Source organism: Astyanax mexicanus, chromosome 20, assembly GCF_023375975.1.
Source record: "Astyanax mexicanus isolate ESR-SI-001 chromosome 20, AstMex3_surface, whole genome shotgun sequence".
NCBI classification, from domain to species: domain Eukaryota; kingdom Metazoa; phylum Chordata; class Actinopteri; order Characiformes; family Acestrorhamphidae; genus Astyanax; species Astyanax mexicanus.
This window is the reverse complement of record NC_064427.1, coordinates 29,662,683-29,909,092: the sequence shown is the minus strand read 5'-3', so window position 1 is coordinate 29,909,092 and position 246,410 is coordinate 29,662,683. Positions and strand designations below refer to the sequence as shown.

The 246,410-nt window shown below is 37.9% G+C and overlaps 7 protein-coding genes across 13 annotated transcripts; 4 read left to right on the top strand and 3 right to left on the bottom strand.

Moving 5' to 3' along the window:
* Nucleotides 1-2,597: 2,597 nt before the first annotated feature.
* On the bottom strand, nucleotides 2,598-31,671 carry slc43a2b (solute carrier family 43 member 2b). The gene is made up of 14 exons (XM_007252468.4): nucleotides 31,552-31,671; nucleotides 30,320-30,546; nucleotides 15,871-16,168; nucleotides 15,162-15,217; nucleotides 14,831-14,907; nucleotides 11,679-11,771; nucleotides 11,198-11,331; nucleotides 10,580-10,776; nucleotides 10,323-10,466; nucleotides 8,737-8,869; nucleotides 7,638-7,770; nucleotides 6,401-6,474; nucleotides 6,115-6,238; nucleotides 2,598-4,725 (listed from the first exon to the last, which is right to left on the bottom strand). The coding sequence occupies exons 2-14, from the start codon at nucleotides 30,477-30,479 to the stop codon at nucleotides 4,564-4,566; spliced, it is 1,785 nt and encodes a 594-aa protein (XP_007252530.1). The 5' UTR covers nucleotides 30,480-30,546; nucleotides 31,552-31,671; the 3' UTR covers nucleotides 2,598-4,563.
* Nucleotides 31,672-38,565: 6,894 nt separating this feature from the next.
* Nucleotides 38,566-63,946, bottom strand: hephl1b (hephaestin-like 1b). The gene is made up of 19 exons (XM_022681318.2): nucleotides 63,732-63,946; nucleotides 62,064-62,308; nucleotides 58,819-59,031; nucleotides 57,827-58,030; nucleotides 55,888-56,142; nucleotides 55,504-55,675; nucleotides 52,910-53,049; nucleotides 52,424-52,555; nucleotides 50,491-50,696; nucleotides 50,209-50,353; nucleotides 48,532-48,744; nucleotides 47,187-47,394; nucleotides 43,987-44,126; nucleotides 43,594-43,722; nucleotides 42,768-42,874; nucleotides 42,430-42,649; nucleotides 40,605-40,744; nucleotides 39,407-39,569; nucleotides 38,566-39,296 (listed from the first exon to the last, which is right to left on the bottom strand). The coding sequence occupies exons 1-19, from the start codon at nucleotides 63,902-63,904 to the stop codon at nucleotides 39,220-39,222; spliced, it is 3,282 nt and encodes a 1,093-aa protein (XP_022537039.2). The 5' UTR covers nucleotides 63,905-63,946; the 3' UTR covers nucleotides 38,566-39,219.
* A 4,154-nt stretch (nucleotides 63,947-68,100) lies between these two features.
* paxbp1 (PAX3 and PAX7 binding protein 1) lies at nucleotides 68,101-80,394 on the top strand. Its single transcript, XM_007252466.4, has 18 exons — nucleotides 68,101-68,551; nucleotides 69,538-69,663; nucleotides 69,884-70,063; nucleotides 70,170-70,388; nucleotides 70,775-70,878; nucleotides 71,135-71,352; nucleotides 71,904-72,093; nucleotides 73,502-73,625; nucleotides 74,869-74,971; nucleotides 75,059-75,174; nucleotides 75,325-75,524; nucleotides 75,774-75,921; nucleotides 76,416-76,537; nucleotides 77,027-77,103; nucleotides 77,231-77,297; nucleotides 77,430-77,576; nucleotides 77,686-77,840; nucleotides 79,563-80,394. Exons 1-18 carry the CDS (start codon nucleotides 68,251-68,253, stop codon nucleotides 79,678-79,680), a joined length of 2,715 nt encoding a protein of 904 aa, XP_007252528.3. The 5' UTR covers nucleotides 68,101-68,250; the 3' UTR covers nucleotides 79,681-80,394.
* Nucleotides 80,395-81,671: 1,277 nt separating this feature from the next.
* slc7a1a (solute carrier family 7 member 1a) lies at nucleotides 81,672-113,917 on the top strand. Of its 5 annotated transcripts, XR_007427436.1 has the most exons (13): nucleotides 81,672-82,579; nucleotides 92,753-93,204; nucleotides 93,362-93,520; nucleotides 94,866-95,037; nucleotides 95,324-95,457; nucleotides 97,998-98,220; nucleotides 100,376-100,515; nucleotides 105,751-105,853; nucleotides 107,864-108,069; nucleotides 108,321-108,472; nucleotides 108,919-109,027; nucleotides 109,432-111,144; nucleotides 111,552-113,917. XR_007427436.1 is itself a non-coding variant. In XM_007252464.3 (12 exons), the coding sequence occupies exons 2-12, from the start codon at nucleotides 92,835-92,837 to the stop codon at nucleotides 109,620-109,622; spliced, it is 1,959 nt and encodes a 652-aa protein (XP_007252526.1). In that variant the 5' UTR covers nucleotides 81,672-82,579; nucleotides 92,753-92,834; the 3' UTR covers nucleotides 109,623-113,917. The 5 variants fall into 5 exon arrangements, 4 of the variants coding, with proteins under 4 accessions (XP_007252526.1, XP_007252527.1, XP_022537038.1 ...); XM_007252464.3 differs by having other exon boundaries at nucleotides 109,432-113,917; XM_007252465.3 differs by lacking the exon at nucleotides 100,376-100,515 and adding an exon at nucleotides 100,878-101,014 and having other exon boundaries at nucleotides 81,674-82,579; nucleotides 109,432-113,917.
* Nucleotides 113,918-115,670: 1,753 nt separating this feature from the next.
* mtus2a (microtubule associated tumor suppressor candidate 2a) lies at nucleotides 115,671-221,316 on the top strand. 2 transcript variants are annotated; one of them, XM_007252460.3, is made up of 15 exons: nucleotides 115,671-115,802; nucleotides 154,628-156,658; nucleotides 158,118-158,439; nucleotides 167,374-167,592; nucleotides 193,168-193,326; nucleotides 200,585-200,683; nucleotides 205,404-205,693; nucleotides 210,890-210,956; nucleotides 211,623-211,837; nucleotides 212,065-212,170; nucleotides 212,277-212,350; nucleotides 212,437-212,535; nucleotides 212,658-212,777; nucleotides 213,007-213,104; nucleotides 213,823-221,316. In XM_007252460.3, the coding sequence occupies exons 2-15, from the start codon at nucleotides 154,874-154,876 to the stop codon at nucleotides 214,169-214,171; spliced, it is 4,002 nt and encodes a 1,333-aa protein (XP_007252522.3). In that variant the 5' UTR covers nucleotides 115,671-115,802; nucleotides 154,628-154,873; the 3' UTR covers nucleotides 214,172-221,316. The 2 variants fall into 2 exon arrangements, with proteins under 2 accessions (XP_007252522.3, XP_015462160.3); XM_015606674.3 differs by having other exon boundaries at nucleotides 213,004-213,104.
* An 8,195-nt stretch (nucleotides 221,317-229,511) lies between these two features.
* LOC103043328 (solute carrier family 46 member 3) lies at nucleotides 229,512-233,936 on the top strand. 2 transcript variants are annotated; one of them, XM_049469017.1, is made up of 7 exons: nucleotides 229,512-229,734; nucleotides 230,138-230,336; nucleotides 230,946-231,605; nucleotides 232,417-232,663; nucleotides 233,041-233,124; nucleotides 233,247-233,403; nucleotides 233,526-233,936. In XM_049469017.1, exons 2-7 carry the CDS (start codon nucleotides 230,151-230,153, stop codon nucleotides 233,620-233,622), a joined length of 1,431 nt encoding a protein of 476 aa, XP_049324974.1. In that variant the 5' UTR covers nucleotides 229,512-229,734; nucleotides 230,138-230,150; the 3' UTR covers nucleotides 233,623-233,936. The 2 variants fall into 2 exon arrangements, with proteins under 2 accessions (XP_049324974.1, XP_049324973.1); XM_049469016.1 differs by having other exon boundaries at nucleotides 230,133-230,336.
* Nucleotides 233,910-244,912, bottom strand: stoml3b (stomatin (EPB72)-like 3b). The gene is made up of 7 exons (XM_007252463.4): nucleotides 244,799-244,912; nucleotides 239,294-239,397; nucleotides 238,410-238,482; nucleotides 237,939-238,021; nucleotides 237,362-237,565; nucleotides 235,571-235,705; nucleotides 233,910-234,593 (listed from the first exon to the last, which is right to left on the bottom strand). The coding sequence occupies exons 1-7, from the start codon at nucleotides 244,851-244,853 to the stop codon at nucleotides 234,405-234,407; spliced, it is 843 nt and encodes a 280-aa protein (XP_007252525.1). The 5' UTR covers nucleotides 244,854-244,912; the 3' UTR covers nucleotides 233,910-234,404.
* Between the last annotated feature and the right edge of the window lie 1,498 nt (nucleotides 244,913-246,410).

The window sequence follows — 246,410 nt, the reverse complement described above, 5'->3', positions numbered from 1 at the left end:
TGTAACATAAAATTGATGTGCGTAAGACTGTAAAACTATGAATATAAACTTGTTTTCTTTGCATTATTTAAGGTCTGAAAGCTCTGCATCTTTTTTGTTATTTCTCATTTTTAATATATATAAAATAATTATATATAGTTTATAGAATAAAACAACAATGTTAATTTTACTCAAACATATACCTATAAATAGCAAAATCAGAGAAACTGATTCAGAAACTGAAGTGGTCTCTTAATTTTTTACAATTTTTTCAGAGCTGTATGATAAATGTCTGTAGAATAAACAGGGCAGGGAGTGCGTTGGTGCACTGCTGCCTCCGCTCTACTCAGTACTGTAGTTTTATGAAACCCCGCCCCCTGCTCTAGAACTGGCTTGGTGATATTACCTCACACATAGAGAAGCGCAGGGATTGGTGGTCCGCTCGTGACTAGGCGCTACTGCTGATTGCTAGCCTGAGGGGGGCGGGTCTGTCGCAATAATACTATAATAATAATCCACTCTGATGATGGTCAGATGGGATGTTTTCAGAAATGGGGCCGTCCGAGAGGTGGCCCTCCCGTGACGTCACCGCCATCAGCCGTCTCTTGGTGGCTGTGAGCGGTTTCCGGACGAGCTGAGCTCGGAGTACCAGGCTCAGGGGTTACACATCTCCACCAGCAATAATCTACCAGAAATTATGTAACACTAAAGCAAAGCTGCGCTCTATTTATAGCACATCTGTAGCCTGCAGCGTCCAGCATCCTCTTATTGCTGCAGTTAGTTACTCAGTCATCTCTCGCTGAACCCTGGAAAACTGACCCTTTTGCCAAGAGCGCGAGAAAATCAGCGTTTCTCTGTGTGGCCTTTTCTTCTGTGGCTCTGCTGAGCTTGCAGTTAACTAACTATCCCATCCCATCACTGAAAAAGCTGAGAGAACTTAGGAAAAGCTTAAAGATGCAGATTTGCATATTTGGGTTATCAGTCATCGCATTAAAACCACCTCCTTTGTGCAGCCCAATGTTATCTGGGACTGAGATGTTAGAGATGTTAACAGTCCTGTACATAACAAGGTTGAACCTTTCATCCATGTATTGCATCAACAAGCCTCCCACACCAATGATCCATTGATGACAGTCATCAGTTTACCAATCAGAGCTCTTTCCTGGAGAACTTTTGGTAGCTCCTGACCTCTGCAAACTGGAATCACCCTAAAAGACCTGCCTGATGGTTTGGGGATGTTCTGACCCAGTTGTCTAGCCATCGTAATTAGACTGAGTTAGAGTGAGTGCTGACTTCACATATAGGTCTGGATCATGCCACATCCCAAAATATTCAGATGATCCAGCAAATGAGTAAAAGGAGCAAAAGACATGGAGTACAGAGATCTTATTGCTGCTTTTACAGCCTGGAGTAAGATGAATTGTCTCATCTTCAATACATCGAAGACCAAGGAGATCATTGTGGACTACTGTATACTGAAAACTCTCCACCATCCTGTTGTGATTGATGGGAATAGAATTGAGATCATTCAGTCTTATAAATATCTTGATAATAAACTGGAATGGCCAGTGCACACATATATGATGTATAAAAAAGGACAGAGCAGACTCCTAATTTCTCAAGAGACTTAAATCTTTGCAAATCTCTTTAAATCTCTGCATATTTTTTATAATTCTGTTGTAGCGCTTAAGGGCTGTGTTCTTTAGGGTTGGTTATTGGGAAAACAGCATTACTGTGAGAGACTGTAACAGGCTTAATAAACTGATCGGACTGTGTGCGTCAGTGCTGGGTGAGAGAGTGGACAATGTGGGGAAGATGGTGGAGAAAAGAATAAGGTGTCTGATGCAGTCCATCATAAACAACTGCAGACATCCTCTGCATGAGACTTTGGCAGCTCACAGAAGCAGCTGAAGTAGCAGGATCCTCTCACTGCAGTGTGGAACTGACAGGTCCAAAAGATCCTTTATTCCTGCTGCTAAAAGACTGTATAACATTGGCTATTGACAGTGTACTTTGTTATTACTATTTGTTTTACTGTTAGTATTTGTCTTGTGTTCTGTAATAATGACTGGCTGCATCTTGTTAGAATTTTTAGAATTGTATCATCAAGAGGAAGATGAATGATCACAGCCATCAAACCAAGCTGAACTGCTTGAATTTTTACACCAGGAGTGGCATAAAGTTATCCAAAACAGTGTGTAAGACTGGTGGAGGAGAACATGCCAAATGTGATTAAAAAACAGGGTTATTCCACCAAATATAGATTTCTGAACTCTTAAAACTTTATGAATATAAAGTACTTGTTCCTGCTTCATGCCATTTGATAGGTGCTATTGTCTTTAATGTAAATATCAATGGTATTTACTGATGATCTCTCAGTGCCTTTTATTTTACAGCTAATTGGTCTAGAGTATATAGCACATGGATCGATCTCCCTTAAGGTCTGTTCAATATCCTCCACTGTTCTAAATCTGTTTAGAGTGTTTAGAGTTGTGAGTTTGAGATTGAGATAGTCATATGCAAAATATTTTCCTCTAGGTAATTGTCATTAACTGTAATCCTTCTGTAAGCATTCTGGATATCTGATATACAAATACTCACATAACATAAAGCAAAAATGAGGAACATCACATTTATTCATATTTTCTCACATTTCTCAGTAGTAATAATGCCTACCAGAACAAAACTGCAATACCTAGAACGCAGAACCAACCAGCCAATGGTTATCAAATAACAGCCAGTTATATAAAGTGTGATTCCTCACATATAGGATATGTTGTCCAAATTAAGAAACAATACAAATAAATACAACATATTTTAAACCAACTATTAGTCACAGGAATCCTTAACTGCATATCACAGTATCCACCCTAAAACCATAAAAATAACATTATGTTTTACAAAAGGCAAAGGCACTTTGATGACATGAGTGATATGCACAGAAAATGGCTTTAGTATGCGGTCTTAAAAAAAAAAAAAAAGAAGCAGAGGATCGGGAACAGTGTTGTAAAAGTGCTGGAATTCCCATGAAATGTGGGCCAAAGAGATACAAACTTCACAACCTTTAGGTAAAGCCACCTTTAGGGCAACGTGTACATTTCTCTGCTTTAGGAACATAAACAAATCTACCTTTACACACCTGTGCACAACACAAAAGTCATGGCACAGCAGTATGCAAATTGTTCAGTAAGTTTTACCTCATGGAATGACTTGGGAATGCCCACATTTGTTTAACGTGTGAGGTGGTATCTGGTTAGCGAGGTTACATACTGGCCAGTGTGGTCATGTCAACGAGTCTCATGACTTTTGGCATATCAGTCACTGTGCAAACATTTTAAAATTATTGAATGTTACTATTCGTTATTTTAAGATCACATATGAAGACATTACTATTGAAGGACTTTATGCAAGACTCAACATATGAATAAACCTAAAATAAATTATGTGCACCATAATAATATTTATTTTATATATATATTTAAACAGTACATAAAGAACACTCCAGAGACTTTGTGATCATGGCATCTTTGCATGACCATATGCTGTATGCACAGTTCTGTATTTCTCTCTTTTACCCCTAGGGGGAGACAAATGCCACGAATTGCGTGCCTAAAACATGAGGCTTAAGGCTCTTGGCCTCGGGTTGGTTGGAGCTTTTACTTCTTGGCTAATGTTGCTGAAATACCATTATTATTGTTATTGCTTAATATGGCTAGCAGCACTAAAGGCACTGATGTAAGCTACTGATGTAGCTTAGCTTAATGCCTGCAATGTTTGCATGCTTAGAAACGTGTGCAAATACAAAACTCTTACCATAGTTAAAAATGATGGTAATAAGTTTAAAAAACACGACCCGTTTGGGTGACATCACATCATTACACAGGGCTGCGGCACTTTAAAAGGTAATGGAATAGAAAGGCACTGATTGGCTGAGATCCCATCCCATCACATCTGGAACCCAAGAGAGCACAACTGGCCATGCTCTCTCTTGGTGGGTAGATGAAGACAGCGGGTGACTTCACATGAATCAAAGGAGGCATGCGCTTGTCTTTACAATCCTGGTGTTGGGGAAACCAGTGCAAATGATAAGGGGGAGGGGGGGGGGGGGTTCTAGTGAGTGGTGAGTGTTTTAATTGGCTCAGATAAACTGGGAAGAAATTTGTGTAAGAAGGCTCTAAAAAGAAAGAGCCAGGCAGCTCAACCATGCTGAACGCTGGAGGCAAATACGTGCTTCTCAGGCACATTCGGAACAGTGAATTGTAAATATCACAGGAAATAGACACACACACAGCTACACAAACTAATTCCCTAATTCCACTTCTTTCTTATTTTAAACTGAGGTTTGAGGTTCTGTTAATTTTTCCATTTTTGCCCTTCTCTTCTGTCCACATTGATGGCATGGCAGTTGTCAGTTTCCATGACAACGTTATCAGTCTGTTGAGTCTCTCAGAGATTGGAAAAAACTCAAACATCTTTGTATGTGTGTGTTATATCGTGTGTGTTTATAAGTCATTTAAATAATGGCAGTTTCTTTCATCCGTTCTCGTGTCTTTTGTTGTCTTCCCGGATCCGTGTGGCCTGGATCTACACAAAAGCCTCGGGTTTGTCGCTGCCGTTGATTTTGATGTAGATCTTGGCGTCGTTTTCTTTCTGCTTCCTCCTCTTGTGGAGGGTTCTGCGGAAGCACAGCAGATAGAGAGGCAGCAGGAAGCCCAGCATGCTCATGACTAGCAGGCCCACGTCCACCTGAGGCACAGAGAGAGAGAGAGAGAGAGAGAGAGAGAGAAAGAGAGAGAGAAAGAGGGAGAGAGGCATTATTTAAAACCACCGCTGTATTTCCAACATGGTGCGAAAAGTTATTTTCATTTCTGGTGTGTGGTAAAACTATTGGGACCAACTGTCTCTACTGTCTCTAAGAGAAGGCTTTTTACTTCATGTTGTCACTGATTGCAATCAATTCCTCACAGAAATGCTCCAAGAGAGTTAGTCAGGTCAGGATGGATCCAAAAGTATTGGAGTATAAGTACTGGAGCACCATTCCAGAAAATACAGTTCCACTGCTGTTACAGTGAATTATGTTCACATTGTTACGCTCCAGAGAATCCCATTCTATTGGCAGTACTTCTTTACAGGGACTAGACAAGCTTTGTTTGCACATTTGTTGGCATTTGTGCATCTGTGTCAGCAATTAGTGCAACTTATAGCTGATAAATGCATTAATAAGAAGTGGGATATTGTATTGTATTATCCATGTTTGCAACTGTAATCTTTTTAGGTGTCCAATATTTGAGATATTAAAAGAACAATCAGTAATAAATGGGAGCAAATGTGTGAAATAGCTACAGGAGTCCAATTTGTAAATACTGAATAGAGTTTATGGACTCTGGCAAGCGAAGGTTTTAAGTCTTACAAGTCTGAAGCTGATCAGTGAATGTATTTAGTATAATACTATATGTTTCTATGTCCACATTTCCCCTCTCATTATTATGCTAGTGGTGGTGAAAAATTACCCAGCTGTGGTTAGTGAACCTTACTGAAGCTCAGTGATTAGCTGTTCAGCAGAAAAATAGCTAGCTCGTCTGTTACCATGGCTGCAACACACTGTTTTTGCGTGCTGTTGTGTCCTGTACCCGACAACCCAGGGTGTGGAGTGGGGAGACAGATTTGAAGGCTACAACCCACACAGATTCCCATAATGTACTGCACAGTTCTGCCATTGCTTTAACTCTGCATGTTTCCTTAATATTTGATGATACATCCTGGTCATGTTGAGTTACTACAGAATATATAATTAATTATGATGAAGTAAACCCTAATGTTTCTTTAATATTTGTAGTAATATGAGATAACTCTTTCTAACTTACTACTTGTTTTGAATTATTTTATTCATTAAAAGGGTTAAACTTATTTATTACATTTTTTTTGCATTTGTCAAGACATAATGCTTTAAACAGGCATGCATATATGTCAATAAGTTAGTAATAACAAATCATTTTATATATATTTATATAATATTCTTGGAAGGAGACTTTACAGTTATGCAGACTATATTTAGGATGGTTCCACTAGCTAGAGTCTGGTTTTCTGCAGTGTATATATGTTTGTGTATATTTGTGCGTATGTATAAGCTCATACCCAGAGTGGATCTCCCTGCAGTGGCCCCATCATGGCCATGAAGAGGGGTTGTTGGAGCAGGGCAAAGAGGGCACTAACCAGAGACTGCATCCCTGTCAGGCTCCCGAACTGGCCTGATGGATATCTGAGAAAAAAAAAAACACATACTGTTACCACCGGGTAATTTTTGCATTTCCATTCAATTCTAATAGAATAGAACACTCAGTGTTTCCAGATTCTTGTCACATACAACATACAATCTTCAGACTCCAGGAATAGCAAGAAAAGAAAACAGCAATGGACTTACACAGCAGCGTACAGTCCTCCAACAGCTGAGTGGATGAAACCTCGGACCATGGTGTGCAGAACAAAGGAGAGCAGCTGAGGAGAGGAGAATAGTTCGATTCAGATTCAAATGCCGCCAGATTTATTACTTACTATAAATTTACAGTATACCTCAATATAATAATCACAGGCACGTCACATCATGTTTATTTTTTTTACATGTCACTATTACTGAATTAAATTCAATTGCTTATATCTAAATATATTAAGATGGCTTATCAGTATTACTGGGTTTCATTATGAGACCAATATTAGCAGGAAAAGCTGGATTAGATACTAAAGCAGCACACACAGACACACTCAAACTGTGGTATCATGTTGTTAGGTGTGTGTTAATTCCTGTGCTGTAGCAGCAGTGTTCAGGCATGATGGTCTATTTTTAGATGCTCATCCTAAGGCAAGTGTTTTAAATTTTAAATGTAAAACAGCTCATTTTAAAGATTCAGCATTTTTTTTTAATTAGCTCAGGTATTCGCTGATACTTTTCAAAATCTGTATCAGAAAAGAAACCAATGTATTAGTATAAAGCAACAAAATAAGAGAGAGCACTTAAAAATAATGAGTTTTAAGTCTTTGATTTTAACAAACTGAAAACCTCTGGAATATAATCAAGAGGAAGATGGATGATCACAAGTGATAATACCAAGCTGAACTGCTTGAATTGTTGCACTTTGAGCGGCATAACGTTATCCAAAAGCAGTGTGTAAGAATGGTGGAGGAGAACACGCCAAGGTGCACAAAATCTGTGATTAAAAACCAGGGTTATTCCACCAAATATTGATTTCTGAACTCTTAATTTGGTCTCTTTATTTTTCCCAGAGCTGTATATATATACTTTTTCTTTTGCACACATTTACACACACAAAAAAAAACAAACGGAAAAATTAACTGACATACATTTATATGCAGTTACATGCAGAATCTTGTATATTTGTTATGTAATGTAAGTGATTTATTGTGCTCTAACACCAAGTGTGGTGGCTTTTATTCTGTTCATACGAATATCAAAATTGCATCATATCGACCTAAATTAAGAAATATATCGCAATATATATATATTTTTGCCATATCGTCCAGCCCTACTGCAAACATTCCTCAATGTATGATGTACTGAGGACCTTAACCTAAAACCAGGTTAATGCTGTCGAGTGTAACATGTGTTCACTGTAATAAAGTGCTTCACTCCTAAAGTTTCTCACCTGCAGCTCGAGGATTGGGATGAGGCAGGTGATTCCAAATCCAACAAGCATGAGGTTGGTGAGGAAGAAGGCTCGTGTAGCATTGGTAATCTTCTGGATCTGTCTGTCTCTTCGCTTGGGCTGGGGCTGGTCTCTGAGAGGAGCAGAGAGATGATGGTCAGTACAGAGAGAAATGGGTCTGTTAGCTCTAGATTCTGCACCATCTTTACACAGCAAACAACCCTGCAGTGTTCGGAGTTAATCGAGGTCATTGCATAACAGTGACATCACTTCCCAAAAGTCTAGCTATAAATCAGTGAGATCAATCAATGCACACAATGTGACATGTTGTTTGTCTGTGTAAAGTGGAGCAAAGTGTAAAGTGGTTAGGATAGGTTCTCATTTAGCTTTATTAATATATATTTTGTTACCATAACATATCAATATATCATACAGTAAACAGACATAGCTCAATTGTTTTTGGATTATCTTTTTGTTTTTAGCAACAAAAGCCCATTAACATGAATGAGCTGGTATGTCAACTTCTTAAAAATGGGGATATTTAAATGTTTTTATTATTCAAGTCAAATCTAATAATATTTTTAACAATTAAAAAAATAAAAAAAAAATTAAAAGTGAGTATTTGCATTATTATGCTACTATATTATATCAGTGGAATAAAATGTTTTTAAATAGGGATGTGCCAAATATTCTGAAACAAAAAAATGTATAATAGCCGAAAATGGCAATTGAAAGCACTTTTAGTGTTAAGCGAAAACACAGAATATTTTTACAGAACAATGACATATTTGTAGATTCAGCAATTATGAAACAAATGGCAAAATGACTGAAAACTTGTAAAAAAAAAATATATGTTTGATTTTTTTAGTATTTGGTATATATATATATATTTTTCAAATGTTTTATTTAGTTTGTCTTCAGTTTCTGCAAAAAAAACATAATTTTGGTGCACCCCTAGTCTTAAAATACCAAAAACATAATTTAGTGCAATCATTTCTGTAACAATATATCTCTCTCAAATAAAATCTGCTGTTGTTACATTATTAGTGCATGATGGCAATGTATCGGTATATATTCACAATGCACTGCAGAGACTCACTTGATGGCATCTTTTTCATCTGAATCTCCATCATCACATTCCTTCAGCTTCCAGTCCATGATCTGACCAATAACTGGAGTGGTCAGCAGACAGAGCAGCTGCATCACACCAAAAATAGAGGAGTACAGGCTCACTGCAAGAGAGAGAGGCGTGTAGAGATTGGATAGAGAGAGAGATGATTAACACTGGCTGTAATGAATAATCAGAGGTTAGTCAGTAACTACTGTGGTTAATAACTACAGCTGAGTCTAGTCTAATGACTGGGAGCTGGGGGTCAGAGAGAGAGAGAGAGTGGAGTGAGTATGTTTTGCTTCAGGAGTGACCTGCACAGGTCAAGGTTAAATGCTGGGTCAGCAAACAGCTGAAATCATAAACTCTGCTACTTTAAAAAAAAAAAAAAAAAGCTACCCTACAGCATTGTTCTACACATCTACTTTCTTACCAAACTCCATTCTCTCAACTGCAAAACAACAGTCAGATGAGCATGAGGGAAAAGAAATCAGAAAATCCACTGAAACAACTTAACTTCTCACTGGCTTCTCTCTTTTTTCCTAAATAACACATTTGTATTGTCTATAAAAACTGAACATAGGTCAAAAAAGGCCTTTAGCTGTGGGATTTCCACCCATTAAGCAAAAAGATTTGTATGCTTGCTAGAATGAGTAGAAAAATGTCTAAATGTTGCTAAAATTACATTTTCTTTCTAAAATTTTAACACCATATCAAGTTATAAAAGATCCAACGCATTCAGTTGTATGATAAATTATTTTAATAGCATTCATTTTTAGTTGCTTGACACACATCAATTTATCAACGTGTACACAATGATGGCCTGTCTTTTTGCTTACCATAGTAGTTTCTACACTACACAATACTTATTATACTACCCTATACTCCTCTATACAACTTACTGTATTCTACCTATACTCTTTATAATAGGACATACTATACTACCTTATCCTCTGCAATGCTTCCCTCCCTAATCATCCTTATACTACTCAATACTACGCTATACTTATTACTACCCTATAAAACCCTAAACCACCTTATCCTTCCTGATACTTTTCTCCCTAATTATCATTGTATTACACAGTACTATGCTATACTTATTAGTAGCCTATACTACCATACACTACTTTATAATCCCCAATACTTCCCTCCCTAAACATCAATTATACTACTCAATGCTACACTATACTTATTACTATGCTATAATACCCTACACTACCTTATAATCCTAAATACTTTTCACCTTAATCATTAATATACTACCAAATACTACACTATACTTATTCCTACCCTATATTAAATGTAGAACACAATTGTTATTTTCTTATTTTTTGGCTTGGGTTTCAGGTTACTGGCCTGCGGATGATCCAATCACAATTCTCTAAACATACAGCTTTTGAACGATGCTTTCAACATTCCGAAAACTCTGAACTGCCTTTCCAAAACTGTCTGGTGAATGTTTCCTCCCATTTGCGTTTTTCACTGTAGCTTATGTCATCTAAAGTTTCCTATTTTCACATTTCTCACAAATTTCACTAAACTTTTACTTTCTCTAATTATGACAAATAAACACACACCTGTATTAAGATCTCCGCCACTCATGGACTCCAAGATGCTGTTCATCGCTCCCATGTAGAAGATGAGTCGCAGCTGAGTTATGCACATAGTGACCAGACTGAGCAGGAACAGAGGACTGAAGATGCTCTGAGAGAAGGACTGAGCTGCAGACAAGAACAACATGATTTAGGTCGATATTTTGAAAATGCCAACCTGGTGGCCCAAAGCTTTTCCACTAACTTTCTGTTAACTGTTTAAAAAAAATGTGCTCTCTTACATTCTCCTTTTTCCTTGCACTTCACCTCCAGGTCCATGGTGGAGAGGCAGAGATTGTGGCCCTCGCTGGTGGCCAGCTCCTTCTGCTTGAGAGAGTTGCCTGCGCTTAGTCGTTTACCCACTGTCGTCACCTGCTGATAGAACTGTTTACCGGTGATCTTGTGGTCGAAGCCCAGCCAGCTGAACTTGATCTTCACTCTGGAGAAGAAAAGACCAGGAGACTTAAACCCTGAACACAGACACAGCCTGGTGTTTACTTTCGTAATTATCAGTTTTATAGGCCCTAAAATTGAAAAACTCTGAGGGACTCAAAGTCATAAGGCACGATGGACAGTTATTAAATACTCCAGAATAATTTCATAGAGAATAACAATACCTAAAAATGATATAATAATAATAATAATAATAATAATAATAATAATAATACAAGTGTTCTGTGGGTAAGGAACCTTTTACAACAGGTTTTCCATAGTGGAGAAGAGCAGTTTAACAGCCAAACAATCATCAAAAGTTTTAATTATTTACTTTAATTTAATTAAAGTAACCTCTGGATAAGCCTGTTTTTAGGATGCAAGTGTGCATTGATGCATTTATCCACTCTAAGGTAAAACAGACATACGTGTAGTCCATGTCCTCAGGTCCAGGGAAGGCCTCCGAGGGCCAGTTGAGGAAGCAGTTGAGGAAAACGAGGCCAGCGCACGCAGCCCAGATGACGAGGATGGCAATAAAGGTCACTCCCAAGTCATAGATCACCTGAACAGAGACAAAACCAAAAGCATAATGAAAAATTCTTGCTTAGGTTTCATTTCTCACTTCTCTTTTTCTCCTTCAGTCATTTCTGCTTTTGTGTGGCCTTAATGAAGAAGTAGAAAACATGTGACTTGGAAGTTTTACGCAGTTATGGTTAAAAAATTACATAACTATTCATACTTGCTATTTTGTTTTTTTTGTTGGACCCATATCTCTGTTGTAAAAAGTGCTATATAAATAAAACTAAATTGAACTGAATAGAACTGTGACTTCTTATAATGCATTATGATGCACTGTAGTTTTATTTTAAGTCATTTTCACTTACTATCCATACTTTAAACCAAACACACCTTAACTCCAGGGAAAGTGACGGCGGAAGACGCGTAGGAGCCGATCATGAGAGAAATGAAGGTGGCGCGCAGGTCTCCAAACATGTTAGGCAGCTGAAGAGACAGAAAACAGAAAATCCATTAACATCCATCCAGTGAAACCCATAGCTCTGTATCTGTTGTCACAAATCATCTCAGAGAAGTAACACAGTGTGAGGACCACAGTGGATATAATGGCTACAAGCTGATCTCAGACCAGCGATACCAGAGTTGTGTGAACAGCAGTGCCCAGTGGAGCGGGAAACACTGAGCAATTAGGAGCTGAGAGCAAAACAACAGAAGCTTTTTTTTGGACCGGGTTGGAACTGAAGACCATAAAGCAGACAAACAGCCCTGAGTGAGCAAATGAGGCATAGAGGACAACATAGCAACACAGCAGGGCTGATAAACAACTGTTCAGACCATCTTACCAATTGTACACAGACACACACTTGTTTTTGGACATTTTGGAAACATATGAATTATACATACTATGGTCAAAACATTATGAATGCCTTCTAGCTACACTGAGCATATAGAAACTCTTAATAGTTAAGTAACATAATTACAGACTGTAGTCTGTTTTTTCTGCAGATTACAGTAAAATAATAGAGATCTTTATTATCCTATTTACACAATGTTATTTAATGGTCAGGACCACCACAGATTAGAACACAGGTATTTTTGGGTGGTGGTGGTGTGTTAATCCCTATCTGGACAGGATTAGTTTCTCAAGGGGTCCTGGGGTAATTTTCTTTTTTATAGGGGGTTCTCTGTGATTTTACTTCTGTCCAGAACGACCATGTATGTGTTTTCGCCGTCTGAGAAAATTAAGGGATGAATTACCTACTGGTCCTAAGGTAAAAAAGCTATTTGTCCAATGCTACACACTGTAATTTTACTTTGAGCACGCATTTCCACTGAGCTCCACTTAAACACAACAGCGAGTGGAAATGGAGGAGCTACTGATCACGTGACCAAGAAAGCCTAAAAACTCACTGGTCCTCCTGTTTTTTTTATTGCAGTCCGGATGCACGAGTTTTATCACTGAGTAAAAGTCTGAAATATTTTCCACAGACGTCCCCCTGAGGAATTAATCCCCTCCAGAGAGGGCGTAGGTGTGAGTTGTCACTTTACATCTGCACATTGTAGATGTAAAGTCAGAGTTCCTGCACAGTTTTTCCCTCATTACTGCCCACAGGACGCTGCCCACAGGACCATGTAGGCTGAGTGTTTCTGAATAGTGGACAATTTTTCAGTCTAGCAGTGACACTGAGGTGTTTAAAAACTCCAGCAGCACTGCAGTATCTGATCCACTCATACCACCAGCACAACAGACACTAACACCTCATACACCACCATGTCAATTTATTTACTGCAGTGCTAAGAATCAAAGACCCCCCCACCACCACCACCACCACCACCACACAAATAATAGCTGTTCTGTGGTGTTCTTGGGGGGTTCAGTGAGAGGACCACTGAAGACAGGGGTTAAAGAGGATTATGAAGTATGTAAAATCCTGTTTATTTAGATAATATGCATTTTTCACCAAAAGACATACAGTATATTAGGATATACTTGCACACAACTTCTTGCTCATGAGCTGTTCAGCCAGATAACTCCTGCTCTCTCACTCTATCACTCTGTCTTCTCTCTCTCTAGCTGAAGAAGCCTGCTGTCTTCACTTATTCCTCCACTCAGGGTTGTAGTGAACTGTGTTGAAATGCATGGTAAGGCTACTTAACTCGGTGAAGTGTCTGCTGGCACATGCCTTATGCCTTATCAAACTTTCTCATAATGTGCTTCTGCAGCATGATGTACAAATATTCTGGGCTAAAAGTCTTAGACGTCACATTTATAGGAATAAAATGAACACTGTCTGCTAAACCATTAAGGTTGCACAACCCCTGAGGCCATGACGCTGATGACCTAGAGCCATTGTTGCCGGGTCAGCGACTACCTAGCACCCTGTCAGGAGTTAATGCACACAGCTCACGCCTAAGCAAAACCCACTGAAGAGGAACCACAGAGAGAACTAAGAGATGGAGATGGGCCTAATCATTAACTGACTGTACACTGTGTGCTAATGGAGCAGAATCAGAGAGGATAGATTGGGCGAATGAGAAGGTTAGATGAATTAAAGCAAGAGGAACAAAAGATAGAAAATGCATGAAAGAGAACAAGAGATTGATTGGGGATTCACCAAAATTAAAATGCATTTACCTCAAGGGTTCTATTTTAATCATAAAATTACCTCAGTAATGCTATCCTTATCATAAATTTACCTCAGTAGTGCTATCCTAATCATGAATTTACCTCAGTAATGGTATCCTTACCATGAATTTACCTCAGTAATGCTATTCTAATCATGAATTTACCTTAGTAATGTTATTCTAATTATGAATTTACCTCAGTAGTGTTATCCTATTCACAAATTTACCTTAGTAATGTTATTCTAATTATGAATTTGCCTCAGTAGTGCTGTCCTAATCATGATTTTACTTCAGTAATGGTATTCTAATCATTAATTTACCTCAGTAGTGCTATTCTAATCATGAATTATCAGTGAGGTATCAGTAGTGTTATCCTTATCATGAATTTACTAAATGTTCAGTACATCCCTAAAAACAAAGAATGTGAGAAATGGGAAGAGAGACAGAGAGAAAGGAAGTGAGAGAGAGATAGCAAGAGAGAGAAAAAGGTAAAAAGAAAGAGAAATGATGTGTGTTGCTTGCGATTTTGTTCCGCTACACGGTGGAGATAAACAAGGTCAGAACAATAAAAAGAACAGATGAACTCTCTCATCCTTTCATCCCTCCATTCATCAACTCCCCCTCCTCTCTCTTGCTCTCTCACTTTTTTCTCTATCATCAGAGCCTCTTCTGTATGGGAAGAGTTGTAATGGACAGAGAGACGAGTCTGGGCACTGAGCCAAGCAGCCAGAGAGAGGAGACAGCGAGCGCGACAGCAGGAGAGAGAGAGAGAGAGAGAGATAGAGGGACAGGGACAGAGAGAAAGAGAGACAAACAAACAAAGTGGGGACTAGAGGGAGGTCACAAAAAAAATCTAACCTCAGTAAAGAGCAGCACTGTATTAAAAAAAGACCAACCGACAGTTATAAACACACACTTACCGTAAGGGATGTGAAGGTCATACACATTCCTCCAAAGCCATTAAAGATCAAAGCAACAAAGATGAGGACAGAAAGTTCTGGAAATCACACACAAAGCCTTTATCACATATTGCACATATATCCTGAAAAAAATTCTAATAGCATAATTGCAATCTGATGATGTGCATTGGAACATGCCCGCAAAAGGCAGTAATGCAGGGCGTGGCAGAAATAGTCACTGACTAATCGACTAATCAACTAAATAAATAAAAAACATACTTGAATTAGCTTTTTTTAAGGTTTACAATAAGAACTCAATCTACTAAAAGCTGCAAATTAGCAGTGGTCTTACCATTGGGGTTGCTGGCTCCATAGGCGATAAGCAGGCACGACAGGCCAAAACAGGCACTGAAATCAGAACAGTAAGAAATTTAAGATTAGAAACATAATATTAAATTTACAGTGCAAATCAATAAGAAAGTATATGCTCGGATAGATCTATCTGCAAAACCTTTTCCGTATGTGACGACTGAAAAATGGTTTGTTACATTTACAGAAATGTACAGTAATTTACATCACTCACACCAATTAAACTTTTTGCTACATTATTTTGCTGTATACCTGCCCGTCTACCTGTACTCTAGACATGCAACAACAAATGCAGCAAGTTTGTGTATGTGGACAGACTGTTAGACAGACATAAACATACATAAACACACTGTTGTCAAAGCCAAAATGGAGTGAACACCGTTTCTTGTAGCCAGGAAAGTGATGCTGTTGAGCAGGCAGTTACAGGTTTTGTCATGCACATGATGCATACGATTTTAATCGACAGTATTCCTGCTATGATCTCCTAAGATCTCTCTGTGGCTATTTTTGCTTTAAAAAATGTGTGTGTTTTGGGGAGTGGCTTTAGTAGTAGGGCTATATAGGTAGACAGTGTGTTTTTTTTCCGATTGGTATTTAAAATCACATACTAAGGCTTTAATATTGGTCTCTTATATTTCATCAGCCAAACCCCACACTAGTCAGGATCTACACTGATTTGTAGCAGAACTCACCTGCCAGTCAGACGGAGTTTGCGTGGGCCATATTTGTCCATGACGATTCCCAGGGGCAGCGCAATGGCGCTCAAGAAGCAGGAGCCGATGGTGAAGGCCAAGTTCAGTATCTCATCCTGTTCTTTACAGATCAGCCAGCCGTTCATACGGATAACCTGTTCCACCGACTTCAGAGGAACCACTTCCACTCCATCATCATGAGACACCTGCGGATACTGGTCTTCATACTGGTAATCTTCATCCCCTCCTGCTGATGAAGCCACAGGCGGCAGGGAGACGTTGAAGGCGGAGCTGTTACCTGGGGAAGCAAAGAATTTTAAATAGACGTTAATGTCAGGTTCAGAAAGTTAATTTCAACACCGTAATTTTTATTAATAAGTGTAATCTATTTTAAATCAGTGGAATCCACTTATTTTATTTATTGGGCACCGTAATGAGGATTATGGCAAGGATTACAGGCAGGAAGAGGCAGAGAGGGTGGCCCGGTGGGGAATAAGGATTACGGCAAGAATGGCGCTTAGAGTGGCCTCTGTTGTTTTATTGGATTAACACACTGATGCTTATTTACCGGTAGTTTTAATGCCCTGACAGGTAGAGGCTGTCAACAGTTTTAGGTACCACACTATAAGGCCCACCAGATTATAAGGCACACTATCAATAAACGTCTATTTTCTGGTCTATTTTCATACATAAAGTGCACCAGATTATAAGGCGCATTATGCAACACTAGTACGGAACAGGGGTATTGCTATGTTTCACTTCTAATTTAGCAGGTAATGCTAATGCTAATGCTGTTCCAGCAGTGCTAGCCGGGGTTAGCAGCAGGCTACAGGCCGAAAATACCCAACTCTAAATGGCTAGCAGTTAGCGGCTAATGCTAATACTGCTTCAGCCTGTGCTGGAGATCTAAACTGAAACTCCTGAATAACACTGTACTTCAGCAGAGTGGCTTTACTTAGGGTGACCAGATTTTGGTTTCTGAAAAGGAGAATATTTTTCTTTTTCTTTTTTTTTGGGGGGGGGGGGGGGTCGGTTTTATTGAATTCATGTCTAATATGTATTTTCTGAATTTCTCTGATATAACAGCTCAATTCTAATTCTTCAGGTTAAAGGTGCTTTAACAGCTATAACATGTATTTGTATCAGGCTACAAACAGGGCTGCTTTATTAATTCATGCAACGCAACTATGTCTTAAAAGAATTTGACACTGTTTTACTCTTATTCAGTGTGGACATTACTTTTGCTAATATTACTTGTATATTTTTTACACTTACTTTTTAAGTTAACTGATCATTTATCAGTTTTAAAATCTGTTATTTCACTTGTTTTAGTGCTTTTTAAAACATGTTGATCCACAGCGTAGAGGCTACAAAACTCAAACTATGCAGCCTTTCAACACAGCTTTAACCTAAATATCTCAAATAAAATGATGTAGCCTAAAATACACACTTGCTGCTCATCCAACACTTCTCAGTCTTGACCGTTTGCTATTTTCATCAGCCATTGTTCATCATTCTCATGTAATAGAGCTAACGTTACCTCCATCACCTTAAAGTCCCTGTGTAATCCTAACTTTACTAACGTTACTACCTGTTTATGTGCTACACATTCCTGCTCAGTCTGTCCCTCGTTTCCTCTGTCAAAAGCCTGCTCTACCGGTCTGCTGCTGCTGCTGTCAACTGCGCTTAACACTGAACGTACCACGCGGAGAAAAGGTGTAGAACCGGCGGACACACATGTGCTTTAAACACTCGGAGGGGTAGACTGGCAAGCACACGCTTTCTTCTTCACACACACACACACACAATGCAAAGTAGATAGATTTGAGGAGAAGGGCGTGACTAATTTGCGATACAGAGAAACCTGGAATGGAGTGGAATGGAACAGTGTGGCAATTCTAATCACAATGGACATTTTTTTAGGTCTCAAAAGTAGGACATGTCCGGGAAAAAGAGGACGTCTGGTCACCCTAGCTTTACTGCTACTTACAACCTGACTGGTAAAATTCATACATAAGGAGAACTGGATTAAAAGATGCACTGATAATTTTTGGGAAAGTTAAAATTAAATTATAGTGTAAAAAAATATGGTATTTAAGTACACTATGAAAAAACTTTTTTTTTAAGTAAATAATCCTCAATGTTTCTAGGACTTCCACAAGCAACACGCTTTATTAAACATAATAAAGCAGTAATTAACCAAACCAAACAAAGATTTAAGTAAAACACTCCCAAGTAACCCTGGGCTTCCTTAAGGAGTGGCTTGGTTCATGTTTATACACTGTATGTACAGTGTATGTATGAGTGTGAACACATCTAGGACACGTTTTTGCACAGAACCACTTTCAACTCTATACATATCCCTCAGATCTTTATAAATGTAGAAGATCTAAATATATCTACTCAAGATTTTAACATTCGCAATCAAAAGTTCTGCAACTACAAGCACAGCGGAAAAGATTTGGCTCAGAGTGCACAGGATGTATGAAAACAGGATGTTATCACCATCCGCTGGTGATTTCTGCTGACCAACACAAGCCGAGAATGCTGAGCTAATGGTACAGAACTCATGAGAGAGGCCTGAGAAGTCATGTGAGTGGAACTCTGGATAGCCTGAGGTGACATAAGCTTCAGGTCTTTATAGCTGGAGGGGCTGATCTATCACTCTGCTGCTAAACGTGATCTATCGCTCTGCTGCTAAACGTGCTAGCATACTTCAAAGTGTGCAAATCCACATTAAACTGGCAAGCATGCATGGACACGGTTATTGTTCCAAGAACTGAACTGCATACTAAGAACTGATAAGCGTACTAAAAAGGGCTGATAAACTCCTTAACCTTGACCGCAAAACAACAAAGTACAATGATGAGCTAGTGAAGCTAGCAGCTAGGAAATGCTAATCATTTCGGTGCATAAAGGGCAATGGGGCAAGCCAAAGCACCCATGACCTCTTAATACCTTAGATGGCACTGCATAAAGAACCACAATTTAGGAATAGCTGAAAGAACCACAATTGCAAAGGACTTCTTTGGTTAACCTTTGTTAAGCAGGGTAATACAGAGTTACATTCACAAATGACACCTAAGGCTTCTGTTTTGCACTGTAAAGTTAGATGTTAACCATGTCCAGAAGTGGCGTTGACTTCTTGACTGGGCATGGAGGAATCTGGGATGGACCACCACACAGTGTAAAGTCTGGAAACGTGTAGACTGGTGAGTAGAATCAGTATTCCAGGCCTTTTTTTTTTTTTTATGAAAATGGACACAGTAAGCTACCAACCAACGGCAAAAAGGACTATTCAGACTTCAAGGGATGTCCATGCACTTTTCAACAAGACAATGTAAAATCACATGCTGCATACACTACCAAAGCGTTCTGGCTTTTCCATACTGTCCCAATTATTTCAGATTATAGCTTGTGGTTGACAGAAAAGGCTATCACATTGACTGCAATATGCTTACCAAACACAAATTAAGCCATGTTTCTCATTTCTCATTCTCTAAAGTGTAACCGGCTTATTTCAGTTTGCTGTCACTCACAGTCACTGTACAGGATTTACGGTGTGACCTTGTGCCGGCAGTAAAATGCAGCACGGGGTGGGGAGTCCTCGTGATGTGCTCTCAGTACAGTGCTCAGATAAGGCTGTGATAGAGCGGAGAAAAGCAACAATTTGCTGTTCTTTTATTGCACTCTGCTGGAACAAAGTTTATTGTGGCACTTTGGGCCTGTTGCATAATCGATCTGGATGGGACTGGAACTCCCCTGCTGCTTTCCTGCACTAGCAGGCCACACAAAGAGCCAACACATTTCTTTGGCATTAGCGAGTGTTAGCCGCTTGCTAACACCACACTGTACACCGATTATCACTGCTAGGCAACAGCATTACCTCAGATTTGGTTTTTGATCTAAAACAGAGGTATAGGATGGTTAGTATCTATCTTAGAACCAGTTCTGAAAGATCAGGCTTTTTAAAGCCTACTTGTGCCTATAAAAAAGAGGAACGTAAACTACACTGTCTAATATAAGTCTGTTAGTGACTTTTTATTGATATAATGTGATCCTTAAGAAAAGATTACGGCCAATTAGAGACCTATTACTTTGGTTACCACACAATGGTAATAGTATGTAGTGGACGGTACTTACAACTACCAAAAAGGTTACATGGAAGCACTTAACGTATCAAATGTATCTACTATTTGTCCAGAAAATAAATCCACTTCTATAGGTAAAAGCGGTTAATATATGTGTGTTGTCTTTGGAAGGGCTTAATTTATGAACCAGCAACAGGGTCAAGGTCAAAGTACACTAACCTTCGACTTAATAAAAATGAAGGAAAGGTGCCAAAACTTTAAATGACTATCCTACCAAGATAATAGATAATGATTTGATTTTTTTTACATTTAAAAGTAACATTTGAATGCAGAACACAGGCACTACTGTAAAGTATTTGGTACCATCTTGGTATAGCATATTTGGTGGCAACCCAAAAGGTTCTATTTTAGGGTCTACAAAGATAATGTTAGTTATGAACACACTGCAGTTAGGAGGGTGAAAAAGAGATTTTAAGACATTGGGATTCTGCTGCAGACACACTGGTTTCCAGTCTATTGTACAGGTTCCTTACCCATTTAAGGAAATTAAGCACATTCTCAAATATCTTTCACAAATGGCTATTCAGGGGTTAGATTTTGCAACTGGACTTCATGGACGACTAGAATATCCATATTTCTGATTCAACCAAAATTACCTCCTTTACTGAACCAAAGGTGGACCAAAAAACCCTTTAAGAGTGCACTTAGAAATAGATGCTGGTAGAAGCTAAAAAGTTGTTTGTTCTTTTACCAAGTAGAAAGGTAGAACTGTAATCATCTTTATGTTATGGGTGTTCTAGACAAAGATTAGAGCAAAGGGCCAAGTGTGGCTGCAGGTTTCTAATCCAGCCAAGCAGAAGCATGTGTGATCAGCTGTTTTTGAAGATTCACCAACTGAATAAAGCAGTGAAATCAGCTGTAATGCTGGTTGTTTAGAATAAAAACGTGCAGCCACACTGATGCTTTGCAGATACGATTGAACACCACTGTATTAGAGCAATCCTTTATGATTCAAAATGATTCAAAAGCAGAGCTATCCAACATAAAACATGCAAACAGTTCCTCAGTTTCCCTTCACTGTAAATCCTGTGGTTAAAGCTGAGGTTTACAAATATGAACTGGCACAGTGAGCAACTGTATTAACTTCTTTAAGGAGATTAAAGCACATGTTGACTGTGAAGCCAGAAATGGAAGCCAGGCCCTCTTGCCCATTCACACCATGGTCCCAACCACATGCTACCACCCATTTGCAAACCGATGCTCTAAGTGTGTGAGTACGTTTGAGCGCACGTGTAGACATAAAGGTGTCAAATATTCACAGAGGAGTGGCGGGAGTGCCTCTTTTGCTAAATCATGCACATGTCACCCACCCAAAGAGGGGCTTCCTGTCATCTTGTGGAATTCTCTGACGCTCTTAACACTGGGCCGCAAAGCTTCTCCCAGGTGACTGAGCTGCACATTGTGGGCCGAGTCCATCTGTAAACAGGACATCACATCCTGTCCTGACCTCCTGTCTGATCTGTAATTCTGCACTGGCTCCGGTTCAGGCCTCATAAAGCTTTCACAGCTAGTCATGATCTACAATCAAAGCTGCATCGTTTGTTAGAAATGATCCCTTATGCTCGCTTACAACAAGCTGCATTGTGCTATATTGTGTATATACGTTTATGTAGGCCTACATACTGTATGCTCCATAGGACTGTAACACTAGAGTAGCAATGTTTCAAATGGAGCAAACCAAAGTGCAAGCTTTCAGCATTACATTGATGTCAATAATAAAACTTCTGACGAGCATTAATAAAATGGTCATTAGGAAAGAGGCTTTAAAAGCTCATTGTTTAAGCCACTTTTAACGATGTAAAACAGTTAACACAAAGAAATGACCTCAATTCACACCTCAATTCAACTATTCATTGTTTATTTCTGCTTCAAATATTCTCAAAATTCTCAATTAGTAATTTCTTGTTTCCAACCACTATTTAGACCTAGCTAGGTCAGCCAATCCCTTTAAACATCACTGTACAGTTCAACACTCTTGGAGGAGAACACTATCTGCCAATCCTGTTCCACCAGTTAAAAGAAGCCCTTACTGGTTAGCATCTCGCCAGTTGATGGGGGAGAGGGTGGGCCATGCAAGGGTGCCTGTGGCATTTCTGGTCAAACTTGTGATCTAAAGGTCTCATTTTATAGTTTATATTTGTATTATTTTTTAAGTGGTCTCTGGTACGAATTAATTGCTTGGGTTTCAAGCTGTTTTAGTTTGGTGGAGGAGTAAATATACATGACATGCAAATGTATCTTTTTGATTGACTAACAGCACTGTGACGCTCTCTCTATGGCTCTGCAGTAGGCAGTTGCAAGCCAATGTGGGCGAGGCCATTAATCCTAATTAACTGATTAACGTCAGTCTGGGGACTTTTCCGGATTCCCTCATTTTTCTGTCTATTCTCTTTTATTTTTTAATGTAGGCTATGGAGTAGAAGATGCAGCATGCATTCACAACTCAGAGTGACCTATTGTATTTCAAAAACAGCAGGTACTAAACGTTCGTTAGGGAATTGACACCTTTAATGATAAAGCAACAGCTTGTGAAATTGTATGTCACTAATATAAATAGGTCAATTTAGGGTTTCTACACCTTATTAAAGTGCTTAAAAATACATTACTTTACATATTTTTACAGTTAAGTGGCTTTGCAACTGTTAACAAATTACATGGCTTAAACTGATTAAAATTATTGCTTAGAATGATTTGCAGTTCTTAACCCCTTCCACCTCCAAACTGTGGTAAAATCACTGTAATGCGTAGTTTATTAGAGTTTATTAGCTCAAAGCTTTTCTCTCAACTGTCATCAATTCATCCAGCGTTCTGCTAATAAAGCCATAAACTAAGAAAACCTTCACTTTCCTGTTACACAGCATCATCTAGGAATTTGGTCAAGAAGGACTACTTATTGTTTTACGGCTTGATTGGATTATACAAGCTTCAGACTGCTACACATTTAACAACTCCAAGATAGTGTGTTTGTATGTTTGACCTAAGGTACAAGATGGGTTTAGGAATGTAGTCTGGTGTGTATTTTGATGTATTTTGCAAGTTTTCGTCAAGTTTCTGCAGACTTGTTATTGTAAGCAGTAATAAGATAAGCTGTGTACAGCATAAGCACAGGCAGCACAGATGTGCCAACACATGTTTGAGCTCTGATTACAAAAAGCTTAGCAGAGAAATGCCACCACTATCAGCAGACACGCCCAGAAAGATAGCAGCCAGACATTCTCAGCAAAAACGCAAGGTGAAGTGGATGGAAAAGCATGCAGTAGCCTACGCCGGAACAGAGAGAATGTTGTTAATAAGCAACTGCAGAATATTACATGTTATTTCAAACTGATTTTCATAGAAAGCTAAATATCAACCAGCTCTATTCGCATAACCCTCTTATAACTTCCACTTAAGCATTTTGTGAGAAAAGTGATATCTACAGCTCTGGAAACAACAAGAGACCACTTAGGAGTTTCTTTGATTTTACCAAACTGAAATCCTCTGGAATATAATCAAGAGGAAGATAGATTTTCACCAGGAGTGGCATTAAGTTATCCAAAAGCAGTGTGTAAGACTGGTGGAGTAGAACATGCCAAGATGCAAGAAAACTGTGTTTAAAAACCAGGGTTATTCCACCAAGTATTAATTTCTGAACTCTTAAAACTTTATGAATATGAACTTGTTTTCTTTGCATTATTTGAAGTCTGAAAGCTCTGCGTCTTTTTTATTATTTCAGCCATTTTTTATTTTCTGCAAATAAATGCTCTAAATGACAATATTTTAATTTGGAATTTATGACAAATGTTGTCTGTAGATTATAGAATAAAACAACAATGTTCATTTTACTCATTATTACCTGTAAATAGCAAAATCAGATAAACTGATTGAAGGTCTCTTCATTTTTTTTCAGAGCTGTATATATAGTTTTTTTTTAGTCCCACTTCAGCCATTCATGCATCAACAGAGAAGCCGTACATCAACACGCACCACTGTTTGCACACCATCTACCTTATTAAATACATTCATCAGAAACATTCTGGTCTCTGGTAAATCAGTTCAGTGTGAGTAAGAATGCAATTGGGAGCAGGACCTGGAGGAGATCAAGTTAGAGCTGAAGCTGCTGCCCTTTTCATTTACTGCCAGTGCAGTGTGGTTGCCAGATCTGATAAATTCAGGAACGGACAGTGATTGAGGCCATCTCAGGAAAGCTCTCTAAAGCAGGGCAAAGGCTGCTCTGATCATTTGATCATTTCTGCTGAGGAAGCTGTACATCATCCTGCAACTTCACCACCTCAGGAGACCTTTCATCAAACGGCCATAAAATGCTGCTCGCTGCGACTGAGCGCGATGGGACATCTCGGCCTATTAGACCACGTGGATCTATAAAGCGTGACGACCAGCAACTCCCGAACTCAGTCTGCTGTGTCGTTGTTCTGATTGATTAGGACATCACATTCTTCTGATTAGTAACCTTAACTCGATGTCTGCCTTATCTTAGAGTGATTAGAGCTGATAGATGCGTCACATTCTAATGATGGGTCATTAATGCCTGCAATCCTCATGGCTTCAGAAGGAACTTCTACTTCATTTTCCTGCTGCTCTGCTAATATGCTAACTAGGGATTTTAGACCCTTTATTTTTTTAAGATAATTTCTTTATGTCATATCTGTAGTGTACAAGCAGTTACTATAGTAAATGTTAAGATGTTTTGCAGTTTAAGTGAAAATCCATTACATATAAAACTCAATGGAAAGCTGCTGAATTTTGCCAATAGTATATTTTCATCAAATAATTAGTAAATTCTCCAGTTAAAAAGCTGGAATTTCTGAAGATGAAACTCATTTTCAGTGGGATTTTAAGTATTTTAAAGAGTATAGCACTGTGGGTGGAGCTTTACAGGCTTGCCTTTGTAACTGAGAATTTACTAATTAATTTGATTATAACGTACTACTGACAAAATTCAGCAACTTCCCATTGTTTTTTACAGGTATTTTTCACAGTTTCAACTTTCTTCATTAATTTAAAAATGGTTTTAATTAATTAAAAAAATGCGTTTTAAGACTGTAATGGTTGCACTCTGGAGCGATCCAATCAGATACTTAGTACTGGTATTAGAGATGGGACCGATCCGATACAATATCTGTATCGGGGCCGATATTGACGTAATCCGACAAATCGGATATTGGGCGGGCGCTGCCGATCCACTTACCGATCCATATTCCAGTCCAAAGCTTGAGCTGAACAATAAACCCGCCATAACGTTAACACAAAACGCATCCCTGATCAGGATTCCAGTTTAAAGCTCACCTTCCGTCGTTTTTTCTTTCATTTTAAAATGTCTAGTTGTGGTCTCTAGTATGAATGAATGACATGTGAGCCGTTTTTGTAAAAAAAAAAGTGCTCAGGCGTCTCTGTATAGCTCTTTTTTTAATGGACTGTTTTAGGGGTGTGTCCAAAATGACCGGATTCCAGCTTTGCTCATGAATATTCATACATGCAAACAGCATGCAAATATCTCTCATCTGATTGGCTAGGAGCACTGCGACGCCCCTCCGCCGCTCTGCCGTTCACTGCCTCCCACCTCCTAACTGATGAGCGGTGATGTTGTGTCGCTTCAGCTCCGCCTCTGGGAGTTTCTCGAGCCAAGGTGGGCTGGTCTGTGAGTTTCTGCCTACGTAGGCAGAAAGATAATTCAAAATTCACCCGTTTTTCGGAGGGGGGGAGGGGGGATTTCTTTGCTTAGCTCCTGCAGACAATGGGGGCTGCAAAACAGTTTAATGTGCAGGTGTACACATTCAACTCGGAGAGACCTACTGTATTCCACAAAAAACAAGAAAAATCGGATTTTCGCGGAAGGTGAGCTTTAACAGTTTACCCTGAACCCCCAGCAGCTTCAGTCTGCGGCTGACTGAGTAACTTTAGCTGTTTATCTACAAAAAAAGTCCATTATCTGGAGAGTTTTCACTTTGGAAACGCTGTACAGCAGAACGGTACACGTAAAGTCAGCGTCTGAGAGGTAAACAGATTAACACCAGCAGTCTGTTAGCCTAGCTAGCACTGAACTGACAGCAGCTGCATTCCGGTGTTGTGAAGGTATTATAACTACAGACTGGAGTTAACTACATTCATAATCCACATATCCTATAAAACCACAGCATCTACAAACACTAACCAGCACAAACACACCCATCTGTTATTAAAAAACAGTCATTAATTTAGTTCGGAAATACAGTTAGCGTTGCCACTTAGCCGTTAGCCATCTCCATTAAGATCTGCAGTTTGTTAGCCTAGCTAGCAAAATCATTCCGGCATTGTGAATGTAATAAATAACTATCTTAAATGAACTACAGCCATAATCCACATCTAATATCAAACCACAGATCCTACCAACCCTAACCAGCACTAAGAAATCAATCTGTTATTAAAAAACAGTGATTAATTTAGCTCGGAAATACAGTTAGCATCGCCAGTTAGCCGTTAGCTATTGCAGCTAATCCTCTATGCTACCTGTCAAAATAAAAGTCTCCTGCACAACCGTTGCAAAAAATGCCCTGAATTTAATGTTTAACGTATTTAATATTTTACTTTTTTTATATTTAATAAAAATTCAAACATTTTATTTGAAAGGAAACTATTGTGTAATTGCATATGAAGTGTGTCAAATAAATGACTTTTGAATGCACTTACATTAAATGCACCTGTGGATACTCTTAAAAGGGCTGTGTGGTCTGTTTCAGCCTCATTATTTAACCTTAATAATAGTTTACATTACATTACATTACAGGGCATTTAGCTGACGCTCTTATCCAGAGCGACTTACAATTATTTTTATTACTATTACAGAGTTGGGCCAATGTAGTGTTAGGAGTCTTGCCCAAGGACTCTTATTGGTGTAGCACAGCATAGTCACCCAGACCTGGAATTGAACCCCAGTCTCCCACATGGTAGCTCACTGGCAGGTGGTGGTGTTATCCACTGCACCACACCAAACACCAATAGTACTATTAATAAACTAAAAGTATCGGTATTTGTATCGGTATCGGCAATCTTAAATCAGTTTTATATCGGTATCGGATCGGAGCTGAAAAAAGTGTATCGTCCCATCACTAACTGGTATTGATCTGACCCGATATAAGCTCAGAAAAGCTCAGTTACCACTGCAGCTAACCCACTCGCACTAAGCTGAGGGCAGCTTTTAGCATTGCAGCTAGTCTGCTACTCTAGTCTTTCTAACTCAAATAGGTTCAAATAGCAAGACTTACCCTCTCTGTGTCTCAAAGTGCCTAAACATAACAGATTACAAAATAACAGGCCAAATATCAGAAGATTTTAGGCTAACGTTTGCTTTAAGTCATACTGTACTTTATTGGTATGTTTGCTTGGATGTGTATGTATACAAATATACACAGTTTTGTAATTGTGTTTTCTTTGCAAAGCAAGACAAAAAAATCTGTTTAGGTATTCTATTTATACAGTGCTAAAAATCATTGGTTTAGTTTTTTGCCATTCTGCCTTTAGCCAAATGTTTAATTTTGGTCAGTTTTGGGCAAAACAGTAAATTTTAGCACATCCCTAGTAAAGGCTTCACATTTAAACCAAAGTCTACATGCCAGTACTCTAGACTTCATAGAAAAAATGCATAAAGGCAAAATTTTAATAGCTTACTGTAGTTTAGCTTATACTCAAGATTGCAGTGTCGTTAACAGTATGAGACAAGAAAAATTGGTATCATGCCACCCTAATTATATTGTTGCCCAATGACTACTGTTCTAAATCAGATTACAGAACACAGTCTAAAGTTATTGTCTACATTACCAGTCTGTGCACTGCAGATGGCAGAGGCAGACCAAGATTAGGTTACACGTCATTGTAGAACATCTTTGAAGGTGTTGGGCACCCTTTGCTACGAAGCTACCAGCTGAGATCACAAACTGACCAGGTCTTTGTTGCGACAGCCAGACCAGTCCCAGCCAATAAGCCTCCTACTGTTTCTATTCACGAGCAGCTCCTTTTCTCCCTCTGCTGTCTTGCTTTGTGCCCAAAAAAAACCCAACCTTTGTGATTTATCAGCTCCTAGTCTTTCAGTGATTCAAATTCTAATTCCCCAGGACAAAAGAAATGACCTGGAACAGGGTGTGCTCAGGTACAGACAGCCCAAAAACATGGCCTGTTTAGAACCTGTTGAGTAACTTGATCAATACTGAAGTCAATTCATCAATAGTGACAAAATCAATAAGGCTGAGAATGCGAGATATGTCTTGTGTCTTGTAAAAAAAGTAAAGAAGAAAAAACACTGTCTATACTAGAGCTGTATGTTAAATCGTATTTTACTGTTATCATGATAAAAGTAGAGTTTTTGTGCTAAATACGTCAAAATTAGTCTGTGAAAAATGATTGTTGCCACATGGGTGGGTGTGTCATATCGTATTATAACCTAAAATATTATGAACTTCTTAAACGATTTAAAAAATGACGATAATGGTGATAACAGCCTTTGAATGCAGTCTATTTTGTATTTTACTGTGAAGCTTTGCTTATAGTATGTCATTATTTAGATTTTGTGTTACATTTAGTAAAAAAATTACTGTTAGGTTACTGTCATTTACAAAAAAAAAAAAGAGTGGTCCAGGCTAAGCGCTGCCACTATGATCAGGAGATTGCCGGTTTGAATCCTGTTGATGCAGACTGCCATCGGCTACAGGAGCCATGAAAGAGCACAAATGGCCTTGCTCTTTCTAAGTGGGTAGATGGTGGGTAAATAAATAAAATTATATGTATAATAAAAGTTTGCATATGTTTAAAACGGTTATACTATAGGCTATAAAACTTCAAAAACTTGAAAAAGCTTTTTAATTAAAATAATTCACACTGATATCTGTATACCCAACAGTTTTATCACACATCGTATTTGTTGTCAATATCGTGCACCCCTAGCCTATACACATAGGCATACTAGCCACATCACTGTTACAATTGCCTGTACACAATTTATACCACATTAGGCCTCTCAATTTATGGCTGATCCTGGTCAGGTCATTGAATCCCTGTGGAACAACATCTCATCTTCCCAGCTCTTTAGAGGACTCTACATGTAAGGATGCTGATTAAGAGGTGATTTAATGCAGTCTGGAGTGTAGTCTGGTGAGGCTCCACAGGGTGGAACTCATTCTTCCTCCTTGGTGAAGGAGAGTATAAAGGGCTTTTACTGGGGCTTTGCTAAGCAGCTCAATTACAGCTGATAAAAGCCTCTGGAACTGTCGCAGCACAATGCATTCTCAGTTTTATTTGTTGCAAGGCAACAGTTTTTATTATTGGTTTATATTGATTTTTTACTGTATAGGATTATTAAAACATTTTAACAAATAGATTTTTGGTCAAAATATAATAAAATGTTATAACAAAAATCTTAACCTGTGGTCAGAATAGGCCTGTCACAATATTACAATTAATATAATGCACAAACATTACTCTCAAACATTTCTACTGACTTCTACTGAATATTTTCCATTGTGTTTACTTAAGAAGCAAGAAGACACTTGAAGAAGACACTAATTGGAGAGGATACATAATAAAAGCAATGTTTTTAAGCTGACATACCAACCCATTCACTTTAATTGGATCTTCTTACTTTTCAGGAAAACACAATGGGTATTATAAAGGTCAGCAAAAATTATTAAGGGTTCTGTCCATATATTATATGAATAATATTATTGTGACAGGCCTAATTATGTCCAAGCCTTATTATACAAGTTGTGTGGGTCCTCTTTTTGAGTAACATGGCATTTTGCATGGAATGCATGCAACCCTAGTATATGTGTATGTATTTATATATATATATATATATATATATATATATATATATATATATATATAATGCATATGTATGTATATGTTTATACTTATACAATACAATAAGGGTCACATTTAACAGTACTTATGACAGTAATAAACATTGTTAAATGGTTCAACTAATTATTAACTGACACTAGTTTTTTTGACAATAGACATGTTTAAACACTACTAAAATTAAATGCTTAAGAATGTTGAAAATAATAATGAATAATTATTGAGACATTAGTTTAAACATGTTTAATTAATTATTAGTTATTCGAGTAAATTAATGTACTCTTATTTTAAAGTGGTACTTAACCATGTGTGTTACTGGCTGTATTACATCCTGTTTCAGAGTCCTGTCTTTATCTCAACACCTATCACTGATCATTGAGATACTATATCTACACCATTTAATCAGGCTGCATTTTAAAGTAAAGTTTTACTGGAGCGTCCTAAATTAATGATTGAAGTACTGGGTTTCTTACCATGGTCTGTGCAGAGGTAGGAGTAAAAGCCCTCAGATTTGAGCATGATGAGCAGGGAGCCCCAGCCCAGCAGCACAGCAGAGAACAGCAGGTTCTCAATGATGGCTGTCACCGCCATCCACCAGCGGCGGGCAAAGGCTGTGGCCAAGGTCGGAGCCATGGCTGTGCTGAGCAGGAGAGAGGACTATGAGAGGACAGGTGATCACACACGGACTGAGATGGTCTTCCTGTGGAGAAGAAGAGAGACACAAAGAAAGAGTGGGAGAAAAAAAAGGGAGTCAAATGAAGATGAGCGACACAAAAAATTATGAACATGCATTTTATGGGCCTTAATGAAGTTTTCCCATGTGTGGTGAATCAATAGTGACGAAGACATGAGGTCAAATGGCACAGTTTAGCTATACAAGATTTACAGAAGAGAAAAAAATGAGTTTTAGCTGTAAAACAAAAAATAAATCTTTAGTATTCTTATTTTATTCCATTAATGCTGAAAGCTGAAAAAGTGTCCTAATCACCCTTAATTCACACCTATGTGTATTTAATATCTTAAAGTAGTTTAGAATGTAAGCCAAGCAGTTTATACACTGCAAAATCCATTGGCAAAAACTAGACAAATTATATGTAAATATAGACATATATGCTTAAGGTATTCTAACAAAATCTGCCAATGGGGTAAGCAATTTTTTCTCAGTAAGACTTCTTAAAAATGATCACATAGTTGCAAAAACAAGACTTTAATTAAGCAAAATCAATGAATATTGGCTTAGATTTGGACAGATGAATCATAATAGCTTGGCTAGTAACTTTTTGTGCTTATTTTGACTTCAAATAACTTAAAATAGGGTGAATTCTAAGTAAGGTTGATTAAGACCTATTAATCCTAAAATAAGCTAAATAATCTTATATTTATAAGACAAACTTTATCATTTACTTAAAAATGATCATTTCACTTGCTAAAATTTTGTTTTTGCAGTGTAGTAAAGATATGAGCAGTCTTTAAAAAAGTACATTCACCAAACATATAAAAAAACGTACAAAACGTCTACATAAAATACAAAATCCAGAGGAAAACAGTATTCTAAAAGTATTTAAGCTAGGGTAGCTAACAGTCTGTCATTAATAATGCAATAATGCAATTACTAAAACACAGCATACAATAAACACACTGTAGAACACAAGCTACGTATGCTTGTACAATGTACAGTATTTTACAAAAAAACCTTTGTACATACCTGTGAGAAACGCAGTGCTCGAGCGTGTGTAGGATGTTACAGTGAAGTTAAACTCTCTCACACACTCACACACACCGTCCTTCTCCGCGTCTCTCTCTCTCTCTCCCGTCACTCAGTAAGAACTTCCAGTTGGCCGATTGCCTGATTTATAGGCGCCCCAGTCTGAAAAACACTGCAAGATTTTTATTGGCTACCTGTGGAGCGCCGGGCAACCAATCAGCTCGAGGAATGGAAATACCGCAGGTAAAGAAGGTCAGCTAAAATCGTTTCATTTGTAAAACAAAATTTATTTAAAATATCATAGAATCTTAGAAATATTAATAATAATAATAATAATAATAATAATAATAATAATAATAATAATAATAATAATAATAATACATTATTATTAATTATATATATATATATATTTTTGGCAATTTGTTCAATGAATTACAAGAAAGCATAACCAATCACCCTTAATTCACCCCTATGTGTATATAGTAGCTTAAAGCAGCTTAGAATGTAAGCCAAAGAGTACATAGTAAAGCTGTGAAGTCTTAACATTTTTTTAAATAAATTCACCAAATTACAAAATACTTTTAAACTAAGATAATTTGTTTTTCATTTATATAATATAAACAAATAATAATTAAATATATAATAATATTTTAAATAATAGAAAAATATATATGTTTACAGTATCTGTTCAACTTAAATATATATATATATATAACATAACGTAATAACATAACTTAAAATAAAAAAAACATTTATATGATTAAATATTATATACATATACATATTTAATACATAATATATGATACAATTACATAATGTAATTACATTTAATTGTAAAATGTAATATGTAAAACATAATAATAATAATAATAATACAGTATTATTATGAATCTTATAAACATTACATTCTTATTTTTATTTATTTCATATTGTGATGTAATAAAAATCACGTTTTTTTTACAATCGTTTAGACAGGATTAGACAGTGTTCAGTGTTTAGTGTCTTATGTGATGCGAATTCAACATCTTATTAAGAGTAATTTTACTGCTCACAGACACCCAGATAACATACTGTAACATACAGTATCTGCACTGCAAAAACTCCAAACCCACAGATAAACAAATCAAACAAGCTAAACTCCCCTTTGTCCCTATCAGGAGACTCAGAGGAAGTGCGGAGGGCTGTTACTGTGTTGAGTGTACTGGAATCTTTGTTTGGTTCTTCACCCTGTGTAAAGCTCTTTCCTGTAAAGCGGTTTCTGAGCTGTTGTTTTTGACCTTCTCTCAGCGAATAGCAACACTTACTCTGCTGTTGCCCAACAGCAGCAGCTTTATCCGGTGAGCTGCTGTAAAAGCAGCTTTTAGTCATCGACCAGCCTAAAAATCAGCGATGATGAGTCGCTCTTTAGATCACACTGCTCCTCTCAGCAACAGCAGCAGCAGCCGCAGTCCTGTCCTCCTGCTCCACTGTTTACTCTTCACTTCACAGACTACTTCAATCACTGTGAGGAAGTCTGGCCCAGAAATGACAAGCCTTAGCAGGATAGCCAGCTCCTGAACTGCATATCTCCGGTTTTATTTGATTTTGGTCAGTCTGATCATGTGGGTCAACCAGCATGGCCAGGCTTTGTCAGGTTTATCATGCTTCTAGACCAGCTAAGTCATCTAACTTTAATTAAAAACAAACAAACACTATGCTGGTGAAGAGCATGTATCCCATATTTATTAGCATTTCTTAACTTAAAGCTTTCCGACCCTGCATCCATTGCAATGGACATGCTACACAAATTCAGACCTGTTGTTCATCAAAATAGACATTTATTTGCCAATCAAACTTAACACCGCCCACTGCATTGACAGAAATTAAATTTGCACACTGAAGTAAAGCATAGTAGCATCCCAGGTAATGTGTCAGAGTAAACACCTTTTCCCATCGTGTTAGGAATTTTTTACTGCTTAGAAATAATTTCTGAAAATATATAAACGTATATATTAAAAAAGATATATGAAGCTATATGAAATAAAAATATCAGTGTTAAGCAAATGACTGCTCTGCAATGAACAGGCAAAATACAAATATTTTAATTGATTGTTTTTTATCTATTTGTTATTTGATGTATTCATCTTCTGAATCCTGTTTTTGAGCACATTACAGGCAGAAATAGCATTTATATCTATTTTTTCATCAGAAAAAAACATAAAGAACATAAATCAGGTCTGAAAGGGTTAATCATGTGTACTCTCTGCAGTTTTGAGATCCAGTCTGTTACTGATCAATGTCCCCCAATAAAGATGCATATAAAATAATACACACCTCTACCTTATAATTGTGTTTTTTGGCGCCATAAGGCAGACTATAGTACACTGCCTGGCCAAAAAAGTCTTCATCTGGATGTAAGTAAGTAAATGATGTGGGGTTGATGCTGCAGTTGGTCTGCAGGTCTGGGTTTAGCAACAGTATGTGCTGAAAGAATGAGGTCAGCTGACTACCTGAATATACTGAATATAGACCAGGTTATTCCATCAAGGGATTTTTTCTTCCCTGATGACATATTCCAAGATGACAATGGCAGGATTCATGTTGCAATTGGAATTGTGAAGGAGTGATTCAGGGAGCATGAGATCATCATTTTCACACATGGATTGTTCACCACAGAGTCCAGACCTTAACCTCATTGAGAATCTTTGGGATGTGCTGGAGAAGACTTGTGAGTGCAGTGGTCAGACTCAACCATCATCAATGCTGCAAGATCTTGGTGAAAAATGAATGCAACACTGGATTGAAATAAATCTTGTGACATTACAGAAGCTCATCAAAACAAAGCTAAAGACGGCCCAATGAAATATTAGAGCATGTGACCTTTTCTTTTGATGGCGAGTGTATTTAAAATAAATAAGCTAAATTTAAAAACCAAGCCATGTTTTATTTATCATAAATTTAGAAGTTCCAAAGGCAGCAAATACCAGGAGTGACCCAAGCCTGAGTGTATCTCGGGATAAATTTGAAATCTGTCATCATCACAGAAACAGCAGCAGGAAGGGAAAGTGGCACCAAATGTGCAGACATCTATTATTTTCTTCATGAACTCCGTGAGAAGGTGCAGTTCATAGGAGGACGTGCTTGTAGCTCACTGGCTAATTTGGGCTTTACTGACTGGCCCACCTTAAAGACATAATCCTCTACTGAGCAGAATGTGCTGGAATTCATACGTGTAGAAGTACATAGGCAAGTCAATTATAATTTTTTGCCAACTCAAAGAGCACATGAACAAGTGCCTGCCGGACAAAAACAATCGTTATATAAGAGCCAGTTGGCTTACCAGCTACTTGTTTTGACACAAAACTATTTTTTGTGGCTTGGGGTTCCAACCTGTGACTTATTATGGGTTCATATTTTTGCAAAGAATTTTTAAAGTGTGCAAAAACCGTTCATTTTAAATGAGAGTATAATACATGTGCCAAACACAAGCCTAGAGCTACCAAAATAGGACTAAGTACTCTGTTATAGACTATTGTGAGCCCAAATGAAAGGTTTAAATTAATAGGTTTAAACAATGATTTGATGAGCTAATCATTAAGATATTTTACATCTAGGGCCTTGCTTATACAGCATTCATACACAAGAACACAGTCTGAAAAGTTATATTATAAATATTAATGTAAAAATGCAAGATTCTTAAAATATGAATTCATCATTAAAGTGTAACCTGATCTATGAATAAGAACTGGGCAACAATCATAAATATCAATATATTCAAAACTGTCTCATACAGGATATAAAAAAAGATTATAATATCATAATGTCAAACCTGCTACACAAGTTACCATCTCTGTTTGATTTAATTCCTAGAAAAAGAAAGTACATGAGGGAATTCTCTGATTTTATAGGTATATGTTTAAGTTTTATTTTATAAAATCCAAATAAAAATGTTGTCATTTAAAGCATTTATTTGCAGAAAATGAAAAATGTCTGAAATAAAAAAAAAGATGCAGGACTGTCAGACCTCAAATAATGCAAAGAAAACAAGTTCATATTCATAAAGTTCATAGAGTTTAGAAATCTATATTTAGTGGAATAACCCTGGTTTTTAATTACAGTTTTCATGCATCTTGGCATGTTCTCCTCCACCAGTCTTACACACTGCTTTTGGATAACTTTATGCCTTTACTCCTGGTGATGGCCTTTGATCATCCATCTTCCTCTTGATTATATTCCAGAGGTTTTCAATTTGGTAAAATCAAAGAAACTCATCATTTTTAAGTGATCTTTAGAGCTGTATTAGATAATAGAGATTTACAGTTAGATATTTATTACTTTAAATATTCGGTTTAATATACAGTAGTTACTATGATTCTTACAGTCACCCACTGCTAAAACATCATTGTCTGATTATTCCCATGTATGGAGGTCTAAAGCATTTTGTAAACAAGTACTGTACACTGATAAATTTAGGGCATTTTCACACTTCACACCAGTTTTCACACTTGGTGGGATTAATTTGGACAGGTGTGAATACAGTAATTGCCCTCACATGTAGACCAAAACATCTACTGGGTGTACTGTGCAGGTCTGAGCTCCTGTAGCCAGTTTAACCTGGTAAACGGCACATTATTATATACCCTAGTTCAAAACATGGGACATTCTTACTGTACTGTAGAGAACCCTGTTGAGAACTATTGGCAATAGAATAGGTATTAGGTTGAATAGGATATAAAGCCCCTTAGAATTAAGATGTGGAACTGTGTTCTTTGGAATTATGGTTTTCCTTCATCCAGCACTTCTGGGATGAGTTGTGGAATTAAGGATGAGGTGGAGTGGTAATCATCCAACATTTTCACCTTACCAGTGCTGAATGCACTGATCTCAATTCTAAATCCTAAGTGGACTACAAAAGTGATTACTATGTTATGAGCTATGATACTTGTGAAAGGGTGTGTGAGTGAAACTGAATACAACAAATGTTATTTTCTCAGGATTGTTAATCATCTCTTTGTTAGGTTGTTGTCAATGCCCTTTGGTGTGTTAATGTCATTACTATAGAACCCCCTTTCCTACTTTCCACTGATAACATCACCATTGTTACCCTACCCTCACCCCATTCCCTCTTCATCTTCTTTCACACTTGTCCCACCCCCTCATCCCACGGTACATAAAACCCTGACCGTGTAGTAGGCATTTTCAGGACTGAACTGATTGCTGACTCCAACTGATAAACGGTTGATTAACAAAGCAGTGCCCATATATGATCTTCTGTCTGCATATTAAAAAGTTGTGAAAGAACTAAAGATCTCACACCTGCGTAGCAGTGCCACCATGTGGAGGATTATAGCTCATCTACTATACGCTACTCTACAGGTCTGGAAAAAAATACATTTCTTTGATTTTATCAAATTAAAAACCTCTGGAATATAATTAAGAGGAAGATGGATGATCACAAGCCATCAAACCAAGCGGAACTGCTTGACTTTTTGCACCAGGAGTGGCATAAAGTTATCCAAAAGCAGTGTGCAAGACTGGTGGAGGAGAACATGCCAAGATGCATTTTTTTCCATCTACTCTTCATATAGAATAAGTTTGCAGTTCTTTAATTACAGACTGTGGTTTTAAATTTTCTCTGCATACTTTATTGTACTCCTTTCAACCTGTTCTTCAATGGCCAGGACCCCACACATAGGACCACCACAGAGCAGGCGTTTTTTGGTTGGTGGATCATTCTCATCACAGCAGTGACACTGACACGATGACAGCGTGTTGTTCTGTTACAAGTCTATCAGACACAGCACTGCTGCTGTAGTTTTTAAACACCTCAGCAGATCGTTCTCAGATTCTGTCTCTGATTTTACATCTTCAAGGTGGACCAGCAATTGAATGCCTTTATTATTCACTATTTATTTATACAGCTCTGGAAAAAATTCAGAGACCACTTCAGTTTCTGAATCTTTCTCTCTGGTTCTGCTATTTATAGGTATATGTTTGAGTAAAATGAAAATTGTTATTTTATTCTATAAACTACAGACAACATTTCTCCCAAATTACAAATAAAAAAATGTCATTTAGAGCATTTATTTGCAGAAAATGAGAAATGGCTAAAATAACAAAAAAGATGCAAAGCTTTCAGACCTCAAATAATGCAAAGAAAACAAGTTCATATTCATAACCTTTTAAGAGTTCAGAAATCAATATTTGGTGGAATAACTCTGGTTTTTAAGCACAGTTTTCATGCACCGTGGCCTGTGCTCCTCCACCAGTCTTACACACTGCTTTTGGATAACTTTATGCCACTCCTGGTGCAAAAATTCAAGCAGTTCAGCTTGGTTTGATGGCTTGTGGTCATCCATCTTCCTCTTGATTATATTCCAGAGGTTTTCAATTTGGCAAAATAATAATAATAAAAAAAGTTAAGTGGTTTCTTATTTTTTCAGAGATGTATATAGATATGCATAGATGCATTCAGGTTCTTCAAGCTCCACCCATTGCTGACACAGATGTGCAAATGCATGTCCATTGCACACACAGCTTGTCTAGTAGTCCCTGTACACTCTAAAAAACAGAGGTACGAAACGAGTACTTTTTTGTACTCAAAGGTACACTCTTCACAATTGTACCCTCAAAGGTATAATATTGGTCTTTACAGGGTCAGATTTGTTCCCTCTGAAGTACAAAGTAATTTCTAACAGCAATAAGTACAGATTTGTACCATTTAACCAGCCAAAAGGTACAGTATTCAGTATTCTGTATCACTGTACTAATAAACTATATACATATATTTTAATTGAACATTTTTTATTTGAAAGCCAGACAATTTTGGATCATCAAGTTTTTGAGTCATATTTAGTTGATGATAATGTTTATAATTTTTATAATCTTTACTGGCACAAAAAGCATGGGTACAAAAAAGGACTTTCACTGAAAGGTACTTTTTTGTACCTCAATATAAGGTACAGCCCCAGCGACAAGCTTTGTACCCTTTTAAGTACAAATCTGTACTTACTTTTCTTAGTGTGTAGAGAACTATTGCCAATAGAATAGGTATTAGGGTGAATAGGGTATAAAGACCCTTAGAATTAAGCTGTGGAACTGTGTTCTTCGAAATGATGGTGTTTCTCCATCCAGCACTTTTAGGATGAGTTGTGGAATTAAGGATGCGGTGGAGTGGTAAACATCCAACATTCTCACCTTACCAACGCTGAATGCAATCAATGCAATCACTGAATGCAATCAAATCTTCACAGCAATGCACATAAATCTAGTGCAATGTTTAGCCTTAAATACAATAGAAACATTAATTCAAACAAAATCAGGATGAACTCTTTTTAATATTCTTGATTAAAAAAAAAAACGCTGAATAAAAAGGTATGCCAATAAATTTATCCATTCTGTTTTGATAGATACATTAAAGAACTTAATTAACCCTAAAGGAAATCCTTAGAAAAAAGACTGCATTGAAACACTTGAAACAAGTGCAAAACTATTAATCAGATCTTTAACACGTGACTAAAGACTCGCACTGAAAACATAGTATAAAATGCTATCTAAAAACTCTATAAAACATACCCAACATTAATATTTAAATGTACTCTGCATTATTTTACATCTTATGCAATTAAAACACAGCTACTAATAAAAAAAGAAAATAGTGAACTCTAAAGCTTCATTCTTCATCCCATATCATAGTAGTCCAACAGTGGATATAAAAGCCAGGATCCACGTGATGCTGCTCAGGTGCTGACCCACACTAATGCCACCTACAACACACATTCATAGTTATAAGACACGTATGTAATCTCTGTAAAAAAAATAAAAATAAATTGCTTTTATTTGAGAGAGCTAGACAGTTGTAGAGCAGTCATCTCACCTGCACGCGGCTGGATGGTATAGGTGGTCTCCATGCCTGCTTCGATGTGGTCTGCAACGTGACAATGTAACAGCCACGTCCCCTCACTGTCTGCCAGCATCTCCACCGTCTGAAACGAGCTCGGGAACAGGTCGAACACATCTGCTCGATGGCTCAGGTCTGTCTGCTCCAAATATGAGAAGAAAAAAAACAAAGAGGACATGTTTACAGTCTGTATAACTTGGATTCACAGTGTGATCCTACATGGTAAATAATAAAAATATATATTTTCCTTAAATTATATATTAAATTGGAATAAAGAATGCTTTTCAATTATAGGAAAATATAAATTAATTGAAGAAGGAATTAAAACTGGCAGTACAATTTGTGTAATATTACACATTTTCTTTTACAGTAGACATCTTTTTTTTTACGGATTTGGGTATCTAAATATTTTTATGGAATATCCAATTATTACATTTGTTTGTGGTGGACTGGATTAAATGGAAGTCAATGTAACAAAAGTTAAAAAAGTCATTTTAAATTATTTTTTATTTGTCTGTTCATTTTTTTTACATTAGGACATTTGTCATTTTAGCAAACAAAAGTAAATTGCATTTCTGTTTCTGTTGCTAGTTGAGTGTCTACACACTTCTAACACTTGTTTGCTTTTGTGTTTTTTTATTTAGTTAATAGTTTGTGTTTTGTTTAAACCCTACCCACTAGACAGCAGTGCTGCAAAATGATTTAGTTCAGAATACACAAAGTATGATACTGTATAATGTCATGTATTGTAATAAAAGATGCATTATGATGTGATTTTTTATTTATTAGAGAAATCTTAAAAACACCATAAAATACATAAAATCTGTTTTTTTTTTCACTGTTTACGCAAACAGAATAAAGGGTTGTGACCGAGAACAACACTGCTATCTAGTGGTCAGTGTTTAAATACAACACAAAATTAACCACTGTCTAACACCAATCTTTACATATGAACTAATAATTCAAATCCATACTTGGTTCTTGTCAGTACACAACCGTTAAAGCTACTCTAAGCTTGTAGCTCCAGAATGAAACTAAAGAAGCACATTTTTAGTGAAAGTTATTTTGAAACAGAATAATCCGGTTTAAAAAATACATGTGTTTAAGTGAGGTGTACTACAGGTGTGTTCAATTTCATTGAAAAAAATTTATTAGTGTTGTGTTGCAATTTCACCTTGTAAATAAAGGTCTGGCCATGCAGGTGGACAGTGTGCATATCCACCTCACTGCCCATCCCCAGCAGATACCAGTTCACCCGCTCCCCTTTCTGCATCTCCAGTCCATTAAGATTGCCATATAGCTTGCCATTGATTGCTTAAAGGAGCAGAAAATGAAAACATAAATATTTTTATAGGCTATATAAATAATTAGTAATTATATTTATGTTGTTATATATAAATTATATACTTTTTATAGAACTGAAATCACATACTTGTCACACACAAATCACACATAGGCATCAGAAGAAAGGAGGAAATACCTCCAAATGGTAAATAAAAATAGAGGTAAAATAAAATAAGGTAAAATGAAAACAAGTGGATTTCCTAGAACAGGTGCAAAAACTAAAACTAAGTCGCCAAGAATGGTGGGACACAAAAACAGGTGCAAAACGAAAACGGGTGCAAAATGAAAACGTGTGCAAAATGAAACGTGTGTGAAACAAAAACGGGTGTAAAATGAAAACGGCTGTGAAACGAAAACGGGTGCGAAATAAAAAACGGGTGGAAAATGAAAACAGGTGTGAACCGAAAACGGGTGTGATATAAAAACGGGTGGAAAATGAAAACAGGTGTGAAACGAAAACGGGTGCGAAATGAAAACGGGTGTGAAACGAAGACGGGTGCGAAATGAAAACGGGTGTGAAACGAAAACAGGTGCAATTACAAAAACAGGTACAAATCGAAGATGGGTGGACTCGCCAAAACAACCAAACCTTATGGTAAAACTACTGTGAACAATAGTCTCCATACTACTGATTCTGTATGTTTGTTATCACTGGGATTTTAATCTGTATTACTGGTCTGCTGCTGGACTGGAAATTCACTTAAACATAATCAAACATGGCCATCTACTTTTTGAAGTGCAGAATAAGGTGGAGATATACTTCAAATATCTACTAAATCTTTGTTTTGGGCATTCAGGGATTTATAAACCTCTTTGGTAAGAATGTATAATTGCACAGATCATGTAAAGAGTACTTTTAATGCAGGTTAATGTAAATAATTTTTTTTGTGTAAATTGTTTTCTTCATCTTTTTTGTTCATTTATGAACTACTGTTAAATGTAGAAAACAACTATATCCAACAACCTACCACACCATCCTGTTTGTAGAATGAATATATTAGACACTACAGGGAACGTCATGCCAGGACAGTGATAGCATGCTGCTTCTGCCAAGACTACCTTCTCTCCATAATGGTATAAGCTGGACTGAGGATGGACTAAATCCTACTTGAAAATGACAGAAATGCAATTACTCAGAAAGCAACAGTCCAGCCAAAAATACAATGTACATATTTAATCCATCAAGACATGCGTGTTGTTCGAAGTTTGTTTCAAGCTAAAGAGATGGCATAATAATGCACTACACACATTTAAAGCATTACACCCTTGCCTCGAAAGCTTCAAATTGACTTTCTTATCAGGCTTCTTACAAGTCTGCAGCACAGTGTGTGGTAATGATTGTGACTGGTGGTGTCTTGCTTGTCAGTGTGAGCAGACAAATGCAAAAGTCTTTGAACATGAAGTCACTAGAATTTTTTTTTTTCCACGTTGAAAGTAAAACAGTGTGTCACAGGGTCAAAAATCATAAAAGCAAGTCTATAACTAAGGTTAGTGCAGTTGTGTAGGCAGTTGGCACAATGCTAAACTGGTGCTATAAGCTTCCATTCTCTTTTACTACATAATATGTAATAGAGAAATTGTGAATTTTGTGTTTTTGGTTGAACTACTCCTGTAAACTTTAAAAGCCGTAATAAATCCAAGCTGTAGAATCTCACCGTGCATTTTGTTGCTCTCCTGAAAGTCTCCGTCTCTAATTAAAGGTTTTGCGCCTGTGTAGTAGGTTTTAATATTTTCTTCCAGATACCACGACTTATTCTCATCAAAGATAAAGAAGAGGAGAGCGAACTCCCGATCCACATCCAGCCTCTGTCTGTCTGGACCCAGTGTTCCTTTCCTGCAGATCACTAGTGGCCCAATTAGCCCACTAATTGTGTCCTGTAACACAATATACACATTTAATGTGGCACAATAGCAGCAGAAGCACGGTTTGCCATTTTCTAGCCAAACCTTTAAGAGAGAGACTGCAAGAAATCAATTGGTGTTGAGAGATCACCTTAATGAAGTCTACAGAAGAGTAATATGCAAACGAGATGCAGTTTGGGTCAGAGATGCCCGGGCCAGACCTCTCTGGAACGATCCACTGGTGCCTGGTGATGTTCCCTGTGATTGAAGGATATATATTTTTAATAAATTATGTAATAAACTGTTAATGTATGAGTTTGTATGCTGGATTGGGCCATCATTGTCTAGGCCACTCAACACACTCCACACGTGCTAAATGTCAAGGGACATGGGACTAGTATGGGACTAGTGTCCTATGACTTTTGCCATGTGCTACGGAAAATAAAAAACACTGCACTGACCTTTGGGCTTTGGAAAAAAATAAGAGAATAAGAGACCACTTAAAAATTATAAGTTACTTTGAATGATCACAAGCCATCAAACCAAGCTGAACTGCTTAATTTTTTGCACCAGGAGTGGCATAAAGTTATCCAAAAGCAGTGTGAAAGACTGTTGGAGGAGAACACGCCAAGATGCATTAAAACTGTGATTAAAAACCCAGGTTATTGCACCAAATATTGATTTCTAAACTTCTATAACTTTATGAGTATGAACTTGTTTTCTTTGCATTATTTGAGCTCTGAAAGCTCTGCATCTTTTTTGTTATTTTAGCCATTTCTCATTTTCTGCTAAATAAACGTTCGAAATGTTGTAATATTTTTATTTAGAATTTGGGAGAAATGTTATCTGTAGTTGATGGATGAATGGCTGGATGGATAAATACTTTACTGAGTATTTTATTGAGTACTTTATTACTTTATAGTATGAAACAACAAAATGTTCATTTTTAGGTCAGCTGATTAGTGTAAGTTTCTTACCAGGTGGGACAGGCTGTGAATGTAGGGGAGAGGTTTTTACTCCATGAGGCTGTATAGAGTATGGCCGACTCGCTTTATTCATAAATGTTATCTCCAGAACATCCCCAACTTCTGCCCTGATTATTGGCCCTTAAAAACACAAACACATTTACATACATTTAATAGATTACATTTAAATATAAAATATTATATAAACTGTATAGATCTAAATATAGTCAAGTCAAGTCAAGTCAAGTAGTTTTATTGTCAATACTGCATATGTACAGGACATACAGAGAATTGAAATTACGTTACTCTCCTTCTCAATTTTACAGCAAGTACAGATAATATATATAATAAAGGAGAATGGGAGACACTATGTGTAAAGAATATATGAAAAAAAAAAGACATTACCCAATATTTCCAGATATTTCTCTGCAGGCTCTCGCTGTTTCCTGGTCTGGAAGGTGGAATCAGTGTACTCCCTGTAAATCACTTTCTTATATTTGGAGCCGAGTCTGTTATCACCCGTCCCCACAAATATACTTCCTGGACTGAGAAACAGAGAGCATCCTTTACAAACACAAGGAAGATACTTCAATAATGACAAACAAATATTTGTTCTTTAAAATAAAATAATTCAGTAATATACTGTAAACACAAAGCAACACTACATCAAGTCTGACTATTAAAATTTTAAGCCTGAATAGTTATTTAGACATCAGACGAACAGTGATTTTAAGGTGTGCTGTTTTTGTCACTAAGTTTCCATATATGTAAATCCAAAAAGAATTCAAGAACATTAAAAGTATCCTCAAATGCAGTTGTAAAAAAAAAAAAAAACATAAAAAAAAAACATTATGATGAAACTGGCTCTCATCAGGACCATCCCAGGAAAGGAAAAGCAAGAGTTACTTTTGTTGCACAGGATAAGTTCATCAGAGTTACCAGCCTCAGAAACCACAAGTTAACAGCAAACCGGATAAGAGTAACCTAAATGCTTCACAGAGTATTTTGGTTTGTTTAACACTTTTGAGTTACTACATGATGACTACTAGGGGTGTGACGAGACATTAATATCACGAGACGAGACGAGACACGATATTGGGTTCACGAGAACGAGACGAGAGGAGATTTAAAAATAAAATTTTAAAGAAAACGTCAAAAATGTTTTAGTTTTATTTGACAAAATCATGTAAAGCAAACTTAACAGACTGGTTTATCTCACACATTGATTCTATAAGAAATAGAAATAAGAATAAAAAAGAAAAATAAAACTTTTCTAGGTCTTATATAGTGCAAACAATAAGTGCAAACCACAACCAGTCATATTAAGCCTAGGGTTTGTGTTTTTTTCTCCTAAATCTCTTGTAATGTAACTATGCATAACCATAACCAGTCATATTAAGACTATGCTTGAAGTGCAAACAGAGACAGAACATTTTTTTAATACAGTACAGAGCTAAGGGGTTAGTACAACTGCCTATGTCACGTGTAGGATTTACTTACAGTATTTACATATGGTTTGTGTCTTGTTGGTCACTCTGTTACCGTTTATTGTTTCCACTGGAGCCAAAATGCAGCCATAAGTACAACTTAAAAGTAGCAGAAGCAGCTTCTATACAAATGCCCGAATTTTCCTCTTCTGCTGAGAGCTGCTCTCACTGCTCAGCCATCATACTCTATCGACGTCGCTACTGGGTTGCCAGATCCCTCTTAAAAAGTCCACACTTAACTGTTTTTTTTGCCCCGCGAGTAGGGCTGGGGCGACGCGTCGACATAATCGACGTCATCGATTACGAAAATACATCGATTTGCATAACGTGCGTCGGCGCGTCGTAAACATGGCGGCGCCTGGGGAGAGCATTAGAGGTTAGATCGGTCCCAAAAATTCCGACTGGCTATTTTCGGGCTGTTTGAATGAGCGAAATATGATCAGAATTATGTTAAATTACACTGTAACATAGAGGCATAGAACTATTATTTAATTAAAATGATTTTTAAGAACAGCTAAACACAGTGCTGCAGGTCAAACGCGGAGGAGTTCACGTGCGAGAGAGAGAGACACAGAGAGAGAGAGATTTGCTTGTTCTGGTGAGAGCTACTCACAGGTGAAGGTTCTCTTTGATCTCCTCGTGCTCATATTCTAGTCCCATTCATAATTCTGCAGCTCCCTCAGTGTTTTCTGTCGTATTTTGCGGCTAGCGCGAGCGCTTACAACTGACACCGCGGACCGCGAGGTGCCGCCGCGCTTGTGCCGAATCCGACTCTCTGCTGAATCTGACTCCCGCTTCGCGGACAGAATCGGCACAACACCCCCTCTGTAGAACTGCGGTAGTGAAAACAGCGCTTATAAATAAATTAGTTTAGTTTCACTTTCAGTTTTCGTTATTTTGGTTTTTTTTTAAAATAAAAATATAATCTCGGACTATTTTCTGGAGCCCGGGTCGGATTTCCGGTCGGGCCTCGGGTCATGTCGGGTTCGGACCAGAGAATCTAAGCTCTAGAGAGCATGGACTCCGGAGAGCAATCTCCAGCTACAAAAAAACGCCAGCGGGCATTTAAAGTTTGGGAGCATTTCACGCAAAAGGGCAACAATGTGGTCCTCTGCCATATGTGCAAAAGGAGCACTTGAAGCGCAAACATCCAGGAGCACTATGTCCACAGGGTCACACAGTAAGTTACCGTTTACATCAGGGTCTCCGCGGGTGTCTTTAAAAAGACTTAAGACTGTCTACCAAAGGTTTTAAACCTGCCACAGGCAGAAATTATAAATTTTTGGTTTATATTTGTGCATGGCATTTCGCAGTTTCCAGAAACAGTAGCATTATTCATAAGTTCAGGTGTTTAGCTAAGCTAGCTGCCTTAAGTTATTTTAGCTAGCGCCGTCGGCGCTGCGGTGTTACACCGTTTTCTGTCACCGTCGGAATTTTGTGACCAGTGCTCACGGTTATGAGCGTTCATTGGCAAAACGGAAGCATTCTATACCTACACCTTACTCTCAGCCCTAAACTTAACCGTTTTGGCCAGTCGGGGTAAACATTAGAAACGAACACGTTTCGAATCGGCCAGTGCTCACGGTCTGCTGAGAACTACTTGCCAGTGGTCACAAAATCTAGCGGTCACAGAAAACAGTGCAACACACGGTTGTGGTGTATGGGAGCTTATCCATTTTTAGCGTTATAGATCTAAACAACGTGTTGTACATGTAAGTGATTATAAGTGTGGGGTTTGGTTTAGTAGGCTTGTGTTGTTGTTGTTGTTATTATATATAAATATAGTAATTTATCGTTTGCTTTAAAACGTAAAATAATAATTATTTAAATATGTTTCTCAATAAATAGATTAGTCGACTAATCGAAAAAATAATCGTTAGAATAATCGTTTAAAAAATAATCGTTAGGGACAGCCCTACCCGCGAGACAGGTTTAAGCCTGACGAGAAATATCGTCCGCTTTAAGAGATCTCGTCACACCCCTAATGACTACATGTGTTCCCTCCTAGTCTGTTTAATTTTTTTTATGAGTTTTTTTTACAATGTAGAAAAAATATGGTTTAGGGTTTAGTGGCTATACAGCTATATTGTCTGTCCAGTTAATCTCTGCTCTGCTAACCTGTCCTGTTCAGTGGTGTTGAAGTTCTGAAGCTCCCAGGTGCGCTGAGGTGAGTAATCCCACTCCTGTTCCTCTGCAGCGATGAAATAGTGCACTGTAGGAACAGCGGCTGGAGCAGACACGCTCTCCTTACAGCTCCTCACACTGTACTGCAGCCTCATCCCTCCTGTGTAGTGTTCACTCACCCGACAGCTCACCTCAAACTGCCCTGCACATTCAAATTTACCAGTTCAGGTTTGTTACAAATATACCAAAACGATATAGACCGTTTCAGATGAACATTCATGAGCGTAGGAAGTGACGTAGCTGTTCCTAGGACACTTCCGTTTGCGGTAAACAGTGTTCAAAACAGTGGATGTAATTTAATTGAAACCTTCCCTAACACACTCTCCCACAGCCACAAGAACTGCTGCAACATGACTGCAAACTTCACCTAATCTGAGAGTCACAAACATTGAAAATCAGGTCATTACGAGCTTTTTCAAATTGTTCTTTAAACAAGTAAACTATGGAGGACCAAAAATGAAATATATAAGTATAAATAAATAAATGCACATGTAAGTGTAGAAATAAATAAATATATAAATAAATAAATGAATGAATAAATAAAGGGTTGAAATAAATATATTAATAAATGCACATATAAATGAATAAATATGTAAATAAATAAATACATGTATAAATAATTGTATAGGTAAATAAATACATTAATAATTAAATTTCTCATTCATACATTTATTTATTCCTTTATATGTGCATTTATTTATTTCAACATTAATTAATTTATTCATTTATTTATTTCAACATTTATTTATTTATTCATTCATGTATTTTAACATTTCTACATCTATTTATTGATTTATTTACCTATACAATTATTTATACATGTATTTATTTATTTATATATTTATTTATTTCAACATTTATATATTTATTCATTTATTTATTTATAAAGGAACAGACATGCGCAGTAGCTTTGCTATTGTTTTCTCTCATTGAAATGGTCTAAAGCATTACAATGCATAATTCATTGTGCCAAACAGCCACTCTAAAAATAACATATCTTTAACACTGTTAATTATACAAACTTTAAGCTTCTTAAAATAATAATACCAAATCACTGATTTGTATTGATCACTGGGGTATTTACTGCATTCAGTAAATATGAAACACTTAAAAAGTTCTAAAGAAAAAACTTTAAAAAAAAAAATTTTAGTTGTAGATTATATTCTATATGCATTGTTTATTTGTTATGGTTTTAATTTTTGCCCAATTAATACATTTGAATCTTTGTTTTAATCTCTGTTTTAGCTAAAACTGCTAAAATAATCTCATTAAGACTGACCGGTTGTGTCTGGCTGCATGAACACACTCAGAGAGGTGTGTGGGAACAGGGTGAGTGTGTCCCGTGTGGTGCCCTCTCTGTTGAAGGTGTTGCCCTGGAAGTGAACTGCATGCACGTCGACCTCTGTGCCGAGCCCCAGCAGGTGCCATCTGATCCGGTCACCCTCACACATCTCCAGCCCCGGTAGGTTCCCGTACACGTAGCCATTCACCGCTGCACCACACATACACACATAGGCCAAATTAAAATTATTTCAGCATAAAAATATTTATTATATATTAAAAATAATTAAATAAAATAAAGCATCATTGGATTATAAAAATATATAACTCTACATCAAAATTAAAAAATATATCTTGAAAAAACCTATGATCATAATTAGATTTCTGCAGTTATTTGATTTTTCAAGAGGTAATGTAAACAGCATAATCTGAATAAGAAATATGACAGTGAGAATTTGAGTTGATCTCAGTAATCAGATTTCTCAGTGCATGTATACACTTACTTTTATATCTTTTGGATTCCCCAATCTGTGCATGCATGCAAATGTAATCGAATAGGACAGAGACTCATTTAGCTTACCTCCATCTTTGCAACAATATAACTATAATGATTTAGAAAGGGCAGCATTAAGTAATGACAAAATCTGATTTTTAAGTACATATAAACAAGTCCACTGTCTAACCAATAGACTGTGTATAGCTGGACAGATCGTCGTCTCTGAAAAGTGACGCCACTACAGGTCGGGCGCCCCCTGCTGTTTGGTTTCAGAAAGCTGTGTAACCCCACCCATCCCCATAGGTTTTAATGGAAAAACAGACAACTTTCAATCACATTTTTTCTAATATACTGTAATTCTACCTCCTTTATTTAAATGCAGCATCTAGTGTAGCCTCTGCTTATATTGTCAAATTTTTATATCCCCACAGAGTTTTTTTTTAAAATGTTATTCAGCTCTATTTAAAAAGGTGTGGTTGTAAAAGGGCTGGTTATGGGCGGGACCAATAACAGCTCCGCTCTGCAGTCTGTGACCTCAAGGCAGCCCTCAGGGGCGGGGTTATTTAAATGAGTAGGCTGTCTCTCCACAGTCTTTCTCCCTGCTCTGGTCTCTACTGCGCAGAATCAGGTATCAGGATCGGCAACATGGCGGAAGATTTTGGCTTTATTTTCATTGAATGAATGGGAACGGCGACACGACGTCCATCTTTTTTACAGTCTTTGGTCTAACCCAAAAGAAACTTAACATCTATGGGCCCTATATTACACCCTGCGCAAGGTCGCGATGATGCTCAATGCTATCTTACACCCCACCAACAGTCTGTACGTCTATTTTCACATCTTGCAACTGTGTCATTAAAATAGCAAAGTTGCTTGTGAATTTATTAATGACGATAAGTGTGGTGGTCTGACGAAATGAAGGGGAAAAAAAGGAAAAAGCAATCTGCCAAAATCAGAGCTCACCTGTTTCAAGCTGCACAAGGCATACTTTTTTTCTCTCAGTACGATAGCAAAGATACACTGACACACACTAAATCAGGCTGGACAGTGCGTGATTGACAGCTCACCTAAAGATCACAAAAAATCGGGCCCCATATCTTTCCGTTGCAATTAAAACTTGTGCTTAGTGCATTAATTTATAAGATGATTGTGAGATGAGTTAGAAAACAAGCACATTACCATGCATCTTATTGCTCTCCATAAAGGCTTCATCCTCTTGGTTGGACTCATTCGTTCCATATGTCTGTATGTTCTTCTCCAGATACCAGCTCAGGTTTTCATCCAATATAGAGAAAAGCAGGAAAAACTCGTGGTCCACATCTCTCTTAGGATATGAGGAAATAATTAAAGGATTATTTTCTAGCACCAGTCAGTAATCAAATACATTACATCTCTCTCCACATCTAAACAATTACACAAAAATAAGTAAATAAATAAATAAACACTTGGATATTTACATACCTGGGTGTTGTTGGGGCTCAGAGCTCCTCTTTTACACACCAGCAGGGGGCCGATGAGGCCAGAGTTAGTATCTCTGATAGAGTCACTGGAGGAGAAGTACAGGTAGGAGATACAGGGCGGGTCACTCTCAGACGGCCCCTCCATCACCTGCCACCTGTAGGTGAAGGATTTTCCTGGCTGCACGTGAGAGCCGTTCTTCTCTGTGCCTGAGACACAAATATAATAAATCTTTTTAGATTTAAACTTACCCAAACTGCATCACATTTAAAAAAAAACTATATGGGCAATTGCTCATTGATTGATATATTCATACAGCTATATTTTTGCAAAGATAGAAGTAAGCCATTCGCATGAATGCACAGACAAACCGAAAAGAAATAAGAGTAAGAGCACTGTAAAAAACTAAATCTTAGCAAGTGAAATTTTCTAAATTTAAGACAATAAATCTTATTTTTTTTTCTCTGATAAGACTTTTTGTCTTACTAAGCATTGTAAGTGTTAGATTATTTTGCTTATTTTAGGGATAATTATCTTAATCATTCTTACTTAGAATTTGTACCTTATTTTAAGTAATTTGAACTCAAAATAAGCACAATCAAGCAGCAATCAAGTTATTCTGATTCTTGTGTCCAAAAACAACTTTTTTTGCTTGATTTAGATGTTACTTCACTCATTTTAAGACTTTGCCATTGCTTTTTATAAGAAATCTTACTAAGAATATTTTGCTTACCCCATTGGCAGATTTTTTTTGCTTAATATACATATATTTGTCTTAATTTGCATATATTTTTTCTCGTTTTTGCCAATGGATTTTTTGCAGTGAGTATACAGGCACTGATGATTGCCTTCAGCAACAAGAGCTTTAGGTAGGTAAGAATGTCATTGCCAACTTCCTAGCTCATCCTGAAATTATTGGATTAATTCCAGAGAACACAGTTCCACCGCTTCACAGATTAATTATGTGGGGCTTTTACCTCTTTATAACTAATACTAAAGCTAATAATCAAGAGGAAGATAAATGATCACAAGCCATCAAACCAAGCTGAACTGCAGAACAAAAGCAGTGTATATGACTGGTGGAGGAGAATATGCAAAAAAGCATGAAAACTGTGATTAAAAAACAGGGTTATTCTACCAAATATTGATTTCTGAACTCTTAAAACTTTATAAATATGAACTTGTTTTCTTCTTTTTTGCCATTTCTCCTGCAAATAAATTAATGTTCTAAATTACAATATTTGTATTGGAACTTGGGATAAATAAATAGAGAACATTTTTTTTATTGTAACTACATGTAAGTAACAGATGCAACAAAGTAGATTGAAAAAATGCAGTATTCCTTTAATTAAAGTAAGAATTCATATCAGCTTTACTAAGCCAAGGCTACTACTGTTACTGTAATGCATGCTGTTCACTTGCATTATCCTCATTTATCCCCAGACCATTTCTGAATACTTATATCAAATTAAAAACTGAATCAGATCAATTCAGTGAGCAGCTCATTCATGTGTTTTTTTTATTTATTGTGGCAATATAACTGTAAATGTTTTAAAGGTTAAATTCCTGATCTACCATACAGTAAATGACAGAACAACTATTTTATAACTTGTTATACCATGTCATAACTTGTTATATGGAACATGTAACATTTTTAGAGCATTTGAAATGTTAAATTAGTTGGAACAGAGCTGTAGAAGCCAAAGATACACGTTCAAAAGAGGTAGTATAATCTCCAGCACTAACCCAGCGCTTTGTATTATTTTGTAAATAAATAAGTTAAATGAATAAACACAGATTCTCAAACTGACTTTGTGACTTAAAATGACAAAGTGTTGTAAAGAAACTTTCCAAATATTTTTAAAGGGTTTCTGACACATGTCACCATGGGGTCTTTTTTTTAGCAAGTTCACTCTTAAACCTAGTGACCTCTTACCGTTCTCATACTGGGCTCCCTCAAATTCTTTCATGTACTGGAGGCCGTGGGGCTGGATGCTATAACTCCTGTCAGCATTGTTTAGAAAAGTGACCAGCAGAATATCCCCGACCTCAGCACGAAGTACAGGACCTAAGGAAGAACAGAAGCAAAAAGGAAAGTGGTGCTCATGGTCTTCATCAACAGGATGCGTTTAATACAAATATCATGTCGCAATCTGTCTTGTCATGTTCTAAATAGTATATTTTAAAAAAACTATAACATCTTATTGAATTGAAAAACATTTCCTGCTTTGAATGGGAATACACGTCATTAGCTCTCACACAACAGCATCCTGGAGAACATGGATGTCCGTTCTTTAATTTTGGCAACTGCTCAACCCTCGCCCTAATGTTTTAATTTATATGCATATGGATATATTTATATGCTGAAAGGTTGCTAATCTAACATACGTTACGTTTATGTAGTCTATATGGATTTCGTTACCCAGAATGCCGAGGTGTGTGTCTCTTCCGGTGTTTGGCACTGGATTGGTGAATGTGTGATCGCTGTAAGCTCTGAATACCACCTTCATATACTCCCCACCGAGACGACCACCACCCGTCCCGAAAAATACCTCTGAGGGGCTGCAAACAAGAACACATTGTGCAGCATTGAAAGAGACAATAACCTACATTTATTGATAGATATATACTGTATTTTATGGACTATAAGCTAGGTGAGTAAAGCGCTTCCATTTACTTACAGTAGGCTTAGATTTACAGTATTTTAGCGCGATTAGCAGCAGTGCGATTAGCAGCAGCGCTAGCCGTGATTAGCAGCACTTAGCACTAGTAATTGCTGGCCTGACAGCGTTCCAGGCACTCAGTGCTAGCAGTTCGTCCCATGTAGCTTGTTTTAACATGGTAAACTATGGAGTCAAAAAAGGGTCATAAAGATTTTGAGTTTGTAAAACAGAAGTCACAAATGTACTGAAACTTGTAACTGCGTTTAAACAACTGCATGCACGAAAATCCAAATCCACAAATTAACTGGAATGTGCAAACTTGAAACAGAAAGTAATATTAATAATAATTCAAATGTACGAATGTGAAAAAATGTTTTAATTATATATAAATATATATTTTTTAATTTGTAAATCCAATCTCTTGAATGTGTGAATCAGTACTGCTCAAATGGCTTAAGCTGGGTCAGACCAAAAATCACATGGAATTTGTGAGGTTGTAAATGTGACAGTAGGTGTTTTTCACTGTGGAGCTAAAAATCCTCTCATTCATCTTCTCTGCTGTGTGTGCGAAGCTCTAGCTGCAGTTGCAAATTTTGACCCTGTTTTGACGCCTGATTGATTGACCAATAGGAAAGCTTTATCCGGACCAATCAGATTACGGGGTTTGTTTAACCAATCAGAACAATGGGTGGGTCTCTGCAGGTCGGAGTACTGGGCGTGTCGAAAGGTGTGGGCATGTCGAAAGTGTGGCTGCCATTTTGGAGTCGGCCACCATGCGCCCCCCAGTGGATCAATTTACACTGAGGAAGGAGTTTAATAAAACAATAATATTCATAACTCTACCAATTTTTTACCCGATTTACACATTACAAATACGTGCTTTCATGCTGAAATACTTTATATTATGTTCTAATAATATGAATTAATTTTATATGTATGTACATAGATGCACACACTCACACACACACACACATATATATATATATTTATATATATTAATAAATTAATTAATTTATGTACTAATTAATATGCTATACAATATGTCTGTCTTTGATAAAGAGCATAATGTAAAGTATTTCAGCATGAAAGCACATATTTGTAATCTGTGACAGCGTCCTGTATCATTACTACATCTCTGCTGTTTGTAACAAAACAAACCGTGTGTAAATCGGGTAAAAATTGGTAGAGTTATGAATATTATCGGTTTATTAAACTCCTTCCTCAGTGTAAATTAATCCACTGGGGGCGCATGGTGGCCGACTCCAAAATGGCGGCCACGCGGAACGTCAGCTCCAATAGACCAATAGACGACCACCTTTCCACACGCCCAGTACTCTGAGCTGCAGAGACCCACCCATTGTTCTGATTGGTTAAACAAACCACGTAATCTGATTGGTCCGGATAAAGCTTTCCTATTGGTTCATCAATCAGGCGTCAAAACAGGGTCAAAATTCGCAACTGCAGCTAGAGCTTCGCACACACAGCAGAGAAGATGAATGAGAGGATTTTTAGCTCCACAGTGAAAAACACCTACTGTCACATTTACAACCTCACAAATTCCATGTGATTTTTGGTCTGACCCAGCTTAAGCCATTTGAGCAGTACTGATTCACACATTCAACAGATTGGATTTACAAATAAAAAATATATATATTTATATATAGTTAAAACATTTTTTCACATTCGTACATTTGAATTATTATTAATATTACTTTCTGTTTCAAGCTTGCACATTCCAGTTAATTTGTGGATTTGGATTTTCGTGCATGCAGTTGTTTAAACGCATTTACAAGTTTCAGTACATTTGTGACTTCTGTTTTACAAACTCAAAATCTTTATGACCCTTTTTTGACTCCATAGTAAACACTCAGGCTTCAGTCTGATATACGTACCTCCGAACTAGCGGCTAATGCTAATAACACTGTACTTCTGCAAAATGGCTTTAGTGCTCCATACAACCTGACTGGTAGAATTCTTACACAAGGTGCACCGAATTATATGGCGCACTGTCGATTTCTGGGAAAATAAAATAATTTTAGGTGTGCCTTATCGTTTGAAAAACATGCTAATTGTTGTTTAGCAAAGCATTTGTGTGGAAAACTGTCTACATATAAAAATATACCTCTCTCACTCACTTACTCATGTTTGTCAGGCTGACAATTTAAATCCTAAGCTTGGCCTTGTTTTGTGTCTCATTAGCAGCTACTTTTCCATTTATAAGCTATCTGTAGCAAATGCTTTAAAGGTGCTATATATGATTACAGGGTGGGTGGATAGATAGAACATATTGATCCCACAGGAAATTTAGGTTAATCTTAACTGGTAGTCACTGTGTTGCAGTCTGGTTACATACCTTTGTCTATCAGTCAGTGAAACATTGGTCAGAGTGTCCGTTCCTGTTGGGGCATACTTCCACTTAACCGTCTCAGCAGCTATGAAATACTCCCTCACTGTTCCGTTCAGAGACGCCATGGAGTCTCCCTGCAGTCCACAGGGTGAAACACGAAACAGTGCCTGCATGCCATCTGCACACCATTACCGTATTACTACATACAAACCATCAATGTGATGATTAACTCAGATTTTATAACAGTGTTCATATAGTATTTAATCTTTTAACCATTACAACATTGGTATATAGTATGATATACTTTATTACAGTGTAATACATTATTTTATCCACATATTCAGTATCTATACATCCATACAAAAAATCTCTCATTTCTCAAGGGCCTACCTTGTATATGGGTGTTGACCTGGCAGTTGAGAAGCCATGTTCCTGCGGTATAGGGGGTCATTTCTGTAGTGAGAAAAGTGGCAGGAAACAGGCTGACGGTGTCGACGCGGTGACCGTGCATGAGCAGCGTGTGGCCGTGGAAAAATGCTGAGTGGACGTCCACCTCGTTTCCCATGCCCACGAGATGCCAAGCCACGGTTCTGTTCTGGCACAACTTAATTCCAGGGAGGGTTCCATATACATATCCATTGATCGCTGATAAGACAAGATGAAAGAAAGTGCAATCATACTATACTAAATGTCCAACAGCCTGTTGACACTATTCTTACTACTGAAATGGGCATAAAGCCTATGTGTACCCTACACCACAGCCTGATGCGTACGTCTTCACAAAGGTAACTACTACTGTATGTGCATGGTAATCTGAAAGTGGGTTGTGTTCAGGTAAATTTCTGGTGTATTGCTATCTTGGCGGCAAAAAACACAGGTGCACCACTGACTGATTAGAACTCTGAAAACAGTCATCCGTCAAATGTTCATTGCTATCTTGGCCACACAGGTGCGCTGCCAGTTTCCTCTGCTGAGAAGCGCAGAAGAGCTATGCTGTTAGAATAGCAATCTACCAAAGTCAGAGCACACCTGGCGCAGCAACTTGGTTCTGATATATAAGCTCACAGATGCCTCGTCATGAGCAACATCACTCTTTGGAGTGATATGAGGAGAGAGTGCCATCTACCCACCCAGAGAGAGCAGGGCCAATTGTGCTCTCTCAGGGCTCCGCTAGCTGATGGCAAGCTACATAAACAGGATTCGAACCAGCGATCTCCTAATCATAATGGCAGCACCTTAGTCCGCTGGATCCACTCGGACCCTAACCCATGATTAATTAAGAGAATTAGTACATGCCTTATGCATATTTCAAACTGCAAGGTTCACCTATAGATTGCTAAAATAGTGCCCATTGTCTCATCTTCTATATTTTTAAAAAATCATTCTATTGCCCAGCCCAAACACAGACACATGGACGCAGAAGTATCGTATAAACCCCCACTTTACGCTGCACCTACTGCTGGCACAGGTGTTCAAATGCAAACAGAGCTTTTATTGTACTTTCTCTACAAAAAAGCAAGGCCAACTGAATGTGGCGCTCTAGACCAGTTGCTCTTGTGCATAAGGTCACCACTCCCAAAGCCAAGTCCCCTTGTATTGGGCTGTGGAGCAGCCGAACTGCAAACCCTAGAATACAGTGGCCTCACTTGTGTTTCTATTCCTATTGTCCCTGAACGCAACCCAATCCTCACAGCAAGGGACCTCCTCATAGTGGAAGGCCTTCTAAAAGCAGTAAGGACAGTAAGGGCAGAGTAGCAGAAGGGATTTTCCTTTTTAATACTAATAATATTATACATTGGATAAGCAGGTGTCCACAAACACACTTTAAAGCGTATTAAAAAACAAGCCACGTGTGTAATACATCCAAAAGTAAGGGGACAGGAACTACCTTTGTGTCCCATGGAGTCCAAAGAATGCTGCGGTGACCTGCGGGATATGCATGTGGGGTCTCCTGCATTAAATGTAAATGTGATACTTCTGCCAGAGTATTGTGTAACTCTTTGCATGTACAACTAGGCCCACTAGGTAGGAATGGAATGAGCCGTCCATCCATCTAGCACCCACTGTTTAACCTTGTTCGGACTTGTGTATTACCACACAACCTATACAAATGTGGGTCTTCCCAAGCCATTTCCTGAGGTAAAACTTCATCATCAATTCAGTTACTGCTATCCCATGACTTTTGGCACGTAAGCATCTGCACAGTATATGATAAAATAAAGCATTACCACACACTCATGGTTTACATAATAGTGTTGTAATGTACTGTATGTGTGGTTAATAACCACAATATTCTGTACTTGGATTCAAATAACCAGTAAACACCTACCATTCATTTTGTTAGAATGCTGGAAGTCTGGATCCTCTGCGTCCACGCCAGCAGGGTCAGAGCAGAAAGTGTGGATGTTCTCCTCTAAGTACCAGCTGAGATTCTCATCCACCACACTAAACATTAGGAGGAAGTCCTGATCCACATCTGTTCTTTGTACTTGAGAGTAGTTATTCCCTGCTCCAGAAACAGACTTTAGGCTTCCTAAGAGAAAGAGAAAATCATGGAATTCAGAGAGGAAAAAGGATATACTTTTGGTAATTAAGAACAGAGAAGGACCAATAAAATCAATATGGTTAAAAAAGATACAAAAGTTGTCCAAAAGAGAATAAGAAATAACTTATTTCTCCCAAAGGAAAAAAATAGTTATTCACTGAAAAAGGGCTCATATGTTATTTAAAAAGCTGTTGAACTGAACTCAACCTGAGGGAACCTTTGGAAATTAGCACATTATACATTATTTCACATCATTTTATTATTTACAAGGTTTTGTTATTTGGAATTGTGTAAAAATTGTGTTCTGATTTTACCACGAAAAGTCGTCTTAGATGTTTTATACAGATTAATATTTCAAACTTTGAAAGTAAATAAAAACACTATTGTTTATTTTATTGCCCCAAACAAACAAACATAAAATATTACAGTGTATTTAGTTTTTAGTAAGGATGTTAAAGGGTTCAAATTAAAGTGGCAAAATAATTAATTGGGGCTATACCACAGAAGAACATTACTTGACCCCAAAACCTTTTTTGATAATTTAACAAATAGGATAATTCAGGACAAAAATACAATCTCTTAAGACGTCCCCCTGAGAACCTAATCCCATCCGAATAGGGCTTATAATTCTGTTTTGAGCCATAAGATTTTCCATTTTCCATTTTTTAGTTCATACACTGGAAGGTTTAAAGTGAAGCTCTCTTTAGAGTGGTTTCTTTTGAACCCTATTATTACTATTACTTATATTAGTTTATCAGAGATGGATACATTCACACCTTTCTTGCAGGTCAGCAGGGCTCCGATGAGTCCAGAGGAGATGTCTTTAGAGGCAAGTACGTGTGAGTGATAAGCCCAAGTCAGGCAGTTGGAATCCCCCTCAGTGGGGGCGTATTCTGGTTTCACCGTCCATTTATAGGTGTGTGTACCATTCGGTGGAACACCATCATCCAGCTTCAGTGCTCCAGAGGTTTTATCTGGATACAAAGCACCTACAACACAGAACATACAGTCTACACTAGCACCATATATTACTCCATATGTGATACAGTGTCATTATCAGTACACTTACTTTTGGAAGAAACAGTGAATGACCGGATGCTTCATTACTATTGCCCAAAACATATTGGCAAGATTGCACATGAACTAATAGTTGGTTTTAGGTTTTTCCTAAGGCTTTTAAGACTAGAGATCTTCCTGCTTTGTTAAATAAACAAAGGATCTAGTTCTCACGGAAATGACCGTGGTGCACAGTTATTGGTTAAACACTTTTTATTTCTACAGTAATTAAAACCCCTTTCATCAACCTTATCTGGTGGTTTACTTTACTGCTAACAATGTCAAGCATCCTTAAAATGTCCCTCTGCCAATGCCAACGGTTCTCACATTAGCACCAACAACACCTCTACTTACAGTCAGAGGACTTCCTCCATATTAAGTATCAGACCAATCCAGACAACACCACTGACAAAGACACAATAAAAGATAAAAAGAAACTGGCTAAAACTGTCTGGTCTTGATCCTTTTAGATTAAAAGGTAACAAAGGAAAACAAAAAAACTAGGGCATCAAATTTCTAGAGAATCAAGTGGAAAATTAGGCATCACAAGCCTCGTAGCCCTGGCACGGATTTTCAACCCCCCCGTTCCTGAAGTACCCGTAATTCTGCTTTGTCTTCTTTCCAAAACACACCTGATTCAGCTATTTAACAAGCAACTAAAATTTGTCTTAAGTTGTATATACACTATATGTCCATTTATTTGGGTCGCAAAATACAATAAAATCCTTACATCAATGCTCTAAAAACTAGTGGCCTAGACAGTAGATACATTTACACTACTATCTGTTACTCAGGGTTATAAACTTCATTTAATCATAGTATCTTTTTTTTTAGCTTTTTTTTTTTAGCATCTGGCCTTCCAGGACTATAGCCTGTATTTTAACTATTTTAACGAGCCCCAAACCATGTACAGAATGTTTATGGCTAAGTCACTAATTCAGATGCTAGAAAACTGGAATAAATGGCTTTGTTACATAAGATGATCACAAGCCAATAAACCAAGCTGAACTGCTTGAATTTTTTCACCAGTAGTGGCATAAAATTATCCAAAAGCAGTGTCTAAGACTGGTGGAGGAGAAAATGCCAAGATGCATGTAACTGTGATTAAAAACCAGGATTATTTCACCAAATATTGATTTCTGAACCCTTAAAACTTTATGAATATAAACTTGATTTCTTTGTATTATTTGAGGTCTGAAAGCTCTGCATCTTTTTTGTTATTTCAGCCATTGCTCAGTCATTTTCTGCAAATAAATGCTCTAAATGGCAATGTTTTTATTTGGAATTTGAGAAAAATGTCCGTAGTTTATAGAATAAAACAACAATGTTCATTTTACTCAAACATATACATAGAAATAACAAAATCAGAAAAAAACTGATTCAGAAATTGAAGTGGTCTCTTAATTTTTTCTAGAGCTGTATATTGTTTATTACAGATTAGAATGACTGGGGAAACTTTTCTGGACCGTGTTCATAGTAAATGGATATTTTTAAAATTTGTCCCCTTCATTTTCTGTTTAAAGCAGTGTTTCCCATCATGTTCCCTACAACCAACAATGCTGAAATCCTGAATCCCTTTGCTCGTTTGTAAATGCATAAAATAAAGAGGTGAACACTACATATTTATAACACCTAATAATTACACCTTTTTAAAACCTATAATTAACTGTGCTTAGCCCTGGATCTTTACACACCCAGACAATGCCTCTGGTTGTGGATTATGGTAATTGTATGCACATTGTCAAGAAACATGATGTGTGACTAGTTTGCAAGCTTGTGTTCACTAACATACACACATTCTACTAATGCAACTGGTGTTCAATAGTGTTGTGAAACCGGTAGAAATTTTCTGTTTGTTTTACTTGTAAATTATTCACAGTTTGCTCATTAAATTATGAAGGTTTCAAGAATGAGACCCACTGAATACACAGCTTGTCTTGTCCCTGTAGATACATAATGCCACTAAAATGGACTCTCTGGAGCCAATACCTGTAAATAAACCTACTGGAACCATGACTATTTGGGTTATAAAGCCCCCCATCATAGAGCTGTGGAGCAGTGGATCTGTGGTCTGGAAGAAGATGCAAAGGAGTTTTTTAGAGATACTGAGGCCGTTTAATGTGATTTCTCAGTCCAAGGTTTTTTTCTGATATGGTGGTAATTTGTAATTCATAGGCGTAGATAGATGATTTGCGCCCGGTTTGTATTCACTAGCATACAAAAAAATTATACTAATGCATCTGGTGTTCATGCAATGTTGTGGAAAATTTCTGGTAAGGTCCGCTTTACTCATAATTTATTCACAGTTTACTCATGATATTACAAAGGTTTCAAGAACAAAGTCCATTGAATAAGAATGAGCAGGTATTCCAATAATCTTGTCCATATGTGTGTAGGATTCAAAGCGGGACATTTGTTTGTAGATGTACCAACATAATTTCTAAAAATTACATGTAATATTAGAGGGTAAAATACAACAATATTTTATACTAACCCACTATTCTAGGCTTCATAACGCAGGTTCACCTGGCTGTGATTGTTACATTTGATGGCCTCTTTTACAATCAACACAACATTATTATAGCTTATTATTGCCAGTTGTGTTGAATTTACCTACTATATTTTTTCTTCAGGATCAATAATGTGTCTCTATTATGTTATTCTATTACAAGCCCAGTGCTACACTGGTAATTAGGCAAGGCAAGGAACACTAGCTATTCATTTCTAAACTTACCTATTCATCTCAAAACACTGTGCCAAATACTGGGATACTCATTATGATTAAGGAGAGTCAGCATCTACTGAATGAGTGCTTTACTTCATTCATTTCTGTCTAGTCTTTTTAGATAATAGTTGTCGGTACACTGTGTGACTTAAAGTAAGTCAAATACTGTTTTGACAAAACACAGACCATGCTGTAGGTCTTTAACACATCATGAGCAAAGAGGATTATGTGGATATTTACCCTCTGAGTTCTTCTCATAGAAGACACCATGAGGGTGCATGGAATAGCTTCTGAATGCAAAGTTCTTCATATGGATCTCCATAACGTCTCCAACCTCAGCCCTGAGCACAGGCCCCAGATAGCCCAGCCAGACAGGTTTAGGGACTTCCTGGGTGTAGGACCCATCTGTGTACTGCCTGAACACAGCTTTTTTATATATGTGGCCAATCCGATGGGGCCCTTGCTGCAGGAACAGGGATGCACGCCTACAAGACAAGACAAAATACAAAGTTTCTATCAATTTATGCTTGTTAGGAAGATGAAATATAAAAATCCTTACCTGGAATGACTTTACAATACGCAACTGTATAGAAAGCTGTGTGGGCCCAAGCTCAAAGCAAAAAGAGCTAAATTAAGAAACCTTGGCAGGAACCAAGACTCAAACAAGAAACCCATCCTGCAGTGGATGACACAACAATAGCAACTTAAAAAGTAAATTTCCTGAAGGAAGCACAGAATGGTTGAACAGCTAAAGTGGATTCCACTTCCAGGCAATGGCAAGACTGTTGCTACATGGTTGTTAATATGACTAATAAATAATATTCATAATATGACTAAAATAAATTTCTTAAAGCAACAGTCTGTAGGTTTTGGGGATTTTGGGTGCTAGCGACCTCTCTGGTAAGAATGTGAAATTGCACAGAGCATGTAAAAAAAGTCCTGTTAATGCAGTTTAATGTAAATAAATGGCTGTGTAAAATTATGTGGTTTTTAGTATACAGTGCTGTTAATGTTTTTTATTCATACAATTTTGTTATTTTTTAAAATAGAAATATCACTGCTTTTAATGTTAAAAAAGAATCGTAGTGACTGCTGCTGTAATGTCGGTCGATACAATATAATTTTGATATCAATATAAACAACACAAAACCCACAAATACTGCCAAGAACGCTCAGAATGCATATTTACATTACATTACATTTGGCAGACATTACATTACATTTTATGCACAGCGACTTAAAATAATGATGTACATTTAGCAATAGAGGGTGTAGATGTTTAACGTAAAAAAATAAATAAACATTTTTAGTTTTTAGACAAGGTCTAAAGGAGGCCAAATGGGAACAGGGGAATAGAAGAGGAAAGGAGGGTAAGAAGGAAATGAGGTTAGAAGTTGTAAGTTTGTTACGAAAGTAACTATTTGAAGAGTTCTGTCTTCAGTTCTTTTTTTCTTTTTTATTTAGCAAGGTTAAATTTTCACACTCACACAGGCTGACTTCCAGTGTATGGATGGTTTATTAGTATGCCTATTTATTTATTTATTTATTTTTTTTAGATATTTTTAGGCATAAAAAATAGGCAATAATAATAAAGTATGTCTGTACTACTAGACAATATTTTGTTATAATGTGATATAATGTAAAAAAAAATCTTATTAGTATGAAAATCTTACAAATGTAACGATTTTATTCCTTTATATGACATTCAATTTTATAATTACTAGACTATGTTTATGTAATTTAAAGGAATTGCCTGACTGTAAATTGTCTACAGGACTTTATAAGAACAGAACTGAGTGGTAAAACTCTTGTCATGTCTGTGTTTAATTTTTCTGAGGTATTTTTGCTGAACTGCAGTATGTTATTCTCAGTATTTGGAGTGTTAAAGGGGTTGGGGGTGGAACTCACTGGTCCGATGCTGCAGGGCTGCCGCTGACCCGGTTCACTCCCCCCGGGCAGTAATCCCACTCCTCCTCCCGGGCGGCGATGTAGAAAGTTCGGGTGATTCCTGAACTCTGCCCGATAACCGAGCACAGACCCAGCAGACCCAAAATCCAGCAGCAGCTCCCACAGACATCCATTCTCTCTCTGTAACGGTGCAGACTGTGTGTGTGCGTGTGTGTGTGTGTGCGTGTGTGTGCGTGCGTGCGTGCGTGTGTGTGTTTAGCCACTCCCCGCTGGCAGCAGGCCGCTGTGAGAGTGGAGCTTTTGTTAATTGGCGCTACAGATGCTCACACCTGCCTGGCAATACATTATATTAAATTATAAAAAAAATCTATCTATCTATCTATCTATCTATCTATCTATCTATCTATCTATCTATCTATCTATCTATCTATCTATCTATCTATCTATCTATCTATCGTGTCACTATCAAGCCTTTCTCACTAAGCCCATCACCCAGTGCTGGGTGATTTTTGTGAATGGTCCTGTGCCACTAAGAGAAACAATGCTGATAGAGCAGAGGGGAAATCCACCACAAACGTGCTAGGCCCCACAACACAGGAGCTCCAGTTCTGCCCAAGGCCTTCAAATCACCTGATGTCCATGCAGGCCCATTGCAGGCTTTTTTTGTTGTATTGCTCTTTCATTGCAACTTTTATTGCATTATACATTACAGTAAGTGATCTGTGCACAATTGCTGTGATTTTAAAAATAAGCATCCAATATATATACATAACTGTCTCTTGTCCAGAATAATAATGAATGTAATTTATAAAAGTACATAAAAGTTGTATATTCTGGAATGTTACATAATGGAACTGGAATGAAGCAAAAAGATTTTGAGTGAAGTGCATTAACTGCTCATCCATTATGTGATGCTGTTTGTTTTGAGAAATGCCCACACTGTTGTGCAAATATTAATTCTGAAATGAGAAATGCATCAAAGTGACTGAGAAAAAGTATTATATGGCAGCACCAGTATATTATGTCTCCAGTAGAGGGCACTGTTAGAATAATTGATCTATCTATCTATCTATCTATCTATCTATCTATCTATCTATCTATCTATCTATCTATCTATCTATCTATCTATCTATCTATCTATCTATCTATCTATCTATCTACAGTGAGTCCAAGAAGTATTTGATCCCTTGCTGATTTTCTTTGTTTGCCCACTAATAAAGACACTATCCTTCTGCACTTTTAATGGTAGATATATTCTAACATGGAGAGACAGAATATCAAGACAAAAATCCAGAATATAATTTTAAAGAATATATTTTAATTAATTTGTATTTCAATGAGGAAAATAAGTATTTGATCCCTCTTGCCAAACACACTCAATACTTAGTGGCAAAGCCTTTGTTTGCAAGCACAGCGGTGAGACGTTTGTTGTAGTTAACCACAAGTTTAGCACACACACCAGGGGGAATTTTGGCCCACTCTTCTTTGCAGATCCTCTCTAAATCATGAAGGTTGGTGGGCTGTCGCTTGGCAACTCTGACCTTCAGCTCCCTCCATAGATTTTCGATCGGATTGAGGTCTGGCGACTGGCTGGGCCACTCTATGACCTTAATGTGATTTTTCTTGAGCCAATCCTTTGTTGCCTTTGCTGTATGTTTAGGGTCGTTATCATGTTGGAAGACCCAACCACGGCCCATTTTCAAATCCCTGGCAGAGGGGAGGAGGTTGTCCCTCAGGATTGTGCGGTACATGGCTCCATCCATCTTCCCAGTGATGCGGTGAAGTAGCCCTGTACCCTTGGCAGAGAAACACCCCCAAAACATTATGCTTCCACCTCCATGCTTGATGGTGGGCACAGTGTTCTTGGGGTCATAGGCAGCATTTTTCTTCCTCCACACATGGCGGGTGGAGTTGAGGCCAAAAAGTTCAATTTTGGTCTCGTCTGACCACAAAACCTTCTCCCAATAACTTGGTTCATCTTTCAAATGATCATTGGCATACTTGAGGCGCGCCTCCACATGTGCTCTCTTCAGCAGGGGTACCTTTCGGGCACTGCAATATGTGAATCCATTGTTGCGCAAAGTGGTGCCAATTGTTTCCTTGCAAACTGTGGTCCCAGCTGCCTTCAGGTCATTTGCTAACTCCTGCCGAGTGGTTGCAGGACGATTTCTGACCGTTCTCAGCATCATTGCCACCCCACGAGGCGAAATCTTCTTTGGAGCACCGGGCCGAGGTCTGTTGATTGTCATGTTATACTCTTTAAACTTTCTGATAATTGCACCAATAGTTGTTACTTTCACATCCAACACCTTACTAATCTTTTTGTAGCCCATTCCAGCTTTGTGAAGGTCAACAATTCTGACTCTGAGGTCCTGTGACAGCTCTTTGGTTTTACCCATGTTGGAGACTTGAAATCTGTGTGATCTGTCTGATTCTGTGGACAGGTGTTTTTCACACAAGTGATTAGTGAGAACAGGTGGCTTCAGGTCAGGTAACAAGTTGATTGGGAGTGTCTAACTGGTCTGTAAAAGCCAGAACTGCTAATGAATACTAAGGGATCAAATACTTATTTTCACATGAAATACAAATCAATTAATATATATTCCTTAGATTTATTTTCTGGATTTTCTTTTTAATATTCTGTCTCTCCATGTAAGAATACATCTACCATTAAAAGTATAGAATGATCATGTCTTTATTAGTGGGCCAACGAAGAAAATCAGCAAGGGATCAAATACTTCTTGGACTCACTGTATCTATCTATCTATATATACATATACATACATATATATATATATATATATATATATATATATATATATATATATATATATATATATAGAGAGAGAGAGAGAGAGAGAGAGAGAGAAAGAGATCTAGAGTTAGATATTCTTAGCACTTTTACCTATCAAAATGTTCAAAATGTGTTACTGTGCCTGGTATTTTACTTTGTTGAAACCAAATAGTTATTTCTGTGCCAAGAGGTCCTGGGGTCTTAGAAAACTAAAAGGCAGAGAAATAGAAAATAAATAGGGAAAAGACATTTGAAGGCCCTTAAATTCACATTTAAAAACAAAGTTTATTCAGATAGCAATTTACAAAGACATAAAAAATGAATAAATAAAAGTTTCCAAGCCTCTTTTGAGCAAACAAATACAAAAAAGTCCCTGGGTCTTAAGAATTTGACTTGTTTCACTGGATAAAATGGCATATTTGTCACCGTCATATAAAAACTTTAAAATGCAAGTCATTTTGTCCAATTTCACATGGACATCAGACTATCCATTACATGTTATTACACATTGTGTTTTTTGTCCATATTGTTTACTCCTAGTTTGCTTGCATATGTTCCTGTGGATGACTTTCAGGTCGTAATTTGGTACTTTTTTTAGTTGTTGGTGGTACGCTTTTCAGCGTTTCAATGCTTTATGGAAATTGTTACAGCGTTTTTTTTTTTGTTTTTTTTTTCCAACAAACCACACTGTATTCTATTTTAATATATTTATTTGCTTACTTATTCTTAATAAAAAAATTACAAGGAATATATATGTCCAGTAGAATGAGTTGTACAAGTGGGTCATAGATAAAAAATATGTACAATGTGCATAAAAATTATGAGTTTCTTTGATTTTACCAAATTGAAAACCTCTGTAATATAATCAAGATAAAGATAGGTGATTGCAAGCAATTAAACCAAGCTGAACTGCTTGAATTTTTGCACTAGGTGTGGCATAATGTTATTCAAAAGCAGTGTGTAAGACTGGTGGAGGAGAACATGCCAAGATGCATGAAAACTGTGATTAAAAAACAGGGTTATTTCACTAAATATTGATTTCTGAACCCCAAAAACTTTATGAATTTTCTTTGCATTATTTTGCATTAAAGCTCTGCATATTTTTCGTTATTTCTACCATTTCTCATTTTCTGCATATAAATGCTCTAAATAACAATATTTTTATTTGGAATCTGGGGGGAAATGTTGTCTGTAGTTTATAGAATAAAACAATGTTAATTTTACTCAAACATATACCTATAAATAGCAAAATCAGATAAACTGATTCAGAGACTAAAGAGGTGTATATTCGGCTGGGTTGATATTGATATAAACTGATATATAAGCGTTATGCAGGTAGACCACTCCTGCGTGTTTTGGGTGCTTCGTTGCTCTAAATCTGAGTCTGATTCAAATTATCTGTTCGTTATCAAAAGTCAAAAAAGGAATTTAGTTTTAGTTATTTAATTTGATAAATTCAAAGGGACTTAAATTCATGCATTATCGGGTTAAAATAGCGTTTTTATTGTGTGTGTGTGGGGGTGTTTGAAAGCTCTCCGCCAGAAGAAGGCAGCACTGAACCAGCTTCTCCACAGGTCATCCCGGAGCCGCCGGCGAGAAAGCGGCGCTAACTCGTCGGGAAGATGGTGCGAGTGCGGCGGAGCTGCAGCCAGTGTTTTGGCGCCTCAAAAAATAACCCTCATTAGCTCGCCTGCGCCTGTACGGTGCGCTGGTGATCGGGTCGCGATGTTTAAGAAGGCGAGGAGGTGCAATTTTAGGCGGAGGAACGACTCCGAAGATGAGGAGAAAGACGAGCTCCAGCCCCAGAGCGCTGAGCAGCAGCAGCAGCAGCAGCACCAGCCGCCGGCGCCGTGCGGGCCCGGAGCGGGGGGCGACTCTGGCACAGCCAGCGCCGACAGCAACGCGGTCAACAACCACGGAAACGGCTTTCAGTCCAGCGCTTTAAAGGCGGCCAGAGAGAAGAAAAGGAAGAAAGAGGGAAAGGAGGAGCCCAAAGCCAGCCTGCTCAGCTTTAACGACGAAGAAGGTAGCTAGATAGTTAGCTAGCTAACACGTTAGCCAGCAAGCTACAATGCGAGCTTAACAGCTAGCTAGGTTAGCTAACTGTGTCTAGCTGTCCAACTGAGCTAAGCCAGGTAGCTAGCTAGCTTAGCTAACTGTGGCTATAGCCAGCTAACGTTAACACAGAGCACATGTAACGTTAGCTACATGCTGCTAGCTTCTGTCATTTTCTAAATCAAAAAGAGTAGCTAAGCTAACTTTGGTAACTTGAGCTTTCCTGTATAACATTTGAGATTTCGCATTGGTTAACTCAGCCATGCCTCTGTTTCCTCTCTAACATTTAGTAGCTATTTAAGCTAGTTAGCATTAGCTTATTTAGTGTTAGTTCATGTACGATAACAGACTATTAAAATATTTTATTTTGGGGAGTTATAGCTCTAGTTTGACTAATTTGATATGAAGTAACTGAAATAGTAATAGTTAAAACGTTTTTTTGAATGCATTTGTATTTGCGTACGTTAGCTAGCCAGTTAGTTAACTAGCTATCCTAACTAGGTTAGAATAAAGTAAGCCCCTCAAAAATCACAGTTAGTTAACTAAGGTACCTAAATACTACAGGTAAAAGCAGTAACCATTTATGCCTACATTTTAACATTTTAGCGAACTAGCTTACCAAATCCAAGCTGCCTTGAGGAAAGTGAGGGGTGTGTCAACAGTTTGAGTTTTGAATTGTTTTTCAATGCGTTATGGAAATTGTTACAGCGTTACTGTTAAAGTAAGTAGCAAGCAAACGCTGTATGACCGTAATGCCGTAGCTATATATCTTATCATTTTATAAGATCTATATAATGTTTATTTGCGTCTTTCCAAAAAATAAACAGTATGACGCGTGTAAACAGTCGTCATTTAAACATAACATGTTTAAATAATAGCGATGCACCAATGTGGGAATTCTGTGCTGAAGCCAGTATTCGATATAATACTTTTGTATTATTCTCTTTTTTTTCCCAGAGGAAACTGAAGTTTTCAGAGTCAAGAAGTCCAACCACAGCAAGAAGATTGTTAAGCAACTCAAGAAGGAATACAGAGAGGAGAAAATAGTCCATGTGGTGCAGGACGTCACCACGCGTCTTGATGGTGTGTTACGTAGTCTTGGTTCTGTCATACAGAAAAATCATGTAGAAATCATGTAGTATGATCTTGTTTAACATATGTTTTTGTAATTAAATCGTGCACAGATGGAAAACACATCATGCACAAATCTATTTATAGAAAAAAAATCTTTTGAGTTTTGAGTATATTAATATTTGTAGCTAATATATTTTCTGTGTCTGTAATTTGGTTGTGTTTGTTGTAGGTGCATCTGGTCCAGCAATAGTCAAAGATGAGCCAGTGGACAGCAGAGGCAGCAGTGAGCAGGGTGAAGGTGAGATGGAGGTGGACAGTAATGATGAACCAGAAGATGAGAGTGAAGCAAAGCCCGGTGGTGGAGGAGCTTTCTCCGAGACCCTGTCTGCTCTCAGCTCCCTCAGACCAGGTCTGATTTTCTGATGTTTTTTTATGAGAAAGAGAAATGTCAGAACACGTTCTATGTTCAGTTTGTTAGTTTTAGTGTTAATGTGAAACTTCTGCTCTTTCTTCAGGTGAGATCCCAGATGCAGCCTTCATTCACGCTGCACGTAAACGGCGGCAGATGGCTCGTGAGCTTGGAGGAGATGCCCCATTGGTGGAGGCAGAGGTAGCAAATAAACGCCTGGTTCATGAAGATGAGCAGGGTGGCAGTGATGACGAAGATGAGAAGAGGATAGTTTTCAGTGGCGTCAAGCAGAAGAGCCAGCGGCAGAAAATAGCAGAGGAGATTGGTGAGTGTGAAATATCAATTGGTGTGTTTTTAATGTGTTCTTGTCATGTAAATAGATCAGATGCCATACTTGAATATTGAGTGGGAGGGAGATGCATTAAAAGCTGTCAGCTTTCATCTGATGGCATTGAGTGATCACGCTTTGGCCAAATGTGTAATTATTATTGTTTAGTAGCTACTGCATACTGCATTCACTCTAAATATGAAATGACCATAAACCTTTTGATATAAAACCATAAACCTTTTGACTGTAATTTCTAAAAAAAAGGTAGACAGGGGTATTGTCTACTAGATCTAACGCAGGTTAAAATATAGATTTGAAGTGTGATTTAGTGTGTTGTGAAGATTCTGTGCTGAAATGTATTGATGATGCCTGTGATTGTGCAGGTATTGAGGGCAGTGATGATGAGGCTCTGGACACTGAAGGTAATGATGAAGAAGTTAGTCGCTGGGAGCAGGAGCAAATTAGGAAGGGCATTAGCATCCCACAGGTGAGCCCTCCAATCTTTGCACTCTTTCAGCCCGTTCAGCAGCTTAAGGGATCTCCTTGAGTGCAGAAGAATGCAAAACAATCAGTCCTTCAGGACAAGTCTTTATTGTTGTGTGCCTTTTTGTTATACATTGTATGTTTGTGTCTCTGTTTAGATGTAATGATTTAATGCCAAAAAGTACAATAATAAATAGCTAAATGCAGCACATCCATCTGTACAGTTTAACCCCAATTTATTTTCAAAAAACGTTTTCTAGGTCCAAACCAGCCAACCTGAAGACGCAAACATGTACTACCAAGCTGGATATGAGGGCCAGCCATATGGAGTGTCCTACAACATGCCTTATGGATATGCTGCAGTTGGGGCAGACAGCAGCAAGCCTGTGAAAGCTGAGGGTCCAGTGCCCTACCCTATACCTAGCAGCAGCCTTACCCCTATCACTACAGCTCTGGTAAAGAAACGTCTCACAGACAGGTAGGCTCTGAGCGTCTCTTTGCTCTCCGCTTCTCACGCCCACTGTATTATAACCCAGCCAAGTTCGACACCCACGCTGAGTGTTGCACTGCCAGATCCCTCTTTATCTGTCTCTCTCTGATGCAGTAAACACTGATGCCTTTTAAGCCCAGTGTTTAAATGCATTTTTGACTCCACGGTCATGGCCTGAGTATGATTTGCCAATGCCGTTTGCACTAAACAGGTGCAGTCTGGATTTCTCTGATGGGATAATGGTTAATTCTGGGATTGCCCATTTTAATTGGAATGTTTGGAGCATTCCTTGCTTCAGGCATTATTCAGTCTCATTAGGATGAGAGCTGCTCATTGCAGGCCTACTTTATTTGTACCAGAGGTGCCCAGTCCTGCTCCTGGAGTTCCCACTGCCCTGCAGCGCTTAGTTCCAACATATATCTGTGCCTGATATACATTATCTGAGCGTGAGCCAGTAGAAGGAGCTGCAGATGCAGGCGGGCATGTCTCTTGCTTTGCTCTGGGAGTGGGAGCTGATGTATGTCTCCTGTGTATGCCAGGCTGAGCTCTATGCGCCAGGGCCGCGATGCCAGTGCCCGGCGCTACGAGCAAATCCAGGAGGAGCTGCAGGCCTCCAACAGCAGCATCCTGCAGCTGGAGGACTCCTCGCAGCACACCGCAGAGCAGTACAAATTCCTGCAAGAAATGCGAGGGTATGTCCGAGACTTGCTTGAGTGTTTCAGTGAAAAGGTAAGAAAAAATGAAACTATCGTTCTTTTTAAAAGCCTGTGTTAAGCTAGCTTCTGGTGTGATGTTTGCAATATGATGAGTTGTTGTAATCCGTTTTGTGTATCTGATCTGCTTTGTTTTTATAATGGAAGATTATTTTGGGTAATTTTTGTTGTAATTCACAATATACTACCGTAGTCATTTTAATGGTGGAAAACAACCGCTTTAAGTAACATCTGCTCAATTAACATTTTAACCGGGTTTTAAAATAGGGGTTGTCACTTGGCTAATGTTTTAATTGCTCAGGTTCTGACCCAGCATCAGCACTTTGTAAAATGGGTAAACGGCAGTTGTAGTTTTCGCATAAGTTCAGGACTGTGAGCAGAAAGCTATAATTGTGTCCTCAGCAGGACTTACAGAAGCAGAACATCTTTTAACAGCATGTCTTTAATTCCAGCAGCATGACAATGTTATGGTGTTTCTGTGCCTTTGCTGGGGCATAGCAATCATAAACAAAGTTTTAACATGCTGATGGACCGGCCCCTGTTCAAATTTGGCATTGAAATGTCCCTTATCAGAGGGTTATCCCATATGCACCTTATAAACACATCTTGAGTTACTCAAAAACACATGGTAGTAGCATTTCTTGGCTAATGTGCCAAAAAGACTATTCCTAATTAAAGGAGACTCTTTATGTAGCTTAGAAATTCAGGTGGCATTTGGAGCAATTTTTAGGATGCAAATGATATCTGATATCTTTACCTTTCTACCCTCAATTTTCTGTGCATGTAGAATGTAAAGATAGAAAAGAACAGCACTGGTAATACTCAAAAACTCAGTGTCTTTGATGTGTTTTAATTTTCATAAGGGAAGGAAAAGCATGCGTCGTCAATAAACAGATTTTACCCTACTGTAGTCTAATATGCTACTGTCTGGCCCACACTACAAGATAATTGGGCTAATATTGGGCCCAACTCACTTCCTTGTATTTTGAAGTAGATGCACTTGAAACCCTTAACAGTGATGCATATTAAGGTCTAGCTTATTCTAGTTCTTTAGTTTTAGGTTTAAATGATCTGTAGAAAAAACTGATATGGTCAGATTCTGAATGCGTTTTAATTTTTACGGAATGCATCGAACTTGCACGATGCAGGGTAAATGTGCCATGTCATCATGAGGATTATCCGTTTGGCGTGATTGGATTGGGTTGATTCTTTGTTAATGCCAAGTGTAAGCAAAGTCAAAGCCAAATTAAAAAGCCAGTTTGGCTGGGCTGATTTACTGATTGATGAGTTGGCTGAGGTATTGCCCTTCTGTGCCTCAGCAAAAGGCACAGAGGCCCAGAGCCACTCGTGCTCGCTCTCTTTCTCTCTCGCTCTCCCACCACTCAACTAGGAACTGCTGTCACAGAACCCATCATATCTTTCAGGTGCCTGCTGTTCTGGAGCTGGAAGCTGCCATGCACCAGTTACTAAGGCAACGGGCGGCACGGCGTGTCCAGAGAAGACAGGATGATATTAAAGATGAATCGGCGGAGTTTTCAAGCCTTTCAAGTCAGTCCATCTTGAAGGTTTTTATTATTTATTTGAATGGCCTCATTATTTTTATTTCTCCTAAATGATAGAGCCCACACTGTTAGTTACAGCCCTGATTGTCTCGATGTGCTGGTGCTGTTCTTTTTCTGGCACAACCAGACATGCACATCTTTTAACATTTCTAGATATATTTTATGTCATTTGCCATTTATTGTCTAAAAATGGGCAGAGTTACTTTCTAGCCCTTGACTTGCGTGTGGGCATTTGTTTGTTTTTGTGTGTGTATGAATGTGGAAGAGGTTGTGATCTCTGTTCTTAAATGAAAATGTATTCAGTCCTTGTGTGAATTGGCTGATCCAGTGTCATACTGTCACATCTGAAGCGTTGCTAAGGTGCGACGTCAGTAAGTATGAGTCAGGCAGTGGGATGAAGTCTTTAAATACCTGTTACATAAGGAGGTGAACACAGGACCGGTACACACTTCACACACTTCTGCAGAATTGTTTTATTTTGCAGTACATTCATTGTAATTTATCCTTACAAGTTCACATTATTTACAGTATTTTATGACTAGCTGTTTTAGGGCGTTTTCACACTAGGCTTTTTTTCGGGGTGCGCTTTCTCCACAGGTTTTGTACTTGTTAAACTGTGCAAGCTGCTTTTGAGGCAACAAGCGGTCCAGAGTACTGATCCCTTGTCGTCCTGAAATTGGTGCTCCAAGGTTGGCTTCAATCAGATTTAGTTAATTTTGTAACATAATTCTTCCATCACATTACTTTCCTTTACTTCACTTACCAAACCGTTAGCGAACAGTTGCTTGCACGGTGGAATGTCTTGCACCGCAAAAGCACCCACCAGCCAAATCGTTTAAGAAACCACACACCGAAATGTAATGTATAGGATTGCTCAATCGATCTGTGGTTTGGAAAAAGTTAGTGTGTTAAAATCAGTGATAATGAGTTTCTCTCCTAAACAAGCCCACAATTTGTTCTGGTTGCTGACTCATTTGTTCAGGACAAGTGTGGAAACGCCCTTAGTCTAAATTGCCACCAATAGTACAAGCTGTAACTATATTTTTGCTAAAAAAAGGTATGATAGTGGGTGTCAATACTATTTCAATAGTAGTTTAGATGTGTTGATGCTCTTCAGAATTAGTTTGCATATTGGTGTATTATTATTCAGAAGTGCTAAGGATTTGTTAAGATTTAGGGCTGGAGAGTTTTTCAGTCTGGGAGGTTGATCTGGATCCTTTCTGTTGTAGATAAAGCTGTTATGGCCCCTAATCTGGACCCTTTCGGTCGAGACCGTGCGGCATACCAGGAACTTGGCAAGCAGAGGAGGGTAGCAGAACGTGAGGCCAGGAGGTATGGAAACTTGCTTCTGTTTATTAGTTGCAGTTCACACTAACTGGAAGTTGAGGATCTAATTGTGTATCTGTGTGGTTTGAGCAGAACACGCCGCAGACAGGCTCGAGAACAGAGTGGGAAAAGAGCTGAACACAAAGAGGGACTGTCCAGTGATGATGAGGAGACCTCCACTGACATTAACAGCTTTAACCTGGAGAGAGGTAACCATTCAGATCAAAGTAATATAGATATTGTGTTGTTAGAAACACATTTATAACAGAAGTAAATATCAAGAATTTATATAATCTAAAATGGTAGTTGATGTCTAAGAAGATTAAACAGGTGATACTGGTATTTTCTCTCTTTTATAGATCGCGTTCTGAAAGAATCAAAGAAGGTGTTTGAGGACGTTGTAGAAGACTTTCATTCTTTGGATTGCATCAAAAGTCGATTCGAGGTGTGGAGGAAGCTTTACTTTACATGCTACAGAGACGCTTACATTGGCCTGTGTCTTCCCAAACTTTTTAACCCCCTGATCCGGCTGCAGCTCATCCCGTGGTCTCCTCTGGAGGTATGCCTAGCCTTCTGACTCTAGCAATTTTCTTGGTCCAGTTTATCAAAAGCATTTCAATTTTAAGATTAACTTAATGGTGCTTAATGCTTGCTGGAGAATTTAAGATTTTTTGTGCTAAAATGTTTTCCAAAAATAATTAATGTGATGGCAGATTTTGTGTAGGTTGTCTGCAAGTGGCCTGCATACCTGCGTTCGCGGTTTGTGATTTGGATTAGAGGTGGTAATTGTAGTCTCCTCTGTCTCTAGGATGAATGTCCAAACTTTGAGTACATGCTGTGGTTTGAGTCTTTGCTGTTCTACGGCTGTGAGGAGCTGACCAACACACGTGAAGAGGACATTGACATTGGCCTTCTGCCTGCCATTGTTGAGCGGGTGGTCCTCCCCAAGCTTGCAGGTGAGCCAGCTTTGAGTAATGAAAGTGGCATCGGATTAAATGCTGAAAAATTGTTTCATATCTGTGGCAATAGCTTGTGCAGTCTGAACAGTTCACTGAGTCAATGATTCCAGTCTACGAGCTGTCAGACACCCCATTATAACCATCACTGTGGCTGGGCTTACAGCTTTTGAGTGAGGATTTACAGGGGCTTTCTTCTCTGAGCTTGTTATTTGCAGTGGACGGAGATGGTTATAGAACTGGAACCAACAGTTTAAAAATGCCAGACTGCATTCATTCATTTAACAATTTTAATTACCTCTTTTCTTTTTATTAAAAAAAATTAATGCATAAACATGCATGTCCCTGATTTCTTAAGGTTAAAAAGAGGTTAAGAACCTTGTGGAGTGAGTACATTGGCATAAGTCCCAGGCATAAATATTGTGTAGCATGAGCAGTTGGCATAAGCAACAAAGCTGTTCCACAGTGTTGTTTACTTTACTGTTTCTCCTCAGTGCTGGCGGAGCAGGTGTGGGATCCGCTGTCACGTCGTGAGACCTCCCGGCTAGTGGCCTTTATGATGCGGTTGATAAAAGGCTACCCCACAGTACTGCACGGAGAGAACCGCAACACGCAGGTTAGAGCAGTAAATACTGTCCGAAATGACTTGACTAATTAATTGTTTATTAAATTAACATAAATCACAGCTAGAATAAACTCCCAGCTTCTCAGTATTTTTATTTTGGCACTGTGAAGTTAATAGAGCCGCACAATACATGAAGTCAAATGTAAACTTTCATATATATATATATATATATATATATATATGTATATATGTATATATATATATATATGTATATATGTATATATGTATATATATATATATATGTATTAATTCTGATAAGGGCATTTAGTTTGAATAAAAATATGTTCCTATCAAAGTACATATTAAGGTGTCACTATTATGAATCAGTTTACTAATTTAACAGGTCATGGTTTTGGATACAATGTTGGAGCATGTCTTATTAGATAAAAGTTTAGATTCATTTAATGTTTAGGGTGTTAATTATGGTAGTAATGTAATAATGTTATATCTCAGATAATAAGCTGAAGTCTGTTTGTCCAGGAGCTGCTGAGGACTGTTGTCATGCGGATAAGACGCTCTCTAGATGAAGACATCTTCATGCCTCTGTTTCCTAAAAAGTATGATACTTTTGTTGCTGTATTACATACAAAGATATTGTAGTCAACTAAAGTACACTTTTAAGTCTTTTCTGACTAAATTTATGATTTTTCTTTGCTATTTTCTGTACAATGTATTTCTCTCCAGTGTTTTAGAAAACAAGAACTCCGGTCCATACTTATTTTCCCAGAGACAGTTCTGGACCTGTGTGAAGGTAAAGTACAACCAGCCTTTTAGACCTTTGTCTTTGTTATATGCTTTTGTGGGGTTTTCTGTTCTGTTTCATCTTTTATGTACTACATTTATGGAAATGTATGTCTCTCTCTCACTTTATCATTGTCTGCAGCTGCTTGGGAACATCCTACAGTGGGATGGCATCCTGTCTCAGAGTACTCTGAAGGAGCTTGCTGTTGACAGCACACTAAATCGCTACATTCTTTCAGCGCTGCAGATGGCAGACTTTGGGGAAGACAGCGTGGAGAAATGCCGTAGGGTGAGAATATTTTGCTTTTACACGCATCTAACACCTTCACCATCATTAGTAGAACTGCTCCTTGTCAGTGCAGACTTTACAAATGTTTTTTGGTTAATGCTGCCCCCAGGTGGTGGAGTATTTCCCTGTGCATTGGTTCAGCACTCTAAAGGGCCAGCAGACTCTGCCTCAGATGGAGAACCTATGTCGGTATATGAAGCACCTGGCCACCTCGCTGTACCGATCCAGCCTAACAGCCTCTGATGTGGACAAGAGGAATGTCCGGTGTGTTGATTTTGGCTTATTATTCAATTAGATTTTTTTGTCTGAGATCTGATTTGCTTTACATTCATAAATAGCAGTGAGCTGTGTTGGTATACAGACCAGCCAACATGTCTGAATTTTGCCTAATGGTTTGCATTTGTAAGATTCCATGTTCTAAAGTAAGCTTTTTGTTTGATCTCCCATAGATCTGCATATAAGCGGAATGCTTAGCTAGGGGTGGGCAATATTATATCGTGTACAATATATCGTGACACAGAAATATCGTGATATTAAAAATCCATATCGTGATAATAAAGATGTTCTGTTTTAAAAGTAGTCTATTATTTACTGTAAAGCTTTAGGTTTATTTATTGTATAATTGTTTTAGTTTGCAGTTTATATGCATGCACTAAATATTCTGCAATATTTTTTGCTGCATTATATTATTTTATGCTATATTATTTATTTTGCCACATTATGATTATACTGTTATACTATTATACTATATTCCTTAAATTAATTAGTTATTTTTCTGTTTTCCTATATCGCCAAGTATATCGTTATCTCAAAAATACCCTGAAATATCGTGATATTATTTTAGAGCCATATCGCCCACCCCTATGCTTAGCTCGTCTTGCTTCACGCCTCAGTTAGAAACCTTATTAATGATGAGACATAGCACTGACTGCAGTATGAATAGGTTTTCTTGCAGCGTGAATCATGGCATCTTTTGGTTCCACTCTTCAACAAAAAGGGCCAATGAGCTTGCTCTGTGGCACGTCAAACTCAACGCCCAAGAGCTCAAGAGCTTAAAAGGTCTTAGTCCCTAAAAATAAATTGGTAAGAAGTGGGCTTTGACCAAAAACTACATTTTCCACAGTGCACTTCAATTATGTTACCTTGTGGTAAGGCTTACAGCCAATACACAGCAGTGTAGTCATTAATGTGGAAACTCTGCCGTAATTTTGCAGTCAAATGTTTATCGTAATCAAAGCATCTCATTGGTTTGATGCAAGGCTGTTGCAAAAATGTATTTTTGTGAAATGCTACATCTGTCATAAATTCTTAGCAGCTCACATTTTTTGATTTTATACTAATTAAGCCTCTCTTCAGTATGTCAGACGTTTTGATCAAAGTTAATATTATAACTTGTGTTTGATGTTTTTTTATTTAATTGAAGTGTTTAATCCTTGATTGATGGTGTTTGTGGATTTCATAAAATGACGAATTAAAAGGATTTATCACAGAGCAACAAGCGAACATTTTTTTTCCATGCAACTGTAATGTTTTAATTGAATAAGTAATACATTCAGAGTCATTTAACATTAAGGAGTAGTTACATTTATTTTATATTAAATTTGGTTACATCTGGCCCTTTGAGGACAGCCATTATGCCCTGCTCTATGGGCTGAATACTGTTCATGGGTGGGAGGGTGGATTTGTACTCTGAAACATCAGGCAGGAACACATTAATACTGGCATACACAAAGCATACAGCCAAAAAGACACTTGAAAACTGATCTGACCACTCTCTCATGTTGTTGCATGAGCACAAATCAGTTATATCTCAGATTTGAATTGCTTTCATAAATGGTCCTAGAATGGATTTGTATGTAATTTCTATGACAATTTGTATGACAGAGTTTTGAATGTCACATTGATGAATGCTTCTTATGAAGGTGTTGGAAACCGAAGACTATGTTCTTACTAAGTCTATGTTTTTTTATTGTTTCTCCTGCACAGGGAGCACATTAAGGAGGTGGTGAGGCTTCTGGGTCGCCTCAATGCACTTGATCATGTGATCACTGTTGCATCAGAACATGGAATTAAAGACATTAAGACACTGCTGGAGACTAAATGAAGGACAGCCCCATGGAGCAATGACTCAGAGACTGTTGCTGTCTGCTCAGTGTATATATTGTGGATACTGTACATGTTTATGGGTTGGGAGTTTGTTTTTGCCGTTTTCCCCCCTTGCTGGGGTACACTGTTGTTTAGATGGGTCTACCTTTTAAAATTTACACCGGATTGAAATGACAGTGCTTTGTGACATTTGGCTATAATCTACAGTAGTTTTTTATTGTTTCTGTTTCTAAAATATGATTGAGGTCATACAATTGCTGGTGCTGGTCCATTCCAGATGGCTGGTCCAGTGTTCAGAAGCACCGGTCACTGTGTGCCGAGCTGGGACTTTACTGATGTCTTTAAAACCTCTGCTCAGACTGCCCAAGTCCTCTTTGTGACACTTGGATCTGCTTCTGCTTCTGGAACATTTTCTTCACCATTTACAGCTTGCCCATGTTCCGCTTCAAAAGACCCAGATTGAGCTTTGTTGATGGCCACTGACTGCAGCAACCTTTTTTTTCCCTTTATGAACTGTGGCTCTCAGGCTGCAGTATGACACAGCACTTCCTCCTCTTTGCTTATGTGCCATACATAAGTCTTAGCAAAGTTATTCAGATGTGACTTCACTAAAGAATGCAATAATAGACATTCTGTGCATTTTAATTGTTTTTTTTCATGGAGATGTTTTAATAACCTGAATAAAGGTCTGCCAGTTGAAGCTTTGGTTGAACCTGGTGTAAGTTTCATTTCATTGTAATTTGAGTGTAGAGATTTCCCGTTTATTTGTGTTTTTAATAATTTGTGAGGTTTACAGGTTGCTTAATGAGGATCCATTTGTGTACTGTCTTCCGAGTGCTTCTACTGCTGCCTGATGCCAAAAAGGATCTTGGAGGCTTATTTGGGGTAGTGTAGTTCATGGTGAGAGAAGGTTAACTTGTTGACATGCTTCTTAAAAATTAATTGAGGCCAAGGTTTTCAGAGGGGTGTTTCATTGGATTAAGAGAGGATGGTCCTAAGATGGTCCTTTTGATAAATCTCTAGCGACACCTAGGCTAGTATTTTTTCACATTTAATGCTTTTCCTGCTCCAAACCCACCTTATTTAACTAATCAGCTCAGTAACAAGCCATTTCAGGGTTGCAGGTGTATGTTTTGTCACGAACACGAAACCTGCACTGTGATGGACAGGAACAGTATCATTTTTAGGGATTACCGGTAATCCAGGGTCTAATATTAAAATTTATTATACATCATAAATGGCCACAGCAACCTAGCTGTTAGGTTTCAGATCTTACTGATCGGATCATAAACGATCACAGCAACTTAGAGAGATGTACATTTAACACAGATGTAAAAGTTCACTGAATTCCAGCCACTCCTCCCTTGTGTGTGATTTTTCTTGTCAAAGTGAATATCATTATTCCTTTAGTTCAGTTACATCCCAGCCAACTATCTCGTGGGGCTTACAGCAGCTGAACGGTTATAGGTGGGCATGGGCACTGACTGGGTTCTATATGTGTTGTTACCTGGACAAATGGGATTCATCTTGAAATCTGACTGGCCTCCTGAAGTGTCCCTGTTCTGTCACTCATCTGTCCTTTGCCCAAGAGCGATGATCAGACTATAGGCGAATGCAATTCCCTGTACAAACACTAGTGGCGCTAATGAGATAACTAGGTATGCAGTGTGATTAAATATAATATAGGAGAGGTTTTGATGTTTTGAACTGACAGTATTTGTTATTATTATTTTTTTTAAACAAATAATAAAATGCTGTATTTTCTCACATGCTGTATATATTTGTGAGAATATTTTGTCTATGGTTAATAAAAATGCATGTAAAACTGGGAAGGAAATATTAATGTTCATTATGTGCCAAAAGTTAAAAAATATATAAAATACGTATAGAAGCATGAATATTAAGTAGAAGCAAAATAATCCACCGAAAATCTCTATATATATATATATATATATATATTTGTGTGTGAATTAGCAACATACAGTTTTCTATTTGATTTATAACATTTTGGCAACTTACATTTTTTATTTTCATACCTTTTTCTGTTTCTATTTTGTGGGACAAAATGTCTCTTTTTAAACTCTATTTTTTTAAATGCCAAGAGGCATTAAAACTGTGATTAAAAACAGGGTTATTCCGCTAAATATTGATTTCTGAACTCTATTGAAACTTTATGAATATGAACTTGATTTCTTTGCATTATTTGAGGTATGAAAGCTCTGCATATTTTTTGTAATTTTAGCCATTTCTCATTTTCTGCAAATAAATGCTCTAAATGACAATATTTGTATTTGGAATTTTGGGAAAATGTTGTCCGCAGTTTCTAGAATAAAACAACAATGTTCATTTTACTCAAACATATACCTATGAATAGCAAAACTGATAGAGAAACTGATTCAGATACTGAAGTGGTCTCATTTTTTTCCAGAGCTGTAGACCTCCAGAGTGACTTCCAGGCGCATGTACTGCTGCTCTAGAGCTAGTCAGTCCAGTGGCAATACTTTTTATTAAGATTATTAAGATTGTAGGTATAAATTGAGTGTGTGTGTCACAGGATTGCACACAATGTCTGGATAGTTTTGGACAGATACAGTAAGTTCTGTGTGTACAGTAACAGGTAACTCCCACTTTTCTCTCCAGCAACATACAGGCGGGGTTCATGGAGTCCAGTCCTAAAAAAGTGAAAGAGCTGAAACCTGACACTCCCCCTTCCAACTTACTCCACGCTTAACTTTCTGTCCCTCAGCACTTGACAAGCACGATGTTCTTTTGAGGAGCAGCAGCCTGGAGAGAGCGGTCTGTCACGTTTCGAGCAGTTATACCCAAACATCACTGACTGGACTGGAGCACCAGCCGCCTGCGCGCTGTAGGACTCGGACTCGGGACTCAGCCTTGAGGTAAAACTCGAGTCTGTGGAAAAATAACTTAAAGTTAAAGTGTGGAGAGTTTGGAGGAAGTTTAGATCTGCATGCTACACGTTATTAATACCTTTCTAGTTAGTTTACAGCTGAACCGTGGTTTGCTAAATAACCAGTACGGAAAATCAGTGTCTGTTAGGTAGATCCTCGAGGGGTCCACATGGCGGAGGGATCCATTTCCCCAATTTCACTGGTAACGTTAGTTTGCTGTAGCTAAGTAGTTTCAGCACTATAGAGTACGGGGTCTCCCCCCCCCAAAACAACATACAGCAGGGGGCTCTACAGACCGCAATGTATAGCCTACACATTATAAATTAAGGTATATTTATTTACTAATGTAATGTCTGTTTATCTACTTTACCCTTTACTTTTTTTAGGTGCATTCATAATGCATAATCATATTTTTCATTTCCTAATCGTTCTCCGTAATTTCGAAGGGACATTTGCAGGGTCGTTAGTAGGTTAACTAACTTGGGTTAACTAAAAAGCAGCTGGAGCTGAGGTCTCACGGTTCACCCCTGACGCTCTTTTTGGTCTTTTCTGGGCTTTTTACACGCTTAAATAATTTTAAACAGGTCATAAAATGCCGCCCTTGCATTACGCTTGAGGTTTTACACGCTTTAATAATTTCAAAGAGGTCATAAATACTATAATTTTATCACAGCTAGTGATTTAAACCGCAGCACCGCCCATAGCCCAATAGTAGTACTATTGGTTCATCCGCCTGATTTACTCAATCTTTGACAGAAAGTAGTTCTATGACCAAATGGTAACTAATTCAGTGTTGAGGGGTTGTCAGAAAGTAGTCTTATGATTTATAACAAACATTTAACATAACAACTTTTACAGAACATTAAAAAATCATTAAGGTAAGGTGCATTTTATAATGTTATTTATTGTTCATTTATCGTTATCGTTGGAGCTAAGGTATCATGGTTAACTCCTGATGCACTTTTTTGTATTTTCTAGGCTTTTTACACGCTTAAATAATTTTGAACAGGTCATAAAATGCTACCGTTGCATCACAGTTGAGGTTTTACACGCTTTAATAATTTTAAAGAGCTCGTAAATACTATAATTGTATAACAGCCAGTAATTTAAACCGCAGCACCGCCCAGCAATAATAGTAGTACTATTGGCCAATCCGTCTGATTTACTCAAATTTGACAAAAACTAGTTCTATGACCAAGAGGTAAGTTAATTTCGTGGGGTTGTCAGAAAGTGCCCTTATGATTTACAACAAACATTTAACATTACAACATTTGCATAACATTTCAAATTAAGGTAATTAATTTTAGGTGCATTTTATAATTTTATTTATTGGTTATTTTTTGTTTACTAGTTAGCGACTGGAGTTAAGATCCCAGGGTTTTCTCCTGATGCTCTTTTTGGTCTTTTCTGGGCTTTTTTACACACGTAAATATATTTACATTGCCATTTCATCACAAGAGCTCGTAAAATGCTCTAATTTCATTACAGCAATGATAAGTGGCTGCCATATTTTAACCTCAGCACCGCCCATCAGTAATAGTAGTACTATTGGCCCATTTGCCTGATTTACTCAAATTAACCACTATTTAAAAACGTTAAGCTGAACAGGCTTCTCAGAAAAGGTGGTTAAGTTGTGACGGTTTGCCAGTTGATTTTCTAAAATAGAAAATATGATATGTTGGACTAATTGGTCCCAAGAAACACAGATACATTGTGAGAGCATTGTTATAACCACATGTTGTTTTGGTGCCCACTGCATTTAAATTTATAGTGCTCCAAAACAAATGAAGTTCTTTTATCAAAAATGAAGAATGGGAGATAATTGGAATTTAGAGAAAGTTGCTCATGTTGCAATGATGTAAAAAAAAGAAAAGAAAAAAAAGAAGCTTAAACAGATTAACTTCTGTACAACATTGTAGAAATGTGTAATGCCAGAAATAAGGGCTCAATTTGGTTAAAAAACTACATGCTGAAGATGACTAAGTGAGTTGTGTTTGTCTGGGCACATGATGATGTGTAGTGTTTACAGCTGAAACATGGTAACTGATGTCAGACAATGCTGCGGCTTACTACGCTAATACTGAATGTATGGAGGTTAAACTCTAAACTCTGCCGGTCTGCTGCTGTTTTGGTGTTTTTTGTGTAAATATTGTTTAAGATTGTAGGAATCAGTGACCTTACTGTCCCTCCCTCATATATGCTGCTCATTCATCCTTTAACAACTGATCTGAACAACTTGGTTTTCCATCGCTACACATTGTTGTGTGTTCCGTGACTGGTGTAGTGTTCACAAACGCTTGTATAATGAAATGCTGCTGTTATAGTGACAGGCTGCTGCTGTTTTGACTTTGACCAAAGCTTAAAATCAGGGTATAATGGCTTTTAAAGTTTAACTTTAAGTTCATATTTACTGTATAATTCAGATACACTTAATACATTCAACCATACTAAGGTTTCCCTGAGGAGCCCAACTGTGACAACTTTGCAGACATGGACCCACAGCCATGTGATTATTAACTGGGTGCCATACCCTGCCATACAAAAATCTGTCTTTGTTCAACTTAATGCAAGTTTAAGCAAGGACTAATAGTGGCTGCCAGGTGAATGGAAATACCTCAAAGAATCATTACCACCCTTAGTGGACAGTGCAGTGGATGGTAATGTTTGTGGCCGGTGATGTCGATTAGAATTTTCTGTCCGAACAGACAAGTGATTCTATGAGAAATCACATCCACATTCAATGTAGGAAACCCCATATGCATATTCCACAGGTCAGTTTAGCATAACTTTGCTTCCAAGGGATGTGGCAAAAGTAAATGCAAAAATATCGTTGATTTTCCATGATATGGGTCCTTTAATTTTCTCTGAAGCTAAGCTTTCTACACACGGCTGTACTTAGAATTTATTTTGGACAGAAGACATGAAGTAAAAGTGTTTACCACATACTTTAAAGCCTTCAAACTAAATTAGGAGTCACAAGGCCTGTAGAATGAGGCAGGTTGCCAAGGCCACAGTCCTGCCTCATACGTGCAATTCTTGAAAGTCTTCGGAAAAAAACATCACCTTTATGCAGCTCCACTTTATATCAGGTTCTTTTTGTTTACCGAAACACTGTTACACAGTCATGGTGACATCTGATAATTAGAACATTTCTCATATGTGATTTCTCAGGAGCTGCATAATATTGGTCTCTCTGTTCTTCTGAGTGTAGTTCTCAATCCTTTTATTAAAGTAAATTAAATTTGCAGTTGAGCGAAATCAGTGGAATGTCGAAAAGTGCGTAAAGTGTGTTTGTGATTCTTATATTTGACCCTGGCAAACCCTCGTTATCATGTGCAGCTTGTTGCACACCAAAACAAAACCTTGCACACTGATTGGTGCAGGGAGCACCACACCCCTGCTCTTCCCACCTGCTTAATTTGGCCTGTATGTGTGTGTTTATATATGTGTGTGTTTATATGTGTGTGTGTGGTTTCTAATCTCCCTGTCCAGTCACACAAGTTACCCCAGCCAAACCCCATGTCAGATGTTGTGTGCATGTCTCACCTTGACCAACCCTTCGCTCCAGACTCTGATGGAATGATCTGGATCCATTTTCAATTCAGATTCCGCAGGTCTTTCCATGCTCGTTTCAAACGTATGCTGCTCGTAACCTCACACACCCCCAAAGCGGAATGGTGTAAGGACTGTTTCATTTCTGGGGTAAGTTGGGGGTGTGTGAGTGTTAGCCATTTAAAGAGCAGCTCGTGTGTGATTGGCTGTCCGCACAGTTAGCCAGGGACGATTCTCTGCATGAATCCATATTTTATTCTACAGTGCATAATATCATTAAATCATTCAAGGGTACGGGCTCCAGCTTAACCTTCTGAGACCTGGACCTTTTCTTGGTGTGCTTTTTTTCTTTTTTCCTAGCTATTGTGGATTAGTTGGATCTAACAAGTATAAAAACTAAACTTTGTCTCTGTACTCTGTAAGGTCTTTAGTTTATTTTAACATTTAAAAATTACCCTTGGTATTTGGAATCAGAAGAATCTTAGCTTTCTACAGTAAGTAAAGAAACTAGTTTCAAACATAAAAAAATTGATGATAATGTTTACTTTGCCCATGTTTCTGTCTGGACTGGCTGTAGAAACTTTAGACTGGGTTTCCTACCGTTTTGTTTTCAATCAGTTGAGTGTAAAGTTGTCATGTGACCACTAGATTGTGTGGACAGGGTCTCCACATGAGGCCAAAAGATCAATGTAAAAGAAAATTTACAAAAAATTAGTAAATCAAGTTCTTGTTATGCTACAGAGAAGCACAAATGTAATGTCCGCATAAGAGGATGCAGGGTCTCAAGAGGCTTGGCAAGTTTAACATGCATGGTCTTCGATATCTCTGACTGCATTGCATTAAAAACCATCTTTCAGCCATAGCTGATAAAATCACAAGGGAGAGGTTACTTTAGCACAGTTTCTTTGCGGATTGTATTGGCATGTCAGAAAAGGTTACTACGCAGAACTGATCATCATATTAACCATGTCCAGAAATGGCATATACTTCTCTGGGCTCTGGAACATTTAGTAAAAAAAATGTTCAGACCAATCAGTATTCTAGATCTCTTCTGGAAGAAGTGGATGCCATGTGCTCCAGGCAAAAGACAGAAAGTACCATCCAGCTTCTTATCAGCAGCATTTACAAATGCCAGGGTCTGTCATGGAACACTGAGGTTGTCCTTTATGTTTCATACTCTTTAACTTTTATACCCAGTGGACCAGCAGATGGAAGAGGGTTTGTTCCAAGTAAGTGTAAACTATATTAACCTTCTTTGAAAATAAAGAATGTTACAATTTGGGTGATGCTCAGTTCCAGAGCAAAAAACAAGAACACAAACTGCAGCCATCAAGCATGTCTTGGTTGATCAGCTACATTTGGTATAAGATGGAAGTTTAAAATACAGGGGCAACTGGGCAACTTGTGTCAGTTTATTTGTGAGACCACTTTAGTTTCTGAATCAATTTCTCTGATTTTGCTATTTAAAGGTATTAATTTGAGTAAAATAAACATTGTTTTATTCTATAAGCTACGGACAACATTTATCCCAAATTCCAAATAAAAATATTGTCATTTAGGGCATATATTTGCAAACTCATATAATGCAAAAAAAGTTCATAATATAAAAATTCAGAAAACAGTATTTGGTTAAATAACACTGGATTTTAATCTAGTTTTCATGCATCTTGGCATGTTCTCCTCCACCAGTCTTACACACTGCTTTTGGTTAACTTTATGCCACTCCTGGTGCAAAAATACAAGCAGTTCAGCTTGGTTTGATGGCTTGTGATTATCCATCCTCCTCTTGGTTATATTCCAGAGGTTTTCAATTTGGTAAAATCAAAGAAGCTCATCATTTTTAAGTGGCCTCTTGTTTTTTTTCCACAACTGTATATATTTGAGTATACAGCTACCATGGCAAAAGCAGAATGTGAGCAGGCTACCTTCACTGATGAGTTCTTCTTTTGTCTGTTGCCATGCGTCCCAAAGGCCTGGTATTATCTTGTGGGGGCATTTTTTTATGTGATGCTATATCACCTTTACAGGCACTTTCCAGCCCAACGTTATGTTAATAAGCAGCCATATTGTTTCTGTGCTCTATTACAACAGGACAATGCTCATCCACATACTGCTCTCATTTAAAGAGAGTTTTGATGACAAGTATTTGTATGTAAAGTGCTGTAAATGTGAGCTTGCTTTAGTCATTCAAGTGCATTCACCTTTCTGCTTTTTTTCCAGCAGAGCTACTTTAAAACTGCCCATGTCTAGCATAGCTCACACCTGGCCTTTGTGACTTCTGTGAGAGTGTGTTTCTTAGAACGGTTATGGCGGCTGGGCTGACAGACAGCTTTAATGTGCCCCTTCAACACACGTGTAGGTACACACACACACACACACACACACACAGACACACATATTCTGCCTGGAATATCTTGGCCATGTGATGTGTCACCATTCTATTTGTAGGGCAGCAGTGAGAGAGAGCGAGGTCTACAGTTTCCAGGAGTTCAGAGATAGGTCTCTCTCAAACCCGCTCTCCTCAGGTAAAGCTTGGGTTGCTGTGAGCTCTGTATGTTCCTCGCTTCTTTGCTCTGTTGCTGACGCTTTTGAGTGTGTCTGTCTTCCCACGCAGAATGCTCATCCTTTTGTATTGTTTCAGAGATTAGAGATTTCTGCCGAGGGCAACAAACTGCAGAGAAAGCCTGGCTGGCGTTAAGTGAAGGATTGTGCTGTGAAGCTTTGAATATAGCCTAACCTCCTGAATGTTAAAGCAATGTCATTTGCTTTTCAGTCACTGTTTGTTCTGGTTGTATTTGTAAAAAGTAGCATTTTGCTTTAGGTGTTGGGATTTTTATTTAAACTAAGCAAAAAACTTGGAATACCTCAAGTTTGAAACAAAATGCCAGCTTAAGAAAGTATTTAGAAGAAACTTAATGTAGCTGTAGTTCAGTTTCATAAAAAAACACCTCAGTCATGCCTACGTGAGCCTTTGGTGGGATTTGACTGAATTATAACACTAATCTTGTTTTAATTTAGAACCTCTGGTTCTTAAGTCCCACTAAATTGTGCAAAACTGCCCCTAAATCTGTAATCGCATATTGACAAGCGAAGTCTGGCCAGACCATGCTGTACCCGTCTGTGTTTAAACATGGAAACCCTTAAAGGGCCAGAGACCCTCAGCGTGCACTTGAGTGACCTATTTTCACCTCCACGTGGAGTCCGCTCTGGCGTTTGTTGCATATGAAGGGGCATATATGATACGTGGGCACTTGAAAGTACAAACCCTGCCACCCTGTTGTCTACGAAACATTCTGATGAAAGTCTGAATGAAGTGAAGTGAAGTGGCATGAAGTGTATTTTCAAAGACCCCTTTTATCACGCCATGTGCTTCTGGTGAGAGCCAAGCCTGGAGGAACACTCCATGGCTCGTGACAGTGACTGTGTTGAAATGATTTCTATTTGTTCTTGTCGTCTGTCTCATCTGTAAAGAATTTGTGAGCATTAAAAATAGAATTAATTTTTTATTTATTGGTCATTTTTAATGTTGTGTGATGGTTCTTGTCCTATCAAACAGTGACGTTGCCAGGCTACAGTAGACCAATGTGTTCTGCCCTTGAAGCTTGAATGCAGTGAACTGATGGCAGCACCATGTTATGAATGTCAGTATTATTTTCAGAAGATCCTAAACTACTGAAGTAAGTCCTAATTTGGTTAATTTGGATATTTGACCATATTTTAACAAAGATTAGCAAAGACCAAATAATTAAAAACTGACTGTCCTTTAGTATTACTTGTTAGTTGTTTATCTAAGCATTAACTGTCTGGCCTGAGGACTAGTTTCTTGAAATACAAACTTTTGTATGATTCAGCTGAACTCAAGCAGGTGAACCTGCACTATGAAGCCCAGAAATGTGGGTTAGCTGCAGTGCTAACAGTCTGACTCAGCCAGATAAAGCCAGGGTGCTTTAAACCGAGAGAGCAGCAAGCCTCAGCAGTGTTGGAATGGGTTAGCAGTGATGCTAACATCTGGCCATGGCATTCTTTGTGCCTGTTAGTCGTGATGCTATCTGTTTTCTAACCTGAATTACTCGCTGGTAGTTGATGGCATGTTGATGGTAGAGTACTGGTTATAGGTAGAGTAGGTTTTGTTGTATAAAATATTGTATTATCATGTCTGTACTTTAATGTGGTCTTCAGTTCAGTGCAGGCTTCAGTTGGGATATTAAAATATTAAAAATATGGTGAAGATCGTAACACTGTTACTGAAATAAGGTCTATTCTGATTTTGCTATTCATAGGTGTATGTTTGAGTAAAATGAACATTGTTATTTTATTCTATAAACTACCAACAAAATGTTGTCATTTAGAGCATTTATGTGTAGAAAATGAGAAATGGCTGAAATAACAAAAAAGATGCAGAGCTTTCAGATCTTAAATAATGCAAAGAAAACACGTTCATATTCCTAAAGTTTTAAGAGTACAGAAATCAATATTTGGTGGAGTAAACCTGGTTTTTATTCACTGTTTTCATTCATCTTGGCATGTTCTCCTCCATCAGTCTTACACAATGCTTTTGGATAACTTTATGCCACTCCTGGTGCAAAAAAATTAAGCAGTTCAGCTTGGTTTGGTGGCTTGTGATCATACATCTTTCCCTTGATATATTCCAGAGATTCTGTAGACTAGACTAGTCCTTATTAACTGCACTGGCTTATTTATCAGAAATATTGATTTTCTAATTGCTAGGTAGTTCCGCTTATACATACACAGTTTCCTTTATTCTAGCCCTCCCTCGGTTGCGTAACACGTCCGTTTGTGGAATACAGTGTGTCTCACAGTAAGATGGATTAGCCTCTGCGGGCCCCTCTGCCTTGGCCAGTAGTCACACTTAATGGATTTCCTACCATATTGCCCAATACTGGGGGAAAACTGTGCAACACGTACACTGAAGACATACGAGCCCACTGCCTGCTCCCCCGTGTGTATATAGCAGGTAATGTACATAGTGTGCTGGTGATCTGGGGGTCATTTTGACCTGTTACACGCAGTAAAATATCACATTGTGGCTCAGCAGAAAGAGCTATGAGCAGCAGTAAAGCAAGTCCAGGTGCTGTGAGCAGCTAGCCACCCGTCCCTGTGCTGAAATCTGTCTCGGAACACCTCAGCACTGATTGGAAAGTGGAGTGCTTTTCTTTTGTTTAGTTTGCGTTCATTCAACTGCGATCTTATGTAAGCGAACATGAATGAAGTTTCTCTGGTGAGAGAACAGAACCCATTTGAAACCCATAAATCACAGCACAGCTGCTTTCTGCTGCCAGCGTCGTCCTTCGGAGCTGGAAGGACAAAATGTTCATTTCACGTGAAGCGATGAATGGAGGCCCAACACGTACTGAGGGCTGAAACCAGTCATTTCGACATGCACCAGGAAAAATGATATCAATCATATCACCATATATACAGTAACACTAACAAGAAAAAAGTGATGATGGAGCAGTTTTAAGATAAAAAGTTAAATATACAAAGAAAATTAAACAAGAACTACGCTTAACATTTCAAATGTTTAAAAACCACAATACTTCCCAAATATTCCAAAATATTCGGGGAGAAAAGATAAAAAAGAAAGTATTTTTAACATCTTACATTTTCCATCTTATTTCTGTACATTTGTCCTATACTTGAACATTATTTATGTAAAGTACTTGTACATTTATTTGCTAATTGTACATTTTGTCCTTTCCAAAACTTAATTTCTTTACCTCTAACCACATTCATTGACACAAAAATGTCTGTCTCAGGCAGATATGTAAATGATTACAGGTGTGGTTTGATAAAAAAAAAATTCTCGCTGCTGTATTAAAAAAGCTCTCCGAGAATTATTTTGGTAAGTGTACCTCTTGAAAAGAGATTCACAACATTTTGTCCAGTTGACAGACTTTGAGCGGGTGCACATCATTGTACTGAGAAAAGCAGGCCTGTCATTTTAATGATTTGGCCATATCATCGTATAATCATTTATTCTCTAGTTTTAGGCGTAAGGAGATCCAGACCTATTAAGAGGCTATATCAGTATAAATGGTGTGTTTGAGAGACTAAAACATCTGCAAAGTAACAAAATTCAGTAATCTGTAAATTTTAATGTTTAACCCTTGTGTAGTCGTGACATTCTGCATACTCCCATTGTCCTAAGGATAACAAAATACAATATGTAAGCCCTGGAAGTGTACAAATTTTGTAGTAAGATGAACAAATGAGATCTTTCACTTTCTCTAATGTTGGGTCCCGGGTCATTAAAGTTGATGTCGGTAAGTTTTGGGATTTAGGGCCTTCTCTGGTGAGAATGGATAAATGCACCGAGCATGCAGAAGAATCATTTTAAGCTGGGCAGGTGTGATGCGGTCTCCTTTCAGAGCAGATAAATCCAGTTTTAGGTTATGTTCATTTAGAGAGAGAGAGAGCGCGTTCAGTCAGATACTTGACTTTAACTACAGATTTTGTTTTTACTATGTGAAAATGAGTTTCCCCTTCTGGAGCTGATTGCTCCATTACCTGCATACAAACTTATTTCCTGATCAGCCAGTTTTGTAAAACTACAGTGTCTGCTTTTTTCATTGGATGCTGCTCTTGCAGGTAGTGTACCGGTGCAAACTGAGACGTCAGACCAGACAAGACTGGACTATATCAGACCAGATTGGACCAGACCAGACCAGCCATGGTTTTGCAGAAGCTCTTGGGGTTTGGGAAGCAGCTGTTGCGTGTGAAAGTGGTGGACTGCAGCTCTGAGGACTCACGTCTCTCCCGCTGTCTGAACACCTTTGACCTGGTGGCTCTCGGGGTGGGCAGCACTCTAGGGGCCGGTGTGTACGTGCTGGCTGGAGCGGTGGCTCGACAGAATGCAGGTCCTGCCATAGTGCTGTCTTTCCTCATTGCCGCCCTGGCCTCGGTACTGGCTGGCCTGTGCTACGCCGAGTTTGGGGCGCGCGTTCCCAAAACAGGTTCAGCATACCTCTACAGCTACGTGACTGTGGGAGAGCTGTGGGCCTTCATCACTGGCTGGAATCTCATCTTGTCCTATGTAATTGGTAAAGTGAATTTTTTACAAATATACATTAGTATATTAAATCAGTTTATAACAATAATCTCAGATTTGATTTTTGGATGCACTTTGTGTTTTTAAATGATAGAGCCAATGAACAGTTTAATTTTATTCTCTAAACTCTTTTTAATGTCTCTCAACAGGCACCTCCAGCGTGGCCCGAGCTTGGAGCGCCACTTTCGACGAGCTGATTGGGAAACATATTGAGCAGTTCTGTCGCCAGTACATGAGCATGAATGCCCCGGGGGTTTTGGCTGAGTATCCAGACATGTTTGCTGTGGCCATCATTCTGTGTCTCACAGGTAATGAATGCATCAGCTTATCAGACAGTGTTTTGTATGCCATGCATCTGAGCTTATCATAACATAAAATCAGTGTTCTGAATTCCTGGAACCTTTCTTGCATTGTTAGATTCTTAGATGTTCTTGAAATGATAAAATTTTGAAAAATGAAAGGGGGAAAATTTTAATTTGATTAAGTTACAGTTATGAGATAACCAAGGTGAAAACATGCTGTACTCTTTCTTCGAAGCACAGGTCAAGATAATATATGTTTATATAGTTATTACTAGACATTCATGCATGAATACAGATACTGGTAGCGGTATCGGGCCCAATACCATGCTATTGTACTTGTACTCGCCAACAAGTCACCTATACCAACATCTAATACCTAGTGCACATGGTTGCGCTTACAAATAAACAACTTCATCACTTAAATCCACAGCATGAGAGGTGGCATGAGTGAGAAAGAGAGAGAACGCAATTGTCTAAACCCCAGCAGCTCAGTAAAACGTAAAACATGAAGTACTCTCTAATAAGCTATGGCACTCTGCAAGGATGTTCCCCCTCATGCCGCCACCTAACACTGGCACCAGTTTAATGGTGCCCGCAGATCCCAAACTCAACTTCCCAGAGCCCACTGAAGCCTTAACACTACTTGCTCAGCCCATGTCCATCACATGATGATGCTGGCGAAATAAACTTAAATCAATCTAAACACAATTTCTTAATTTCTTTCAAATATGCTTATTTGGAAAAGTAATAAAAATGGTTATACAATGTGGCTATTGCATTGTTGCATTACACTACTTTACACACAATGCATAATGCACCTGGTTTCAAAATTCTAAGTAGGTAACCGTATCAGCAAAAGACAAAAACACATGTACTCACACTGAGTAGGGGAAAATGATATTGATACATCCCTAGGAAATACCTTAACTGTGAACTGTAATTAGTAATCTTTTCATATTTATTTCATGTTGTTTTCTTTGTTTTTTTTATAGTATAGATACACAACAACAGTCCATGGTACAACTCTGTAACTGTTGGAAATTTAGTCACTGTTACAGATGCATTTTAGTAGCACAGTATTTGTTCACCACCAGATCTGAATGGACAATGCAAATAAGAAGAAGCAATATAATAAACTTTTTTAACTTTTATCTCCATCCTTTACCTACTGAGCAACATGAATTAAGGGATAATCTGACTCACTTGATTACTTGATACTTTATTACTCAAGTATTTTTAATATTAATCAGCAACTGAGAGCTTTTTCATGGAAATAAGCAGGTTTAAGTAGTATAGTACTCTATACTATAGTCTCTTCTGGTGGAATTTATACTTGATTTTCTTGTAACAGGTTTGCTGGCCTTTGGGGTAAAGGAGTCGGCCATGGTCAATAAGGTGTTCACCTGCATTAACGTCTTGGTGCTGCTGTTCATGGTGGTGTCGGGCTTGGTGAAAGGCACGCTGAAGAACTGGCAGCTGAACCCTGAGGATATCCTGAATGGAGGCAACTCCTCAGTCTTCAAGTGAGCAGCATGCAGAAGCTGATCCCCATATTCAACTGCTCCCCTTTCTGTTGTGCTCCCCAGTACTTAGCAGGTTCATAGTCAACTCTAAAGCTACTTCAGTGCTGATCGTAGATGTTTAGTGGCAGGTTTGTTTTTGACATTGTTTTCATGACAGTTTTATAAAAAAAACAATGGTAGGTTTAGATGTAGATGTAGATGTTTTTTTGGATTGGTTTAACAAAACTGAATTTATTGAAATTTATTGAGATTTTTTGTTGCATGTTCTCTTTGTCTCTCCGGACAGTACAACAGAACCTGAGGTGTTAGAAGAGAGTTTAGGTGTGGGTGGGTTTATGCCGTTTGGCTTCACTGGAGTCCTGTCTGGGGCTGCAACCTGCTTCTACGCTTTCGTAGGGTTTGACTGCATTGCCACTACAGGTGAGTGAGTGCATGACAGGTAAAGGTGAAAATTGTAAAAATTAGTTAAATTAAATGTTCATTAAGTATTTGCTCCAGAATCATTTTGACTATTCAGTTTCAATTTTATCTTTTTTAATTTTATCTCAAGTGGGTTTTTCATACCCCAAGCAAAGACTATTTTAATTTCATCCACAGTAGGTAGATAGTCTAGTTGGTACCAATAAAGTAGTAAACATTGAAATATTCATTGCTCAAGGTTTTGCACGAGTGCTGAGAACACTTAAAAACACACAAACACATGAATTGGCCAAAATTGTTCCCACATTGTTGGCGTCCATTAAAAAAAGTAGAACCCCCCCCTCACAACTCCTAATGTGAGAAGACCTTAAAAGACTACCTGTTGCTCACTGACACTTGTAATAAGGCCTTATTTGCGCAACAATTGCTCTGAGTTACATCAAAGGTCAAATCTATGACGCACATTTGCCACACGTTTGTTAGAATTATGTCGAGTCGTTTTTCCGCTCTCTGTTTAAGTGTAGCCAGTGGCCTCCCCAGTAAATGTTTATGTTCTGTGTTCGGTGCCAGTCCCTGCCCTCTTAAGTCTTCTTCATGGTTTGTGTGCAGTTTTCTGTCCACCTCTAACCGGTTTTCAACCGGTTTCTCAACCGATTTCTGGCCCACTACCCCCGATTTCACATTCGTCATGGTTCACACCCCTGCGTCTCTACCTTCTGATTGGTGGAAGTGGTTTCAGGTTTGCCTGGGCATGTCTTTCCCCCTACACTACCATGTTTAGGGCAGCCCCATAAACCCACCCCCACCTCCCTCCCTAAAAGCATTTGGCCTTTCCCTTGTGCTTTAAACTTTTGGCAGGAACTAACCAGTCTTGCCTGCCCCAGGCCAGCTACAGTGAGGAAGGTCAGGCTGCAGACCGTGAGCCAGGACACAAGCATGGATACTCATGACCCACTTCTGCACTCATATATCTTACTCTCACATAGACTGCAGGTTGCAAATGTCAAATCAGACTGTGCCTAAAGCTCAACACCCATCTACGTTGAGTTACTGTCGATTATTAGTCTATTTCTGTCCTTTATTGCTTGCATTCATTCATTTTGTTACATAATGGATGCATTTTTGCATGGGAATAAAATGTGTACTCACAGTACAATGCAGAACAAAATATAAAAAAAAAACATAAAATAAGAAGGGGGGGGGGGGGGTATCCATATGGTCAATATATAGAGAGTAAAAACTGTAACAATGTTGCAAACATGCAAACTTTGAGCTTTGTGGGCGGGTCAACAAAAACTATTAAAATCTCAGCTTGAGGATGACACATTACATTGTATAAAATATAGAACCTAAGTAATTAAGCTCATTAAATTGGTAACTGTTATACTGTGATAAGAAACTAATGCCCTAGATAGCAGTAATTATTCATATGGGTAACATCCCACAGATACCTGAGGAAGTCTAATTGTAAAAATCATTGATTTGAGCTTTAAATGGATTTGGGAGCATAATCTTCCTAAATCTGTTACTAAGAATTTGGTTCAGATATTTTAGCGGCGATTGCTTTGGAGCAGTTGTTATTCAGCGTTGGCAGTTTGTGGGCCAGAATCCTGCTGTGTTGAAATAAGCAAGCTGAATTCCAGCCACGGCAGCCATAATAAGGTTAAGCACAAGGTTAAAGTTCTGTGGAAATAAAATGCCTTCTGTATTTATGATGCCTGTTATTAAAATAATTTATGCTGTAGCTGTTTGAGGCCAGTGAATGGGATCGGTATTTGGCTAACTTTCATTTTAAATGATAAAAATGAGGCCGCCATTGGAGAATAGGATGGAATTGGATATAAACGTGTAGTTCAATAAATAGCAAACATTTTCAGATATTTATAACATAAATTTCTGCATTTTTTTATAATAATAAATGCAACTTGATGAATTTTGCTGCAAATTAATATGACAGTTCCTGTGTTTTTACATTGGGAAAAAGCAGGATTAAATAATTAGCTGAATAAATGTGCTAAATTTCGTATTATTTTTCTGCATTAATATATAATTACAATATTGATTTGAGTTTATTACTAATTTATCTTTTATCTGTTTTAATGGGAAAAATTATATTAAAAATATATGACCTAAAACATCAGATATCCACACCTAAAATTAATAAAGAGAACCCAGTTACACAAATTAGACCAAAAATGGGAAATGATCAAGTAATACATATCTTACAATATTACAAAATCCGAAGCTGTTTTAGGTCATATTTATCCAACTCTCAAGCACCACTTTACAGTTCTTGGCCTTAGACAAGTGTAGTTTAAATTATTTTAATCACAAGTGCACTTTCGAATATTTTAAAAATAATTTAATTAAATTGAGCCACAATGCACTGAATTATTTCCTCAATATTCCTAATCCAGTTCTCAGGCTTTAAATTCCCATATATACGCCGCTATGGTGAAATTTTCTGTGCTGATTTATGTAAAGTTACGCCAGTGAGGACATTCCAGTTTTTGCACATAGGTCACTTAAATATCTCCTAGGTGAGGAGGTGAAGAATCCGCAGAGGGCCATCCCCATCGGCATCGTCTCCTCTCTCCTCATCTGCTTCGTGGCCTACTTTGGCGTGTCGGCGGCTCTGACTATGATGATGCCGTATTATATGCTGGACAAGAACAGCCCTCTTCCTGCGGCCTTTAAGTATGTGGGCTGGGAGGGAGCCACTTATGCGGTGGCTGTGGGTTCTCTGTGTGCTCTCTCCACCAGGTAAGAACAAGCCTGTGTCCTGTATTCGCATGAAACTGGACGCTGCATGAAAAAAAAAAACAATTCACAATCATCTCCTTCCTCCTCCTTCTACTCCTCTGGGCTGCCTGTTACTGGCTTTTGTATTGTTTTGAAATTTGCAAAAATCCAAAATGCACAAAAATAAGGATATAATTGTCATTTTTTATATTGATATTACTAGCATTAGTATTTAAATGTAATTAAACCAGATTTATTCATAACCATCTCAGTATCTTTTCCTTCAGACCTGCCTAGAAGGTGGAGCCGTCGCCGGGTGGAAGGAGATGATTGAGATTGAGCCCTGCTGTCTGCTCATGCATGCATTTGTAGATCTATCTGAGGTCGTACATACGAACCCCTTGCTAAAAATATGCGGTGAAATTTGGCATGGAGTGACGAGTCATAAATCGTATTTCATAGTTATATAACTAGGAGTGATTCAGGGCCATGTGTGGTAATCACGCCACACATTGCAACAGCCAGCCAGCTTGAGATATGGCATCCAGCCACACTGTTTTAATTACTTTTGCTGTTCTTGAATATTTTTCACATTAGGAAGTCTGCTGCACAGCTTCTTGTATGAAAGGCATCACATTATAATTTCAATACGATCACCCTCCAGCATGGTAGTATACTGCTTTAAAGGTGCCCTAGAATTAAAAAAATAGCATACAATAATAATTAGTGTATAGTAAATGCAAGCAACATATTGTGAGCCTCAAACAACTGTTGAGTCCTTTGTTAAAGGCAAAACCCATCAAGCTGTAAATTTTTTTTGCCTCCAAATATTCATACAACCAGCCCTCTAGCAAAAGCCTTTAGGGGTTAAATGATTGGTTCAGGAATGCTAGTTCAGGAAAGTAGGGGCATGGGAGCAAAAGGCTAATAGTTAACGCTAGTCGATTTAGTGCTAGCCACATGCTAGGCTAAATGCTAACTCTACCAGACCCTACTAAAAGATTAATCAGCTAGCTATATGTAAAATTAGACCAGACAGGGCAGCAACACTGGTAAATAATCACAAATAATAATTATTATTCTTATTATAGGTCTAACTCACCTCTAGACTACACCAGACTATGCTATGCTGCTGTGTATTGTCACTAAGGGGGTTAATCTTCTAAAACTGCAAATGTAGCAAAAAGAATGCCTAATAAATGCATTCTTTGGCACCTTTAAAGCTACAGTTTTTATAAAGTACCGTATTTTTTGCATTATAGTAAACGTCTATTTTCATACATAAGATGCACTGAATTATAAGGCACTTGTTAGGAATAGGGGTGTCACCATGTTTTCTAAATTCAGCAAGTTAAGTACACAAAACTGCATAAAAAAAGTCATACAAGTCATACGAGCACTGGGTGTTAATCTACACAGATTTTTCTCCTGAAAACTGTTTATTTGAGTGAGTAAAGCACTTCTGTTTACTTACAGTAACCTTAGAATTTCAGATTTCCACTAAGGCTGGAGTCAAATGGCTAGCGCTTAGCGGGTAATGCTAATGCTGCTTCAGCAGTGCTAGCCGGGGTTAGATGCAGACTACAGGCCGATAAGACTCACCTCTGAACGGGGAAATAGCGACTAATGCTAATGCTACTCTACTCCTGGTGCTGGAGAACTAAACTGAACTCCTGTATAACACTGCACTTCAGCAGAGTGGTTTAACTGCTCCTTACAACATGACTGGTAAAATTCTTACATAAGGCGCCCCGGATTCCGATTTTTGGGAAAATTAAAAGATTTGAAGTTTGCCTTATAGTGTGAAAAATACGGTAAAAATTCAAAACAGCAGTTGAGATACATGCAAGATTACCTTATTTTCATACATGAAGATGAAAATGTTCAGAAACACAGCTGTACATTTGAAAAATGTGGGATTTATAGCCTTTATTTCTTGTCTGTAAAATCTAATCACTCTTTTATGTATAATGCTGATTTTTGGCATTGTGTTGAATTGTCTAAAGCATTGGCTCATTGCTTATTGTGATGAAACCACAGCAGCTCCTGCCTGCTGTTTGGGTTTCATCACTGACTGTGAATGCACTTTGCCATAGGACAGTAAATCCAATTTATCACTCTTTGACTTGCATGGCATGGCCTGTTTCCCCCTCCTCTCCTTCATTTCTCATGCTAGCCTGATTGGCGCCATGTTCCCAATGCCACGGGTCTTGTGGGCGATGGCTAGCGACGGGCTGCTCTTCAAATACATGGCTGAAATAGACCCGAAAACAAAAACCCCCTTTCCTGCTACTCTAACATCTGGCCTTATGGCAGGTGAGAATTAATACTGTTAACATGTCTTGGCCTTAAGTGTGAGACTTAGCACAGCTGTCCTTTTGACTGTCCTACTGTGTTCTTGACTGTCACGGTGCATGCAGTACCTTGTCGTGTGTCGTCGTTGGTGGTGGGAGTCTGTTACTCCTTCGATTTCTCCTTTTTTTTGGGGGGGGGGGGGGGGGGGTGTTTGAGAAAGCATGCTAGGCATGTTGAGCATGCTTATCATGTTTAGAACAGTAAATGCTATGTTTCACATGGCAACCCAAGGGCTTATGTTTTTGTTTTTTGTTTTTTTTGTCTATTATGATGTACACCACCCCCATCCCTCCACCTCCCCTCGTTCACGTCTCCTCGCCCAGTCTCCTGGGCTCCATGTTCCCTCTCCCACGTATTATCTTTGCCATGGCCCGAGACGGTCTCCTCTTCTCCTTTCTGTCCCGCGTGAGCGAGAGGAAGACGCCCATCGTGTCCACGGTATCTGCTGGGGTCATGTCCGGTAAGAATGTGGAGGCCATCAGATGGAAAATGCGGTCATAGTGAGAGAATTAACGACCTTACAGTTTACACCAAACACACAGAGGACCTCGCTAGAACAGAAGAGGTTTCCTCCTAAAACCTGTTTCTCATCCGGTTGACTAGTTCTGATCATAACAGCTGGAGGAGACACGTGAAGAGGTGCTTGGTGCTTGCCTAAACCAGATTTCACTGTAGGCTTACCATAGCATTGTTTGTGCCATTCAGTTTTAACAGGGCTTGAAATTTGGTTAAATTAATTCCATTCATGTACACCATACATCTTCAAATCTGGACCTTTAATTCAATTTAAAACTGGTCTCAAAGTTCAGATTTGAAGACCTTGGATATGAATTCAGTTTATAGTCAGTCAGTTTCCCAGACAGGAAAACCCTAAGCATAGACTGCAGTTTAATTTAAAATGCTGTGTAGTCCAAGACTAGGCTTAATCCATGTATGAGAAACTTTGCCTGTACAGCTCTGGAAAAAAATAAGAGAACACTTAAAAATGATGAATTTCTTTGATTTTACCAAATTAAAAACCTCTGGAATATAATCAAGAGGAAGATGAATGATCACAAGCCATCAAACCAAGCTAAATTGCTTTAATTTTTTCACCAGGAGTAGCATAAGGTTATCCAAAAGCAGTGTGTAAGACTGGTGGAGGAGAACATGCCAAAATGCATAAAAAAACAGGGTTATTCCACCAAATATTGATTTCTGAACTCTGAAAGCTTTATGAATATGATATAATAATTATGCATTATTTGAGGTCTGAAAACTGACAATGTTTTTATTTGGAATGTTGTCCATAGTTTATAGAATAAAACAACAATGTTAATTTTACTCAAACATATATCCAGACACATCTTGTAATTAGTCACTTCAGCACACATGCAGCTTTTACTACCTCAAAAGTAAAGTACTGTAAATAGTACAGTATTTAAACACTCTTGCGGCTCCAAGTGAAGACAAAGGATGTCACTGCCACTATGATCTGAGGATCGCCAGTTAAAATCCCGGATCATGTTGCTTGCCATCAGCAGCCGGAGTCCGAGAGAGCACAGACAGCAAGATGTTGTGGCTGGCCTCACAGTCCTAATTAGTGGGTAGAGTAATTGAACTTACAATTATTAGTCTTTAAGTAATTTGCTTATGCTCTGGTAATGTAATTCTCAAACCTCATGATTCAACTTTTTCAACCTTGCTTGTTTAAAAAGCTCATAAGTTGAATAAGTTACAGCAGCAAAAACGCCAAATTGTGCAGTGCAGGGGAACTCCAGAATCTCAGGGTTGGGTTCCTAAACTGATCCTCAGGGACCCCCAGACAGTTTGCATTTTTGCTTTATTCCTTTATATTGCAAGATGGGGTGGAGCACAAACTCTGAACTGAACTGTGTAAAACTCCCTGAGGACTGGTTTAGAAAGCACTACTGTGAAGCATATGGCACCATGGTCCAACATTCCCCAACAAACAGCAACATTCTTGTCTTTATACTTTACTAGAGTAGAAGCTGTTAAGGTTAATGAACTGGTCTAAATAGACAACATTGTAGAACAGTGTGAGGTTGGCGGAGATTTCAGAACAGTGTTAAATAAAGATGTAGGGAATCAGTCGAGAGCTGTGTTTTAAGCATCTAGAAAGTTCCCCTGTGTGATACACCCCATTGAAAACACTTTCCAAAGTAAGAATACCAAATACCAAGGTTCATTTAAATTGGCCACGTTCAGGTTTTTAACATTTTTTTTTATCACTAGGGGTGTCACGATTCTCTAAATCCTCGATTCGATTTCATTTTCGATTTGAGGGTCACGATTCGATTTGATTCTCGATTTTCTTGTTTTTTTTTCTTGTTATTATTTTATGCCTCATAAAATTTTAATAATATATTTATTATTATTATTATTATAAATATTATAAATATTATTATTATTATTTATTAAGATATATATGGTAATGCCATCTAGTGACTTATTTTGGTAGCAACAGTGTGCACTATTAAAACAAGCAGTTTATCAGAGCTGTGTGTGGATGGCTGGTGAAACTGCTCAATTACATGAAGCTGCAGTTCTTCATCAAACCACTAGTCGGAGCTGCAGCAGCACAAGCCCCGCTCTCTTCACTCAGTCACTACTTCAGTACAGCCCAGCCACGGGCTACAGGGCTCAGCCAGTCCGTTTTTACTGTTTCTGTAAACAAATAAAGGTTTTAACCCCACTAACCGGATAATACAGCTCACTACAGTTCATCTTTCAGCCCAAGCAGCTAACAGCAGCAGGTTAGAACAGCCGACACGGAGTCACTGCTCGGATTACATTATAAACAGGTCAGTTAGCGCACTGCTAACCTCAGGATGTTTATAACTACGGAGTTTAGTGGACACACCACGGCCGCCAGGTAAGTCTTTTAAAGGCTACTGAAGACTATTAAAGGCTATTAGAGGTTATTGAAAGCATTATTGGGGGGCAGAAATCAGTACAGGCTGGTTAGATAAGTGATGTGGTGAAACTGTGACTAGCGCTGTCACAGTGATGTTTATTAACGTCATTAAAACAGATTTTGTCAGGTATTGTCTTATAAATATTTACACATAACTTATATCTCTCCTGAAAAGCTTTTATTTTAGTCAGAAACACGCTTGTGTTTACTTTATCTGAGAGAAAGATGTTTTTTTTTAATTCAATGGAAAGCAACAGGTGTAGTCAATTATAAGTTTAAGATTTTTAATCCACCTCACTATGATCTATAGTCAGTGTTCTCAAGTCACACTGACACACGCATTTCAGCGAGTTCACACGCTCTCACCTGCGCGCACCCACCCCTCCGTTAGATACAGATACAAAACCTGCGCGCCCAACCCCCGCCCCCCCTCCCCCGTTGGACAGATAAAAAACAGTGATCACACTCCCGCCGACACTCAAAACTTGAGAGCCCTGTCTATATTTCTATAAATCCGTTTTCAGTTTCTCCTCCGTGGTTGAAAGGCAGCTGTCTCTCACACAGCAGAACTGAGGGCGGGGCTGCGCTATTAAATGAATAGGATGCGCTGTGTTGGTGCCGCGCCATTTGCGTAGCGCGCTGCGCTATTTGCGTAGCGCGCGCGGGAGGGATCGTCGATCCTCTTTTTGACTTCGATACTCGAGACCATGACCTCATTTCGATTCGATTTCGATAAAATATCGAGATCGTGACACCCCTATTTATCACTGAATACATTTTAAAGCATACATGCATTTTCGTTTAACTTTTCAAAGAATTCAGTTTCTAACATCACAGTGGACATACAAGCAAAGCAGAATACTTTTGTTTCAGCAGTACTATGAAAAGCATTCATTTGTTTATTTAGCAAGTGAAATACACACAGAGAAAGACAGCCAGTCTTTTCATAAACAAACAGAGCCCTTTATAGCTTGTATCCCCCCCTACACATTTGCACTTAAAAAGGCAGTACTTCTTAAAACATTGTAACATCAGCGTATATGCTGCGGTATCACTTAATAAACAATAAGATACAGATTAGTCTGTAAACATTGGTCTATATACAATTTTTTGGGCATTTTCTGATAAATATTTATAGTTGCCAACTATTATTATTATTATTATTATTATTATCTTATTAAATCGCCCCTTTAATAGCCATACACATGTACGTATAGCAATACCGTTTGAACAGTATGAAAATTCTGTCACATACAGTAAAATACAAACTGAAATTAAGTGGTCAAGGCCACTTATATAAATAACATGACCTTTTAGTTTGGTCTATATAATTTCTTTTCATGGATTTTCTGTCTGTTTCAAATCCTTGGAACTCCGAACAGGAGATTTACTGTAGATATTATCAGCTCTGTACAGTTGAAAATGTTGCCGGTGACAGTAGGTGTTGAGGAGGCCTATTTATAGATTTCTCTGTTTAGACAGAAACACTATACTGATTCTTGGCAGCAGAGATGCTTGTCTGTGCATTTTCTCTATTAATATTTTCAAATAAATGGACTGTTGATATTTTTATGAACTGAAATAATGTAAATCTATATGAATACTGTGTCGTGGCTGTAACTCTGTTCTTGCTGTTTTTACTTTCTGATTTAAACCTTCATACCAAGTCATGGGATAATAGCATGTAAATTGATTATGAAGCATTGCCTCAGGGGTCGACTCGGGAACACCTACACCTGTATATGTTGAGGTGTTATCTTGTGAGTGAGGTTAAGTGCTGACATTGTCTAAAATTATGCATGCATTTTACATTAGTCAACAATAACATCATGTTTGTACTGGGAATACAACGTAGAAGGCATTACCACCCACAGTAGACGGTGCAGTACGTGGTAAGGATTTTGACTAGTGGCATCTGGCTAGAATTGTCCATGGAAACATACAAGCAACTATGACAAAATCACATCCACATTTAATGCAAGAGGCCCCACACGGACAGTGTAGCATTTTTAGCTTCCATGGCATGTGACAGAAGTCATGGGACCAATGAGACTAGAATTTTGGCATGTCTGTGTAATGTCAAACTGACCGTTGTTCTTTACATTGTTCGAAATTGTAATGATTAATATACATTAATATGATTATGTGATGATGAATATACATTTCGGTTGTTATTATGAATGTGATAAGTTGTTATAAGTTGTTCATAAATGTCATTCATCTAAGAAGAGTCTAAGAAACCGAAATCTGTGTGTGTATGTGTGTGTGTGTGTGCACAGCCATCATGGCCTTCCTATTCGACCTGAAGGATCTAGTTGATCTCATGTCTATCGGCACTCTCCTGGCGTACACTCTGGTGGCTGCCTGCGTGCTGGTGCTCAGGTGAGACTGTTGCTGCTATTGAGTCATCAGTAAATACCGCTCTGACTTCCAGTATAAAGTGCACACAGAAACATACTCAGCTTAGTATGTTCAGCAGGTCATGTTTTAAGTAAACCTTGTATTACCAATAAGCAGAACAAGATCAGCAGTGGAAAGCTTTTAGTTTCTGACCTAAAAGTTAAATAGTAATGATAATATGACATTTGATTCAAGAAACTGATAACTTTACAGCATAGGCCATCATGGCAAACCAGACAGTGTTAGTAGGCTTGTGGTTCTTATATATAATGTTGTGTTTATGCCTAAATAAGGAAGAATAACATTACTTTGGAAGAACATTCTTAGAAATTACATACAGTACTTCTGCCTACTTCCTGTATGTAAATCTAAATTCCATTTAAATTCAGATGTCAGAATTTCTAAGGAGGTCAGCGTTCCAAGTAAGAAGCTTCAACTGGAACACCCTCATAAATCTGACTTCCTACACAGAAATTCAAAACTCAAGATAGCAGCACTGTATATCAACAGTAATAAAAGTACCGGTAGTAGTATTATTCAGTTTAGAAACACTTCTATCTATTCGTGTCTATCTAAATCATACACATTATACAAAGAGTACTGTCCAACTTCTGGCTTTGGACATGTTTCCATAGTGTGACAGTGCTAACAATGGATTCTTTTCCAGTGCAGGACCAAATAGTTACTAAGGCTGTGATGTACCGCTGTGCATTGGAGGGGACTCGTTAAATTGGTTTTGGTTTCTTTTTCCGTTTGTTGTGTAAAAACAATATTATGCACTATATAATATGATTATAATATAATATTATATTATATTATATAAATATTATGCAGCCCTGTTGAATTTCCATGTTATTTTTCATAGTTTTTTGAGAAACTTCTAAATAAGTACATTTTTATTTGTTCATTTGTATATTAATGCTCTGACATTGTAATTCACTCGTTTCTATTGGGATATTTTTAGTTGCAAGATGTCACTCAAAAGCCTGAGTAGGGCTAGGAGTTGTTAGAAGCAGCGAAGAGAAACCAGTGTGTGTGTATATATATATATATATACTGTATATATATATATATATATATATATATATATATATATATATATATATATATACTGTATATATATACTGTATATATATACAGTGTGTATATATATATATATATATATATATATATATATATATAATATATACTGTTACCCTTCAGCCCTGCAGTGGAAAAGTTGCAGTGCTAACCAGGGACATAAAAGTAAGACATATTTTGGTTGGATTTGCCACAAAACAGCAGTAAAGAACTGTCCTAACTGTGGTGAACTCCAAATCTGAAGCTAATTATTTTTAGGTCCCATGTCCAATTCCTTTATTCTAGTTCTGCATAGCATTTAGGCTTAATCCCTGTCAATTGACAAAACATGACGATTATTGTTTGAATTTGGGTTCTTCAGTTCCTCACTCTCTGGAACAGAAACATGAACTTGGCCTTCAACATTGAGCTGTTGGTGCAGTGGAAAGAACTGGGTGCTCTATCCAATCATTTTGGGTTGAATTGGGCTGAATATCCTGACCGTACTAATGCTGGCATGAGTCATGGCAATCAAACCACACAGCAATGCTCAAAATCTTGTATGGACTAGGGGAAATTCGTAAATGGCTTCTTTAGAAAACTATTTACTTAAATAGTTTTATGGAATTTGAAATGTAAACACAATTTCTATTGTAATTTTGAAATCTCTAATTCAATGTTTGATTAAGTTACACATATTTATACAGTTCACATACCATCCAGAATTATTCTAAAAGTACACAGAATGTTCAAAAAAGTGGTTTACGGTTAACATAAAAGTAAAATATTGGCAGTAAAAAAAAATTTAAATGTTTGAATGTTAAAATAATTAATACTATAAAATACTCTTAACAAACTCTCACCATGAGTAAACCCCATGACCTCGTAACTGCTTTTCAGAAACACCTTACAGTGTTTTTGTTCGTATTCCAGGTATCAGCCAGAGCATCCCGCTCCTGTGTACCACATGGCGAACACACATGAAGAGATGGAGATGAGTGAATCATTCAGCAACACGAGTATGGGCATTCTGCCCGGCGTGGAGGAACGCTTCAGCTTTAAAACCCTGTTATTTCCTGACAACACGGAGCCATCCAGCCTCTCCGGCTCTGCTGTCAACGTCTGTGCCAGCCTGCTAGGTAGGGCACAAAGATGGACACTGTTTGATTCAGTTTCTGTCATGCTAGTATAAAAAACAATTCATCAGCATTAGTAGATTTGTAAAAAATAAATTGTGGCATAGTGATATTTAACATTGGACAAACAAATTATTTGGATGGAAATGTTAATTTTAGTACACTGACATTCCGTTTTATTGTGTATGCCTACATTGTAGCTCTTGTTTTTTTTGGTAATGTTTTCAGGGATGTTTCTTGTGTCTGACCTGCAGGCTGCTTAATCCTGGTGTTCAGCATCTTGGCTGTTCAGGGGGGCTTGGCCATCTGGAGTGTAGCTGCTCTCAGTGTGATAGCTATTGTTTGTCTCATACTTACATTCATCATCTGGAGACAGCCGGAGAGTAAATGCAAACTTTCCTTTAAGGTTAGTCTTGAGTTTTATATATATTTATTAACATACAGCTCTGGACTAAAATGAGACCAATCAGTTTCTCTGATTTTACTATTTATAGGTATATCATACCATATAATGCAAAGAAAACAAGTTAATCTTTATAGAGTTCAGAAATCAATATTTGGTGGAATAACCCTGTTTTTTAATCACAGTTTTCATGCATCTTGGCATGTTCTCCTCAACCAGTCTTACAAACTGCTTTTGGATAACTTTATGCCACTTCTGGTGCAAACATTCAAGCAGTTCAGCTTGGTTTGATGGCTTGTGATCATCCACCTTACTCTTGATTATATTCCAGAGGTTTTTTATAAATTTTAAGTGGTCTCTTATTTTTTTCAGAGCTGTATATACAACAGAGTTTGTCAGAATCAAGCAATGAAGTAAAATCTTTTGTGACCTTTGATTTGTCTCTGCAGGTGCCTCTGTTGCCCTTCATCCCTGTGATTAGCATGTTTGTGAATGTGTATCTGATGATGCAGTTGGACAGAGGGACGTGGATACGCTTCGCTGTGTGGATGTCTATCGGTATGTGTAACTTTGCATACACCTAGACTTCACAGAGATGTTCTAAAGACATGAAGTGATGTTTGACTATTTTGATGTTCAGGCATTCAGGCACAACTTTCATATATGTCCATATATGGGGCCAAACGTATGTGGGCGCCTCAGCATTAAACATATGAGCTTGGTCAGACAGGGATGATATGTAAATTGCTCATAGTCAGTGTTTCAGTTGACTGGGGCAGCTCTAGCATGGTACAAGCATTATTTAATTAACTTATTTATTGAAATAATGGCATGTGAAGAGCGTGCCATGCTAAAAACCACGGAGCTCATCCCAATTCTCTTGCTAGTATTTGTCACTAAATATATTGTGATTGTATTATATATTTAGTGCCTTTAATCCTTTATCGATTTCTCCTCTGCAGGCTTGGTTATATATTTTTGCTACGGTATATGGCACAGCTCGGAAGGTGCTCTGGTTCGCTCTAGTCCTGATGAAGAACTAGATTCATGCAAACCCACCTGCGCCCACAACGGGGACGCCATGTCACATGAAAAGGAGGCTTTCCTCTGCAATGGACTAGACAATGCAGTTGATGAGGACGGAGAGCTCTGAGGGACTGAGGGCACCAGACGAACCTCTGTGCTGTCTGCCCCACCTTCTGGCTAAAGCCTGGCGCTGGAGGGCACCGAAAAGCACAGACTATCAACAGGCTGAGTGTGGGGAGGATACAGTGCTACAGTTCATTAGCATGTCACTTTCTTATAAGGAAGTCGTGTTTGTGGCTCTAAATTAGAGCTGGCACGAGGCCACTATCTCTTTTCCAATATCGATACAAGGAAACCTTGAGTATCGTCTGAAGCCAACATTGCTCCGATATTTGTTTTTCTTAAAATTATAGACTATTAGATTTTTTAAGACTGAAAGTAAATCCAATTTGCTTCCCAGCAATCAGATCTGTTGAGATGACTGTCCACACTGTGATTTTACAGATGATCAGATCAGGTTTGCATGTCCAGGCATGATTGGACTTCAATCACTCTGTGACACAAAAGTGAAGCAAAAAGTGACACATTAAAATCTGATTTGAGCAGCCAGGTGCATCTGTACAAATCTGATTGTAATAGCATTACAAACCACTTCCAAATGTAGTTTGGATCTGATTCGCCGAAAAAAGCATGTCATATGGTTAAAAATCAGTCTGGATACAATCTAGATATGCAAAATATTGGATTCCATGAGGTTTCTGACTGTCCAGACTATCAAAAATCAATCTGGATACAATCTAGATGTGCAGAAATATTGGATTTCATTTGATTTCTGATTATTCAGATTATCAAAAATCAAACTGGATCAATATAGGACTTAGGCTGTCAGCCTGAACATAGCCCTAGTCAAAGCACTTCACCTAAGGGTAGGGATATACTTGCTGTTAACTACGCGGCTGCGTTTTCATGATGTTTGCCTTGATGTCCTGCGTTTGGTTGTGCATGTCCTTTAGAAATTATTAAGGTGCAGTGCACAAAAAAAAAACACTAGGGGCAGTGCAGCACTCAGCAGCATTAAACTGATGAAAAGTTTTGAGGAGCAGCTGTATGATGTGTCCTTGTTGCTGTGGCAATGTGTACATTAAATTGAAATAGACCTGTGGCTGCTACGTCTGCACGCGATAGGAAATGCCCGAGAAACAGAGTAAGGGTGGAGCTGATTGGTGTTTTGTCCAGCAGTCATCAGACGCCTCACCTGCCCTCTAGTGGAAATCTCCAGTAACATGCATTCACAAGGCAGCCGGATCATCAGCAAGTATACCTTTAGCCTAAAATCACTATCTTAAAGTGTACAGTGTTTCCACACAGTGTGAATTAAGTATGTCCTTAGAACCAACTTTACAGCAACTTGTTTATATGTTGACATTGGGCCATATGGCATTACTACTATCATGTGATCCTATATTTTCAAAACTGAGCAATTCTGTGATATTCCAGATTTTGATTTTCTAAAGCATCAGATGAGGTAAATCGCCCAATATTGATTATGGCTATGCGGTTTTGCCCTTGACATTCTGACTGCTCAGGAACTCCTTCCCAGTTTAAACTCCAAGAAACCAAAGTAGACAAAGAGTGTCCAGTCTGAGGAAGTCTTGGGCATATTTTGATGATCAACTGCTGTTTATTTTTGCGTGCAAGTCTGGTTTTAGACAGAGATCATTTGTGTTGCTTGATTGCTGCTTTCGTCATCAGGACTGAAGATATTACAGTCAGCATAGCTGTACCACAACCATGGATGTTCGACCTTTTTTAAAGCCGTCTGTTTAACAGATCATTGTGTTTAAATTCACACCATGGCTGACTCACTGTTAAAAAAAAGTATATGATCCAGTTTTTTACACAATAGCTGCATTTTAAAGCCTAGGATGTAGCCTGTGTGGGCTGCGATTCTCAGATGCTGTCATAGAAAACTGGTCTAAAGTGAAGGATCCTCATATACAGCCAAGAAATGCAGGACCTAACTTTGTATCCTTCCAGGCGCTTGGGTTATCCATAGTTCTCTGGGCAGGCACTACATGTTATTAAATGTTTAGATTGATTTCATTTCTGTGGCACAATGCAAAAGGCTCGACTTTTGTTCTACAAATTACAGCACAGGTGGGACCTTTATGGTGACATCACAAATTAACCTCGTTAGACTGTTCCATTTGTGAAACCAATAGGCCACTAAAAAGGATTCTTCATACAACAGTCTTATTGAGAGGGTCTGTCCTACTTTAACAGCAGTCTAGGCTTTGAAACACAGCTATCGTGCTCAGAATGCATCTGACCAATACTCCCATCTGGAGGATCAATACAGAAACAACAAACTGAATGTTTTTTTGTTTTTTTTTTGCTTTTCTACCAAATTAGGTGTACAGATAATTCTTTGAGCAATGCCATAGAATAATTATTGTTGGTTCCATAAAAAAACTGTTCTGTAATAGAGATGTTTGTGTGAAATCCTTTAGAAATGGATAAAGAACATTTACCGTATTTTTCGCACTATAAGGAGCACTTAAAATCCTTTAATTTTCCCAAAAATTGAAAGTGCACCTAATGTATGAATTCTGGCAGTCAGTTTGTAAGGAGCTGTAAAGCCACTCGCTGAGACTGGAACAGTATTAGCATTAGCCACTAACCACAGCGTTAGCTCTTTCAACGTACAGAGGTGAGTATATCAGACTGTACACTGCGTGTTTACCCTATTAAAACAAGCTGCGTGGGATTAACCGCTAGCTGATAGCGCCCTGTCTTACCGGAACACACAGGGTTCCTCAGTGTAGAGCTGTTGGGTAGCATTTATTAGCGCTAAGCGCTGCTAACCACGAATAGCACTGCTGCTAACTGCGCTGTTCAAAGTCCATTAGAAATCCAAGCTTATTGTAAATAAACGGAAGAGCTTTACTCAACCAAATAAACAGTTTTTTAGGAGAGAAACCTGTGTTGATTAACATCCAGCGCTCGTTTGACTTTAAAAGAAAATGTTTTTTCTTTAAGAGTTACAGTTTTGTTTACTTAGGCGTTTCCCCCAGTTTCCCTATTAGAAGGGAAACAAGGCGTAAGCCCTGTTCCTTACTATTGTCGTTTAAAATGAACCTTATAATTGAATGTGCCTTATGTATGAAAATAGACCATGAAATAAACGATAATTGATAGTGCGCCTAATAATACGGTGCACCTTATAGTCAGTAAAATACGGTACATTAATTTCTTTATACAACAAGAGTCGTAGGACAACAAAGTGCTGGGAATTGCTTCTTGATTGCTTTATAAGGCTAGCTCATTAAAACAGTAGTTTTAATTGATAGTATTTAGGCTTAAAACGCTAATTTAAAGTAAACAAGAATTGTGTGCATGTTGTTGTAGACACTAAAAAATATATTGTGGCATTCAGTGTACATCTATTTTTTACCCTGGAGGTAAATACTAGCTCTACTATCCACACAGTCTAGACTTCTTCTACAGAACAAGAGAAGCTAATGTGAATCAATGCAGTAAACACGGATTTATTTAGCCACACACTAGTTTACAAACAACTGCGTCACATTTTAATTAAGCAGCTTTACTTGGGCTAAAACTTAAAAATAATAAAAATAATCTCTTAATTTTTTTTGCTCGCAGTTGTGGTAGTGTAATATTTGTAAATTGCAAAGTATGCTTTTTATGATGTTAAAACCATATCAGAGACATATGCAGAAATGTTGTTTTGGTAAAAGCTTGTCATTTCGTCTTGTTATTTTAATCCTGAAAAATATTGAAACATGTTTAAATATCTATGTTTTTTGACTCTGCTATTTGCAGACTTGAAACACATTTTACTAGTGTAGGAAAAGAGTTAAACAACATTACATATTAGAATTTGTATTATGTGTTCTTGGGCTCCCCCTACAGTCAGAAACTGAAATTTGCGCTTTAAAATTCAAATAAAAGGCATACATTTCTGGACATTTGAGATATATAGAACCAAGATATTAAATAAATGCATGTGGACAAACATGGTAGAGTATATAGAGGATTTTACACTAATTTAACTTAATTTGAGTCAAAAACATTTTAACATGTATATATATTTTTTTGCTTTAAGCTTCACAGTGTTCTTCAATCAGAGAGCAGAGCACCCCATCCATACCCCCGCCCCCCATCCCCTCAGAATGTACATGTCTGTCAGCATTAGTAATGTAATGTATTGTAATATAAAGAAATGCTGTTTACAGTATCTCGCTATGTTGTTTGTCCTATTAGTTGGACCATTTCTACTGTGATTTGTATATTTAGTGTTAAACCCTGGAATGGTTGAGAGCCGTATTTGTTGCGCTGTAGTTTTAGAATGTTGTCTTTCTCCTGTTTCACTTGCTGCTGTAAATAAAATGCTTTTTGTGATATGTTTGTTCCTCTTTTTATACTAAGGCATACAGCTGTCATTTTTAGTTTGTTGTAACTAGAGATAGAGCTGGACAATAATTTAATATATAAATATATATCCCACAAGGAAATGTTAACAATGGTGATATGATTTTGAAAACACATTTCTGATATTTTAATATTCAATTGTTTATAGTATTTGTCACTGACTGACAATTATTACAGGGTACAATAGATGAATTGGCTGAACTGTTTTTTTTTGTGAGCTTTCTTGGTGGCTTATCTGTGGCTTTTATACTGTTTATATTGATTAATCAGAATCATAAGTATTTTTTCTATTAATTATTTTATTTTTATCATAACTTTAACATAAGTGGAGGCCATATCTTCTTAACTCTGAATGAGAATTTATTGGATCATCTGTGTTTGTCAATTCATCATAAAATAATATAAAGAATTTGTATTAGTTATTTTTATTGGTTATGATTTAATAAGATTTTTTAATAGAATTGTAAATAGTAAAAATATCTGTCTTTGATCTATTATATCTATATCTTTACTTATCTACTGTGCATTGCGTTGATTCCATCTTGTAGAGAAAAATATTACACACCTACTGCTTGATGCAGTTCCATAATTTGACCACAGGGAGGCGCTGTATTCACGCTAACGCTAAAACAGCCATAGACTGAGCACTTTAGGTGGGCTGGAGAGAGAGAGGATGCTCTACTCTCCCAGCAACTGGATTTGTTTTCACACCCGTATTCCGACCAGCCCCGCCTCCGCCAGAATACGGGTGCCAAAAGAAATTGATTAAAAAAAAAAAAAAAAAAACTTCCCGCTCAGGGAGCAGTAAAAGGAGATTAGCCCATATATGTGTGTATAAATAGGCGGGGTCTGGCGAAATACGGGTGGTCTGTTTGTGGTCATAAATGAAATTATGAAAGTCTTTTTCAAAGCCTCAAGTTTGCTAAATAAATAAAACCCAATAAAAGAGCAGAAGACCAAAAATTGTTCTCCAATACCTGCATAGATGGACGGTTTTTCGCGGGAAACGGGTGGATTTTTGTGAACTAAGAACCAGTCCATGTATTTTAGAGCCTGGAGTTTGTGTGACTAGAGGTACAATGTGCAATAAAATAGAGTAAATTTAAATTTTATGAATACAATATCCAGTCAAAGAGGAGAACGAACCCATCTTTGCTGAATTCCGGATACAAAATGTAATCAAATGAAAATTAATAAAAAAAGGAAGCAAACAGCAGCCAGAAGATATTATCCAATATGGGCGGAGTTTGGCGGACTACGGGTGGACTGTTTATGATCATAATTTACGTTTTTTTTACGATATAATTATATATATATAATGAAACACACACACACAAACTTAAAAACATACAGAGACTTAAATCAAACACAAACAAAAATTGAAAAAATATTTTATAATAAATGTATAAAATAATAAATTATAAAATTTCAATTAAATAGTAAAAAAAAAGGGAAATCAAAAATTACCCAATCAGAGAGAAGAAGCAATGAGACGTTAATCAAATGCTAACACAATTTTATAAAATATTTCAGTTAAATAATCAATTATAAAAAATGTAATAAATAGTAAAAAAAAAAAAACGCAAACAAAAACCTAACCAATCAGAGAGTAGAAGCCAGGAGCCTGGTATCCAATACTGGTGCAGATGGGCGGGGTTTTGGCGGAAAACGGGTGGGAAAACGGTCCAAACTAAATAAATAAATAAACAACGTCTCGCGGCATCGCGCGACTGGATTTTCCCTCGTTACCTCTGAGAGAGGGAGAGAGAGGGAGCGCGAGGGAGCGCGCGCGGGCAGGAGGGAAGAGAGGAGGGTTTAAAGGGAAGCAGGAATCTTTATAGGGTCTGAACTGAAGGTGAGTAAGTGCTGTAATCTGATTATTATGATTATTATTAAATATTAGCTGCCATGTGCAGCAGTGAGAGGTTATGAGGGGGATATAATAGGATGCTGTATGCAGTGTGTGTGTATATATCTGTTCTGTAACGGTGGGTTATCGACCCATTGCTGGTGCATGGGTTCATCTCTAGGTGTGTGTATATGAGTCTGTGAGTGTGTGAGCGTGTGTGTGCTGGGATTCTTTGTTCCATTAAGAAACACTTCACTGGACTGGTCAGGTGGGCTGTGGAACAAAGGGATGCCCCTTTGATGAGGACACCCACCTTAGCTTCTGTTCTAACTTTTTGTCTGTATATTGTTTATTACACACACTGTGTATGTGTGTGCTTTGTTGAAGTTACCTGGTAGGATATGCAGGTTGTAGCTGGTATCCTGTTGTAGCCTAACTGCATCCATGTGTATGTGTGTGTGTGTGTGTGTGTGTGCGCGCGCACATGTGACAGCAAGCTTCTCCAGCTCTCCAGTGCATCATCGTCCTAATCATTGTTTTTCATAATTTCTTTATTTAATGTGGTTTCTACACTGTATGTTAATATTAAAGACATGAATACAGTTAAGTGCACATGTGGAATTATGTAGCAAACTGTAAAAAATGTGTTTGTCCTCCAAAATCCCCTGATCTAAACCTGATCAACTGAGATTGATTTAAAGTGATTTGAAGTGATTTAAGAAGGCCTGGAGCTTCACAGCGTGAAGGAAAAACAGCAACTATTGTTCAGCACCTCCAATAACTCCTTCTAGATGCTGAGAAAACTATTCCAGGAGTCCAAGAGTGTGCAGATCTGTTCTCACAGCTAAATGTGGTACTTAGAAGAACCTAAAGTAAAAAACATATTCTGGTTTGTTTAACACTTTTTGTTTACAAAAGAATAATAATAATATAAAATTTATAATGTAAAAAAATAATAAAAAGAAAGAAAACACAAGAGGATAAGAGGAGGTGTGTCCAAATCTTGGACGTGTACTGCATTTGAAGCTATTTTATACAAGATATAAAGCAACTATCATATCATAATATCTCAGCTGCTATGAGCGTCATCATCTAAATGTGATTTATTTCCTAAAAAAGATTCTATGTGGATGGTTTGTGTGGAAATGTTTTGCTTCCAAGAGGGATAACACTCAGAAAAGACATTTTCATGAAATACAATATTTATTGCAGTGTTATATTAACACATATAAAACGGATCAGTCGTGGTGGAATCTTAAAAAACGTTTTTCAAATACTTTTAACGCATAATACAATGATTTGTATACTTTTTAAAATTATATTGACATTGTCAACTATAAAAAATATGTCGACTCCAAATTTCAATGTCAACTTATCACTTTTTTGTAACAGTACTGCAACACACAGAGTGATGGGATCAAAAATGCAATGAAGAGGGATGGACTCACTCACACAGTTTACACTCAACTTGAAGTCAGCCACCTCCTCTTTTCAAACTGCTGCTGATGCAGCATTGCTGAGTATCATCACAGTGTGCTTGGAGGAAAGTGCAGCAACCCAGCTCCAATACATCAGCTTACAGACGCCTTGTGCTGCAGATATCACCCTTTTGAGTGATGTGGGGAGAAAGCACCATCTACCCACCCAGAGAGGACAAGAGAAACTGTGCTCTCTCGGGGCTCCGACAGCTGATGGCAAGCTGCATAAGCGTGATTCGAACAAGCAATCTCCTGATCATAGTGGCAGCACCTTAGTCCGCTGGACCGCTCAGAACCCATCTTATAGGTGTTTAAACTAACTATTTGGGTTAGTATATCTTCAAAATGCTAAAAAAGCATATTGTTGATATGAAAAGAACATTTATCACACTACATATACAATGTTATATTGATGCTGAAACAATATATTGTGCAACCCTAACCTTGACCTCTATGGACCTGTTTAGACAATCCCAAACACGATACTATTAAAAGCTGGCCTTCAGATGGATTTTTCAGACAGGGTGAAAATGGATCAGATCACACGCAGTTACGAAGCCCATAACAGATAATATAGTAATCATCACCATCATCTCCACAATACAGTGCGTTCCTCCCCATTTTCACACACTTAACAGCTTTAGACCTCCTCTATAGCACCATGGGCTTGTGGATAAAGATGCGTAAGCGTAGTGCTGAATCGTCTATCCGCTTTGAGCTGTGCAGTCTCGGTGGGGCTGTATGAAAGAGAGAGCCCCAGGCCTTGGCTTAGAGCGGGCTGCCTTGACCTAGTAATGAACCTGAGGATGGGGAAGCTCAGGTGCATTCCAGCCAAGTGCTGCTCACCATGAAGTGTGCTCACAAAGATAAAGGTTCCAGAATAATTTAATACATTTATGTTCAGTGCTCAATGGCTCTTCTTCCATAGGAATGCATTTGTAATGTGTGCAGCATGTGCTTTTGCACTGTCTTATTGAACAATGCATGGACATCCCTGGAAAAGACTAGACTAGGTGTGGAGTGACAGAACCCTATACCATAGCATTGAATTTATGTCTAAATAATAACAGCATGAATTGTTTGCTATATGGGAATTTACAAATTATATATATATATATATATATATATATATATATATATAATTATATATATATAAAATGTGTCAAATCTGTATCTGTCTAAATAAGTCTTGGGAGTATTTACACTTGCACTAGCTTTAATCCTATATGGAGCTATGGGAAAAAGGCCACTTAAAAAAAAATCAGTTTTCCTTATGCAAAACTAATGTTTTAAGAGTTCAGAAATCAATATTTAGTGGAATAACCCTGATTTGTAACCACAGTTTTCATGGGTCTTGGCATGCTCTCCACTAGTCTTTCACACTGCTTTTGGGTGACCTTATGCCACTCCAGGTGCAAAACTTTGAGCAGTTCGGCTTTGTTTGATAGCTTGTGACTATCTTTCTTTCTCTTATTTACATTCCAGATGCATTTGTGAGAAATCTTGTTAGAAAATGATGATCTCACGCTCCCTGAACCACTCTTTCATAATTCCAGCCCCATAAATCCTGGCATTGTTATTTTGGAATAAATCCATTGATGGAATAACCTGGTTTAGTTTCAGGATCAGCTGACCTCATTCTTTCAGCACATACTGTTGCTGAACCTAAACCTGACCAACCGCAGCATCAACCCCACATCATATACTTAGTTATATCCAGGTTGGCTCTTTTTTTTTGGCCTAAAATCAGAGAAACTGATCATTTTGAAGTGGTCTCATAATTTTCTTCTGTAGCTGTATAATCCAATACCTTAGATGCATGAAATGTGCCACTGAATATTTTCAAAGCGTATACAGAACAGGAATCCCCAGGTACTGGATAGATATCAGAGTAGGATGGAAAAATGTGAAGGCCTTGAACGTTCACTCCTGCAATATTACAGAGCACCCACACTTCAGCGCTTTGTCCCAGGGGTGTTGGATGAGACTGATGAGAGAATGAGAAGAGACTGAGAGGAAGAGGCAGTTAAAGTAAAGGAGAGGAGGGTACAGTGAATCATGCTAATGATCATGTAAGATTAAGAAGACTTTGCTCCCTGTTCACCCTCTGATCCAGCTGCCAGTTAGTATGATCCACTGTACAGCATCTGCACACCATGAACCACAATAGAGATGTCCTTCAAATGACAAACCTGCAGTAATGCTTGTTGGGGGGTTTTGAGGTCAGTGTTGAAAGCAAGGGTGAGTAGATCAATAGTAAAGTATTGACAATTTTGATCTTGACACCTGACATTTCCTTCTGTCAAAGAGTTCTAACACAGGTTAATAATATACACTGACATGGCAACAATAATGCTACAGGATTTTTTTTTACATATTGTGTCCTATAAATTTTGCCATGTCCGACGGAAGCTAAAGAATGCTGCACTGACCTGAGGGATATGCTGGTTGGACCTCCTGCATTGAATCGCTTTGAGCCGCTTGGAAAGTTCTAGCCAGATACCACAGGTCACAATCCTTATCACCTACAGCCTTGTCCATCTGAGCAACTCTGACAAGGGCCAAATTGTGAAAAATGGCAGATCTTGTGAGGTGTTACCAGTATGCAGTGGTTTAACCCTACCAAAACTGGTCAAAAGCCAGTGATTCACTGAACCAGCAACATGGGCCCAATCGGCTTACTGAGAATTTAGCAAAGCTACAGCTAGCATCTTGGGGCCAGATACCTCAGGACACCCTTGAAGGTCTTGTAAAGTCCATGAATTGATGATTAAAACTACACAACAGCTGTTACTGGTTATAATCCTTTTCACCTACTGCACTGTCCACTGTGGGTGATAATAATGCCTTTTATGACACATTCCCAATATACATGTGACACAGCTGTAGAAAGAATGTTAAATGCCCACAAAATTGAATGTCCCATCCATCTGGTCCCCGCTTCATCAAGCCTTTTCAACAAGCTCATTGGCCAGTGTTTGTCTGCACTCCCTAGCATTCCCAAAATTTTATCATCCGTTTACATATTGCTGTCCCATGATTTTTGGCATGTTAGTGTAAATGCTTCTTCTGTGTAAAACCTTGTATATCTGGGATTATGACTTGCTGATTTTTACAAGATGGTTCTAGTGTTGGGAATACTAGCCTTTAGGGATGCATTAATTATATCACAGGAATTCTATCAGTACTGGCAGACACTATAATAAATCACAGAATCAGACAGATTTAAGTTTAGATTTAAATTCAATTTTAGTGTATTTACTGAACTCCCAAACAGAAGAAAGTGTAGATGACATGGTGCTAAATAAAAAATATCAGATTTCAGTACTAAAAATTTAAACATGGAAGGGTTTCTTGATATTTCTTGGTATCACTGATAAAAAAAAAACATATGTCCAGCGGAACAGATCCTATTAACACAAAACAGCCATCCTTTTACATTGTGGTGGATCCTTTTAGCCAATCTGAGCGTGTCACATGCTTTTGCACAGGTTAATCTGAGCACAGTGAGCTGATCGTACACTGATCTTCCTCTGCCTGGCTTTTCCTGTAGAGAGCTCTTTGTAGCAGCCCTGTTTCTCTGGGGTTTGAACCCCACTTTACACACCCCCCATTCCCCCTACCCCGTACCTTTTCCATCCCCTTCCCTGCCCCCCGTCCTCTTCATCCCAGCCCGGCCCCTGCGCCTTTAATCTCCCGCCTCAATCGATTCCCACTCCTGTCCCGAATCCATCTCTGTGCTTCATTTCTTCAGGTTTAGCTCGTGCAGCTCCAGAGCTCGGCATCTGCCACACAATTCACATCATGCAAAATGTCACAATTGTCTGACTCAGCCCCTTTTCTCCCACCCCGATTCTTTTGTTCCTGTCAGCAGCTGAGATGATTTGGATGGATGTCTTAAATAAGAAAGAAATGAGACAAATTGACACATGCATGCAGCCCTGCTGTGTGATTAATTCAAACCTATTAATATGCATTCAAATTCCAAATAAAGACAATATGAGCTTTAGCTTTATCAGCTTCTATTGTCTGCCTTACAATATGCACGTCCAGAGCAGCTCATATTAGAGCTGAATGAGATGCTGTTGTATTTTTAATTGATATTATTTTTGTCTTCGCACTGCGAGAATCAATTTGAGAATAATTTAGCTGCTTTTTAAAGCAAATTTTAAATGCTGCTTCATAATTTTATGAAACATCTTAAAAGTGCAAGGAGACAAGGGGTAGAAAGAGAAATAAGGAATACAATTAGTAGAGAGAAAAGAGAAAGACAGATTATACTAGCTAACATTAAGTTAGATCTTTTCTCCCATTTTAGCTAGGCCAATTGTCCCACCATTAGGCTGCTATTCAGCTGTATACCCCCCAAAACAGGTTATTCCACAACACAAGAAGGGTGAAGACTATCACATGCCTCCTCCGATACATGTGAACTCAGCCACCACCTCTTTTCCACTCTCTTTTTTGTTATTTCAGCCATTTCACATTTTCTGCAAATAAATGCTCTAAATGACAATATTTTTATTCAGAATTTTGGAGAAATGTTGTCGGTTGTTTATGGAATAAAACAACAATGTTCATTTTACTTAAACATATACTTATAAATAGAAAGATCAGAGAAACTGATTTAGAAACTGAAGTGCTCTCTTACTTTTTTCCAGAGCTGTACATATTGCCAGGGGAGGTTGGGTGAATGCTGACAAATTCCTTGAGGCAAAACAGCTGTGTGTATATCAAGCTGCCATAACATTAATACCACTGGTAGGTGAACAAAGGCACCTGGTGGGACAAACATATTAAGAAGCAAGTGAACATTCACTGAAGTTGAAGTTGAAGGGTTAATGCAGGACAAATGGGCAAGTATAAGGATCTAAGTAACTCTGACAAGGGCCAAATTGTGAAAAATGGCAGGACTTACAGGTGTTCCCAGTAAGCAGTAAATATTCCCAGTAAATATCCACCAAATTTGGTCAAAAGAAGGACAACCAGTGAACCAGCAACAGGGGCCAATAGGCTCACTGAGACTTTAGGGAATCTACTGCTAGCGTCTTGGTTCCAAATACCACAGGACACCTTCAACCTTGTGGAGTCCATGCCCCGATGATTAGTTTTAATACTGCTCTTTAAGGCAGTAACTAATGAGTATTTTGGTAGTCAATGAATCTGGTGTTTCCTGTGGGTACGCCTCCTGTTCCTAGTTTTCTGAATTGCTCCAAAATGATTGAAACAGCTTATTTAAATATGAAATATTTGTTGATCGTATGTATTTAGAAAACATGTAATCTGTTTGGTGGCCAAGTTTAGTATGAAGTGAGTGAGCATGCCTGAACCCTCCCAATTGCATTTCTCTCTCCAGCACTTTGTGTAGTGCGGTGCCGTTACAAATGAATGAGTAGCGGATATTAAAATCTGGATTCGTTTTTTTTTTTATTTTTAATCAACATTGTTGATTATGTCGACTAGTCATTGCAGCCCTAGCGCTCTACCAGCATGCTCTAATCTAGACCTTCTTTCCTGAAGGCCTGGTTTAATATTTTAACAAACGTGTTATACACTCTAATACATATGTGTTTAGTAACAATTCTGCAAGTCAGTCGTTTTATTTGTAGCCATTACAAAACAAACACTAAGAACAAAAACTGAGACAAAGAAACAACACTGAGACTTAAAAAATAGACTATAAAACAAACAAAGGACTAACAAGTAAAACTAAGAAGCAAAAATAAACAAAGAAACAAAACCAGAAACTTAAACAATACAGAAAGACTGAGGCTCAAACTGGAACAGTACTTACACAATAAAGCAGTGTACAACACGACATGGTCAAACAAAAAGCACAACAGAGAACAAAGGAACATATAGAGTATTTATACACAGGCACAGACAAGGGACACCCAGAAAAAAATAACAAGGCAATGTGCTTACAGAGCTAAGAACACAAGACAGGAGAACTTGGAGAACATAGGACAAAGGAAGAAGGGAAAACACAAGCCAGACACTGGCTAAGGTGTGACAGTATGGTTATTATATGATTTTGGGAGTTAACAGCTTCTTTAAGTGGTTGTGTAAACATACTGGAATACCTCCTATTGGATTAAAGCCATTATAGGATTTCGCCAAGATCCAATAAAGACTCCTGTGCTTTGGCTCTGTATTATATAATATAATATATAAGTCAGTGCACATTTGTTGTTAATCTCTTTACATTATTTTACGTCACAATATTTTCTCAGTGGGTTTAATGGCAGGTGGTGAAGCAAATATGGTACATTCACTATATGGACAAAAGTATTGGGACACGTGCTCATTCATTGTTTGTTTGTTTTTTTGTTTGTTTTTTCAAAAACAACCATATTAAAAAAAAGAGTTTACAATGTTTTTTGGAGCAGTAAAAGTGCCTCTAATCTACAGGCTTTCTACTTACTCTACTCTATTTTGGAGTATGGCTGTGAGGATTTGATTGCATTCAGCAAACAAAAGCATTAGTGAGAAGAACCCCTTTTGGTTCCATAAAAGTTCAATAATAATCGTAAACTCAAACATACTCTATGGCGCCTTCATCTATGGCACATGTTTGGTGTTGTCTGCTGAACTGCATTGCGTTTTTTGCTGCCTGAACTTTTTCCGATTTTGCGCCGCTTATACCTACATGATGAAAGCTTGCTCCTGTGGAATGCAATCCCACACACCAGCCCGCATTCATTTGATGTGTCATGTACTCAGACGTGAACAGAAAGTGATTACACTCTGTTTGGATACGCACACACACACACACACACACAGCTGCACACAGATACACACACCATCTTCCCTATGCAAACCCACCATTTCCTTTAATCTCTTAAAGACATTTGACTCAGTAATCAGCGAGAACTTCTCATCTTAGATGCTGAAACAGTGGGAGAAATCAGTGAGATTTTAACAGCACTTATCTGAACATACCTCAACAATCCAAACCAATTTCATCTGCATCTGCTGTGGGTCTCCAAATAGGACATTAAAACAAGGCTTCAGATTTCAAATGTACTAAAGCTTCCCATCATTAGCCTACAGTTGATTAATTTAAACTTATTTTAATGTGTTTTCAACCCATTAAGAAGATACAAAGAAACTGTCTGCAGTCTCGTCTCATCTGGTCTGGTCTTGTACGGTCTGGTCCTGTCTCTTCTCTTCTCTTCTCTTTTTCTTTTCTCTGCTCTTCATGTTTGTTCTCTTCACTCTTAATTTTCCTTCTCCTGACTTCTGACTTCTCTTCTCTTCTTGCTTCTCTTCTTCTTTTGCTTCTCATCTCTACCAACTTGTCTTTCCTATCTCACTAATCTTTTCCTTTTTTCTCACTTCTATTCACTTCTCTTCTACTCTTTATTTGCTTCTCCTCTCTAGCCACTCCTAATCTCTTTTTGTTTCTTTCTGTTTCTTTTTTCTTCTCTTTTCTCAATTCTCGTTTCTTCTCTATTTGTTTCTCTTTAATTCTCGCTTCTCTTCTCGTCTTGTGTCTCCTCTCTACCCACTTCTCTTTTCTTCTTTGTTATCCTTTAAAATATCTTCTCATCCCCTCTTTTGTCACTTCTTTTCTCACTTCTTACTCCCTTCTCACATCTCCTTCTCCTCAGATCTCACTTCTTGTCTTGCTTCTCCTTCCTTGTCCTCTCTTCCCTTCTTATTTCACTTATGTTTTTTGCTTATTTGCCTTATCCTTTCTTACCACTCTCTTCTAATGATCTCTCATTTCTTTCTCTTCTGTCAAATTTTATCTTTGACCTCTTTTGACTTCTACTTTATTTATTCTCATCACATTTCCTCTGTTTTGTTTGTTTCTACTTTTGTATCCTCTATGAGAAAAACTGATTATCTCTGTGCTCTTGTCTTCTTTCCCTTTTTTCTCTTTTCTCTTTCTTTTTTCTTGTGTTCAAGTTCCTCCTCTTACCTTCTCTTAGTATAATCAGTCTTTTCTCTCCGATATTTTCTTCTTGTTTCCTAACATTACAGCGATTCTATCAACGTTTGGTTTTATGAGCACTGTTGAACTGCTTTTCTCCAGTGATGTTTGGCTTTTAACTTCCCGTTTTCCTTCTTCTGAACTACGAACAGTGTCCAGAATGACTGCTCTATCCTGAAAATTGCTATTCTGGTAAAATCAGAACATTGTAACCAGATTTATGTCCATTTCTTTTGCCAAATTGGACAATGTTTTCACTGTACTAAAATATAGTTGTCTGGCTCATATCAAGATTCACAATGTCTTCGAAAAAAACTAAACAAAAACTTTATTGCACCCTTAAGTGTTTTTATAGCGAGCTGTGCCTGTGTACAGAAGTGTGCTTATCACTGCTATTTGCAATTAGCCTAATGATCATAATCATAGCGTTCTTTAAATTAACCAGCGCAATTATTATATTCGTTATGATCTGAAATCTATGCAAATAAACCTCGTCACAACATGGAAACAGAAACATGGGGATGTTATGAAAGTATATTCCCTCACAGTCTATTGCTGATGGTCTGTACTTCACAGTCTCACATTTTCTCACAAAATAATTGCAAGTCATTAGTGGAGCAGCTCATTAATAGAACCTCTCTCTCTCTCTCTCTCTCTTTTCTCTCTCTCTGTTTACTCTCTCTCTCCCTTTTCGTTGCCACTAATTACAGCCACTCTGACTGTACATGTGTGAATGAGAAGAAGCATCTTAACATCTAATTAATCATGCCGTCATAACGATTACGGCCTGTTGTCATGGCTGGTCATGTGGGAAGTCAGTGCTTGTGGGAAAGACTGGCCTTTTAACTGCCTTCGTCTTCATGGGCAACTTCACTGCCCTTTCTTGTGCTTTGGAGTGGTGTTCTGGTGGTTGTTATTTTAGGTTTTGAATGAAGGTCCTGGTTCATCTACAACCCACACCATAGGAACAGTGGGAAGGTGCAACATTTAAACCAACATTATGAAGCATTTTTATCATACAAGCACATCTGCACTATGCAACTTTGATGAAGCTTATACAAGACCTCTTGCTGTGTAATGCTGGTCTCATAACTTGATCATATTTGTGTAAAATCCTGTAATGTTACTCTACCATTTTAGTCCACATGTTTCTTTCACTTGCATTGACAGTTATGTATCTCTCAGCTTGTCCAGAAATGCATGTAAAAAGTATGTCCTTTAGGTGGTAGCTCAAAAAGCAAATTATACTGACCATAGGGTGTGAGCCCAGTGAGGTTAATCCTAAAAAAAGTATTGACAGCCCAGGCAGGGCAAGACTAGTTGTCTGGAGGATCGGCATGCAGTCTTACTTACATGAACTGGGCTTGCAATGAAAAAGACCAGAAGACTTTGCTTCTTTTCCTTTAGACTGCACTGTAAACTCAATGAAGGCAGTCTGAGACATGCTTGGTCTGAGAGAAGGGGGGCGGAACTACTGGATGTGTAGTTAAGACTGACTCCACCTCTGGAATCTACTCTAAAGTCTCAAGTTGCATATTTGACAGCATGACAGGCAATTTTGGCTTAATTTTTTATAGAATTGAGGTAAATGAAACAACGGCACCAATGTTTTTCTATATCCCCACAGTAAAGTGTGTAGTCAAAAAAGCAATAGATTTTGCTCTCTTGTGAGATATTAGCCTATCCACATATCTGTATTAGGTCTAAAACTATTCTAAATGCAAAAGAAAATCTGGTTTGAAAATATTCAGTTTTTTTGCTCACACAGCACAAAAAATCAGATTTTTGACACTTCAAGCCTTTAATGTGAACATAGCTCAAATCCTCTCAATGTATTGGCCTATTTTAGATTCAGTGCCAATTATCTTTGTTCCAAGAGTGACACAAGAGTGCCACTGTCGCAAATGTGTGTGTGTGTGTGTGTGTATGTAAGTGTGGGTGTCTCTTGTGCACATGGGGCGGGTCTCACTGCAGTATTTCTTTCTCCCCTCCCCTCCTCTCTGCATGCTGCATAGAGCTCTGTGTGTGTGTGCTCAAGCATGCTTTTCTGTTTACACACACACTCTTACATGGAGAGAGATGGCGAGTCAGAGAGAGCAGGGTGAGGGTGAAAATGGAGGAATCTCAATAAATCTGGATGGTTATTGGATCGGTCCTGCCACCCCCACTCCCCCTCATTCAGTGTGCTGAGAGCATTAACCCCTACAGCTCCTCTCCTCCCATCTCCTACAACTATTCTTTGTGTGGAAACAGTTCAAATGGATGTTATGATGTTACTGGACTGGATAAAGTGGGTAAATTAGACTTTAGATTAGATTACATTTTAAAATCAGTAAATATGTGATTAAAGGGAAATTCTATTTATTTGCAGGTGTGATGCAAAGTGTAAAATTCTATTCTATTCAAATAGTTTCAGCCAGATTCTGTTAGTCTCGATCATTACCACACATTGCACTGTCCACTGTGGGAGGTAATGCCTTCTATGACATATTCCAGCGAACACATGTAACACTGTGAATCAAGAAATGGAACCAACTATATCAGTCCTCAAACTCCAAAAAGTCACATTGCCTTGCTATGAGCTATAAGATAACACCTCACAACATTCCCAAGCCGTCCTTTAAGGTAACACCATATGATCAATTTATATACTGCTGTCCTTTAATTTTTGACATGTTTGTGTATTAAACTATTTGTAGTATAAGACAAAGAAAAATTCACACTCTTCTCATTTTCCCATCTACTAGAGACAGATTATATCTGTCAAGTATCATCCATTTTACTGTGATCCTGGACATATGGAGATATTTGAAGTGCGCTATTAGTATAATGACATTCTGAATTATTGATTTCTTTTCTGATAAACTGATAAAACTATTCTGATACAATTCTTGTATTTTTTAATATCTCAGTTAGGGGTATGCCATATCATATTGCATGCAATAATACAATTTAATTTTCATATTGTTGCAGAAGTGTATTCTTGAAAAAAAAATAATTTAGTGTTTTGTCATATCGACAAGAGTATCATTATCGCAACAATACCATGAAATATCGTGATATTATTTTAGTGCCATTTCGCTCACCCCTACTACCATAAGCTACTGTTTTTAGTCAGAACAAATTTTGTTCCTTTGGTCCAGGTGGTGGTTTACCACTCTTTTTACACCTGCTATTTTGATTATGAAAGTCCAAACCAAACAAGCTGATATGAAAGCCACCTTGAGCAGAAATGGAGGACCGAATAGGCAAAAAGTTACCTCAGCATTACCAGTTCTATGAAACTGATTGAACGGGACGTAACCTGACAACCAAGGGTTTTTTTTTTTGTTTTTTTTTTTTTTCAAGCAGCCTGAGCAGAGGAGCATTGTAGATTCAGGTTTGGTGGCCGCACCAGCTGATGGATGGTGAAACACTGAGGGTCGGCAGCAACTGTCAGATTTTACCAAGATATCTCCAGCGTTCTGTCATAACACTGTCCAAAGCCCCTCTGTTTGAAGAAAGGTCCATACTCTCCGTGATTGTGGCTTAGATATGGGTTACAGAGAGTTACAGTGAGAGAGTGGCAGTGTGTGTGTGTTTCAAGGCAGAGAGAGAGAGAGAGAGAGGGAGAATGAAGCAGCAGGACAAAGAGGACAGCATCAGTCTGGCAGTGTGGAAGGGGAGGGTGGTATGGAGTTGGGGGGAATTGAGAGGAGGGGAGATGAAAGCTGCGGAGCGGGTGGGCTCATAGGTACAACCGAAGTCATGGAGCAATAACAGTGTGTGTGTGTGTGTGTGTTTGTGTTCAGACAGTATATTTTAAGGTCTAGACAAGAAAGAGCCTGGCTTGTGTTCAGTCTGCTGGGTGAGTGTCTGTGTGTTCAGTAGGTAATAAGGTGCACCATCCTGGACAAGGCATCACACATTCATATACACACACACATAGACACACACACATGCTCAGAAAAAGGTGGGGGAAGGGCTCCACTCGATGCCTTTGTCCCGACAGCAAGTGCCAAGAGAGGCAATTTTTGGATTAATTAGCGTGTCGGTTTGTGTGTGCTGAGGCTGCTGGAGGGGATGGATGAATATTGGGGTTCATTTTAAGTCCATATAGGAGCTGCAGTACCTTGAATTAAAGCATTTATATTCAGACATATTTTTAAATGTCACAACTCATAATAGCTATACTCAGTATTGTTATATATAATACATTTTTCACAGGTTTGGATTCATTTTGCCACTTTTTTCCACCGTTGAATACATTTCATAGCCTAAATGCATTAATGTCTTGCTTTTCAAACAACAAAGCACAATACTTTTACCTGAGCACTACAATTCTAATCACACATTTAGCATGCTAGCTAGCTAGCTACCTCTCAGCAGTGCAACTGTAGTTATGCTATTTTAGTCACTTAGCAGTATTTAACTCAGCAGTATAAGTCACACGTGTGTTGAAATGTACATTGTATAGAGAAAGGCAACCAGAATTGTGGTAGACAAAAAGATGCTAAAGCTAAGTCAGCTAGCTAGCTACCTCAGGTAATGTTGCTATCCTTTATAGCTATATTCAGCATGTATCTTTCGGAAGAAAACAAAAAAGTTTGTGAAAAGGAAGAATTACAGTGAGATAGAGTGGCGGTTACAAGTATATTATGTGTGTGTGTGTGTGTGTGTGTGTGTGTGTGTGTGTGTGTGTGTGCGTTTAAAGGCACAGGGAAAGAGGGAGAATGTTTTTTGCAAGTTTGCATTAAATTTGCCACTTTTTCTACTGTTGAATTCATTTCATAGCCTAAATGTAACGAAGCGAAGCACAATACATTTACCAAAGCACTGCTATTCTAATCACACGTTTAGCAAACTAGCTAGCTAGCTACCTCAGCAGTGCAAGTATAGCCGTGCTATTCAAGTCACACATTTACCTCAGCAGTGCTACTCAAGTCAAACGTGAGTTGAAATGTGCAGCCAGATTTTTGGTAAGCAAACAGATAAGTTAGCTATGTTAGCTAAATAGCTACTTTACCTCAGCTAATGTTACTATGCTTTATAGCTTTATACAGTATGTATCATTTAGCTAGAAAACAGACAATGGATACTCAGTGTGGTAAATGATACTACAAAACATTTTATTTAATCTGTGCAAGTAGAACCTAAAAATGAACGTGAACTTGTTTTATGCCTATTTGCTGGCTCTCGCTCACATTGTATACATCAATGCTTTATTATGCAGCACAGCTGGGGGCTGGGGGGGGGGAAGGTGGTGGAATGTGTGGCTGCTGAAACAATGCAATATGACTTTGTTCTGTCATTGTTCTGTATATATTTTTTGCTCTTTTCGCACCAAAAAAAATGCTTTTTTCGGTTGTTAAAGTTTTTTGTCCAAAGCCAGAATTCACCCACAAAATAACCAAACAGACTCAACCCAGCATTTGGGTAGAAAAAAACAACCCATTTTTTTGTGTAATGGATGCGAGTGGATATAACACACATTTTAAAATTAAGTCCAATATGTTTTTACCAAAACTGTTTATAAATATTATAAAGATTATTAGTTATAAAAATATATAAGTAAATTAGACCAAGATGATAACTGATAGAGCGGAGGGGTAGGTCCTTATATTATACATGAAATTGCTATCTCTCTATGCTAAGACAATCAAGAAGAATGTGAGATGGTTATTAAACACAAATAAAAAATGTATTTGAGTGTTTGTTGGTTATTGTTAGTGTATGTGGAGTTTTATTAGGATTCCATTAGTCACCAAGCATTAGATTTATAAAAAAAATAGCACTATAAGGTTCTTTATTGGATCAAAGGTGCTGTTTCTATCAGCATTGTCTTAGAGGTGTCTTTTCACTACCCTTAATATTAAGAGTGTGCATTAACATTTTACGGCTGTGAGGGTAGTGGGTGGTGTGGAGAGCTGAAGAAATGCCATTAGAAACAAAGAAGACTGTGAGCTGGAAGGTGAGTGCCTGTGTGTGTGTGTGTGTGTGTGTGTGTGTGTGCTGTGCTTTGCTTCACTGGGTGAGTGTCATTATTTTCTCATTGTGCAGTGTGGAGGGGTCTAGTGGTGTCAAAACTGAGGCAGCAGCAGCATTATTCCTATTGACCTCAAGACAATATATATATATATATATATATATATATATATATATGTGTGTGTGTGTGTGTGTGTGTTTGTATTCTTTCTGGTGATGCGTTGAGAATGATAGGTTATTATTATTGTGATACATTATATCACAAGATATTTTTTTGTACATTCTGTAGCTGTAATGAACTTTAGAGTAACTGTGAGCTGTTTGAATGTCAGTCCAATGTCAGTCCAATATCAAATATATACATTAATGCAAGTTTTAATGTGGCACGGCTGTTTTAATATCATTTGTTATGTCCAGTATGTTCAGAAGCCTCGAAAAAATATGAACAATTTGCAAACTGGCTTAGTGCTCTTTTTGTGTTAGAACCCGATTGACCTGGCTTATTGCTCACTCCCTCACTCACTCATTTTTAGCAGACTAAAGATTGTCCACAGGGGGGCACTGTTAGTCCTTAAGTTATTTTCAGTGCTTTCTATCAGTAACGACTATACAAAGTGTTAAAAACCAACTCAAGTAGTAACAGCGCCCCCTTGTGGAGAGTAGTTATAGTGAAACATAATAAGAGTACAAACCTTTGTTGAATAGTCCACCTCTGTTCACCCCCATCATTCCTAAATACATAGCTTTTAGCCGATGCTCCCAACAGGCTTACAATGCTAGCGATAGGGTTTTTTTTATAGTCCAGTCAAAGAAATCACTATTTTTACACCATTAAGAAGTTCAAAGTAGCTCCACAGTAGAGCCCTGACATTTAAAATGAGGCAATGAGAACTTTGAAAGTGCACAGGTTGTTAATTAAAAAAAGAAAGTCAACTATTAACTGATGAGCATAAACGAATAAGTAGTATAGAGGAACAGATTGCAAAATTAATTCAGTGGAAATGCATGAATTCCAACTGTTTCTGAAAGTATCCCTAATATATTAATGCATTTCCACTGAATTAATTTTGCAATCTGTTCCCCTATCCCACCTATTCATTAGTGCTTGTCAGTCAACATATCGTGACTTAATTTCAAGATGGTGGCACTCAGAGAACTGCCTGAAGGTACTGTGTGTAAAAACAGTATTTTTTTAAAACTACATGTGCACTTTCAAAGTTCTCAGAGACTTGTTTTACATTTCAGGACCCTCCGAATTCTACCAATAAGGCGTAGAGCTACTTTAAACTTGTTAATGCTGTAAAAATAGTTATTACTTTTTTCACGGGCAACGCTAAACCCCTATCACTAGCATTTTAAGCCTGTTGGGAGCATCAGCTAAAAGTGCTGTGTTTCGGAAAGCTGTGGGTGAACTGAGGTGGGCTATTCACTAAAAGTTCGTACTCGTTATCATGTTTCTCTACAACCGAATTTCATTTCACTCTGCATTTCTCCTTTAAAACAATAACAACAACTCCCAACAATTATTATGATAATGAGAAGGAAAACAATAATCAGGGTTAATTGGCTCCTGCATATCTGTATTAATCCCTGCTGTTCTGTGTGCTGAGGCTCTGCTTATCCTCTTTAAATCTCATTTGGGGGTCACACAGTAATAACTCAGCTTCCCCTGTATCCTTCACACCAGCGTGGCCTTTCTGATAAACGCATTACTGATTACGCGCCTGACAAACGAATGTACATGTGACACAATTAAGATGGATTTTGTGGCAGGAAGCGTGTGAGGCTCAGCAGGAGGGATTCATTTACAACCTGGGGACGGAAATCTTGTTATAGACACAGAGGCAGCACTTTCCCTGCCTTTGCAAATGATGACTCTCCTACTGTGCTGCGGGGGCTGGATTTGCCCTGTGGGGTAGTGGAGAGGTGATTATAGATGTTTTGCCCAATATTTGGAGTTGATGCTGGGACAATAGAGAGTACATGCACAGCCTCCCACATCAGTGGTGTGTTTCTTATGCTGTTATGTATTTGTTTTGGGGCAGTAGTGAAAAGTAGATGAAAATTAGCCTACTGGAACTATGGTTTACTGCTGGGTGTAGACTAGATGAGTATACTGTAAAGCCCTCCAGAATTGAGCTGTGGAGCAATGGAACTGTTAATATCTCTATTATCCTGAACATTTTACCCATGATTACGATTAACAAATGCTTATTTGTTATTTGTTGACAGATACAACATTTTTCTTTGTTCCTGTTGCTTCCATGTCCTAGACTGGATTAGGCAGAATCACATCTAAAAAATTAGATTATCATTGAAAAGTTACTTTATTTCAGTGATTCAGTTCAAAATGCGAAACTCATACAGTATATTATATAGATGTATTACACAACAAAGTGATATTTAAGCATTTATTTATTTTATTCTTGATGATTATGGCTTACAGCCAATAAAATCCTAAAAATCAGTGTCTCAGAAAATTTGAATATTAAATAATACCAAAATTGGTAGTTTTGGCAGTGTGCGCAGTGTGCCAAGTCCTGCTGGAAAATGAAATCCGCATCTCCATAAAAGTTGTCAGTGAAGGGAAGCATAAAGTGTTGTAAGATTTTCCGGGAAAACACTGCACTGACTTTGGACTTGATAAAACACAGAGAACCAACACCAGCAGATGACATGTCTCTCCAAACCATCACTGATTGTAGAAACTTCACACTAGACCTCAAGCAGCTTGGACTGTGTGTCTCTCCACTCTTCCTCCAGACTCTGCTCCCTTGATTTCCAAATAAGATACAAAATAACGAATCCTCAACAGATTGTGATGATGCTGCAGTTTTTACATTTTTACTTTTTTACATTTTTACTTTTACTTACTTTCTAACCATATATAAGGTTAATGTTGATGTCTTGAGGTATTCCTCTGTTATTAAGCTGAGAAGAAGACAAGGCTTTTCGATTTCAATTTCGGTGAGCTTTATAATTAAATAAACAATTCTTTATGGCAGAGAAAATGATCATTGACCATTTTTTTGGAGAAGAGGTAATCAAGGTACTTGAATTATTCAAGTAAAAGTTTTATCCCTAATTGTGACAGACCTAGATCTTGTGCAGCTCCACCAAAGTTACATAGTGCAGGAGCAGCAGTCCAGCTTGGAGTGGCAATAACAGAGATTGCATTATTTCTTTTCCAAGTCAGTGAAGCATCAAAATGATTTTCATGACCTTGTATCTGTGAGTCCTCGCAGAGTAGTCTTCTTCTTAGTGTGTTCACTCATTGTGTCTGTTGGGTATGATATTCCCGCACACTTTTCACCACCTAGCTTGACTGAATGCTTCAGAAAAGAAACGGCCTTCTCACATATACTTTAAAGAATAGAAAAGAAAAAGAAATTCCAATGCACAGTTTCTAGTACAACACATCCACACACTAGTTAAATGTTATGGCCTGTGAGTTTAAAGCAAAATTTGACCCTAAGTGTCTGCCCATTATTTTACTTGTTAAATTGGCCATTAAAAAGGAATTACATGTAATTTAGTTCCCACATAAGTGTCAGTGCAAATGGGGATGTACAGTAGTGTTCTGCGGCGCTATCATTCAGCTCCTCTGTCTTCAGTGTCACAGACAGAGCTTCTCTGCAGCTCCCAAAGGGTGCAGCGCGTGTGTCTGTGTGCATGTGTGTAAGTGGGGAGCTATTCACAGCCTTTCTCGGATCAATGAGTCGTCCCATCTGCACTGCAGGTGCTGAGACTGCGTTTTGATCAGCGATCGTAACTCTTTCTCTTTTTCCCCCTGACCCGTCTGTGTCTACCCTGAGTGCAGTGAGCTGTACATCATTACTGTGTCAGTGCTTTTAATGATACACTGCAGTGTTAAATCCAGTTATAATTACACTGTTAGAGGAGGTCAAAGATGACAAAAGCCAGGGTCTGTCCAACAAAAACACCAAGCTATACCAGTAAGAGTTGTTGGGTATAATGCTATATTCTACCATCATGTATGAATGAATATTTCTGGCTCTTGGGCTCCCCCTACATATACGTGGTGTAATTCATGCTTAAAGCCACCTCTAATTGTTAACAACAGGCAAAACCTACAATACAAACCAAAACCAAAATAAAAAAGCGTAAGGTACTAAACATGTTTGTCATGAAATTTGAATGCTTAGTGTATACTAAGCCCTGTCCGGAAGGGATTAGTTTCTCAGGGGGTCCTGAGGTAATTTTATCTTTTTTGGGGGGGTCCTCTGTGATTTTATTCCCATCCGGAACGACCATGTACGTGTTTTTCTCAGACGTCAGGCTGAGTTTCGTCACCGTTTAATAAAGTAGCTATTTGTTTATGCATTGTATTTACACTTTGGGTGCACGTTTCCTTTGAGATCCACTTAAACACAACATCGAGTGGAAATGGAGGAGCTACTGAACACAATGTCATGTGACCGAGAAAGCAAAAAACTCACTGGTCCTCCTTTTTTTTCAATTAAACTCTGGATGCAAGAGTTTAATCCCCCTGAGAAACTAATCCCGTCCGGATAGGGCTTTAGTCATTTATGTTGTGTGTTTAAAACAGTACTTTGATACTACCAGAATTATTTTGGACACTGATAGTCCATATTGCATATCAATCCTGGTCCAGTCAGAAGGGGTGGCAGGGTAATGGTATTCTAGGGTATCAGTAATTCAAAACAAGTAAACCAGGTCATACACGATGTATCCACTTGCTAACTGGAATTAAAATTAGGTTAAAACTGGTAGAGGAGTAAGTAAAGAATATATTGATGGATGGAAATTGCAGTGGCATGTGGCCTTTGAAAGGTGAAGTTTTTTTTTTGTGTGTGTGTGTGTGTGTGTGTGTGTGTGTGTGTGTTTGTGTGTGTGTGTGTGTGTGTGTGATCTGGTCAGCACTACAGCATGACATTGCATTGAAGTGGTGTGTATCAGCTTGTGTCTGTGCAGAGCTATGGATTCGTTCAGCTTCAGCATGACAAATTCCCACTGGAAGGCAGAGTGTGAAATCATAGGAGTAAAGAGTTTCACACTCATACACAAATACGTCATTCATGCTCTTCTTTTTTTCTGCTGGATAAATTATAGACAAAGATAGTCATTCCTCGAAAATGTAATAAATAAATTTACATACATTTCTTTATGATATCTGTTTGGATAACTTCCACTTGTTGAAGCACATTTTTTTATGCGTGCTGGGGGATGCGGGGGTGGGGATGCGCGCTGTTCTTCTTCAGTTGTTAAAGGGGGGGGGGGGGTTCTCCTTCAGTTGTTCAGTTGTTGTGTTTCAGAACTTTCGAATCGGACAGTTCTTCGCGCCTGACACTCTGGCTGAAACTGCACCCTCTTTGACTAGGTCTGCCTAACAACAAAGCGATCTATATTCTGATTGGCTCAAAGAGAGTACATTATAATATACAGCCGATGGATTGGTAAGCGTGAGAAATACCATGTGTGGCGTGTGAGCGTGAGAACTCGCTGAGGTGCGTGTGTCACACGCTCAAAGCGTGACACTTGAGAACACTGCTTGTACATTATGTCTGTATGTCTGTCTACCCTTGTATATCTGTCTGTGTCTGAATGACACACACAACAGTGTGAGAGAGGGGCTTATGGTGGTTAGTTTTGAAGTCAAGTGCTATTGATTTCCTTTTCAATTGGCCAGCTCTCTTCAGTTGGTAACTGATTAATGACCTGAAGCTTAATGATGATGCGTAACTGAAAATCACACAAATCACACAACAACGTATTAATCTAACTGGCGTAATAAAACCTAATATGTATGATATTTATAATAGAAGAATGTAAGCATTAAATGTACGTTAATGTAATGAGATTGACATTTCTGTTGGTTCATAACTAATAAAATGTTCAGACATTGAAAAAAGACACTGTAAAGGCAGCGTACTATGTTTTTAAATGGTGTAAAAATTATTGAAACGTTTGGGAATTGGTTTGTAGTTTGGTAATTGGCTTGTAACTGAAGATGTGCATGTTGTAATTGGGGTATTTAGCAGGATAAATTGTTGATTGCTCTCAGTATTGATTGAGATTAAAGTGTTGGGGAATCTATAACTGGTCTGAGCTCAGTGATAGATCAGTCTTGGGCAATGCTAGATTGATTGGGTGTGTGTAGTGTGTTGTAGTGAGGAGTTACAGGATCTGGATCTGAGCTTATGCCTGTGGACATGCCTTATGGGCAAATTCTGTGTAAGAGGATGGATGTTTATCTAAGAGGATACCCTTCTGCTGAACAGATCTCAGTGTCCTCTCCTGATTCAACAGTTTGTCATGTGTCCTATTTTACTTCAATTTTTTTTATTGTGTTCTTTTTTGTCTTTTTACAGTTCCAAATCACACAACATCCCCAAACCCCTGAAAGGGGTATTTACCCCAATACCAAACCCTCCCTAGGAACCCTCCCACTCCTTCTGAAAAATTAATATAACTTGTGAAAAGTTGAAATCACAGAATTAGCTGATATCAAAGTAGTAAAAAAAAACACAATACGTTTACAAAATTTAAATGATAAGTAAACACATAAAAATAACTATAATAAAAATAACTAATAATAACAAGATGAGGAAGTAAAAGAACATAAGTGGATGAAAACTCCCTCTCAGTTCAAATCTAAGCATCACTATCCTCTACAGGGGTAGTAGTGAGGTTGTTAATTAAATCCAGGATAGGATTTCAGGTATTGTAAAAAGATTGCAAAGTACCTTTCACTAAATTGTGTAGCTTTTTACAAGCTAGAACCTCCTGGATACGTCTAGCATATCCAGAAATTATAACTTAAAAAGAATCATACATCTGGCCAAGACAATGCTCATCCACACACTGCTGCCGCCATACTATTGCATATACTTACTTTCCCAGACCTATTCCCAATTGTGAATGTCTGGGGCTGTATTTTAAACAGTATCAACACTCCACTCAATTGCTTTATGGCCAAATGCTTTCATCTAAGAGGATAACCTTCGGCTAAACAGATCTCAGTGTCCTCTCCTGATTCAATATTCACTTTTAAAATAAGCTTATCCTCTTTCTGTCAGGATAATGTGATTGACAGAATCCCCAACTCAGTGATAAGTGGCTCTTCTTTTCCTTTACCTCCTTCTCTCTCTTTCTCTCTCTCTCTCTCTCTCTCTCTCTCTCTCTCTCTCTCTCTCTCTCACTATTTCTTGCTATCTCTGATTCTTTGATATACAGTGAAGATATCAGAGGCCAGTAATTGTCACATACTGAGATTTCCATAATCGCAGTACGTGCAGTATGAACGAATGATGATGGGATATGAAGCTTAGATTAGGTCTGAGGACCTGAAGGAGATAAGTGACCACATTCTGCCTGTTTAATATGCCATAAGATTATTATTAGGTCCACCATTCTACACTTATTTTATCAGAAACATCTACCAAATAGATGCATAACCAGGCATAAAAATAATCCTTACTTGGCAGTGTATTATAAACATGCAAACCCTTGCTACACTGACATGCCCAAGTGATAAAAGTCACGGGATATCATTACCTATCGTTATCGGCCAAACCTGTATATGTTGTGAGGGGTTATTTTGTGAATGAGGGTTGAATACTGGCTAGTGTGCTCATGGCAAGCCACCAAGTTTTAGCATTTCAGTGTATGATGTGTAAACTATTCGGTGTAATGCTGCCAGAATTTCCAAAAGTTCTGCTCTGTTGCATGGGTTTCCATCTGTGCACAATAATATAGACAAAATTAGTGCAGAATATGGACAGAAGTCATTTATCAGTATATGTATCTGTATTTAATATTGTATCTGTTTTTAATTATGCATCTGTGTTTTTTGCAAATTGGTGTGGGCATCACTGGTTAAAATACCAAAATATTTTTTGGTTGTATTGAAAAACACATAGTTCTGTACATTTTAGAGAATAAATAATATCTGTTGTCTAAAATGCCATATTTCAGTGTGTTCCTCTTAAGGATTCACTTTCTCAACAGAAATGTCATTCAGAAAAGGGCTTTGCATACCTTTGTAGTAGAATTAGTTTATGTGGCCATAAAAAGCTCAGGCAGAAACTGGACTGTTCAAAGGGATTTTAATCCGTTTAGCAGATAAAAGGTAAAACAGTAGTATCGGCCCTGAATATTACAGACCACTGTTGTCCTGAAATGTGTAGTTTCTAACTCTGACAAAATGCATCACTTTACCATACAGATCTAAAATTAGCTGCCCTTGACCAGATTCACTTCCCAGAGGAGATGAAGAGCTCCCATCACTCTTCCAGCTGTACGCATTATACTCTGGTAAATAACTCAGCACTGTCAAGTGAGCAAGTGTGAATACTGTGCTTCCTGTAAGCCCTAGTTTTAGCGAGAAAAGCTTGTCCTGCAAACATGCTAAAACCTACGTGTGTTAGGGTTCCATGTAGTATATCGTCGCTGTCCAATGAAAAACACTTATCTCCAAAACAGCAACAGAAATAAACTTGTAAACTTTCAATGAATGTCAATGTAAAAAGAGTTTATTTCAGGTCATTTTGAGGAGTTTTTATTTTTCCGTTCATCAAGAAATTGTAGCACAGTGTAAGGGACAGTTTGTCTGTTCAAATATGTAGTAAACTAAAAATCGTCAAAAATGGAGATAAGTGTTTTTTTAATAGGACAGCGACGATATACTATATAGACAAAAGTATTGGGACACCTGATCATTCATCACTTCTCAGAAATCAAAGGTGTTTAAAAAAGAACACATGAAAATGCAACTCACTAAACAGACAACATCCTACAAATTAATTATTGTAAGTATAGGGAGACGCAGCCCACATAGATGATGGTGACAGGATGCAAGAAGCTAAATTATATAGAATGCCCACCAAACTGCACTATGAGTCAAAAACTAATCAGTATGTATACAATATAACAAACACATGAACACAAGTTTGGACTCAGGTATAAAAATACCCTAATATCACTTATCAGTCGTGTAGCCCTAGCGTGTGCGTGTGAATAATAGACCTGCCCAAAGTGTCAGTAGCATTAATTACCGTCCTGTTCTATTGATCAGCATCTGCTTTCTGTCTCTGAGTCGGTGACTGCACTATCACTGCGTCTGCAGAGGTCAAACGTTTATTAAATAAAATACGTATGCCGCCTTCGTTCAGCCGCTTTTTATTCACAGATAAGACTTCCTCCACGCGCTTTATCAGCTTCTCCAAGCCACAACATCCAGGAGACTCTTAAACGAAGAGTCCGTTCTCTATCAGACTCCAGAAGGCACGACACAGCCACTTTCTAACCTTTAACTTTGAGGAAAGCACTACTCTGAATTCTCCAGCACCTTCCTGGACTGCCCGTTGTCATGGCAACAGAACCAGAACTGCCTTTGCCCAGGAATCATTTTCATAATAACTGTATTTAATGTTCTCAAATAATTCCTTTGTCTGATATTACCCCACGTCTGGCGGATAACGGCGCCCGTTGGTACGACGGCTGAATGCAAGATATGGCCATATGCGGGAACCTTATGAAGCTTGACTTTACAGTTAATACAGCAAAAGTAGTTTAGGTCTGGTTGGGCCTGTCATGATAATTACGTTATTGACAGAGTTATCATACAATATACGACACAACCTCAATATTTTTAGCTATACTAGATGTTACCAATTATCTAGTATGGTAAATAAGAGTGCTTTCTGGGATTAAAAGCGTGAATTCAGCTGTAACTGGAAATATCTGCGCAAAACTGTGCTGGACTGAGGTGCACAACAAGCACGTGCCGAACAATGTGGATGGAGACCATGAGGTTATCTCGTGTTTACTCCTGCCCCTGTTTACTTGTATTTGCATCCGTTCTCCGCATCTCTCCCTGCTCTTGCACTTTACTGACTGAGTGTAGTATCAACATATTTTTACACAGTAAAATAATCTTAAAATTACAGTTATATTGTTTATTGCAATTATTTCTGGGACAATATATATCATCCACACAAAAATAGTGGTTGTGACAGGCCTATGTCTGGTATTAAGATTAATGTTAGTGCATTGTTCTGTATTGTGTCCTTGAAATAACAGGCTATTGTTTGGTTTTGCCTTTTTCCTGTTCCATATAGCTATATATCTTTCACATGAATAGCTTGCTTTCTTTTTAGAAGTCCAAACCCTTGGGATGCACACATATACACACACATACAGAACACAGTGACTGTGCTGGAACATCTGTGTTCTCCTTGTAGTGCCCCCATGAGATGTAGTGTGAGTGTGTGTCCCATGGTGTGTAAGAGTGTGTTGTGCCATATGACCAGGGTTTATGGCTGCTGTTTTTTGAAGTTTTTTGTTTGTTTGTTTGTTTTGTTTTCCTAGTGTAAAACCATTCCATTGGTCTGCTTTTCATCAATGAAATAAGATAATCGCTTATATTTTAGCTTTTATTAACTCACCCATACACTTTCCTCTACTCAGCCCTTCTGCACCTGCTTATTCCACACAAATATGCCACTGTTAGCCAGATGGCATGCTTGGCAGTCTCACATACAACATAGGGCAACCATAGCACTCTCTTTTGTCAGCATACAAAATGCAAAAAAATACTCCCCTCTGTTACAAGTATTGCAGTTATCTCGCACATCAAATTTCCATTCCACAACATTTGAGTGTCAGTGAAGAAATTACAGGTGAGAAAAGCTGTGTTTATTAGACTGCAGTTTTGAGACAATTAGAGATTAGGACAATATGAGGTTTTCATTTATGTAAATGTCGGCAGACAATAAGTTATCATTAGCTCTTAGCATGATTTGAAAATATAGGCTGGTGTCTAATGGAAAACACAAAGTACTGAAAATATGAACAGAATATTTGTCTACATAATCTCTACGTTATTTCATATTATGGCCAAAACCAAAACTGAACAATATAAAACGCATGGCCACAGAAAGAATACTAAATACCGAACATTCTAGTCATGAATTTACTTCAGCACAAGTCTAATCGTGGATTTACCCCAGCAGTGCTATTCGAATCGGGAATTTACCTCAGCAGTGCTATTCTAATCCTGAATTTAATTCAGCAGTGATATTCTAAGCATGCATTTACCTCAGCAGTGCTATTCTAATCCTAAATTTACCTCAGCTGTGCAATTCTAATCATGCATTTACTTCAGCAGGGCCATTTCTATCATAAATATTATTTAGCAGGGTTATTTTAATCCTAGTTTTACCTCAGTTGTGCTATTGTAATCAGTCACACGTGGGTGAAATTTAGGTAGCCATTATTTCAGTAAACAAATAAATGCTAAGGCTAATTTGCCTCAGCTAATGTTACAGTCCTAAACCTATACGGCGTTGTCTTTGGAAAGAGGTGGTAAACAGATTTGAGCATAATATGTGATGCTGAATGCTTTTTACTTCTTATTTTTTATTTATATTATTTATGCAAGTATGAGAGTGTAAAAATAATAAAATAAAAATAAAAATAATGCTGTTTGCTGAATGTTTCTCAGCTCCCTGTCGGCTCTCTCTCTCACTACCTGCACTGTAAAAAGCAGCACTATGATACACAATGTCATCAGGGAGGTTGAGTGTGAAATTCTAGAAAATGTTAAAGAAAACACTACAAGTTAATTTAAAATAAATGAGTAATGGTTCACCGTTTTCACTAATGAGGCCGAACAATAATTTCATTTGACAAATATTACATACAGGTCTAACAGATACATTTCTAATAAATATAAATGCAGTTATGTCCTAAAAAATACAAAAAAGACAACACCTCATTAAATTCTGTACTGGTATGGTAAACACTGTACACATTTACAGTACACACATGTAATTCATGTAAATGGCAGTGCAAAATCCTGCAGTATTAGACCTTTCTCCACTAAGGCCTGGCCCTGCTGTAGCAGTGACGCTTCAAGTCCTTCAGGGAACAATCTGCTGCCTCAAAGCTGCCAACTAGCATAGAGGTGCCTTAGCCTCTTGGAATCATTTGGCAGACCCACTAGAGCACTCATACAGAATACCAGTGGTATTTGAGCTTGTCATTGAAGTCAAATAAGGATGATCTTCCTCAGAAGACTTTGTTGTTTATGGAACATTAAAAGATCAGTCAAAGATGCTTCCCAGAACCACTGTTGTCATTCGTATCTATGTTAAACTCTGATCTTCAAAGCTGAAAGAACACTGTTTTGGAGAGAGCAGGCCCAGAGGTGTAGTTCATGTGATCTGCTGGTGACAGCGCTGAGACAGTCTGATGGTTCTTGCTCAGTGGAGTGGAGGCTGAAGTTGCTGCTGTTAGCGAGGGTTTACTTGGTTTACCACAGCTTCCGAACCAAAGCGGCTCTGTAATCTGCACAAGGACTTCACTCCTCTTGTCAGGAACAGGAATGCTCTCGTTACAATGTCTAATTCTCCAGCACTGTCAGATAGGGCCTCCACGGACGTAAGAGAACAATCTGACAAAAGCATAGAGAGGCAGAGATTTATGTTTGGTTTGGAAGAAACTCACAGCTGCTTCTCCATAGCAGAATCATATATTTGTAATTGGTGCAACATTAAGAATGAGGACTTTCCATAGACATTGTTTCCAAGGCCTGTTTAATTATTTATAAAAATAAATATTAAAGAGCTAGCCTTCTGGTTTCAGCAGCCTGTAAACCCTCATCTGATCTGCCTGGTGATATGTAGTGCTGGGTGATACAGATTCAATAAAATTATGTTTAGTTATGTTCATAATTTATTTGTTTGGCAACTTTAACAATGGATGGATGAAGGGAACCAGTCCTTCTCTGATCATCACCGTTTAGAACAACATAAAACTAAACTAAATTCCATATCAGTATATAGTGTAACTTGTAGGATTTTTTCAGCAGTTTTTAACATATTGGCTCACTTATGTTATTGGGCTTTCTTTGCTAAGAAAATCATAATGGGAATTATCAGCAAGGTCTTCAGCATTATCATCTCTCTATATGTCTCCAATTCATTCTCTGTAGATTGCAATTTTATACAATACTAAAGCAATTAATTTAAACTATTTATTTTAAATAAATGAAGAGGAAACAGTGGGGTATTTTCAGAATATATCTATAATCACTACAAGAATTATGTAGAAAACATTTTGTAAAAAAAAAACTTTATTTATTTGTGTTTTATGGATTAAGCTGTTCAAAACAATCTGATGCACCGAACTGATGACAAAGACATAGACAGTAGCTAACTGTCAGGTCTTATAATAAGGAATAATAGAAAGTGTAAAAAATGAAATTAAATGGTGACCACTGCAATGAAAAAAATGGGGAGTGGGATGGCCAGTTGTGTTTTGGGGTTTGGATGGGGTTTGAGAAATCTGTCCTTCCAGCTTGGTCTAGTTGGTCAAACAAACTCAAATGTAAACATACACTAAGCTGGTTAAGAGCTTGCCTAAGCTAGCTAACCAACATAAGGCATGTTTTTAGATGTCTGGATGGCCAGATTTCAACTACGTTTACTATCAAGAACCAGCTTAGACAATCCAAAACCAGTTACCAGCAAATTTTTTCTTGAACTGACTTTTTTAGTAGGTAGTCTACTGTGAAAATATTATAGTTGTATCTGTAATCAGAATTTTAGCTCCTTAAAATCTGTATTGGTGACATCACCACTGTTGTTTTCCAGACATGGGTGTAGAAATCACACTACACTCTCACACTTCCTCCTCAGCTGTATCTGTTCATTACACACATTTTTGCTCATTTGTGGCTTCGACCCAAGATTCTTCCCTGAGTAATGAACGACATACACATCCCCGGCTTGTGACAGGATGAGCGGCTCGTTCAATTACCGTTAGTTTCGCTGAATTAAGCCTGTGCAGTGGCACAGCCCAGCATCTCTTTCCTGTTCTTGTCCAGACGGCTCGTGCCGCGGCTAAGTGACAGCAGAAATATGGAGGCGAGCTCTGAGCCTCATCAATAATGCTGAGAGCTCTCATGCTTTCATTTAATTAGCGCCGTCTCCTTGAGTTCATTGCATTGATTGGGTAATTTGAGAAGCGCCCGCATTTCATTTCCTGTTGTTATTAAGTGAGGTTCAGTGGAACGGGGGCAGTTGGTCAGACTCTCTGGCGCTGGATGAGTGGAGTGTAGTTCGTCTGAAGGTGTGGATTGCTCCTGACTCAGGCAGCTGGGAGCTGTTTCTGCTCTGTATCCCTGAAGGCAGAGCTGCTGCTGAGGCCCACTCCTGACGTGATGCACTCCTGACGCTGCTGTTCCTTAGAAACTGCACTGCAATTTCATGAACCTACTGGGAAATTAAAGCTCTGCCGAAGAAAGGCCCAATAGAAATTGCTTTATTTCATCATGTGTAGAGGCTAACTGTATGTATGGAGACAATCTTTTTGGGTTTAATCGGGACTTTGTGAAGAATGCACGCACAGAATATTACACATAAACCAAGCAGTCATAACATTAAACTTACATAAAGTAATATTAGTAGCAATGATAATGTTGTTACGCTGGCAACGGTCAAGGGGTGGGATAAACATATTAGGCAATAAGTGTACAGTGTGTTGGAAGCACATATTACTAAAAAGCATAATGCTGGCTATATGGTTAATGCCTGAACGAATCAAAGGAAAAAGGGGATCTACATAATAATACATATTTACAGCTCTGGAAAAAATAAGAGATCACTTAAAAATGATGAGTTTCTTTGATTTTACCAAGTTGAAAACCTTTGGAATATAATCAAGAGGAAAATGGATGATCATAAGCAATCAAAACAAGCTCAACTGCTTGAACCAGGAGCGGCAAGTTATCCAAAAGCAGTGTGTAAGACTGTTGGAGGAGAACATGCCAAGATGCATGAAAACTGTGATTGAAAACCAGGGTTATTTCACCAGATATTCCAACTCCTTGCATTATTTGAGGTCTAAAAGCTCTGCATCTTTTTTGTTATTTCAGCCATTTCTCATTTTCTGCAAATAAATGCGCTAAATGACAATATTTTTATTTTATAGAATAAAACAACTATGTTATTTGTACTCAAACATATACCTATAAATAGCGAAATCAGAGAAACTGATTCAGAAACTGAAGTGGTCTCTTTATTTTTTTTTCAGAGCTGTATATATACACATAATCAATGTACACACTGCTATTCCAAGACTTTTGGCATGGCAGTATACTCTATATGTGGAATACAGTAGAGTTTGATGTAAATGGACAGAACAGATAGCAAGAGAAGAGAGAGGAAGAGAGAGAGAGAGGGAGAGAAAGAGCTCTTAATGAAATGTGCCAGAAGCTAAATGTGTGAAAGGCTGTATTGGAGGCGAGTTCAGACAGCACTCCTCACCTCTGCTCTGAGAGGTCTCTGTTGCTATCTTTAGGCCAAGGTTAATTAGCTCCAGTGGGGGCAAAAGAGTGTCTGCCACTCCACAAACAAGCCTCTGAACCTGGCCAGCAGACTTCATCTCCTCCTCCCGTCTCTGGCCTGCTCCTCGCCCTGCTCTCTGCTGCCCTGCCGTCACACTGATTATCCTCTGTACTGTCTTACTTGACACAGGAGAAAGCAAAGAATGAAAGAGCACATAAAAGGAAGGTTATTTTTATAGACTGTTTCAAAGTGATTTTGCTATTTTATTGGAGACATCAACCTTAGAGACTCACTCTGTAGGTTTACAGTCACCGAGTGTAGCCCATCTGTTGCTGCACAGTTTAATCAGCCACCCTTTGCTCTGTCTGTAAATGGAAAAAAGAGACTGACCACCACTGACCAGAGATTATTTGGCTGGTGAAGCTCCGGCTCATCTTAAATCACTCATCTCAGTTTGGTTTTAGTCAGGGAATTGTGGAGGTCAAGCACTTTTTAAAATTCCATATGTGTCCCTTAATTGTTTTGATGTATGTAAAAAAGGAAATAAACAAAGAAAAACATTGAATGAGTAGGTGTGTCCTACCTTTTGACTGGTATTGTAAGTCAAGAATGGTTGTGAATGCCACTTAAAGCTTTACTCAAAAATATGTTTAACCATGTCCGTAATCTGCGATTACAAGTTTGAAATGTCTGCACAGAGTAATTTCTTGGCATAAACTGTTGCCAAGATGAAGATGTTTTTGGGTACAAGTGCAGTAGATTAATCTACTGGAGACTCCCAGTGATTTGGCCAATTTGGACAGCATTTGACAGTGAATTGCACTGGTCAGTAGCCAATGGTGTCACTGCATGGAAAATGCTTTTTAGAATAAGATTTACAGCATTAAATCAACAAAACATGAATACACAAATTGTTTCTTAATGTTGTTTCTTAATACTCCAGTCTGCAGTCTTCCCTCTGTGATTTATCCTCACAGCTGAATTTCTCAAGAGTTTAGCCTCTAAAGAACCCATTTTACAGTAGAAAACAGTGTCTTCCACCCCTTGTGAATTTCCCAGGTTGTAAAAGTCCTCTGTTCCAACATCGATCACACTCTAAAAAAAAGACGCTGTTTTTGACTGACAGCTCTTTCAAGTGACAGAACCGAAATAGGCTGATGCTTTTCTGCTGTTCCCTTTGTGCTCTGTTTCCCCTTATCCTCCCCTTTTTTTGGGTCTTCGTTTGTTCTTTCTATTCACACGTATTAAAAGTCACTTAAAATAAAAAAAGTTCTTAAATAATTAATTGCTTTAAAGTACTACATAGTCCTACTTTAATCCATACTTTTAATTAATACAGAATGTTTGCATATAGTTTTCTAGCCATTATAAATTGACCCTGGTTTAAATTGCTCACATCTTCACGCTTGACAATTTTTTACTGCTTTAATGGACTAAATGTCTTATGTATCTCATTCCTTTTATTTTAAGCCTATTTTAGACTTTTACATTTCAAAGTATATTCAAAAGTAGCCTGAGTTCTTGATTTTGAACACATACTTCCTTTTAGTCCATTGCAATCAGTTCTAACATGATTCATCTGTGGATTTTTTGACCCCTGCTGTCTGCTCTGCTATCCCTCTGCTCTCTCCATCTGTTCTGATTCCCATTCTTTGAGGTGAGAACAAGGTGTGACAGGCAAAAGATGGTGTGATTGATTGCGAGTGGGGAGGGGTCGGAAAAGTGGAGTGGAGCGATGTAATTGCAAGCTGTTCTGATGTGTTTTATCTAAACAGGGAGGGTGGTGATCACGAACATGCAAGAAATTTAGGACAGCCCCTTTGGGACGTGTTCTTCAGCGTGAGATTGGTTAATTGTTACTGAAAATTCTTCCCAACTTTTCCCCTTCACTGTTTCTGCTGTTGAACAGAAAACCACATTTCCACAACCAGTGGAAATCGCAAAGCCTAGTTTCAGAACTAATGCATCCTGCATATTTTGTATTTAAATACAATGCAGATTTGCTTTGTTTGTGTTTACAGTGCATTGTTCATCTTGCCCTTTGTCCTTCCATTGAGGTGATTTATTTGCACAGTGCAAATCTATACTGCTGAACATCCCACTCACATACATTAGTAAGAGTCACACATTTTCCACCAGGCAATTAGCAGGATAAATAACACTCGAGCCAGTGGCGGTAGAGAGCGGCAGTGCTGTGAATAGCGAGACAGCGACGTGCTGCTGATCATATAAAACAAGCTTCTCCAGCAAACACTCCACCCACCCACCCACCTGCAAGGCATATGGATGGGCCTTTAGCATTCCTGACAACCCAGCGGCTACCCCTTTGGCACTCGTTTCTGTGAATCATAGCTTCCTAAGATGTGTGTGGAATAATTGCCTGGTTGTCCGTGAAACACCTGAGGAAATAGGCAGTCAAAGAGTCCACTAACGTGCTCTGATATTGAACTGAACAGGAGAGGAAATCATATTAAGGGGATAGTTTTTGCACTCAGTGACTTACAATAAGGACCCCCTAGGTTCAATAACATATATGATTAAATATGTTTCATAATAACCAGAACAACAATACAATGAGAAGCAAATGTCACACTGTGTTAAGAAGCTGGAGTGATCTTAACAGACAGGAGGCTAGGATTTTATGCATAAATGAATCATACAATATGATGAGAGAATACTTATGGAAAAAAAAAATATATGAAATCTTTATTGGACACTGTTTTCTACAGTTTGACACAGTTTTGACCATTTTCAATACAAGAAACAGTGAGTAGGTTTATGTGTGTGTGTGTGTGTGTGTATGGCTGCAAGGCAGTTTGTGTTTAACTACAGCACAGCATGGTCTCTGGGTACATTTTCCTTCCTTCCAGACCTCTCCTTTTTTAACTTCACCTATGTCTCCTGCATCTCCAGTTTGAAATCTCCACTTACACAATACCTTAGATAACATATTATCACAAATTCAGTAAAAAAAATGAAAAGCTTTTCAAAAGAGAGTTTCTGACTTAAAATAGTGAAACACTACACTAAGTGCACACTGTGAGTCATTGAACACATTTTAGAGGCAGGATGTCTATAGACACCAGCTACCTGTCAAGCAAATCAATCTCAGCCCTGTCATCCTTCTCAGCTGAGATTTGATGATGTGCTCTGAGGTGTAATCTCAGAGAACATGACTGGAGTTTTTCACTCTAACCTGACATAAGCTGAAGGTCAACAGGAAGATGACACTACAATGGAGTATTAGCCATTAAATGGCTTACATAACTAAGCTGAAACATAGACTACATATATTAAAAATGTATGAATTTAAAACAGTGAGAAAACGGCACTGACCAAAACAACTGCCTCTGAATATGAAGTATTTACCATGCTTCCATGACAAAATATGGGACTTAAAATGGTCATTTGGGCCATAAGCTAAAATATTGACCTAAACTCCATCACTAAACAATTCAAGGAACCAGGAGAAATTTCAGTACATTGGCAAACTTTTGTGAAACACTACAATACAGAATTACATTCACAAATGGCACTTAAAACATAACTTTTCAAAAGTAAATTCCTTATGTTAACCATGTCCAGAAGTGGTGTCAACTTAAATTTTTGGATCGGATGCATCTGGAATGTACCATCACATGGTGAAAACATGTACAGTAATTTGATGAATCAGTATTCCAATTCTTTTTTGGAAGAAGTTAACAATGTGTACACCTAAAAAAAAAGACAAAAAGGACCATAACAACTGTTGTCAGCACCAAATCCAAAAGCCAGGGTCTTTGGCTTTGGGGTTGTGCCAGTACACTTGTGTGTGGTGGCAGTAATGCAGAAATGCACATTGAGATCTTAAAGAAGCATACACTGCCCACGATAATGAAAAAAACACATGCTGCACACATTTCAAAAGCATAGACACAGAAGAAAGATTTGTTTTAAACTGAAAGAAAGGCTGTTCCCAAAGCTCAGATAGAAATGTCTGCTTGTCGGGTGCATGATTGAAGTAAATGTTGGATATCTAAGATTCTAACATAATAAGGCAAAGTAGGGATTTTATACCATGTCAGCCCACCTACATGTCCGTGTGCATTCACACATGTTTGTGTGACAGTATGCAATAGCTTTCATCCTGCAGTATTGCATGAGTGAAGCTTTTTGAATGTTGGGTGCTGCAGTATCAATATACCTGTCTCCAGGATCGTTTCCCAGTTCAATGTCTTTATTATGGATTGTTCTGTCAGTCTTTGCAGTCTCTATTGGTTCTCATTCTCTGATCTCCAGGAGTGCGCTTAGCCAATAACTGGCCTTCTGGTCATTAGATGGATGAGTCTGTGGGTGTAGAGGTGTGGATCCAGCTTTCTGCCACGTTACTGCAGCTTCTTAATTAATCAAGCCCATTGACATAAATAGCAGAGCCGTGCAGAAGTGGAAATCGTTCAGGTTTTCTCTCAGGACATCATTCGTTTTCACTGCACCGCTTACAGATCTGTTCCATGCTGCGTTTGGTTATAACCCACCTAAGCTTCAGCCCACCCACACTGTCAGCGAGACCAGCACATGGTAGAAGCCCCTGCAGGGATAATGTTACTGTCCTTGCTTTGTGTTTTTGTCTTCTACACATGAAATATGTTCTACGTTCTACACGCTCTAGCTTGTATTATGATTAGAACCTGACAGCTGGTGTCAGTCTGAGTTTTATCATGGTGAAGCCTGTGTTGATTAATGTGGCTGCTATTTTGTTTTCTGTTGCTGTCTGCTGTTTTCCCCCTGTGAGCAGTCTGCTTGATCACAAAGCCTTTCTCGCTGTTATCTGCCTTTCTTTTCCTTTCTGTTACATTTGTGTCCACAGTATAATAATAATAATAATTATAATAATAATAATACAAAACTCTGTTTACCAGTATGTTTTCAAGATACTCTGAATTAACACATTATTACAAGTCACTTTAAAGTACTTTTTTGTGCCTTTCATACAGTTTGTTGATGTGGTTTTTCACCATTACATTATATATTAATATATATTAATATATAGTCATTTAAAAAAAAATAGAAAATCATATTTGAAACTAAACAAGATCTCCATTAATCATTAAAAAAAGTTTGCAATTGTAGGTCAACCACAATTACATCAAATGCTATTTTTCGCTAAAATTGTCCAGCCTGTCATTGTCCACTCTGTCATAGCAAGTTACACAAATGCATACAAGTAACAATATAAAGTAATTAAACTATCATATCAAAATATAATTTCTGTGTAGTTTAAGGTCTTATACAATATGATAAATAGTCAAAAAATGAATAGTATTAAGTATTTTTTATTTTGAGGGTCAAAAGGAACTGGATTTTGATAATGACCCTTTAGCTATGCTAATGCTAAGACAGAATTAGCTAACTATATAGCTACCTCAGCAAATATTAATAAACTAACTTACATCTGTACAGCTTTCAGCTTAAAAACAGCTAAGCAGTGAGGATAGTAAAGTTTAAAAAGAGTGTAAGCTAATAGCAAGCAAAATATGTGATCGTAAAAGCTTTATTTCCTTTAAATGTGCATAAATTATGAGCAAAAAAATAAATGTGAACTTGCCATTTGCTGGTGGATCTCTGCTGGCTGTGTCCCACAATGTAAAACAGCAGCATATTCATAGCTTCATTACCCCACCACCCTTACTGCTGTCTTCTGTTTCCCCCTGTGAGCAGTTTGTTCTATTACAGAGCCTTTCTGGCTGATATTTGTCTTTCTTTTGCTGTTTATTTGCTCAGGATAAGGCTGAGTTAGCAAAATGGCTAACTAAATTACTAGCCTAGCCTTATCTAGCTTGTACTTTTCAGCCAGCTAAATAACTACCTCAGTGAATGTTACTCCCCCAGCCTTATACAGCTCGTATCTTTCAGCTTGTAAAGATTTTAAGTTTGTAAAGATGGTAAACTGATACAAAGCATGATTAATGATGCTGAATGCTTTATTTTGGCTAATGTATGCAAGTAGAGCATAAAAAGTAACTTGAACCTACTGTTTGTCTGCTCTACCTGCTGGCTGTCTCCCACATTCTATATAGCTAGCAGTGCTCTTATAGCTTTTTTCACGCCTTCTATTACAGAGCCTTTCTTGCTGATAATAGTCTTTCTTTTGATGTTTATTTACTAACAATAAGGCTGAGTTAGCTAGCTAGCTAGCAGTTAAAATACCTATTCTGGTCCTATACAGCTCGTATCTTTCAGCTCAAAAACAGCTGTAAAGTTGAGATAGCTAGCCAGCTAGTTAAATATGTTACTCCACAGCTTTACACAGCCTTAAACATCTCATATCTTTTATCTTGTAAAGATTTTAAAGATAGTAAACTGATATAAACTGTGATTAACTGAATGCTTTACTTTATTTAATGAATGCAAGTAGAGCATAAAAAGTAACTTGAACTGACAAATTTATGGCTCAATCTACTTTTTGTCCTCCACACTGTATTCAGCAGCTCTCTCATAGTTCCTCACCCCACCATCACCATCACTGCTGTCTTCTGTTTCCCCCCTGTGAGCAGTCTGTTCTATTACAAAGCCTTTCTTGCTGTTATTAGTCTTTCTTTTGCTTTTCCTTTCTGTCCTACACTAAGCCCACAGGGATGTCTCAGGACAAGCAGGTGTTCCATCTGCAAATTCTCTTTTTTTTCCCCTCAGACAGTAGTATGCAGTTCATCAGTCTTCATTTATTATAACTACTTCCTTTTCCTTCTCACGTATATAACCGTCACGGATATCTGAAAACGCAATTACTAAATCAGAAGATACTGCCATCTGTTATTAAGGGAGGAAGCCAAAAGCTTCTCTGAATTGGAAAGCTATTTAATTTCAAAGCTCCTTGCCCTCACCTTCATTTCACACGTTTTAATTAATCAAAATCAATTGGATATATATAATATAAAAACCTTACGATCCCTTAATAAAACCTACAGTCTCTTAATCATCCAGAGGTTCTTGCAGAATATGCGATATCGCAACAGTAGACCTCCCATTTGACATTCCCTTAATATCCTCCGATATAGGCCACCTACAAAGACCTGAATTAATGTAAGATTGTATGAAATGAGATATATACCCAAGGCCAACCTAACTAGAAAGCCTAAAGTGGATTAAAGTGTGAAAATCAAAATGCATTAGGAGAGCCAATTCAGTGAAGTGGAATTTTTCCAGGCAGTCTGGGAAACTGAATTGCAAGCTAAATGCCATCATTTGTTTTAGTAGTGTTATTTGTTTCCACTGTTTTTCATCAAGGAGATAACCTCACAGACTTTTGTCTCATGCTGTAAAACCCCATAATACTATCTATTATTCTAGACATAAATTAACATTTAAGACATATTACACTACACTGTAAACTAATTAAATACAGACTTTTCTCTGTAAATTTGATTTTATCTTTGGAAAATCACGTGACAGTAATATTACAATACAGTGATATTGTTAATTGAAACAATCTGACAGAAAGAGAGCATTTTAATTTTTTTTACAGATATGGTGAATTAATAATGATTGATTGACTTCAAGATGATCGTGAGGTCAAGTAGTTAAGTTATACAAGTTTTATTTTCTTGTGTACAGTGAAACAAAAAGGACAATTGCTTAATGCTAGCCATGAAACCACAAAATCATCATCAGCATAAAAGAAATGCTTATCATTTGTTTGGCTGTTTTGTTCCATTAATGGCAAGAAAGCTCAAAAACTGTCCCAATTACCTGTAATTCACCCTTTTTGTTTGACAGTGTAGAATGAGCTTGGTTGTTTGCTATCCAATCACCATAGAGTGATGTCTATATTTGTAATGTTTTCATAATTCTTCAGAAAATCGTTAAGATAAGCTTTGAGAGAGAGAACATTTTGATTACAGCAGTAAACCAAAAATCTGTCCAAGAAACCAAACAAGGATTTTTCTTCTTCTATTGAAATGTCTATAGCTGGCAAGCAGCTCCTTATCTTCCTGATGAAGATTAAGTAACCCCTCAAGGATAAATCTCAGTAAGCTTTTTCTGCTATTGCTGCATGTACGAACAGTTTCCCACAAACTGAGTGAGGAAAATTCTGTATGAATGCTGTTTTTGTGTCTAATTTTACTCCTTTCTTTTCAGGCACAGTGAGGCACCTGGTTGATCCTGATTAAGGATTTTTCTGCTAATATGATGTCATAAAGCATACTGTCCAGCTGAGAGGAGAAAAGAAGTCAAGACTCACTGCCAGGAAAGAGAAGATGTGAGATTAGATTTTTAGGTTTTCCCTCCATGGCTGAAGAGAAAGCCCTGCAGGCCCAGAAGGGAGAAACCCTTTAATGGATCCAGCAGTGCAGGGGAGCTGTTGAGAGAGAACATTTGTACAACATGAGTGTGCAAGAGGAAGTTGGGGTCCCACAAGATAGACTACATGAAAAAAAGAACAACAACAAGCAGCCTTTATATCCAGCTGACGGAGATGCTAATGCCAACCAAATCTCAATGGAGGAAAGCCACTATGAGGGTGACAGCCCTGTGCCTCCCCTGTTGTCCCACAGCAGTGCCCAGGAAAGGATTATCATTTGGGGCACACATGCCCGCAGTGAGGACCCAGAGCTGGAGGAGTTTGAATTATTAGAGTGTCAGGAACTTGAAGCATTTCTGAAGGATGCACCGCAGGGAAAAAAGAAGGACTTCCATCAGAGACGGTCTTCTCTTGCATCCTCTGAGACAGGAAACTCCTTAAGGACAGATCAAAATGCGAACAACAGTAGAGACATCGATTCAGATCAGACTGCTCAGCCGCTGGATCTCAGGACCTCAGTCTCTCGGTCTGGGCAAAGAAGAAGCCTGAGAGATGGACGTAGCGGCTCAGAGAACAATGTCTTTGTTTCTACCCTCTCAGCAGTCAGCAGCCTCAGTGGAAGCTTGGCCAGTGCCCTCGACAGTGCAGGACGCAAGCAGCCTCCCTCTTCTTTGCCTAGCAAGCCTACCTCAGACAAGTGCAGGATCCAGCAACAAGCTACACAGCAATCCCTCGTCTTCATCCCAAAACGAAGCAGGGAACAGCCCAGGGATGTAGACCAGAACTACAATTCCACAACACTGCCTCAGGAACCTTGTAGATCAAGTGCCAAGAATGGCAACTATCTGGCAGACCAGCAAGGGCGAAGTGGAGACAAGGAACAAATCAGTCAAGAGAGTAATCTCTCCTCAAAATTCCAGAAAAACCTTGAAAGAGTACCACCTTCTCGCAGGCAGCTTGTACGTCCACTCTCTCCCGAGACAGAGCAAAGGCTAACCTCAGGATATTTAGGACATACAGAGGTGAAGCAAGAACAGCGGCCATCCCGCTTCTCAGACCAGACAGGTCCAAAAGTTAGCAGCCATCAGACTGACCCCAAGGAGCCGGCAGAGATCAGCAGTAATGTCCAGTCTCATAGCGCAGGCTCAGGGATCCAAACCACCAGCCAGACCTGTGCCAGATCTGGCTCGATTCTCAGGAGGCAAGGATCTGCGGAGCATGCTGCCAGCCCTCTGGACAGGAAGAGCCACTTTAACCGCAGAGCCTACAGCAGCCCAACTAGACCCTCTACACCCCCTTCTCCCAAGACCACAGGATCTCCTCAGAAACGTACTCCAATGTCGCCTGTGAGGACCCGAGTGCCCGCCCGAGCTCCTCAACTAGGATATGGTGCTTCTCAAGGGTACAGCTCTGGCCTAAGGCCTCCAGTCAAAACGAACATAAACATGAGTGTCCAAAACACTGCACCCCAGCAAGGCTCTACTGAGACATCTCCACCCAAGTGCCCCCCAAAGCCCAAAAGTGTTCGCCCTAAAATAATCACTTACATCCGCAAAAGCCCACAGCCGAAGCCTCAGGTTCCCGAAGGGCCCTATGAAGTGTCTTCACTACCCACCAGACTCCTAGCCTGCAGCCCTGCTCCGAACTCCAAACCAGCCACAACAGTGGAGTCTGATGGAGCTCCAGTGCTTAGTGCCTCCAACCTGCTCTATGACAAGTATCGTCAGGAGCTGCAGAAAGCCCACCTCTTCTCTCCTGGGATGATGGTGTCTGGAGTAAAGGCTCCCAGCCACACCATGCCCCCAAAAGCCACTGGCAAGACACACAGCTTCTACGGCTCTCTGAGCAACAAGTACCCGCCTACAGGGGTAAGCAACTCACAACTCACACATCATTCATTCATTCAGTAGTGTAGAAGTAATTAACCATTGATCATGTAATTATTATAATCATTGCCATTGCAAGATACATTTTCATTAAAAATGGAAAGTGAAGTCATATGATAGATGTAGGCTTCTGTCATCATCCATAATCATCAGTATCATATGGATGTCATTGACTTTCATTTCACTGTAATTAAACTTGTAGTATTTAGTGTCATTTGTTAAACAATTTTCACTGTTTCTTTGCAAGTTGGGCATGCAACAGGATTGGCATTGAATTTAATGAAATTTATAAGGCTGCATTTAAAAAAAAATGTTAGCTGAAGCAGATTAAACACCAAGTAAAATGTGCATCAACATTTCATACTCAATATTGTCTGTTAAACTGTTATAAAATTATTTGTTATTGTGTGTTTTTAAAATATTAAATGGCTGTATGTAATGATCTTTGATCGCAAAAAAATAGGCAACAGACAATCATTCAAGGTTTTTTTTTAGTGATGCACCACCATTAACATTTTTGGCCGATATTGAAACCAAACAAAATTATATATTTAGCCAAAAGGAATTCACAGGAATGTCATTGCATGAATTAAATAGACAATTTTTTGTTTTTATTTTGCTGTTTAAGGAAAAAGATTTTTTTTTTAATAATTCTTTAGCACAGAACATTTTTAACATTGTGGTAGATAAACCAAGAAAGCATAATACTATGTATCTCTTCATATATTTTGCTATGGTGGCCAGCCTCAGCTCAGAGAGTTTTAATTGAGAAGCTGCTGTTTTTCTAAGCTGGATTACTTGCACAGCAAATGACAGACCAAATTCACTGTGTTAGCTCAGTCTCGTTTTTGCTCTTGGAATCAAGTACATTTTTGCTGCTGCTGAAAGATATTCTAGAGGAAACACTGCATTGTACCTAGAATAAATTAGTCATTGTTCACTATAAATTATTCAGTCATTTCATTTGTTTAACCAAACACCTGAAGTGCCTTTTTTAGTGCTATTTTTGGTCTAAAATGCTTGGTTACCAAATATTTAGTGCTTCCCTAGTTTTTGCAGAAATATGCATACATATGCATTTAAATGTTGCATTGGCTGTTTTCAGTAATGTGTTTATAAGACTGTAATACTTTGGCTTTTGTTTCTTATTGCCATCATATTGCAAGGCTGCTTTATTACACACGCACGTGGGCAGCTTTTCTCCGTAAGAGTTTGTTTTTACCTGCTAAGTAGTGCTTCAATATTGTTTTTGTTTTTTTACAGTAAACCCAGAGGTTATTTAACTAAAAACATGAAGAAGTCTAGGAACATTTAAAATGCTGAAACTGTAGAAACTATAATAAAAATAATAAAAAAAGAGATATTTTCTTTGCTAATGTACTGTCATTCTAAAGTTCATAAAATTGGCTTTACAAGCCCCTAAACTCTCCTAATATTGTAGATTGGCAGGTCTCCTGCCACCCTCGGACCACAGGCTTGTGGAAGTGAGGATCCACCAGAAAGCCTGATCGTAACACCAGAGACAGGAGCTGTTTTCCGGCCCCCGCGGACCCTCAGACCACAGCTTGGAGTGGGTGCTGTCAACAGGGCTCCATCCGCTGCTGCTAAGACCAGGATCTTTACAGGGCAGAAGTCACCTCTGGCTCTCAATCAACCAGTGCAGGCAGTGACCCCATCAGTGACTTTAGCAGCGATTCTCCCAGCGACCTCATCAGTGACCTCATCAGTGACCCCATCTAAGCACAGCCCCCCGGAGCCTTTAGGTAATGCCTCTTTAATTCCTCTGCAATGCACCAAACACAGACTAGGCTGCAAGTGAGAAAAAAATAGGGAAATTAATTGGAAATGACTTTTGAACTGATCTGATGCGGAGGCGTTTGGATCTTCTCTAAAGAATTGTGTCTGCTCCCAAGAGGCAGCTGATGATCAGAGAGAGAGAGAGAGGGACAGAGAGAGAGAGAGAGAAAGAGAGATAGAGAGAGAGAGTAGGAAATGATGCTTCCAAAACTTAATCCAACTGGGTGTGTGTGCCCAAAGATGCATGAATAGTATGATACTATTCAAAGATTGCTTTTTTCTTTTCTTGTTCTTATATCAGTAGTGACTTATATTAGTATATTATAGATTAGTATAGCCAACATATCATGAGGTCTTCTTAGATATTTGACCTAGGGATGCATGATGATATCAGAATTATATCGGTATCTGCCGATATTTACTTATTTTAGAATCATCAGCACCGGCCGATGTCTAGATATTTCAAACCGATATTTGCTGACAAAGTTATTGTTAGATTCAATAAATCTATAGTTTTATATAACTTGTTAGTTTAAAAAAGAAGATTCTAATTCTCTTTTAGGAACAGTTAGCTAAATAACTGTGAATCCAAATAATTTAAAAACTAATTTCTCAGGATAAACCTTTTATTTTTATTATTTACATACAGTTGGTTCAAAGCTAAAATGTAAGACATATAATTGTTACATTTGTTTTTAAAGTAAATTTGTTTTTAAAGAATTCTCGTATGTGTGCATCTCTAGTTTTACTCAGTACTTGAAGTATTGGTACGTAATTTGAACACAGTTAATGAAACAGCTTATGTACAACTTCCTCATTAACATATCATTTGCACTTTATCACTTAAATTAAGCAGGATCACAGGGCCTAATGAAAATGAGAAGAAAAAAAGACACAAACTAACAATTGTACACCATTTACAAAATTATTAAGAGCTGTGATTGTCTGGGTAATATTTCTCTGACCGTATCCAGATTCTCAACACATAAAGACACACATAACTTACATTTGTTATACTTATTTTTTGGATTTTGGACAGCTTAAAATAATTTAATTGAAAACATTGATTTCAAACTTTTGATCAATTGTTGCTAGATTGTTACGAAAATGTTCCTAGAGGAAAAATGTGCCTACTCAGGATTATATCAATAATAGGATTCCAATAAATTCTCAACTCAAGGGACCAGAAGTACTTTTAAATGATCTTTTTTAATTTATGTAGCACTAATCATTTTGACGGATGATTTTGATATTAGCAGCATGATATGAATTATTTAATGCATGTCGTGAGTTAAGTACACAGGAGCACACATACCTTCACTATTTCTATCAGCCATTTACACGCCAAGGGGAAAATATTCATATCTGCATATTATTATGATCATGTTGTGCTCACGCCAGAATGCAGAATCAGGCTTATGGATGGGGTTCTCGTGCTCTTTGGCCCAGAGGCACTGCAGAGCTTTGAAGTGCAAAGCAATTAACGCTTAAGTAACGTCAGTGTTTGCCTGGCAGGCAGTATTTGCCCGGTTGGCCTGCCTGTGCACTCCACAGTGGCAAGGCACACGTTGGCATGCACAGTGATGCATATGCTGAGATGATGATTTTTTTTTTTGAGTGTTAATATGCTGATATGCGGTAGTTAATGAGACTGTCCCGCAGACTGGATCATGTGAAGAGGTCATACTTCGGTAACATGACCCTGCAGCATTGGGAGGTAATAAGGAGATGAGTGAAATTAGGGATGAGCAATACTGTGATACTTTACCATACTGTTAGTATTGTGATAACATCTATATTTTTTAATAAATAAAAATGTTAATTATTTTAGCCCAAATATAGAAAGCTTGTCTATGATAAAGCATTAATCAATTTTGTTTTTGTATATATCGACTGTATAAACTCTATAATCATGTGATTGGATGTTAGTCCATAATTTTATTATCCTATTATTTCTTATTAATCTGTTACTTTTTGTGTGACATTTATTAAATATGATATTTTGGTATTTATCAAAAACAGTCAAAATAATTAAATTGATCTTAATGATTCTCGATTTTCAAAGTATATGAGTTTGGTTTGTAATGAAAATGTCCAGATATTGTTTTACGAGCCTATTTAGAACCCTTTTATTTAGCCTCAAAGTGAAACTCACTGACTCACAGTTTATTATGTGTTGCAGTGTTGTGAAAAGCTGAGAGACTTTGGTCAAACTGAGTTTATTTTTTAGCTGGAGACAATATTCCCCAACATCATCTCCCATTATTTTTACGAAATTATTTCCATCAGGGAATACAAATCAAATGATGAGATCAGATGAGTTACTGTACTGTAGGCTACTCATCCAATATGGTGTCCAGTATGTGTTGGTCTGCAGTGTCTTCTTTGAAAAGTTGTTGGCGGAATCACGTAAATTTTACCCAGATATAACAATGCTATTTTTTGATTGGCTGTTGGGTAGCTACATTTTTTAATTTTTTTTGATTGGTGTGTGGCAAGCTTCCTCTGAACTCTTCGAAACTCACAATTAAGAAATAGTGGTGTACCTTGGTGGACGTTGTCCTAGTGATTTCTGTGCGTGAGAAATGAAAGGTGAGAGCGTGTGACCTGGTTTAAATGCATGTCTCTCATGTCCTAGCAAATGGGAAAAGAGGAAAATTGGGTAAAAATGTGTTTTCAAATATCATATTAGTTATCATTTTGATTATCGTTAAATAAACCTGTTGCCTGGCTACTGTGAGTTGCTGTGTCATAAATGGTACAGTGAAGCTCTTTGAATGAACTCAAATTAAACATATTTTAAAAATAGTACAAAATATTTTTCCTTACTATGGTCAGATATGTTTTAAAAGATTTATGTTCAAGATGTTTTTTTTTCTATATTTGCTGCTTAATATTTTGAATCATGAACAGCTAAGATTTGATATAACTACATGTTATATTAATTATTCTTACTGTAATAGAAATAGTTCTAACTGTTTACACTTGCTTGTTTTATGCATTATTTAGCATTTTCTATATTCAACAATTCTTTGTTCATTAAAAGGGTTTATATTGGTCTAATTGCAGTGATCCTCACAGCAGAAAAAGTGAGGCTTCAGAATAATATATTCATGAAATTTAACGCTTGGTGACAAATCAACAAATTCCTTAGCTTCAGTCCATAATTAAAAAAATCTCTCTCTCTCTCTTTCTCCCTCTCTCTCTCTCTCTCTCTCTCTCTTTCTCTCTCTAGCTCAAATACTCACACTTGACTCCCCCGCTACCCCATTTATTGTAGGCTTCAGGAAATGCCTGAAAAAAACTGTTGCCTTCAGCTCAAAGTCTCTAAATCCGCAGCCTCACAAATAGAGACAAAAATGAAAAAACTAGGGAATCTGTGGAGCAATGGCATATGAATCATTTGTGTGTTCGTCTAGGAAAGCAGAGGCCTGTGACACGACGACTGGAAATGAATGTTTATTAGACATCAATCTCCCCCCTAGTCTGCAGTGGAGAGAGAGAGAGAGAGAGAGAGAGAGAGAGAGATAGAGATAGAGAGAGAGGGGTGGCAGAGGTGGGGGACGGGGGACAGAGAAAAAGAGAGATGGCGGGAGGAAGCTGGAGCACATTTATCTTTAATGATCACAGCCCCTGCTCCAAGGAGAAAACTGGCTGCAATTTCATTAAAGACCCTGATGGCCCTGGGTGTGAGTGTGTGTATGTGTGTGTGTGTATGTGTCTCTCTGTGAGATGTGTGTGTCTGTCTGTCTGCTTGTGTCGCCTTTACAATCCATCCCTGAAACAAAGGAATGAAGAATAATAATAACAGCTTAATTCATACAACACCTATTTTTATTCATAAAAAAGCAGCTCAAGTGTTTGCACATTTAAAAAATTAGTCATAAATTTGTTAAACAAAAATATATTTACTTAATTTTAACAACAAAAATAATACATTTAGTAAAATATAAGATTATGTCTAAGCTAATTTATATATTTTTTTAAATATCAATTTCATTTTATGACTGAGACAGCTTTGTCTTATTGTAGACAAAGATCTAATGTAGATTCTGTGTTAAGCTAAGCTTTGTTGTCATGAAATGCAGTTTTTCTTCTTATTTTAGACCCCTCTGTTGAGCTATGCCCATTTTTTTTAATTATGATGAAATTATTATAAAAAATAGTTATAAAATCAGCCTAAAAGTTGGTGTTAAATTGATGGGACACTACATTTCCGAAGTTATATGGGTATTTACCATTCTTTAATCCAGTGTCACAGGTGTACTAGGAATACATCACAGGTGGCATTACCACTCCCAGGGGACAGCGCAGTGGATGGTAATGATCGTGACTGATGGCATCTGTCTAAAATTGTCTGTGGGAACAGACTGGTGACTATGGCCAAATTCACATCCACATTCACTACTAAGGGTGTGAAAAAATATCAGTATTGCGATATACTGTACTGTATGCCCTGTGATTCCCAGCCTTTTCCAAAACAGGAGGCTCCTCATGTACCCCTCATATCCTGCAGGTCAGGGCAGCATTCCTTAAGCTTTCAAGAGAAAAGACATGATACCACTTCCATGTCCCATGACCTTTGCCATGTCACTCTTTTTTTTCTAAGGACTAAAAACTCCCAAAAATGTGGGTTCTTTATTGGTGCATAAAAGCACATAAAACACAGCAGATGAAAAAAGACAGAACACTGTCAGTGAGATGAGTCAAAAGAAAGACAGACAAATGAAAGAGAGGGACAAAGAGAAAGAAAGTCAAGAAAAGAGAGAGAATCCTGTCCCTCTCCAGATGCTCATTCTGAATGCATTCTGCAGTGTTCCAGTGCCATGGCCCCTGGGGAGGTGAAGTGAAGAGCTTTATCTCCAGCTGCCCCAAATCATTACCTCATGCAGGGCCAGGGTGGGCCCCTAAATTCACCCCCCACAGCTATGGTGCATGTCTCTGTGGGTGTCCAGATTCACTTCACTGATTCTCCTGCTCTCTGTGAATCTCTGCGCTGCGTCTTCCCCATCGTCCGTCCAGCGAGCGGGCGACAGGGGTGAGCTTAATGTTAGGTGTCTCTGGCTCGCTCACGCTGAGGAGAATTTAGTGGGGAGATTTTTTTTTTAGCTTGAAGGCTGCTGTCAGGCTGGCTCTCACAGCAGGCCTGTGGTGGAGTGATAGTGCTGCAGATCCAGAGGGCTAAGTGTTTAACCCTTAGAAGTTTAGAAGTTTTCATTTTCAAATGATGTATTAACATAAATTTTTGGATTTTTTAGGATAGAGAGACCAATTTTACCAAATTGAAAACCTCTGGAATATAATCAAGAGGAAGATGAATGACCCCAAGCCATAAGACCAAGCTGAACTGCTTGAATTTCTGCACCAGGTGTGGCATACAGTTATCCAAAAGCAGTGTGTAACATTTTAAAGGGTACATATTATACCTCCTTTTATACAAGTTAGAATAGGTATTTTTTTCAGTCCCTTTCAGAATAAGCCAATTTAGGGCTCTGTGACTTTTATCCAAAAAAGCTGTTGCTTACGCTGAGCGTTTAACACATTTGTGTTAGCTTGTACTAAATGGCAAAATACGAACAACCTAATGCATGCTTAACTGTGCATAAGAAGCACACAAGTATCTACATCTCCCTCATCTGCTGGCTTGCCACATACAGTAGGTACAGATCCCTCCCTCAGACGAAGTACGGTGCTGGGTGGTCTATGCAGTCACAATAAGGGAGCCATCCAAAAAGCTCATAGAAGCATAGGATTCCATACCAAAGTTTTTAGCTGACTCAGAAAACAGATGGATTTTGTATGTGGTGGATGGATCTTTTCGCGCTTAAAGTGTTTATAGAGACAGTTGAGACCCAAGAGGAATTACAAAAGCATGCAAAAAGTGAATTTTGCATAATATGTTTCTTGTTACATTAATAACACTCCCTTGATTTTTACACGTATTGTCCATTTTATTGGCTTTACTTTGAGTGGATGAGAAAAAGACTAAAACAAGATTAAAATAACATTTATAATTACTGTAATAACATTTTTATGCTCAATAAATTCAAGTTTATTTAATCACACATACACTGTAAAAAGCAAAGCTCACTCTATATAACCTTATTTACACAAGCCTGTATGTAATCACTGAGGGGAATGGCGTGTCATTTACTGTTCTTCAAATTTACACTGTTAGTAAATACTGGTATTTGAATAATTCATGCTGCAATGAGCAGTTAAGGAGGTGAGGAGCACGACTGCAAACAGAGCCTCTCGACTGCGCAGCTGTGCGCAGGGAGGAATTAAAGCTAAGCTAGCTCTAACTGTAATTGTAGCTGCAGTGTATGTTGACAGAAAATCACTGACAGTAACTGTTTTTTTTTTAATGTAATGTAAAACGAGAGCAGTGACGCCACTGTGTAGACAGCGACTCAAGTGAGTAATTTGTCACTGTGTCATTTGTAATTTACAGTAACAGAAATAACTGTAAACCAGGTGGGAAGGCAGCTGAAGCTATTTACCCAACCAATATTTAAACAGACACACATATTGACTACAAGTAAAGGTGGGCATTGCACACACCATACTCTCATCTAAAGGCAATGTAATGTTTGGTTATTATGAGGGTTTATGTTGTTGGTAATAATAATACTTTATTTTTATATAGCGCTTTTCTAAAACCCAAAGACGCTTACAATTATTGGTACAAAGATACAGATATACAATACACAGACAATACAGGTACAACATTTACAGTGGAGCTCCAACTCAGCAGTACTATAGTATGTGAGATCAAACATAATGTTAAGCAGAAGAGAGACCATAAGCAAGAGAGAATAGATGAGTTTTAAGATTTGATTTAAATATGGGAAGAGTGGGAGATAGCTTAACTGCAGTTGGAAGAGAATTCCATAGTCGGGGAGCGATCCTAGAGAAAGCCCGATCACCGAAACTACGACGATTGGATGACGGGACATTTAGAAGCCCAGCAGTAGAGGATCTGAGAGAGTGGGAAGGTTTGTAGGGATGAAGAAGGTCAGAGAGATAGGGAGGTGCCAGGATATTTAAGGCTTTATAGGTAAGTAGGAGAATCTTAAAGTGAATCCGGTGTTTAACAGGAAGCCAGTGAAGATCTTGAAGAACAGGTGTGATGTGATCGTGAGTGCGAGTGTAGGTGAGCAACCGAGCAGCACCGTTTTGAATCATTTGGAGTTTGTGGACAGAAGAAGAGGTAATGCCAGCCAATAGGGCGTTGCAGTAGTCTACCCTGCTGGAGATGAATGCGTGAATGAGGAGCTCAGCAGCTGATTGAGAGAGGGACCGTCTAATCTTAGCTATGTTACGCAGATGGAAGAAGGCTGTTTTTACAACAGTGCTTACATGTGCTGTGAATGAAAGAGTGGAGTCGAGGACGACACCCAAATGAGGGGATGTGTGTGTGTGTGTTTGTGTGTGTGTGTGTGTGTTTGTGTGTGTCTTTGTTATATTTGTCTGTATGGAATTCAGTTATAGTGGTTCCACTACTGGACTTTTATTTAGATATTCACCTCCCTAGTGTTGGGATGGAGGGTGGAAAAGGGTCTCTACCAGTAAACTGCTATTTTTAAGCTTGTTTGACCAGCTGTCCCCATCTCTCTTTGTGTAAATAAAGTTTCTTAGGATAAATGTTTAATTCTTCCTGTGGTATAGCAACATTTTTAATATTTCACATAATATTTCCCAATAATTTCCCATAGATTTCCCTAGTTCTCCATAGATACTTTGTTGTAATATATTGTAAGAATAACAGTTAAAAAATTATTTAAAGCAACATATGAAGTGTTATGTTTAATTAACACTTACAAGAGTTGTTAACATTAATAAGTGTTACATAGAGTTATTATACAGCTCTGAAAAAAATAAATAAGACCACTTAAAAATTATGAGTTTCTTTGATTTTACCAAATTAAAAACCTCTGGAATATAATCAAGAGGAAGATGGATGATCACAATCAATCAAACCAAGCTTAATTGCTTGAATTTTTGCACCAGGAGTAAAGGCATAAAGTTATCCAAAAGCAGTGTGTAAGGCTGGTGGAGGAAAACATGGCAAGATGCATGAAAACTGTGATTAAAAACCAGGATTATTCCATCAAATATTGATTTCTGAACTAAAACTTTATGAATATTAACTTGTTTTCTTTGCATTATTTGAGGCATGAAATCTATGCATCTTTTTTGTTATTTTTATAGAATATAGAATAAAATATAGAATAAAATAATGATAATTATTTTACTCAAACATATACCTATAAATAGCAGAGCTTTTTTCAGAGCTGTATGACTCCATAAGGTGTTGAATAAACTCTAATTGATTATCTCTCTTTTTATATTGCAGTGAGTGGGACCATTCAGTCTAGAATGTTATATAGTGTGTTAAATTCATATATTAAAGACTTATTTTAATACTTTTAAAATTTGACTATGTTTATAGGGGTGTCATACTATAATGTTCAATTAATCACCTTTACTAAAGAATGGTTAATTTAACATCATTTTACAATATAGTTACATAAGCCGAGTGAGAGAATGTTCATCTGGTGATTTATTACCTGTTTTAAACAGCTTTCTTTTGCTCACATGGTGTAATACACCGGTAGTAACAAGTGAGAAACCATGGTTAAATTTGATCACCAAAGTAAATTAAGCTGTGATTTGGGCATAGAACACTTGTTCTTAGAAACACGTTCCTGGAAAACATAACAACAGACATACTGCTCACTCACCTTCTTGGTTCAAGGTTTGCACCATTAGTCCTCCTGGTTACCAGTTTATGAAAGTGGTAAAGAGGTGTAAAGGCCATTGTTTACATGTTGCACACTGAAGTCATGTATTTTTGCTGGACAGTTTACTGTATCCTGTTCATTTCTCTCTCTCAGATCAGAGGAAGGCGGCAGCAGCAGCAGCAGCTTCAGGTTTGCCTGTGAAGTCCTTGCTGCCCAAGCCGGCTCAGTCGGGCCTGCGTCCCCCTGGCTACTCCCGGCTGCCCCCAGCCCGCCTGGCAGCCTTTGGCTTCGTCCGAAGTTCTAGCGTGTCCTCCGTCTCCAGCAACCACTCCAATGACAGCAGCCGCAGCGACCCATGCCGACCAGCGTACCGTAAGTTCCTGACATGGACACATAACTTTGCATTATTGTGTGTGTGAGATACTGTGTTTCCTATTGCTTCCAAATTGGCATCCTATAAAATCACCTACATTTACATAGAACATTTAAATCATATAGATTGTATTTAAACATCTAGTAACATGTAGTACTATATTTTATGGACTATAAATTGCACCGGAATATAAGGCACACCAATAAAGGTCTATTTCCTGGTCTATTTTCATACATAAGGTGCACTGGATTATAAGGCACATTTTAAGTGTAAATAGTAAAGAACAAAGGTGTTGTCTTGTTTCCCTTCTAATGTCGCCTAAGTAAACAGAACTGTAAGTCAAACGAGCGCTGGATGTTAATCTACACAGATTTCTCTCCTGAAGAACTGTTCATTTGAGAGAGTAAAGCGCTTTCGTTTATTTGCAATAAGTTTAGATTTTCAATTTTTTCAACAGCGCGGTTAGCAGCAGTGTGGTTAGCAGCAGCGCAGTTAGCAGCAACGCTAGCCGTGGTCGGCAGTGTTTAGTGCTAGTAAACTCCCCCTGACAGCGCTACACTGATGAACCCTGAGTGTTCTGGTAACGCAGAGCTCTATCACGTAGTGGTTAGTCCTATGTAGCTTGTTTTAACACTGTAAACATGCAAACTACAGTACGATATACCCACCTCTGAACGGCAAAAGAGCTAACGCTGCGGTTAATGGTTAATGCTAATACTCCTCCAGCCTCGGTGCTGAAGAAACGTCACTAAAACTCTTTTATAAAGCTGTACTTCAGCGGAGTGGCTTTACTGCTCCTTAATAGTGCGTAAAATACAGTAAATCATCCAAACTTAGAAGAAAAACATGTGGAATTATTATTTAGTAAACAATAAAAGTGATACACTAACCAGAATATGCTTTATATTTTAGATTCTTTAAAGTAGGCTCCTCTTGCTTAGATGACAGCTTTGCACATATTGGCATTTTCTCAGTCAGCTTTATGAGGTAGAGTCACCTGGAATGTCTTTCAGCTAACAGCGGTGCTGCACTTGTCAAGAGATTTTATCACCAGAGTTACCAGCCTTAGGAATCACAAGTTAACAGCACCCTAGATAAGAGCCACCTGAAGAGTATTTTGGTTTGTTTAACACTTTTAAGTTACAACATGATTCCTTATTTGTTCCCTTAGTGATTATTTTCAATGTATGTACAATATGGAGCTAAAAGTGTGGGGTTTTTTTACAGCAATAAATTGAAAAACCCTTTTAGGCACATTTATTTTTATTTTAAATGCTCTAAATGCTTTAGTTTTTATCTCTACACATAACATCTGTATCTCATAATCTGAATATAATGGGATTCTTATAACAAGGCAACTACATGACTGTATACACACATTTACCCAAATCTGTACAAACCTTCAAATCACTGTTATTATTGTATATTTTTATGTAAGTTTGTCTCACACAGCTCATATACAGTATCTACATGATTTGACAAGTGTGTGTTGTGGAGCTCCAGCATGACTGTGTGTTGTCTTCAGAAGCTCCGTGCTGGACCTGCACCAGCCTAGCGAGAGCGTGTGCGTGGAAAGCCTCGGCAGCTTGAGCCGCATGTGTTTTTAATGCGACCTACATAACTAATGATAGTTAGTCTTCCCCTGGTTACAGCTGACGTGCAGCTGAGCTCAGACGCTCTGAGACGAATGAGTCACGCACTGAGTTACATCATCATCTCTCTGTAATCAGTCTCTCAGGACGAGGAATCCCTCGGCTCTCACAGTAAACACACACACACACTGATGTGAGAGAGATGAAAGTGAGAAAAACAGAAGAGCTGCAGATACGTGTCAGGTTGGGGTGTGGTGGTGAGGGAATGTGAAGGGTGGGGGGGTTGGAAGTGTGTATAAGTGCGTGAGCATGTGTGAAATGCCTAGATAAGGTGTCAAAACCTGAAATAAAAGGTTTCCAGGATGTGATTTGTAGTTCTTTACAGTATTTCCTGATTGCTTATGTATTATTAGCTAAGACTGAATTCATAAAAGAATTTCAAAATATTTTCAATAATGTATTTAGTACAATTCTTGCCAAAATGATGAAACACTGAAAATATTTTATTAATTTAAAGAAAATACTAGTGCAAAAAAAGAATGGTTTAAGTTGTAAATAGTAGAAAAGTAGAAACAAAAAAATGTAATTTTTTGCCTATTTTGTAAACAACATTAACTTATCAATACTCATATAAAGACTTTGTATCAAAAAATAGTAATACAAAATTACAATATTACAAAATTATTGTGTACGATATTGCAAAAAAAAAATACAAAATAGTAATAATAATAACTTTATTTAAATAGCACTTTTCATGCATAAAATACAGCTGAAGTTGCTTCATAGCATGAGGTAAAAACAATAATAAACAATAAAAATAGCAAAAGACATATAAAATATATATAGAAATGTAGAATAAAAAAGCTAAATAGAAAAAAATAACATTAAATAAAAAAGCCAAAAAAATAAGTTAAAAATACCCAAAAGTATATGTATCGTAAATTAACTAATCATTTGTATAAAAGTGCTAAAGATCTAAATAACTATGCTTTCTATTGCCTTTCAAAGCAATGATATATTTTCTATATTTCTCTTTTCTGAAGTCTAATAGTTATTTGCTTTAGTTAAACTTGCAAAAACATGTACATAGTGTCCTCGCTCATGAATCACTGTCTATACCCTGCAGATATGCCGTGATGCTGTATGCAGAATCCACATAAAGCCTGTTATCTGTTTATCTAATCCGCTCAGCAAGCCGCTATAGCATACAAACACGATGCGCAGTAGCTTATGGGTTCTGAGTATATGGAGCGCTTTGGCTGCTTTAGCTGTAAACACTGCGTTGCTTGAGGGCAAATGAATCACTGTCCTGATTGCATGTTCCTGCCAGATGCTAATAAAGCTTATTGGCCTCTAGCTAGGAAGGTGGAAATGAGTGGGAAAGTGAGATTGCTTTATCAGTGCTGAGTGGAAGCAGACTTCTAGCACCAGTAAAAAAAAAAACAATTAAGTATCAATTAGGGGTCTGGAACATCTAGCTAGCAATATGTAGCGTCAGGTAGGATAGACAATGCTTTCTCAACTGCAGAGGCACGAATTTACCAACTGGACTTTCTAATAAGCTAAATGATAAAGATAGAACTGAAACAGGATATTATTATATACAATCATCATCAGAGAAGTAGTTGCAAAGGCATGTGCACCCATAAGGAAGAGCTGGATTGCAACACTATTTTGAAAAAAAAAGGGCAACAGGAACAATAAATTATTTAAAATGTAGACTGACCTGGGCAACTCTTATTAAGCTACAAATACAGAAGTAGTATGTAATGCAGGATACCACACATTTCAGCATGGAGTTGGAAAGGGGAATGGTAAGTGACACACCGATTGGTTTATTTCCTGTAACATCCCAAACACAGTCATGATTAATTAAGGAAATTAGTACACACCTTTTGCACATTTTGAGCCACACAACGCATACTTTTCCCATTGTTACGATAGCAAAGGCATACTGACACACCTTAAATCAAGCTGTGCAGTGCATGGTTGATGGCTCGCTAAAATAAGGCCCAATATATCATCTGTGAAAATAATACAGTCATAAGAAAATGTTTGGGCACCCCTATTAATCTTAATCATTTTTAGTTCTAAATATTTGAGTGTTTGCAACAGCCATTTTAATTTAATATATCTAATAACTGATGGACACAGTAATATTTCAGGATTAAAATGAGGTTTATTGTACTAACAGAAATGTGCAATATGCATTGAACCAAAATTTGACCGGTGCAAAAGTATGGGCACCCTTATCATTGTATTGATTTGAATACCCCTAACTACTTTTTACTGACTTACTGAAGCACAAAATTGGTTTGGTAACCTCATTGAGCTTTGAACTTCATAGCCAGGTGTATCCAATCATGAGAAAAGGTATTTAAGGTGGCCAATTGCAAGTTGTTCTCCTATTTGAATCTCCTCTGAAGAGTGGCATCATGGGCTCATCAAAACAACTCTCAAATGATCTAAAAACAAAGATTGTTCAACATAGTTGTTCAGGGGAAGGATAGAAAAAGTTGTCTCAGAGATTTCACCTGTCAGTTTCCACTGTGAGGAACATAGTAAGGAAATGGAAGAGCACAGGGACAGTTCTTGTTAAGCCCAGAAGTGGCAGGCCAAGAAAAATATCAGAAAGGCAGAGAAGAAGAATGGTGAGAACAGTCAAGGACAATCCACAGACCACGTCCAAAGAGCTGCAGCATCATCTTGCTGCAGATGGTGTCACTGTGCATCGGTCAACAATACAGCGCACTTTGCACAAGGAGAAGCTGTATGGGATAGTGGTGCGAAAGAAGCCATTTTGCAAGCACAAACAGAGTCGCCTGAGGTATGCAAAAGCAAAAAGCACACCTCAGGCGACTCTGTTATTTTTTTCTATATTATGGTTAAATTATTTTAATCCATTATACATGCATAAAATAATAATTAATTTGTTTTGACAGAATAGTATCAAAAACCTAAAAGTTAGCTTCAGCCATACATTTGTCTTTTAAATCCAAATCTATCCTACCATCCATCAGTATATAAGCATCTACTGGAGCAGGACAGGCTGCTGATTGTCAGTTCAGAAGGTAATGGAGTGTGTACATATGTGCTGTATACAGTGATTTATGTGTTTATAGAGAACAGCTCCCCCGGAGAACATCCCATAGCTGAGTCTAAATGCCCTCTTAAACAAACACAGGCTTTTGTGGAATATCTACATGAGCTCCTGGAGCCTCCAGTAATGAAGGAATGTAGCATGCTGTAAAGGTGTGAAGTATTGATTGGGCCTTTCTGCAGACACTGCAGTCTCAGGGGAGTTCCAGTCTCCGAGGCAGAATGAGACGGAATTGATTTCCGAGGCTGAACTGATAGGAGTGGGCCTGGCTTGTAATTGGCTAAATGGGTTTGAATGGTAGAGTGTGGATTATGATGGCGGAGGCAGCTGGATTGATTAAGCTGTCGGTACAGTCTGAACTGCCATAGACTGATGGAGATCCGGCCCAGTATTGGTGTCTCAGAGCAGTGCTCGGCTCTATTATTGGAAACAATGCCCTCCAATGTCTTCCTGAAAAACTTCAGGTCAGAACAGTCTAGTCTAGCAGACTGTGTTAGTTTTTAGATCCAGAACATCAGATTCTATTCTTTTAAAAAGGCTTCCACTAAATCTGCGAAGATCAATTATGTTCGTATTGGTGTCTAGTGTTTTCTGTCTCACACCCCTACTACACACATCTCCACTTCTATGTACAGTTTTAGACAGTATGGTAAATGCATATAATAAAGAAATAATGCAATGTTGCTTAAATTTTCTTTAACTTTTATTTAATTGCAGTATGCAAAATGAACCTACACTATTTTGTGTTTTGTCTGGTCAACTTTAATTCATTCATTATTACACATGGGTTTGTGCATTTGTTGATACTGGGACCCAGTTGGGCTTCACTGACTCTGATGGACCCATCACTGACATCCATGGTGTCCATGGATCAAACGGTCTGGATCTCGGTCGGGCTACCCATACAGGCCCTACATGAGCTTGTAATATTGGCTGTGCAGAATGGAAACATTGTTATGTCCAACCATATTATGGTGTGTCCAGAAGTATCATTCCTTTATATGGGCTCATTTGGGATGGGCCAGCGCAAAGTAGAATCTTTGTTTATATTGCAATCAGTCAAATCAGTATTTCAGATCTTTTATAGAAGAAATGAACACCATGTGCTCCAGACCAACGACAAAAAGGACCATCTTAACTGTTATTAAAGCATCGTTTAAGCAGCCAAAAGTCAGGGTCTGTCCTGGAAGGTATGGGATTGTGTCAATACATTTTTATGATGCAGCATTAATAAAGAAAAGTACACTAAGATCATATACAGCTTAGAAAAAAAAAATAAGAGACCATTTAAAAATTATGAGTTTCTTTGATTTTACCAAATTGAAAACTTCTGGAACGCCAAGATGCATGTAAACTGTGATTAAAAACCAGGGTTATTCCACCAAATATTGATTTCTGTACTCTTAAAACTTCATGATTATGAACTTGTTTTCTTTGCATTATTTGAGGCCTGAAAGCTGTGCATCTTTTTGTTATTTCAGCCATTTCTCATTGTCCGCAAATAAATGCTCTAAATGACAATATTTTTATTTGGATAAATAAAAATATTGGTTCCGAAACTGAAGTGGTCTCTTAATTTTTTCCAGAGCTGTATATAGAACAACAAATGTTGCTTTTAAGAAATAATATTATTATATATATATTCCACTGCGTCTGTGCATTTTTCAACATGTCAGTGCTGAATCACATGCCGCACACATTACAAAAGCATGGCTACCATGTGCTCCATAGCAATGATGGAAAGGGCCATCCAAACTGTTATCAAAGCAACAAGTCCAAAGGTCAGGGTCTGTCATGCATGGAAGGGGATTGTGTCGACACACTTGTATAATGAAACATTACTAAAGAAAGTTACACTAAGATCTTACACTAAGAGTAACAACTACTGCTTTCAAGATTATAGGCCTGTCTGGCAGCAGTCCTGACCTGTACCCAATGAAAAATGTGTGAAAACATTTAAAACCCAAAATACGACAGTGGAGACAATATTCTCTTACTTACTTTAGGAAGTCTAAGTGTTTGAAAGAACAATGGGACAAAATAACACCTGAAACATGTCATCAATTAGTATTCTCATCATGATATATGATATCATGTTTTCCAATCTGACACTAATGGCAATTATAGCAGAATACTATCATGCATGTTATTTCTGCAGTTCCATTCTTACTGAAAGCATTCCCCTCTCTCTCTCACTTTCTCTCTCTCTCTCTCTTTAAAGCTAGACAGAGCCAGCAGGTCTCAGAGTACAGTGAGAGAGTGCATGTTTAATGGAGGCCTTATTTAGCTGCTCTTCTGAAAGGCAGCCTTCTCTTTGAAGCTAGGTTTGGCCTCTTGCTGCGAGATGTTGAAAGGCTCCAGCATCGTTTGACCTTAACGAACAGCCCTGCCAGAGTGCCTTTTATACACTGATGGGGACACACTCCCTCTGCATGTGTGTGTGTGTGTATGCACAACGTAAGATCGATTGAGTGAGCAGAAAAGGGGAAATGATGTGCTGGTGCTTACTTGACTCTTTATAAAGCTCTCAGGCTACTGTTATCGGCTCATATTCTCCAGGCTTGGAGTCTCTGTGTGACTGTAAGTGAAGTGCTGAGTGTCTGTGACTGTATGCAAGCCTGATGGATGTGATTTCTCTCTTTGGCTTCTCAGGGGGTTACAGCGTAAGCTTCTTCAGCTCAGCACTGCTTACCTTGTTGCATTAGGGAAAGCCTGCTTTTCCTCCTTTGTCTGTAGTACAAAAGCACACATGTCCCTCAATTGATTATCCCTTCTCAGAGCTTCATGTCTGAGAGATGAATACATAGCTGGGAGTTGAGTGAGTGCATGTTGCTGTGTAAGTGTACACACTCTGGGTTTGATTGGGTGTGTGGTTATGGAACAACTGAGGGCCTCAGGGACTCAGATCTCGTTCGTCTCCAGTCATGCCTATTTTCAGACAGGTCCATGCAGTTTGTAGAAAATGATCTCAAAACATTTTGATTCAGTAAACTGGTCATTGCTCAGCCCACAGATGTGCTCTTTTGTAGGAGTTGATGTTAGACTGAGCGAAACCAAAAAAAATCACATTAAACATAATAAATTAAGGCTGGAGGTTTGATATGCCACATACTGTTGCTATACTTGTACGTGATCAGGACTAGGCAGGTTGGAAAGGCAACCAATTTCTTGCTGGGATATTATTTAACTTAGTTCCATTGCATATGAAAATGACCCGCAGTCATTATTATAGTGTGGTCACTTGTAATTACAGAACAATACAAGAGCTATAACTTAGCAGAAATTGGAATTTGGAATTTCTTATGTTATAACATGAATTTTGAGTTTATTATTGTGATTATGCCGCAATTACATTTTTATTATTTACTTTTTTATATTGTTATTGATTGTTAATGATTTTAAGATGAAGAAGATTAAGTTCCATTTAATCAGGCATTTAACTACTAAAACATCACCAGACTTCACCATTTAGTCTTTACTTTACTTTTTAATCAGGGTTACAAGCAATATCCAGAACATTAAATGATGTTACAGGTTGACGTATAATATTAATATTATACAAAGCTGATTTTATTTCCCTCTTACTTAATTATATGCTTTCTCTGATTGGCTGATCTAATTCTGTCTCAAAACTCACAGTGTACTTTATCTACCTCCCTATGGTGGTTATTTTTGTCGCTTTGGCATAAAATAGAGTAACACTTTTCGAAGTTTTGGTCAGAGTGCCATTATTGTGCAGGGTCAGAACCAACTGTGATGCAATTCCGTTTGATTTGATTACCCTTTACTCATTTGTAGATTTACATTTGATTTACGTAACTGTTTACACTATATAAATACACTAAGAATAAAAACACACTAGGCCTTTTTACATGAAAAACAATTTTGATCAAAAATCTGTTTCTATTATATACAAATAATTATTAACTCTTTATTTGACACATTTAGACTGATGCACTGATTCATTTGTGCTCTTTTAGTAGATGCTTTGCTAGATTCTTGAAAAGTGTGTCTTTGAGATGCCATTCATGCCATATATTTTTGGTTCTTCGGAAAGTACCTTTTCCATTTTTAAAGCGCCTTTTACCTAAAGTACCAATTTAGAGGTTCTTCATACTGACACACCTCTATTTCCCTGTCTAGCCCCTTTATTGATGTGGAACACATTGATTTCTGTGGCAATTAACAGGATTTGTGCACAAAGCACCCTTATGGAGACCATAAAACACAAATATTGGGCAGGGTTTTTAGAACAGCACTTATTTAAAATAGATATTGCAAAGAAGACTTTTGTACATTTTGACCTTTGACTTCGGTACACTTGTGTTTCCTTAAGGAACCATGTATTTAAAAGATTTGTGAGAGTAAAAAATCACTTCTCTTGAGGATTTTTGGTTATTCAAAGATTTAACACACCGTGTTTTGTAAGATGCTTTCAGTTTAAATTGCTGTTAAATGATCTGTTGAGGAAAATCTGCAGAGACATGAGGCAATGAGACTTTCCTCAGACTGTGTCTTAATGAATTGGTATTAAATGGAATGACGTACTTGATTTATTGATTGAGCTCTGATATACATAAAAAATGCATCTGCCTCTGGGAGGTGGTTTTGAATCTCTCTCGTGCGCATACATACATACACACACACACACACACACACACACACACAAAAAAGCATGTGGGAGTGAATGACCTTGAGTCAAGGTGGCGTAGCATTAATTGATTTTCTGGGTGTGTGTGTTCAGGAGGTGGATCAGACAGTGCGCACTCTACCTATGCATGTCTGTCTGTCTGAGGGTCAAACAGTCATTCTATATATATATATCGACTGTCTGTTGACCCATAGCCCTGGCTGGCTCTACAGGAATCATACATACAGCAGGAGTCTAGGGAAAGAAGACTGTTAGAGGTACAGTACATAATCTATTGGGGGAGGTGAAGATATTTGATTCTTTGATATTTGATTCAATACATTTAATACTGTGTCTTACATGAATGTGTGAATTTTACATTATAAAAGCACAGTATCTGAATAATAAGATTTATACAATGCATTAATCTAACACTATAATCACAATAGGCTAATAGGTTAGTTTCAAGAAAATGTATGCACAGTGTAACAGTACAAGTGTACATGTTGCATTTTGTATTGTTGTTTGTATTGTTACATCAGCAGATGATCAAAAATATACTGTATTTGGTAACCCATGCTTTAAAACCTGTATTTCTTTGAAACCTGTATTTTCTTAATTAATGTGATTATAACTCATTACAAATAATGATTTTAAACTCATAATAATGTGTTATAACGCTCTTATTTACCATTTAACTATTAAACGTTCTAACCGAGGTGTTATAATAATTAATAATATATTTTTTACAGATAATTATCTATAAACCTGTAACTTATAAACAAAAAATAATAATAAAAAATGAGAAGAATGTTTTTGTTACACCTTTAGCCGTTTATGTCTTGTATTTTTTAGTTCCTGTCCTGCTTCTCTTCGTTGCTGTTTTCCATGCTCTGCATGCACATGGTCCTGTATCTGCCTTAGCTCCGCCCTAGCCATTCCTATTGTCACCTTGTGTCTTGTTTGAAACCCCACCCCCTCATTTTCTTGGCCCAGGTGTTCCTTATCCTCCTGGTGTATTTATTTCCAGTCAGTTGATTGCCCAGGGGCAACCACTGGAACAGCCCTTCTGCCTAAAGTCATCTCTGCCCCTAAAGCAGGTTGAGCACCACCAACTCCACTAAATTACAGTCATCCACTTATTTATTCTATAAAAAAGGAGGAGATTAAGAAAGACAGAATGGGCCGAACACTATACCTCCAGAGTCAAACCAACTGTGCAATACTGTACAATAGTTTTTTCCTTCCAGCGCAAGATATAGAAATATATATTTATAGATATCAGAATCCCCCGCAACAAAGTAGCAATTATCAGTTATTGTAATCCGCCCAGAATAACCGACAGGAAGTAGAAAGTGATAGGAGGTGAGGAGAGGAATCTATTGTGAGGAGAGTTTGTGTGAGAGAGTGTGTTAAAAGGATAGCAGGCTGCAGCGAGAGGGCACAGATGCCATCGCTCACATCGTCCTGTGAGTCATCCTTACTGGTGAGAACAGATGGTTCTTCTCCTGCAACACACACACACACACACACAGAGTTCATTCTGTTCACTGTATTAATGTGGGCCAGCTTCCATCAATCCGATCAGAGCTGTATTTTTGTAAATTTCACCAAATGCTTTAATTAATTGGTGATAGCAGGGTCATATCAGTATATGGTCCAAAAAAGGCCCAGAGTTAAATCACAAGCACATATACTGTTTTTCTGTTTTGTTTCACTGGAGAAAAGTCATGGACCTGAGGTGTTTTATGTTTAGTGTATAATTTTTTTTTTATCAAGCTACATGTTACTTAAGGTTACTTAAGGTTACTTAATGTGTACTGGTTCTCCACAATATGTTTGTATTGGCCGTTCAGAAAACTCAGAGATTGAAGCCATAGTTTAAAACAAATCAAACTGTTTACTCAGATATGGATTGGCACTCTGTGCTGGGTCAACTGGTGGGTGGACATTGTTTCCAGTTGAGAGTATGCTGTGCGTGTTTGGCTGCTGCTTCTCACTGTTGTGTGTGTGTGTGTGTGGATGCGTGTAAGTGATTGTGTGTATAACATGTAACCATGTTAATTCATTCATTAAAAAAAGTTTTATCTGTCTCTACTGTCCAGGGAAGACTTTTTACTGTATATCTGATTTGTTATAGATAACAGTTTCTCATACAATGACAGTTTATTTACCGCTTTTTAAGAATTTTGAAAATGCCTTTTCAAACTGGACAAAAAATTTGGAAAATGATAACTGTACAGTATTTCATTTCAACTATTTAATGCATAGGTACATTAAATAACAGCACTTACAGTAATAAACATTGTTAAATGGTTAGAAATTGCACAACAAAATATTAAGTGACACTAGTAAAGGCATTAATTAACATTAATTTTAGTGCTTATGTTGTATAATAAATAATGACTTAAGACATTAGTCAAAAAATATGATAAATAATAATAATTAATAATAATAACTAGTGTCAATTAATAATTAGTTGAGACATTCTGTCGTAAGTACTGTTAATAAATGTATCCTTATACTAAAGTGTTACCAAAGTATTTACACTTAGAAGAAGTGAAGAAAACAGTGATAAAAACATATTTGTGAATAAGTGGAGACACCGTTAGATGGCCTATTGGAACTGTTTGCTGTTTGCAGCACATGGCAACAACCTGAGGTGGCAACATTAGTCTTGATTAAACGGGCAGAGTGCCCACTGTCTCCCAGGGTAGAACAGACAGAGAGCTGTCAAATCTGCTGCAAAGTCAGCAAATAAATAATGCATGTTTGTTGTGTACACCATGCATTATTTTACATGACTTAATGTGACTAATTTGCTTGAAATTTGCGAAGAATTTACATGCCAGACATTGACAGACATTGATCAGAATGCTGTATTTGTCACTTTCTCACTATGTGTGTGTGTGTGTGTTTGTCTCTCATGACCAGGATATTGTATAGAACTGTATAGGGCATCAGGGACCCACTATTAAAATGCAGGAGATTTCCGGATCTTCCGTGACAGGTGGGATCTCTGCAATTCTTAAAGAAATCTTTGGAAGCCAGACATATTCTGCCTAAGTGAACTGTACATGGTGTACAGGGAACTGCAAAAAATATGATTGTTTTTGAAGTAATTACTGCTCTAAGTATGTGGCTGATAAAGTAAACCCAATAAGCAGATAATAGTCTTTCTTTCTTGGCTCTCTCTCTCTCTCTTTCTCGCTGGTTTTCTCTCTCTTACTCTTTCTCTCATTAGTGTCTATGGCTCCAGACACCGTGGGCAGCATACACAGTGGCTGCTGCTGACTCATATCCTCTTTCCAGGCTGCTGCGCTGAGTGCATAAAGTTGATAATTCCCTTTTTTCTCCGTTTTACCCAGTGTACCGGTGTCTGGATGCCTCTTCCTCTTCTCTTGCTGGATATAAATCTGCTGTACATTTCTCCACTTCTATTCTTAGCTGTGCCCTGACTTACCCATCTCTTTTGGGAGAAGCCTTTTAAAAAAAACAATGGACTCAGCATACGAGGGCAAAACATGGGCTTCAGCTGGGAGAACTGCTAGAAACTCCTGGACTGCCAAGAAACAAGTGTAGGCTATACAGTGATTCTAACTGTTATATAACTAGATATGACATGATCTGAATATCATGTTTGGAACTGGTAATGTAATCTGGAGTATTACTGATATTGATGTTTGGTCCCAATTTATAATAATTGTCCCTAAGTACTATCTAGTTACACAGTAAGAAACAGATTAACTACAGAGGTACAGGTTATGTAATTAAACATGTGTATTAAGGTTGATTTTGGGTTAATTCAGGGTGAGTGTACTTACACATTTACACAAGTAATAGAGCAAGTGTACTTACACATGTGTAAAAGTGTGTGTGATAAGTTGAGTATAAACTTATCTAACAGCTATTGTCTACTATACACACTATTGCACATGTGTAAGTACACACACATTGTTACACAGGTGTAAGTACACTCACCCTGGTACACATGTGTACTTACACAAGTCAAAATTAACCTTAATACACATGTGTAATTACATAACATGTACCTCTCTAGTTAATCTGTAACAATGTGTACTTAATCAGTAGTTACACTGTAGTTACATGGATTAACGTATATCCAGCAGGTAGGTAGCTGAATTGTAGCCATCCACTGCTATAGCTATATCTGTATCTGGTTCTTGAATAAAGGGTTGTCCCAATTCTTAAGCGATTCTTAAGTCTTGCAACTCTGTCCAAGGAGAAGGGTTACACTCAAAAACAAGGAGTAATGGTACAAAAAAGAAATGGGATTGGGCCTACCTGTCTAAATGTATCCAATAGCCCATACATTTCAGAAGAAAGCTAAGATGCACCAGTGTGTTCATACCTTTGGACATATACTGTAAATACTGTACCTATTTAAATATGGTCGTAGTAAGTATTACGTTTCTATTACAGATCCACTGGCACAGCCAATCATTTCTCTTTCACGGATGCCCACTAAACAACAGCAGGCAGCAGGACTGAGGGCCAGAGATCATCCAAGCAGGAGCAAGTAGTCTGTTGTGTGGATTACAGAAAGGGCCAATTACTCCACAGGCCTTAAGCCCATCCCCTCTTTGAGCCTGGATGGATTCGCCAGCTTTTGGCGGCTGAGAAGGGCGATACCAGCCCCCCAAACACACACACACTTGCTCCCACTGACTGGAGAAAAGCCAGGGTTCTCTCTCGGAAAGCCCTCACCCTGCACTGGCTCCTGTGTTTCGACTGGTCTTCTGCTCTATGGCTGAAGGGGTTTAAGCCTCTATCAGAGTCTCCCTGAGAGAGAAATAGAGAGAGAGAGAGAGAAAGCAGGCAAGTCCCAGACCAGCCTGAGATTTATTCCACCTCCACAGCACTAAAGCTCCATCAACCCCTCTCTACTGCCCTACTTTTTTTCTCTGTAGCCACATTAGCCGAGAGCAGTCGCCCACACCGTATTTTCACAACTGGCTCAGCCTCAACCTTTTCCTCGTCTAGTGGTGAAAAGGCCTTTTTCTCATTAACTGATTGTCTTTAATAGTCTGCGGTCTACTCATTTGATCTATTATCTATCATGTTTATAGTGAAATGTGGTGTCCTGAGTGTTTACTGGATATTTGCAGAGCCATTTTATAAGCCTACATTGTGACGAATGCTTGACATTTCCTGATCATAAAGCATTTTCACAAATCTCCTAATTCTCTTGGCATGTTGTTACAGGGTCTGTTCTGTATCTCAATATAAAAAAAATAGATCACCAGTCACACTCGGATATGGTAGTTGGCATAGTGTAATTTTAAAAGAAATAGACATGAATTCTTGCTAACCCATAGTACAGGTGTGAACAGGATACAATGAGTATCTAATCTTAACCCAACCTAACTTAATTCTGGTTCCAACTATAATTCTAACCATATTAGAATGTGAAATTCTTATCATTTCTACATGGGTTTCTGTCAACTGTTGCCTTTTTAAGAAGCTTCATAAGGGAGAAAACAGGATGAATGTAGCAGTGGTTATACTGTGTTCTCAATTCTTCTTCAAGTACACTGCAGACAGGTTGTGTGTATTTGATTGAATTGTGCCACAAGTGAATGGGAGCTGTAGTAGCAACTTCCACCAGTGGATGGGAGCTCTACTATGAAAATCTGCTAAAAGCACCACCAGTGGATGAGAGCTGTAATGGAAAGTATTTATGAATATTTGCAAAACAACCCCACGAGTGGATAGAAGATTATGGGTGACTCGTAAAATATGTATGAATATCTGAAAACAGTGCTACCTGTGGATGAGAGCTCCTTTGTGAAACAAAATATGTTTAGGCAAATGTTACAAATTTCTTGGAGTACACGGTTAGTTTTGAATTTCATATTTTATCTTATTGCACTTGAATGACCGTATACAACACATTCACGGAGTCTGAACTGAAATTGAATCTTTCTTCTTTCTTCTTTCTTCCATGCTTTCTTTGACTTTGACTGGTCTGTAACTCACGGCATTATTGAAAACTATAAAACATATGTCATAAAATGCTGTGGTTTCTGTTTTGTGTGTCTGGGGTCCCATGTAGCTTTATGTTATTGCCCTTCACTGGCTACAAGTGTGGGGTAACAAGCCCTAGAATAATCGCTAATGCCAGACTCTCCCAGTTTAGTGTGGCTAACTGGCAAATCTGTTGCTTTTTGTCTTTGCTAATGAACTATTTTGCGACTGCAAAATCTTTATTGACCTACTGGTTATGCTGGGAAATGTATATAATATTTTTTATACAATTTAATGGTCTCTTCAGGGATGGGCATATACACTTTGTACTTGCACGTACAGACCATAACGCTAGTTATAGCATTTATAAATTCTTAAATTTTTAAAATTGGACTGTAGTCTGCATTTTTGCCATGTTAAAACAAGCTACATAGGACAAACTGCTAGGTGATAGCCCCCTTGGTTCCGGAAAACACTGCAAGTACTTCCCGCTAGCGCTGCGGTTAGTGGCTAATGCTAATGCTGCTGCACCTAGCCTTAGTGCTCAAGAAATGCTCAAGCTTACTGTAAATTAACAGAAGCACTTTTCTCACCCACATAAACACTTAAGAGAAATCTGTGTAGATTAACATCCAGCACGTACATTTTTTTTTTTTTTTTAAGAATTTTAGTTTTGTTTACTTAGGCGCTGTTCCCTATTAAAAGGTACACCCTTGCTCATGTTGATGTAAGCATCCTTACTAGTGTCACTTTATGCTCTTTATAATCTGATGTGCCTTATCTATGAAAATAGACCAGAAAATAGACATTCATTGATAGTGTGCCTTATATTCCGGTAACCTAGATGAAAAAAATTGCAATACAGAATTTTTATGTTTTTTATGTATTTATTAAATGCATCCCGATGAAATATTTTTTGAGACTATTAAAGAGGATGGTTTGGAATTTTTATGGACACATGCTAAAGCTGTGGTGTTTTCCATGATAACAGACATCATCTAGGCTATTATAAAGCATTGAACCACATGGCGCACATGCTCAGCCCCCTCCTCATGCTGCCGTTTCTTTTGGTATTCAGATAAATGACACAAGTCACCTTGTGCTGTATCTGCTTCAAAACCTCAGACGCTCTCCCACTGCGCTGCATCTGCAAGACCCCCGTTCCGCTCAGCCTTTCACTCTTTGACTCTCTGCCAGGCCCAGCCACGGTTGATGTGGGGTCTTTGTCTCAGAGGATGCGCTATATTAGCATGTATTGTTTCCTCTGTCATGATATTCACATTTACCGACACTTCAGTTCCACCTGCCGCGTCTGCGCCGCATTTAGAATGTGCTGCTATATGTTCCTTCACCTTCAGTATGATTATAGCGTCTGTAAATTGCCTTTCATTTTTTCATGGAGCAGATATGACATTGCTTGGTGTTGTATGCATTTTCACACTTGCTGGGTTGGTAAATTGAAGCAACTAAATGGCTGAGTGGGTAGACTGGTTTTCAGTGGCTTTCGAGACGTTGGTATGCAGCAAAAATTGTGCTGTGCTGTCTCACACTGTTTTTTTTTTTTTGTTGCTTATTTGGCTCACTTATTTGGCATTTTAAATATCTATCTATTATAATCTAAATTATTCCGGCAAAATAAAAAAATGAAACTCAGAGGCAGCACATTAAATTTTCTAACTGTATTAAGCTAAATTCAAAATAATTAAGACATTTTTCAGTTATCAAGTTTTTCATTTCAGCCTTTCGCCAACAGAATTTCAAGAAAAATTTGAATGTTCTCTCAGTTTTCAGATTTGTCAATTTTGTACCTTGTAACACAAATCTATTGCTATAATCCAACTTGCAAAATGCAAAAACTAAAAAATCAGAAAAGAAAAGATTATTTTTTTTTATGTTTCCTGAAATTATGATTGTGAGGGGCACAGATGAAAAAAATAAAATAAAATTGGAAAAATGGATGAACACTTATTTCTTGTACACTGCACAGTTTTTACATCCAACTTTCTATTTTTGCATTTAACCTCAAACGGTCAGAAAATGTCATTAATAAATGTTACACTGATCCAGAACAGAGCAAACAAATGACATGTTTAAGTTAAATTTTATCCTTGAGCTGTAACTTAGCCTTTGCTTACCAAAAGACTGACTGCTCTTTTACCTGTGTAAGTTTAATTTATGATTAGAATAGCACTACTGAGGTAAATTTATAATTAGAATTGCACTGTAGAAGTAAATATTTAAAATTTAAATATTTATTAATCCAGGCAGAATGATTTCTAATTTAGGGTAGACTGTTTTTAGTGGCTTTCGAGAAATTGGCATGCAGTAAAAGATGTGCTGTGCAAAAGATCTAGAACTGTTTTTTTGTAGCCTTAAAGACTTACATACAGTATATTATAATTTATGGTTGATCAAGGTATATCAAGGTTTCTATTTACTTTTCGCTGTAGAAATATAACTCAAGATAAGACAAGAAAACTTTTAATAATAAAGAATTTTTATACTATATAAACTATAAAGTATTTAGATGCAAATGTTTCCCCAGTATAACTGCATTGTGATAATCACTGATAATCAAGCTAACAGTAAATAAATAACAAATAAACAAGAAATAGGTAGTAATGTATCTCATATTGACAGTAAACAGATTATAAACTGTTCTTTCCAGATCATGCTGCAATTTAAGTGTTTTCATTTATTTTGTAGATGCACTAAGACAGTGTACTACAACCATTGTACAAAAACAATGTTTTTTAAGCCAAAACCTCTTTTCTATGTTCACCATTTCTCTCTCTCTCTCTCTCTCTCTCTTTCCCTTGCTCTCGCTCCTCTTTTTCTGTGTGTGTGAGTGTGTGTGTGTGTGTGTCAGACGGAAGCTGCTGTGTCAGCTTTGTCTTTGATAAGATCACGATTGATGCCTGTATACTCGGAGCAAGATTGATGAGCACAATAAATGTCCACAAAAGGGCCAGGCCGATATTTCATTTAGCCTGAATGATCATCCGATATTAAGGTTACAGTGATTTATCAGGAGCAGCAGAATTCTCATCAGTGAAACCCACTGATGAATGGGAATTTTATCAGGAATAGAATTTGGAATAAGCATGTATTTCTGACATTCTGGACTTAACATGATTAACATGATAAACTACTTCATAATATGAGGTGTCTGGGGCAAACCATCAATGTTAACAATATCATCGATTACTGAAACAGGTTGATTTGCATTATGTATGTCAAAGTGACCACTGACAATAGTGCTTTAAACCACACTGCTACACCAAACAGTGTTTAAAAATACGTCACCACCGTTAGTGTGTTCACTAATTAGTGAGTAACGTATAGAATGTGTGTTTGGAACACAGGCATGGATTTCTTGCCCACAGGCATCTGAAACTCTGTAGGCTTTACATTTTACATCTTCATCATTTTCTTCAAGTCTTTTCTGTACCACTGCATTAATGGTAACATAATGTTACATCATGCTTAATCTGACATTGTTATTTAGCTGTTTATTTAGATGTTTCTCTGTTTCCTTTTTTGGATGTGGACCAGTGAAAAATTACTTAAACTAGGGATGACCGAATATTTGGCAATCTACATTATTCAGCCAAAATAATGAAAAAGGCCAAATAAGACTAAATAAACAAATACCCCTTCCCCCTTTTTTACAGAGGCAGCACAGAGCAAACAAATTGTCAAACATAACAAGTTAGAGAATCCAAATGTTACAAAAATATTAAAACACAGTCAAACAGTACAAAACTGGGCAAATCCAAAAATAGTCAAAGAGCCAGAACAAACAGATACTGAACCAAACGTGTTGAAATGCCGTATGGATACAAACAAGACGCCGCACCACTGTTTCGGTGCGGCATCCTTAAATAGTGCACACAATGAGCAGGAGAGCATAATCAAAACTCAGGAGAGAGCGACCTCCTTTGTCTGGGAGGTGCAACATCAGGGTCAGTCGTGACACAAATGGCATGTTGAAGTTCGTTTTTATGCTTGAGCTGTACAGGGCTAGGATAGCACTGATAGCTGAACTAACTTAGCCTTTGCTTACCAAAAGACTGGCTGCTTCTCTCTGTGTAAGTTTCACTCACATGTGACTTCAGTAGCACTGTGAAGTTAAAATTTATGATTAGAATAATAAAGGAACTACTGAAGTAAATGTATGATTAAAATTGCACTGCTGAAGTATTTTTTTTTTATTTCATTAGTCCAGGCAGAATGATTTCTTATTATCAGTGGCAAAGTCTCATGAGGCACATAAAGAAACATAAAAGGACAATAAAGGGTAACTCAGAACAGGAGGGGACGCCTTGCCAGCCAAAACCTTTTTATTTTGTTTAGTTTTGGTAAAAATAAATAAATAAATAAATAATTTCTTTTCATCTTTACCTTAAACTAACATCACAGCCTGTAAAGAATTACATTCCCTTAGAGTATTCCCAGTTAACCTCAGGTGAGATCCTTAGTAAATGCTTGCATTTAGACTGCAATTACATAAAGTATGCAGCATGAAATTGTGTTTTCACATTTGAGTGTTTTGTAAAAAAGACAGTATACTCATGCATCTGCACACAACTACATCATTGATTATCTGTTATCAGTGTTGGTATCAGTGATAAAATGTACGTATCGGTCAGGTCCTAGTCCAGAGGACTCGTTTCTCTCCCGCTGACGTGAGAAAGCCTGGTTGACACAGTGCAGGCTTGCTTTGCATAATGTTTACTGCCAGGCATCCTCCCCTAATTCCACGGCGGCGCTGTGGCCTGATGTTTGGTGCTTAATAATGCATGGCAGCCTGTTTCTCATGGTGGCACTTCTGTGGTGTGTTTGTCAGGCCGGAACACCTGCTGTGGTAATAAGAAAAAAAAGCACTGATCCTCATCCTCCCGTTCCTATTTATGCCTCCAGCGCTGCGTAATTCTGAATTGTTTTTATTTATCTGTAGGAAAGATGAGCTCGGCTATACGTTCCTGCGATCGTCTCTTTCTGCTTCAGTCGAGCTTTATTCGTCCATCTAATCCTGTGCAGTATTTTCTTTCTCTTTCCCGTGCTTTCTTCTTTTTCTTACCTTTCTCTTTGTCCCACTGTCTCTTTGTTTCTTGCACTGTACTGGTCTCTCTCTCTCTCTCTCTTCCTTACTGTCCTGCTCCCTACCCTCCTCCTCCTCCTCACAGATGATTTATCCCTCTCACCCCTTTTCTTGCATCACTGTTTCTCCCCCCTTCCTCCAATCTCACATTTCCTTCTCCAATTATGAGCACTTACTCTCACTCATACCATACCTTCTTCTCTCTCTTTATCTCTCTCTTTATCTCTATCTCTCTCAAAACTCTCAAGCTGTGATCTCCCTTCTCTCCCTCACCCTCTTCCTTCCCAATCCCTCCCTTTATTTCCCCCTGTTTTCTCAGTCCCTCTCTCTTTACCCCTCCCTTGCTTTTACATTTCTTCTTCTTTTGCCTTGCTTTCTCTCTTTCTCTATACCTTTCTTTTTTTCCTTCTTTGTCTTTCTCTCTGTCACTCCCTCTTCCTCCCATCTCATCCTCTTTCTCCACCTCTCTTTCTATTCCTCTCTCACACTCTCTTTGTATCGCTCTTCTGCTCTCTCTCTGTACCCCTCTCTCTTTTCTTTCTGTCTTCATCTCTCTCTCCCCCTTTCCCTTCTATTTCTCTGTTTTGCTCTTTCTTTCTCTCCCCCTCCCTCCCTCTCTCTCTCTCTCTCTCTCTCTCTCTCTTTTATTCCTCTTTCTTTCTTATTGTCTCTCCCCTCTTTCTCCCCATTTTCCTCTCTTTCTCTTGTTCTTCCCTCTTTTGATCTTTCTCTCATTCTCTCCTTCCCACCACTTTGCCTCTTTTTCCCGTCTTTCACATCTTTCTTCCCTTTTTATTATTATTTTTTCTCTCTTTTCTTCTCTCTCTGTCATCATTTTTCTTTCTCTATCTAACATCACATTCTTCCTCTCCATCTCTCTCTCTATCCCTCTTTCCCTTCCTACTTCTTTTTCTTTCTCCCTCTCCCTCACTGTCTATTTCTCCCTCACCTTGTCCACCCCACCTCTATCTCTGTCTCTCTGTCTCTTTCTCTATCCCTCTCTTTCTTCCCACTTCTTTCCCTGTCTCTCTTTCTCTATTTCTCTCTCACCTTGTCCTCCCCCCACTTCTCTCTCTCTCTCTCTCTCTTTCTCTCTCTCACACACACAAACACACACACTCTCTCTCTCTCTCTCTCCTCCTCCCTCCCTGGAGATCAGTGTGTTTGCTTTTGTCCTGTCGCGCTGCTCACACTCTGCAGGTGCTGCAACCTGAAGGAGACAAAGGGAAAGTGCTGATGGTTGGATATATTATTAAGAAGCACATATTTTTCATACGCAGCTTCTGTTATATTAGATTAGAGCTTTAACTCATGAATAAAAACAGATTGCAGGAGCACTCTCTGTTACAATATATGATAAATGATAAATCTGGCTGTTCTGAGCCTGAAACTGAATCCCTCTGTATGTTTATTCTGTTGTGGATTTGTCTTCATTACAATGGAAATGTCAGCATCGCTCTGCATCCAGAATGAGTGCAATAAGCTGAGTTTCCAATAGCGCGGGCAACTGGCTAGCACTTCAGTGCTGTAGTGCTGTGTGTGAGACCTTAATTAAGGATTTATTCTGGTCCTCTGGGGAGATTAAGAGAAGGGTTATTTGTGATATTTTTTTCTCTTGTCTGCCAGTATTCATTAAACCACTGGCCAGTAATGCAGTGCAGAACTCACCATCTACATCTACACACAATCTTCATCACAGACAGAATTTAATTAAAAACATATTATGACAGGAAATTAATCAATGTTCTCATATCAGTGCGTTTTATATGATCTTCAGTGTGCTTCATCAGGATGTTTGTCAGATCTTCTTTGTCACTAAGGCGTTAAGACTGTAGAAACTTTCTTAACAAACTCTTATAGAGACACTGCATGCAGACTTTTAACTCTACTCAAATGACTTGAACTATATGGAAGTTTGGAAAATTTGGGATGCAGTTTTAGCCCTGTTGCGTGGACATCACTGCTGGGACATTCATAGAAGTGGCTTCTCAAAACCCCTAGGGTGCCTCAAGAGGCCTGAACTAAAAAGTTTTTAATGTTTAAGTAATCAGTCTTGTTGGCCAATATGCAGATTGCTTGCAAAACCACCACCCTTGTTCCCTTTCCTTGGTTTTTGGATTAAAGGGAATATCACTAAATATTGAATCTGTTATTAATACATTAATATGTTTTATCCATATCTAAGATAAAGACACTGGGTTTCATATAAAAGTATTGAAATATTGAAGAAAATAGTTGTTGGTCACTGTAGGAACTGTAGGAACTAAATCTAAAATAGTGATATTGGAGAGGTTTTCATTCTTTAATAAAGTTACAGTTTTTTTAAGAGTTTTTGACACATAAGCAGCATCACTACATGGGTCAAACACCATAGCTAATATTCTCAACCAGCATGAACAAGCAAAACTATACGCTGGTCAAGTGCTGTATAACCATTTAGCTTACCAGCATAGGGTATGCTTTTACATACAGTAGATAACCAGCCTTCCAACCACCATCAAAGACCAGCTTAGACCATTTTAAACCAGCTAGCAGCAGCAGTTGGTCTTAAGCTGAATTTTTTGAAAGGGTTGCCAGGTCAGTGAGTTCCATGCTAGCTTTAAAATGCAGCTGAAAGGCTATTGGGTAGCTTTCAAACCTTTTTGATAGACATTGCATCCTTGTATGCTATAGCAAAGGAAATGTATAATTTGATTATACAGCTCTTGAAAAAAAGAGACCACTTAAAAATGTTGAGTTTCTTGGATTCCTTTGAAATATAATCAAGAGGAAGATGGATGATCACAAGCCATCAAACCAAGATCAACTGCTTGATTTTTTGCTCCAGTAGTGGCATAAAGTTATCCAAAAGCAGTGTGTAAGACTGGTGGAGGAGAACATGCCAATATGCATTAAAACTGTGATTAAGGGTTTTTTCACCAAATATTGATTTTTGAACTCTTAAAACTTCTTTGCTTTATTTAAGGTCTGAAAGTTCTGCATAATTTTTTTCAGCCATTTCTAATTTCTCAAATAAATGCTCTAAATGACAATATTTTTATTTGGAATTTGGGAGAAATTTAATCCACAGTTTATAGAATAAAACAACAATGTTCATTTAACTTAAACATATACCTATAAATAGAAAAATCAGATCCAGAAACTGAAGTGGTCTCCTTATTTTTTTCAAAGCATTACAATATGGCTGCTTGCTATTCCTTGTGTAGTTAAAGTAATTATTCTTCAAGGTTTGTAAAAAAAATAATAGTTCCTTCGAGCACTTTGTTGTGCTTGATTCTCAGTGTAGCACTAATGTAGTGAAAGCTGCAGTACATTTGTATGATTATGGAGAACAGTAAGAGCAGTTAGTGGGAAAAATATGTGGCGCTAGGTCTCTGAGCTGCTAACCCAGTTCCACACAATTCTCGCTCCAGGAGGTCTTGGTTGCATTAACTGGCTTTTTTACGGAAGCTTTTCATCAATGTACCAATGTGGAGTCGGTTTAGGCTTCTCACAGCCAATCAGGAGTCTCCTCTACCTTAACCGACTCCCACTGTGAGCCAGAGGGGCTGCAGCGCTTCCCGCTGCGCTGGATGTGCGTCTCTGAGTCGGCTAAAACTTTGAACAACTTCCCCATCTTCTGAGCTTTATCTCTGTTTCTGTGCACTAGTTCAGTGTAAAATCAGATTGACACAGCTTTCCACTTAGCCCAAATGCAGTCAGTCAGCATTTTTCAGGTCCAAAGTTTGTGTCTTTAGTTTAGCACTAGAGCTACTGGGCTAACTTGGCTATAGGAAGCTTATAGAACCAGTTAGCATAATGCTAACAACACAAATATATGATGCCCCACCTTTGTTATGACCATGTATACCAAACAATAGGCTTATTATTTATGTGGTTTCTGCCACAGTATTAGCTTTCATGATAATAAAGAACATTGATTAAATTTTATTTCTTTGGTTGCATTAAGTCTTTAAGGTTGATGATGTTAAAACAACATTTGTTTAAAATTGCCTCATAGGCATTGGTTAATGTTGAAATTCTGACATTGAATTAACGTTAATTTAAAGGTTTTATATGGTTGGGGCTCTGAATCTACACTTTTATGCTTTTAGGTGAAAGGTTCTTAACACAAATAATAATATTAATATAAAGAATTGTTATTTAAATGTCGCTTTCAATACTACAATACCACTGTACAAGATATACACATTTGATGCAGGTAAATACAAACATGGCATAGAAAACCAAAACACTAAATAAATACTAAATCGACGTTATTCAAAAATCATCTTATTTCAAAAACTTCCTGACCAAGCCTTTATTAAAGTAGAGGTGGATGTGCAGCATGCAATGAAGAACAATAGGTTCATTAAGGTTTCCTGCGGAGGAAGAGCTGTAAGAGCGATGGACCTTATCGAGCTGTGGTTATGGATCCCACTCTGGGAGCAGAGAGGAGTAGTTGAGGTCACTGACAACGACAATGAGACGTTAGATTGGTGTTAGATCAACCTTAGATGAACATTAAAGACCTGCGGATGACAAGTGTACATATAGTGTGTGTGTGTGTGTGTGTGTGTGTGTGTTAAGAACAAGAACATTGTAAAATTGAAAATATTTGACCAAAGCTATGTTTTTGGTCTTTTATTTAATCCATTAATGGCCAAAGACTGACGATCATGACTGTCAATTTCTTTTTACTTGTGTATTATATTGGTATATTGGTAATGGCCATTTGAAATCTGCAAGAGCTCATACATACTATGGCATTAAGAGTGGCTCTGGTTGCTTGGTTGTCAGCGTCAAAGAAGCATAGACCACGATTGATGAAATAAAGCAAAACAACCATAAAAACAGACAGTAAACAAGTAAACAGCCAAAAGTGACAGCAAGACAAATAAATAAGTAAAAGCACAGATATCAGAAATTGATTAATACTACACTGTTCATTCACAGTAAATCAGACTGTTCTCTTTATTGATCTGGCCTGTTGTCTATGTTTTTAAAAAATGTAATGTAAATTTAATTTAACTTCAGTTAATATTACTGTTACTGTTACATTTTCCACAATGTGTTTAAATACTTGTATAAAAAAATAAAAGGCAGGAATGTTATCACTTCTTTAATATGCTAATTCATGCTTTTTAATCTTCTTTTTTTGGTGTGCTTGTTGTCTGACAGGTCCAGGGAGTGTGAGTGATGACCCTCCTTTCCACAGGGTCATCACGGAGCCCTGCACAGACAGTCCCAGAGCCCCCAGCCGAAGCAGTCCACAGCCCCCCTGTACGCCCGTACCCACTCGCCGCTCACTGCTGCCCCCTCCACCAAGCTCACCTGCAGGCAAGTATGAAGTAGAGCTGCTGTACTGATACTGTAACTGGTACTCACTGAAATATATTAAAACATTAATCAATCGACCTTCATTTTGACAGAAGTACATTAATGGCTCATTTTCAATGTAGCCGAGCACTTACAAATAAAGGGATTGACATGACAAAAATAATAATAACTACATTTAATCATTTTAAAATAACAGTAAATAAAAGTTAAAAATAATAATAATAAAACTTTATTTATTGATAAGAAATTAAGATTAAGATTAAGAAGCTAAAACTAACTTTTACATAGTACAATACAAACACAAATAAAAAAACAAACAAACATAAAAAGTGTTTTTAAGAAACAGGTATTCATTTATTAAGCCCTTATACTATAAATTTACATGACGAAATTCATAGAATAGCAGATATTTAAAAAAATGACTATGAAGTCTTATTTTCAAGGGACATCTTAAAAATGACAGCACCAGAATAAGTTGTGAGGTGGTATCTTGTGAATTATTTGGAATATTTTGGGGAATTTTAAATGCTCAAGCAACTTTGACAATGGAATATCTCTATCTCACAAGATAACACCACACAACATATGCCAGTTTAAGTGTACTCAAGCCGCCCCCTGAGATAACATGCCATGATCCAATGACTTTTGTCATGTCAATGTAATTAAAGACTGATCCTTTTTTGGATTACTTGATTACATGATCATGTAACAAGACAAGACAAGACAAAAAGCACACAATCTTAAAACAAAAGCCAAGCCCAGTCAGCCCAGCTATTCACACCATGTGCAAACTTCCCCTGCAGGGAGACACTGGTTAGATCAGTGCTGAAACCAATATTGCTTGTCAGCAAATTGAAAAAGCTAAAATCTTGAATGGAATTCCTATGGAAAAACTAAAATCCTCTCCAAACGGTGTCCTTCTTCAGTAGAGGTGAGGTAAAGTTGGTCACGCAGCAGGTGCCCCCCCCCCCCTCCCCCCCCCCAAAGGAAGCCCCTCACACCCTTGGGAGCTATTCTTAGTGAAGCGTATCATCCTCACTGATCTCTAAACAGGATAGTGAGAACAGGCATGTCAGGCATGAATAATCAGAGTGACCCTGGTGACCTCTGCCACCACGGTGTCATTAATCTCCAATCTATGTTTGTGGGTGGGGTGGTACACACTGGTAATGACCCCACATGTTAATGAGCGCTATTTCAGTCCTGATTATTGGTCCAAACATCAGTGATGTGTTAAAACAGGCTGTCAGCATGTGGTGATAATGAACTGATAAACGCTTTCCACATTAAATCACCGTTTTTGCTGAAGAAAGCTGACTTTTTTGCAGCTCTAACCTTCAAACATTCTGTATGAAGACTGTTGCTCATTGAATAAGACAAAGTTAAACAGTATGAATATGTATGTATGCTTGTGGAATGTTTGTGTACTCTAAAATGGTTATGAAAACTATGATCTGAGCAGCCAGAATCCAAGAGAGCACAGTTGGCCTTGTTTTTTTGCTTTCTCTTGTTCCTCACTTCTCTTTCCTAATGTGATGTTGATCAGCACAGGTGTCTGTTAACTGATGTATCAGAGCTGGGGATCCAACACTTTCCTCTGACCAGTTCATATGAATAGGCTTTGGGTAATTGGCCCTCCAAATTGGATTGATAATAGGGGTAAAATTTGAAGTGAATAGATAAATAAAAACATTATGTTGGAAAATTGAAAACAGCATTCAGAAACTAAAACTTTGTCCATGGATGACATAGCTCAGGGGTCGGCAGTAGGCTGCCTGCGGGCCAGATGTGGCCCAGAAGCATGAAACATCTGGCCTATGAGGTTGTTTGAACCATTATGAATGATAATAGAAAAAATATATAAAATTCTTCTCTGTCTCACTGTCGCGCTCGGCGTGACCTAAGTTTCCGCTCATTCTTGGGGTCCTTTTTTTGGGGTTCCTTTTTTTTCCCAGATATGTCCAATTTCACTAGCCAGGGCAGCGGTAGTTTATATGACCGCGACCCTGACGACACGGGTTCGATCCCGCGTGAGGAGCGGTGTTTTTATTTATTTTTTTTTCCTTACTTCTTGGGTTTACCTGCTTTGAATTTAACTGTTCTGCGATTGGGTTCAACAACCTTCTGGGCAGGAGAGCTACTAGTCTGTAGCACTCCATCCCATTACACTTCATTTCCAGTTTTTTTTGTGGCCCGCCAGGTAATGGCTTGGAAAATTCCCATGGCCAAACTCAGTTGCTAACCCCTGACATAGCTAATAAATCATGTTATTATCAAGGTATTAACAAGTAAATGCCAAAAACTGGTGATTGGTTGTGTGAGTTCATATTGCCTGTAAAGTTTTTTTGTTTCAGAAATGAAACAATGAGCAAATAAAATAACCTCACATTTTGTCTGTCTGAAAATTATGTTTGATATGCAAGATTTCAACAGTTCATATTTGATGTCAATATATTGCACTCAGTGTACTCAGTTTGTAAAGCTATGATGATGTTTAGATTTAAAGGGGACATATTACGCAAAACATACTTTTTGCATGCTTTTTTATTTCCACTTGGGTCTCGACTGCCTCTATAAACACTACAAGTACACAGTATTAACAACACCGAGCCATATTTGAGGGAGGGATCTGTACCTACTGTCCATGGCAAGTCAGCAACATTATATTTGCATAAAAGTGACAGAGCCCTTAAACGGCTCATTCTAAATGTGACTGAAACTGGCTAGAACAGCGATGGTGAGAGGCACATATGTTTAGTTGTTTTAATTTCAATACAGTCTCATCCTCTGTTTTTAACACTATGGTCTAAACACTGTGGGTAGATAACTAGAAATACACCCATCATATTATTTTGTGAGGTGCAAATTCTGTTCATAATAAATGAGAGGTTATGTGCTGTAAGACTTTAACGTTTTGAATTTAGCTTGTTTAAAATTGTCTTGTTGCTGGCACACACACATACACACACACTCACACACACACACACATGCAAATGCAATATTGCAATATTATGCAAACGTCAATTAAGGTAATAGTTGATGCACAAAGCTAATTAAGAACTACAACCCACTGAGCTCAGGGAATCACTTTAGTTGTTTGTCCTTGTAACTTTGCTTAAAGGAAACTTCCAACCTAATTAGTTTCATTTTTTGCCTGCGGGGAAAAATGCTAACTTTTTTTTTTTTTTAAATCTTGTCCTAAACAATAAGAATCACATACACACGTGAGTATCGCTAATGAATAAATGTACAGACAAGAAACGCAGGCGATGTTTGAAGCGGGTTTTAGGATGCAACTGATTTAACTGATGCAATTCTCTGCAAACATAAACACAAGCAATAAAAATTGTTTAATAAATAAACCGCATTCATTACAAATCTAAATAGGTAAACTAAAACGAATTATGCATCATATTGTTAATCCTATCACAAAACCTATCACAATTTAAACAGGTGTACCAGAAATACATCAGAGATGGCATTACCACCCACAATTCAGAGTGTTGTGGACTGTAATGATTGTGACCAGCAGCATCTGGCTTAAATTGTCCATGTAGACAGACAAGTGACAAGTTAAATATATCCCACAGGTTAATGTAGCATTTTTAGCTTCCATGGGAATTGGCAAAAGTTGTTGGACACAATATAGCATCTCTATAAATAACAACATAATGATATAGCAAAATGTACTTTTTAAAAAAGGCTATGCACTACCTGCAGAGAAATGAACAGAAGCTTTTGGAATGTCCCTCACAGATCCATGACCTAAATACAATAGAACATTTGCATATACCTCCTAAATAAGCCATGAATGCAAGACACCCCAAGAATATCCACTCCAGACACCACTGTGCAGCAGGACACAGTGTTATCCGGCCTGTGCCACTCTAACTGTTTAAGTCATTAATCTTTAAGTACTCCTGCCTGTAGCTGCACTTACCTCACAGGTGCTCCAGGAGCTGAAGGGTAGACTAGCAGAGCTGCTAACCCATTAGCGTTGGCATTTTGTACAGATTATAGTAGAGCTGCTGGTGAGTGATGGCAATAATTAACATGTAAATTTCTTACACAGTAAAAAGCAAATAGGCTGATGGTGAAGAGAACTCATGTCATGTTTTGTTTCTGCTTTAAATAACAAAAGTCAGATCTTTAGCCAATTTTGCTATTTATATGCAAATATGTTTGAGTAAAATTAACATTGTTGTTTATATAAACTCTGGACAACAAACATTTCTCCCAAATTCCAAATAAAAATATTGTCATTTAGAGCATTTACTTGCAGAAAATGAGAAATGTCTGAAATAAAAAAAAAGATGCACAGCAGTCACACCTCAAATAATGCAAAGAAAACAAAGTTTTAAGACTTAAAATCAATATTTGGTGGAATAATCCTGTTTTTTCAATTACAGTTTCCATGCATCTTGGCATGTTCTCCTCCACCAGTCTTACACACTGATTTTAGATCACTTGGATATGCCACTCCTGGTGCAAAAAGTCAAGCAATTCAGCTTAATGCATTAGATTATATTATTTTGTCCGTTTTAAGATTTAAGGTATACATTTACCAATAGATCATATTTTTGCACTCCTCTCACACACACACATATTTCACACATATAAGTCTCTGACAGTTTGATTCTGATTTTGGGGGTTGCTGTAGATGGGGCAGGCCCTGCGGGTGTTTGGAGGGAGGTGGGGATGTTGGAGGGGGTAAGGAGGTAGGTGTTAATGCAAATAGAATCATGCCTAGAGGGTCTTAGATTATCTCTTGGGGGGTCCAATTGTGACTGTCCGCTGTATATGTGAGTATGAACTAGCAGTAATGAGGAGCTCTGGGACCCCAAAATATCTGAGTGGGTGTATGTTTGCGTGTGTGTGTGTGTGTGTGTGTGTGTGTGTGTGTGTTTGGATGAATGCAGGCAACAAACAGGATCCCTAAAAAGTTGAAGCTGTTGGATAGGATACATTCTGTGAATTATCAGTCAGTTATATTTAATATGCAATGGAGAATGTGCTTATATTTTAACCAAAATAATACTCTCTAGATATTGTACAAATATACAAATCTCAAATTAATTGATGTACTGTTTCATGTGTTTTATTATCTGTGTTACACTACTGTATAAATAATACACTTATTATACAAATGTATGAAGACACCCCTTCTTAACATTGCTTTTGTCTTTTTTAAGTTACACTCATTGCTGAGACAGATGTGCAAATACACACACACAGCTTGTCTAGTCCTCTCTGGAGCAGATACACATGAACCTATTGACAACGTGCAGAATGCTAGACATGGACTAGAATCCCCCATTCAATATTGAGGTGTGGAACATTGGAACTGTGTTCTCCATCCAACACTTTTGGGGACAGTTTGGAGATGAGGATGAGGACTCATGCTTTTGATGCTGAATGCAATCAAGTCCTCACAGCAGTGCTTAAAAAATCTAGTTGAAAGTATTGTTTTGTACAGGAGAGACAGTTACTCCAACAAAAGCAGGATCAACACTTTTAAGTACCCTTGATTTTGGAAGAAACAATGACTGTATAGGTATCCCAATGCTATTGTCCATAGAGTATATTTCTTCCTTCTGCAGATGTGTATTCAATATTCAAAACAATCAATGTGAATCAAATTGAATCATTTGTGAAAATTGACATTTTAATGATTCACTAAGATTGGAATTTTTACACCTTTATTCCTAAAAATGAGCAACACAACATTTATCGATTCAGTGCCTAATGCAGCTGCTTGTGTCACTAATTGCAATCAAATCCACACAACAATGCTCCAAAATCAATCTAGTAGAGAGCCTCTTTGGACAATAGAGAGGGTTACTCCAACAAATGCAGGAAAACCTCTTTTATTTGTACCCTTGATTTTGGAAGTAATAATGAGTGAGTAGGTGTCCCAATACTTTTGTCCACATAGACTAGTTCCTCCTTCTGCAGTTACAAATTCATTATTTAATATGATTCAAATGATTCAGCTTGATTCAAATCGAATTATACTGAGTTGAAATGAGAAATTTCACGATTCATTGAATCAAGTTAAATGAATAGCATTGCTGTTAGAGGTTCTACACCTGTACTGTTCACGATTCCTGAAAATGAGCGACATAAGACATGATCAACACGATCAATTCAGCGCCCTTAATGGCCGCCACGTGATGCAGCTGCCTCAGGGACCCATCGCAGACAAGCTGCACTCTGAGATCAGTGTAAGGAAAGCGGATGAGGTGATGCAATAGACTGCAGCTGTGTTTGTGTCAGCATCGCAGCATGCCATTCCAGCCAGGCTGAGGAGTGAAAGGGCCGTGCCACCGCCTCATTTAGTGCCTGACTGCACCTTATTGAAATCGATTTACAGACTGCTGAGCCAGGGGAGGGAGATGGGGAGAGAGAGAGGTGGCGTGAGAGAGAGAGAGAGAGGCAGACAGAGAGAGACACATACATATAACAAAGAATTTTAGGGATAAGATATACATTTCTGAGATAGGGCCTACTGGCTTTAAGAATATGCACTTGTAATGACAGGAGAAATCTGTGGCTTAAACTTCCTCTACAGGAAGCTGCAATTAATCACAAGTATTTACATTTCCAATTTAAAGTAGCATTATGTTTTTATGATTTTTTGTCATTGCTACTAGTCTCCCCCCACAGGATGGGAATGTAATTTATTTTCACACCGTTGCAGTAAATACAAATCTCATTTAAGATCTCTTTATGAACAGCTACTGTATAAATGTGCATTTGTTGAAAAGCTGAAGGACACTGAATTGAGAAAAGCATATAGACTAATGCTGTAAAATAATATTAAAGGATTCTACACCAATGCAACTCTGCATGAGTTATGCAGATTTACTTACTGAGTTATTAAGGTCTAGCGTAGCTCCACCAATGTTGCATAGTGCATTTAAGAGCATTTTAAACTGAAAAGGCATTTACGAGTTAATGGAGCATCAAAACGATTGTAAAGGCTCTTATAATAAAGCTTAATTGCTACCTAAAACTGATTTAAACTTCTCTATAAAATAGTAAAATGTGTTGAAACAGGACTTTACTAACTGATAATCAATATCAAACAATATGGGGCATAAATATGAGCCTTGTAGATCCTCAGAGTAGCAAGGAACAAATCTAATCTAATCCAAACCTAATCCTTTAAAAGTTTTCTTACTATTGGTTATAACATTTATATAAGTATATTCGATACATTCTTACTTAACTGTGTGCCTCTGTTCATGCTCAGCAGGCTCTCGTAAAGACTTCCAGAAGACGTCTGACAGCTCTCGTTCGGCACAGTCCTCTCCAAAGCGACTGGCTGTTGTGACACCCAAACCCCAGTCACCAGGTAAACACCACTTCAGCATTAATAGTCAATGATCTTTCCTACATCTCCCACAAACCTACCCCTCACACCATTCATCCTGTACTCAGCAACTGCCTTCCCATATTCAGAATTCATTTTACATCCTTTGCTCTGGATAAACAGATAGATGTCTTTGCACAGACAGAGAGGCAGAAGAGAGATTTCAAGACAACAAGAGAGTGAGAGAGAGGCTGCGGAGCTTCATAGTCATTCCATCCACACAGTTTAGCCACACAGGGGTTTGCTGTCAAGTCTATTGAAATGGGTTTCGGTATTCTACCCACAGTCTTTCGTGTCTATATCAACACCCTTCTCCAGGCAAGTCTAGGTCATTTATATATGGGTACTCTAGCACCACTTAATTGGGTCTCAGCACCCCTAAAAATAATTATCAAAAAAATTGAGAGACCTTTCTGTTGAGAATGTGTAATTTATGCACCAGGCATGTGTAGTAGTAGTATATTATTTCTTTCCTTTCTTCATTTATGAAATAAAGTTAAAATATAGTGAGCAATTATATTACCTTGTTTTTTTATTATTATTATTATTAATATATCATATGTTTAAGGGATGGGTGGATAACATTATTTAGAATATGTTGGAATTCTATTGGTTTCAACTTAAAAGAAAAAAAAGAGACTAAAGCTTCACACATATATTTTCACAATGGAAATAAAATTAGTACAATCAGAAAAGCATGAAATGAACTACACTTTATTGGCAAAAGTTTTCTCTTGTCGCTCATCTGTCTTGCGTTTGGTGATGCTGGGCCAATATTTTGTTTATTTAAAATATTTTTTTTAATTTTTTTTTAAGTTTATTTAATTAATATTTAATTAATTTAAGGGTCAATTAATTTAATAGTTATGAATATATTGATATGGATTATAGATACTAAATAGCCCAGGCCTACTCTGATTATAGAATCTCTCTTTTGTTGGCATTTCTAGACAGAAAAATGGGCTAATTAACAGTTCCTTTAAAAAGAAAACACATTACATAACACTGTGTTTAGTGTTTGGAGTTCACTGTTCTTAATTATTCAGCATTGTTCTTAAATAAAAATATTAAATACATTATTAAACAACTCTCAGCACTATTCATCTACCTGCATTCATCCACCTCTCTTTCTTTCTCTCTTTCTCTCTCTCTCTCTCTCTCTCTCTCTCTCTCTCTCTCTCTCTCTCTCTCAGAGGACCCCTTTTTTCTAAGAGCAAATATAAGCTCCTGTCACAACACTGTCACTATTGAGCTGGGAGAAAACCAGCCCGTCCATTAGACCTGCATTATTACCACAGACAGCCTAAACCCTTCCTCTCCTTTCTTCTGTTGTCATAGAGATGACTCCCTGACTGCACTCAGAGGCTATACGTATATATGTACTGCATACATGTGTGAGCATACACATACACACACAAACACATGTATAGGTGCACTAGAGACGAAATGCATTGGCTGCTGGCATCCTGTCCCTGACTTTAAGTCACTGTGATTTATTCCCCTCACAGTAATCTGTGTTAGTTTGATATAGAAGCATGTATATCGATCAGCGTGACGCTAATGGATTTATGAAATTGGCAGTCATTGCAGGTTATAGCTGTTAAGTGGATGAAGGCTGACGTTGAGACGCAACTGTAGAGTGAGCCATGACTGGCCACTGGCCAGTGAGCAGAAGACGTTTAAGTGTAGCTTAGAATGTTAAGACCTGAGAAGTTTTCTGGACAGCTCCACCCACAACCATTCTCAATAGGCTAGGTATGTCAGGGATAGATCTGACAATTCGTCTGACCATGGTATGGTGTCTGTGTGGTTAAGACAAGCTCTTGAGACGGCAGCAGTATGTGGACGAGTGTTGTCCTGCTGAAATGGTGCAATGGAGGGTGTGTTCAGAAAAGGTAGGGCCACTGGTTGCAGGATCTAATTAATATACCATATTTTCGCATTATAATAATCATATATAATCAATGAACGCTGGATTATAAGGCGCATTTTAAGAGACACTAAAAGAAACATCTAATTTAGCAGGTCTTGCCGCTGGGGGGTGGTGGGGGGGTCGCTAACTAAGTTAAGCTAAGGCTAAGTAAACTGTAATAAAAAAATGACTTTCTTTTAAAGTCAAACGAGTGCTGGATGTTAATTTACACAGATTTATCTCTTGAAAACTGTTTATTTAAGTCAGTAAAGTGCTTCTGTTTATTTACAGCAATCTTAAATTCTCGAATTTAGTAGCATTAGCATTTGCGGCTAATTACTAGCAGTTTTTAGCTTGTTTTAACACAGTAAACATGCAGGCTACAGTCTGATATACTCACCTCTGAACTTCTAAAGAGCTAGCTTGATTAGCAGGAAATGCTAATGCAGCTCCAGCAGTGCTAGTCAGGGTTAGCAGCAGGTTACAGGCTGATAATACTCACCTCTGAACAGGAAAATAGCGGTTAGGAGCTAATGCTAGTCCAGTCCTGGTGATGGAGAGCTAAACTAAAACTCCTTTATAATGCTGCACTTCAGCTGAGTGGCTTTACAGCTCCTTACAACCTGACTGGTAAAATTAATACATAGGAAGCATTGGATTAAAAGGTGCACTGACAATTTGGGGGAAAATGTATGGATTTTAAGTGCACCTTATAGTAAGAGAAATATGGTAACTTTGAGTTGTCAAGACCAAAGGTGGTATGGCATAATATGAAACTGCACTCCACACCATGAGACCAGGTCTTCTAATCTGGACATGTGATGCATGTCTCATTGTCGTCTCAATCAACAAAAAATCTGAAGAAAGAATCTTCTGCTACAATTTTGCTTTTTTGTGGGAGGAGAATGGATAAGTCAGTTGCTTGCCTTTCATCCAAAAAGCAGGTGCACAGTGCTGCTTACCTACTCAGACCAACAGCATATCAGGGCACGGTTCTTTAAGGCACATTCAGTGACGTATGGCGTGGCATTTAAGATCAGTTGGGTGCTGACACACATGTTTGCTTATCACTATAGGGGTGTACATATTCTCTGTTGGAGCACAACCTTGCTGGCTTTTGCTGTGACACGCAGAAGGGTAACTTCAACATCTGCCACGTCCCCGGCTGCCTCGCTAATGACTGTTCTTTCTCCACAACAATCTCTAAGTGGCCTATTTGCTGCTCATCTTTAACAAACAAATTTGCTGGTGTGCTTAGTTCTGAGTACCTTGAGTTAAAAGGCCCCATTATGAATGACTAGCTGCTGTTTTGTGTAATTAACATGCACAGATATGTGTTTCCTCCGAGGTTCATTTCTGCAGTGATGAAAGCCATGGATCATCCTGTCATCTAATCCCACTCAGTGAAGATAATGTGTTAATCTGAACTCGACAGGGGCTTAGAGGGAAACTCAGTTTTTAATTGCCTTGTAAATTTTATAGTTCACCTCTGATGTTTGTGTGGGTTTATGTATGAAAAAGAGTTAGAGTTTGCAACCCACGTTATGTGAATGAGGTCCTGCAACTAGTGGCCTAACCGTTTCTAAATGCACACTCCAGGTACATTTTTCGAACAGGACAATGCTCGTCCAGATACTGCTGCTGTCTCAAGAGCTTGCTAGAAGACACAAATACTATCAAAATGACCCCCCTACTGCTAAATCTGCAGGAAGTTTGTGAGAATATTTAAGCTACATGGGATAGATTATTGCAAAGCACCATTAGGAACCTCAATACAACTCCATGCCAATATATCTTAATGGAATGTTGTGTTACAAATACATTACACACTACATTACGTACGTATGTGTAGCTTAATACATATGACCAGGAGCTTGTATCAGTCTAAGTTTTTAATCTTTTATTGTTCCTGGTAACTTTTATCTTCCTTTCAAATAGCATTGCAATCCAAGTCTTCTAGGTGCAATTGAGAACAAACATATGCATATATAGTGCATTTTGCAAGGAATCTCTACCCAGACAGTGACTTGAACCCAAGACCCAAGCGCTGATATCAACACAAAATAGAGATTAGTAGTCCTTAAAGTTTAATCAATGCAGCAAGCCTAAGTGGTTAATATACAGAAATCTCTGGAAAGAAAATAAGAGACCACTTAAAATTCTTTGATTTTACCAATTGAAAACCTCTGGAATATAACAAGCCATCAAACTAAGCTAAACTGTTTAAATATTTGCACCAGGAGTGCAGGCATAAAGATATCCAAAAGCAGTGTGTAAGACTGGTGGAGGAGAACATGATGCCAATATGCATGAAAACTGTGATTAAACATCAGGGTTATTCCACCAAATATTGATTTCTGAACCTGTTAAAACTTTATGAATATGAACTTGTTTTCTTTTGCATTATTTGAGGTCTGAAAGTTCTGTATCTTTTTTTGTTATTTTAGACATTTCTCATTTTCTGCAAATAATTTGAGAATTAGAAAAAACTGATTCAGAAACTGAAGTGGTCTTTTATTTTTTCCAGATCTGTATGTAAATACACTCTGTTACGATTGGTTGTTTGTTATTGTGCCTCAGACATAAAAGTGAAAAAAGTGAAGTAATAACACTATCACTTTTTCAGTTTAAATGAACAGACTAAACCACTGCTTTTATGTAAATGATGTTGGTTTTTTGTGATGTCACAACTAAGATTATTTTATTTTTAAGTTATAAATGTTTTAATAAGACTTTTTCCACGAATTAAACATTTCTATATTAAAACAACAGATCTCTCTTTCTCTGCAGTTCTACAGAGGCAGAGGGCAGCAGCAGCTGCAGCAGCACGGGTTCCCAGGGGACCAGGCGTGCCAGTTTTGGGACGCAGTGAATCCCCGGGCCTGGAGAAAAGGAAAGAGGAGGCGCAGAGAAAGGAGAAGGAGCGAGAGGAGCAGGAGAGGAGAGAGGAGGAGGTGCTGAGGCTGCAGGCTCACTGTGAGGAGCAGGCCGGGCAGCTGCAGGCTCTCCGTGCTGAGCTGAAGAGGAGCACGCTGGGCCTGGACGCCTTCGCCGTCTGCAGCCAGCACTTCTGCCTGAAGGTACTTAAAGGACAGTTAGAAAATGCTGCTCTTTATGTGCTACATTAGACCACCAGCTGTTTAACATATCATAGACCTCCCACCCACCTTACTACTGTAGCTGTTCATATTTTTAATACTGTGAATAAAAAAAGAATACATTTATATGAAGTGTCCCTGAGAGTCTGGAAGTTGTACCTTTAACATAGCAGAAAAACAAGCTCTCTTTAAACTGAGAAAAAATAAATTTGATAAAATAATATTGAAATGATCTTAAATCTAGTCTCAGTATCTTCAGTATATCCTCAATCCAGTAAGCACTAATCCACTTAACCTCAACTTTTCCCTCAGGGGCAATCCCTGACACTGTCTTAAGCCCAGTACTATTCATTTTATTAGCTCAAGTGAAGTTTATTAGGTGAGCCTTGCTGATTAGTGCACTGAAACTGAGGCTCAATATCCACAAATAACAGCTCCTCACCGGCTACATTGGTCTTGATCTTGATGGTTCACATTCATAAACATACTGTAATTGACCTGTATCTGTATATAATGTGAATAAAGCATCTCCGTGAAGCATCATACATGCACACATAGATATATTTATGTACGTTTCCTCTGCCTCTTGTTTTGCTGTGTTACCAATGGTGTGCCAAATTCTGACTTCCCCACCAGAATCTGACTTCTCTTAGGTAATGTTCTGTTGTTAATTGTAAAGTAAAACTGAATATTAATAGTTATTTATACACAGAAACAGTAGGTATTGTAGCATAATCTGAGCGTAATTGTGCCTATACTGCTGTGATACATGCATGCACGCAAATGGAAGTCAAATTCTGTCAGGAAGTCTGTATTCAGCACAACACTGGTGCTGGCTAATAATGACAGCTCTGAGCATGTGCATCACAGGAGGTGCAATGTCTTGATTGAGGTTAAACAATTTTCAAGCAATTTTACTGCTTTTTACAAAAGAAAAAAAATTACACTTCTCATTTTCTCTGATATATATAACAGATGAAGATTGTTTAACTAATAGTCTGCCCACTATCAATTCTGTTACTCCAATCTTAAGGACATATTATTAATTGTTAAGTGTTGGGTTTCTGGAAAAATCTGGTTAAAACATCCTGTTTATATACTGGATATCACAGAACAACATTCATTGACAATATCTGTTTTTTTATTTCCAATATTGTGCGGTCTGTAATTTAAACACATATTTTTACCACACACAAAAAATAAGAGATGTTATTTACAGAATGTTAACTAGATTTAAGATAGTTTAATTTAGCATATGTATTCAGTTCTGTGTATGTGTATGTATGTGTTTAAATCCAATTTACTGTATATACATTACATGAAATTTGCACTCATAATAGATGGATCTTAATAGATAAAGATATTAAATGAATTCTTAATTTGGAGCAGGGGGCTGGTGGGTACATTGGTGGGGGTATGGGGGCAGGGAGGCAGAGCTGCTGAATGTGAAGCTGCATCTGTTGGGCCTGGCACCAGGCAGGGGCAGGGCAACTGATTTATTTATGAGTAGTGTGTTAAAAGCTTGCTTACAGTGAGTAAATGTCTGCCAGAAAAGCAGTGAAATGTAAACAACTCTGGATTTTTTGTGTAGATATTCAGTAAATAATATTAGTAGCCTATTTCAGCATTTTCAATCATTTATAAATACACCTACTTTTCCTTGGAATTGCTTGTTTCTCTTTAGGAAAACCACCTTTCTAGATTTTTCTTTAGGAAGCTAACACTCCTCACTCACTGTGTTACAAACCATTTCATGCAAATAGAGGAGACAGAGGCACAGAAAACAGTAGTATACCGGTAGTATACATATATTCAATTTAATTCAAAGGAGCAGCCCCAGGACAGGGTAGAAGGAACAGTGCATCTCAATGCATGGAAAACTGAAAGGAAGGGAAAAAATTACACTATAGGAAAGGCCTGATCTAGGGAAGTCAGGCAGCGGCACCCAACCATGATGGACTTGCGCCTTTATCAAACAGATAGCAAGCGGCAGCTCAGCTCAGGAGAGAGAACATTATTAGTGTAAATTAAATGTTAATAATGATAATAAGGAAGATACACTATATTAAAGGTCTCATTTCATTGTTTTTTTTTTTTATTCATTGTAAAATATCTAGTTGTGGTCTCTAGAATGAATAATGAATAAGCGTCATGTGGGGGGGGGGGGTCGATAGGATTTCGGCTCTTGCTCATAAATTATCATACATGCAAATCAGAGGCAGTGAGACAGACAACAGTTAGAAATATTTAAAAATAAACACATTTTTACACTAAAAACATTTTTTGCAATGTCATATGTTACTTTACAACATGTGTAATGCCCTGCTAAGTGCAGTTTAAGAGTCTCTGTGAACCACGAAATCCACCGGAGATGTAAACCACAGCAAAGCCACCCAGGCAGTTGAAACAAAACCCCGGGGTGGATTTTGTCAGTTGTACTTCGCTGATGATGTTCCACAGACAAATTCTAACTATTTGTTCCTTAGCTCTGAATTACGGGGCAAAGAATTTAACATTGATGTGTTATTTGCACAAATAATACAGGAACGAACTGCCATGCTGTTCCTAGTGCTGTTAGTTTATGTCTGACAAGGTGGGCGAGGCCATGATGGGTTGACGAAGACACAGGTGCTTTTCCTGATTGACTAATTTTTCTAAATATTTTCTTTCACTAGCTAATGCAGACAATGGAGGTTGAGGAACAGTTTCATGTGCAGCATCATATACAGCTCAGAGATACAAGAGAACAAGAAAAAGTGGATTTTAGCGGAAGGACACCTGTAAGGCCCTTAAAAACATCCTGAATATTCTCCTTGTTACCTACATATAAGAGAGGTAGAATCATACATTATGGTTATCATTGCAGATAGCTGGATAAACAAGCTAGTTCAGAAGCCTTTGATTTATGATCCACAGTGTGTTTAATCACTGAAATCCAGAGTGAGTGAAACAACTCATTAAAAATGTGTGAGAAATGGCAAGTATGGCGTGAGAGTGTAAGATCAGAGCCAATACATGAGAGTTTGCAGCACTGCTAAAATTCCAGTTCCATAATCTATTCACAGATGATGCTGATTGTAGCTGTTTAGAGCGGCTCCAACTCCTTTCGGCTGCTTTGTCAGCATCAAAAAAACAGTGAAAACAGGGAAAACAGTGACTGTGCATTAAAAAGCATGCAATTCATTTGCGTTATAAACAGCAGTGCTTACGTGCCCCTGAGGAGAGCTGAAACAGAAAACGCCGTCTATTGATTGTATTAAACTGAAAGAGAGAAAGATAAACTGCACTTTTCAAAAGCCAAGACAATTCATAATTTTGCTGACTGTTCATGCAAGAATGTCACTGCAACTGACAATATCTGGGTTCATCCTTTTTATTCTTTTTTTGTACTTCAAGGATCTGCTCTGATATTTGAGAAAAGGTCAGGTTTGACTGTGCATTTGTTTTGGGCTGAGCTGAGGTTACTGAAACTGCACATGTGCAGCCTAATACAACAGTAAGGTATTTAGAGCCACAGTGCACTCTGCTGGTCACAAGCTGAAGTGCAGTTTTGCATTTCGATAGTATTTATAAGAGTAGATTTTTTGAAGTTTTGAGCAAGTTCACTAAGTTAGATTTGAGTTACAAATATCAGATGAAAATTAGATATAATTAGAGTAATGACTAAATAAATAAATAAACAAAGAAAAAGTCAAATGTAGGTACACACAGATCATAATTAAGAAATAACCCTAATGCATGATTCTAACTTTATGACACCGATGTATCTCTTGTACTTAGTTAACAAGGAGAATATTCAGGATGATTCTAAGCTAAATCCACTTTTTCTTTCTCTTGTATCTCTAAATTGTATACACATGTTGCATATGAAACTCTTCCTCAAACTCCATTGTCTGCAATAGCTAGTAAAAGAAAATATTCAGAAAAATGTAATAGTCTTCACCCTCCCAGAGTTGGGGCATCACTAATGATGGGAGGAGTCCTAATGAGTGGGTTGGGTAATTGACTGTGTAAATTGGAGAGAGCATGGGACAAAAATTACAAATAAAATTATTTAAATAAAAGGTTTCAAATAAAACCTATCCAAATAAACTTCAAATAAAATATCCAAAGCCTAAATTACACATTTCCAATTTCTGTATAGCAGTGAGCCACAGACAGAGCTGTAAAGACTTTTCAGAGACTTTCTAAAAATCAATTTACAGCCTAGTATGAGGGCAGTTGTAATCCGGTCAGCTTCAAAGGGCTCTAACTCTATCAAAGCCGAAGAGGCTTTTATACATGTATGTTGTACACTTATTTTACATTAGACAAGAATTTACAGATCTTTGTAAATCCAGTATTATGTCCAGTATTAATTCTTAGTATATGATTTTAGTTAAGCCCTAGTCTTAATCCAAACCCTGATACCTTGATTAAGGGTATTAGAAGTGGCGCATGTAATACCTAGAATTATACCCCATTATAGATGCTATATGTGATCTCAATGACCTAGGCCTTTTACAAAAAAAATGGGGATAAAGACCAAGTATTAGAACTAAAAGATTATCTCAAACAGGGTGTTTTGCACAGGCTCATTGGTGTTGTCCCATTTAGGCATTCTGAGGTTATGACACAACATATAGAATACACATACATTTATAGCAGAAAGATGACGTCTAGAGACAAAACCGAATCTGCTGGTGGCTGTGTGGTTCTTCTGGAAAACCCAGTTTGCCCAGTTTCTTACTGGGTGCACATTGGAGAGTACATTTTATCAATTTAATCCATAAGAATTTGCTTTATTGTTAAGTATAAGTGTAAGTTTGAGTTTGTGGGACAGTTGTAAATCCTTGGGCCCCATTTTAGTTCTTTAGTCTTGGTGTGAATGCATTTAATCTTCAGTCAGATATATGTGTCAGTATGGATCTCAGATGGGTCTCAGGTATTTTCTCAACACCTTATCTATCAGCCACCTCTTCTTTTCTCTCTCAATCTCTAGTCTACACCTCAGAAAAGTGAGTAGTGAACATACAGTAGCTGGTATAGGTGTAGTATGGGGCAGTGCAGCACATGCTGTCATTGCACGTGCTGTGAAGACAATAGCACGGTAATAATTAATCAGATAGATAGATGCTGCATGGTGATGTTTTGTATGAGGCTGTAAAAACTCTTGGATTTTGTGTTTGTGTGTTTCAGAGTGAGAATGCAGAGAATAAGGAGAAGGACTTGTCTCTTCAGCTCAGCTGGATTCGAGAGGAAGTGGGTGAGTTCTGTTTATTTCTATCAGTTTGTTTGAGACATTCTAATGTTCTAAAAGATATAATAATGATATGATCACCTCATGTTTTTACACTTATTGTTACTTTTTTCAGCTATGTTAACCATATAGGGAACAAAACAACCAATGAGAACACATTGAAGGACACATAATCAGCCAATGAGAGGCTGACAGCTCAAATCCACTTCCACCTAAAACTTCTCAAAAGTCTTTCTGAAATTCACAAACCGAGTTAGCCATCAATTTTATGAGAAAGACTTTTGTTCAAGCACAACACAGCCAAACTAAAAAATATGTGATTTGGTTGTTGGACTATTCCCAGTCAAGCAGTGACACTGAGGTGTTTAAAAACTCCAGCAGCACTGCTACATCTAATCCACAAGATGGATAGTGAGTGCAGAAACAAGGAGGTGGTCATAATGATACTGGACTTTTAAAACTAAACTTTTGAACTAATACATTTGTTATTTTTTAAAAATGTTATCCTGCAATATTGTAAGGAGGTGAGAACTTTGTGAAGGTTAATGTGAAAGTGTAATATTATTATGCAATGAAACAACCACCAATAATAAAGGAGTTTCAAAGTTAAAATTCATAAATGGAAACTGGACAAGGGCTGATTCTCTGCTGTTTGCACCCCCTGGTGATCAGACTGCACGGCTGCACGCTGGAAGCAACTGCAGCAGGAGAAGGCTGAGCTGGAGCGAATGTTTGAGCAGAAGCTGAAGGAGCTTCAGGAGCAGCAGGAGTATGAACTTGCAGCTCTAGAAGAAGACCTTAAGACCCGTCATGCCTCTGACACAGACCACCTGAAAGCTGAGCACCAGTCACATGTGGAGGAACTGCGAACCCAGCAACAGGAACAGGTGTGTGTTTATAAATTCTATAAATACTATAAATTCTGTTCTGTATCAGAATTTATGTAGTCTGTCTGTCTGCTCCTATGACAGTGAGCTGATCTAAAACACGTTCAGGTTATGCATCAGGACAATGACCCACATCAGAATGACTGAGAATTTAACTAACTTAACAATTGAGGCCTACAGGTTTTGGTAACTGAACATTACATAATCAGCTCCGTTTCTGTGTGCAGATTGAAGAGTTAACAGCTCAACACGAGTCTGCTTTGGTAGACCTGAGAACAATGCATAACATTACAATGGCAACCTTGCAAGAGGAACATGCCAGAACCATGAGAGGTATGTGTTTGCACTACATTTTTACATGTTTTATTACCTGCAGTAAAGTTCTGATCAGTACTAATTTAAGTACTAATCACTTGCTTGTGTTCCATCCTGGCCTTAGACCTGAGAAAAGCCCATGAACAACAGAAAGCTACATTAGAGGACGACTTTGAGAAGCACAGACTTTCTTTACAGGTAAGATAAAAGACGTGTACTTTATTTTATATGACTTAAATCACTGATTCATTTCTCCTGAAATAAACATTAATTATGCATTTCAGGATCAGGTGGACACCCTGACGTTTCAGAACCGAACCCTGCGAGACAAAGCCAAGCGCTTTGAGGAGGCATTGAGGAGAAGCACAGATGAGCAGATTGTGGTACATGAGCTTTTTACTGCATACATATACAGTCTGAAGATCCAAATGTGTTAGCTGACTTGTAGACACAGTGTGGTTTGTAACTTGTTTGTGTACTTGTGTGTGTGTGTGTGCATGTGCAGGACGCTCTAGCTCCATACCAGCACATTGAGCAGGACCTGAAGAGCCTGAAGGAGGTTCTGGAGATGAAGAACCAGCAGATTCATGACCAGGAGAGGAAAATATGCCAGCTTGAGAGAGTGGTAAGCTCTAAATGAAAGTGTGAGCTTTATTGTAAACTGTGATGTTGGATGGTATATGTGTTTGATAGCTTCCTCTTGAAGATACTTTTGCAGATATAACGTTGATATTTAAGCATATCGTTCTCTCATCTCTCTAAGTAGAACATCTGTGCTTTTTTAAGCAGTGGAAGTGTGTAAAGTGTATAAGAATTTAATGGGCAACCCTGTGGTCTCTTAATTTTTTGAGCAGGCTCAAAAGAATGTGTACCTGGAGGAGAAGGTGCAGGTGCTGCAGCAGCAGAACGAGGATCTGAAGGCTCGCATTGACCGCAACCTTGCCCTGTCCAGGTAGACTTCCCTACATAACTGTCAAACATTTGACATGATCAATCAGTATTTCCTTTTCCTTTTAATATACATTAGCATTTACAATATACTTTTTATATTATATATATATATATATATATATATATATATATATATATATATATATATATATATATAATTGTCAACCCCTTTTAATGCCCTAGAATCAAAAAGACCGGTTTTGTTATTTTCGTTCCCTTTACACTATACTGTAGACTATAATTTAGCAATATTTGTTCTGTTTGGCTGCTTGTAAGTGCTTATATTTGAATTGGAATAACCAGGGCTAAACTGATACATAGGAAAATATAAAAAAAGACACAAAGGCTAACACTTCTACTGCAATGACAGAAATATTGGCAGTACTTCACAAAGTAACACTACACAGGCCCTAATCGGTCACTGGTAAATGGAAACAGTTTAATGCATTGCAACTAAGGTGACAAACTGCATAGAAACTTTCCATGACTGTGACCTGAAAATGAGTGGTATTCTGCATTTAGTATACTAATGTAGTCTGGAGTGTCACCCTTCAATGTTAGCCTTCAACTAAAGTTATTGCAATTTTAATATGAAGGTGTATTTGCGATGTTAAAGTGCTACAATTAAAATTGCAGTTTGACAATAATTTTTAATAGTGCGGGGGTCTCCAGTTAATTTTCCTCCAGTGTCTGACAGTGTGATATTTTTGCTCTTATAGGCAGCTGTCTGAGGAGAATGCCAACCTACAGGAGCACGTGGAGAAAGAGTCCACTGAGAAGAAGCGCCTGAGCCGGAATAACGAGGAGCTGCTCTGGCGTCTGCAGACCAGCCCTCACCTCTCGCCCTCCTCCTCTCCCAGCCACAGGGCCTTCTTCCCCGGGCCAGACATTCCACCCTACCCTTACTCCCCGGGCCCTGGTACCCCTACTCACTCTTACTCCCCTGGACCCTGCACCCCTACACACAGAGTGGTCTCTCCCATATCTGGGACCCCCACCCACAGAGGCTCACCAGCAGCACGGTGCTCTCCTGCACGTGTCCCAAATGCCAACACCCTACCCAGATAAGCTCTACAACATAAAGCAAACTACTCAACTCTACTTTCTCCTCCCTGTTTTACCTCTCTGTCCTCTGTTTTGTTCTTTTGTTCTATAGTGCTGAACGTTTCCATTGTTGCAGAGAAGATTGTTCTCCATTGGTGGGTTTGGGGTTCACAGTGTTGCAATTTTGTAAATTTAATGAAACTGGAAAATCTGCTTCTTTGCAGGAAGCTGACCCCAGTTAATACCCATGAATGTCACTTATCAGTAGAACTGATATCAAATAGGGGTGTAAACAGTTCAAACTTGAAATGGTTAGCTGGAAATGAGATGAGAACTGTTTACAAAACTAAAATAATGAATTCTGTTAAACAACAAAGGTGTAAAATTCTGCTAAAAGACAGTGGGCCAATGTCTAAGTCAGTTTCATTTTGACCATATTCAAAACAACATACTCTACACTATAGAGTACACTGCATACTGTACATATATTCTCAGCTTGTATCCCCATTTTTGCCAAAATTCACTTTTTGACATGTGAATCTGGCAGTTGTTTTTTATGTTGTTTTCAAATTTCATAATGAAATTGAAAAATAACATTTTTACATCAACTTTCCCTTTCGAGAAGGTTCTGTAACATTTAATTTGATGCCATACCTATAGGGTCACAGGACCACAAGGATATCACAATTACAGTTGTGACTGCATACTGAAATAATATGCTGCATTCCATTTACGTCTGATGTCACATATTGGAAATTACTGTGTGTATGATTTATTCAATGAGACTTAAATAGATATGGGATAAAAAACAGTATAATACTACTGTTTTTACTACTACTATTTTAAACTCGTGGTTGGTGCGGTTCTCACAACTTTCCGAGTAAGAATTCCAACCTGTAGGAGTATTCCAGTTTTAATTTTGACTTTCCAGTTCAAATGGAACATAGCATTAGTATGTGGTCCTGAAATGTTTGCTGTGCTATGGTATTTGGTCACATTTTGGTAGTATACTGCATACATACCAACATTTATGCACACAAACATTCCATAAAGGTATGGCATACAGGAAGATTTTTCCCATAAATACTGTAGTGGTACTCCTGGTTCAGTGTTGGGCCTTTTTTTTTTTTTTTGCTCATTTTAGATTTGCTTATTTTAAATTGAGCTCTTTTGCCTATTTTATGTTAGGTTACTTAGTTCCCAATTTAAAGAATGGCAAGCTGAGGACAGAGGGTAATGACAGAATGTTATACTATAGGAAAAGCCTTAGATATCTGCCCCATACTCTTACCACCTTTTTGCCAGACTACTCAATACTCAAGACTACCAGCAATAATCCAGAAAACTTAATTTGTTCTGGATTTCAGAGCAGGAACATTAATCATGATAATTATATGTATTCTCATTCGTTCTGTATTTTGAGATTTTTTAGAAATATTCCTGGGTTATGGTTGGTGTCCTTCAGCTTTGGCACGCCCCAATACCTGGCTGCCAAAATTGTAAATTAGTCTCATGCAAGATGATCTGAAATTCATTTGGAGAGACGCCTGGAGGTATAAACCAAGACTGTCGATTGAAATTTAGAATAGCACATAAATACTCTTGTATGGCATCATATGTCATACTTATACACTGATTTGTAGATACAGTATATTCAAGTGTATGATCCTTAACATTTGTCATGTTTATCCCGGTTGTTTTACTGGGCTGACAAAGTCTCAGGCACACTCCCTAAAATACTAAAGTTACAAACAGAGGTTAAAGACCATCAAAGGCATGTAAACTACCATGCTAAAAAAATCAGCTCAAGTTTAGCTTTTGCTGGTAGCTAGTCTAAGAACTAAGTCAAACAAATATATACCTTATATTGCAAGCTAGTTGGTTAGCCAGCTATTGATTTTTATAGTGTGTGTTTAAACTTGATTTTGAAAATGCTTGGTCATGTTGGTCATACTGAGTGTCTAGCTTGGTGAGGATGATCATGTTTGTACAGCATTTAACTGTCAAACTTACGAGCTTGACCAGCTTAGGTTGGCCAGTTTTTTTTTTTTTTTCAGTCACTAAAACAGTTAATGACAATTTAGCACAGCTAGTAGTAAATGGTTCTCTGCTGACATAATGTAAACAGATTCCTAAAATGCAGAGATGTATCAGGTAAAGGTTTAATTTAACTGATTGGAACATTACTTGAAAAGGTACTTAATGTTAACAGGTGCATGTATTGTCCATTGTCTTTTTCAAAAAACTGTTAGCTAAGTTAGCTAGCTAGCTACTTTAGCAACAAGCTACTTAGGCTAGCTAATTCACCTAGGCTAGTAATTCGGTCAAGTACGCCTAAAGTTAAGCAAATCGACTGTGTCATATTCATCACAAAAATACCAGCACTGGTTTCAGCAGTGCACCATTTGATTATGTCTTTAATAGCCTATGTGTATCTATAAAATTACAAAGAAATCCCTTTGTGGTAACAAGAATCCTGATTGTAGCTTTATATTTAAGCTGGTTGTAATCTAGTAGAGCCAGAGCTGGTTTATGGAGAGCCATGGAGTCCTCAAGTGAGTCCTGAATGAATGGAAGTACACGGAAAAAAAATATATATATATAAATATTAAATATATTTAAAAATATATATCTAACTACTGTACTTTTCAAGGATATTCCTCATTTTAGAAAGTAGAAGGAAGTATTTTGTTTCAAAAAGCTAAATCTTACCTGTCTATTTCCATTTTTCTACAGCAAACAGACTTTAGCCCATACAGATGCTAGCATTACTGCTACAATGTGCTTTAAAAAAGGTTAAAAGGCTTAAAACTGGAGCTGAGAATATTTTAAAATTATGTCCGCAGTAATTAAAAATCGATAATGTGTTGAGAAAATTAGTAAATTTTACAGTATAAAAACTAAAAAAATGACATACTGTGATTTTGCTCAAATTTCCTATTCGCCCTTTTCCACCAATGTGGAACTGTTTGGCAGATTTCCAACAACAAAAATAGCAGTTCTTTTGTTTAAAAAGGCTTTATGTGAACCCATTCATTTTGGACCCACTTGTGAGCGCCATCTAGTGTCTGACCATCCCCAGAACACATTCTCAAGTCGGTATTCTCCTCACAGAATTTCACTGGTTGAGCAACAATTTGAGTGTCAAATGTTTTTTGTTTGATTGTTTTTTTTTTTTTACTGAATTGTCAGCTTTGGCAAATTAGTCCACCAAATAGCGGACGATGCTCAGCTGACAGCTGTAACCTTGAACTACACAATACTTATTTTATTGTTTTATTTATATATTTAGTTATCTTTTTTGGGGGGGAAATGCTGCATCTGCTCTGGTCTTCCAGTCTTGTCTGTAATGGCCGCCGCTCAGGGTCCTGTCCCTCAGGTCGCCATGCACACTTACTTCTTAAGCATCTGCTACACTTTATAAACTGTATAGACTGTAAGTGCTGTCTTTCAGCATTCAGTTCACAAACACACACACCAAACAGAAAACGGGGAGGTGTAGAGTATGTAAAGATACCGACTACAGGAATTGTGGTTGTAAATGTTGTTGTCACCATTTTTACTGGTAATATTTGTAAGGTATTGTAACTGATTTTTTTTTTTCGCTATGTGCATGTGTTGTAAAAGTCTTCCAGTCTTTTTTTGTGAAACTTGGGATTGTGTTGAATGTAGATAGTAATAGGATCATGGGTATAAAAATGCTCATGTCCGTGCTAAGAAGACGAGACTGGGAATGAACCACACCTCAATAGTGAGCCAATATCACCTTTTTACAAATGTACTACTGTTTTACCAATGAAGCTAATGTTGACTAATGGAAGTTGTTTCTATTGTAGTTGTAGTAACCCTTAGTATTACCTCTGTAGAGCGTAGCATTATTTAGAGATAAATCTCTCTGTATGAATAAACTAGAAAGGAATGTAGCCTAATTATATATCTTACAATGGTGTTGTACTTTTAACGTTCAGGGATTTTCTTTTTTGTCAGTCAGCTAGACTTTTTTTTTAAACAACAAAATGGCATGTGTCTTTTCATCAGTAGATTTAATAAAGATACAATCAGTATGTTTTTAGAGCCAACATACATTTTTTTATAGCAATAAACTAGTATGTCTCCCCTTATTTAAATAAATTGGTGATATGATTCATTTGCACCAACTTAGTGAACCGATTAAAGATATGCCGTAATAAAACGACAAAGAATTTGTTCGAAAAGCTTACTGACGGTACCTTTAAAACAGTCCAGGTTTTTTTTTATGTTTGACAGAACATTAGCTGTCAGGAATTGTCCTCCCCTCTTCCCTCTTTTTTGGATTCTTCAGAGCACTTTTTGAAATTGGACATTTTATTTTGTATGGTAGAACTAGCGGTCCAGCATATTGTTACCTGTTTCAAAGGTAACTCACTTTCAGATACCAATTTTGATACTGTTGTCCAAGAAATTTGTCTCATGTTTACTGGTATGTTTTTCTACAATATCAAATGTTTTAATGGTGCTTTCACAGGGTATTGTACAAACCGGTACAAAACTACCCGAATACTATCACTCGAGACCAGCTAACAAGTCTGAAGTGCTGTTTTCCGTCAGTTCTCAGTTCCACAGCATACAGTATGTACGTTCTATGGGCATCTTTGTTTATCGATAAGGGCAGTCTGGTAGGAATGAGAATGTTGTTGTTTTTTTGTTTGTTGTAAAAGCCTTTATTTTTTTATATTACATGGATATATTTTTGATTGTGTTCATTCTGATTTCAGTTTTAAAAAAACTGCACGCTGTACAGTTGCTTGATGTTTAATATGGTACAACATTCTTTATAATGTTTTAATGTTCTGTCTGTTTTATATGAAGAGTTTCCGTTGTTGGAATTCTTTTAAAAAGCAGACTAGTGTAATGTCATGCAGCCTCTGTTTTTGCTACTGTGACCTGCATTAAATGTGCATAACAGCACCTATATGTCATTATAGCATAGTTTTCTTCATCAATATCCTTATTTAGACACAGATAGATATAGACTTTATTTAAACTCTACACAGAATTTCCCTTTTTCTACAAACAGCTAATGAAATGCAACTTAATTCATGCAAAAAACACAGTTCCACATGACACATATTGATATATTTGGATTAATGTGCCTTGGTTTAAAGTACAGTAGCAAAAATGGAGGAGATTGTTAACTATGATGTTACAGCAGTCTTTTGGAAGTGTCAGTGATCAGGATAAATACTGTAGATTATTCAAATATCTTATTTATTCAACATTTTATTTTATTTGTTACATTTTATTTAAATCTGTCCAGAACCTCAGCAACCTCTTAAAACAAGCAAATAAGGATGTTTTTCTTGGAAATTTTTTAAATTTAAAAGTACAATTGGAAAACTCCAGAACTCTATCTCCAGAATTATTGATGGCCATTCTGGGTGCAATTTTAAATAAATTCATGAACTTTTCAAGACAAAGTGTGATACAGGTATACAAATATTGTGATTATTCAATATTGAATAAATGAATAAAGACCCAAAAATTCATACTCAAAACATCCTAGTTTGCCCTTTTTAAACTATTGAGAAAATATTGAATATATTAAAATTGAATATACTACAGACCACTTATATATGCTCAAAAAGTGAATGCTTGGTGTTTTGTACCTTTTATGAATACAGTTTCCCTGTTTTATATGAACTCCCCTGTTTCTAGGAAAGAGTTGATCTTTCAGAATGAATTATTATAACTATCTATGAGGGATTGTTATTATAATAGCCCTAAATGAATTAGACTCAGTGTTAGTAAATCAGGGACTGAGGTTGTGTCTGTGTCCTGTAGGCGTTTTTACAGGAGAAAACCTGAATGTCAACTTAACAGGCCATGTTTGGGTGGTGGAAAAATGCACTGGAAAATGCAATACATTGAATTTACTTGATTTGTATGAAATCGTCGGTTTCACATGAATTATAAAAATACATATTTCTAAATTATACATTTTTCATTTTGTATATATAATGATCAAGCATTACATTATGACCACATCCTTGTTTCTACACCCATTATCTGAGCATATAGGTACCACCACAGAGCAGCTATTATTTGGGTGGTGATCCTTCTCAGCACTGCAGTGAGTATTGCTCGCATTATTGTGGTTAGTGTGTGTTGTCCTGCTACAAATGGGTCAGACACAGCAGTGCTGCTGGAGTTTTTAAACACCTCAGCGTCACTGCTGGACTGAGAGTATTCCACCAACAGAGTCCTGTGACCAGCATCCTGTAGGTATCGTCCTGTGACCATTGAAGAAGAACTAGCGGATGACCAACACAAACTGTGCAGAAACAGATTCAGAGCTTCTGTCTCTAACTTAATTAAATCTGCATGATGGAGCAGTTAGATAGGAGTGTGTAGAAGATTAAGTGGACACGGTGTTTAAAAACTCCAGCAGCACTGCTGTGTCTGATCCATTCATAACAGCACAACACACACTAATCATTACCATGCCAGTGTCACTGCAGTGCTGAGAATGACCCTCCACCCAAACAGATGGACTTTGGTCTGTAATTACAGAACTAGAAAATGCTCCTGTAAGCTCAGTGGAGCTGAAAAAATGGTTAATGGGTGTAGAGATAAGGTACAAACGATGTTATGTTTGATCAGTGTATATATTAAATGTAAAGAGTAGAAAAAATTAATGAATATGTTGTTTTGATATCATGGTCCCAATATATTGCATCAGCACAATTTAAATTATATGCTACTCTTGGCAACATATGTTGATGTGTTTTATTCATGTGCAGATGATGAATGAATGTAAAGTACAGTCAATGGTTTCTGTTTTTCAGTGCAGCCTCTCTCTGCTTCCATCACTCTAGTCTGCTGAATCGTTTCCTTTCTTTCTACTCCCTCCTGTGACTGCTCTGATACAGTCAAATGTGTACATAGTATTTATTGAGTCACAGAATTCAGCAGTGCATGTTGTCTGGGCAGATCACTCTCTCTCAACCTCTCTCTCTCTCTCTTTCTTCTGTGTGTGTGCTTTTTCATCTTTTCTTTGTGATGGTCCACAAAGTAACTGTAACTGTAGCATAGTTACTATTAATCCTAAGGAATGGAAAGTTATTTATATCTGAAACAATTTGTATGCACTTTGGGAGGGGTGGATATTAAAATATTTCCAAACATTGAAATCTGAAGTTGAATTGTGTTTTTTTCTTATAAATTATCTTATAATTATAATTATAAAATAAATAATGAATTTAGCCATTTTAATACTGAATGAACATTTTAACCTCGGCTCACCCTTTTAATAGAGCACATTTTGAATCACTGTATGTTTTTAATGATACAGAACTTAACCCAACCTGAATTACTGTATGTCCTAAAATCCTCTTGAGGTCGCTGTTTTGTTAATAGTATGCCTTTTCAGTTATAATTTTAAAGGTAGGCATGTAATTTCAATGTATTCTAGTTTTGATTAATGAAATCATGTAACTTAGTGCAACATTTACCTTATTAATATTATCTTATATATGTGATTTGATTTCTGATTTTACCACAAAATGTCATCAGAAAAAAACACACACACAGACAAACGTATTTCCTTGTTGTAAGGAAGTGAATTCCAGTATTTTTTTTGTCCTGCATATATAGTTATTAAAAAAATAAATTAGAATTCCCGTTTTAAATATATACACATCTAAATTATCTGTTCATATTTTCAAAAACAAACAAAACAGTTTTTATAACAGTTTTCACTTATTTTTTTTTATGTTCAGTTTAGTACTTAGTAATTAGAGAGCTTTGTATTTTAGATTTAGAATGTTATGGAGAATAACAAATAAAAAAATTGAAATGGTTATAATTTTTTTATTTTTGTCTTGCAAGTCTATGATGTGCCAGGATCTCTCATGTGAAGATATAACTAATACAAGTACAGTATATGACTGTGATAAAAAAATATTTAAACACTTTATTTAAATTAATAGTAATAGTTGTTACTTAACTTTTTATACATTTCATAAGTTAATTCACTCCTCCCCCTCTCTCTATCTCTGTCTCCCACACACACACACTCTTGTTGTTTCTCTCTCATTGACTCACTCTTTCCTTCTTGCACATGCGCATGAAGTCGTCCCTGAAGACATTTTTCTTTAGGGATTAACTTTCTTAACAAACAGTATGCTGTCCTCACTAAAAGTTGTTGCAGGCAACGTATTTTCAGCTAAACAGCTAGTATAACATAACAATATTTTCCAGTCTTGCATCCTCCAAGGAACAGACACATTGTTGTATTTGGCAGGATTTAATGTAGGAAAATATGTAATTTCTTTGTAAAACTGCAAAAAGGAACACAAAATACAGGCTAGTAAGGACTAGAGCAACACTGTAAAATATGTCTAACACAGTTGTATGTAGCTAACAATGAAAAGCATATCATCAGAAACCAAGAACTCTAATACAGAAAATACTAACTAAAATGCATGAATATAACTTTTAACAGTGCAAAAACTTACAGATGAAGCTGTATTTGTGAATTTTAAGGGAGGATGGGGAGGATTGCTCTGCAGATGCTCATTCCATGAGGTACAAGGCCAAACAGGACTTCCTGAGACTGCTACTTCCTGCTAGGTCATATACACCTACTTACCACTAGGTGGTGCTAGCAAACTTAAAGAAACAGTATACTAAACCCAATACACTCCCCGCCTGGCATATTAACATGCCACTATACACATAAAACAACACTCTTTAGTCTGTACTAAGAGAGTCACTGCGCAGCATTCGAGTATCACCTATCATTTACAGTCCTATGCAGAAGAGGTCTACGTCTTAAGAGGGAGTCTTGTAGGAGTTTCCTGCCTCTTCTGTTAAAAGCAGGACCACCTCCGCAATGGGTCTGGAGAATATCTTGACCGATTTATTCCTCGTCACTTTGACTTCCACCTTTCTTACCAGCCCGTCTTTGCTGGGTATGGCTTTCACAATAATCCCCATCGGCCACTGATTCCTTTTTGCCTGACAGTCCTTCATCAGAACAACATCTCCTGCTTTGAGATTGGGTTTTAGCGACTGCCACTTCTGTCGAGTCTGAAGAGTGCTCAAATATTCACGTCGCCACCTAGCCCAGAAAGTTTCTGCTAAGGCTTGCACTCTTTTCCACTGGTTTTTGAGCAAATCTCCTTTTGTGAACTCAGTAGCAGGAGGAAGGGATGTGCTGGTTTTCTGTGTCAGCAACATAGCAGGGGTTAAAATGAAGGGGGATTCTGGGTCAGTGGATACAGGCACTAGTGGTCTTGCATTTACAATGGCACAGACTTCTGCCATAAAGGTGGTAAGGACTTCATGAGAGAGCTTCGAAGGTCCAACCTTGAGGAGCATGGAGTCCAGAATTCGTCGCGCAACGCCAATCATGCGCTCCCATGTGCCACCCATGTGGGAGGAGTGAGGTGGGTTAAAAACCCACGTGCATCTTTGTTGACTGAGGTAGTCTTCAACACTATGAGGACAGGGACGCTGTGAATCCATTTGTAGTTCCTTGAATGCTCCAATAAAATTGGTCCCACAATCCGATCGAAGTTGTTTAGCAGGGCCTCTGATGGAGAAAAATCTCCTGAGTGCATTTATGAAACTTGAGGAAGTCATGGTTTCGATTACCTCAATATGAATGGCACGTGTGGACATACATGTAAATAAAACTGCCCACCTTTTGTCCCTGGCTTGACCACCCCTGGTACGACGTGTAAGGACTTCCCAAGGCCCGAAGACATCAAGTCCTACATAGGAAAATGGGGGGTCTACTTGCAGGCGTTCGGCAGGTAGATCAGACATTTGTTGTTGTGCCATTCTTCCTCGCAACTTTCGACACGTGACACACCTGTGGATGCAGCTACTGATGAGACGTTTTCCTCTGACTATCCACAGACCGCTAGCACGAATTGCACCTTCAGTGAAGTGCCTACCCTGATGTTTCACACATTCATGATGGTGGCGGACAAGCAGAGTTGCTATATGGTGGCGGCTTGGGATGATAAGAGGATGAGCTTCCCATCTTTCAACTTGAGCTCGGTCAATGCGTCCACCTATTCTTAGCAGGTCTTCACTGTCAATGACAGGATGAAGTTTATAGAGAGGACTGGTTTTGGGAAGAGCACAGTTTGACTTGATGCATTTCAACTCTTCTGAAAAGCATTCTTGTTGCACACATTTTATAATGACATGCTCTGCTTTGGTGATGTCAGCAACTGACAAGCCATCCTTGCACATGTGCCAACCAACACATGTGCGACTGCTTGATGGGTGTGAGAAGCATTGTAAGATGTGCAAGAGGCGGGCCACAGCTTTGGTGAGTGACCTCCACTTAGAAAAACGTTCAAATCTCTTTGAATCCAGCTTGTGTCCTTCAATTTGTGTGGTGAGGGTTGTTACCTTGGAATAGATCTCAACATCAGAATCTGGATCTACAAGGTTGTATGTCGTGTCATCTTCAGTGGTGATTTTGGAACTTGTTGGCTTGGTTAAGAAGACCGGACCAGTCAGCCATTTAGTGTTTGCAAGCTCAGCAGCTGGAACAGACCGGGACCCATGATCTGCAGGGTTTAACTCTGTGGGAATATAACTCCATTGCTCTGGCCGTGCAGACTGTCGAATACGTTGTACACGATTATGTACATAGACGTGAAATCTTCTTGTCTTGTTGTGTATGTATCCCAACACAACTCTGCTGTCTGTGTAGAATCTTACTGCATTCACTTTCAGATCAATCTCCCTGATCACGAGATCTGCAATCTCGACAGCCAGCACAGCTGCACACAACTCTAATCTGGGGACTGTCAAGGCGGACTGAGGAGCAAGCTTGGACTTCCCAAAGACGAAGCCAACTTCACTGTGACCATGCTCATTTGTGACCTTCAAGTAAGCCACTCCAGATATTGCTTTTACTGAAGCATCAGAAAAGACGCATAATTCTGTGTTATGTGCCATGGAAGTGGAGAAAGATACATATGTGCGTGGGATCTGTACCTCCTTCAGTGCTGACAATGATTTATGCCATCTTTCCCATTCATCATACTTGGCCTCTGGAAGAGATGTATCCCACTCTTGAGTTGAAAACTCCCTGAGAAGCAATCTGCCCTTAATGGTGACTGGTGCCATAAAACCCAATGGATCGTAGAGACTGTTCACTACTGACAGCACTCCTCGACGTGTGAATGGCTTTTGACTCTCAGGCACATCGAAAGTGAAGGTATCAGATGTAATGTTCCACTTGATTCCAAGGCTTCGTTGGACAGGAAGATCATCCACAGAAAGGTTGAGGTCTTTGATGTCTTTTGCTCTTTCCCCTGCAGGAAATGCATTCATCACTGCTGTTCGATTGGAAGCAATCTTGTGAAGCTTTATGTTTGACACAGCTAACATTTGTTGTGTTCGACGCAAAACATCAATAGCTTCAGCCTCAGTTACAAATGATCGAAGCGCATCGTCCATGTAAAAATCCCTCTCAACGAAGTGAGCAGCATCACTGCCATAAGTATCCTCTTGATGTTTTGCTGCCTTCCTCAGGCCAAAGATTGCTACTGCAGGTGATGGGCTGTTTCCAAAAACATGGACACGCATACGGTAATCTATCACCTCCTTGCTGAGATCATTATCTTGGTACCACAAGAACCGTAAGAAGTCTCTGCAGTCTTCTCTCACCACAAAGCAGTAGAACATTTGACGAATGTCTGCTGTTACAGCAACAGAATCTTTTCTGAATCTGAGCAACACTCCGATGAGATTGTTGTTAAGGTCTGGTCCAGAAAGTAAAATGTCGTTCAGAGAGATTCCATTGTATTTCGCACTGGAATCAAAAACTACACGAATCTGGTCTGGCTTTTGGGGGTGGTAAACTCCGAAGGTAGGGAGATACCAACATTCTGTTCCTTTTTCAAGTGGTGGTGCACACTCTGCATGTCTGTTGTCCAGCATTTGTTGCATGAACTCTGTGTAATGCGTTTTCATTTCAGGCTTCTTTTCCAACATTCGTTGCAGTGTCATAAGACGGTGGTGAGCATAGTCTCGATTGTTGGGAAGACGTTTCCGTGGGTGACGAAACGGTAAGGGAGCAACCCAGCTCTTTGTTTCATCTTGGACAAACTCTCGTTCCATGATTTGAAGGAAGATAAGATCTTCTATGGAGTGAGCAAACAGGTTGTCATCCTCAGTTGTGCAGAAGACAGTTTTTCCCAGGTTGTCTTGGTTTGATGCTACTGATGCACTGTGTGTGTTTTTGTGCTGAGAAGTATGCATGCCATTTTCACTGACACTATAGATTTCTTTCACATGCATCTGATTCTCACATGGAGTAAGGCAAGTTGGTCTACCATTTCTGAGGATGCAGGTCTTCATGACACTCACTCTGTTGAACATATCTGTTTTGTGAGCACCCTCAATACATACATCACCTATTATGACTGTCCCAAGGTCCAACTCTTGTGCATATGGAGCATTGTGAGGGCCATTGTACTGTTTGCGAACTTTGTGTGCTCTTATGATGTCCCTTCCCAATAACAGCAAGATGTCAGCATGTGGATCAAGTGGGGGGATCTTGTCTGCTATGTTTCTTAGGTGCTGGTGATGGTATGCAGCTTCAGGTGTTGGAATCTCTGACCTATTGTTGGGTATTTCATTACACTCAATGAGTGTAGGTAGTGGGATGGGTATTTTTCCATCTACAGATTCTATCATGAATCCATGGGCTCTTCTGCCAGCTGCGTCCACTATCCCTGCACATGTCTTGAGTGTGTATGGTATTTCTGTACCCTGAATGCCAAATATGTCAAAAAACTCTGACCGAGCCAAAGACATGTTGCTTTGGTCATCTAGGATGGCATACATTTTTCTCTGCAGCTCACAATGGCCATAAGGATACACATTCACAAGACAGATCTTAGAGCATGACTTGCCTTTGAAGTTTTTTCCACATACCTCGGTGCAACTTGATGTGATAGCTGGCTGCCCTGTGTCATAACTCTCCCCGCCGTTCTCTGATGAAGGGGAGGAACCTGGATATAACTGTGGTGCAGGACCAGGATGAAGAGCAGCAAGGTGTTTCTCACTCTCACACTCTTTACACTTGATGGGAGTTGCACAGGATTTTGCTTGGTGAGTTGTAGAAGCACAGCAGCGAAAACATATATTGTTCTCTTTTAGAAACTTCTTTCTGTCATCAAGGCTCATCCTTCTAAACCCTCTGCATTTTTTCAGTGAGTGAGGTTTGTGGTGCATGGGGCACATTTTATCAGGACTTGCTGTGTTGCTTGCCTTCTCTGCTTTAGACCCTGTATCAAATGATGATATACTTGTTTTGTGGACGAAGACAGGTTTCATTTGACCTAACTTGTCTTTCCTGTAAGACATTGAAGAGAGAGTGGATGTGTTGAAACTAGGATCATTTCTTTCTTCAGCTTCTCTGCAGATAAACTCTTTGAAGAAGCAGAAAGGAGGAAAGGCAACACTACGTTCTCTCTTGTATTTGCTTCCCTGAGATAACCACTTATCTTGCAGATGTAGGGGAAGCTTCTCAACAATAGGTTGTACTCCACGTGCTGTGTCAAGGTATGCTAGCCCTGGCAAATATCCATCACTCTTGGCAACATTCAGTTCCATCAGTAAGTCTGCCAACTCTTGTAGCTTTTTATTGTCTCTGTTATGGATCTTGGGAAAGTTCTCTATTTTACTGAACAGAGCTCCCTCTATTGCTTCTGGAGAGCCATATGTTTTGTTCAGTTTCTCCCAAATTGCCTTAAGACCAAGCAAGGGTTGTCTTACGTTAACTGATCTTAGTCTGAGTGCTTGTTCACTTGACTCCTTACCCAGCCATTTAATCAACAGATCCATTTCTTCACTTGGTGATAGCTCAAGATTCTCAATTGTATTGATGAAGGTCTCCCTCCATGCTTGGTAATGTTCAGGCAAGTCGTCAAACTTTGTCAATCCTGAGGAAACAAGCTGGTACTTTGCTAGGAATTTGGCAAGATCAGCTGCTGTAGCATTATGGTTTGCATTTGCTGAGAATGATGGGTTGTTTGGTTGCTCACTGTGCTGCTGGTCATAACTTCTCTGCTGTGGCAAATCTCTGTGAAACTGCTTCATATCACTTTGTTGGTAGATCTGTCTCCTGTTGATAACCTGCGAGTGGGCTCCACTCTGACCAATGTAATCTTGATTGACTCTGACTATTGGAGATAAAGGATGATAGACCACCTTCTCCCTTACAGGTGTCTGGGTGCATAGTTGAGGTGTGAGCACTGGCGGTGGTGGGTAGTAAACATCCTTCTCCTCTTTAAGCTCTTGTGGAAAGTGATTTAGGGAATGGTGGTTAACGTAGTCTTCTGTTCTTTTTTGCACACTTTCTTGAAGGTCTAGAAGCTCAGCTTCTTTGATGTGACAAGTGCCATCCATATCTGCTGCTGCTGACTCCAGTACAACAGCTTCTACATGAGCAGCTTCAGCTTCCCGTTGAAGATTTATAATGTCAATTTTGGCTTCTAGCTTGGCTTTCTCAATCTTGAGTTCACTTTCCTTTTCTTTGAAGGCCAGCCTGGTTTTAGCTGCCTCTGCTTTGGCACGGGCTCTTGCTGCTTCTAAGCTGACTCTAGAGCTTGTTGATGAGCGTGATGAATGTGAAGAGCGTGATTTCCTGGAGCGAATGTCTGAGAGGAGTGAACCTGTTTCAACGCCATCTTCTGAGCCTTTCTTTATGTCTTGAGCTGGAGCACCTTCTGATCTGTCTATGGCCTCCATAGCGATGAATGGTAGTGCAGCTTTGTCTATCCCACAATCGTCTTAAACTCCACACCAAGTGTTCATCTTTTTACTATGCTGTCCTCACTAAAAGTTGTTGCAGGCAACGTATTTTCAGCTAAACAGCTAGTATAACATAACAATATTTTCCAGTCTTGCATCCTCCAAGGAACAGACACATTGTTGTATTTGGCAGGATTTAATGTAGGAAAATATGTAATTTCTTTGTAAAACTGCAAAAAGGAACACAAAATACAGGCTAGTAAGGACTAGAGCAACACTGTAAAATATGTCTAACACAGTTGTATGTAGCTAACAATGAAAAGCATATCATCAGAAACCAAGAACTCTAATACAGAAAATACTAACTAAAATGCATGAATATAACTTTTAACAGTGCAAAAACTTACAGATGAAGCTGTATTTGTGAATTTTAAGGGAGGATGGGGAGGATTGCTCTGCAGATGCTCATTCCATGAGGTACAAGGCCAAACAGGACTTCCTGAGACTGCTACTTCCTGCTAGGTCATATACACCTACTTACCACTAGGTGGTGCTAGCAAACTTAAAGAAACAGTATACTAAACCCAATACAAACAGTATCTTGGAGACTTGGAGTGGGAATGTTTACTTTACCTGCTTTAACTCACCATCATTCACCATCATTTCTTTCACTGACAAAATGAGGAATAGGAGGCATTTCCTGAAGTCATCTTTTTTATATATATTTATTCAAACAATGTGGAGAAAAAGGTAAGTTTATACAAATGAAAGGAAGAAACTGTGGAAACAAGTGGACTGTCCAATCTTAGCAACTCCAGGTAAGACTCACAGGGATGATCTTTTTTCTGTATTGGCCTGCATGTTATTCTGATAATAAAAGGCTTTATTGTCATTACTGAATTATTACAGTTAAATAAATAAATGAACTGTATACTTGGAATTACAGTTTATATCATTGACAAATGTTTATCAGTTTTATTTCTGAACTCTGAAAATACTTTATGAGAGAAATCTAAACACATGTGATTCTTAAAAGAACCATATGTATAGTGAAGAAAGAGGAAACTGTTACAACGATTACCATTATATAAAATCCATCTAAACCTTATTCATCACTTTTGGTAACTAATTATTTGACCTCACTAAAAACTCAAAATCTTATTTGCAAATATTTTGCATTTTTATCTAATCTATATACTTTTTTTTTCATTCTTAGAGCAGATCAGGAGTTAATATGGGGTATGTGAGTTTGATCGAACCTGTGGTGGGCCTGCATGCCTTCTCCATGTTTATGACCTACCCACTGCTACAGCAGTATATCTACAGGAGACTGTGGCAGCAGCTGAGTGGACACCCGTACCCATCCAACCAAAACCAGTCCCACTGCTCCAGCAACTACACCAACCTCAGCCTACAGCAGGTCACATCCTAAATGAAATGATGTATTGAAAGATAATATTATATATTATATTCAGTATGTGCTTGTTTTTTGTTTTGGAACACAGCTACTGTACATGCTGGCAGTCAGTAAGTATACAGGATACTGTATCAGCCAATCAGAGAGCAGCCGGTCAAACTGCAGGACACAGGCAGCCAGTTAGAGCACAGTATAATATAGGGTTTGATTTTGTTTTTTGTTTTTTTGAAGGTCCAACTGTCTGGAACAGTGTTGTAATAAATGTTTAGTGAATCTTTTCGGAACTATAGATTCTCCTGATCTTTTGATGATATTTAAAAACTGAGGGCATCCACCTTCGTGACTAGAAGTGGTGTGCCAAGTTATGAAAAATCATTCAGTTTGCATAGTATGTCCGCAACAATTTGCATAGTACATTCATTGCACATCTAGGCTACGCATATTCTAGGATAACTTGTGTCGTTTACATCTTGGATAACTGGTTCTTCTAGGTAGTTATAGTTTGCAGAGCTGAGTAAATAAGGCCCTTTTAGTTTTTTAATTACTGGTTATTTGATGCCTCTGTGCTCTCACCATTTCATTCAGTTCATCCAGTTCTTTGTGTTTCTGCAGGCTGTACAGACAGAGACATCACACTTTCTCCTCCAGAGCGAGCTGTGCTTCATCTTACCCAGCCTGTTCACTTCACCACTGCTGGTGTCCTACAGCGACTACGGTGGCCGGAAGTCGGCCATGGTACCCCCCTTGTTGGGCGATCTTTTCTTCACCTTCCACTACTTTATAGTTAGCAGATTCTCACTGAACCTCAGCTATGTTCTGGCTGCCGCTTTCCTTACTGGGCTGTTGGGAGGTCCTACCACGCTCATAGGAGGCTGCTTCTCCTACGTGGCTGACTACTGCCGAGAAGAGCTGGCTGGACAGAAGACTGTTAGAATGGCCCGTCTGGACATGGTCCTAGGTGTCCTCTCTGGCTTGGGTTCTCTGTGTACTGGTTTCTTCATCAGAGCAGCTGGATTCAGCTGGCCTTTCCTCTGTGCATCTATACTTCATCTGCTTAACCTAATGTATGTGCTCATAATTCTCAAGGAACCTCCTGGGCAAAACCTGCCTCCCAGCCCTTCCAGCCCTGGTTACGTCATTGAGCCACCTCGTCTTTCCCAGGCTCAGGCCATGACTGGGCGACTGCAAGGCGTCTATCTGCTGTTTGCTGCTTCCACACGGAGAAGACGCACAGTGCTGCTGCTCCTTCTGACAGCATACATCTTTTACAAGGTCATCACATCAGAAAATCAAGCCTTCAAAATGAAAGAAGCAGTGTTTAGGCCAAATCACATTTAAATTTATAATTATACCATATTCCAAGCCAAGCCAATACATGTTTGGTGTCCATAGTTTGCTTTTAAGATTTTAGTGGAGCCATAATTAATACTGCTAAATACTGGTTTCTAGGATTTAAAAAATGGCCTCATGAACTCATCCAAAAAATCAATCCAATTGGGTTTCTGTTCATCCAACATAATGCTAAAGTTAAACACCAAGGTCAAACCAGTGATAAATAGGGACAAAAAGAACAGTCAAAGTATATACAAAAATGTAACTCTAAAAATGTCAAAATGGGTAGAATCCTGGTCGTGTAGCAAAAAGGGGCACAATTGGCCTTGCTCTCTTTGGGTGGGTAGATGGCGCTCTTTCGCCATGAAAAGAAAAGAATAAAAGAAACCCATGACAAGGATAAATCCAAGTTTTTTTTTTTTTTTTTTTTTTTTTTTAAAAGTCACCAGTATAATTTAGTTTGTTAGAATTAATGTAAAGAAAGAAAGAGATGACAGCTGTTCTCAGTCCGTTTAGATTTTTATTGGTTTAAGTTTGGTTTCTTTAGAGCTAAAAGTTGCCTTTTGTTTGTATAGGCAAAGAAGTTCTAATAGTTGCTGAATAAATGTACTCTATCATACAATCTCAGTTTATTTATTAACCAATAAAATATGTATTAGGACTACAGTTCTAGTTAATTACATCACAGTCATCAGAATATATAAATCAGATATATGGGATTATTGACATGAGCTCTTTAAATATTTTTCAGGTGTCGAATATGGGTGGCATGTCCATCTTTATCCTGTACGAGCTGAATGCTCCGCTGTGTTGGAACGAGGTGCTCGTTAGCTATGGATCTGCTTTGTCCACGCTGATCTATCTGAGCAGTTTCACTGGTGTGGCGCTGCTCTCTCGATGGCTGCCTGATGCTCCTATCGCACTGCTGGGGCTGCTGTCTATCGCTGTCGGTCTCAGTATGGCTGCCTTCGCTAAGACTACGCTGCTCATGTTCCTCGGTCAGTTTTGGGGGTGTAGATAAATGGATGGATGATTGGAAGGAATGATGGATGGATTTGATTGATGTTTGAATTGACTGACCCATGTTTGTTTGGAATAAATTAATGTAAATCTGAATGAATGGCTGGATGGTGAATGGTTAGAAATGTGTTGAATCTGTTATCTATAATTCATAGATAAATTCAAATGGTTTCAAATGGATCTTGAAGGCATTCCATAGAAGATCCATTTGATTTTTATGAACCATTAAAAACCATGACTGTGATATTAATGCATAGCATATCTGTGTATGTCGCAAGGTGTTATCTTGTGAGTGAGATTAAACATGCATAAATCATAACTGTTGGTCATTGATGTGCTCTGTGTGGCCTTGCAGTGCGTCTGCCTCTGCTCCTGTCCATGATGCCTGCTCCTGTGATGCGCGCCATGATGTCCAAACTGGCACTGAGCTCTGAGCAAGGTGAGATGCACATTTCACCCTCAACCCAGGAGATACCCCTCTTTTACACAACAGCAGTCTTAAGGTTTTCCATCAATGAGGAAAATAAATCATTCTCTGGAGTGATTTTCTTTTTTTTGCAGGTGCTCTATTTGCATGTGTGGCCTTTGTGGAAATGCTGAGTATGGGCCTGGCGTTCCCAGTGTTCAGCAGCGTTTATGCTGCTACTATCTCCTGGTTCTCAGGGTTCAGTTTCCTCCTTGCAGCTGGTGTTACCCTAATACCAATCACTCTAATCGGGTAAGCAATAATAGAATTTAAGAAATATTTCACCTTAAAGCAAAAGTTACACGTTTTCTTATTGCAACAAATGTAGTACAAAACGACTAAACTCTGAATGTTTCTCTCTTGTTGTCCTGTAGCTGCGTTCTATGGCTGCGACTGGATGTGGAGGAGTCCAGCATATTGGCTTCTGAAGACAACAGCGAGGAGGACAACACAAACTCTGAGATTTTTTAGCTCCCGCTAAGGACATGACTTAAGGACATGACTTTTTTAATGAATTCTTTGATTCTGTAACCAAAAAAGCACTAGGTGGTTTTAGAGATCTTTTACTTGACCTATATCCCTCATGTTGCTTATTTATGCCACTTTTTATCTTCTTTGATGCATTTTGTACCAAAGGTTCTGAATTATCTTTTTTTCCCTCCAAAAATGTTTGAATCACCATTTTCTTTCCGGAAGAAGGGCCTATATTTTAGTTATAGTTCAAATATGACGTATTTTGAAGAAACTGTATTCTTGGATTCATTAAATGCATTTTATTTGTATAATGAATATATATATATAAAAATAGGACTTTTCAACACAAAAGTGAAAGTTTGAAAGTTCACAGAAATCGATAAATATTATGTGGAGAAAAATAATAAGGCACATTTCCAATATGACTGCAATGCTACATTAATCAAACATTCATGATATTCATGCAATGCCATGCCAATTACCATGTAGACAATGGTATTGTCTATATGGTCACACTTCTATTACAATACATACTGTACAGTAGCTGAATATGGAATAAATGCGTGAATTAGTAAAATGCTACAGTAAAAAGGTAGAGGTGTGTGTGTGTGTGTTCAATTTGAAACTGTAGAGAAACCTCTCAAGTTGTTCAATGATTTTCTTGAAGGTTCCTCCTCAGCTTCAAATGGAAAAATCCCTAAAAGTTCATTAAGAAATGTATAGACTTTTCACAGTGTAAACACTCATGTTTATAATTGAGGATCCATGGATATCTGACTTCACTTTTTAAGGAAATGGCCCAGGATGTCCATGGGGACAGGGAAGATGACGGTGGAGTTTTTCTCAGCAGCGATGGTGTTGAGGGTCTGCAGGTAGCGCAGCTGCAGGGCAGAGGGAGACTCGGCAATCACCAGAGAAGCTTCCTTCAGAGCCCGCGATGCATTCATCTCTCCTTCTGCTGCAATCACCTGCACACAACATTCAGATGTTAGAGGACAGTAAGAGACTAATTAAAATGTAAGATTATATGGCCATTCTGGCTATCTATTGGTATTGATAAATTACTAATAGTTTATGGATTAACATTAAGTTACATGGTTGTAGGTTGTAGAGGTAGAACTGCCTTCCTAGCTGCACACATAAACACTACCATGGCCTTACAATTTATACCTACTTTAATTTTTAGAATATCTAGAATGTTTCCAGATTGATTTGATACAAGCCTGCACAGCCAGAAATCACAAGAAATCTGCAAATCAAATCCTAACCTCTTTAAAAGGTAGTTTACAATGCGACTGTAATAGGATATACGCCCTGGATGCTCAAATAAGATTTTAATGTTTTGCATGAACCAAAACATTAAAAAAATAAGAGCGACCAAAGTGTTGGTATCCAAGAAGATCAGCAAAGGTTAGTTACGAACAGGGGCGCCAGCATAACGTTTTTTGTTGTTTTCTTTAAACAGAAGTGTGTCTCTGATTAGCTAAAAATGTTAAAATCTAAGAAAACAGATAATTAAAAAGAATTTAAAGGACGGAAAATACAGCGCTCTCCCCTCACACTGCAAACGTGGGAGGGTCACAGTCACATTTAATAGTAAGATGAATTCCCTAAAGAACAAAATCAGAAGGTTCTATGCATTCTAAAATCTCTAAAATGTTGTTTTAATTAGGATTCACAACAATATTCCCAAATTTGTTCCTAATTTTTTAGGTCATAGTTAGGTCATTGTTTAATTGAGCAGTCTTTGTAGTACTCAATTGCATTTGATGCTTCTTGTGTAAAAGAAAGTTAAGTTTGTAGCCTAATTACACTCAGTGATTGTCATTATGCATATACATTAGGTAAAGATCAATTCAAATTCAGTATTTTAACCAAACTCTTCTTCTCTAGTGAGAAATAACTGTGTTCCTCATAGTTTTATCTTCTGCTGAAAGAGACTGACCTTGGCTCTGGCCTCGCGGGACGCCTCTGCCTCAGCAGCCATAGCCCTCTGTAGCTGTTGAGGAAGCTTTACGTCCTTAATCTCCACCCGCTCCACCTTAATGCCCCATGAGTCTGTGGCCTCGTCCAGAGTTGACTGTGATGAGGAGAAGAATGAATTAATTATATTACACTTATATAGCATTTTTCAATAGACCCAAGGATGCTTTACAAATTAACATTCTATAAAATCTTTTTTGCACTGTGGCAGAAGTGGCTCCCAACCGGAAATAACCGTCCAGTTGGAGGAGTGCAAAAGTAATTAGTGCAAATCCATAATGGGCATACAGACATAAACACAGATACATACTAGTGCAAAAACACACATACATACTCATACACACCAGAGCATTTTAGAGTTAACAATTCACCTGAGACCTCATTTATAAAGGGTGCGTACGCATAAAAACAGGCCTGAAATGTGCGTGCGTAACAAGAACTCACGCAAGAACTGTGATTTATTAAGAAATACTTGGCGTAAAGGTTTGAGGCGTCCGTATCCCTCCAAAGGTTGCGGAGAGAGCGGGAATTAGTGACATCATGTGGTGAAGTGCAGAATTGCAGGTAAATGCGTAAACCTTCCTCAGGTATATTCATTCATTTTGCATACATCAATATTAAAAAAGGTAAGATTAAAGTTTAAAGTTAAAATAAACTTTAAACTTAAAAATAAAATATTTATAAAATAAAATATTTATATATATACTTGTTCAAATATATTTTGTCTGCATGTATAAAGTTTCAATGCTTGCCATATCTTATTTTGCTTTTATTATGTTTATGCTTATGTTAATGCTATGTGGTTTGTTTTATTTCACAATTTAAAATTCTAAAGGTGCTATATATAAATATTATTACTGTTTTCATTATTGTAATTATTATTCTTGTAAAAAAATATTATTATTATTATTAATATTATTATTGTAGTTGTAGATTTGTAGAATCATGACATTTTTTTGTGAATGATGATGATTGGTTAATGAGTCGAGTTAGGTTTCCAGTAACAGTTCGGCTTGTGGAGTTTTATTATTAACTGCTTATTATTAACTGCCACCAAACAACACATTCTTCCTCTCCTCGACCTCCGAAACAAGGAATTCTACTTCGGTCTCCAAAATGTTCAATTCTTTGCAGCGCATTCCTCTAGTTTTTTGTTCAGGATGAATGGAAAATCCCACATTTAAATATTCAGTAAGTAATTTATATAGACGTTTTACGAGTAAATTTTGGCGGCACATCTGCGCACATGTATAAGCAGGTTCTGATTCATAAAGAGGAAACTACATGCAGGTATGCGTACGCTTTTTTTAACACTTTTTTATGGGCGTACGCCATTTCCTGTTTTTTTTTTTGTGCGCACACATTTACTCCAGAAGCTACACAGAGTTTTATAAATGAGGCCCCAGGTGATGTAGATTAGAATTGGCAATCGGCAGTTATCTTCTGTTTTATGTCCTGGAGGATCACTGTCCTGCACATTTTAGTGTTCTCTTAAGCAGATAAATAATAAACATTGCAGAAAACAATGTAGGCCTCCATATAACAGGTCGGAGATCACTTTTTCACACAGAAGGAAAGGTTCAGGGCAGGAATTACAGTATTCCCTTTTCCACTAGAGGGACCCATTAAATAGACAACTTAATAAAGGTCTTGTTAATGAGCTGATTAGTTGATCAGGTGTGTTTGGAGCAGGAAAAACTCTAAATACTATGTTCAGTATCAGTAATCATGTACTTGTCTTTCTTTCTCTCACCTGCATGCTGTGGGAGATTCCCTCACGGTCAGACAGAACCTCGGCCAGGTTCTTAGTGCCCAGAACATTCCTCAGGGTTGTTTGGGCCAGCAAGCGTGTGGAGTAATCAGCATTGGTCACGTTGGCCACTGAAGCGATGGGATCACTGACCCGGAAGTAGACCACACCATCCACACTTACTGTCACAGAGTCTTTTGTCAGGATCTAAGATAAACAGGATGCAGTCAAGAAGATAAAATACATGGTTTCAAAGATGGCAAAATATTTCATTTTTCATTAAACAAATTCATTTGTGTATTGACGGATATCAGTCACATAGTTTGAGTTTAGAAATGAGCTATTTTTATTTTTAACACTTCACTAAGTATGGGTGTGTTTAAAATTAGGCTAAACATCCTCTTTAAGTTTTTCAGTACTACTGCAACATCAGATCACATGGTGTAATTGTATGTCAACAAATGAGGCAACTCATTATACATTGCATTATATTTACCTCTCCAATAGCTAAAATGTTCTCAGTACTGTCTCTTTATCAGTAACATCCCACCATCAGAAATGTGTGTGTAGTGCAATTTACCTCTTGGGGAGGGATGTCAAATGAGATTGTCCTCATGTCCACTTTAATAAAAGAATCAGTGCAGGGAAGAATGAAGAAGATACCTGGAGGTAAAGCAAGAAAGTGGGAAGAAAACAGTTACATCAAACTTAATGTAGGTTTCTGTTGCTTTTATTTAAATAGTAGATTTATTGGCATAAAAATATTTTTGATCCCTTAAGTGCTGTATTTATAGTCCTTATATGTAAGAATGTAATAGTGTGCTGTAGAATAAAATGTATTATATTCTTACTATACTCCTAACGAAAAACATTAGGCACATGAAATAAATAGGAACGCTACGCTGTTACAGTACTGTAGCTGTACAATTTCTCAGTAAATCAGTCTGATTTGATTATCACTCAGTGATAATATGAAATATGCAGTACATTCATAAAAGAAAATTGCACTTTAGACATAAAGTGACATTAATAGCAGATATCCTGTATTTACCTGGTCCCTTTGCCTTTCTGGCTGTGATTCGGCCCAGTCTGAATATTACAGCGCGTTCGTACTCCTGAACAATCTGTACAAGAGCAATAAAGCATACATGTATCTCATAAAACATACAATCAGCTCTCTCTACAGATTAAAGATACAAATCCTACTGCATAACCAAAATAAACTTATCAATACAGTTTAGTAGGGGTGTAACGATGCACAATTTAATTCACGATTCTGGATTCCCGTTTCCTGAGTGTATAAACAATGAAAAATGCATTTGGAAACAAATGTTCCCTGTACTGTTCTAAGCATAAACATAACATAAACTATTGTGCTGATTTATTTCTCAATTAATCAATTTATAATTCTCTAAGTGGACAGTTACAAAAGAAAAAAGTAAATAAAATGTATTAATATTTGACTTTTCACTGTACTATTTTATTATAAATTTGTCATTCATTTTGGCTTGTGAGGGCTGGGTGGAGGAGGTGTCATCTCTCCTGGCCCACGAAAGTTAAAGCCTGGAGAGCCAAAACTTGTGCAGTGACCACAGTGAGCCCACCACCAAAACAAACAAAGTGCTTGTGTGCTCAGTGCTTCAGTGGCTAAAGCCCTTTGCTTACGCCCACTGGTTCTTTGATCTACACTAGCGAGATTGCAACATTCAAACAATCAGACTCCATAACATTTCATAAACAACAAACATTGAATCGTATGTTCCCATGATACACATCATAACTTTTTTCACCGCGATTTATCATGCGACAATGCTTTGTTACACCCACCTACAGTTTAGTAATAGTAATAATACTACTGCTATCTAAGATGCATTTTAAAACAATGTACATGAGTTTTTCCACTCGTCTGTGTCAGTCTTTGTTTTACTTTTGTACCTTAATGCAAACAAAGATCATGACGGGGAAGAGCAGCACTGTGAACAATGTTGAGAGAGCAACAAGGATCCATCCACAGCAGCCAAGACCCCGTTTATTCTCACCTGCAAACAAAATACAGAAAGAAGTTTTGAAAAATGTGGATCTCACATGGAAAACCTGGTATCATATTGTAAAAAAAAAAAGCATTGAAATTAAGTTGATCTGAATTGAAATAACTATTCAATATATATATATATATATATATATATATATATATATATATATATATATATATAAATCACATATATATATATATATATATATATATATATATATATATATATATATATATATATATATATATATATATATATATATATATATATAAATTAGTAATTTAAATATTATCTGGATATGCCACAGTGATCCCAGAAAGCATAACAGATGTCATTCTCGCTCTCTCACCATCACTTTTAATGCAATACTAGCCAATATGGGCATTTTTAGCTGAATTAGCTGAATTATTAGAATTGTCAGTTAGTGTTTTTCTCCAAGCATGTTTAGCTGTTCAACTCCATAGACTGAGCATGACATAATATGTGGTTCCACATTAAAAGGAAATTGGAGAAGGCTAAACTGGGTTTTTTTGCTGGATGATAGGTGGGGTGGTAATGGTTAATAATATATATATTTTTATTCTTGTATGTTCAAAAACAAAATATTCAAAAAAACATTTTTGATGAGCATGGATGTTTTTTTTTAACATGTACTGTTATTCATTGTAAGGCTTGTATTCAAATGTTAATTAGTGCAATGTGAATATAAGAATCTGTGTTAGAAACACTTATATTTGTATTATTGGTTCCAATCCCTTTTTGGGTGTTTCTGGGAACACACTAGATCCTTTTTTACTGTATTATAATATCTTAGGGTAGTTTGGCTGCTTTTAAAACGAGAATATTGTAATGTGCTGAGTTACTGAGTTTAACTAAGAGTTTTAATGGAGAAAATAAATTCTAGTGTAGCTCCATATTCCACACTCAACAGCTTAAATTGAGTAAACGTGCAATCAGCTGTGTGTGTGTGTGTGTTTGTGTGTGTATGAGCATGCAAGTGTGAGAGAGAAAGAGGGCATAAACTTCAGCATAAACAAAAGGTAATTGACCTTCTGAACTTAACAGTAAGCATTGCTGTTATATCGCTAAATAAAACTGCTGATGCATCATCAGACTCATTAAGACTGATTAATTTGCATTTTAAACATTTAAAAAAATAACCCGTTAAAGTTAATACTTTAATGTTGAGAGCCCTAAATTTAAAAAAAACTTTAAAAGTACTCTTGTGCATGCTAGCTGCAATAGCACATTCTCACCAGAGAGGTCTCTAAATCCCCAACTCCCCCAAAATTATGCTTTAAAAAAATCCAATTTAAGCACAGTTACACTCTTTACCCTCATTTTCTTCTTGATCCAGACTTCTCCTGAAGTCTCCTCTTACACAATCCTTAGTGGTCTTGGTAGCACTGGCTTAAATTTAGCTAAATATTAACCACTCATATTGGACTTTCACATACTGGATATAAAGTGTACTCATGCTGTGTTCTTCTGTGGGCTTTAACATATTCAGCTTTTCGAGTCAAAACTGGCCTTTATTTTACTGTTCCAATTAGTTTACTGTGTTTTATAAGTATCTGTGGTTTAAGGATAGTCTTCAATTTTAAAGCCAACAGAAATCGGCAGCTTGCTATGTTTGCCTGCCATCTGCGCAGGTATAGAGATGTACTGTATGTCAAAGAGGATGTGAGAGGATGTGTGGAAGCACTGAGTTACACAAGGTTCTTAAACTTTCAAGTTCTTAACCTCTCATTTCCAGTCAGAATGACAAAGAAAGTTTGTCTTATATCATCTATTGTTATGTTTCAATGTTTATCGTCTGAAATTAAAATAAAGGAAGGTGCAAAAGGCCCTGATTTACCTTAATGCTAGTACAATGAACTGAATTCAACTTCACACCTGCAGCAAAGTATGTCTCACGAAAGTCACGTATCAGCTCTGTTACCAAGGAGCTCTTGATCACTGTCATAAAAGCAGTCTATTGGTCATGTCGTGTGTGTGTGTGTGTGTGTTTGAAATCCACAGCCCACAAAGATGTTTACTCTGTGTATTATGTACACAGTGTGGATGGGTCATGTACTTTTCTCATAATCTAGTCAATACTTGCTCAGTGTGGTTTCGACATTTGTTATAACCTGACAAATTAAGAGCACTTGTTAACAATATAAAAACCTCATTACTCCATATTGTCTGTTTAATTATATGTATTGTATTCCACTTTATTTAGTGGTAATCCTGGTAGGATAGATACCAAAAATATTTATATAAGCAATAATACAAGATAGGGAGTGCTATAATGTGCAATACTGCAGACTTCTCAAATCTCCCGGAAGTGGTGGGAGTCTACCGCATATCAATAATGACTCCTTGATTCCCACAAGTCAGATAAAATCTCCCGGAATCTAGAATAAGTGGCCAAGTGAACACAAACGTGCACCCAGGCGACACAGACTATTTTCCCCATTTGCGTGTGTGAATATATAATAATCCCTGTTTATTAAAAGAGGATGAGAAAATACAACCTGTTTGGTTATAAACACTCCACAAGTTAAAATAGTTCCATTGCTGCTCTGTTTGTGTCTGCGCTGTTTGGTTTGTAAGCGCTGCATCGTTGCTATATTACGTGTATGTGGTAATACATGGAGAGCTTCGGTTACAGTGTAATACCGGCTGATAACAGCACTCAGAACATCACATTGCAAGGTTAGAACAAACTGTGGAATAATTATCAATATTGAATGACAAGTCCCAGACCCTAATATATGCTAAAAGCAAAAAAAAAATAATAATAATAATAATTGAGGTCAAATTACCAGGTGGGATTAAGTTTAATCTGAGACTTGTGTACTTCATAACCTGGATTAATCCTTGTCTGGGTAGATGCCCCATAGTTTGTGTGGATTTTTAAAATATTTTTAGTTACACTTTGCAATAAAATCAAAAGACAAACCATAAACATAACAATAAAAATACATTAAAAAGGGTATATTGTACAAAAAACATAATAAACTAAAAATAATATGCTTACCTTCAAATAACTCACCCAAAACAATCCACACATGGAGTGATTTACAGATTAAAACAAAAACCTAACAATATATATATATATATATATTTTTGCTAAAAAAAAATGTCATCTTAAAAGTGTTTAAAGTTTTTAAAAGTATGAATTATTTTTGCTAGAATGTAAATAAACATCAATTATCATCATCATCAGTCAATTTAATCGAGGTGAATTGCACTGATAACAGTACTAATGACTAATTGATTAATAGGGAGGTGGTGAATGGCTTTTGAATGGCTTTTTAATGCAGTAAATAATGATAGAGGAATCATTTTCACTTCTTATGCTCCAGACTTGCGCCACCAATCATACATTAATTTAGGAGATTAATTGCCATTTACTGTACAATTGTGAACTACATTTTGTCCGGTAAGGATGATCACATTGACCAAGATTTATCCTAACCTGACCCTCTCAGAGACCCAAGCATATTTTTATACAATAAATACATTTTTAAAGATTTTTTAGGGCTAAAAGTCACATTATTCACATAATGACCATAAGGCATAATGGTGTCAATTCCTGTAATATTAATGTTTATAAAGCTGCAATTTTAATATTAATCTACATCTGTTTTTATTCATCTGTGGGTCTGGGTGGTAACATGATCTGCAGGTGCAGCAGGTGCTGTCTCTCAATGGTGCGTGCTGGTTTATGTCAGGTAACACAGACATGAGGCTGTAAATTGTGCAAACAGCAGCATTTGATGTGTGTCCATAGACTAACAGCACAGTAAATCTGCCTTCCCAACTGGCTTTATAAGTGTATATGTAACATTACAGTATAAAGGTGTATTTAAAAAAATTATATCATAAAAGAGTTCATTCATTTTAGTAATTCAATTCAAAAAGAAAAACTGGAATTCTTTTATTGTTGATCATTATGGCTTACAGCTAATGAAAACCCAAAAGTCAGAGTATGAGAAAATTTGCATATTATTATATATGAATCATATATGAATCATATATGAATATACAGAATCAGTCCTGCTGGAAAATGAAATCTTTATTTCCATAATCTTCCACGTATCCATCTAAAATCTACTGCTAGATGCTGTGCTGACCTGGGGTGATTATAGGATCAGAGATTCAGGGGTTCTGAGCACCCAATAAACCCAGACCCACCACCTTCTTTTTAAAAAACTGTAAATTAAATCCCAGGTGGGGTAAATGTCTCATATCAGAAGAAACAGAATAATTTAGATTCTAATCAGGCGTACAAACTTTAATGTAAACGAGACAGGTGTGTTACTTTCATTTAAAACATATTTTTTAGCAGATAAGGAGATAAAACCTCCCACAGCTGGATTCTTCATTACCTGGTCTAATGTAAATAGCTAAAAGTGGGAAGCCCAATTAACCCTTAAGTAACAGTAGATTTTTCAGGGCATCATGAAGTTACATCATTTACTTTCGCCTTATTCTTTCACCTAAACCTAAACTAGTTATTCATTTTGGAAAAAAACAACCTAATATCCAACATAAAGCTAACCTCATAGTTTAACCAGCTTAAACACTGGCTGATTATCAACCTGCAACATTAGTTTATTAACTATAAAAGTGTCAGGCAACAACAGTATAAAGATCAGAGATCTAAAAAGTACAAGTGCTCTAGCAAAAAAGTAGTTGAAGATTTGAGTTGAAGTTGAAGTGTTCTTTAAGTGTTCTTTAAACTTTAAACCCTTAAGTGGAAGTATTTTTGTACTTAAGTGTTGCAGTACTGAAAGTAAAAGTACAGTACTGTGTTATTAGTGTAATTATTACAGAAAGCAGTGGAAAGTTCTCAGATTGAAAGGCAGAATTGGAGCAGTGTGATCTTTTCATAAGATCAGCTTGATTCTCTCAGTGATGAGCAGCTTCAGCAAAACCGGTGACAGTGCAGAGCATCTACTGCTCTGGCTTTAGTGATAATGTGGGTTTGGAATGAGTCCTAACATTTTTGTAATAATAACAAGTAACGATGCAGCACATAAAAATTATATTAGAGCAAAAGTATGAAATTTATAGAAAATACATAGTGAATTAAAAGTGAAAGTAGGGGAAAAGATAATACAAAAAAAAAAAAAAAACAGATTTTATTTTCCAGCAGGACTTGACACACTGCTCTCACTGCCAAAACCTTTTTATTTGAATTACTAAATAAAATAAATGTGATTATTAATAATATTCTAACTTTTTGAGATGCACCTTTATATAGTATTTACACATCTATTATGGAGAACTATTATAAAAGTTTTACTCAAACAGACATTAGACTTAAAAATAGAGAGAAACAGAGAAAAAAGAAATAGAGAAAGACATAGAAAGAGAGATAACATAAAAAAATCTGTGACCAAATCTTACTCACTGATTAAATCTTGCTTGCTAGCACTTCCTCTCTCTATTTGGCTCTCCATCTCCATATAGCAGGCTTCCCCACTAGCGATGCCTCTGTTTGTGTGTAGCTGTCTGAAGCAGTGAGGGGAGAGGTTAGTGCTTTTAAAACACACCTCCAGCTGCAGAGGTGTGGCAGTATCTTGAGGGAGTGCCATTAGGAAATCAGTGACCAGGTTTAAAGCCCCGTGACTGTTCGCAGTGCAGCTATAAAGCATTGCTCAATGGGTTTATACTGGGAAAGCCGTTATCTTTAGATATATCATTTATCATATCATATATATGGTTTAGTCATGCAAATCAGTGTCAGAAACTATGATTATATAATCAATATTGATTACTGTATTTTGTCACTTGTAAAAGATGCTACTATCTATTACCTAAAACTACAGATCACCATCATTATTATTCTCTCAGGTGGATAGACAGATAATAAGGAACGTACAGCTCTGGAAAAAAACATGAGACCACTTCAGTTTATGAATCAGTTTCTCTGATTTTAATATTTATAGGTATATGTTTGTGTAAAATGAGCATTGGTGTTTTGTTCTATAAACTACAGACAGCATTTCTCCTAAATTCCAAATAAAAATATTTTAATTTAGAGCGTTTATTTGCAGAAAATGGGAAATGGCTGAAATAACAAAAAAGAAACAGGTTAATATTCATAAGGTTTTAAAAGTTCATAAATCAATATTTGGTGGAATAACCCTGGATTTTAATCAGTTTTCATGCATCTCAGCATGTTCTCCTCCACCAGTCTTACACACTGCTTTTGGATAACTTTATGCCACTCCTGGTGCAAAAAATTAAGCAGTTTAGCTTGGTTTTATGGCTTGTGGTCATCCATTGTCCTCTTAATTATATTCCAGAGGTTTTCAATTTGGTAAAATAAAAAAAAAACACTATTTTTAAGTGATCTCTTATTTTTTTTTCCAGAGCTGTATAGCTGACTCTACCAGTCAATTAATGTTTTTTTTTTATAAACCTAGATGACTAGATGGTAACTAGAACTCTGCACCGATCCATTCTTGCTACAATCCATAGCTGTATATACTGATGCTTAACATGCCTGGTATACACACTCAGGAACACTGAGTGGGTGTCCAGCACCTACTGCCACTCATATAACTCTGTTTCTACATTAGCTATAGCTACCTATTATCTCTTTGTACAGTTGTTTTTGTTACGTTATTTGTTTGTGCTATCAAATTAACACCTCACAACTTAAAACAAGTATGGGCTTTCTCAAGCTGTCTCCTGACGTAACACTTACATACTGCTGTCCCATTACTTTTGGCCTGCCCGTGCTATTCAGAACCTGTTCTGTTGATTGTATACAGATAGACCAAGCACACACAATTCAGGAGTGTGTTTAATTGTGGGATGTAATTTTAGCCTTAAAAATAAAGCTGTTCTGACGGCACAGGGAGTTCCAGTGGACAAAGGCAGAAAGCTGGTTTGAACCCTGGATCTCGCTGCTTGCTATCAGCAGCTGAAGCCCGAGAGAACACAGAAAGGGGGAAGTCATGTTTTAAAAAAAGGAAAAGCACATGAACACAGTGGAAATGTACCAACTAATTAAT

Excerpts from the sequence above, each read along its gene's own strand:
- paxbp1 (XM_007252466.4), top strand. The coding sequence starts at position 68,251 with ATGTTTAAGAAGGCGAGGAGGTGCAATTTTAGGCGGAGGAACGACTCC. Across the intron at positions 68,552-69,537 it reads CAGCTTTAACGACGAAGAAG|AGGAAACTGAAGTTTTCAGA; the intron begins GTAGCTAGATAG and ends TTTTTTTCCCAG. Across the intron at positions 77,841-79,562 it reads GTGGACAAGAGGAATGTCCG|GGAGCACATTAAGGAGGTGG; the intron begins GTGTGTTGATTT and ends TCTCCTGCACAG.
- slc43a2b (XM_007252468.4), bottom strand. The coding sequence starts at position 30,479 with ATGGCTCCGACCTTGGCCACAGCCTTTGCCCGCCGCTGGTGGATGGCG. Across the intron at positions 15,218-15,870 it reads AAACTCCGTCTGACTGGCAG|TGCCTGTTTTGGCCTGTCGT; the intron begins GTGAGTTCTGCT and ends TTCTGATTTCAG. Across the intron at positions 6,239-6,400 it reads GGAGGACTGTACGCTGCTGT|ATATCCATCAGGCCAGTTCG; the intron begins GTAAGTCCATTG and ends TTTTTTTCTCAG.
- hephl1b (XM_022681318.2), bottom strand. The coding sequence starts at position 63,904 with ATGGATGTCTGTGGGAGCTGCTGCTGGATTTTGGGTCTGCTGGGTCTG. Across the intron at positions 52,556-52,909 it reads CACACACCTCGGCATTCTGG|GTCCTGTACTTCGTGCTGAG; the intron begins GTAACGAAATCC and ends GTTCTTCCTTAG. Across the intron at positions 40,745-42,429 it reads GGAGAGCAACAAAATGCACG|CAATCAATGGCAAGCTATAT; the intron begins GTGAGATTCTAC and ends TGCTCCTTTAAG.
- mtus2a (XM_015606674.3), top strand. The coding sequence starts at position 154,874 with ATGAGTGTGCAAGAGGAAGTTGGGGTCCCACAAGATAGACTACATGAA. Across the intron at positions 205,694-210,889 it reads GCCAGCACTTCTGCCTGAAG|AGTGAGAATGCAGAGAATAA; the intron begins GTACTTAAAGGA and ends TGTGTGTTTCAG. Across the intron at positions 212,536-212,657 it reads GCACAGATGAGCAGATTGTG|GACGCTCTAGCTCCATACCA; the intron begins GTACATGAGCTT and ends GTGCATGTGCAG.
- stoml3b (XM_007252463.4), bottom strand. The coding sequence starts at position 244,853 with ATGGAGATGGAGAGCCAAATAGAGAGAGGAAGTGCTAGCAAGCAAGAT. Across the intron at positions 238,483-239,293 it reads TGATCTTTGTTTGCATTAAG|ATTGTTCAGGAGTACGAACG; the intron begins GTACAAAAGTAA and ends GCTCTTGTACAG. Across the intron at positions 238,022-238,409 it reads CAGAAAGGCAAAGGGACCAG|GTATCTTCTTCATTCTTCCC; the intron begins GTAAATACAGGA and ends CTTTACCTCCAG.
- slc7a1a (XM_007252464.3), top strand. The coding sequence starts at position 92,835 with ATGGTTTTGCAGAAGCTCTTGGGGTTTGGGAAGCAGCTGTTGCGTGTG. Across the intron at positions 93,521-94,865 it reads CATCATTCTGTGTCTCACAG|GTTTGCTGGCCTTTGGGGTA; the intron begins GTAATGAATGCA and ends TTCTTGTAACAG. Across the intron at positions 108,473-108,918 it reads AATGCAAACTTTCCTTTAAG|GTGCCTCTGTTGCCCTTCAT; the intron begins GTTAGTCTTGAG and ends TTGTCTCTGCAG.
- LOC103043328 (XM_049469017.1), top strand. The coding sequence starts at position 230,151 with ATGGGGTATGTGAGTTTGATCGAACCTGTGGTGGGCCTGCATGCCTTC. Across the intron at positions 231,606-232,416 it reads CAGCATACATCTTTTACAAG|GTGTCGAATATGGGTGGCAT; the intron begins GTCATCACATCA and ends AATATTTTTCAG. Across the intron at positions 233,404-233,525 it reads ATACCAATCACTCTAATCGG|CTGCGTTCTATGGCTGCGAC; the intron begins GTAAGCAATAAT and ends GTTGTCCTGTAG.